The sequence below is a fragment of the Moschus berezovskii genome, chromosome 6 (genome assembly GCF_049115385.1).
Source record: "Moschus berezovskii isolate FMDL1 chromosome 6, NW_MosBer_1.0, whole genome shotgun sequence".
NCBI lineage: Eukaryota > Metazoa > Chordata > Mammalia > Artiodactyla > Moschidae > Moschus > Moschus berezovskii.
Genome location: NC_142465.1, coordinates 20,358,371 through 20,646,728, shown reverse-complemented (window position 1 = coordinate 20,646,728; position 288,358 = coordinate 20,358,371). Strand labels below are relative to the sequence as shown.

General features: G+C 36.7%; 1 protein-coding gene across 1 annotated transcript; it reads left to right on the top strand.

Annotated features, from left to right (window-relative positions):
* Positions 1–51,218: 51,218 nt before the first annotated feature.
* On the top strand, positions 51,219–215,758 carry LOC129535598 (uncharacterized). The gene is made up of 10 exons (XM_088836796.1): positions 51,219–51,785; positions 51,842–51,999; positions 52,095–52,153; positions 57,618–57,698; positions 75,835–75,959; positions 76,398–76,486; positions 81,699–81,765; positions 213,012–213,033; positions 215,061–215,156; positions 215,703–215,758. Exons 1-10 carry the CDS (start codon positions 51,219–51,221, stop codon positions 215,756–215,758), a joined length of 1,320 nt encoding a protein of 439 aa, XP_088692922.1.
* The last annotated feature ends 72,600 nt before the right edge of the window (positions 215,759–288,358 follow it).

Sequence of the window (288,358 nt, the reverse complement as noted above, 5' to 3'; positions counted from 1 at the left end):
ATATAATTCAATATTAACTAGCTTAATATTAACTAGCTTCACCTATTAAATAGCTTATAGTAGGAAAAAGAATGAATGGCATTTGTGATTAATAAGGATTATTTAAAAAATTTCCCTACATAATTACTAAGAGAAGTGTGAAATTGCAACCTTTCATGGTGCTAATTTTTCAATATATGTCAAATTTTAATTTTCATATGCATAGATATCTTTTATGGACATTCTCCTCTTTGTAAATGTCAGAAATTCTCAGAATGACTTGGATTAAAATATTCTTATATTAATTTAATGGTGAACATTAAAAATGCAAGATGTGAAGTTTATTCCTGGCCTATTAAACCTTCACCAACCTATGGGTCACAATATTTTTATGTCAAAATCACGATGCCAGACCTCAAACCTGATTTTTTTTTTACATAATGTCTATATTCCTGGATGTTCTCCTTCCACAATGCTTATGAGAATCCCAAGGGTGTGATTTAGTCTTGGTCATCCTCAGGCATGTCAATAGAGAGGGAAAAAAAGAAATATTCCAACATGAGAATGCTTATTTTCACTGGGCTTTAGTTTTGTTGGTGGTTATTATTTAGCACTTATTTTTTGTATATTTTCTAATCTTTTTAAATTGAATAAATATTTCTAATATCAATTAAAATAAAATGATGTTATTTAAAATATATAATCAAATACATATAGTAGACAAATTATTTTTAATATGTACCTATTTCACAAAAGTTTTTCAATTTATGTACTTGGTTTTAAGCCTCTAAACTTTAGATTCTTGTTCTGTGTGACAGATATTTGGGTTCTGCAAGAATCTTACTTGAATGGATATGTCCTTATTATGAGGAAAAAGCTTAACTCTGACATTAATGAGAACTAATCATGTTAAATTTCTCAGCCTAAAGAATCCTAACACTGACTTGTCTTATCAAAGGGATAGCTGTAAACAGACACCCAGTCATGAATAACACTGAAATTCCACACACTATTATCTTTTATTTATAATATGAAATTGAAAAGAAAATACATAGCTTTTTAATCTTGATGAAAATCATTTAAAACGATATATAATTGTGTGTTTGCTTGTTTAATAAGATTGTAAAAAATAGTATGTTAAATAATCACTGATGTTCAGAGAAAATTCTATTTATTTATAGAATCATTATTTATTCCAATATCATGTTAAAAGTTGTGTAATTAGTTGTATAATTAGAATTGTAATAAGTATAATATTGTACTTATAAGTATGTGTTTTCTTTCATGGACAGAGTAATACAACTTGTAACCCAGATGAGTTCAAGAATCATCTAAAATGCACTTGGGAAAAATTAAGAGGGTGAGGTTCTATGGTCTTGCACTTGGTTATCTTTTTGTAATAGCTCTCAAAATGTAGTCTGAGAGTCAATGTTGGTTTTTGGTTAAGGTTGCATATTTCTATTCTAATTAATCTCTTAAGAACTGAGGAAATAACCAAAAGGCATATATACTGACATATATTGTAACAATGAAAGGGATTCAAGAAAAATTTTTACTTATCACCTGATCCCCATAAAGCATTTTCCCTCTTGACATTTGTATTCAAAAGGGGCTTGTGATTGCTAGGTATCAGTGTTCCAAAGTCTGAAAAATGACCACATATTTAATTTCCCCTAATGTACTGCTACTGTTTAATGCCTGTAAATCTTTTCAGGGGAGATAAATAGGGAAATACAAACTATGTATTTCACATGTATGTCTCCTTCAATGTATCAGTCTTACACTCAATGAAGAGACTTTAGGTCTTTGAACTGACCCAAGTGTGGGAATTACTCAGGGACCATAATACAGGCAGTTCAGTATACACTGCTCACATTAGGTACAATGTCGTTGTTGTTATTATTCAGATCAGATCAGTCTCTCAGTCGTGTCCGACTCTCTGCGACCCCATGAATCACAGCACGCCAGGCCTCCCTGTCCATCACCAACTCCCGGAGTACACTCAAACTCATGTCCACAGAGTCGGTGATGCCATCCAGCCATCTCATTCTCCGTCATCCCCTTCTCCACCCGCCCCCAACCTTTCCCAGCATCAGAGTCTTTTCCAGTGAGTCAACTCGTCGCATGAGGTGGCCAAAGTATTGCAGTTTCAGCTTTAGCATCAGTCCCTCCAATGAACATCCAGGATTGATCTCCTTTAGAATGGACTGGTTGGATCTCCTTGCAGTCCAAGGGACTCTCAAGAGTCTTCTCCAACACCACAGTTCAAAACCATCAATTCTTCGGCGATCAGCTTTCTTCACAGTCCAACTCTCACATCCATACATGACCACGGGAAAAACCATTGCCTTGACTAGACGGACCTTGGTTGGCAAAGTAATGTCTCTGCTTTTTAATATACTATCAAGGTTGGTCATAACTTTCCTTCCAAGGAGCAAGCATCTTTTAATTTCATGGCTGCAATCAGCATCTCCAAAATCAGTGATTTTGGAGCCCCCAAAAATAAAGTCTGACACTGTTTCCACTGTTTTACCATCTATTTCCCATGAAGGGATGGGACCAGATGCCATGATCTTTGTTTTCTGAATGTTGAGCTTCAAGCCAACCTTTTCATTCTCCTTTTTCACTTTCATCAAGAGGCTTTTGAGTTCCTCTTCACTTTCTGCCATAAGGGTAGTGTCATCTGCATATCTGAGGTTATTGATATTTCTCCCAGCAATCTTGATTCCAACTTGTGCTTCTTCCGGCCCAGTGTTCCTCATGATGTACTCTGCATATAAGTTAAATACGCAAGGTGACAATATACAACCTTGACGTACACCTTTTCCTATTTGGAACCATTCTGTTGTTCCATGTCCAGTTCTAACTGTTGCTTCCTGACCTGCATACAGGTTTCTCAAGAGGCAGGTCAGGTGGTCTGGGATTCCCATCTCTTTCAGAATATTCCACAGTTTATTGTGATCCACACAGTCAAAGGCTTTGGCATAGTCAATGAAGCAGAAATAGATGTTTTTCTGAAACTCTCTTGCTTTCTCCATGATCCAGCGGATGTTGGCAATTTGATCTCTGGTGCCTCTGCCTTTTCTAAAACCTGCTTGAACATCTGGGAGTTCACGGTTTACATACTGCTGAAGCCTGGCTTGGAGAATTTTGAGCATGACTTTACTAGCGTGTGAGATGAGTGCAATTGTGCGGTAGTTTGAGCATTCTTTGGCATTGCCTTTCTTTGGGATTGGAATGAAGACTGACCTCTTCCAGTCCTGTGGCCACTGCTGAGTTTTCCAAATCTGCTGGCATATTGAGTGCAGCACTTTCACAGCATCATCTTTCAAGACTTGAAATAGCTCAACTGGAATTCCATCACCTCCACTAGCTTTGTTTGTAGTGATGCTTTCTAAGGCCCACTTGACTTCACATTCCAAGATGTCTGGCTCTAGGTCAGTGATCACGTTATCGTGACTATCTTGGTCATGCAGATCTTTTTTGTACAGTTCTTCTGTGTATTCCTGCCACCTCTTCTTAATATCTTCTGCTTCTGTTAGGTCCATACCATTTCTGTCCTTTATCGAGCCCATCTTTGCATGAAATGTTCCCTTGGAATCTCTAATTTTCTTGAAGAGGTCTCTTGTTTTTCCTATTCTGTTGTTTTCCTCTATTTCTTTGCATTGATCACTGAGGAAGGCTTTCTTATCTCTCCTTGCTATTCTTTGGAACTCTGCATTCAGATGCTTATATCTTTCCTTTTCTCCTTTGCTTTTCGCCTCTCTTCTTTTCACAGCTATTTGTAAGGCCTCCTCAGACAGCCATTTCGCTCTTTTGCATTTCTTTTCCATGGGGATGGTCTTGGTCCCTGTCTCCTGTACAATGTCATGAACCTCCGTCCAGAGTTCATCAGGCACTCCATCAATCAGATCTAGTCCCTTAAATCTATTTCTCACTTCCACTGTATAATCATAAGGGATTTGATTGAGGTCATATCTGAATGGTCTAGTGGTTTGCCCTACTTTCTTCAATTTAAGTCTGAATTTGGCAATAAGGAGTTCATGATCTGAGCCACAGTCAGCTCCTGGTCTTGTTTTCGCTACCTGTATACAGCTTCTCCATCTTTGGTTGCAAAGAATATAATCATTCTGATTTCGGTGTTGACCACCTGGTGATGTCCATGTGTAGAGTCTTCTCTTGTGTTGTTGGAAGAGGGTGTTTGCTATGACCAGTGCGTTCTTTTGACAAAACTCTATTAGCCTTTGCCCTGCTTCATTCCGTGCTCCAAGGCCAAATTTGCCAGTTACTCCAGGTGTTTCTTGACTCCTACTTTTGCATTCCAGTCCCCTATAATGAAAAGGACATCTTTTTTGGGTGTTAGTTCTAAAAGGTCTTGTAGGTCTTCATAGAACCGATTAACTTCGGCTTCTTCAGCATTACTGGTTGGGACATAGGCCTGGATTACTGTAATATTGAATGGTTTGCCTTGGAAACGAACAGAAATCATTCTGTCATTTTTAAGATTGCATCCGAGTACTGCATTTCGGACTCTTTTGTTGACCATGATGGCTACTCCATTTCTTCTAAGGGATTCCTGCCCACAGTAGTAGATATAATGGTCATCTGAGTTAAATTCACCCATTCCAGTCCATTTTAATTCACTGATTCTTAGAATGTCGACGTTCACTCTTGCCATCTCCTGTTTGACCACTTCCAATTTGCCTTGATTCATGGACCTAACATTTCAGGTTCCTATGCAATATTGCTCTTTACAGCACCGGACCTTGCTTCTATCACTGGTCACATCCACAACTGGCTATTGGTTTTGCTCTTATTAATATGTTGTTATTGTTGTTGATGATTTTTTTTTAGTTTTATAGACCAAACAAGGCCTTAGTTTATAGCACATCCATTTTATTCCTGGAGACCTCATAAGCAGCTAACTATTGAAGATCTGTGTGGGTAAAACCAATCAGATCATCAGAGTTAATAAAATGTTGCTGCAAGGGCTGTCAGATTGTTATGGCAGTGGAAAAGAAAAAGCAAGAGCAGTGGTCATTAAAAAGAGTGAGTGCTATGCCAACCTGTAGATTTTGGAGTGGAGGGGGCACATGACCATATGGAGAGAAAAGAATCTTTATTTATTTCTAAATTGTAGGTGGGAAAATGACCGAAGATTATATTTTTGAGGAAATTAGAAGATACAGTCCAATTTCCATGACTATTTGAATTATAGCTTTGTCATCTGTCCCTGGAAAAGCAAGAAGGTATAACCAAACAACAGTGTAGAAGCCTGAGGTCACATCTCTTTCAGATCATCTATACTTTTTTTCCAGTTGCAGAGACACCAGACCTTCATTGAAAAGTTACAGAGTGGAGGTAAAGATGACAAAAATTTGCCATGACTCCACCTTCAAAAGAAAGTGTAAGAATACTTTGTGGATAAGTGGCAGTGACAAAACAAAGTAAGAAAATAATTATCAAATATGTGAATGGGAAAGGACTGTTAGCAAAAATAAGACAATGTATTTCTTCACTGACATTCCTCAAAGGAGTGCCTAAAGGGAAAACTAGTTACAAGCTAAGACTTATAATCCTGAGTAAATCTATTTTAAAATCTGTGCTATGTTTATTTCTTTAGGTAGCGTTGACCTTGAGATTCTATTTGTGTATTTATATTAGGAATGAATTGAGTTAGTATTCAAAGGTTAAAGAGTTTACATAAGTGACAACACATTTCCAAAGGTAAATTGGTAGGCGAATTATTTATGATGCTTAAATGATAACAAGTTTGTGTGTTTACAAACATAATCTTGAGTAGATTTTTTAAAATAAGTTTTATGAAACTCCAATACTTTGGCCACCTCATGCGAAGACTTGACTCATTGGAAAAGACTCTGATGCTGGGAGGGATTGGGGGCAGAAGGAGAAGGGGATGACAGAGGATGAGATGGCTGGATGGCATCACCAACTGGATGGACATGAGGTTGAGTGAACTCCAGGAGTTGGTGATGGACAGGAAGGCCTGGCGTGCTGCGATTCATGGGGTCGTAAATAGTTGGACACGACTAAGCGACTGAACTGAACTGAAATGATTATTTCCAAAGTGAAAATGAAGTCGCACAGTTGTGTCCGACTCTTTGCGACCCCATGGACTATAGCCCACCAGGCTCCTCCGTCCATGGGATTCTCCAGGCAAGAATACTGGAGTGGGTTGCCATTTCCTTCTCCAGGGGATCTTCCCGACCCAGGGATCAAACCCAGGTCTCCTGCATTGCAGGCAGACGCTTTAACCTCTGAACCTTTTATTTCCAAGGTAGTCCATAATTTCTTAGTGATTAAATTAAAATAGACTTATTTTAACTAAACAATAACCATAAATTTAATTATGTTATTGTGGCAGATAACATGATGGTTCCCAATTATGCTTGCCTCCCTGTAGTCACACTCTTTACATAGGGGTTGTTTTAACCAAAGGGATGTTAGCATATGCAATGGCAAAGGAACTTTAAGTGTGTCTAAGTAGATGAGCTTGGGCCCTATCATTTCTGATTCTGCATGAGAAGAGCTTCTCTCAAACAGTTAAGAACCATTTTATCCTCATCCTCAGAATGAATACTTGTGGGACCTATGTGAGCCCAACATAGTAAAAATCTCAGCCTATCTAGAGCTACAGTTTGAAGTAGAGACACTCTGTGAAGGCTAACTTGGTTAGCTGATTCACAACAGTATTGGAGACCCATGATATGAGAATAAATTCTTTTCATTGTTTTGTGTAACTGAGATTTGGGAAGGATTGTTACTAAGCATTTTTGAGTCAGTAGCTGACAGATCAAGACATTGGCACCTAGAAGTAGCCATAACAAAAATTTAAGATAAATGACATATGCTTTGGCACCGGAGAGCAGGAGTTATGAAAATTGTTATAAGAGATTTGACAAGGAACAGGCTAGTTTACAAATAGAATTAAGAAGTATTACTAAGAACTTAGGCTGACACATATAGATTTGAAAATAAATAATAAAACTTATTTTTTAAATCTTTGTTCTCTCCAGCCAATAGCAATTCAAAACTTAAGATACATGCAGACTTGGGGCAAAGCTCAAAAACTTTATACCCTTAAAATACTTCCTGTGGATAAAAGCAAACAAAACCTAGGGGTTGGCTGCTCCACCGTTTGTTAAAACTTCTGATATACATAGGGTGGCAACTATTAAATGCTTATAACTAGGTAAACAGACTTCTGATAAGGTGAAGTGTATGGTCCCACAAAACATGATAAGAAAAACACCTCTAAAGAATTTGTGGGTGAAGCTTTGGCACATATTGCTTACTGATTTTGAATCTATGTTAAAAAATCCCAAATTTTGAGAGATTTGTGAGAATCTCAAATTTGTGAGAATATCACCTGCTTGTTCACCATATTAAAAACAAACAAGACAAACAAAGAGCTCTGGTCCTGCACTTAACTATAGGCAAAGAATAATAGAAAATGCCCAGGAGGCTAAAGAAAAGATTCATAGAGAAGAGCCTCTTTGAGTAAGTAGATCCGGGGTCTGGTCAAGAAAATTTTCTACCCCAAAATTGGGAGTACATGATAATGCTTGCCCAGCAGGATTTCAGAATTCCTAGATCAGAAGCTCCAGTATATCTCCCATTTCTCTTTTCAAAGTAAAGTGTTAATTGCAGCTTTTCTGTCCCTAGTCCACAATCATATGTTGGATACGTGGGTGGAGAATAATGTGTCTTTTTAGTTAATAGGTTAATAATAATAACTGACTCCAGACATGATATAGACTGTGAGATCCTAAGCAACAATAAGTAAATCTTGAAAAGAGAAGGTGAGTGAACTTTGTGTGTGGAAGAATCATAAATAATTATAATGAAGAGTGTAGGCAATGATAGATTTAATTAATTTTGGCAATTCTTAAAGCCTGTCTCTGAATCTGTGTTCCATGCCATGTAACTTGCTTTGGCAAACTGAGTATTAATAATAATATGCCTGACAGAGTAAGGGGTTAAAAACATGTTTACATGAATGGGCTTTCTTTCTTGCTTCACTGCCTTTCCTTCAGTTAATATTAACACATGCAAAGTCTAATTTAGCTGAACTTGTAAGGAAAAAGCCAAGCCCTATCAACCTGTGGTATGAAGAAGAGCTTTACAACTGAGCTCAGCTTAAATGTGCTATCCTGTGGCTGCATTCAGATTCATGAATATTGGTATAGAGGTTTATTGATGCATGACTTTGTTTTGGAGTAGATTCTATGAGATAGCATTGGGACAATAGCTAACTGACACAGTTAAAAACCATAAATAAAATTTCATATTGGAGGCATAACTAATTTTAGAGAAAGATAAAGCTTTTGGACTTTAAAATAGATAAAGAAGACACTTTTTATGTTAATATAATCAAATATGGTAATCAAAATGTTTTTCCTCAGAGCTTAACACTTTGAAGAAAGTGTTTTTTTCTCTTGGGTTATTTCAGAAAATTAGCTTTAGGCCATGGATGGGAGGGAAAAACCTCAAAGAATCCATTTTTCCACGAAAATAATTTGTATCCTCTTAGTACTCCAAGTGTTAAAACTTTTTAAAGTAAAAATTTAATGATGGAAGTATATAAAGTTTATAGAATAAAACTGAAGTAATCAATATATCTTAGTTTTTATTTCCCTACTTGATACCACAGCTTGAAGAGAAATATTTTTTGGTATAGTAGATTATTGTGAGACGTTTAAGTTTGTCAAGTTGGCTCTGTATTCTAAATTTTATGTCCTTGAAATTACCTCAGAAAGCAAATAATAATAATGATCATCTTCCTCCTCATCATATATTTCTTTTAAAATTTTCTATAGCTATATTAAATACTTTCTGTATTCATACCATGTGTGTATCAAAAGACTTAAGGGCATTTATTTTCTATGGTTTGGGTATTATCTAAACATAATGTAAGTTTAGAATTGAAAATTATGTAATCAAAGACCATTTTCGACAAACAAAAAGTGAGGGAGGTCATTGTCATCAGATATACACTGCAAGAAATATATAAGCAAGTTCTTCAGTTAAGAAGGGAAATTATACTGGTTATTTTAGTGCATTAATAGTTTCCTCAAAGGGGGTATGTCCAAATGCTAAACCCTGGTACATGTGACTGTGATCTTATCCAAAAATAAGATCTTGACTATGTTATTCATTTAAGGATGTTGAGATGAGATCATTCTGGACTAAGTATGGGGCCTAAAACCAATGGCTTGTTTCATAAGTTAAAGGAGACAGAAGCTAAAATGATACATCTAAAAACAGGAAAATCAAGACAAGCTGATAGTCACCAGAATCTAGGAGAGAGGCACAGAACAGACTGTCCCTAAGAGTCCATAAAAGGAACCATCCCTATTGACACATTGATTTTGGACTTATGGCCTCCAAAATTATGTGAAGATAAATTTGTGTTGTTTTAAGTCACCAAGTTTATAGTAATTTATTATGACTGCCCTAGGAAATTAATGCACATTCTGTCACTAGTAAGTGAAGTGCTACCATAACAAATTTTTATCAATCTGTAAATGACTTTGGAATTGGACAATGAGAAGAGGCTGAGAGAATTTAGATGCACATGATGGAAAAACTCTACGTTGTCCTGAACAGACGACTGGTTAAAAACATGAGCACTGAAGATGACTAGTGAAAGTTCGAAAAGAAATGAGGAATGTGTTATTAGAGACAGGAGGAATGGAAACTCCTGTTATAAAGCAGCATTAAACTTGGATGAATTTATTTTACTATTAAGTAGTAAACTGGAGAAGGAAATGGCAACCCACTCCAGTGTTCTTGCCTGGAGAATCCCATGGGTGGAGGAGCCTGGTAGGCTGCAGTCCATGGGGTCACTAAGAGTCGGACACAACTGAAGTGACTTAGCAGCAGCAGCAGCAAGTGGTAAACAGAATTTGTAACAGATAAAATTAGCTGAGGAGATTTCCAAGAAAAATGTTGAAATTATCAGCCTGGTTTCTCCCTGTGCTTATAGTAAAATGTGAGAGCAAGATAAATTGAGGAAGGAATTTCCCAACAAAAATAAACATCTGGTGACTTGTGAAATTCTCAATCTACCCAGATTGCAAAGGAAATGAGGAAATTTAAATTTCCTAGCTAAAACTATGAAATTTACCCTTGGAAAATCGCGCTCTGGAGGGAAGGCCAGGGTATAGCTGGAAAGATTTTTACTGAAAGATTAAGTATATCATGTTTGGCTCTAATAAACCATTTCAGCAGAAGTCAGGAATACAGATTGGTTTATCCAGGAAGGATCTGTAGAGAATTCTTGCCCAATGGTGTGACCCTTCATGAATTGCATGGTTGACCGACAAGGTTCCTGGGAATACTATACCAGCAGAAACACTGCTAGAATGAGACAGAGATGGGACAAAATAAACGATTTTTAGACTTCTGAAATTCTACTTCATCTGTGTGAAAGACACTGTTAAGAGAATAAAAATTACAATCCACAGACTGAGAGAAAAAACTTTCAAAATATATATTTGATAAAGGACTTGTGTCTAAGATGTACATAAATACTCTTAAAAATTAACAATAAAAATTTTAATAATATGAAACATTAATACAGACACCTCACCCCAAAAATTCAAAGGTCAAATAAACCTATGAAATACTAGTCAACATCATTTTTCATTAGGGAAATTTAAGTCAAAATAACAATGAAATACTATTACATATCTAGTAATAAGAAAAAAAAAAAACCCAAAAAACTAATAGTATCAATTGCAAGAATGCAGAACACCAGGAGCTCATTGCTGGTGAGAGTGATAAAAGAAAGACACTTTGGAAGACAGCTTGTTAATTTCTCATAGAGGTAAACATAGTTTACCTCATAATGTACTTTAGAGGTAAACATAGTAAACATAGGGCTTCCGTTATGGCTCAGCAGACAAAGAATCCACCTGCAATGTGGGAGACCTGGGTTCGATCCCTGGATTGGGAAGATCCCCTGGAGAAGGGAAAGGCTGCCCACTCCAGTATTCTGGCCTGGAGAATTCCATGGACTGTATAGTCCATGGGGTTGCAAAAAATCAGACACAATTGAGTGACTTTAACATTCACTTTCAAACATAGTTTTGTCATAGGATCTAGCAATTGCACCCCTAGGTATTTACCCAGTTATTTTTGAAAGCTTATTATTCACACAAAGACCAGGACATGAATGTTTGTAGCAACTTCAATGGCAATTGCCAAAAACTGGGAGGAATCAACGTGCCTTTCAATAGGTGAATGGATAATTTGATACATCTATACAATAGAATCAGGAAATCAATCCTGAATGTTCATTGGAAGGACTGATGTTGAAGCTGAAACTCCAATACTTTGGCCACCTGATGTGAAGAACTGACTTATTTGAAAAGACACTGATGCTGGGAAAGATTGAGGGCAAGAGGAGAAGGGAATGACAGAGGATGAAATGGTTGGATGGCACCAGCGACTCAATGGACATGATTTTGGGTAAACTCTGTGAATTGGTGATGAACAGGAAGGCCTTGTGTACTGTGGCTCATGGGATTGCAAAGAATCGGACATGACTAAGTGGCTGAACTGAACTGATACAATAGGATATTAGTCAGTAATAAAAGGAAATGAGCTATCAAATCGTAAAATGACAAGCATGAATATTAAATGCATATTGCAATGTGAAGAATGCAAATATGAAAAGACTACATACTATATGATTTCAATTATATGACATCCTGAAAAAGACAAAACTATAGACATGGTAAAAAGATCACTGGTAACCAGGTTTGTAGGTAGAAAAGGAGAGAATGGTTCAGTTCAGTCACTCAGTCGTGTCTGACTCTCCGCGAACCCATGAATCACAGCACGCCAGGCCTCCCTGTCCATCACCAACTCCCAGAGTTCACTCAAACTCATGTCCACAGAGTCGGTGATGATATCCAGCCATCTCATTCTCTTTCGTCCCCTTCTCCTTCCGCCCCCAACCTTTCCTAGCATCAGAGTCTTTTCCAGTGAGTCAACTCGTCGCATGAGGTGGCCAAAGTATTGCAGTTTCAGCTTTAGCATCAGTCCTTCCAATGAACACCCAGGATTGATCTCCTTTAGAATGGACTGGTTGGATCTCCTTGCAGTCCAAGGGACTCTCAAGAGTCTTCTTAGCAGGTGATATAAATGGGATTTTTAGGGTGCTTAAACTCATGAGAAACACAGGGCTGCATGAAGCACAAGCTGGATCAAGATTGCCAGGAGAAATATCAATAACCTCAGATATGCAGATGACACCACCCTTATGGCAGAAAGTGAAGAACTAAGAGCCTCTTGATAAAAGTGAAAGAGGAGAGTGAAAAAGTTGGCTTAAAACTCAACATTCAGAAAACTAAGATCATGACATCTGATCCCATTTCTTCATGGCAAATAGGTGGTGAGGCAATGGAAACAGTGACTTTATTTCTGGGGGCTACAAAATCACTGCAGATGGTGACTGCAGTCATGAAACTAAAAGACGCTTACTCCTTGGAAGGAAAGTTATGACCAACCTAGACAGCATATTAAAAAGCAGAGTCAAATGCATTCTTTTTAATGGCTAAGTAATACTCCATTGTGTATATGTACCAGAGCTTACTTATCCATTCGTCTGCTGATGGACATCTAGGTTGCTTCCATGTCCTGGCTATTATAAACAGTGCTGCAATGAACATTGGAGTACACGTGTCTCTTTCAATTCTGGTTTCCTCGGTGTGTATGCCCAGGATTGTGATTGCTGGATCATATGGCAGTTCTATTTCCAGTTTTTTAAGGAATCTCCACACTGTTTTCCATAGTGGCTGCACTAATTTGCATTCCCACCAACAGTGTAAGAGGGTTCCCTTCTCTCCACACCCTCTCCAGCATTTATTGCATGTAGACTTTTGGATAGCAGCCATTCTGACTGGTGTGAAATGGTATCTCATTGTGGTTTTGATTTGCATTTCTCTGATTATGAGGGATGTTGAGCAGTTTTTCATGTGTTTGTTAGCCATCGTTATGTCTTCTTTGGAGAAATGTCTGTTTAGTTCTTTGGCCCATTTTTGATTGGGTCGTTTATTTTTCTGGAATTGAGCTGCAGGAGCTGCTTGTATATTTTGGAGATTAATCCTTTATCAGTTGCTTCCTTTGCTATTATTTTCTCCCATTCTGAAGGCTGTCTTTTCACCTTGCTTATGGTTTCCTTTGCTGAGCAGAAGCTTTTGATTTTAATTAGGTCCCATTTGTTTATTTTTGCTTTTATTTCCAATAGTCTGGGAGGTGGGTCATGAAGGATCCTGCTGTGATTTATGTCAGAGAGTGTTTTGCCTATGTTCTCCTCTAGGAGTTTTATGGTTTCTGGTCTTACGTTTAGATCTTTAATTTATTTTGAATTTATTTTTGTGTATGGTGTTAGGAAGTGTTTTAGTTTCATTCTTTACAAGTGGCTGACCAGTTTTCCCAGCACCACTTGTTAAAGAGACTTTAATGTCTTTTCTCCATTTTATATTCTTGCCTCCTTTGTCAAAGATAAGGTGTCCATAGGTGTGTGGATTTATCTCTGGACTTTCTATTTTGTTCCATTGATCTATATTTCTGTCTTTATGCCAGTACCATACTGTCTTGATGACTGTGGCTTTGTAATAGAGCCTGAAGTCTGGCAGGGTGATTCCCCCAGTTCCATTCTTCTTCCTCAAGATTGCTTTGGCTCTTCGAGGTTTTTTGTATTTCCATAAAAATTGTGAGATTATTTGCATATATGTGGAATTTAGAAAGATGGAAATGATAACCCTGTATATGAGACAGCAAAAGAGACACAGATGTATAGAACAGTCTTTGGGACTCTGTGGGAGAGGGTGAGGGTGGGATGATTTGGGAGAATGGCATTGAAACACATATACTATCATATGTGAAACGAATTGTCAGTTCAGGGTTGATGCATGTTACAGGATGCTCGGGGCTGGTGTGCGGGGATGACCCAGAGGGAAGATAAGGGGAGGAGGGAGGTTGGAGGGGGGTTCAGGAAGGGGAACTCATGTACACCCGGGCAGATTCATGTCAATGTATGGCAAAACCAACCAATATAATATTGTGAAATAATTAGCCTCCAATAAATAAAAATAATAATAATAATAAATTAAAAATAAATAAAAAGCAGAGACATTACTTTGCCAACAAAGGTCCATCTAGACAAAGCTATGGGTTTTCCAGTAGTCACATATGGATGTGAGAGTTGGACTATAAAGAAAGCTGAGCACCGAAGAATTGATGTTTTTGAACTGTGTTGTTGGAGAAGACTCTTGAGAGTCCCTTGGACTGCAAGGAGATCAAACCAGTTGATCCTAAAGGAGATCAATCCTGGGTGTTCATTGGAAGGACTGATGTTGTAGCTGAAACTCCAATACTTTGACCACCTGATGCAAAAAACTGACTCATTTGAAAAGACCCTGATGTTGGGAAAGATTGAGGGCTGGAGGAAAAGGGGATGACAGAGGATGAGATGGTTGGATGGCATCACCGACTCAATGGACATGAGTTTGAGTAAACTCTGGGAGCTGGTGATGGACAGGGAGGCCTGGCGTGCTGTACTCCATGGGGTTGCAAAGAGTCGGACATGACTGAGCAACTGAACTGAACTGAACTGAAAGTGTTATAATTCATTTTTAAAGACATATATAATGTTATAGTATAAATATCAACTGTCTGTGTATTCAATGACTTGAGGTATGCCAGCAAGAGATAATGGAGAAGGCAATGACAAACCACTCCAGTACTCTTGCCTAGAAAACCCCATGGATGGAGGAGCCTGGTAGGCTGCAGTCCATGGGGTCGCTAAGGGTCGGACACGACTGAGCGACTTCACTTTCACTTTTCACTTTCACACATTGGATAAGGAAATTGCAACCCACTCCAGTGTTCTTGCCTGGAGAATCCCAGGGACAGGGCAGCCTGGTGGGCTGCCGTCTATGGGGTCACACAGAGTCGGACACGACTGAAGTGACTTAGCAACAGCAGCAGCAGCAGGAGATAAAAGAATGGAATGAAGATTGTGAAAAAAGTGGTATAACTATACTTCAGATATATGAAACTAACTCTCTGACCTAAGTAACTTTGAAAAATGTAGATTTTTTTAAACCAACACCCAAAACTGTACAAAACCACTATACTCTGGTTAACAACCTTACTTCATATAGCAGTAAAATTCTGAACTGATATACGTATTAGAGTTAAACAATTATGTACAAAATGGTGATGGTGGGAGCCAGGTTTCTCACATTTGGTGGAGGGAGATTAACAAGAGCAGAAGGTAAGATTTATTCATTTGGTAACAGATTAGAATTAGCAACAAGAGTGGAAGTCTAGATTAGAATTGGCAAGCAAAACTGGAGCATTAGATTGATTCATGTGGTAACAGATTAGAACTGGCAACATTAGTATATACACATGAGTAGCACAAGATAGATATAAATGATAAGTTGTATGTGTTTATGCATGTGTTCAAACAAGTTACTATCCATTTATGGGTTTCCTTCCTCTTTCAGCTGAGTTGATATAGCAGTAATAAAACCCCAGTATCTATCAGTTCAGTTCAGTTCAGTAGCTCAGTCGTGTCTGACTCTCCGCGACCCCATGAATCACAGCACGCCAGGCCTCCCTGTCCATCACCAACTCCCGGAGTACACTCAAACTCATGTCCACAGAGTCGGTGATGCCATCCAGCCATCTCATTCTCTGTCGTCCCCTTCTCCTCCCGCCCCCAACCTTTCCCAGCATCAGAGTCTTTTCCAGTGAGTCAACTCGTCGCATGAGGTGGCCAAAGTACTGCAGCTTCAGCTTTAGCATCAGTCCCTCCAATGAACATCCAGGATTGATCTCCTCTAGAATGGACTGGTTGGATCTCCTTGCAGTATAAGGGACTCTCAAGAGTCTTCTCCAACACCACAGTTCAAAAGCATCGATTCTTCAGCGATCAGCTTTCTTCACAGTCCCACTCTCACATCCATACATGACCACGGGAAAAACCATTGCCTTGACTAGATGGACCTTGGTTGGCAAAGTAATGTCTCTGCTTTTTAATATGCTATCAAGGTTAGTCATAACTTTCCTTCCAAGGAACAAGCGTCTTTTAATTTCATGGCTGCAATCAGCATCTGCAGTGATTTTGGAGCCCAAAAAAACAAAGTCTGACACTGTTTCCACTGTTTTTCCATCTATTTCCCATGAAGTGATGGAACCAGATGCCATGATCTTTGTTTTCTGAATGTTGAGCTTCAAGCCAACCTTTTCATTCTCCTCTTTCACTTTCATCAAGAGGCTTTTGAGTTCCTCTTCACTTTCTGCCATAAGGGTAGTGTCATCTGCATATCTGAGGTTATTGATATTTCTCCCAGCAATCTTGATTCCAGCTTGTGCTTCTTCCAGCCCAGCGTTCCTCATGATGTACTCTGCATATAAGTTAAATAAACAGGGTGACAATATACAACCTTGACGTACACCTTTTCCTATTTGGAACTAGTCTGTTGTTCCATGGCCAGTTCTAACTGTTGCTTCCTGACCTGCATACAGGTTTCTCAAGAGGCAGGTCAGGTGGTCTGGGATTCCCATCTCTTTCAGAATGTTCCACAGTTTATTGTGATCCACACAGTCAAAGGCTTTGGCATAGTCAATGAAGCAGAAATAGATGTTTTTCTGGAACTCTCTTGCTTTCTCCATGATCCAGCAGATGTTGGCAATCTGATCTCTGGTGCCTCTGCCTTTTCTAAAACCTGCTTATAAGCACATCTAAAACCATATCTTGATTCCTAATAGAATTTTCCAACAAAAGAAACGAGGAATCTTTGTGGAAATGGCTGGTTCTGGTAGTTAAAACAATGCACCAGATGAGTGTAAAGTATACTGTAGTGCCAGAAGCGCATGCAAAGAAAAACCGAAAAATACCAGGAAAGAAAGGAAAAGAATAAACACCAATGTGAGTCTCTATCAAAGGGGCACATGAGCCTACTGAAAGAACCACCAATGGGAAAAACTAGAAGAATTTAAACAATTAAGTAGGTTTGGATTATAACCTGAAATATAAAATGAAAATCTATTAATCCAAACTGATCTCAGATATCTGTAATGAATAAAAAATCCAAATTAATCATATATTTCAGAAAAATAATTATGATAACAGCTATTATTTATACAGTTTTGACACCACAATTTGCATATCCTAACTAAACCTCTCCTTGGAAGGTAACTATCTCCACAACTAAGCAACTCTGATCACTTCACCAATACCACACGTTCTCTCTCCTATGCTTCCTTGTTGCTCAGGTTAAAATACTTGGAGATATCTCTTATTTTTCACTTTTATTATATTGCATATTCACTATATCTGCAAATGGTATTGCCTCTACCTTCAGAATATAATCAGAATATCACCATGTATTTAATCAACTGTATTAATATTACCATGCTAGAAATCACCATCTTCTACTTTTTTGGTTATCCTAAAAATTCCTAACTGCTCTCCTATAACATGTCCCAGTCCTTATTCAGTTTATTTTTAATGAGGAGTCAGTGTGATAATTTTGCTGTCAAATATGAGTTCAGATTATTTCCCCATTCAAAACCATCAACTTCTATAACTTTATAATAAAATATAATATCTAATAGTGTAATCTCATCTTTGTTCTTCAGTATTTTCTTAACTATTTTTGTCAATTGGCATCTCAATATAAATTTTAGAAAGATTTTGTAAGTTTTGCTGTATACAAAATTTTATACAGTTGTCAGGAATGTGACATTTAGTAACATTCAATCGTTGTGTAGGAGAATTTTGTTGGAATTAGAAAGATTTTATATATTTCAGACTAGGTTTTAAAAAATATCATTATGCAGTTACATTCTCTATGACCCTACAAAAATGTGAATATTCTTTTATTGCTCCTTTAATAGTATAGGTTAAATACGTTTACTGGTTGCAAGAAGTAATGTGACATTTCCATATACCTTTTCATTCCTACAGAAGAAAATTTCTAATGAATAAAAATGAAAATAATCAGAATAAGTAAGTGCTCACTATAGGTATCACTTCATCATATATCATTATGATACAATTAAAAGATTACATGAAGATTAGTCTTTGATTTTAATTTAAATGGATTTCACTGGTAAATTGGATTTTGTTATGCTTCATAAAGATATATTTCCTGTAGCAAACTGAGTTGCCTACCTTACAAATTGATATGAATCATGGAAGAAACTTCATTTCATGCAAACTTTTTAATATCTAGGCAGAAATGTAAAATTTACTCTTGCAATCATTTGTGGTTCTACTGCATTAAGAATTCTATTTATCCAAGCAAAATGGAATAGCTTGTATTTAGGCATGCTCCTCTGTGCTTTTCTACAGTATTACATGTTAATATATTTAATCTATTCAACATCTTTGGATGTTTTAATCATAATCACATGCATTTATGCTAGAGCCTCAGCATACTTTTACTACTTTTAATGAATTTGACCTATCAGCAAAAGCTCTATAAGCTTTTGTCTAGTAATATACATAGAATTAGCATTAAACACATTGTTTTCTTGGAAATTTGCATTTTCATTTTTTCTTCATGTTATATACACAGTATTTTAAACAATTTTTCTGGAAGTCTAAGTCACTGTTTTATTATAAAATCTCTAGCTCTTTCTCCACTTAAAATAGCAATTAGCTATTAAAAATTATGTTTCCACATTGATTACAATTAATATGGCATTAAAATTTATTGAATATAAAAGTATATAATCTTACTTTACAAATAAAAATTACACAGAAATGCTGTTGATAGTACATCGACCAAATAATTAACATTCAGCTCTTCTATAGAATCTGCTCACTGCAAAAACTAATTCTTAGTTTTGTTTAAAAACTAACTTCTTTTACTTTTTCGAACTTTGGAAACCAAATAATAAACATAAATAACAATAGCTACTATTTTGGGTAATAATAAAAATAATGGCTTACATTTATTATACAATTGTTATGGTTCTGGTCCTTTTGCATAGGTTATGTCCTGTAATTAGCATAATAATCGTATACATAATGTTTTATATCTGCTTTACAGATGAAGAAAAGGCATAGAGAGGTAGATAAAGTTAACTCAGATTAGAATCTGCACATTGATATCTAAGCAGTCACACTCTAGAGCTCCAACTCCTTGACAGACAAAGCTAAATACTATGTGATTTCACATATATAAGAATCTAAAAAACAAAATGAATGAGCAAATATAACAAAACAGAAACAGAGTCACATATACAGAGAACAAACAGGTGGCTGTCAGAGGAGATGGGGAGGGAATGATGAGTGAAATAGTGAGGGAAATTATACCTCTGTATAAACTTTCAGTTGCAAAATAAATGAGTCACAAGGATGAAATGTGCAGCAGGGGAATATTGTCAAAAATAAAGTAATATATTTGTATGGTGATAGATGGTAACTAGACTTACAGTGGTGATCATTTTGTAATATAGAGAAATATTGAATCACTATGTTGTGTACCAGAAAATAACACAACGCCGTAGTTCAATTATACATCAAAAAACAATCTTGTAGAAAAAGAGATCTGACTTGTCGTTTTCAGAGGTGGGAGGTTGGGAAGGAAAGAGAATTGTTGTAAGATAAAAACGTCCTAGGGATGCAGTTCAGTTCAGTTCAGTTCAGTCGCTCAGTCATGTCCGACTCTCCGCGACCCCATGAATCACAGCACGCCAGGCCTCCCTGTCCATCACCAACTCCCGGAGTACACTCAAACTCATGTCCACAGAGTCGGTGATGCCATCCAGCCATCTCATTCTCCGTCGTCCCCTTCTCCTCCCGCCCCCAACCTTTCCCAGCATCAGAGTCTTTTCCAGTGAGTCAACTCGCCGCATGAGGTGGCCAAAATATTGCAGTTTCAGCTTTAGCATCAGTCCCTCCAATGAACATCCAGGATTGATCTCCTTTAGGGATGCAAGTTACAACATTATCAATATAATTAATACTTCTGTATGTTATATTTGAAAGTTTTAAAGAGAGTAAATCCTGAGTTCCATCACAAGTAAAATGTTTTTCTTTTATTTTGTATCTACATGAAATGATATATATTTACTAAAAGTATTACAGTAATCATTTCTTGATGTATGTAAGTCAAAGGATCATGGTACACCTTAAACTTATACAGTGTTGTATGTCAACTATATCTCATTAAAACTGGAAGGAAAAATTAATGCAAAATAAAGTTGGAAGGTTATATTTTGTAATATTTTCTATTACTATTACCTCTTGCAATGTATATACTAGAAATTTCACTTGAGTTAACGTAGTTTAGGCATAGATGTTTTAAAAATGATTTAATGTGACTTTTGCTTTTTTTGTACACGTTTATGTGACATTTATTTTAACCCAGTATGACTTCCTCTAACAAAGGATAAACCATCTGTATTATTTTTCTTTTTTCTCCCAGTTTTATTGAGAAATAATTGACATGCATCACTGTATAAGCCTAAGGTGTACAGCATGATGATTTGATTTTCCTGTATTGTGAAATGATTTCCATAAGAGGTTCTTAAGATGTTAATCCATCTTCTCATAAAACAAAGCCAAAAGAAAAAAAAACAAAACGGGGTAGGGGGAGGAAATGTTTTTCCTTGTGATGAGAACTCTTAGGATTTATTCTCTTAACAACTTTCCTATTTACCATACAGCAGATTTAGTTATAGTCATCTATTTTTAATTCTTTCATGAAACATTTTAAGAGGCATTAGGGAAACCTTGAAATGCTACTTACTGCAATACTTAAGTAAACTTGAATCTGTGATTCAGTATACCTCTGGGATCCATTCCTTCAAGAAACATGTCATAATAATGACATATTCAAAATATGGAATTAGAAGACATATTTACCATTGGTTAAGGAATATATAAGCCTAAGTCCCTAAGCCAAATTTTATGACTTCAAACTTCACAAAGAATGAATAAAATAAGAACAACTTGATTTATTTCTTATTTCCTCATAGACTAGAGTTCTGTTTACTAAGATATTATAGCAGAGAAATAATGTGTCACTTTTCTTATGCCTGAGATAGTACAATGAGCATACTATACAGTTCATCTATATAACTGTGAATTTTAAAATATAATCTTCCCAGATCCTGCTGCTGTAGTAGATAACTCTGAACTTTTGATCTGGTGATCTTACATTTTATCATGTAACAATCTTCATCCATTTTTCCATTTCTCCCGTGAAAATTAGTGTATGTTTCTTTTTATGGTTCTAGTCTTCCCCTCTTCAGCTAACCCCATGTTGATGTTATACTTTTATAATATAATAATTTATAAGCAAATTAAAGAATAATGTAATTCCTACATTGTTCTTATCATGTGATTGAGTTGTTTAAATGTATATTTCTGATTGTTTTCAGGATATATTAAAGTAATGTTTTTACTGACTCTACTCAGTTGATTACACATTTTATATTTACTTTTAATGATAATTGTGTTGCCAAAGTCACTATTGGATGGAAAGAAATTTTGAAGTATATAGAAGTTGTTTGCACAGTATACATAGTATTTTCATTTATACAAAATTCTGCCATTTTGAAAGCATGACTTGATAATAAAATATGATAGCTCAAAAAAGACTGAAGGAATGCCTATGCTTTTTGGGACCAAACAGAATTGCCTTTATGGTCAACAAAAGCACTTTCAGGCCATTGCTTAGCAGCCTACATGCAAGGAACAATTTGCATTAGTTCTTAAAGAATAAAGGTTGATAATATTAAATTATTTCACATGGTTTGTTATTGTTAAAGTTCACCAACAGCATTAACTTGGCTGGTTTTCTAAATTCATTTGTAAGTATCAGCTTAAATATTAACTTTTACATAAAAGCACAATTAGACATATACCTATAAAACTTTGGAGAGAGACAGAGGGAGAAAAAGAGGGGAAAGGAGGAAGGAGAGAGTGGAGAGGGAAGGAAAGAAGCAAGGAAAGGAGGGAGGAAGGAAAGGAAACAAGGAGGAAGGGAGGAGGGGCAGAGGAAGGCCAGAAGACAAAGGATCTCCTCTTCAGAAGCGGACAGCCCTTTCATTGTCTCTCAGCGAAAGCAAACTCCGGTTATAGTTGCTATAACCAGAAAGCACTATTTTGCCCTCTTTTTTCTGGGTCTATTTTATAGTAAACACCAGTATAGGAATATTTCTTTAGTGAGTTTCTTATACGATAATTCAAAATGAAAAGATAAGAATGAATACCTACAACCAGAAGTTGTGAATATTGGCTCCTTTAACACACTTCCTCTTCCACTGGGATAGGAGGTGAAAGCTGAGCTATACGTTTCTATTTGCAACACGTGAGAAACAGTAGTAGCATTGTGAGAGAATAAAAATGAATCACTTCTATTTTTATTTTTTCCTTAAGGTTTGTAAAAAACTCCTAGAAGCCAAACCAAGTAAAATACAATATAAGCAATGTTACAAAATCATGATAGTTGTTAACTCATTAATACCATAGATGATTTCTTTACATAAAAATAAGATTTGCACATTCCACTGCCTCTCATTATCTCTGCTGCTATCAAGGGACCCGAGATGATGTTGCCTAAGTCTGAAATCTCTTGTTGTTCACTTACATGTTTCTGCTGCTCATACATATTAGGCAACTGAGTCTTGCTTAATTCTACTACCTATATTTTCCCTCAAATCCAAACTACTTTTCCAAACTCACTGCACTTTTTTTTCAGTTCAATCCTCCATCATCCTCAGAATTGGTTCTAAATTGGTCTTTCTATCCTAGTCTCTGCTCTCCAATATGTAGATACTGCCCACAGAATACTCTTTCTACATTAATTTTCATATCACTACATTATCTAAAACCTAACAAAGACTTTCTATTACCTGCACAGAAAAGTCAATACGTTTAGCATGACATAACACATGACCAAGAAGATCCCCTGGAGGGAGTCATGGCAACCCACTCCAGTATTCTTGCCTGGAGAATCCCATGGACAGAGGAGGTTGGAGGGCTATAGTCCATGGGATCTCAAAGAGTTGGACATGACTTAAGCGACTTAGCACGCAAGAAATGTAGCCTCTGATTACCTTAGCTACATATCCAATAAGTAATTTCTCTCTCAATATGTGGTACACCCAAAGCCTATTGAGAGAACTGCAGTTTTCTAAATGTGTTTAATTTTTTAAATCACTTTCTCCATTACTTTAAGCATATAATCCCTATGGATATAATTTATTTTTTCTCCTTATTTTGAAAACAACCAATTTTTGACTCTCAAATTTACCAGTGCTTCTCCCCAAAGCCTCTGTTTAACTCTCCTTCACAGTGGACTTGAATATTCCCTCATCATTGTTAATTCTCTAGTTGACACAAACATCTGCTTCTACTCTATATTATATTCATTTACAGGTCAACAGCTAACATTTTTTTTTCCCCACTTAGGGCCTACACCAGTACTTTTTAGGTTCCAGAACTTGATGTTTAACAAATATTCAGTTGCTCAATTATGTGATGTTGAATAAATGAATCAATTCATCTATTAAATATATGATTTAAGTGGTAGGATGAATCTTAAAAGATAATGTCCATGGAGACTTTTGATTTCTGAAACACCTGGCATATGTTTTTCAGTGAAAAGAATAGTTGAATGAGTTTCTCTGAATCAAAGCCAATTGGCCATTTATGTTTACTCAATAAATACTTATTGACTACAAAGTCTATACCCTGAACACAAGTGTAATGGTTTTTACCTTAACATATTTACAATCTCAAGACAATGGTCTATAATAGAGGAGAAATGTACTGGTATTAGTTCATGAACACATTCATGAGCCTGAAAAGAGAGCTAGTTACCCTAAACTTGCAAAGTTGAAGCATGCCTCAAGGAAAAGGTACATCCTGATATGTTTAGATAATGAAAAAGTCTGGCCAAAATACAAAAACATATGGAGGACATTTCAAGGAGAGGAAACAGTAGGGACAGAGGCTTAGGAGTAATAGTGAATAACACTTAAGGAAAATGACAGGTAGCAAACATGTCCTTAGGTTTTTCCTATGGCAAGAAAGCCACAGATCCAGATAAATTTAGGTAAAAGGAGCTTATTGTAAGAATACATGTAGAAGCAAAGGAGTATTCATTAATTCCTTAAATATTTATTGACAACCAATAATGCAACAGACACTGTGCTAAGATCTAGGGATATAATGTTACCCGCAACAGCAATCAACCTTGAGTTTATCACCTTCTATTCTAGTGAGAGAGAGAGTTATATATCTAGTAATCACACACAGAGTTAGCAGTGCCGTGACAGAAAAGGGTGGGGTATGATTAACAAATGTAATGAGGGAAACTAAAGCATAAACAATTTATCTAGTAGTGAAAAGCAAGCCTTCATGGATACTTGATATTCATTCAAAATTCAACAGCAAGCTTAACAGATCATTGCCATGATGAAATTCTAGATAGGACATTGGGAGAATGAGTAACTGAGTTCAGGACCAGAGGTATAAGTTTGAATTGCCTGTGGGGACATGCAACATGATACTCCAGAGTGAGATCTCAGCTGAAATATTTTTCAACAAGATTTGGATGACAGATAAGAACATGAGAATGAATGAAGACAGAAGAACAAAATCTTTAAAATACACACTTGCAAATAATACTGAATGGCTGACTTCCATTGTTTCTATGGATAAATCATAGATTTTTAGCAGTATATTTGCTATCCTTTTGAAGATGATATTCATATTTTCTTTTCCATTTGTTTCTTTTAAATTTGCTAGTTTCTGTGTTGTTCTTTACAGTTTACTAGAAGGTGTCATTATGGGCTATTCTTTATATTCATTCACCTTGCTACAGATGACATTGTCCTTGAATCTATAGGTTAACATTTTAATTTTTTTTCTTTTTGAAAGCTGTTAGCTTTTTGCTACTGTCACAATATTATAGGACATAATATTGTATGGAGCTTCAATTACAAATAGGTTAGACTTTTACATTTATATTTCAGTATTTTTTTATTTTTCTCTGTATGCTTTAATTTGGATGTTTCCTATGAATTTGATTTAAAATGTTCTAATCTTATCCTGAATTTATTATTTTATTAAAATCAAATATCAAGTCTAATTTTATTCATTCTATTTTTCAGATCTAGAATGTGAAGAATATTCACTTTTAATATAAATATTATATTTTTTTGGTTCTAGTAAATTTTTGATGTTTTCTATTTTCATTTCCCTTTAATTTTTCCCCTTAATGGATCACAGCATTGTCATAGAAAATGGGCTTGTATAGCTCAATGAAGCTATGAGCCATGCCCTGCAGAGTCACGCAAGATGGTGGATCATAGTGGAGAGATCTGAAAAAACGTGGTCCCCTGGAGGAGGAAATGGCAAACCACTTCAGTATTCTTGCCTTGAGAACCTCATGAATAGTATGAAAAGGCAAAACTATATGACACTGAAAGATAAACACCCCCAGGTCATAAGGTGTCCAATTTGCTACCAGGGAAGTTCAGTTCAGTTCAGTTGCTCAGTCATATCCGAGTCTTTGTGGCCTCATGGACTGCAGCATGCCAGGCCTCCCTGTCCATCACCAACTCCTGGAGTTTACTCAAACTCATGTCCATTGAGTTGATGATGTCATCCAGTGATCTCGTCCTCTGTTGTTCCATTCTCCTCCCACCTTCAATCATTTCCAGAATCAGGATCTTTTCCATTGAGTCAATTCTTTACATCAGGTGGCCAAACCAGGGAAGAGCAGAGGGCAATTACTAATAGCTCCAGAAAGAATGAAGTTGCTGGGTCAAAGCAGAAATGGTGCTCAGTTGTAGATGTATCTGGTGGTGAAAGTAATGTCCAATGCTGTAAAGAACGATATTGAATAGGATCCTGGAGTGTTCAGTCCATGAATCAAGGTAAACTGGATGTAGTCAAGCAGGAGATTGCAAGAGTGAATATTAACATCTTAGGAGTCTGTGAATGAAAATGGACAAGAATGGGCAAATTTAATTCAGATGACCATTATATCTAATACTGGGTGCAAGAATACCTTAAAGGAAATGGAGTAGCCCACAAAGTCAACAAAAGAGCCTGAAATACAATATTTGGGTGCAATCTTATAAAAGACAGAATAATCAGGTTCATTTCCAAGGCAAACCATTCAACATCAACAGTAATCCAAGTCTATGCCCCAACCATTAATTGCAAAGAAGCTGAAGTTAACTGGTTTGATGAAGTCCTACAACACCTAGAACTAACACCACAAAAAGATGTCCTTTCCTTCATAGGGGATTGTAATGAAAAATAGGAAGTCAGCAAATATCTGAAATAACAGGTAAGTTTGGCCTTGGAGTACAAAATAAAGCAGGAAAAAGACAAACACAGTTTTATCAAAAGAACATTATGGTCATGGCAAACACTTTTCCAATAACCTGAGAGATGACTCTACTACACATGAACATCACCAGTGGGTTAATACCAAAATTGGACTGATTATGTTCTTTGTTAGACAGGACTGAGGTCCATGTGATTAGATCAACTAGCTTTCTGTGATTATGATTTCAGTGTGTCTGCCCTCTGCTGTCCCCTCGCAATACCTACTGTCTTATATGGGTTTCTCTTACCTTGGTCGTGGAATATCTCTTCACAGCTGCTCCAGCAAAGCGCAGCCGCTGTACCTTACCTTGGACGTGGGGTAGCTCCTCTCGGCCACGCTTCTGTGTGTGGTCGATTGCGCCAGAACTGGTGTCTCTCATGTCTGCACCGCCAGAGCCTGCGTCTACGCACGGGTCATGGTGGAGAGGTCTGACAGAATGTGGTCCACTGGAGAAGGGAATGGCAAACCACTTCAGTATACTTGCCTTGAGAACCCCATGAACAGTATCAAAAGGCAAAATGATAGGATACTGATTGAGGAATTCCCCAGGTCGGTAGGTGCCCAGTATGCTACTGGAGATCAGTGGAGAAATAACTCCAGATAGAATGAAGGAATGGAGCCAAAGCAAAACAAATACCCAGTTGTGGATGTTACTGGTGATAGAAGCAAATTTCAATGCTGTAAAGAGCAATATTCCATAGGAACCTGGAATGTTAGGTCCACGAATCAAGGCAAATTGGAAGTGGTCAAACAGGAGATGACAAGAGTGAACGTAGACATTCTAGGAATCAGTGAACTAAAATGGACTGGATTGGGTGAATTTAACTCAGATGACCATTATATCTACTACTGTGGGCAGGAATCCGTTAGAAGAAATGGAGTAGCCATCATGGTCAACAAAAGAGTCCGAAATGCAGTATTTCGATGCAATTTTAAAAACGACAGAATGATTTCTGTTCACTTCCAAGGCAAACCATTCAATATTACAGTAATCCAAGCCTAAGCCCCCAGTAATGGTGAAGAAGCTGAAGTTGAAAGGTTCTATGAAGACCTACAAGACCTTTTAGAACTAACACCCAAAAAAGATGTCCTTTTCATTACAGGGGACTGGAATGCAAAGGTAGGAAGTCAAGAAACACCTGGAGTAACAGGCAAATTTGGCCTTGAGGATGAAATGAAACAGGGCAAAGGCTAATAGAGTTTTGACAAGAGAATGCACTGGTCATAGCAAACACCCTCTTCCAACAACACAAAAGAAGACTCTACACATGGACATCACCAGATGGTCAACACCAAAATCAGATTGATTATATTCTTTGCAGCCAAACATGGAGAAGCTCTATACAGTTAGCCAAAACAAGACCAGGAGCTGACTGTGGCTCAGATCATGAACTCCTTATTGCCAAATTCAGACTTAAGTTGAAGAAAGTAGGGAAAACCACTAGACCATTCAGATATGACCTAAATCAAATCCCTTATGATTATACAGTGGAAGTGAGAAATAGATTTAAGGGACTAGATATGATAGATAGAGTGCCTGATGAACTCTGGACAGAGGTTCGTGACATTGTACAGGAGACAGGGACCAAGACCATCCCCATGGAAAAGAAATGCAAAAAACAAAAATGGCTGTCTGAGGAGGCCTTACAAATAGCTGTGAAAAGAAGAGAAACGAAAAGGAAAGGAGAAAAGGAAAGATATAAGCATCAGAATGCAAAGTTCCAAAGAATAGCAAGGAGAGATAAGAAAGCCTTCCTCAGCGATCAGTGCAAAGAAATAGAGGAAAACAACAGAATAGGAAAAACAAGAGATCTCTTCAAGAAAATTAGAGATTCCAAGCGAATATTTCATGCAAAGATGGGCTCGATAAAGGACAGAAATTGTATGGACCTAACAGAAGCAGAAGATATTAAGAAGAGGTGGCAAGAATACACAGAAGAACTGTACAAAAAAGATCTTCATGACCAAGATAATCATGATGGCGTAATCACTCACCTGGAGCCAGACATCTTGTAATGTGAAGTAGAGTGGGCCTTAGAGAGCATCTCTACGAACAAAGCTAGTGGAGGTGATAGAATTCCAATTGAGCTATTTCAAATCCTGAAAGATGATGTGAAAGTGCTGCACTCAATATGCCAGCAAATTTGGAAATCTCAGTGGTTGCCACAGGACCGGCAAAGGTCAGTTTTCATTCCAATCCCAAAGAAAAGCAATGCCAAAGAATGCTGAAACTACCGCACTATTGCACTCATCTCACACTCTAGTAAAGTCATGCTCAAAATTCTCCAAGCCAGGCTTCAGCAGTATGTGAACCGTGAACTTGTAGATGTTCAAGTAGGTTTTAAAAAAGGCAGAGGCACCAGAGATCAACTTGCCAACATCCGCTGGATCATGGAGAAAGCAAGAGAGTTCCAGAAAAACATCCATTTCTGCTTCATTGACTATGCCAAAGCCTTTGACTGTGTGGATCACAATAAACTGTGGAACATTCTGAAAGAGATGGGAATACCAGACCACCTGACCTGCCTCTTGAGAAACCTGTATGCAGGTCAGGAAGCAACAGTTAGAACTGGACATGGAACAACAGACTGGTTCCAAATCGGAAAAGGAATATGTCAAGGTTGTATATTGTCACCCTGCTTATTTAACTTCTATGCAGAGTACATCATGAGGAACGCTGGGCTGGAAGAAGCACAAGCTGGAATCAGGATTGCCGGGAGAAATATCAATAACCTCAGATACGCAGATGACACCACCCTTATGGCAGAAAGTGAAGAGGAACTCAAAAGCCTCTTGATGAAAGTGAAAGAGGAGAATGAAAAGGTTGGCTTGAAGCTCAACATTCAGAAAACAAAGATCATGGCATCTGGTTCCATCACTTCATGGGAAATAGATGGAGAAACAGTGGAAAACAGTGTCAGACTTTATTTTTTTGGGCTCCAAAATCACTGCAGATGCTGATTGCAGCCATGAAATTAAAAGACACTTACTCCTTGGAAGGAAAGTTATGACCAACCTAGTTAGCATGTTAAAAACAGAGACATTACTTTGCCAACCAAGGTCCATCTAGTCAAGGCTATGGCTTTTCCAGTGGTCATGTATGGATGTGAGAGTTGGACTGTGAAGAAAGCTGATCGCCGAAGAATTGATGCTTTTCAACTGTGGTGCTGGAGAAGACTTGAGAGTCCCTTGGACTGCAAGGATATCCAATCAGTTCATTCTAAAGGAGATCAATCCTGGGTGTTCATTGGAGGGACTGATGCTAAAGCTGAAACTCCAATACTTTGGCCACCTGATGTGATGAGTTGACTCACTGGAAAAGACTCTGATGCTGAGAGGACTTGGGGGCAGGAGGAGACAGGGATGACAGAGAATGAGATGGATGGATGGCATCACCGACTCGATGGACATGAGTTTGAGTGAACTCCAGGAGTTGATGTTGGACAGGGAGGCCTGGCGTGCTGTGATTCATGGGGTCGCAAAGAGTCACGACTTAGTGACTGAACTGAACTGAACTGAACTGATGTTCTTTGTAGCCAAAGATGGAGAAGCTCTATACAGTCAGCAAAAACAAACCTGGAACTGACTGTAGCTCAGATCATGAGCTCCGTATTGAAAAATTCAGGCTTAAATTCAGAAAGTAGGGAAGACCACTAGGCCATTCAGCTATGACCTATATCAAACTCCACATGATTATACAGTGGAGGTGATCAATAGATTCAAGGGATCAGATCTGGTAGACAGAATGTCTACCAGGGACTATGGATAGAGGTTCATAACACTGTACAAAACCATCTCAAAGCAAAAGTAATGCAAGAAGGCAGTGTTTGTCTGAGGAGGCTTTAAAAATAGCTGAGGAAAGAAGAAAAGTAAAAAGTAAAGGAGAAAGAGAAAGATATATCCAAGTTAATGCAGAGTTCCAGAGACGAGCATGGAGAAGAAGGCCTTAAATGATCAAAGCAAAAAAAATAGAGTAAAACAATGGAATGAGGAAGACCAGAGATCTCTTCAAGAAAACTGGGGCTATCAGGGGAAGATTTCATGGAAGGATGAGCAGAATAAAGGACAGAAATGGTAAGGACCTAACAGAAGGGATTAAGAAGAGGTGGCAAGAATATTATACTAAAGAAGAACTACACCAAAAGGTCTTAGTGACACAGATAACTGGGTGATGATGTGGGGTTACTCACCTAGAGCCAAATGTCCTGGAGTATAAAGTCAATGGGCCATAGGAAGCATCACTACAAACAAAGTGAGTGGAGGTGATGGAATTCCAGCTGGCTATTTTAAATCCTCAAAGATGATAATGTTAAAGTGCTGCACTCAATATTTTAGCAAATTTGGGAAACTCAGTAGTGGGCATAGGACTGGAAAATGTCAGTTTTCATTCCAATTCTAAAGACGGGCAATGCCAAAGAATGTTCAAACTGCCATACAATTGTGTTCATTTCACATGCTAGCAAGGTTATGCTCAAAATCCTCCAAGCTAGGTTTCAGCAGTATGTGAACTGAGAATTTTCGGATATACAAGTTGGGTTTCAAAGACGTAGTGGAACCAGAGATCGAACTGTCAACATTCATTGGATTGAAGAGAAAGCAAGGGAGTTCCAGAAAAATATATGCTTCACTGACTACAGTAAAGCACTTAGCTGTGTGGATCACAACAAACTGTGGAAATTATTAAGGAGATGAGAATAGCAGACCACCTTACCTGTCTCCTGAGAAAACTGTATGATGGTCAAGAAGAAACAGTTAGAACCAGACATGAAACAACTGATTGGATCAAAATTGGGACAGGAGTACAAAAGTGTAGTATACTGTCACCCTGATTATTTATATTCTATGCAGAGGACAACATGCTAAATGCTGGGTTGGATGAATCAAAAGCTGGAATCAAGATTCCCAGGAGAAAAATCAACAACCTCAGGTATGCAGATATCATCCTAATAGCAGAAAATGAAGAAGAACTAAAGAGTTTCTTGATGGTGAAAGAGGGGAGTGAAAAAGCTGGCTTAATACTCAGAATTCAAAAACCTAAGATCATGGCATCCAATCATATCACTTCATGGCAAATAGAAGGGGGAAAAGTGGAAACAGTGACAGATTTTATTCTCCTGGGTGATTGCAGCATGAAATTAAAAGATACTTGCTCCTTGAAAGGAAAGCTATGACAAACATAGACAGCATACTAAAAAGCAGAGACATCAATTTTCTGACAAAATCCTGCCTAGTCAAAGCTGTGGTTTTTCCAGTAGTCATATATGGATGTTATCATTGGACCAGAAAGAAGACTGAGCACCAAAGAATTGATGATTTTCAAATTGTAGTGTTGGAGAAGACTCTTAAGAGTTACTTGGACTGCAAGGAGCAAAAACCAGTCAATCCTAAAGGAAATCAACCCTGAATATTCATTGGAAGGACTGATGCTGAAGTTGAAGCTCCAATACTTTGGCCGCCTGATGCGAAGAACTGACTCACTGGAAAAAAACAATGATGCTGGGAAAGACTGAGGGCAGGAGGAGAAGAGGCAAACAGAGGTTGAGATGGTAGGATAGCTTCACCGACTCAATGGACATGAGTTTGAGCAAATTCCAGGAGATAGTGAAGGACAGGGAAGCCTGGCTTGCTATAGTCCATGGAGTTGCAAAGAAAAGGACATGACTTAGTGACCGAACAACAGCAGTGAGGTTCTAGAACTGGCTCATATCCACATGGGAGTGCAGCTAATGAGCATCTCTTCCTAATTCTGCATTCAATAACTTCATATTGAGAGTGTGAAATCATTCGTGGCACGAATGTTTAAACCACAGAAATCAGCAAAAGTTACAAATGAAGACTCCTCTAACTCTCAGAGTCACTGCATATGTTCCTCTATTTCTATGCCCAGGGATCTTTTTTTCCAATGATATGCCAAACATTGCTTATAATAAAGTTAGGCACTAGCTGATTTATTTTCCTTTAGGGAGTCTTCACTCTTTGCTCTGCTTGGCAGATAGAAAGATGACTGGTAACTTCAATCAGACTTTTAACTGAGTAGAGGCTGGATTGAAACTCTGGCAAGGTTCTATCCACCTCAAGTTACCGAGCTTCTCTGGTATACACATCCAGACTTTTCAACTGAAAGAGCCTCGCCTGAACTCTCAGCCTCTTGTCTCAGCAAAATTTACCTCACAGAGAGCTTATTAACTCTTATTAAATGATTGGATGGCATCACTGACTCAATGGACATTAATTTGAGCAAATGTCAGGAGATAGTGAAGGACGGCGAAGCCTGGCTTGCTACAGTTTATGGAGTTGCAAAGAGTAGGACACAACTTGGTGACTGAACAACAGCAACAGCGAGGTTCTAGAACTGGTTCAAATTGCCAGTTCTATATCTAATATTTTCCTATTCCTGCTTTTGTTTTCCTTAAAAGAAGAGGGAATAATTGGCTATCTACATTTATGAAAAAGACTAATTTTAGTTTTATTTATAATTCATGGAGGAAAAAATACTATGAAATGGAAACACTAGCTGAGTTTAGGATAAATATTTCTTCTTTGCAGTAAATCTTAATGTTTGAATGATTCCTATAATTTTAAGAAAAATATAAAACATTAATTGTAGAAGTAGTTTTTTAAATTATATATTTTAATTTCAGATAGAATTTATTGGCCTTCTCTCTGTCACATTATCCCACTTACCCTTCTAATTGATCTAATTCTTTCCTCATCCTGGCTTAATATAAATATTTATATGTAGTAAGTTGTTTATTTAAGTATTGCATTTATAACAACAAAATATTCACTTATTTAGTAAAGAGTAAAATTGTATACCATTTCAGAAGAGAATCTGTTTATTTGTGCTCAAATAATATAAAGCAATAATCTTTTCACTTGAGATTTTTCCCTAGAACTTTATTTGGGGTAGAGGTTAGGTAGAAGGAAGCAGAATGTACCATGGCATTTTTAAAGTAATCTTATCACTAAAGGCTTAACATCTTTGTTAAATAGGTGGGCTTATATTTCAATCATCTACTATTGAGTTATGAGGCATAAAATACATTCAGTTACTTCTTGAAAAAATTATCTGATTATCTAAAATTTTATGCTTAGGATGTTATATGGCAGTTATTTAATAACATCATAAACATCAAAATTTCTGAGTTATTTTATTAGAATTTCTAAAATGTTGTTACATGATCAAAGGTAAACAGCCTATCACAAATATCATCATTAATCGACATTTGAATGTACATATTAGAATTGTCCTTAAAATACTTTGATCTTACATACTTACATAAGTTTAATGAAATCAAATGTTTAAAAAGAAGATTTAAAGCATATTTTAGTCTGAGAGTAACATGCTTTCTCTGTGATTTTGTAGATTTCTTAGGATAACAGAAAAATAGCAGATAAAAGTAGCCTATGGAAAAGGCAATTGGAGTATAAAATGACTCCCAAAATATGAGTTTTGTTCTTCCCTTGGAGAACATGTAAACTTAATAATGGATCAAATAATTTTCTTCCCTTAAGTTGATAACAAAACAAAAATATACTTAGTTACAAAGAAGCAGAGCTGCATAGTTTTAAACATATAATTTGCCTTTTAGCCAAAAAATGGGAAAAAAAGTTTTAAATTTAAAACTGAACATTATGAATGCTGCTGCTGCTAAGTCACTTCAGTCATGTCCGACTCTGTGCGACCCCATAGATGGCAGCCCACCAGGCTCCCCTGTCCCTGGGATTCCCCATGCAAGAGTACTGGAGTGGGGTGCCATTTCCTTCTCCAATGTATGAAAGTGAAAAGTGAAAGCGAAGATGCTCAGTTGTGTCAGACTCAGCGACCCCATGGACTGCAGCCTACCAGGCTCCTCCGTCCATGGGATTTTCCAGGCAAGAGTACTGGAGTGGGGTGACATTGCCTTCTCTGAACACTACAAATAGATTTAGTAATTCACCAAGATATCGAAATAAAAATAAGCTACCCATCATCTTAAAAGGAAAGTGTGACTTATTCATCTTCATAACATTTAAATGCCTACTCTGTGTCTGCCACACAGTAGACAATTATTAAATATTTGCTCAAATGGTAATAACATTTTCTCTGTTTTTTAGGAAAAATACAACATTCATACTATCTGTTTCTGGATTTTGATATTCCCATTTCCTGTAATGTTATCTTTTAATACATTATCTTAAACATAATTGCAGCCATTCTGTTTAACATAATCTGAATTAAATTATGCACTATAAATTAATAATATAATTTTATTGTACTAGTTATTTAGTTTTGAAAAACACTTTTGGATCATGTATGATAAATTACTACGGGCTGTATAGAAAATACAGGACATTGATAATTCAAGAATCTCAAAATTTAGTAGGCTATCAATTGACTATAATTTATTTTTCAGTGTTTTTTACAAGCTTATAAACTGAGAGCTGGGAATGTAGTAGTAGGCCTTTAAAAACAAAAAGAAAAAAGGCTTATGATCTCCTTGGCATATAGTTTTAAGAACAAAGTAGCAAGAGCAGCCCCCCTCCCCATCCCAATCTAAGAGATTAAAGGTATGTGCTCCAATACTGGTAAATTTGTCAATAATAAAATACCAAACTATTTTATCTATGAAGTCTATTATGTAACAAACGTCATTACCTATTTGAAAAACAAACAAACAAAAAGTAGTCTAATTACTTGGCCCATATCCTATTTACTTGCTACATTTTTTTTTCCCCCATAATCAGCATGCAGTGGTTTAAAGAAATACTAGGAAAACGAAGAAGGAGAAGAAGAGGGGAAGGGAGACAGCAAGGGTGAGAAAGGGGAGAAAGAGAAACCCCAGAAATAAATAGCCAATAGATTCAGAGTCTGGAATAACAAACATGTTGGAAATGACCATTCAGAGATGAAAATCGCTACAAATAACATCTTAAAAGACCTAGTGGAAAAGGTAGAGAACATGAAATGCTGAATTTAGTAGACATATAAGTCTAAAAAAGAAGAGTAAACAGGAAATATCACAAGTAAAAAGACAAAATAGAGATGAGAATTTCCTTTGAGAGTTCTATCACAATATTGGACACTGGCGGAGGGGGGAGAGACAAATTAAGATAAATCATCGAAAATTATCCAACTAGAATGTAAAGAGGGAAAAAGAGACAGGACAGAATTTTTTAGCCAATATTCAAGTTTTTAGCCAATATTCAAAAATGTGCACTGGATTTATACTCCCTCCTTAAACAACTAAAAATGCATAAAATATATGAAACAGAAATTTTCAAACATTGTACAAAACTCAGTACAGGACAGGAATTTCTGAAAGAGAAAAAAAAATAAATAAATGAGCTGAGCAAAGTCATATCCCAACATCCTGCCTGTAGAAAATCCCTATGGCATAGAACAAGATGGTGGAATCAAGGTAGAGTTGACTGGTTTCCCTGAGTGGAGGAGACAGAGATGGAATTCCAAGAAATTGTAGAGTTGGGAGGCCAAGAAAATTAGAGTGTGTAGAACACACCCAGAGAGGAGAGAGTTGCAAGGAGAAATAGTTCTTGGGTTCTTTACAAGGTCACCCTTATATCTATGAATGAGCAAAACACAGCAACATGGATGAAGAAAATACACAAGGCTTTGGCGGGGAATGGAAGCACAAGGAACAGTCAATGGAGTTTTCAAAGGGTCATCAATAGTTTAGTTCCACAGTGAACAAGCCATAGTGAAAACAGTCAGAGGGGATGGGGTAGTGTACTCAGAAGATACTTAGCAGTGAGACAAAATTGACCCTAGAATAAAGGTTGCTGAGATCCTACCTGAGAAACACACACAGAAATGTATATATCCTTTCCTCTCACCATGCACAAAAGTTAATTCAGAATGGATCATAAACCTAAATGGAATATAAAATTCTGTTCTGTGTTTTGCAAAAGCACAGATAACTATGTGACAAGTATTAATAGGTTTTGCCCCCATAGGGAACCTATTCTGAGCACTGTTGTAAACCATATGATTAGTAAACATAGATTTTTATTATATCCCTCAAACAGAAGATAAAGTATTCACACATATCAAAGAACAACTCGGTAATAATTAAATGAGGAGGAATGACTGATAATCTGAATCCAAAATAGTCTACCTTATACCTTAAGCCAAAAATTATATATCATGCAGAAGAATGAGTACAGTGTATGCATACTCATTGTATCAGTTCAGTTCAGTCACTCAGTCGTCCTGAATAAACAGGTTTTGTCTCTGACACTTTTTAAAACTGCCGAATCTTCTGCTGTAAGACTAAGAAATATTTTTTCCCCTCCTTGAGGAAACATTTTTCTCTATATCCCTTTTTCTACGAAACTGTAAGATCTTGAGAGCCAAACTGGGGTGAGAACCTAAAGAAATTGGTCAAGGGGGAAGTGACTCTACTTGATTCTAGTTTTATCCAGAGATTAAAGATCCAAGTTAAGTATGTGTGTTCCAACTATCGTCACCATTTTGGGCAGCTACAAAGGAGTTTGAGGCCAAAGCTCAACCTGTAATAAAGACAGTGCAATTGTTTAGTCCCCCTCTGGTTCATCTGTCTCCCTCAGGGACTTTGCAAAGTGATTAAAGGAAGCAGGTGTGTTTTACTTCTCCTTGTATCCGTCATTCTTTTTCTACTGGACATGGCTGAACAAAATCATATTATCTGCATTAAAATGTAATTTAGTTTCTAGCCGGTAATTTATTTTACATGAAAAGTAATGATTTAGGATTTTTCACCTCTTTACGAACAGTTTCACTTATGACTGTCTGCCGCAGGAATGACATAGCTATTTTAACATAGTTAAGATTTGAGTGTCTTTCATAAAGTGAGAGAGGTTTTATAAAGCACTTAGCTCATTCTTAAATAAGCTAAATGAATCTTAGCTCTTTCTCTGAAGACACTAAAAGGGTTAAAATTTGTTTTATTCTGACTGCATTTTACTTATAAGTTTCTTGAACAGTATTCTAAAGTTACACCCATTTCAGTGAAGATGTAGATATAACTAAACCCAGGATAGCTTTGTTTCAGAGCAATCTCCTTCCTAATTATGTCATCTTCACCATGTTCTCAATGGAACCAGTAGTCTTTTTGCAGTGTTTAAAAAATACAGTTTACAGTTTACCTATATCACTTCTAATTTTAAATAGAATTCTCTTAAAATAGAGCCAATTCAGTTCAGTTCAGTCACTCAGTTGTGTCTGAATCCTTGCAACCCCATGGACTGCAGCGTGCCAGACTTCCCTGTCCATCACCAACTCCCGGAGTGTGCTCAAACTCATGTCCATCGAGTCAGTGATGCCATCCAACCATCTCATCCTCTGTCGACTCCTTCTCCTCCAGCCTTCAATCTTTCCCAGCATTAGGGTCTTTTCCAAGGAGTCAGTTCCTTGCATCAGGTAGCCAAAGTATTGGAGTTTCAGCTTCAGCATCAGTCCTTCCAATGAATAATCAGGACTGATTTCCTTTAGGACAGACCGCTTGGATCTCCTTACAGGTCCAGAGACTCTCGAATGTCTTCAACAACACAGCTCAAAAGCATCAGTTCTTTGGCACTCAGCTTTCTTTATAGTCCAACTCTTACACCCATACATGACTACTGGAAAAACCATAGCTTTAACTAGATGAACATTCTTGGCAAAGTAACATCTCTGCTTTTTAATATGCTGTCTAGGTTGGTCATAACTTATCTTCCAAGAAGCTAGAGCCTTTTAATTTCATGGCTGCAGTCACCATCTGCAGTGATTGTGAAGCCCCCAAAAATAAAGTCTCTCATTGTATCCATTGTTCCCTCATCTATTTGCCATGAAGTGATGGGACTAGATGCCATGATCTTAGTACATGAATGTTGAGTTTAAGCCAACTTTTTCACTCTCCTCTTTCACTTTCATCAAGAGGCTTTTTAGTTCTTCACTTTATTCCATAAGGGTGGTGTCACATGCCTACCTGAGGTTATTGATATTTGTAACAGCAATATTGATTCCAGCACAGCATTTCTCATAATGTACTCTGCATAGAAGTTAAATAAGCAGGGTGACAATACAGCCTTGACGTACTCCTTTCCCAATTTGCAACCAGTCTATTGTCCCACGTCCAGTTCTGACTGTTGTTTCTTGACCTACATACAGATTTCTCAGAAGGCAGGTAAGATGGTCTGGTATTTCCATCTCTTGAAGAATTTTCCACAGTTTGTTGTGATCCACACAGTCAAAGGCTTTGGCATAGTCAATAAAGCAGAAGTAGATGTTTTCCTGGAACTCTCTTGAATTTTCGATGATTAATGAATGTTGGCAATTTGAATTTTGATTCCTCTGCCTTTCCTAAATCCAGCTTGAACATCTGGAAGTTCATGGTTCATGTACTGTTAAAGATAGGCTTGGAGAATTTTAAGCATTACTTTGCTAGCATGTGAGATGAGCATGTGAGTAGTGTGTGAAACTACCGCAATTGTGCAGTAGTTTGAGCATTCTTTGGCATTGCCTTTCTTTGAGATTGGAGTGAAACTGACCTTTTCCAGTCCTGTGGCCACTGCTCAGTTTTCCAAATGTGCTGGCATATTGAGTGCAGCATTTTCACAGCACCATCTTTTAGGATTTGAATTACCTCAACTGGAATTCCATCACCTCCACTAGCTTTATTCAGAGTGATGATTCCTAAGGTCCACTTGATTTCACATTCCAAGATGTCTGGCTCTAGGTGAGTGGTCATACCATCATAGTTATCTGGGTCATGAAGATCTTTTTTGTATGATTTTTCTGTGTATTCTTGCCACCTCTTCTTAATATCTTCTGCTTCTGTTAGGTCCATACTATTTCTGTCTTTTATTGAGCCCATCTTTGCATGAAATGTTTCCTTGGTATCTCTAATTTTCTTGAAGAGCTCTCTAGTCTTTCCCATTCTATTATATTCCTCTATTACTTTGCATGTGATCACTGAGGAAGGCTTCTTATCTCTCCTTGCTATTCTTTGGAACTCTGCATTCAAATGGGTATATTTTTCCTTTTCTCCTTCATCTTTAGCTTCTCTTTTCTCAGCTATTTGTAAGGATTCCTCAGACAACCATTTTGCCTTTTTGAATTTTTCTTGGGGATGGTCTTGATCACTGCCTCCTGTACAATGTCATGAACCTCTGTCCATAGTTCTTCATGCACTCTATCAGATCTAATCCCTTGACTCTACTTGTCACTTCCACTATATAATCGTAAGGGATTTGATTTAGGTCATACCCGAATGATCTGGGGGGTTTTCCCTACTTTCTTCAATTTAAGTCTGAATTTGGCAATAAGGACGTGGTCGCCTGGTGAAGGCAATGGCAAACCACTTCAGTATTCTTGCCTTGAGAACCCCATGAACAGAATGAAAAGGCAAAAAGTTAGGACACTGCAAGATGAACTCCCCAGGTTGGTAGGTGTCCAATAAATCCAATATGGGAGATCAGTGGAAAAATAACTCCAGAAACGGAGCAAAGTAAAAACAACACCCAGTTGTGGATGTGACTGGTGATAGAAGTAAAGTGTGATGCTGTAAAGAGCAATATTGCCTATGAACATGGAATGTTAGGTCCATGAATCAAGGCAAATTGGAAGTGATCAACTAGGAGATGGCAAGGGTTAACATCGACATTTTAGGAATCAGCCAACTAAAATGGACTGGAGTGGGTGAATTTAACTCAGATGACCATTATATCTACTACTGTGGGCAAGAATCCTTTTGAAGAAATAGAGTAGCCCTCACAGTAAACAAAAGAATCCAGAATGCAGTACTTGCATTCAATCTCATAAACAACAGAATGATCTCTATTCACTTCCAAGGCAAACCATTCAAAATCACAATAACCCAAGTCTATGACCCGACCAGTAATGCTGAAGAAGCTGAAGTTGAATGGTTCTATGAAGATCTACAAGACCTTCTAGAACTAACACCCAAAAAAGATGTCCTTTTCATCATAGGGGACTGGAATGCTAAAGTAGGAAGGCAAGAAACACCTGGAGTAACAGGGAAATGTGGCCTTGGTGTACAAGATGAAGCAGCTCAAAGGCTAACAGAGTTTTGCCAAGAGAACGCACTGGTCCTAGCAAACACCCTCTTCCAACAACACAAAAGAAGACTCTACACATGGACATCACCAGATGGTCAATACCGAAATCAGATTGATTATATTCTTTGTAGCCAAAGATGGAGAAGCTCTATACAGTCACCAAAAACAAGACCAGGAGCTGACTATGGCTCAGATCATGAACTCTGTATTGCCAAAATAGAATCAAAGACATGATAAATATTCTTTATAGTTAAAAACAAGATATGACTTTTTATAAAAATTAAATAAATTAGATACTCCTTTGTGATATAACATTTATTCATGTGCCACCTTAACTTAGAGAAGGCAAATCTTCTTCCCCCGCTACTTTCATTTTAACTTACAGGCCAATAACTCCAAATTGAATTAACTTACTTTTCAATAAGATTGTTGATGCAATTGAGTAATTATGCTAAGTTGCTTCATCATTATTATTCTCAGCTCTGCATATATAACAATGATTGAGTTAAAACTCCTATTTACATATTACAGTCTGTGGTTATCTAGACTGTCATATTTTTAATTTTGAGGTAACATTAATTAAAAGACATGGAAAATTCATCTAAGAGATCAGTCTAGAGAAACTACATTTTTATATATTTGTATGCACATAAAGTACATGTATATAATAGCTTTCTTTGGAGTAATTGAGCTTTCCAAATAATACTAAGAAGAGTTATCCTTTTTTTTTTTTTATTATGTTCAACACTATATTTTGAAATTCCTTCAACAGGTCAATGTTTCCAATTAGCAATAGTATACAACAAAGTACAAGTTAGTTTCTAAATCTTAATATAAATAGTTGCTCTTGCCTCCAAAACTATTCACCCTCATCCATACAAAGTACTGTGTTTCTGATTGTAAAATTAATACACCTGATGCAGTAGCATTCTTTGGAATCATCTGTACCATATTCCTGAACAGCCTTTGATCCTGTTCTGACTCAAAATCTTTATCCAGTATTTAATGACCTTTTCTCATCAACTAACCACATATACATTTTTATTAAACACCTGGTTTGCAGGATACAATAATTTGAACTGAATTGGAAATTTTCTGTATGCTATTCATCGAGACACTTGGTGAAGGCTTAGAGAGTAATAGGGCATAGTCTCTTTACTGACAAAACATAGCATCCAGTCTTATTCAGATAAATAAACAAATGGCAAAGTGAAGTGTGATGAATGCAAAAAAGGAAAAGCATACAGAGACTGCACAGAGAGTGAGTGATTATTTCTGCTTGGAGAATATCTGGGAAGACTTTGCAGAGGAAGTGATATGTGATTTGGGGCTAAAGAATAAATAAAGTATCCATCAGGTGGATAAATGGACATTTTAAATAATGGAACTTAGATATTCAAAGAAATAAGGTTTATTATACTTCCCAAATATAAAGAAAGCTAAGCACCAAAGAATTGATGCTTTTGAACTGTGGTGTTGGAGAAGACTCTTCAGAGTCCCTTGGACTGCAAGGAGATCCAACAAGTCCATCCTAAAGGAGATCAGTCCTGGGTGTTCATTGGAAGGACTGATGCTGAAGCTGAAACTCCAATACTTTGGCCACCTCACGCGAAGAGCTGATTCATTTGAAAAGACCCTGATGCTGGGAAAGATTGAAGGTGAGAGGAGAAGGGGATGACAGAGGATGAGATGGTTGGATGGCATCACTGACTCAATGGTCTTGAGTTTGAGTAAGTCTAGGAGTTGGTGATGGACAGGGAAGCCTGGTGTGCTGCAGTCCATGGGGTCGCAAAGAGTTGGACATGACTGAGCGACTGAACTGAACTGATACTTCCCAAAACAGAAGTCAACTCCCTTTCCTAACAGACCCCATGCTAGTATTACTAGTGGATTATTCAAAACCTCATTACAGTTTATATTGCACCTTTTCAAAGCTCCTACATGGACTGTGTTTTGTGATAGTAGTCAGGAAGTTTATAAACATTTATTACTTCTGGATAAATGCTAGGATTGTACTCACTCACCTCATTTAATGGTTACTCTGAACAAGTAAGTTTCTTTGAGCAGTGAAATAAGAATGGAAGTGGCATGTATTTTTTCTAGGCAACAGCTTTTGAGATCTGACATTTTACTTGGTAGACATCAGATCCCTTCCACCTGTCATGGATTTACATATTGAGAAGGAGTCTGTGTAAGCCTGAGTTTTTGACTGGCAATGATAAGGAGATCCCCAACCTGCTCCTGGATGGAGGTTTCATATGAGGGAATAACGAAATTTTAGTCTTATATCTTGATAAGATTTTAGGTTGTTTTTTTACCACAGCATAACCTATTCTGTGCAATAATGGTTTTAGATGCTTTAAAATTAAGCCTTTGGTACCAAAATAAAGTGGGTAAATGGATGAGAAGTTGTTTATATATATATAAAATATACATTGCTTTATAAAGTATCTCCATATTGTAATGATTCTCCACATAGTAGGCACTGCTCTTAGCTCATCTATTTATCCCTGGGCATGCATAGCCATTATTATTAGTCCTCTGATTTTATATACTTTTTTGGCATTGTGCATTATGTTTTCATAGTACTTACCTTAATTTATAATAATGAAATTACTGATATAATTATTTCATTATTGTTTGTCTCTTATGTATATATATTGTGATTCCAAGTAGATAATGCCATGTCAGTATACCCTAATGAATAGAAAACATACTAGATCAGGGTATCTAAGTAAGTGAAAGTAATGTGAATGAATGCATGAGTGTATGAATGCATAAATGATGTAGAAAATTAAAATTATTGACTTACAATAGATAAAAAGAGCAGCCACAATGATATAATATGATTTTCTCATTTAACAGATTAGAATACTTCAATCTACACTGGCCTGTGATTCAACAATGGCAACAGAGAGAATCAGTAACTTGACTTTCAATCTTATAGTATTTTTATTTTTAGAATGCAATTTCCATATTTTTTTTAAAGATTTAAAATGAATAGCTGCCATTAGATAGCTGTATCACGTTGAACAAATATTTAACCCTTTGGGACCACAATGCTCTTGTCTCTAAAGGCAAAATAATATTATCTACTGTGGGATAAAGGAAGCAATATATGTAAAGTAAGTAAGAAGATTTCTTGCATACTATTTACATACAGACATGCAGACATACACTATACAAAATGAATACTATATATGTGCATACACATATATTTACTCTGATGTGATGATGTTAATGATGAATATATATAATCAAGTCACAAAATGTGGAATCTTTAACAAGTTTCAGGATTCTAATTATTCTTCATACATTCTAAGTCTCTTGAATAGTCATGCATTTAGGTGAAATTTCTGAGACTGAATAATTTTATGAAATAGGGTGGAGAAATTACATGTATTATGAGTAGCTTCATAATTGATTTTATACATTTTAATTTTTATAGTTATATCTCTATGATATTTTTGAGTTATAATTTCAAAAATCATGCTGCTGCTGCTTCTAAGTCACTTCAGTCATGTCCGACTCTGTGCGACCCCATAGACAGCAGCCCACCTGGCTCCCCCATCCCTGGGGATTCTCCAGGCAAGAACACTGGAGTGGATTGCCATTTCCTTCTCCAATGCATGAAAGTGAAAAGTGAAAGTGAAGTCACTCAGTCGTGTCCGACTCTTAGAGACCCCATGGACTGCAGCCTACCAGGCTCCTCCATCCATGGGATTGTCCAGGCAAGAGTACTGAGTGGGGTGCCATTGCCTTCTCCATCAAACATCACACTAAGTTGTAAAATTACTATCACCAAGGCTATGTTTTAAACAATTATTTCATGGAAAAAGAGAGAAAGAGGAGACCACTTATGGTTTGTTGATTTTACCCAAGATTCAAAATGGTACAGAGGTAAATGCTGATACTTATAAAGAATCCACTTTGTGTCAGAATTTCCAGGCATCATATATATATATATGATATATATATACAATTTATAAATTGTAATGTTAAATATAATTTCACTTCTATATATTATCTACTAATTTTTTAGAGAAAAATTTAAGACTGTGCCATAATAATTTGTCAAAATCATCAATTAAAAATTGTTAATTTAAAAATGTTCAGAAAAGAAATAAATGTATACACTAAAATGATAAAAGCCAAATCCTCAGACTTCCTAAGACAACGCAGTTTCAAATTTTAAGGACAAATTAAGTAGAGTGTCCAGATGCACAGAGATAACCTGTTAAACATCACCTCTTGTATTTTACTTGCTACCGCTGCTTTGTCGAACTCTTTGTGACCCCATGGACTACAGCCCACCAGGCTCCTCTGTCCATAGGATTCTTCAGGCAAGAATATTGGAATGGATTGCCATGCCCCCCTTCAGGGGATTTTCTCAACACAGGGATTAAACCCAAGTATCCTCAATTGCAGGCAGACTCTACCATGTGAGCCACCCCATGGGTTAGGATTACTATGCAGTAAATGTAGGAATGCTATATAAAACAATAAAGCCAAAAATTTGTAAAACAGATTCTAATGTATAAATATAACATTCTCTATAAAGAGGATATTGGTAAAACAAAAGAAAAATTTCTAAAATAAACAAACCCTTAATGTTGGCTTAAAATATAGTCTCTATTAGTATTTTCTAACAGTTCCTTATCATAATTTACATCCTCTTCTTCACCCCAGAGATTCTTGAAACTGTTAAATTTCTCACATCAACATTAATTCTTTGGCCGAAAAACTTAAGCCTGTGCTCATTACTTTAACTGTCCTTTGAACCAGGGATTTGTCAACAGCTGGAGTGAAGTCTTTATGTCTCTCTAAACAGTAGTGCAATGGAATTCCATCTCCAATTACTATGTATAGTAAGAACAGTTCCATCTCAATCTTGGTTGTGAAGAGTTCTCAATGTCTCATAAATTTTAAGACAAATGTATATGACAACCACTTTTGTAACTTACACCCTTTGTATATCCACAAATTAGAAGTGGGAAGTCAGCATTCTTTTTCCATAGCTGGAAATATAGCATAAGCAACATTATCTTTATTACTTTGATACTATCTCTTTCCCAGTTCTTTTTCAAAATAATTTTATTCATTTATGTATTTATTTATTGGCTGTGCTCGGTCTTTGTTGCCGCATGGGCTTTTCTCTAGTTGCAGCAAGTGGGGGCTAATTTCTAGTTTCAATACATAGTATTCTCATTGTGGTGGCTTCTCTTATTGCTGAGCATGGTCTCTAGGGTATATGGGCTTCAGTAGCTGTGGATCCTGGGCTTTAGATAACTGGCTCCAAAGTTCTGGCATTCAGGCCTAGTAGCTCCAAGGCTTGTGGGATCTTCCTAGATTAGGGGTCAAACCCACGTCTCCTGCACTGGCAGGAGGATTTTTTTTTCAGTTTTATTTATTTTACTTTACAATATTGTACTGGTTTTGCATACATTGACATGAATCCTCCATGGGTGTACATATGTTCCCCATCCTGAACCTCCTCCCTCCTCCCTCCCCATCCCATCCTCTGGGTCATCCCAGTGCAGCAGCTCCGAGCACCCTGTATCATACATTGAACCTGGACTGGTGATACATTTCACATGTGATAATTTACATGTTTCAATGCTATTCTCCCATATCATACCCTCCTCACCCTCTCCCACAGAGTCCAAAAGACTGTTCTATACATCTGTGTCTCTTTTGCTGTCTCACATACAGGGTTATCATTACCATCTTTCTAAATTCCATGTATATGTGCTAGTATACTGTATTGGTGTTTTTCTTTCTGACTTACTTCACTCTGTATAATAGGCACCAGTTTCATCCACCTCATTAGAACCGATTCAAATGCATTCTTTTTAATGTCTGAGTAATTCTCCATTGTGTATATGTACCACAGCTTTCTTATCCATTCATCTGCCAATGGACATCTATGTTGCTTCCATGTCCTGGCTATTATAAACAGTGCTGCAATGAACATTGGGGTACATGTGCCTCTTTCAATTATGGTTTCCTCAGTGTATATGCCCAGCAGTGGGATTGCTGGGTCATATGACAGTTCTCAGAGAAGGCAATGGCAAGCCACTCCAGTACTATTGCCTAGAAAATCCCATGGATGGAGGAGCCTGGTAGGCTGCAGTCCGTGGGGTCGCTAAGGGTCGGACACGACTGAGCGACTTCACTTTCACTTTCCACTTTCCACTTTCACACATTGGAGAAGGAAATGGCAACCCACTCCAGTGTTCTTGCCTGGAGAATCCCAGGGACGGGGGAGCCAGGTGGGCTTCCGTCTATGGGGTCACACAGAGTCGGACACGACTGAAGTGATTTAGCAGCAGCAGCAGCAGCATGGCAGTTCTATTTCCAGTTTTTTAAGAAATCTCCAGACTGTTCTCCATAGTGGCTGTACTAGTTTGCATTCCCACCAACAGTGTAAGAGGGTTCCCTTCTCTCCACACCCTCTCCAGCATTTATTGCTTGTAGACTTTTGGATAACAGCCATTCTGACTGGCCTGAAATGGTACCTCATTGTGGTTTTGATTTGCATTTCTCTGATAATGAGTGATGTTGAGCATCTTTTCATGTGTTTGTTAGCCATCTGTATGTCTTCTTTGGAGAAATGTCTGTTTAGTTTTTCGGCCCACTTTTTGATTGGGTCATTTATTTTTCTGGAACTGAGCTGCAGGAGTTACTTGTATATTTTTGAGATTAATTCTTTGTCCGTTGCTTCATTTGCTATAATTTTCTCCCATTCTGGAGACTGTATTTTCACCTTGCTTATAGTTTCCCTTGTTGTGCAGAAGCTTTTAACTTTAATTAGGTCTCATTTGTTTATTTTTGTTTTATTTCCAATATTCAGGGAGTTGGGTCATAGAGGATCCTTCTGTGGTTTAAGTTGGAGAGTGTTTTGCCTATGTTTTCCTCTTCTAGGAGTTTTATAGTTTCTGGTCTTACATTTTGAGCTTTAATCCATTTTGAGTTTATTTTTGTGTATGGTGTTAGAAAGTGTTCTAGTTTCATTCTTTTACAAGTGGCTGACCAGTTTTCCCAGAACCATTTGTTAAAGAGATTGTCTTTTCTCCATTGTATATTCTTGCCTCATTTGTCAAAGAAAAGGTGTCCATAAGTGCATGGATTTATCTCTGGGCTTTCTATTTTGTTCCATTTATCTATATTTTTGTCTTTGTGCCAGTACCATACTGTCTTGATGACTGTGGCTTCATAGTAGAGACTGAAGTCAGGTAGGTTGATTCCTCCAGTTCAATTCTTTTTTCTCAAGATTGCTTTGGCTCTTCGAGTTTTTCTTTGTATTTCCATACAAATTGTGAAATTATTTGTTCTAGTTCTCTGAAAAATACTGTTGGTAGCTTGTTCGGAATTACATTGAATCTATAGTACGCTTTGGGTAGTATACTCATTTTTTTCACTATATTGATTCTTCCAGTCCATGGACACCGTATATTTCTCCATCTATTAGTGTCTTCTTTGATTTCTATCACCAGTGTTTTATAGTTTTCTATATATAGGTCTTTTGTTTCTTTAGGTAGATATATTCCTAAATATTTTATTCTTTTGGTTGCAATGTTGAATGGAATCGTTTCCTTAAATTCTCTTTCTGTTTTCTCATTGTTAGTTTATAGGAATGCAAGGGATTTCTGTGTGTTGATGTTATATCCTGCAACTTTACTATATTCACTGATTAGTAATTTTCTGGTGGAGTCTTTAGGGTTTTCTATGTAGAGGATCATGTCATCTGCAAACAGTGAGAGCTTTACTTCTTCTTTTCCAATTTGGATTCCTTTTATGTCTTTTTCTGCTCTGATTGCTATGGCCAAAACTTCCAAAATTATGTTGAATAGTAGTGGTGAGAGTGGGCACGCTTGTCTTGTTTCTGACGTTAGGGGAAACGCTTTCAATTTTTCACCATTGAGGATAATGTTTGCTGTGGGTTTGTCATATATAGCTTTTATTATGTTGAAGTATGTTCCTATTATTTCCGCCTTCTGGAGAGTTTTTATCATAAATGGATGTTGAATTTTGACAAAGGCATTGTTGCATCTATTGAGATAATCATATGATTTTTATTTTTCAATTTGTTAATGTGGTGTATTACATTGATTGATTTGCGGGTATTGAACAATCCTTTCTTCCCTGGTATAACGTCCGATTAGTCATGAAGTATGATCTTTTTAATACGTTGTTGGATTCTGTTTGATAGAATTTTGTTAAGGATTTTTGCATCTATGTTCATCAGTGATATTGGCTTATAGTTTTCTTTATTTGTGGCATCTTTTCAGGTTTTAGTGTTAGGGTGATGGTGGCCTCACAAAATGAGTTTGGAAGTTTACCTTCCTCTGCAATTTTCTGGAAGAGTTTGAGTAGAATAGGTGTTCTGTTCAGTTCAGTTCAGTTGCTCAGTTGTGTCCGACTCTGCGACCCCATGAATCACAGCACGCCAGGACTCCCTGTCCATCATCAACTCCCGGAGTTCACTCAAACTCATGTCCACAGAGTCGGTGATGCCATCCAGCCATATCATTCTCTGTTGTCCCCTTCTCCTCCTACCCCTAATCCCTCCCAGTATCAGTCTTTTCCAGTGAGTCAACTCATTGCATGAGGTGGCCAAAGTATTGGAGTTTCAGCTTTAGCATGAGTCCTCCCAGTGAACATCCAGGACTGATCTCCTTTAGAATGGACTGGTTGGATCTCCTTGCAGTCCAAGGGACTCTCAAGAGTCTTCTCCAGCACCACAGTTCAAAAGCATCAATTCTTCGGTGATCAGCTTTCTTCACAGTCCAACTCTCACATCCATACATGACCACGGGAAAAACCATAGCCTTGACTAGAAGGACCTTGATGGGCAAAGTAATGTCTCTGCTTTTTAACATGCTATCTAGGTTGGTCATAACTTTCCTTCCAAGGAAAAGCATCTTTTACTTTCGTGGCTGCAATCGATATCTGCAGTGATTTTGGAGCCCCCCAAAATAAAGACTGACACTGCTTCCCCATCTATTTCCCATGAAATGATTGGACCAGAGGCCATGATCTTCATTTTCTGAATATTGAGCTTCAAGCCAACTTTTTCACTCTCCTCTTTCACTTTCATCAAGAGGCTTTTGAGTTCCTCTTCACTTTCTGCCATAAGGGTGGTGTCATCTGCATATCTGAGGTTATTGATATTTCTCCTGGAATTCTTGATTCCAGCTTGTGCTTCTTCCAGCCCAGCGTTCCTCATGATGTACTCTGCATATAAGTTAAATAAGCAGGGTGATACATACAACCTTGATGTACTCCTTTTCCTATTTGGAATCAGTCTGTTGTTCCATGTCCAGTTCTAACTGTTGCTTCCTGACCTGCATCCAGGTTTCTCAAGAGGCAGGTCAGGTGGTCTGGTATTCCCGTCTCTTTCAGAATTTTCCACAGCTTATTGTGATCCGCATAGTCAAAGGCTTTGGCATAGTCAATAAAGCAGAAATAGACATTATTCTGTAACTCTCTTGCTTTCTCCATGATCCAGTGGATGTTGGCAATTTGATCTCTGGTTCCTCATCCTTTTCTAAAACCAGCTTGAACATCTGGAAGTTCATGGTTCACGTATTGCTGAAGCCTGGCTTGGAGAATTTTGAGCATGACTTTAATAGAGTGTGAAATGAGAGGAGCTGTGTGGTAGTTTGAGCATTCTTTGGCATTCCCTTTCTTTGGGATTGGAATGAAGATTGACCTTTTCCAGTCCTGTGGCCACTGCTGAGTTTTCCAAATTTGCTGGCATATTGAGTGTGGCACTTTCACAGCATCATCTTTCAGGGTTTGAAATAGCTCAACTGGAATTCCATTACCTCCACTAGCTTTGTTCATAGTGATGCTTTCTAAGGCCCACTTAACTTCACATTCCAAGATGTCAGGCTCCAGGTGACTGATCATACCACAGTGGTTATCTGGGTTGTGAAGGTCTATTTTGTACAGTTCTTCTCTGTGTATTCTTGCCACCTCTTCTTAATATCTTCTGCTTCTGTTAGGTCCATACCATTTCTTTCCTTTATCGAGCCCATCTTGCATGAAATGTTCCCTTGGTATCTCTAATTTTCTTGAAGAGATTTTTAGTCTTTTCCTATTTGTTTTCCTCTATTTCTTTGCATGATCACTGAGGAAGGCTTTCTTATCTCTCCTTGCTATTCTTTGGAACTCTGCATTCAGATGCTTGTATCTTTCATTTTCTCCTTTGCTTTTTGCTTCTCTTCTTTTCACAGCTATTTGTAAGGCCTCCTCAGACAGCCATTTTGGTTTTTTGCATTTCTTTTCCATGGGGATGGTCTTGGCCCCTGTCTCCTGTACAGTGTCACGAACCTCTGTCCATAGTTCATCACGCACTCTATCAGATCTAATCCAATAAATCTATTTCTCTCTTCCACTGTATAATCATAATGTGGTCCTTGGAGAAGGGAATTGCAAACCACTTCAGTATACTTGCCTTGAGAACCCCATGAACAGTATGAAAAGGCAAAATGATAGGATACTGAATGAGGAACTCCCCAGGTCAGTAGGTGCCCAAGATGCTACTAGAGATCAGTGGAGAAATAACTCCAGAAAGAATGAAGGGATAGAGCCAAAGCAAAAGCAATATCAGTTGTGGATGGAACTGGTGACAGAAGCAAGGTCCAATGCTGTAAAGAGCAACATTGCATAGGAATCTGGAATGTTAGGTCCATGAATCAAGGCAAATTGGAAGTGGTCAAACAGGAGATGACAAGAGTGAACGTCAACATTCTAGGAATCAGTGAACTAAAATGGACTGGAATGGGTGAATTTAACTCAGATGACCATTATGTCTACTACTGTGAGCAGGAATCCCTTAGGAACAGGGCCAAACGGAAAGCAGGGGTGGATCCTCTGGTTCCTCTCCGAAGCTTGGGCCTATCCCTGAGCGGTGGGGATCAGGAGGACGCGGTGAGGATGCTGATGGAGGAGCTGAGGGACCGATTTCCCTACCTGAGTGAAAGCTACTTAATCACCACCGATGCCGCCGGCTCCATCGCCACAGCTACGCCGGATGGTGGGATCGTGCTCATCTCTGGGACAGGCTCCAACTGCAGGCTCATCAACCCCGACGGCTCTGAGAGTGGCTGTGGCGGCTGGGGCCACATGATGGGAGATGAGGGCTCAGCCTACTGGATTGCACACCAAGCAGTGAAAATAGTGTTTGACTCCATCGACAACCTAGAGGCGGCTCCTCACGACATTGGCTATGTCAAACAGGCCATGTTCAACTATTTCCAGGTGCCAGATCGGCTAGGAATCCTCACCCACCTGTATAGGGACTTTGATAAATGCAGGTTTGCTGGGTTTTGCCGGAAAGTTGCAGAAGCAGGCGAGCCTCAACTCCTGACTGAGCCCTCTGCTAGCCTTCGGCCCTCCCCCAGTGGCCGCCCTGCCGCAGAGAGAGAACAAGACGGCAGCTCCCTCAGAACTCACCCGCTGCGTTTCCTGCTCCTTCCCCAGGCGCTCAGCAGGGAGACCCCCTTTCCCGTTACATCTTCAGGAAGGCCGGGGATGCTGGCCAGACATTCCTCCGCCCTGGGTGCAGCCAGCCTTGGGGCCAGGCACATCGGGCACCTCCTCCCCATGGACTACAGTGCCAATGCCATTGCCTTCTACTCCTATACCCTCTCCTAGGGCACCGGCCTTGGCTTTACCCTCTCTTAGCAAGCCCAGTGGACATCGGGTGCTGGAAGGCAGGAGGCTTTTTCTCCTTTTCCTTTTTTTTTTTGTAAAAAAGAAACTCATATAGAAGAAAATAAATGCACTTTAACCACTCCCCCCAAAAAACAAACAAACAAACAAAAAAAAAAAGGAATCCCTTAGAAGAAATGGAGTAGCCATCATGGTCAACAAAAGAGTCCGAAATGCAGACTTGGATACCGTCTCAAAAACCACAGAATGATCTCTACTCCTTTCCAAGGCAAACCATTCAATGTTACAGTAATCCAAGCCTATGCCCCAACCAGTAATGCTGAAGAGGCCGAAATTGAATGGTTCTATGAAGACCTACAAGGCCTTTTAGAACTAACACCCCCAAAAGATATCCTTTTCTTTATAGGGGACTGGAATGCAAAAGTAGGAAGTCAAGAAGCAACTGGAGTAACAGGCAAATTTGGCCTTGGAGCATGGAATGAAGCAGGGCAAAAGCTAATAGAGTTTTGCCAAGAGAACACACTGGTCATAGCAAACACTCTCTTTCAACAACACAAGAGAAGACTCTACACATGGACATCACCAGATGGTCAACATCAAAATCAGATTGATTATATTCTTTGTAGCCAAAGATGGAGAAGCTCTATACAGTTAGCAAAAACAAGACCAGGAGCTGACTGTGGCTCAGATCATGAACTTTCTATTGACAAATTCAGACTTAAATTGAAGAAAGTAGGGAAAACCACTAGACCATTCAGGATAGGTGTTAACTCTTCTATAAATTTTTGGTGGAATTCAGCTCTGAAGACGTCTGGTCCTGGGGTTTTATTTGCTGGAAGATTTCTGATTACAGTTTCAATTTACGTGCTTGTGATGGGTCAATTGAGATTTGCTATTTCTTCTTGTTTCAGTTTTGGAAAGTTGTACTTTTCTAAGAATTTGTCCATTTCTTCCAAGTTGTCCATTTTATTGGCATATAGTTGCTGATAGTAATCTCTTATGATCATTTGTATTTCTATGTTGTCTGTTGTGATCTCTCCATTTTCATTTCTAATTTTGTAATTTGATTTTTCTCCCTTTGTTTCTTGATGGGTCTGGCTAATGGTTTGTCTATTTTATTTATCTTCTCAAAGAACCAGCTTTTGGCTTTGTTGATTTTTGCTATGGTCTCTTTTGTTTCTTTTGCATTTATTTCTGCCCTAATTTTTAAAATTTCTTTCCTTCTACTCACCTTGGGGCTCTTCATTTCTTCTTTTTCTAGTTGCTTTAGGTGTAGAGTTGGGTTATTTAATTGAATTTTTTCTTGTTTCTTGAGGTGTGCCTCTATTGGTATGAACCTTCCCCTTAGCACTGATTTTACAGTGTCCCAGAGGTTTTAGGTTTTGTGTTTTCATTTTCATTTATTTCTATGCATATTTTCTTTTTTGATTTCTTCTGTGATTTGTTGGTTATTCAGCAGCATATTTTTCAGCCTCCATATGTTGGAATTTTTATTAGTTTTTCTCCTGTAATTGTGGTCTAATTTTATTGCATTGTGGTCAGAAAAGGTGCTTGGAATGATTTCAATTTTTTTGAATATACCAAGGCTAGATTTATGGCCCAGGATGTGATCTATCCTGGAGAAGGTTTCGTGTGCACTTGTGAAGAAGGTGAAATTCATTATTTTTGGGTGAAATGTCGTATAGATATCAATTAGGTCCAACGGGTCTATTGTATCATTTAATGTTTGTGTTTCCTTGTTAATTTTCTGTTTAATTGATCTATCCATAGGTGTGAGTGGGGTATTAAAGTCTCCCACTATTATTGTGTTATTGTTAATTTCTCCTTTCATATTTGTTAGCATTTGTCTTACATATTGTGGTGCTCCTATGTTGGGTGCATGTGTATTTATGATTGTTATATCTTCTTCTTGGATTGATCCATTGATCATTATGTAGTGTCCATCTTTGTCTCTTCACAGCCTTTGTTTTAAAGTCTATTTTATCTGATATGAATACCGCTACTCCTGCTTTCTTTTGGTCTCTATTTGCGTGGAATATCTTTTTCCAGCCCTTCGCTTTCAGTCTGTATGTGTCCCTCGTTTCGAGGTGGGTCTCTTGTAGACAACATATATAGGGGTCTTGTTTTGTATCCATTCAGCCAGTCTTTGTCTTCCAGTTGGGGCATTCGACCCATTTACATTTGAGGTAATTATTGATAAGTATGATCCCGTTGCCATTTACTTTATTGTTTTGGGTTCGAGTTTATACACCCTTTCTTTGTTTCCTGTCTAGAGAAGATCTTATAGCATTTGTTGGAGAGCTGGTTTGGTGATGCTGAATTCTCTCAGCTTTTGCTTATCCCTAAAGCTTTTGATTTCTCCTTCATATTTGAATGAGATCCTTGCTGGGTACAGTAATATGGGCTATAGCTTATTTTCTTTCATCACTTTAAGTATGTCCTGCCATTCTCTTCTGGCCTGAAGAGTTTCTATGAAAGATCAGCTGTTATCCTTATGGGGATCCCCTTGTGTGTTATTTTTTGTTTTTCCCTTGCTGCTTTTAATATTTGTTCTTTGTGTTTGATCTTTGTTAATTTGATTAATATGTGTCTTGGGGTGTTTCTTCTTGGGTTTACCCTGTTTGGGACTGTCAGGGTTTCTTGGACTTGGGTGATTATTTCCTTTTCCATTTTAGGGATGTTTTCATATATTATCTCCTCAAGTATTTTCTCATGGTATTTCTTGTTGTCTTCTTCTTCTGGGACTCCTATGATTCAAATGTTGGGGCATTTAACATTTTCCCAGAGGTATCTGACGTTGTCTTCATTTCTTTAAATTCTTTTTTCTTTTTTCCTCTCTGTTTCATTTATTTGAACCATTCTATATTTTACCTCACTTAGCCTATCTTCTGCCTCTGTTATTCTACTGTTGGTTCCCTCCAGAGTGTTTTTTATCTCATTTATTGCATTATTCATTATATATTGACTCTTTTTTTATTTCTTCCTGGTCCTTGTTAAACCTTTCTTGCATCTTCTAGATCCTTGTCTCCAGGCTATATATCTGTAACTCCAATTTGTTTTCAAGGCTTTGGATCATTTTCACTATCATTATTCAGAATTCTTTATCAGGTAGATTCCCTATCTCTTCCTCTTTTGTTTGGTTTGGTGGACATTTATCCTGTTCCTTTACCTGCGAGGTATTTCTCTACCTTTTCATCTTGTTTATATTGCTGTGTTTGGGGTGGCCTTCCTGTATTCTGGCAGTTTGTGGTTCCTGTTTATTGTGGAGGTTCCTCGCTGTGGGTGGGGTTGGACGGGTGGCTTGTCAAGGTTTCCTGGTTAGGGAAGCTTGTGTTGGTGTTCTGGTGGGTGGAGCTGGATTTCTTCTCTCTGCAGTGCACTGAAGTGTCCAGTAATGAGTTTTGAGATGTCAATGGGTTTGGTGTGACTTTGGGCAGTCTGTATATTGAAGCTCAGGGCTATGTTCCTGTGTTGCTGAAGAATTTGTGTGGTATGTCTTGCTCTGGAACTTGCTGACCCTTGGGTGGTGCTTGGTCTTAGTGTAGGTATGGAGGCATTTGATGAGCTTCTGTCTTTTAATGTTCCCTGTATTCAGGAGTTTTCAGGATTTGGACTTAAGCTTCCTGCCTCTGGTTTTCAGCCTTATTCTTACAGTAGCCTTAATACTTCTCCATCTATACAGCACTGATGATAAAACATCTAGGTTGATGATGAAAAGTTTCTCCACAGTGAGGGACACCCGGAGAGGTACACAGAGTTACACGGAGACAAAAAGAGGGAGGAGGGAGATCGAGGGGGCCAGGAGAAGAGGGGCAATCAAAAGGGGAGAGAGAAAGCTAGCCAGTAATCACTTCCCTATGTGCTCTCCACAGTCTGGAACACCCAGAGAGGTTCACGGAGTTACACAAAGAGGAGAAGGGGGAGCAGACAGATAGAGGTGGCCAGGAGGAGAAGAGGGGGAATCAAAAGGAGAGAGAAAGCTCCAGCCAGTAATCAGTTCCCTAAGTGTTCTACATAGCCAAGAACACACAAAGAGATTCAGTGAGTTGGGTACAGAAAAGAAGGGGGAGAGGGGAGATAGAGGCGACCTGGTGGAGAAAAAGGAGAGTAAAAGGGGAATAGAGCAATCAGGTCAGTGATCTCACTCCCAAGTAAAAATGGGTACTGAAGATTTGGTTCTTAAAGGTACAAAGTTGATAACAAATACCAAAAAGCAAAGATTAAAAATTTAGAGTAGAGATTAGATTCTCAAAAAATACAATATTAAAAAAAAGTCACTATATATATATATATATATATGGGCTTCCCTCACAGCTCAGTTGGTAAAGCGTCTGCCTGCAATGCAGGAGACCTGGGTTCGATTCCTGGGTCAGGAAGATCCCCTGGAGAAGGAAATGGCAACCCACTCCAGTATTCTTTCCTGGAGAACCCCATGGATGGAGGAACCTGGCAGGGTACAGTCCATGGGGTCGCAAGAGTCGGGTACGACTTAGTGACTAACCCACCCACCACCATATATATATATATATATATATATATATATATATATATATATGAAGCTTGTTTTAAAAATGGGGTCTTTTTTTTTTGCAAGGTAATAGTAGGTTTTAAAAATGAAAATTAAAGGAGTAATAGGGGACTTAAATTTTTTTTTTCTAATTTATAAAATTATAATAGTAAAAATATATTGAGGACTTTCTCTGGAACTCTTGCAGACAGTGTGGGGTCAGTTCATTTTCAGATAGTTCCTTGGTCCATCTTGTACTTCTCAAGGTCTATAGGCCCCTTCCTATGTAGTCGGTGCTAACTACAGGGTTTTAATCTATTGCACCTGTCACTTCCAAAGCGGTTCCCTCTGTTTGTTTTAGTTTCTTCTGTTTGCTGGTCTCTTCAGTGTCTAATATCCTCCCTGACACAAGGGGGCGGTGGTGGTCACTTCTTTTAGGCTCGCTTGTTCAGTCGTTCTGTGGGGAGGGAGGAACACTGCAAACAAATATCACTGGCATGTGCTAACAGTGATTCAGCCACACTGGGTTTGCACCTGCTCACGGCATGTGTGCTGTCCCAGTCTACTCTGCTCAGGCTCTAGGTTGCTCTGCTGGGAACTGTCTGATGCTGGTCCTGGGTTGCATGCACTCCCAGGGTCTAAGCTGCTCAGGTCCAGGTTCTCGGGTACTCCACAAAGGTGAGGACTTGGTTGGGCCTGCATTTTGTGCCCATCCCAGGTCTGATCAGCTTGTGACCAGGTGCTTGGCGAGCGCTGTTGCCCCCAGTTGAAGCCTGCAACTTATCGCCTCCCCCGTCCCAGCCTCTCGGTTTTCTGGGTGTACAAGGGGTGCGCCTTCTCAGCTGTGTCATGTGTCTCTTCTGGGGAGCTGATCTCTGGCTGTGACCCTCCCAGCAGATGTTGACCACCCAGAATCCCAAGAAGTCTTGGTTAGCAACGAAGTCTGCTTGCAGTTTGGTATAGGATGTCTCTCTGGGGCCATGATTGTCCCCTTTCAGCTCTGGCTGCCCTTGCCTGCCTGTCTCCGGCGGCGGATGGGCCAGTCCAGAGCCAGCTGGCTCTGCTCAGTCCTTTGTTCTGTGAGCGGGCCTGGCGGTGTCTTAGGTTAGGGCTTTTCGCGGGATACCTATCCCACAGTCTGGGTTGCTGTCTTAAGCTAGTTCCCTCAGATTGCCCATGGGGCATTCAGGGCCAGTCCTTACCCTAAGCAATGTAACCCATACCTCCCTATCAAGCCCCCACTTGCTAGTGGGGGATGCAAGCATCTGGGCTGCTGCTTCGCTGGGAGTTGCTATTAGGCACATAATCTGTGAGTTTTAATTATTTATTTTTCCTCCCAGTTATTTTGCCCTCTGAGATTCCAAGGCTTGCCACAGACGCACCAGAGAGACTGTTTCCTGGTGTTTGGAAACTTCTCTCTTTTTTAAGACTCCCTTCCCAGGACGGATCTCTGTCCCTACCTCTGTGTCTCCTTTTTTATCTTTTATATTTTGTCCTACCTACTTTTGAAGACAATGGGCTGCCTTTCTGGGTGCCTGATGTCCTCTTCCAGCATTCAGAAGTTTTTTGTGGAATTTGCTTGGCGTTCAAATGTTCTTTCAATGAATTTGTTGGGGAGAGTGGTCTCCCTGTCCTATTCCTCTGCCATCTTAGGACCGCCTCCCTGGCAGCAGATTCTTTACCACTGAGTCACTAGGGAAGCCCTCTTTTCCAGTTCTTAATTTTTAAATTGAAATTTTCAATGCTTGAGAAAAGTCCATTTTCAATTAAAATGTTTCTGATTAATTTTTACTTTAAAACACATTCAATATGTCTTGATTTAAAGTTCTTGACTGAGATGCATATCTACAGATATATTATTTTCTTTTAAAACCTCTTATCTTTAAGCATTGCATATTAAGTGTTCAATATTAACAGTTTGTGAAATGAATAAATCCTGGAACATTCATTACATACCTTGAAATTTGCATAATTTGAGATTAATATCCCTAAGGGAATAAAGATATATTTGAGGCAATGCATTCTTAGATATTATAAATCTATTATAATAAATGTGTTTATTTTGTTCATAATGCTGTTCTTTATTTCTCACCACTATCAGTATGTAATTTATTGAGAGGCCTCTATTAAATTATGAGTATTCTTTATTGTTTTAGCCATAAGACTATGTAAATTTGCCCAAATCTTTTATTTTGCTCTTTTGATGTATTTCTTCTTTAGCTCTTGATGTGAAAACACCAGTATCACGTAATAGATGCTTGGATAACATTCATTTACCTTTCGTTCAGTTCCTTTGTATTACTGCTACTTTTGCATACTGATAGTAGACCCACATTAAATAATGAGATGAAAGCCCCATTAAAATGTATAAAACAATGTACATGCAAAATTTGAAAATAATGTGCATCTCCATATACTTATTTACTATATAGACACAACCTATTTGCTTGAAGGGATAAAATTCATTGGAGCATGAAAGCAAAGAGAAATGAAGAATTAATAACCACTTCTGACATTCAAAAGAAGACAAAAGTCACGTGTAGAAGAGAGAATACATAGTCTACCAAAGGGTACCCCTTATCTCCAACATCACAAGGGTATAGAAGTCTCTGATAATTTCATACATTTTCTAAATGAATGGGAGGAATAAAATACAAAATTTTTGTTTAAATAATTATAAAGAAATATATGGCTAGAAATATTGTAAGGAATCAAACATTTTACATTTGACTAAAACTTCCCACTGCCATGCCATAGATAAGAACTTATGAGAAAGAAAAGGAAGTTTTATCTTCTCTGGGTATGGTCCAGTATGTTAATAATAATTGAGGAATAGTATATTTTGGCATGCTTAGAAATAATAATTACTATTTTATTGGTATTTTTAAGTAAATATGACATTAAAGTAATAAGTTTGAGCTATCTACCCTCTATGATAGAACACTACAGAGATGCCCAAGGACATTTGCCTATATGTGGCTGGTGGCATGAGAAAATTATAATAGTGAACGAGAAATTCATAGAAAACATTTTACCATAATAATCAATGATTATGAAAATTGTTTCATTGATAAGAATTTATCAAATCAATTTATTTTATATACCCACTGAAGTGTTTTATATTTAATAAACAAAGATAAATATACCAATTTCCAAGATACAAAATCCATGATGAATATGAATTTCCATAACCCTGCATTTACCATCATTTGGACTGTGAAGAAAGCTGATCACCGAAGAATTGATGCTTTTGAACTCTGGTGCTGGAGAAGACTCTTGAGAATCCCTTGTACTGCAAGGAGATCCAACCAGTCCATTCTAAAGGAGATCAGTCCTGAGTGTTCATTGGAAGGACTGATGCTAAAGCTGAAACTGCAATACTTTGGCCACCTCATGTGACGAGTTGACTCACTGGAAAAGACTCTGATGCTGGGAAGGATTGGGGGCGGGAGGAGAAGGGGACGACCGAGAATGAGATGGCTGGATGGCATCACCGACTCAATGGACATGAGTTTGAGTGAACTCCGGGAGTTGGTGATGGATAGGGAGGCCTGGCGTGCTGTGATTCATGGGTGGCAAAGAGTTGGACACAACTGAGCGACTGAACTGAAGATATGAAAATATCTGAGTCCATCTAATTGCTGTTTTATTATTGTAAAATTGTTATTGTTTTTATTTAAAATGATACATGTTACTTATGCAATTAAAATTTAATAGAAAATTAAGCTGAATAAATTTTGATCTTTATGTGTATACAACCATGTTTAATGACATGAACAGAACCCTCAAGCTTGAGTCCATCCTAAAATTTTTTGATGGTAGTGGTGGATTTGAAAATTAGCCCCGCTAATCTTCTCTGCCGTCTTTTGTTGTTATTCAGTTGCTAAGACAGGTCCAGCTGTTCATGACCCCATGGACTGCAGCACACCAGTCTTCCCTAGTCCTTCACTATCTCCTGGAGTTTGCCCAAACTCATGTCTATTGAGTCAATGATGCCATCCAACCATCTTATCCTCTGTCACTCCCTTCTCCTCCTGCCCTCAATTTTTCCCAGCATCAGGGTCTATCCAGTGAGTTAATACTTCCCATCAGGTGGCCAAAGTATTGGAGCTTCAGCATCAGTCCTTCCAAAGAATATTCAGGGCTGATTCCCTTTAGGATTGACTGGTTTTATCTCTTTCCATTCCAGAGGACTCTCAACAGTCTTCTCCAACACCACATTTCAAAAGCATCAGTTCTTCAGCTCTCACTCTTCTTTATGGTTCAACTCTCACATCCATTCATGACTACTGGAAAAACCAAAGTTCTGACTATATGGACCTTTGTTGGAAAAGTGATGTCTCTGCTTTTTAATATGCTGTCTAGGTTTGTCATAGCTTTTCTTCCAAGGAGCAAGCATCTTTTACTTTCATGACTGCAGTCACCATCCACAGTGACTTTAGAGCCCAAGAAAATAAAAATTGGTCACTGTTTCCACTTTTTATTCATTTATTTGCCATGAAGTTATCGAACTGATTGTCATGATCTGAGGGTTTCAAATGTTGTGTTTTAAGTCAGCTTTCTCACTCTCCTCCTTCACCCTCATTAAGAGGCTCTTTAGTTCTTCTTCACTTTCTGACTTTAAAGTGGTATCATCTGCATATATGAGGTTGTAAATATTTCTCCAGACAATTTTGATTCCAGCTTGCGATTCATCCAATCTGGCATTTCACATCTCTGCATATTAAGTTAAATAAGCAGGGTGACAGCCTTCATGTTTGATACAGGTTTTACATGTAAGATGGTCTGACATTCCCATCTCTTTAAGAATTTGCCACAGGTTTTTTTTTTCATTCACACAGTGAAAGACTTTAGTGTAGTCGGTGAAGCAGATACTTTTCTGGAATTTCTTCAAGATCCAACAGAAGTTGACAATTTAATCTCTTGTTCCTCTGCTTATTTTAATTCCAGCTTGTACATCTGGAAGTTCTCAGTTCACATACTGCTAAAGCCTAGCAGTAAACTCAAATTGAGCATTTCCACACACACATATCAAATGAGCACAATTGTAAGGTAGTGTGAACATTCATTGGCATTGCCTTTCTTTGGGAATGGGATGAAAAATGACTTTTTCCAGTCCTGTGGCCACTGCTGAGTTTTCCAAACTTGCTGACATATTAAGTGCAGCACTTCAAAAACAGCATCACCTTTTAGGATTTCAAATAGCTGAGCTGGAATTCCATCACCTTCTCTAGCTTTGTTCATAGTGATGCTTCCCGTGGCCCACTTGATTTCACATTGCAGGATGTCTGGCTCTAGGTTGATAATTTTTTTTTTTTTTTTTAATGCTCTACATGGTTTGAAGGATTTCGTATATTATGTGTCTCAATCAATAATGGATTCTGTTGGTGAATACCTTTGCTGACATTAAATATTTTTATTAAATTAGTAAAAAGTAATACCATGAGAATTTCTGAAATGTCTGTGATATCCACTGTATAGCTATTTAATAAAAATGTCCTTTCATAAGCTAGATAGATTTTCATTTAGTTTTTTAACTTTCAGGATTCTAAAAAGTCCAAGATTTTTATTTTTCTTTTTGTTTGATTGTGACATGTATCATAGATATGAAAAATAGTAATGTTTTACAGATATGAAAAGCACAGTAGAGATACTACCTTTTTTCTATTTCAATTGATACTTTCAAAGAAAAAGTTTTCTAATATCCCTTTTCCCCTCCCATGTTGCCTTTTTACTTTGTTTTTATTTCCCTTTTTATAAAGGCCTTTTGAAATAATATTTTCCACAGAGTGGAAATAGTCTCTCATAGCCTGGCTGACACTTCTCTGGGGGGGTTCCTATTCTTGGAATATAGCCTTGAGATTATTAAACCAACAAATAAAACATTTTAAGACATCCCGTAAATTTTTGGCCCAAGCCCAGCAATAGTTGCATTGTTTTTGGTCAGGCTGACACTCTGAAGGACAGGTATGAGAACTGTTCCAAGCAGAAGGAAATTGTCACGCGGAGTCAGTTTGTTTTGTCTTATTTTTCACTCAGCCATTAGTAGCATGAAATGTGGTCTTTTCAACACAATTTCAACATGAATACCTCTCAGTTTGTTCTAGTGCTTAACCTAGAGACCTTGATGAAGCAGTTTTCTATTTTTTCTTTTTCATTTGGTGCGAGTTCCCATTATAAGCACTTTTAAACAGAGTAGATAATTCTGACGTACTATTTGTAAAGTATTTGAAAATTTAAATTCCATCATTTAAATCTCAAGCACATCTATTGTATATTTTAAGTAGAGAAGATTAGAAAACTTGAAGAATTTCATGTCCATTATCAAGTGGGAGACTCCTATTGTATCATCTTAATTACCTTTTACAGATTTTTCAGAAAACTGCACTTTTGCTTTAAGCTGAAGAGAAGAAACAAGTCAGAAAACTTCCAACTTGACCTATTTTGCTTAAATCTACCTTTTTTTAACTGGTCATTCAAATGTCACATGTTTTATCTATTGTTTCCTGAACCTCCAAAAAGTGAACTAATCCCTTATTTGGCTTTCAACTGAACTTGTACATTATTCCCTTTCAGCAATGATTGCATTCACCTATAATTATTTGGAATGTTTTAATGTTTTTATAATCGCTCTAATTATACATTTTATCTTTTTCATGAAAACCTGAAAATGACAAAGTTTTAGGAAAGTGAGACAAAGTATTAGTATTACTAATAAGAAAAATAAAAATCATTTGATACTTATTGTATATTAGTTTTTTGAGAATTAATCTTCACGACTATCCCCTTTCCTAACGACTCTCTCAGTAGGTAGATATTATTAACATACATTCTTATCTATGAGGAAACTGAATCACAGAGAAGGTTCAATACCTGCCCAAGGTCATGCACTTAGTGAACTATAGTGCTGTGAATTCAGTCAGACAAGCTTACTTTTAAAACCAGGTTTTCTGTATCAAATGTTTTATTAGAAAGTGCCAGAGTTGACACTAGAAGCATGTTTAATCCAAATTGGAAAAGAATAACAAAAAAAAATTTCTTAAGTTTTTGACTGATTATGCTAAAATCTATATACTATTAATTATATATGTCTGTATATATATATTATATATATATATATATATAAACAGACACCTATATATTTATGTTTGAGTATGTGTACCAAGATTAAAGGGAGGAGGAGAAGGGGTGACACAGAATGACATGGTTGAATGGCGTCATTGATTCAATGTACATGAGTTTGAGCAAACTTCAGGAGATAGTGAAGGTCAGGGAAGTCTAGTGTGCTGTAGTCCATGGGATCGCAAAGAGTCAGACACGACTGAGTGAGTGAACAACAACAACCAATATTTTATACATATATAAAACATAGCTTTATATATATACATACATATATAAAGAAAAGAGCTCTTTTAAAATAACAACTTAAAAAGATCAATCTCTAGAGGAATAACATGCACCAAGAAGTGTGCAAGTTCTATGTGAAAAAAAACAAAAACAAAAACTCTTGTAGGCTGTATAAGTAGAGTGGGCAAGAAGAATGCTGTATGCTGATTTTAGATAGAAAGGCACATTAGTTTAAGTACATCACCTCCCTAGACTAGGTATTGCTTACACTGTCGTTTGCTTGCCCAGCAAATCTTCATTGAAAATAGAAACATAAATAAACATATGAAAAATGCTCCACATCACATAGCATCAAGGGAAAATTAATACCCATTTAAGTAACAATGAGATATCAAACCACATCTATTGTTGTTCAGTCGCTAAGTCATGTCTGACTGTGACCACATGGACTGAAGCACACCAGGCTTCCCTGTCCTTCACAGTCTCCTGGATTTTCTCAAATTCATGTCCACTGAGTCAGTGATGTCATCCAACCACCTCATCTTCTGTCACCCCTTTTCCTCCTGCCTTCAATCTTTCCCAGCATCAGGGCTTTTTCCAATGAATTGGCACTTCACATCAGGTGGCCAAAGCATTGGAGCTTCAGCTTCAGCATCAGTCCTTCCAGTGAATATTCAGGGTTGATTTTCTTTAGGATTGACTGATTTGATCTCTTTGCTGTCCAAGGGACCCTCAAGAGTCTTCTCCAGCACCATAGTTCGAAGGCATCAGTTCTTCGGTGCTCAATGTTATTTTATTGTCCAACTCTCACATCCATACATGACTTCTGGAAAAGCCATAGCTTTGCCTATATGGATGTTTGTCAGCAAAGTAATGTCTTGGCTTTTTAATACACTCTCTAGTTTTGTCACAGCTTTTCTTCCAAGGAGCAAGCATCTTTTACTTTCATGGTTTCAGTCACTGTCCACAGTGATTTTGTAGCCCAATAAAATAAAGTCTCACTGTTTCCATTGTTTCCCCATCTATTTGACATGAGGGGATGGGTCTGGATGCCATGATTTTTGTTCTTTAAATGTTGAGTTTTAAGCCAGCTTTTTCACTCTCCTCTTTCACTTTCATCAAGAGGCTCTTTAGTTCCTCTTCACTTTCTGCCATAATGGTGGTGTCATATACATATCTGAAGTTATTGATATTTTTCCCTGCACTCTTGATTTCAGCTTATTCTTCATCCAGCGTGGCATTTCACATGATGTACTCTACACATAAGTTAAATAATCAGGGTGACAACATACAGCCTTGATGTACTCCTTTCCCAATTTTGAACCAGTCCATTGTTCCATGTCCAGTTCTAACTGTTGCTTCTTGACCTAGAATCACCAAAATCTGGAACAATGCAACACCAGACACAAGAATATTGAACAATTGGAAATATCATTCATTGCTGATGGGAGTGAAAAATAGTATGGACACTTTGGAGGATAATTTAGCCTTTTTTTACAAAACTCTTACCGTATAGTCCAGCAGTCCTAGTCCTTATTATTCACATAAACAAGTTGCAAACTTATGTCCACCCCCAAATTTGTACACATATGTTTACAGAAGCTTTATTCATTATTGCCAAAACTTGGGAGCAATCGAGAATAATAAGCCATTCAGTTGGTGAATGGATAAATAAACGTGATACATACAAACTATGGAATATTTCACAGCATTAAAAAGAAAAGAGCACAACTTGGAATAAAACTTGACAACATTTATAAAAATTTAAAATGTCTACATTCTTTGAATCAGACTTTCTCCTTCTAGCAATTTTCTTACAAGCACATTTGTAAATGTGCCCAGTGACATACTGAAGAAACAACGATGTTTATTTATTCTATATGTAATCATATGGTACAATCCAGAGTATAACCTAGAAGATGTACTGTCACATGAATAAAACATGATATCTAATAGTAAGAAGATACTGTGGACTGTAGTCAACCAGAAAGCATGGAATTTACCAGAAAAAAAATTACTTAACAGCATAGAAGGAAAAAAGAAAAAAGTCTCATTAACAATCCCATGGTTTTAGGAGACACATCAGGACAAACACAAAGAAGAGGAAAAGTACAGCTCTTCCCATCATTTCTGTATTTCTGTTTATTATCTTTGTCTCTTCATTACCTTCTGAATTTTATGCTGATATCTGTAGCCAGAAAAGCTGTTGCAAATGACTGCTCATACTCTGGAAAGAAAACTTAGTTTTAATTTTAATGTAATGTGTGTGTGTGTGTGTGTGTGTGTGTGTGTGTGTGTTTGCAGAACTCTAGGCTGAGGATCTCCTGAGATTAGCCGTCTATCACCAATATAATGAAGGCATTGGAATGGAACAGTGGACACTTTATGTTTCCCATGCTGAAGAGAAAATTTTTAGAAAAAAAAAAAACCCCACAAGTTCTGTCTGTTTATAAAATTCTACTTTCATTTGCCTTTGTTGCAAAAGGCCTAAGCATGAGAATCTTTTAAAATTAAGTTATCTAAGCCTCAGCCTTTTCATGAGTAGTTTTGATGGAATGTTGATTAAACTTTAGTACAGCAATCTTGTTTGAAAACTTCAGAGCAAGAGCACTTTATTTTCCAGGTATCAAGAATAAACACTTTGAACTCTTTAGCACTGTAATAATTCTCCGAAAATGTCAAGCTCTGGTTTCCAAATTCTCTATGCTCCTAAAATGATGAGAAGTTACTGTGTGCACAAATGACCTTCTCCCTGAGCTACGTTAGAAGCTTATTCAGCACGGTGACCTTCCCATCCACAGACGTTACTATAAATCAATGATGAGGATGTCAGGTCCAAGTTCAGAGTTCAGTGTCATCATTTTCTCTTCTTAATGGAAGAGCCTAAACATTGTGGCTCCTAAGTTTTCCATCAAACTGAATATCCCAGGTATCTAACACAATGAAACATGTTTTTACTCCTTGTTATTGCTGATGTTTGTCCTCTGTTAACCACTGAGAAGTGACAGAGATTCTCTCTCTTTGTCTCTTTCCCACTACATGTCAATCTATGTTTTAAAACACATAATACAGTCAAGTGGTTGGGACAGGAGGAAAAGAAGATAAAAATTTCTAAATATGTTAAGACATTTTAGAATAAGGTAAGTGCATTATGTTGAGTTTAATTTACCTTACTGTAATCACTTTTTATCCATCACTGACTAATGAGTACTGAGATTTAGAGATGACCTCAGCCTTTATAAGGAAAGATTGTGACCATCAAAGCAAATCAAAAGATTGTAATGATTAACTAACAGATGAGGAAGAATTTTCATGTTTACATCCTATCCTATTAATGGTGATTATAAAGTAGAATCCATTATCACACTGAGGAGTGTCTAAATATTTCCAGCCTTTGTAAGAAGGAAGGTTTGCTGGTATAATTCAGCAGTCCTAATTTGCAAGGGATGAGTTTAATATATAAAACACTTAAACGTGCATAATTTTACTAAGACTACTTTGATTTTTTTTTTTTTAGTTTTTTATTATTTGTGGGTAGTATTTGAAGATATACTATTTTTAACTTATTTAAATAGTTCTATTTTTAACTTTTATTTTGAGAATCACTAAGTCTAAATGAATGAACATGATAAAAACTAGAGAAAGTATTTTATATAAATAAAATTTGCATTTACTGACACTATTGTGTATAGAAATTATTGACTCACTGCAAAAGACTCTGATGCTGGGAGGTATTGGGGGCGGGAGGAGAAGGGGATGGCAGAGAATGAGACAGCTGGATGGCATCACCGACTCGATGGACATGAGTTTGAATGAACTCCGGGAGTTGGTAATAGACAGGGAGGCCTGGCGTGCTGTGATCCATGGGGTCGCAAAGAGTTGGACACAACTGAGCGACTGAACTGAACTGAAGCACAAATTTTCTTAATATTTTCTCTAAATGTAACAATCCTCATCAATTTTATTGCTATACTCCTTACAAATTTATAAGCTATAATTTTGTGCTACAATAATTTTCCTTTCATTTTAATTATTTTATTAACTTTTGAAAGTAATGCCATTATTATAGTTTTAAACGTAGAGAAAGGTACATATAAAACAAATGATTCTAAGGACAAAAGGAAATCACTGCCACATGATAACCATTCCTTTCTAATTTTTCTTATTCCGAAACACCAGTATACTATCTTTTGCAATTAAATTGGATCAGATTTCATATAAAAATGTATATTTGCTTTTCAAAATTAACATTAGATATTTAATCATTTTCTGTGGCATTAAGGAATCTAGAAAACACTATTATAGTTGTGATATAATATATACCTTACCCATTCTGTTTTTTGTTATTTTGATTGTTTATAACATATGCCCTCATGAGTATTTGAAACCCAATAGTTTTATTAATTTATTCTTTATTTCTTGCATTCTTATTATTAATCCTGAGATGAACATCTCTGTATTTAGATTGCCATATAAATCTCTAGAAATATTAGCTTATTCTATTCCTACTAATTATGTATTATGGTGCTTCTGTTTCACTGCAGCCCACCAGTGTTGGAAAATATCATTTTCAGAACCTCTGTTTATTCTATAAGGTGGGAGTGTAATGTTTTAATATGGATCACCAACCTTAGCTTGTGTTATTTTCACCTCTGAGGTTTACACATGTGCACATAAATTCAAGGAAATAATTGGGAATACAAGTCCTTAAGAGTCTATCTACAGGGAAACATGTATGAGAGATGATTCTGCTTAGGGAAGAAGAAAATTTGAGGGAAAAAAAGGAAATGAGAAGAAAAATACATGTCTTTATTTAATACTGATCTAAGGCACAGCCCAATGCATCTTTTATTTAAAATTTGATAGTAAGGATGCATTTCTGAGGGGCCTAGGGCTTCCCAGGTGGCACTAGTGTAAAGAACTGGCCTGCCAGTTTTTCTCTCATACAGGAGATATGAGATACAAGTTCCATCACTGGGTTGGGAAGATTCCCTGGAGGAGGGCATGGAGCCCACACCAGTATTCTTGCCTGGAAAATCCCATGGACAGAGGAGTCTGGCAGTCTACAGTCCATAGGGTTATAAAGAGTTGGACATGACTGAAGCAATTTATCACACATGCAGGAAATAAATGGCTAGTTGAGACAAAGATATTCTTTAAACTTTTCTAAGAACATACAAACTTCTATTAACTTATCCTCATACACCACAATTTGAATTCATATGTATCATCTTTCCTTAATTTATGTATTTAATATTGTCTGTTTAGGGGTTTGCTGATGAGTTCTCTTTATTCATCTATTCTTGCAGCAATACCAGCTAGTATTAAAAAGCTTTCCCTAGGGTTTTATGAAAATACAGAAGGAATTATCACAATTCTCTTTCCCAGTGAGCTTAAGAAAACAATTTTATTTGAAAATTAATATATGAGGAGGATAAAAAATTAAATAGAATAAACTGTATATATTGACAAGTGATTTCTCTATCACTACATATCCCAGCCCTTTCTTCCTTTTGCAAGGTTTGTTTCCAGTATTATATCTGTCCTTTGTAAAATATTCTATGTATGTGCAAGTAAATATATGTATATATTCTAATGAGCATGCATATGTAAATACAATGATACAGATTTTTCAGTACATTAGATATTTTCCTATCTTCATCTTCCCTTTTGTTTACTTGTGCAGTATTAAATATTAAAGTTAATTTCCTCTGTGAACTCACATCTTGATTAATTTATCTAAATCTTGTTTTAAAAAATTTTTTCTGCTAAATATTTTTGTTTTTCCTTGAAAAATTCCACTATGTTTTGCTAAAACACTATTCAAAGAAATGTAAACACTATAAATTCATATAGTTATACTTAAATTCTTCCTAGAGCTACAATTAATAACTTCAAAAAACAGATTTTAATGCTTCTCTGAATTCAGTCTCTCGTTATTTGGGGTACAGTGGAGATTAAAATCTCTTACTGCCTGAACCGAGAAAAATAAATGCAGCACACCTGAGACTGCTCTCCTTACAATGGATTGCTCACAAGGCTGGACCTCGGCTAGTATCCATCAACCTGGCTCTCAGGTGTTCCTAACCAGCAATTAACAGATAAGGATGATTTGCTGTTTAGGCTTTTAAGTAAACATGGTTGGGGGAAGTGTGTTATGTAACTCCACTGAGGAAGGACTCTTGGAAGATTGTGCTGGACTTCACCCCATGCATCTTTTCATTTTGATGATTTTACCTTGTATCCTTTCATGATAATAAATATTAGCCATGAATACAACTATATGCTGAGCTCTGTGCATCCTTCTAGGGAATTACCAAGGACAAGAATGATCTTGGGAAACTGAACACATTCTCCCTTGCACTGGGTAGGGTCATGTAACTAGAGCTGACCACTATGTTGTTGGGAGTAGTATGGATCATTCTGGGCTGGAACATTAAATTATTAGTGTGAACACCACTTTGTTTCCTTGTCTCTCAGATGGTGAAAAAGATTATCCCAGAGAGTGAAGATTCTTTAAAGCTGATGTTGAGAATGAGGATGATGTAGAGCAAAGCGTCCAACTGACCCAAGCTGGAATCTACATTTAAAAAAATGAAATTGTTTTCAGTAACTGAAATTTTAGAGTTTTCTGTGATTACCACACAGCAGGACAGTATTGAATGATACAAATACTAAGTAGATTTTTGTTACCCTGAAAATAAGGTTATGTAGCATGAAGGGTATTTATATCAACAATTAATAGCAATAATTCCTTGTCATGCATGTAAAATTGCACTGCCTGTCACTCATACTTAAAATTTTAATGGGCATAGCTTCTTAGAACAGATTATCCTCTATTGCATATTTTGCTATTTTGTGACAAATAATATTGACAGCCTGGGCTAATTATTATAAAGAGTATACATAGATCAAAATATACTATAATTTATTGAGTTTTCTAAGAGTTGAGAAAACTTTCAGAATTAAGCATAGGCAGATATTTACAGTCAGTCACTTAATAAAATGATGAACTGAAGTGGCATGGAAGAATATGTTATCACTAATTCACATATTTTTCAAATATAAAAAGTGAAATTAAATTTTATATGAATAGTTTGATGTTATGTTATAAACACTGTGCTTAGGATGTGCATTTAGGTCATAAACGTGTAATTGATAAAGACAGCTTTTCCTAATTCATGTCTAAGGAATGTGATATTTTCTGACTCATTGGGAAAATTTGCTGAAAGTAAAGTTCTCTCTATAATTTTATAAGCAGGTTTCATTTAAAATTAACATGAATTTATTACAATGCCTTTATTCTATTTTATATCATAGAAAATTATGGTTCTATTTATGCAAAAGTTACAGAGATATATATTTAATTAACTTAGTAAATAATGTTTTTAAAATAACAGAATTAGTTTAGATTTACAAAAAATTATGAAGATAGAACAGAGAATGCCTATATATTTGCTTTATTTCTCCTAATTATTAACATATTAGTATCCCTGATAGCTCAGTTGGTAATGGATTCACCTGCAATGCAGGAGATCCAGTTCAATTCCTAGGTCAGGAAGATCTGCTGGAGAAGGGATAGTCTACCCACTCCAGTATTCTTGGGCTTCCCTTGTGACTCAGATGGTAAAGAATCCATCTGCAACACAGGAGACCTGTGTTCTATCCCTGGGTTGGGAAGATCCCCTGGAGAAGGGAAAAGCTACCCCCTCCAGATTCCTGCCTAGAGAATTCCATGGACTGTATAGTCAATGGGGTCTCAAAGAGACGGACACAACTGAGTGACTTTCACTTAACTTCATTAGTATATTTGTTATAATTAATGATATTGATATTGCATTCAGTTTTCCTTAGTGATTATCTAGTGTTCTGTACCTGGATCCCATATAAGATATTATATTATTCATTATGTCTTCTTAGGCTATTTAGGCAGTGATAGTATCTCAGAATTGGTGTCTTACAATATCAATCGTTTGGGAGACTCCTGGTCAGTAGAATGCCCTTGAATTGGGATTTCTTTGATGTTTCTTACAGTTAGACTGGGGTTATGGCTTATTTTTTTGACTTTTTTTTTTTTTTTGAGGAGAGGGGAGAAATATCACAGAGGTAAAGTATCAATTTCATTACATCATTATCTTCATATAATGCTACAAACTATTAACATATAATTGCTTGTGTTCACAGCTGATTGGGGTAGTGTCTGTGAGGTTTCTCCACTGCAATTTTTTTCTCCTTTACATGCCATACCTTTTAGAATTAAGTCACTAAGCATAGTCTTCACTTGAATGGGAGTTATGCTGCACCTCATCAAGGCCAGGGTAGCTAAATATATCATTAATATTTTAACTACAACAAAATACTTGGAAAAAGTATTTGCAGTCATTGCATAGTTGTTTTGACTACTAAAATGATTAATTTCTAAAGATAAAGTCTATTAGTAACTGTTCACATTTCCATTGTTGGAAATATTTTTCCAAACACTGAAATCCAATCCAGAGTTCTCCATACTAGATGGTATCAGACAACTATGCAAAAAAATCAATACGCCTGATGTTTTCCCACGGGGGTGGGGTAGGTAAAACAGGATTTAGATGCTCTCTGATGCTAGGAGAGAAGTAGACAAGCATCTGAGATTTTAAGCTTGAGATAGAACATTGGTGTGCTCTGAATATGTGCGTGTGTGTAGTAGCTTCAGTTATGTCTGGCTGTTTGCAACTCCATGGACAGTAACCCACCAGGTTCCTCTGTCCATAGGATTCTCCAGGCATACTGGAATGGGTTGCTATGGCCTCCTCTAGGTGATCTTCCCTACCCAGAGATCGAACCTACATCTCTATGTCTCCTATACTGGCAGGCGTGTTCTTTACCACTAGCGCCACTGGAAAGTCCGGTGTGCTCTGAATACAGCTGATGACAGTTCTAAGGAAGAGCCATACTGAGCATGAATGAATTAAGCTCATTTGTTTCTGGAATTAGAAAAATATTATTACTATATGTGATACAGAATGATGGATTTGTAACCAAATATTTACATAGAAACTAATTCTAAGTTAAAGAAACTAATTGTATACACATGCATATGTCATGTATGTGAAAATGTGTGTACATGCACACACATACACACACACACACCATCTACAGAGAGATTAGTCCATAATTAAGAAAATAAATTATTTCTTAAAGCTTGTGACAAAATTCCACAAAATTTTTCTTATGAGCCAATGAAATGTTCTGAATTTATTTATTCAATACAAATTATTTGTACTCAAGGTTAATTATTATTGATTGAAAATAATGAATCCCATGTATTCACATCTGGATAAGAATATCTGCTATTTGAAAGACATCTGCATATTAATATGATGGCTATGAAAAGACTATCTGGATTTCACACATAACCTTTACCTGTTAATCTACCTCAGTGTTTGCCTTATCCTTCCATTAGGCATCCATTTTTCTGGCAGTCATTTTCCTCCATATGCTTCAAATGCGCGTATAATCACATTGGCAGGGTATCCTCTCACCAGGTCACCAAATGATGAACTCTTCAGCTTTTGTACTCCCACCTTGAGATAGAGATTACTCATGTCTCACATGCATTTGGAACATGACCAATAGGGTCATAAATCAGCCACTCTTAAAATCCCTTTCTCTAAACATTCTCAGAACTAGCTGTGCCACTTTGTGTTGCCTGTAAGCCAATACTGAAACAGAACGAATATGATAGCTATTTCTGGTAGGAATGCCTATAAAGGATAAATTATAACAAAATGGGCAGTGCAGATTGCCTTCAGATCACAATATAAATATCATGTTGCTGAAAGGAGAGGAAAAGGAAGGAATGGGTAAGAAGTAATTCAGATAGCTGCAGAGTTCTAAGAATGTCTCAGGCAGACCAATGTGGAGTATTTAAGCAAATCCTGCTCATTCCAGGAATCCCACATCTGGCAGAAAGAGACCAGTACTAAAGAACCTGTATGCTTAATCATTAGCTGAGAATGGGGAATATGACTTTGGTAGGAATTCAATAGTAGATCTGCAGGTATGTGTAGTTCCCAGCTGGAGCTCTCAACTACTCTACAGTTTCTCTTAAGTAGTACATTGGGCAGTGCACTTACCATGACCCTCTCTATTAGGTATAACCCTCTTTTAAGATTCAGCTTAGGTATAACTTCCTAAAAGGTCATCTGGAACATCTTCCACAAACTGCATCATCTAGGTTAGGAATCTTTCTTCTATTCACTCTATACATGATCTTGTCCTAATGTCTTATTTTATTTTCAGATAAGCATTTACTTATTTGTAATACACTACGGAATGTAAAGGCCAGGAGTTATTTTCTCTTGATCTTATATTGCACAGAATCAGGCAAAGTTTATTACTGAAAGAAGAAGTGAAGGATAGATGTTATTTCCATTAGATCACTCGGGCTTCCCTGGTGGCTCAAACAGTAAAGAAGCTGCCTGTCAAGGCAGGCAACCCGAGGTTCAATCCCTGAGTCAGGAACATTTCTTGGAGAAAGAAATGGCAATCACTTCAGTAGTCTTGCCTGGAGAATTCCATGGACAGAGGAGCCTGGCAGGCCACCATCCAGGGGGCTGCAGAGGCAGACAGGACCGAACAACTAACATACACATGCAGTCACTTAGAATACACTTAAACCTGGAGATAGTTGCTACCCTTATTGACATAATTGTGGCGTCTGTGATGTGAAAGCAGTTCCGTCATGGAGCCAGATGATGACTCGAGATTAGACATATGCTGGTAAGTGGAACTCTGCTGCTGCTGCTGCTAAGTCGCTTCAGTTGTGTCCGACTCTGTGCGACCCCAGAGACGACTGCCCACCAGGCTCCCCCGTCCCCGGGATTCTCCAGGCAAGAACACTGGAGTGGGAACTCTACCCATAACAATTTCCTCACATAGGAATATTAACATGCATTTTGATTCACTACCATGAAAATAAATAATCTTGATTATAGATGGCTTCCCTGGTGGCTCAGAGGTTAAAGCGTCTGCCTGCAATGTGGGAGACCTCGGTTCGATCCCTGGGTCGGGAAGATCCCCTGGAGAAGGAAATGGCAACCCACTCCAGTATTCTTTCCTGGAAAAATCCCATGGATGGAGGAGTCTATGGGCTACAGTCCACGGGGTCGCAAAGAGTCGGACACGACTGAGAGACTTCACTTTCATAGATAACAAAGGAGAAGGCAATGGCAACCCACTCCAGCACTCTTCCCTGGAGAATCCCATGGACGGAGGAGCCTGGTAGGCTGCAGTCCATGGGGTCGCTAAGAGTTGGACATGACTGAGCGACTTCACTTTCACTTTTCCTTTTTATGAATTGGAGAAAAAAATGGCAACCCACTCCAGTGTTCTTGCCTGGAGAATCCCAGGGACAGCAGAGACTGGTGGGCTGCCGTCTATGGGGTCGCACAGAGTCGGACACTACTGAAGCGACTTAGCAGCAGCAGCATAGATAACAAAGAAAAACTATAGCCAAAATTCCATAAACGTGCTTGAATATATACTATTAGTTTAAAACCAAGGCAATAGGTCCAAAATGGAGTTACTTATGCTAAGTCTCATGTCACAAAATGGGAGACTTAAGAGTTTTGGCTCTCTCAGAAATGGAATCTTAAAAAGGTCAATCAGGAATCACCTTGGTGAGGTCATCTGCCTGAAGGACTCCTGCCATTCCCTAAAAGAAAGTAACTTTGTAATAAACAGCTCAGTTTTTGACTCCTTTATTTTCCTTCATGTCGATAAAAGTGTTTCATTTTGAACAGCTCCCCAGAGCACCTTCTATCCGCTAAATTGGATGTTGCCTGATTGGAATAGATTTTTGCTCACCTCAGTTTATTTCAATAGTTGTTAGTAACAACAAGAAAAGGGAACTGGAGACCCTGACAGCCCCGCGACCAATGAGCAATCAGATGCAGTACCTGTTTAATCCCAAGGGAGCTCGTGGCCTCTTCCGCCTCAGGAGGTGCTGGGTGAGACCCTCTCCAAGGCTCTGATGCTTTTTTCTTAAGAACATGGCTTTACTTGAGCGTTTCTTTTCCAGACTCGGTGCAGAAACTGGCTGGAGTTGAACTTGGTTCAACTTTAAAAATAGACCGGGCCTAAGGGTGGCCCGAGTCTGATTTAGAAAGTGGACCGAGTTCACCTTCAGACCGCAGACAGGTTAGAAACAGGCTTGTTCCGACTGACGCTGTATGAACCCAACGTGCGGCGTCAGGTGAACCTAATTTTGTTTTGAGGCTGAACAAGCACTTTAACCTTGCCCACGATAATCCTGAATTACAGCAGCCACAGCGGAAAATTTGTAGCGTAGCTATTTAGCTGTTCATGAGACGCCTCAAAGAAAAAGGGGTCTCAGCTGAGCACTCACAATAAAGAATAGAGGGAAAACTGATTTCCCTCCTCTTCAGCTACTTGTGACCAGGATGAACCCGCCGGCACACCCCACTCGCTCTGGAGTGTGCAGAATTCTGGGGAGACTGGCAGAAGACAGCAAAGGGTAAGGATTCTTATCAAAGTCAGCTGTCCTAGGTCTCTATCTGTGGTGCCTGGTTGAGAGAAGAAGGGAAATTTTCACGTTGTCCTTTCCTTTCAGATTGGCAGGCTAAAGGCCTGTGTAAGAATTCAGTGTTTGAATCTTGACTTGTGAATTTGCTTTCGGGTACCCACTGTTTGTCGACCTGTTCTCTCCCTAGGGCAGACATTGCCTTCGGGTCTCGTTTTGTGTCCAGAAAACTTAACTTTCTGCCTCCCTGGGCACTCAGGTTGCTGTGTGTGCATGTAGCTCCACTGTCCAGTTGGGGGCCCCCCTAAATATGGCCAGACAGAAATGTGGGTTTCACTCCTTTGGTGGCCCAGGTCATTTTGTTGGCAGCCCTCGGTAGGACTGTTCGAGTTTTTCTTTCGGTTGTCTTTTGGTTGCTGTGGATCTTGGGAAGGTAATGTCATATGAGCCTCTTTGGAAGTGCCTCTTGTGTCTGTGGGGTTGTGGAATACTGCCATGGAATATGTGCTGTCTATTCTGGCTGACACCTGATAAAGTATTTGAAAGATTTTCTTAAAATTCTTAATATGCCTCAGTTTATCTTTTTAACAATAGATAGAGAAGAGAAAGGGGAAAGGAGAGGGCAGAGAGAGAAAGGGAAAAAGAGAAGAAGACAGAGGGAAGAGAGAAAAGAGAGAGAGATTAGAGGTGTATATACTCTTTCAAGAAAGAAAGAGGTGTCTAGGGTCAGAATCAAATAAGAATCTGAAAAGGAAGGTGGTAGAAACATGAACAAATGCAATGGCTGTCCTGTGGCTGTTACCAAAACCTGTGCCCTAGAAAACTCAGTCATATATAGTTTGTTGATACTCAGTAACTTCCCATTCTTTCAAAGCACTTCCTATAATCATAAAGGCTTGAAAAAAAAAAGAACTCCATTTCCTTTCTAGGGGGATTCTAGATAAATTCTTACAATTAAAGGAAATAATTTGGAACATGAAGATATATATGGAGAATAAGTATTCCTACTACTTTTAGGACACTGTTGTTACGTAGATCAGCCATTTCAGAACCTCAGAAGCATATTCTACCTCTTCCAACATGTGTGAAAATCTTGTTTTCTGTACTAAATCTCTCTTTTAAAAGTATCTGCATTGGTTTTTGTTTTCCTAACTGCTTCATAAATTATTATAGTATTTGGTATAAGAAATAGTTGCCTAGAAATCTGAGATTATTTACTTAATTGTGTATATGTGTGTTCAGTCATGTCCTACTCATTGCAACCCCATGGACTGTAGCCCGCCAGGCTCCTATGTGCATGGGATTTTCCAGGCAAGAACTCTGGAATGGTTTGTTGTTTCCTTCTCCAGGGTATTTTCCAGACCCAGAGATTGAACCCGTGTCTCTGGCATCTCCTACATTGGCAGGTACATTCTTTACCACTAGTGCCAGCTGGGAAGCCCATGAATTAAATTAGGTTTAGATTGGAAGGTGTAATAGATATGTTACTAACAGACAATGGTATACTGATCGTTTATGGCATGTTGTTTCTGTTATGAAACTAATTATTTAACTTATCGCCTTTCAAGGCAGCACTTTGGGAAGCAAATTGGCTTTTTTATTGGGTTACTATGAAAGAATAATAAACATGAGCACAAGTTTGATGGCTATCCTTCTGCACAAGCGAGTGTGCAAAAAGAAAATTAAAGACTCAAGATTAGAAATACACAAATCAGAGATCAGAGAATTTCTTTACTACTGAATAGGATATCTTATCCACTGTAATCACAGGGAGCAATGATCTGAAAACCAGACTCAGGATTTGATCTTGTGGTTTACAGAATTAACAACACATTGAATTCAAAGTATCACTGGGTCTCTTATTTGAAAAATCAGGACCTTTTTGTAGAGAAAGTAAGAACCTGAAATTCGGAATGAGAGAATTTGAGAAAATCATAATGACTAAGTAATTTGAAGTCTCAAAACACTGAGTCCCCTTGTCAACAAAAGCAAGCTTTCCTTCTGTTTTTGGGGAGGTTAGCTTCTTCATATTCAGTAAAGACAACTTAGGACAGATACTGACCTTGGGGAAGGGTGGCAAAACTTTGGGATTATGAATGCTCATGTATCTTAAGGTTGTTAGAACAGGAAATAAATATCACAACACTGGATAAAGATAAATTAACAGTAGTGGCTTACATTCAATAAAGATACTAGGCAGTAATGTGAAAGAATTAATTCAAAATCTTAGGCAGCTAGGAATTGAGTGTTTGTCATGTGTGACAGGCTCAGTCACACCCTACCAATATAAATTTGAGCGCTCATAAGACATATCTTCATTACTGATGTAGTAAAAAATATATATCAGTGAGGAGAGCCCCAGCATTGTAGAAAAGTCTGTAGTGGCTGTGTTATTAAAGTTAAAAGTTACAGTGGTAGATGTTGTTGTTGAGTCACTAAGTCCTGTCTGACTCTTTGTGACCCCACGTACTATAGCCTGCAAGGTTCCTCAGTCCATGGGATTTTCCAGGCAAGAATACTGGAATAGGTGGCCATTTCCTTTACCAATAGTAGTAGATGTCAGCCTTGAAATGAGTTTTCCGGGGTTTGTGGGGAGATGATGTGACCCTGGAATCCCATAGTTCAAGCAGCAGAGCTTACATACCAGAGAAACAGTAGGCAAATTACAGTAACATACAGCAGAGCAAATTGAGGCATTCGGTGATATAATTTGTTGACCTTGTTGTCACTGAACTGTCTAGTAAACTGTTGTTTAATCTGTCTACCAGAAATTCTAGATCTGTTGGAAGAGACCTAACATGAATTTCCATAATGGAAAAATCAATGTCCCGCATTAAATTTCCAGATTTGAGCCAGTTCACACATGCAGTTTGCCTTAAAAGATGTAAAGATTGAACCTCCTTTAGGGACTGTATTGCAGTTTTGCAGCAAGTGAGTGCTCTAACTATTTCTCCTCAGCTTCCTTAAAGAAATACTTAACACTTAAGATGATGACTGTGCTTCAGGTGATTTCAGAACAAAACAGGCTGAGGCTATACACTGACAATAATCCCTGGGTACCCCAAACACCAAGGTGACCTGTTGTCAAAGAGGAAAATTATGAAGGTCTAATAATCAATAGAGTTGTGACTGAATCCATTTTACAATAAGTCTAGATGGCCTTTGATTTACCCCGAGTTCCTGAATATATAGTCTTACTCACCAACTTGCTGAAGGGACAGTTGGCTTTCAGACACATACAATAATGCCAGTGTCATAGGAAAACACAAGTGGAAACTACTAGATCTTCTGTTACATAGCAAAATAGCTAAAATCAAATATTACACTTTTTGGTACTGGTTGAGAATAGTACCACCATGATATAATTACAAAATAATAAAGAGTCTGCCTACAATGCAAGAGACCTGGGTTCAATCCCTGGGTCAGGAAGATTCCCTGGAGAAGGGAATGGCAACCCACTCCAATATTCTTGCCTGGGGATTTCCATGAACAGAGGACCCTGGTGGGCTACAGTCCATGGGGTTGGAAAGTTGGACATGACTGACCAACTGACACTTTCACTTTCACAATTATAAATATAGATTTTAAACAATGAAAGAGAGGAGACAGATTTCATTCTAAGCAATGACTATTAGATTTATACAGTCTTAATACCTTAGCCATAAGCCAAAAGTTATTACTAAGGTATAATACCTTAAAAGCACTAAGTGGAAATTAATATCTATCTAAAATTAGACATGTGGCTAAATATTGAAAAATAGAAATAAAATATATTTTAAGCCAAAAAATAATAAATGTGTTTATTACCAAAATGCCTTAACAAAAGCTATTTCTAAAGAGTGGCGTTCAATCAGATAGAAAAGAGACTAGAAGAAAGCTATAGATACAGAAGGCACTGGTAAGCAAATAACTCGAGGAAGGGCAACTTAAAGTAATGGCCTAAGGCTGCAAAATAGGACTCTCTTTTAAATGCTTAAATCTGTTACCTTGTAAACAATTGGTGTAGAATGAGTATGTGTATAAGAGCCATCTTGTCTCATCCAATATAATATCGGACATTAAGCAATTTGTTCACCCTCCACAGTTTCATTCTATATACAATTTTTCAGTTACTATTGAGTCTGACATTTTCATACCTGTGAACTGTCATTGAACACTTCAAATTTCAACTAAAGTGCTTTTATTTCCTTAAAGATCTTGTTTGTGTTTTTCCTTAAATTATCAAGGTCTAATTTTCCTTCTTGTTCTAATTGTTCCAGGTTTAAATGCAACTTGATAATTTTACTTTTACTCTCTATTTGTTATATACTTTTTTTTTCATGCAAACAGAAGATAGTATTTGTAAGATACTTTACACATTTAATAGCTTTACAATATGTATTTTAAATTGACCTTTTTCTGTTCTCCCAAGTCTAACTCACTTGGCATGTTATTCATTTCTCATTGCCTTTCCAAACTTATTTGCCAAAACTGGTTTAAATGAAAAAAAAAATCACAACTCAATATTACATCAGAACTGGTATTCAGAAGAGGGAAAATATGCACATAGGTCCTACGGCAGAATGGAATATAGCATCATTGGAAAGAATACTGTCTGATTAATAGGGCCCTTGGGCTAAGAATGGTTTAAAAGTGGAGTGAGAGAAGAAAATCTGACCTGAGAACTTATGTCTGAAAATATGTCTAGTTCTGTCATTTCAAAGATTACAAATAAGCAGTGAAAATTTGTAACTATTTCAATAAAAAAAGAAGAAAATGTATATTCTACTGTTAAAATGTCAATGTTATTGGCCTTTTAACAAAGGGATTGTGTGTTTATAAACTGAAGGAGAATTTATTACATAAAGTTTCGGTTGGATACACAAAGTATGAGTTTTCACTAATTTGATACTATAGGTGCATAATTATAATAATGCCTTGAGTTGATTGCTTTGGACGATGGATTATGATGTGTCTAATTGAGTTGGATCCTTTAGATAAATTCCATTAATTTGACTTACTTAACACTAAAGATTGTGTAACTCAGGATTAAAAAGGTATTATTATAGCAGTTATTACAATTTATTCCAAGACATATATCATTGCATTTACTGGAGAGTGAAATACTAACCAGGACAAAAGATCAAAGGTACAATAAGAGCAATTACTTTCTCTTGCACAAGGGCTAGTGAGAATATGAACGTAACTATCACACTTCATTCCCTAGATACACTGAGTTGCAGCAGGGCCACGGTTGTATATCTGAAATGAAGCATTGCCAGATATTTCACACGGTAAGGTCTTACATGACCTGATAAGTTATTAAGGAAACCTCATAAACTTACATGAAAGATATATTGAGCAGTCCATCTTTCATGTAGAGTATTTGGAATTGAAATATCAGCATGCATCCTGATCCCTGATCTATGGACAGGCTATCAATTATATAATCCAGGATATATTTCTCCCACATGCTCAGCAGTGCAAGTTGTTTTTTCTTTTTTCTTCCTCCTAATCAGAGATGTATTACTGAATGACAATATTTGAATAGCATACAATTATATAAATCTTTGTAAAATCATACCCTGGAAATGGCAGCTCTTTCTTCAATGCCAATTTCATAAAGAGACAAGAACAGATTTAATCTTGAAAGTTTTAATCAAATCTGTGGGATGTCCTTAACCAGGCTTCTTTACTTGTCAAATTACAGTCCTGCTCTACTATTCCTGGAGAGCAAAGTACTTGATTCCTGTGGTTCTTAATTGTCTCTTTCCAAACTTCAAAGGAAAATTAAAGCCTTTTCATATCAGTTGAGAAATATAAAATGTAGGCTAGATGAACTAATAAATATTAATACCATAAAAAGCACAGCAGCAGGAATAAAACACTCATTTAGACTGTGCACCATTTAAATGCCATCTTTTAATTTTTAATTTATTTTTTTATTGCATGATAACTGCTTTACAGAATTTTGTTGTTTTCTGTCAAATCTCAAGGTGAATTAGTCACAGGTATACATATATCACCTCCCTTTTGAACCTCTCTCCCATCTCCCTCCCTCTCCTACCCCTAAATGCCATTTTTTAATATGTGTACTTTAATACCTTGCAAAAAGTCATCTTATATGTGAAATAAATTATCTTCATATGAGAACCTTAGGCATTTCTGCAAATGCTCTAAAATATTATTTTGTGAGGACTTGGCTTCCCTAAATAAAATATTAGCTGTTTTATTAGCATAGTTTATGAAAGTTTACATTCTGAATGTGTGCAAATCTGAATATTATGAATCCAGTATCCTCTATGGTCAATGACAATGACTAATAAGAATAACATAAAGGCAGTGTGATTAATATATGATTGGCTTCTGCCAGTTTTATCAAGATTACTTCCAGTATAAAATATATAAAATCACTTTTGCTCTTTTGGTTAAGACAAATGCCATATGATTTTGTCAAGGTAGATATATTTGATTTTTACTTTATGAACCTTTACTGTTTTTTATTCTGATATAAAAAATCCACTCCTTCATAGAAATAATATTTACTTCACTGGCAGTGAACAAGTTAGATACAATTCCTTATCTTGTGGGAATTATACTTGGGTGGAAATAAGAAACAATAAACAAATAAGACATACTAAGACAGGACATGAAGCAGTATTGGAAAAGAAAGTAAGTGGATAGAGAAATTCAAAGGTACAATAGATATCTCTTGGATGATAGACACAGAAGATATCTGTTAATATTTAACCAGAAAACTTAAAAAGAAAATGAAAAATCATATAACACTTAGACTAGTCCAGACAGAGGAAGTGACAAGTGCAATTTCTGCAAGATAGAAAAACACTTAGAATGAATAAAGAAGAGCAAACAAGTCAGTGTGTCTGAGAAGTAAATGAAAGAAGAAGAAAAGGAAATTAGATACAGGAATAACAAGAGGCCAGATTTTCTAGGATGCTATAGGCCATGTTAAGGAATTTGAATGTTATTCTGAATGAGATAAAGAAGCAGTGGAAGTTTTTGATCAAAATAGTAACATTATCCAACACATACTTTAATGCATATTTGCTTTACATGGTGGCAGTAGAAGTCAAGAAAGGAATCAGGGATAAGAAGTAGATGGCTTTGGGGGTAATCTAAACCAAAAATATAGTGGTTTATATCATGAAAGTAACGTTAGAAATAATGGGGAAACTTGAATTAAGGGTATATTTTCAGTTAATAACAATGGGATTCACTGATGTGCTGAGTAAGAGGTGTGAATGTAGGATGATGAGAAGCATAACGTACCAAAATAACTCTCAAATTCACAAAGCCAGTTATATGCATAACCAGCTTTGAACACAGGTAGCCTGGCTTCAGAATACATGACTAAATTATACTTACTTAGTGACCCAGAAACACTAATTATTTAATTATAGCTCATAGTTTTATGGAGAAGGCAATGGCACCCCACTCCAGTACTCTTGCCTGGAAAATCCCATGGACGGAGGAGCCTGGAAGGCTGCATTCCATGGGGTCGCTGAGGATCGGACACACTGAGCGACTTCACTTTCACTTTTCACTTTCATGCATTGGATAAGGAAATGGCAACCCACTCCAGTGTTCTTGCCTGGAGAATCCCGTGGATGGGGGAGCCTGGTGGGCTTCCATCTATGGGGTTGCACAGAGTCGGACAGGACTGAAGTGATTTAGCAGCAGCATAGTTTTATAGCTCAAGAATTATAGAAGTTCCTTGAATGATTTTTCTGCTTCATGTAGCATTGAATGGAATCTGTCAATGATTTCACTTAGTTCATTGTTTGGTGTGGAAAGTCCAACATGACTATTTTCATATACCTATCTGTTATTTGTGATGACAGAATACTGGGCTTACATGAAGCTCTCTCCCTCTTCATGTGGTCTCTAAGTTTCATGGCATCGCTGCAGAAATGTAGTTAGGATCCTTAAATGAAGATGGAGGGCTTCAAGAACAGTTTCAAGAAACAGGAAGAGGAAGCTGCTGGTTCAAGGTAGATATTGGCATATCTTTATTTCTGCTCTATCTCACTGGTTGAAGAAGATACAGAGTATGCCCCAGACTCACATTCAAAGAAAAATATCAAAGAATTAGTAGATGTCTTTGAGACCCACAAGTATTTAAAAGTATTAAAATTTTTCCAGAAACAATGATGGCTACTTTGCTTCCATGTTGGTTAACTGAGTGGGTATTAATTCCTCTAATTATGAAAGGAAATTTGGAAAGATAAGTTTTAGGGTGGATAGGGGAAATTACTTTAAAATTAACATAATTTGAAATCACTTCAAAGGCCATTATATTCAGTATTTAAGTTTACCATTTCATGGAATATGGAGAGAAATATGACTATATAGAAAAAAATGAAAATCAGGATGTTTCCTTAGTTTATCTATTCCTCGCAAATATATCATTTTTGTATCTGTAAAAAAAATAGTTGCACCAATGTCTTATCAGATAGTACATGGCTAAATTAAAGATAGAATAGTGTGAAATCAGTTTAGGATCTCATTTTCATCATTAAATAACTGTGAGAATTTGGATGACTTAATTAACTTTCCTAAAGGTCAATTCCCACTTTTATAAAAAGGCAATAGTAATAGTGCCTAAAATGAAATGCTGTAACAAAATTTAAGTGACGTAATAAATTCCATGGAGAAGGCAATGGCAAGCCACTCCAGTACTCTTGCCTTGAAAATCCCATGGATGGAGGAGCCTGGTAGGCTGCAGTCTAAGGGGTCGCTAAGGGTCGGACACGACTGAACGACTTCACTTTCACTTTTCATTTTCACACATTGGAGAAGGAAATGGCAACCCACTCCAGTGTTCTTGCCTAGAGAATCCCAGGGACAGGGGAGCCTGGTGGGCTTCATTCTATGGAGTCACACAGAGTCGGACACGACTGAAGTTACTTAACAGAAACAACAATAAATTCCAAGTATTAAATCCAGTACTTGGCTCTGACTGAGGGCTTAACAATAGTGGCTATTATTATTCACACATTCACACTATCCCTGTAATCAGTTCAGTATGAAGAATAAATAGTTTACTTGACAAAGAATGAATTTGATAAATTCATTAAAAAGTGAGTGAAATGATTTTGTAAAAAAAAAAAAAAGTCTATCATTAAGTCCATCTCTCACCAAAAACTTCTGTTGAAATATATACATGTATCACAAACACAGATTTCTAGAGCAGAAAAGATGATTATTTGTTTATAGTAAGTAATCATTCTAGCTCCTCAGACCCCAATTTCCTCTTTTGGTTAAATGATGTGAAACAGATTATAAATCACTATGCAAGCATGGGATTTTGTATTCAGGCAAGTAATTCTTAAAAGATTAATGTAAGTAGTTAAATATAATCTAAGTAGTTAAATCTAAGAGAAACCACTGTTCCTTCTTTTTTTCTTGAGAAAGGGAGAGAAACCTTTTCTCCCTAGTATAAACAATGTAACTTGGGAAGATAAGACTAGTTTCACTAACTTTACAATTTAGGGGATGTCCGCATAGTTTCAAATCTCATCCCTACTTGAATAAAGACTTATGTCTCTGGAGTGGTAAATGTCTATGAAATAGGTGTTCCATCATAGTATAATTTATAAGGCTTTTCTCTCAGCCCAGGTCCCAAGGTTTAGTAAAATTTGTTCAGAAGAAAAGCCCTGAACAGAAGCATACAAATATTTCTAGTACAGTATCATAATATGTTAACTTACCATAGGTATTCTGCTAAATTTACAAAGAAATAGCCTGGATATTCTCAGTACATTTTAATTCTTGCAATAACAAGTGAATATTATAAATTTTAGCTCTAACAGGTAACATTGGTAAATTCTTTTCATTTTTCCTTTTATTTGTATCTTCTAATTTTCTTCAGTGGCTGTTATTGTTAATTTTGACATAACTGATTGCAGCCATGAAGTTAAAAGACGCTTACTCCTTGGAAGGAAAGTTATGACCAACCTAGATAGCATATTATAAAGCAAAGATATTACTTTGCCAAACAAGGTCCGCCTAGTCAAGGCTATGGTTTTTCCAGTGGTCATGTATGGATGTGAGAGTTGGACTGTGAGGAAGGCTGATCACCGAAGAATTGATGCTTTTGAACTGTGGTGCTGGAGAAGACTCTTGAGAGTCCCTTGGACTGCAAGGAGATCCAAACAATCCATTCTAAAGGAGCTCAATCCTGGGTGTTCACTGGAAGTACTGATGCTAAAGTTGAAACTCCAATACTTTAGCCACCTCATGCAATGAGTTGACTCACTGGAAAAGACTCTGATGCTGTGAGGGATTGGGGGCAGGAGGAGAAGGGGACGACAGAAAATGAGATGGCTGGATGGCATCACCGACTCGATGGACATGAGTTTGAGTGAACTCCGGGAGTTGGTGATGGACAGGGAGCCTGGCGTGCTGTGATTCAGGGGGTTGCAGAGTCAGACACGACTGAGTGACTGAACCGAAGAAATACTTATTACTTTCTGGGTATTGCATAATATTTTTTTCTGCCAAATTTTTTCCCTAGAATCTAAGAAAAGCAATTTGTATACTTAATTGCTAAATATTTTTATGAAAGTTCTATGTTCTTTAATAATTCACCAATTTTCTATGTACAGATATGAAAACTTTCAGCATTTCTTCAATAGCTATAAACGTTGTTATATGCACTTTAATATTTTCATGCAGATCTGTTCATCCCAATATGTTCAAGTTGGGTAGTAAATGACTGATCCTTCATTCAGGCTCATGTTAGCACAGTTGCTTCTCACCAAACAAGAGTCTCTACTATTAAAAGGTGACATTGTATGATACAGTCCATGCAGTTTTCAGAAGACTAGGGAAAGGGGGAAAACTTCAATAATTCAAAACTTGCCAGACTAAAATTGAACACTCACCTTGGAGACTTTTTAAAAGTTAATTTATATTTAGATTCTTCCCATACTCCCCTGTTGGGTGTTATTTCCACATAAAGAGGTATTTTCAAATTAGATAGAAAAGTCAAAGCTTGCATAAATGTGTTTTTTCCAAGAATCTTGTGGAATATACGAATTGGAATTTATCAACATTAGTCTGACAGTATCCTTTTAGAGTATTGTTTGATCCAGCCATGTACCAAGTAGTGGATGAAAATATTCAAAGCCTAAGTAATTATTCACTGTATACGATCTATTCTTGAGGTAATGAGGCAGTTATTGTCTATGGCCTTAGTGTACAAAGCTCTCTATATAACGTTGCACGTCATCAAAGATATCATGTGAAAGGTAAATCCAGGCCTTCTTCTGCAAAAGCAGTCTCTCAGTTGTCCTTGCTTAGAAGAGCTTTCACAATTTTTTCATTGATTTTTACAAAAGTGAGTACACTTTGCAAGCATTTTAGCTTTTACTGTCATTTGTGAACATAATCCAAAACTAGGTGGCAAATTCCAGACATAATCCCAACTCTGACATAGACTCTAAAATAAAGAAATAGCCCTAAGTTTGTTCTGAGTAGAGATTATGCATGCTTGATCATCATTCTTACAAATTAATAGCAGAACAATTTTAATTTCTTGTTCTTTGACCCTTACTAATATGCATCTGAAATTTTTCAGAAAACTCTCTTTAGTAAGGAACTTGGGAAGCTATACTGTAGCTGTCAGATGACCAATTGCATGGAAAATTGAAATAGATGGGGAAAAGTGTTTCCACTGAATGATTTTGCACTAGAGTGTGGTAATCACCTTGGTAATGTTAGGCTAATACCCTTATTTTCTCCATTACCTTCCATCAACTTCCATCATGCTTCACTTCCTTTCCTGGACTCAGGGTGTCTCTCACTCCTCCCTACACCAATTTCATTTGGTAGCAGTCCATTTCACACCATTTCAACACTTTGTTCTCATCAGTTTATGCTCACTCTCTTTTCAATATCTTACATTACAAGTGAGCTATACCACTATTTCACTTCCTCATTCATGTACTTAAAGCACGCTCAAAATTCATGAACAAGGAAGGAGTATATAATAAAAGAGATCTTAAGATGAATAGAAAAATCAGAAATGCCTGTTAAAATAACAGACCAAGTCAAAAGGAAATATTTCACCTATCCTACTTAATACTTACAAAATCAGATTATATTAGAGAGTAGATGGCAGCCTATTGATCAATTAGACCTGTGTACAGACTACTTAGTTTATGCTCTCTAGTCCGTAGGAGATCTAGTAGAGTGTTTCAATCCTTACCCCAAATCTTGCAATTTAAAAAAACCTCTAAAGGAGAAGCTAGAAGATTGTTTTAAATTTATGGTACCAATAAACATTGATTTATTAATCAGTCATCTAATGAGTACCTAAATATGTGTCAGAGAAATATATTTGACTTAAGAATACAAAGATGAATAAAACATAATCCTATCCCTTTATTTTAAAGTCTAGTCTAGGATTAAAATGTTATTGAAATATACTACATTTGCATTTATTTGCATTACCTGATTGTTAAATGTAATAATTTCATGTTTTTTTCCTGTTTTCTCAACCAGATTGTAAACATCAAAAATATATAATTTTAGATTTTATATATGCTACTGATACCATAGCGTACTTTCACCCCTTCCAACCGCTAGGATAATGTAATAAGGCCAGAGAAAGCTGCTGGAGACCTTTATGGGAAATATAGAGCCAATGAAAATGATAGGAGTAGGTAATATGATCTTCTAAATCAGAAATTAAAATGTATTCTCTATATTTATCTATTCTAGGCTTTTCTTCCTGTGTCAATAATTTCTCAGTACCTTATAATTAAGGATATATATTTAAGAAAACAATCTGTGTTTCACAATCATAAATTAGAAGCTGTTTTTCAGAGTGTTTAAGAGACAAAAATCTCATTTACCTTATCTAGTGATTTTACTTTCCATGTATATTCTTTGTATTTTGTGATCTCTAGTATAGACTGATTAATAATGAAAGATTTTCCATCTGGTCATGGATGTTTTGGCATATTAAATCAAAAACACAGCATCATCTTCAATAGCCAACATACATATGTCCTATATATTAATAAAGAAATTAAAAATTATATCTATATATAGGTGATATATAGTAGGTGAAAGACATACACATTTATACCCTAATTTCAAAGGAAAGTATAACATTCTCTAAAATAAAATAAAACCAGGTATCAATGGGAAGTATATAACCCACCAAAAAGACCTATCCAATAACAGAGACTGAAATAATATGGAAAATAGAGAGGAAATAATAATACAAGAGAAGCCAGAATAGCAGATAGGAGATTAAGTACTTCACCCTAATTTTCTTTTAGTTGCTCTGCTTTTTAAGCTTCTTATGCAGGATTATCACTTACCAACTCAATATCACCCCACTTATAAATTATCTACAAAACTATGGAAGAAATTGAGAAACAAAATTTTCTACAATCTCTTTTCCTAGAATCTGGTTTAGTTTCCTGAGAGGAAATTCCCAGAGATTTAGAAGGCATTACAAAAGAAGGGGTCATGTTCTTCTTCTTCTTCTTTTTCCTGTGATATTAGTAAACTTACTTCTGAGCAGAGATGAGATTCACAAGAGCAACCTAGAGAGGATTTGAGAACCTGCAGTTTGAGAGAATTGTTATCAGTTTCCTAGAGATTCTTTAGCAATGCCCTTGCACAGTGTCTGGTCAAACATAAATATTGGTGCTGTAAACTGACTGGTCGGAGAAGGCAATGGCACCCAACTCCAGTACTCTTGCCTGGAAATTCCCATGAATGGAGGAGCCTGGTAGGCTGAAGTCCATGGGGTCATGAAGAGTTGGACACAACTGAGCGACTTCACTTTCATTTTTCACTTTCATGCATTGGAGAAGGAAATAGCAACCCACTCCAGTGTTCTTACCTGAAGAATCCCAGGGACAGGGAAGCCTGGTGGGCTGGATCTATAGGGTTGCACAGAGTAGGACATGACTGAAGCCACTTAACAGCAGCAGCAGCAGCAGCAAACTGACTGGTAGTAGCTAATTGCTTCCTTTGCTCTTTCTAGGACTGTGAAAGCACCAGTTTCCTTAAATTAGAATATTTTATACGTAGAGAATATCAAATGGCTTCTGTTTTCCTTAAGGAACTGTGAGTGAAGAAATCATGATTGATGGATAATAAACTATTACTGATGGATAACAGATGAGCTATCAAGAGAGAAAAAGGCATGGGTGGACCTTATATGCATATTTCTAAGTGAAAGAAGTAAGACTCAAAGTGCTCCATACTATATGATTCCAACTAGAGTACAAAATTCTGGAAAAAGTATAGATGATGAAAAGGTCAGTGGTTGTGAAGGATTTGAGATAAAAGAAGGAAAGTTTGAATAGGTAGTGTTCAGGGGATTTTTCAGGGTATAGTACTACCCTTTATGATAATTTATGATATTGTAATAGTGGTTATATGATGATAGGCATTAGCCTATAGCCATAGAATGTTGCACTTTGAAAGCTATGGTTTTTCCAATAGTCATGTATGAATGTGAGAGTTGGACTATAAAGAAAGCTGAGTGCCTAAGAATTGATGCTTTTGGCTGTGGTGTTGGAGAAGACTCTTGAGAGTACCTTGGACTGCAAGGAGATCCAATCAGTCAATTCTAAAGGCAATCAATCCTAAATATTCATTGGAAGGACTGATGCTGAAGCTGAAACTCCAGTACTTTGGCTACCTGATGCGAATAACCAACTCATTGGAAAAGACCCTTATGCTGGGAAAGGTTGAGGTCAAGAGAAGGGGATGACAGAGGATGAGATGATTGGATGGCATCACCGACGTGATGAACATGAGTTTGAGTTGTCTCCAGGAGTTGGTGATGGACAGGGAAGCCTGGCGTGCTGAGGTCCATGGGATCGCAAAGAGTTGGACATGACTGAACAACTGAACAGAACTGATAGAATCTTACAGCATAAAGAGTGAACCTTAATGTATGCAAATTAAAAAAATCATTTTGGAGATTGGAGGACTCCAGGATAGAGTGAAGAATGTGACTCATCAATCTGTATTATAAATGTATGAAATAGTGTCACTGAAGTAGTTAGGGGACATATGCACTGGTCTACGTATTTATGAAACAAGTGGAATCTGTAAAGCTAAAGATAAAAAATTACCATCAACAATAAAAACTGCACATAACTATTCAAGTTGCTGTAATTATTTTTCATGGTGTATGGGGTTAACAATTCTGATACTGCTATTTACGTACTTTAGATTTGAACAATTAAGCAAATGGATGGTATATGGCAGAGGTGAAGTGTCTCACACAGTGGAATTTTCAGGTAACATGGGGAAGTGGGTAGAATGATTCATCTGGTAATGGATTCAAGTTGGAGGCCTCAGGGTTAAATTGTACAGATTGTTACATGTATAAGTATTTATAGATATCTGTATATACCCTAGTCAGTGTACACAAGCAAGTGTATTTCCTTTCTTTCAGCTGAGAAAACCTAAAACAAAGAAGCCTCAGTGGCAAAAGAGTACTCACCACCCTAATGTTTCTAATTCCATTCTCAAATAGAAGGAACAAGGTTTCTTAGAGAAATGGCCAGTTCTATGTAAAGTCTATTTAGGAGATAAGCCTGGAGTATCCTATAGTGTCAAAACATAAGAGCTAAACAAAGGAACAGTTTGAACAATGATGGGAATTACAAAGGGACACTAGAGCCAGTAACAGAGCTCCCAACGGCCAACAGCACGAGAAACACAATGAATAATATATTGCATTGTACTCACACTCTAAAATAAATATCTACAAGCTCCTACTGATATACCTAAAGAAATAAAAATAATAAGTGGAGAAAAACAAATCTGTTCAGAATTCCAAGTAATTTATGAAGACACACTAACCTCAGGGAGGAGGAGTATAACGCCCTCCCAGAAAGTACCAACTAGTCACAGTGACTTCCTTTCAGACCACAGCATAAATGGGTCTAAAACAGAGTTAACTCTGCAGCTACAAATCTGACAAACATGGTTGCATCTGGATGATCAAGGTCCACATCAGTACTAATAAGTCATTTTGATAGTGTACTTCCCAGGTGGCACTAATGGTAAAGAAATAACTTGTCATTGCAGGAGACTTAAAAGTCAAGGACAGGTTCAACCCCTGGGTTGGGAAGATCCCCTGGAGATGGGCATGGTAACCCACTCCAGTATTCTTGCCTGGAGAATCTCATGACAGAGGAACCTGGTGGGCTATAGTCCATAGAGTCACAAAGGGTCAGACACAACTGACGTGGCTTAGCATGCATGCACCCCCTTTTTATTCCAATTTTTCTTTTAAGCATACTCTAGTACCCATGGTTTAATTATTTTAACTTCATAAAATGCTGTAATATATAGCAGTGGCAGTGGTTTTTTACCCACATTCCTTTGTTTTAAAAAATGTTCTTAACTGTATTTCCTAATTTAAAGAAATAAACAAAATCCCATTGAAATTATTAAAATTTCAAAGTTGAAGTCATCTACATCTTCAGGGCTCTAATTGTCACCTAACTAACCTCATATTTTATACTATTTGCTTCCCTTTAAAAAAAAAATCAATTTGGCAAGGACTGACATCTTGCAATGTGTGATGCTTCATCCAGGACATTAGCATTTCTGTCCATTGATTCAGTTTCAGTTCAGTACGGTTATTTAACACCCACTATCTTAAGTCCTGGTGGCTCAGAGGTTCAAGTGTCTGCCTCCAATGCGGGAGACCCGGGTTCGATCCCTGGGTCGGGAAGATCCCCTGGAGAAGGAAACGGTAACCCACTCCAGTATTCTTGCCTGGAGAATCCCATGGACGGAGAAGCCTGGTAGGCTACAGTCCACGGGGTCGCAAAGAGTCGGACACGACTGAGCAACGGAGCGGAACCTCAAGTCCTGTGCTTTACGCTTGAGGTATTCTTTTAAATCACTCAGGAGAGTTGGGTTTTTTCTTTTTGTTTGTTTGTTTTGACCCTTAACATACAATGTGATGAAATGGCTCCTCGACTCCAGTCCCAGGTGGCTCAGTGGTAAAGAATTCACCTATCAGTTCAGGACACACAAGAGATGTGGGTTCATCCCCGGATCATGAAGATCTTCTGGAGCAAAGCATGGCAACCCACTCCAGAGTTCTTGCCTAGAAATTCCATGGACAGAGGAGCCTGGCGGCTGCAGTCCATGACTGAATATGCACATCCAACTAATCAAAATGAAAAATAGGCAATAATTCCAGATGTAGGAGAGTCTATTATTTACCTGACCAATATGCTTAAGGAGACATGATTAATAAATGTGGATATACTGGATAAGATCCTGAAACAGAAAAAGGACATTAGCTCAAAACTAAAAAAAAAAAAAAAGTCCAAGTTTTTCATTAGTAATAATACTGGCTCTTTAATTCTAACAAATGTACTATACACATGTAAGATGTGGTTGGGGGCGGGAGGAGAAGGGGACGACGGAGAATGAGATGGCTGGATGGTATCACCAACTCTGTGGACGTGAGCTTGAGTGAACTCCGGGAGTTGGTGATGGACAGGGAGGCCTGGCGTGCTATGATTCATGGGGTCGCGGAGAGTCGGACACGACTGAGCAACTGAACTGAACTGAAACTGAACATGTAAGATGCTAATAATTCTATGTACTATCCTATGATTTTTTTCTATTTAAAATTGATCTAAAATTAAAATTTTATTTCCAAAACACAGATACTAAACTGACAGGTATGTAGTCAAGTATATAGGACTACTTCATATATGACATTTTTAATACTCCTTTGCTTAAGTATCTTTGGTCTCAATAAACCTGTGACTAACATTATGCATGTTCAACAATATACATAGCCTATCACTGTAAGATAACACAGAATTTACAGATTAACTTAAGTGTGGGAGATAGTGAAATCCACTTTAAATGAAATTAGAAAAATATATCCAGAGGAGAATAATACAAAGCAGATGGTATTAAAGAACAAAACAAATTTCAGATCATTGACATATTAAATAGCAATACAACATTTTCAAATTACTATGTTATTTAGATTACCTATCATATACAGCACATAACTTTCCAAAAGCTTTTTCTAGAAGAAGCAAGTCTTATGTAGCATTACACAGTTTAGTACTTTAGGGAAATAAAATTTGTTACCGTTCTATACCCTACTTTTGAAAGGTTGGTATATACATTGGTTTAATACCATTTCTGATAAATTAGACAATTAAGAACTGCATTGAATAACTATGACTTTAATTTTCCAGTACTTCCTAGAAATATTTGATCATGTAGATCTGATTTTTTTCGTAAAATCTACAGATTTCTTACAAAATTAATATAGCCATCAATATATGGCAAACATAAAAATCCTACAGATTTTTTTCTTGAACAAAATGACTTGATCATATTAAATCAAAATTTAAATATGAAACATCTCAACTTAGCATCATATTGGTTCCTATATTTTCAACATAAAAGATAAAGTGTTCTAAGAAACATACAAAAATAAGCATTGACCAATGTTTTAAAACCTTGAAGCAGTTCCAATTTGAATGAAAGCAACATGTTATTTAGAAAATTATCTGTGTTAAATCAATTTTTATAATTTGTTTCCATTTTAATGTTCTGTGAAAATTTTGCATCTCTAGAAAAATGTGATTTCTGAAATAAATGACAAATGAATAAGACTTTATGTCCTGTAATTATAAGTGTTATTACCAATCCTTAATACTAAATAATCAAGTTTACTCCATTCACAGTAAGTTAGCCTAAGGCTATAAGAAAAAATTAAACGGGGCAGGCAGCAAATTGATGTGCTTTTTGTAAGATAATACGTTTCAGAATTCCTTTAAGAAACTATTGATCTATTCCTGGAAAAGCAGAGAGGAAAAAACTCTGAAACTAATATAACTAATGCAGATTTATGTGGAACAAAAATCAAATTTCCTTCAGGCTAGACCTAATCACTTTGGGAAGAAAAAAACGTATAAAAAGGATATTCATAAAATATTTTTCAGTACTTTTCCCTCCTGTGTGGAATTGTTCAAAATGTTTAATGCTTTTATAAGTTGCTTTATAGTTTTAATAAAACATTTTCCGAATGTCTTCCTAACTTTCCATTGTGTAAGATAATACAAATTTATACTGAATGAGTGAATTCTTAAGATTGGCCATTACTGAACACTTGAGTACCTGCTGTATTTGACCCCATTTGTCCTGCAATCCTGAAAGCCCAAAGTACCTTTTTGGCAAATGATAAAAAACAAATGAACAGTTTTTCTGAGCAGTGAAAACAAATCCCTTTTGAGCAATATGCATCTCTTTGGGATGGTGAAAAAGGTCAAGAAAAAGACTTCACTGTTAATTTCCAAAGAATGCTGATAGTGAGACAAGATGTAAATGTGTGGGGTAGGGAATATAATGGGAGCTCTCTGAGACTTCCTCTCAGTTTTCCTGTGAACCTAAAACTGCTTTAAAAAATAAGGTCAATTTAAAAAATTGCATCATCCTGTACAAAGATGTATGATAATACATATTGAAGTTTGGATTAAGATTAATTCAATTTTGAGTAATTAAGCTTCATTTTTATAAACTATCAGAATAATTTATTAAATTATACATTGAAAAATAAAATGATTATTTAAAAAATGCTGAACTTGTATCAATTCTACTTCATTTTAAAAATCTGAATTTTAAAAGCAAAACTTAAAAGTATTTGGAAGAATATAAGTTCAAACAAGGGAAGACTTATTGAAAAGGAGCAAATAGGACACATCTAAAATAAAATATGAATAAATTTAACATGATAATTTTTCTACATAATTTTTATTATTAAAGATCAAAACGAAAGCTGAAATCTTAGCAAAGATATTTACAATGAATCCAATAACAGAACATTAATTTCCAAAATAGAATAATCGCTGAGATCAATAAAGGCAGAAGGCTCAAAAGAGAGAGCAAGCAATGAATAAGTTCACTTTTTCAAAAAGACTACAGATATAGTAGGAAAGAAAATGAAAATCCAACCATAGTTAGATACTATCCTACATCTAGCAAACTGAAAAAATAAAATCTGACATTTCCTGCTGCTGCCAAGAGTGTTGAGTAATTGAACATGGTTTCTGCAGATCTAGAGAGTATACCAGTCTGAAGAGCAATTTGGCAAGATCTGGTGAATTTTAACAACATGCATAAAGCAATTCTTGGAAGATGGCAGTGTGACATAGTTTTTTTTAACATCTTTGATTTCTTTTGTTGTATGGAGAGTATAAAAAGGAAAATATGACTCCTCACCTCAAAATTTTTGGACAACATCAAAAATAAAAACTAACTGAAAATGTATACCGATAAACCCTAAAATACAATAGAGAGAAATCACCTATAGCTTTAAGGTGTACATTATATTACCAGGGAAAAGATAAGTGCATCTGCCATAGCAGAGAACAGAAAGTCAAAGGTACTCCCTAAAGAGTACAGAAGGCCAATTAATGGAGAAGAGTAGTTGAAGCTGAAAGAGATTTGCATATTCACACATAATTGAAAGGGGCTCTGAGGCAAGATGTGAAGGAGCTTGTATTTGTTATCTGAAAGCTGATCGCTGAAGAATTGATGCTTTTGAACTGTGGTGTTGGAGAAGACTCTTGAGAGTCCCTTGTACTGCAAGGAGATCCAACCAGTCCACTCTAGAGGAGATGAATCCTGGGTGTTCATTGGAAGGACTGATGCTAAAGCTGAAACTCCAATACTTTGGCCACCTCATGCGACGAGTTGACTCACTGGAAAAGACTCTGATGCTGAGAAAGGTTGGGGGCGGGAGGAGAAGGGGACGACGGAGAATGAGATGGCTGGATGGCATCACCGACTCTGTGGACATGAGTTTGAGTGAACTCCAGGAGTTGGTGATGGACAGGGAGGCCTGGCGTGCTGTGATTCATGGGGTTGCGGAGAGTTGGACGTGACTGAGCAACTGAACTGAACTGAACTGAACTGAACTGCTTAACAAATTACTATGGTCTTAGTAGCTTAAAATAACTAACATTTATTATTGATAAGCTCTCCTGGGTTTAAGAGGTTAGGAATTGAAACATAATCAAATCATTGGCTCTAGGATAGCCTTTGTGGATATTTCTGTTTTTTCCCCATGAAATCCATTCTCTCCTTCTCCTGTACCAAAATATTTTTAGATGCACTTGACTTCCAAGCTAAAACAGGTATTCCCTAGCCTTCCTTGCCGGGAGCCAGCGAGGGAAATCCTACCCGTAGCAAAGGTCAATTGGGGAAGAGGCCTGATGGGCAAAGGCTAATCAGAACTCGAGGAACCCCCTGGACTTACCTGAGCATCTACCCCAAAGAAAACCGGAGTCTGACTGCCTTATTATCTTACGCCTCTTACCAAGTCCTCTAATACTTACAGGGGCTTCCCCCCAACCACCTTTCTCTGAAAACATTAATTCAGAGCTGTAGTTAAAAAGTTCTCCTCGGCTTAATAGGAGTGTTCCAATCTAAGCCCCTCTGATAGCTTTCTAACTTGCCTGACAAGTTTGTCCGGGCTCTTACAACTACGAATGTGACTGTTTATAGCCTCCCAGCCATGCAAGGACAGAAAGCCTAATATTCTAAAATATAGGAATTTGTTGAAGAAGTTAAAATCATTAGAATAGTACTAAAAAAGATTTCATTGTTGAATCAATGCTTGCTGCAAAGTTTCCATATTTTCTATCTATTGTATCCTTGGAAATATATTAATCACATATAGAGAAAATAAGTAGTAGCTTTTGATTTAACCACATCAGATCTTAAGTTAATAAATTCTTTTCTTGTAGCTCACTACACCCTTGCCTTATAGGAATGTAACCTTGTCATGTGTCTTTGGAGAATAGCGTCTGACTTTAGGAAAATCACCTTGAAAGAATATAAGCCTTTTTCTAGCTGACTAACCTTTGTTAGGAGAGAGGGCCATAAACTGTTAGCAGGCCTCCTGGCCAGAAGATGATGTAAACCACCTAAAACTTTTGTATATCATGAGACATACAAAAATAAGCCCTGATCCTGATAAGGGTCAAGATTGCTGACCCCGTGTGATTTTGACGTGACTCTATACCTCCCTTTCTCTATTTTTTATGTTCACACTTAGGGTATAAAAGCAGCACTGGAAAATAAAGTTTTGGGCCTTGCTCACTGAAGCTCAGTCTCCTCGTGTCGTTTTTTCTCCTTTTCTCTATTCTCCTTTTTCTGGTTGAAATCCTTGAAGCGCTGGGCCCTCTGCGTTTACTTATCTGCCTGGGCTTCTAAGACCCACTAGAGGGGATGCCCTTTTGGGGTGCCTCCAGTGATTTGAGAGGGCGCCTGCGGCCTACGTAAACAGAGCAAACCCCGTGCTGGGGTTTTATTGGTTTCCTGCGTAAACCAAGGAATTATCAGCCTCTCTCTCTCTCTCTCTCTCTCTCTCGCTGACGCCGACGCTGTTCATCCCAAGGATACCCTGGGTCCATATCGAGGCAGGCCCCCGATACTTCCTCCTAACTAGGCATGGCCATATGATTAAGTGGAATCAATGGAATATGAATAGAGTGAGGTAGATTACTTCTCTCTTATTTTGTGTAAATGATTTGTTTATTCTCCATTTCACCTGTTTTCTATTCTAATTCACTAAAATGTTAATATGATGATTGATGTTAACACCCCATTTCCTGTGAGAAAACAAGGAAAAGAATGATCAAAGCAACTACAACTTCATAAATTGCTCTTCGGGATGTAATATTGGCAAAACCATTTGGGAAATCTGCAGACATTTTGCAACAGGGTCCATTCATACCACTTACCCTGTTTTATGAAAGGCAAATGCCAAATCACTGTAGCTTACTGGAGACTGTTTTTCACACCAAATTAGTTTGGTGCCCTAAGACATCCAATGATATCACTTACAAATTGGTTAAAAATAATATTTTTATTATTAAAAATTTTAATAGGACAAAAATGGGCCAATTATATAATAGAAACCAAATACCATATGACATTTTATGCTGGACTTTATATTGCCAAGTCAACAACCTCAACTCTGATTTTTCTATGCTGTTAGTGAAAAATGTGGTTTAAAAAAAAATGAAAATTTAAAGTGGGAGGCATCAAAATTGTGAATCTGCTTTCTAAGAAGAAATGAAAGCTCCAATGTGTTGGACCTGAGAACTCAAAACAATAGTGTGATAACAAAAGTCCTTAATGCTTACATTCTAGACAGCAGAACTGGTCTGTAAGTCCATATCTAAGTGTCTCCACTGGCGTCATTATTGTAGTTAAAAGTTGTTATGCACTGTATCTTTCATCCCCCTTAGTTGTCAGTCTAAATTGTACCTAGATTTCCTGATTTGGGCCAGATAATCAGAAAATATTTTAAAGATATTTAACAATTTTAATCTGTAACTTCTGCTGTAATTCAGCTATGTCTGGGCATAAAAGTACCTCTCATTTATGTCTGCTACTACTACTGCTGCTAAGTCGCTTAAGTCGTGTTCGACTCTGTGAGACCCCATAGACGTAAGCCCACCAGGCTCCCCCATCCCTGGGATTCTCCAGGCAATAATATTGGAGTTGGTTGCCATTTCTTTCTCCAATGCATGAAGGTGAAAAGTGAAAGTGAAGACGCTCAGTCGTGTCCGACTCTTCAAGATCCCATGGACTGCAGCCTACCAGGCTTCTCCATCCATGGGATTTTCCAGCAAGAATACAGGAGTGGGGTGCCATTGCTTTCTCCCATTTATGTCTAGAAACAGCCACATTGTATTAAGTATACTTCATTAATGACTCATTCAGCACAAGGCATTAAGCATCTAATAAATTCATATTAATAGAGAAAAACCTGTAATTATAAAGACAATGAGTTCTTCTCCAAGTAGTTCAAGCCATGTCTCCAATATTTTCAGATGTATCAAATACAAGATTTATAACCATTTAGGGAATAGGCTGTTTTTTCTCCTTGTTTACATTCCATCATCATACCTGGAAATGTATCAAAATATAGATTGCTTTTCCTTCACAGAAAGACTAAATAAAGATGAGTGTATTGCCCTTTTCAAATGTTATAAGTCCCCCTCCTAATTTGTATATTTGTATATTTACTCCTTTGTGAACTCCTATGGATGCCTTTGCATGGATGACATTATTTCAAATGTTATCTTTACATAATGTTTCTTCCTCTGTGGTCCCCACATTGAAAGGCATTTGTGGAATCCAGCCATGCATATGAACAACAATTTTTCAAAACCCTGAATCACAGAAAAAAAGAAAAATCAGTCTCTGGTTTTTCTTTAGCACTATGTCGAACTAAATTGCTATTATAATCATCTTATTAAATAACAACCAAAGCACAGATGAAACTGACAACATGAAGCACAAAAGAAACACAAATAAATGAAAGAGAACAGCTATGGAACACGTGCAAATACATGTAACTTTTTGTTTTTTAAAGAATGTAATTGTAAATCATAGAGACTTTGACTTTTTAAATAGCTGCTTTCTTTTCTATTCTTCTTTAAATGCTTTTATTCTCCTGGCCCAAAGAACAGTAAATTCTCTCCATTTTTCTGTCTCATGGCTGCTCTCTCTCCTCCATCTCTGTGTCTTCATCCTTCGACACTCCTAAGTATTGGAGTATTTCAAAACTCGTTTCTCAGACCCCCTCCCCTCTCTTTTTTTCCTTCACTTGTTCTCTAGGCTATTTCTGGCTTGAAATGTTATCTATAAACTGATGTCTTTTAAATTAACATCTCCGTCAGTGACCTCTCTCCTAAACTGTAGAATCTATATCCAGTTACCTAGTTGCTATGGAGGTCACTTGGATCCTGAAATAATAGCATAAATTTAACATATTCCAAGCAAATTACCAATTTCTATTACTCCTTGGAAGGAAAGTTATGACCAACGTAGATAGTATATTAAAAAGCAGAGACATTACTTTGCCAACAAAGGTCCGTCTAGTCAAGGCTATGCTTTTTCCAGTGGTCATGTACGGATGTGAGAGTTGGACTGTGAAGAAAGCTCTGCGCCGAAGAATTCTTGAACTGTGGTGCTGGAGAAGACTCTTGAGAGTCCTTTGGACTGCAAGGAGATCCAACCAGTCCATTCTAGAGGAGATCAATCCTGGGTGTTCATTGGAAGGACTGATGCTAAAGCTGAAACTCCAATACTTTGGCCACTTCATGCGACGAGTTGACTCACTGGAAAAGACTCTGATGCTGGGAGGGGTTGGGGGTGGGAGGAGAAGGGAAAGACAGAGCATGAGATGGCTGGATGGCATCACCGACTCAATGGACATGAGTTTGAGTGAACTCCGGGAATTGGTGATGGACAGGGAGGCCTGGCGTGCTGTGATTCATGGGGTCGCAAAGAGTCGGACACGACTGAGCGACTGAACTGAACTGAACTGAACTGATGCCTTCCTTTAACCTATCCCTGACCTATCTTTCTTCAATCAGTAAATGGCACTTGCATTAAGTAATTTGCTCGTGTCTAAAACTTTATTTGATTTACTTAATTTTATTTGCAGTGAAATATAATTGACTTGTGATGTTGTAGTATTAGTTTCAGGTTGCAGCAAAGTAATATAATGGGATGCATATAAGATTATTTCTAAATCAAGGCCGTGCTTTCTGACATAGGTAGTTTAGAATTTTCTATCACCTAGGAGGATTCTTGGAAAAGGCAATGGCACCCTCCAACTCCAGTACTCTTGCCTGGAAAATCCCATGGATGGAGGAGCCTAGTAGGCTGCAGTCCGTGGGGTCGCTAAGAGTCGGACACAACCTAGCGACTTCACTTTCACTTTCATGCATTGGAGAAGGAAATGGCAACCCACTCCAGTGTTCTTGCCTGGAGAATCCCAGGGACAGGGGAGCCTGGTGAGCTGCCGTCTCTGGGGTCACACAGAGTTGGACACGACTGAAGTATATTAGCAGCAGCAGGAGGAGTCTGGGAAATCATGTCATTTGCCCAAGTTCTTATCCAGAGGCAGAGGATGTACCTACAGAATAATTTTTAAAGAATGTGGTGGAACAAAAATATTCTGCTATGATCATATTTCATGGGTTTTCATTGTTTATACACAACTCTTAGAGGCAAAACTCAAATAATCAGGTATCCGTTGTGGAGAATGTCTTCTGAGAATAATAGACTAGTGGGTGATTTTCAACCCAACAGACACTTTCTCTGGAGAAATTTAAATGTGAGATGCAAAAATTGAGATTCTTTCACTTTTCACTTTCACACATTGGAGAAGGAAATGGCAACCCAATCCAGTGTTCTTGCCTGGAGAATCCCAGGGACGGGGGAGCCTGGTGGGCTGCCGTCTATGGGGTCACACAGAGTCGGACACGACTGAAGTGACTTAGCAGCAGCAGCAGCAGTGTGGTGATAAGAGAAACATAGATAAGACAATGGAAAAATAAAAAATATAATCAGTTATTAGCAAGCAGAATCTGTACACAGAGAGATAGAAATGAAAGTTGGTAATTGCATTTGAATACTAAAAACTTTCCACTGTCTTTGTGACTGTTAGAGTAAGTAGCAACTGATTTCTTTAGTTTTGAATACCATATTTCTTTTTTGGGAAACAATTGTCTTTGTGTTCTGGATAACAACAATAATCACTGTCAGGAGACCCAAGGTTTATTATCAAGGAAAATATTTTTGTATTACTTTACCATTCTGTGTTTTCTTAATTATCAGCTCTGTTCCAAAGACATACTCTCCAGAGATGGCCCAGGTTTCTTAAATTTTATGTACATAATTAAGTACTTATGATAAACAACATATAACCAACATATTTATGTTGGTCATTAATTTTTTCTACTCTCTCTACATGCATTCAACCCCTTTAGCAATGATGATAACAGCACAATATCAGCATTTTGATATATGACCTATTAATTAGCTATTTAAATTTTGATGAACATTTAGATTATTTCTAGCTCCTTTGTCATTATCAACAATTGTTCGTGGATACTTATACGTAAATATTTGTACCTGTCACTTTTTTTTCATGTACTTATATATATATCTATATATTGTATTACTCAAAAAAAATTCCCACAGATAATTAGATCAATTTACACACACTCCAGTATATTCTTTTTCCCTAAAGCTTTTTTTCTTGGGTGTGAACTGGATAAAATTAACTGAGTATAAAAATTACATAAATTATATTCTATAATCAATGTGATGACAGTTTTGGCCTAAAAATTCCAACTCAGTCACTGTTTTGAGAAAATGAACTATGTTTAAAATTTTAGATAACTTTCATATTTTACAGTAACATTTAAATATATATATACAAATGATTAGCTCATCTTTAATGCATGTTTGACAAAAATATTATAAACATAAGTATACAGAGTTAAGATTTTATGCTCTTAGATAATTTGAATGCAAATTTTAGGTAGAGGGACTAATAATTAGAAACTTTTGAAAGAGTATCCTTAAAAGTGTGGTGAGTTGGAGAAATGTCATATATACACACAAGTGATACACAAACAGAAAAAAATGTAATACTCACAAAAACGTAAGTTATTAAAGATAAATATTTTGTTTACTCTTCAGTGACTAATAAGGCAGGCATAATGCTTGCAAGTGGGCATTTTAAGTATAAGCATACCTTGGATATCTTATGAGTTTAGTTCCAGACAAAACTTTTTTGGTTTCCCAATGCATATAAAAGTTATATGATACTACAGTATTAAATATGTAATAGCATTATGTCTATAGGATGTATATACCATAATTAAAAGTACTTTAAGGCTGCTGCTGCTGCTGCAGCTAAGTCACATCAGTCATGTCCGACTCTGTGCAACCCCATAGATGGAAGCCCACCAAGCTTCGCTGTCCCTGGGATTCTCCAGACAAGAACACTGGAGTGGGTTGCCATTTCCTTCTCCAACTTTAAGGCTAAATAAATACGAAACCAATTACAATAGTAACATAAAATATTACTGATCACAGGTCACCATAACAAATACAATACTAAAGAAAGAACTTGAAGTACTGTATGTGACACAGAAACATGAAGCAAGAAAATACTATTGGAAAAGTGGTGCTGATAGACTTGCTTGATATAGGGTTGTGACAAACTTTGAATTTGTAAAAAATAAAGTGTCAACAAAATGCAATAAAGAGAAGGACAATAAAATGAAGTATGCCTGTATTAATATTATGTATTTCTCCTATAAGTATTTACTAGCTTTTATCCTAGGAATCTTTTTAGATGAAGGAGAAAAAGAGATGATGGAAAACTGACTTGTTACATCTTAAGGTATCCATTCATAGAAAAATATATTGCAGTATGAATTATAGACAAACACACAAATGGATATGAACTTATGCACATGACATGTTAAAGTTATCATTTTTCATTTTCAACATTTTTCTGGGCAAGATGTAGGTTATGTAATTGAGAGAAGACTTTAAAAGAGTTGAGTTATTTAGCTGCAGTAAGTAGAGGTTTAAGTATAATGTCATCAGTTCAGTTCAGTTCAGTCACTCAGTTGTGTCTGACTCTTTGCGACCCTATGAATCACAGCACGCCAGGCCTCCCTGTCCATCACCAACTCCCAGAGTTCACTCAAACTCATGTCCATCGAGTCGGTGATGCCATCCCGCCATCTTATTCTCTGTAGTCCCCGTCTCCTCCCACCCCCAATCCCTCCCAGCATCAGAGTCTTTTCTAGTGAGTCAACTCGTTGCATGAGGTGGCCAAAGTATTGGAGTTTCAGCAAATACTGACTAAATAGGAACTCCTGGGATTCTTTCTTTCTTTTTTTTTTTCCATAAATGTGACTTCAAAAGTAGGGTTTTATTAGTATATGTGGAAGAACATTCTTGAAATATTTTTTAAATGAGCTTAATAAGAAAAGATCCAGCTATTTTTAAGAAGCTATTAAAGTAAGCTTCTATTATATTACAATAGTTAAAGTGCTCTTTCTTTGTGTGGGTGAGGGTAACTGAGGAAACGTAGTTAAGTCTACTAGTTTTCTAGTTTCTATGAGAGAAGGGAATGGCAACCCACTCCAGTATTCTCGCCTGGAGAATCCCGCAGACAGAAGAGCCTGGCAGGGTACAGTCCATGGGGTCACAAGAGTCGGACATGACCGAGTGATGAAACCACCACCACCATGACATCAGAAATTTTGCTCTCCTTTTACTAACCTGTACAAATGAGGGTTTGTTTCCTAAACCTTGACCAGTGACTTGACCTTCTTTTCTGAAGACAGGAATTTGATGCCATCAGTCTGAATCTCTGACTGGTATTTGCTCCTAGTTTCATTTTAAGAGCTTCCATCTCTTATTCTACTCGTTTGAAGCCTAACCATTATAAAGGCTTATTTCCTCTGGATGCTAAAATCTGCATCCAGATTGATATCTCTTAATTACTTGTAGGCACATTGTCTCAATTCTGGGTTCTATATATGTATAAACTTTATCCAGTAATGTGATGATGAATTCTTGCTAAGTATCTACCTCATGCTCATCAACATATCTGATTTCTAGTTTACCCATACTATTACTTATTGAACTCAAAGCCCCCTCTTTTCTTAGTTCTACTTCTTGGATTTTATAAGAAACTAGTAAGTAAACTGTTACCTAAGTCATATCATGTGAGGAAACGTGGCTAGATTGTGGGAATATAGAATAGGTGTAGCTGGGACATAGAAAAAAGAAAGTGGAAAAGTAATTCAGATGTTAAAATGGGGGAACTAAGTCATGCTTCCAGGAAAGTGAGGTATGGTAACAGGTAATAGAGATGTGTTGAGTAAGTGGTTATCACCATAGTCAAACCCAGATTATGGATAAAAGTTAGAGCCCTACCAAAATTTAAAATCAACGTTTATAAAATCTTGATTTAAAAATCTGCCTCAACCAATTTGAACAATGCAGGAGTGACAGCAACAGTTTCTTGGAGGGAGTAAGGATAGACTGATAGTGTAACTTACACTTGTAATTCTCATAATAAGTAGCCATGGGCTGAGAGAAGAGTGACCTGAGGATTCTTCTTACTGTAGGTAGTGCCAGCACTGGCATGATCAGAGGACCACCTCCAGGACACCACAGCCAGAAGGTACCAGGGAACATGTAGGAGAGAACAGGAGAAAACAACCAGGCAATTTTCATCCTTTTCTGAAATGACAGTTTCATTGGATTTGTAATCCCTAAGTTTAAGAAAGTGGTGATAAGTTTTAGAAATCTAGAGAAATAAAATTTTGATTTGCTTTGTTGCCCCAAACTAGGAGTACTGGGAACATCTGTTGCAATTCAGCTGATATGCATTGAGCATTTTCTAAGTGCTTTACTTTTACATATTATAATGAGAGACAGTGCAAAGAGGACTTCACGGTAAACCAAAATAAAGAGAAGTCTAATGCTTTCTGGTAAATGCAGATTGTCTTTGATCTAGACAATTAAAAAAATATGAAATACTTAAGAAGACCTTATTCACATGCAAACTAGCATTTCTTTTTTAAAGTAAAGCTTAACTCCAAGTGGTGAAATCTTAAAGTTTGATTCCTGAAGTATTTTTAGCTTTCAGAGGTACATTATACATAAAGTAAAATTCACCCTTTTTAACTATAGAATACTCTTCTAATCATCGCTTCCAATCATGTAACCTCTACCACAAACGTGTTATAAAGTTTTCATTACCCTAAAAAGTTTCCCCTTATGCCTTTGAAATTGATTCCCCCAGTAATAGGCTGAATGTTGAAGTCTTAGCCCCCTCCAGTCCCTCAGAATGTGACTGTATTGGAGATAAGACTTTTAAATAGGCATTAGGTTGAAATGAGGTCATACATATGAGCCCTAATCAAATATGACCGGTGTGTTTAAGAGAAGAGGTGATTAGGATAGAGAAACCCTCAGAGGGAAAACCATGTTCAGATAAAGGGAGAAGGTGGATGTCTATAAACCAAGGTGAGAGGCCTCAGAAGAAATGAGCTCTGGCAATGATGCCTTAAGCTCTGACATCTAGCTTCCAGAACTGTGAGAAAATAATTTCTGTTCTTTAAGCCTCCCAATCTGTGGTATTTTGTTATGGCAGCCCTCAGTTCAGTTCAATCTCTCAGTCATGACCGATTCTTTGAGACCCCATGAATCACAGCACGCCAGGCCTCCCTGTCTATCACCAACTCCCGGAGTTCACTCAAACTCATGTCCATCGAGTCGGTGATGCCATCCAGCCATCTCGTTCTCTGTCATCCCCTTCTCCTCCCACCCCCAATCCCTCCCAGCATCAGAGTCTTTTCCAGTGAGTCAACTCGTCGCATGAGGTGGCCAAAGGATTGGAGTTTCAGCTTTAGCATCAGTCCTTCCAATGCACACCCAGGATCGATCTCCTTTAGAATGACAGCCCTAGCTGACTATTAATAATATATTCATTCTCACTCTCAAGCCCAAGCAATCAATGGGATTTACCTGGTGTCATAATTTTGACCTTTCTTAAATTTTATGTAAATGAAATGATAACAATATGTAGCATTAAGCATTTAACTGTTTTTACTTATGATGGGTTTGAAATTCATTCATGCTGTTGCTATATTCATATTTCCTTTTTATTGGTGAAGAGATTTTATAGTATGTCACAATGTTGTCATATGTTCTCCACTGGTTGGAGATAGCTATTACAAAATAATGCCCTTGTGAACATTAATTTTTGTTGACATGTGGATGTCTCTCACTTAGAAAACTGCCTAGAAATGGGGTTGCTAGATTCTATAGCATACACTTAATCGTATAGGGTACCTCCAAACTGTTTTCAGAAGTTGGTGTCTGGTTCACTTTGTGTTCCTACAGCAAAACATAACAATTACTGTTGTCCCCTATTCTTGTAAACACTTAGTAGGTCAGTCGCTTTATCTTTATTCTAGTGTGTGTTTTGTGATTATAATTTTGATTTGAATTTCTCTGAGTAGTGATACTGATCATCATTTCATATACTGATTTGTCTGATTATATCTTTTATTGTGAAGTGTCTAAGTTGTTTGTCTTTTTAAAATTGTTTTCTTATTAATGAGTTCTAAGATTTCTTCATATAGTCTATATATAAATCCTTTATCTGGAATATATATATATCAAAACTTTTTTTTTTTTGGCAAATGGATTGGAGAATACACGAGTGAAAACAGTTATACAACTTAAGTGATAAATGCAGTGATCAAGGTAAGATGTCTTCTGTTAGTCTAAGAAATTTGTTTTGAGTTGAAGAGATATGAATTGGTTTGAAAGATATCAATAGGCAAAATCAATAGGATTTAAAGATTGTTTGGAAATGTGGACAAAGAGGAGAAGTGATTGTTGAGGATACATTTAATGTAAAAATTTGGGTGGTAACACTCGTCTAAGCTAAATACTGGAGTATGACTCTTTGAGGAGTGATAGAATAATTATAATTTTGGATATATGGATTGGATATCTTAATAAAAATATGAAATGAACAATTGGCTATATATATATGGAACTCAGGTGAGAAATAAGTGAGTATAGCATGTTGAGAATTATTGGTATAATGGAGTAAGGCTTTGATAAAGAAAAAATATTTTCCTTTTTTGAATCTCTTTTTGCCTTAACTGAGCTCATGTTTAAGACGTTTTATTTTTTTTATTCCTATTTTATAAGACACACTTACAAAATAGGTTAATTTTGTTCTTAGCAGTGTTTGGACCCTTTTCCTTGAATTACTTTTTTCCTTTTCCCTTTTCCTTGATCCAACTGTCCCATTTCCCCACTGATTCTCTTAGAACATTAACTCTTATATAGAAAACATAGATTTGGCAAGCTGCTTTTGTAAAAGACCAGAAAGTAAATATTTTAGATATTTTGTGTCATATAATATCTCTATTCTTTGATTTTTTTGATAATCTTTAAAAATGTAAAAATTAGTCAGTTCATAGATCAATATAAAAACAGTTCACAGACTGGACTTGACCTATGGGCTATAAAAAATTAATAAACAGAAACCTCAGTTACATAGAGTTGATATACCAAAAGGAGGAGCTCTCACAATCTGCTCCAACAGGAGAACTCAATAGGAAGAAGACTCCTAACCCCACCTCCAAGGGCTTAGCCAATGAAAAGTTATGCACTCTGTATGCTATAGCTTTCCCAAACTCCTTTTTTCTCCATATAAGTTTCTCCTTCCCTTGCTGTGAGTGGAAATTTGCATGTGGCTTGCCATGGTTTCAGACCCCAGAATGCAATTCTTTGCTGATCTTTAATGAATCCATCTTTGCTGGAGAAATAACTGTTTCATATCATTAGGGTCATAATTTTCCAATTCCTGCTTTAAAGCATCACATTCCTGGATGCTGCCGTCTTGGGTGGCATGTTATAATTTATAGACTATTCCCTATTTTCTACTCATTTCCAGTAATCAGTTTTGAGTACTATTTCCTTCTGAGCATGTTTTCCCCTCCATTACCTCAAATTTTATTTACTCTATAATAGTGACCTTTATGGAGAAGGCAATGGCAACCCACTCCAGTACTCTTGCCTGGAAAATCCCATGGGCGGAGGAGCCTGGTGGGCTGCAGTCCATGGGGTCGCAGAGTCAGACATGACTGAGCGATTTCACTTTCATGCATTGGAGAAGGCAATGGCAACCCACTCCAGTGTTCTTGCCTTGAGAATCCCAGGGATGGGGGAGCCTGATGGGCTGCTGTCTATGGGATCGCACAGAGTCGGACATGACTGAAGCAACTTAGCAGCAGAAGCAGTGACCTTTAAAGACTTTATTGACCCCACCCTCAAACCAAGTTAATCATGCCCTTCTCTATGCTTCCAGTGTGCTTTTGGCATATTCCTTTAAAACATGTCCGTGGTAAGTTTTGTGAATATCTAATGAATGGAATTGAATCTGCCTGAATCTCTTTACACTGATCCTTGAACAATGCAAGGGTTAGTGGTGCCAACCCTCTACACAGATGAAAACCTCTAACTTAGAGGATCATGTAGTACTGATCCTATAAGTAGTATTTACTATAGAAAATACTACAGTATTTACTGTAGTATTTACTATAGAAAAAAATAATTGCATACAAGTAGACCTTTGCAGTTAAAACTTGTGTTGTTCAAGGGGAAATTCTGTTTGTGACTGATGCTGATATATAGAGCTAATGATGTGGTTAAATTGTGAGAGGGAGCATACCATACGTATAGTTGGCCTTCCTCATCTGCAGTTTCCACATCTGCAGATTCAGCCAACCTCAGATCAAAAATATTTTTTAAAAAATCCATAAATTTCCCAAAATAAAAACTTGAATTTGTTTCATACTGGTAACTGTATCAGTTCAGTTCAGTTGCTCAGTCATGTCCGACTCTTTGTGACCCCATGAATCACAGCACGCCAGGCCTCCCTGTCCATCACCAACTCCCGGAGTTCACTCAAACTCAGGTCCATTGAGTCAGTGATGCCATCTAGCCATCTCATTCTCTGTCATCCACTTCTCCTCCTGCCCCCAATCCCTCCCAGCATCACAGTCTTTTCCAGTGAGTCAAGTCTTCGCATGAGGTGGCCAAAGTATTGCAGTTTCAGCTTCAGCATCAGTCCTTCCAAGGAACACCCAGGACTGATCTCCTTTAGAATGGACTGGTTGGATCTCCTTGCAGTCCAAGGGACTCTCAAGAGTCTTATCCAACACCACAGTTCAGAAGCATCAATTCTTCCGTGATCATCTTTCTTCACAGTCCAACTCTCACATACATACATGACCACGGGAAAAACCATAGCCTTGATTAGACAGACCTTGTTTGGCAAAGTAATGTCTCTGCTTTTTAGTATGCTATCTAGGTTGGTCATAACTTTCCTTCCAAGGAGTAAGTGTCTTTTAATTTCATGGCTGCAATCAGCATCCGCAGTGATTTTGGAGCCCCCAAAAATAGTCTGACGCTGTTTCCACTGTTTCTCCATCTATTTCCCATGAAGTGATGGGGCCAGATGCCATGATCTTCGTTTTCTGAATGTTGAGCTTCAAGCCAACTTTTTCACTCTCCTCTTTCACTTTCATCAAGATGCTTTTTAGTTCCTCTTCACTTTCTGCCATAACTCGATATTATAAGTAATTGAGAGATGATTTAAGGGCTTTCCTGATGGCTCAGACAGTAAATAATCTGCTTGCAATGCAGGAGATCTGGGTTTGACCCCTAGGTAAGGAAGATCTCCTGGAGAAGAAAATCTCACTCCAGTATTCTTTTCCTGGAGAATTTCCTGGGCAGAGGAATCTGTCGGGCTACAGTCCATGGGGTCACAAAGAGTTGAATCCAACTGAGCGACTAACACTTTCAGCTTTCAGGGATGATTTAAAGCCTGTGGGAAGATATGCATAGGTTACATGCAAATACTATACCATTTTATGTAAGAGACCTGAGCATCTGTGGATTTTGGTATTCACTGTGGACCTGGAACCAATCCCCTACAGATACCAAGGGGCATATTGTCTGTGATTTGAGACATGAAAGAAGCTTTACAGAAGCTTTATTTCTTGTGTTGTATAAACCTCAGCCTTTGTTCTTTGTCTATTAAATGCAGATAGTTATATTTTCATTTTCATGATGTTAGTATAAGAGTGATTAAAAAGAGTATTGTTGTTACTATTTGTCTTAAGTGCCCTTTTATCCAAAAGATATTTGCATTTTTAACTAGGATTTTCAATGGCTTAGCTCAAATGTATTATGCAGTTAAGCACTATGGTTATTCACTCACAACCATATTTTTGGTCAGAACATCTCCTCCCCTCCACAATCTTAAAATTTAAATGTTCTTGATTTTCCTAATTTTGAGACCACCCTTACTGTCACATTGATAGTAAACAAGTGACAGCTAAGCTTATTGTCAACTTCATGGGGAATTGATTACTCTACAATAAAATTGTAAAAATGAAATATTGCTTAGTCTAAAAACACAAGAGTAATTTAATTCAGGGAGCTTTAAATTTTTAAAGAACTCATCAATCTCTGCTGACCTACAATACACTCATACCTACTCCTTGGGTAGGGTTAGTGGTGAAAAACTATGAAAAGTCTGATATCTGTAAGGTTAAATTAGATTGGGAAAAGCTACACAATTCTCAAGTGTTCAGATGATAACAGTTATTCCAGAAACAAACTTGATTGTATCTAATAACACAGAGATTTTTTTATATGATATTTCTGGCATTGGAGATATTATATCACTATAAAAGTTCTTTTTCAAACCCATCCAAGTAAATTACGTTAGAAAAGATTTAGTAGTTGTTTAATTTAACTCATAAAAAACCATAAATAAGTATCAGCTTACTGAGAATAAAATGTCCACAACCAATAATAACATTTAATGTATTGTGAAATGTAATGCCATGAAAAATACAGTGTAATTACATTTACTGACATGCTGCAGTTTAACTAGGGTCAATTAAATTGAACTATTGGCAATTTTTGCTTATTTTCTTTGTTTAAAAAGATCACTATGATTTAAAGTTTAATTGCAGAATATGTAAGATAATAAAATTGCTTCTCCATCAACTATTTTTCATATAAATACAGATGGATAATTTTGTCACTCTGTAAATAAATTTGTGGATTTATTGTTTAACATCATGCATTGAATTGTAATGGCAAGACAATGAATCTAGATGTTTATTTTAAACTAATGATTTAGTTATTGCTAAATAACAGCTATATTGCTGTTTCTTTGGATTCAGAGGGATAATTCTTAAATCTCAGGAGGTTGGTCTTTTATGGCTTTGGAGCCTTCTTTGGGGACTATTTATTCTATTAGTATCACTTATGATAACATTTCACTTATATCTGTTTTTATTTAGCTTTTGTATGTTTTCCAATTCATTGATTTGTTTGAAAACTCTTTACCTTACTTTATAAGATTTCGAACCAAAATCCTAAACTTCATCAAGTTCACTGGCTACAGTCAATTCGTTTATAAAACTCCTGCTTCTCTAATGTGCACCCGTATCTTTACAAATTATCAGCTCCACCGTTAGATGATTCACCAACATTTCATCACCTCTAAACAGCATGACCTACTCCTGAAGTCATGTATTTTTCCAGAACTTTAGTAAACAGTGATTCATTCCAACTATTAGTAGAGGATAAGGATGAAAATTGCACACTAGTTCAGGAAGTCTGAGTTTGAATGGTGACTCTCCTATTTATCAGCTGTATGACTTTAGGCAATATACTTAGCAGCTCTAACCCTCACTTCCTTCAAATGTAAATAAGAGTAATGATAATATTTAATGATTCAATGAGATCATGCAACTAGATAATGCTCTAACTCATACTAGCTAATATTTGTATAACAGGCCTTGGTCTTTTCCAGTTAGCTTCTCAGCCAATTCTACATGTTTATTATCATCATCATTGTCAACCTGTCCGTTCTGTATGCAGATACACAGAACAATGACTGATGTCACATCTCAAAGTCTATTTTAAATAAATGTGTTTAAGGAAGGGGAAGAAAATGTCTTTCTGGCCTGAAAGGCAAGTTAGATAATTACCAATTATGAAGATGTATTTACTTTTTTACTTTTTCTCTGTTTTTCCTCTGAAGTCATGACCATTTGATTCCATGCAGCTGTAGCTCAGGCAAATGGTCAGTTATGGTTACAAGAACACAAGTTCAGAGCCTGGATGAAAATTATGTAGATTTAGCATTCAGACTATTGAATATTGAAGCAATGCTTCTCTTCAGCAATACCACAATAAAACTAAGTGATTTTATATGAAGAGACTGAGCAAACCATTATAATATTAGCTGTCTCTGGTAAGAGACTAAGTATTTTCAAAACAAAATGTGATTGAATGAAGTGGCTAATGACTTTGTTATAGAGAACCTAATTATGATCTTTTTAAAAAAAACTATGAATTGGATTTTTTTCTACAGTCAGTACATTATATACACTATATAACCCCAGCTTATATTTTCATTTTTTAGACTATAATAATGTGTCCTTGAATAGAAAACTTAATACTGACAAATAGACAACTGAATGTTACAATGCATTTTTCAATAATGATAAGACAAAAATCTCATATTCCATGTCTTGAGATTTTGTTTTACAGCCCTTATAAATTAGAGTGTTTTAAAAATACATTGGCAAGATTTTCACTGGAATGATAATCATTTCAGTTCATATCATCTTTTAATGATGTACTTAATATTTCTAGTGTTATAATGTGATTTTAGATACTGCTCATTCATTCTGTTCTTTACAGATAGAAAAATACTATTGAAATAATCACAAACATGATAAGATGCTGAAATGATTCTTTTAAAAATATTTCCATTAGAATGTATTAGAGATCATGAATATATATTTATATAATAATTTTAATATAATACTGAAGTTGTATTTGCTTAATACTGTCACTAATAGTAATTATAATTTTTCCTTTGCTGTTTCATTAGAAGATGTGAGTACATTAACAATGAAAAGCAAACAATAAACAGTGTTTGAAATAGAATTTCTTCTTGAAAATCCATTTCTCCTTGGGAAAGGACATGATTTACAAATTATTCATGTGGCTTATGTGTCTGAATAATTTATCCTAGTAAAATTATTTTTACAATTGAACTAGATACAGCATATTTATTCATAGGTACATATGTGTATATGTTCTTAGACAAATTTACCTAGAATGACACAAAGTGTATAAAAACATGAAAATGTTTTGCAACTTATGTTTAAACAATGCAAATGTAGAAAATTTCAACTTTCCAGTATACCACAGATATTTTAGTGCAGCTCCCAGTTTTAAAATAGGCTGAAGTAATTAATATTCATCAAAAAGAAATGGGAAGAGAGGCATTATTTAATTTTCAATTAATATAAAACACAGCATTGTCTATTTTTAGTCACCGAGCTATTTATCCATTCCCTATGGAAGTGAATAGGCTGCCACACTCTTGTCTGTTTTCTTGCTGAGAGTGCTTGCCTGTGCTGCCAAGCTCACCACACAGTTTCTGTCTGGCATCGAAGCACTATCTTTTTCAGCCATGCAAGTCTGTGTTTTGTGATAAAGTACGGTTATGGGCAGCCTTGCGGACTTGACTCTACTGCAGAAAGAACTCTCCTGCTGCAGTATTCAATTTGAAAACTCTCTTCTGAGGCTTGACTTTCTTCTGAAACTGGACTTTCCGTCATAATGGTCCTTTCTTTAATATTTTAACTAATTTTATCTGTTTAATATGAGCTAGATATTTAACTCTAAATTGAACAGCAAGGGAGTTTTTAAGACTGAAAGTAAATTTTATTAGGAATAAATCACAATTTATATACTTGATTTAACGCTGCTGCTGCTGCTTCTAAGTCGCTTCAGTCATGTCCGACTCTGTGCGACCCCATAGATGGAAGCCCACCAGGCTCCCCCGACCCTGGGATTCTCAAAGCAGGAACACTGGAGTGGGTTGCCATTTCCTTTTCCAATGTCGTAAAATGAAAAGTGAAGTCGCTCAATCGTGCCGGACTTGTAGCGACCCCATGGACCGCAGCCCACCAGGCTCCTCATCCATGGGATTTTCCAGGCAAGAGTACTGGAGTGGGTTGCCATTGCCTTTAATTTAGCACTGCATATATCACTTAAAAATGTGGGAATTTATAGAGTTTCCAGGCTACTGTGGAGGTAATCTGATTTGTGATATGTCCGTCTATTCATTTCAATTTCTACAAGATCTGCAATGATTATTTCACTCTTTAAGATGGCACAGTGCTTTGCCATTTATTTAGAGTGTGTATAGGTATCACCTTCAAGCATACATTTCTGGTATTTTTGTAGGAACCGCTGTGATTGGAACACCTAGAAATAAATTTTAATGAACATCTGAGTTAAGATGTACATTAAAATTTAGGAAGTATCAAAGTATAGGTAACAGAAATAACCAGCATCATCTCAGTAACTTATTGAACAGTGTTAAATTAAAAAAAAAAAAACATAATCAAAGGAAACAATTCTGCAGAAAGCCTAGAAGTCCCAGGAATGTGCATTTTACAGGATGGATGAAAGTAAGATCTGTACTTTACTGACCATATATATAGATAAAAAAGGCCTTGACAAAGTGCCTGCATATTAGGAGAGAATAGAAAAAAGATCTTCAACATAGCCAAGTCCTTCTGAAGACTAAAACCTCAAAGACAGTGTTACTGTGTATGGGGAGGCAGGTCAAAGAGGACCCTTCCTCATGGGCCTCAGTTCTTGGTAAGGACACAGAGAAGAATCTGAGGTCTTACCTGTGGCATAAATAAGTTTTATAAGGAAAGAACAGAACACCTCAAGGGAGACAAGGGTCAAGTCCAGAGAGGCACTGACACAGGAATGATGAGGTACGGGGTTTTCAAGACAGGGCTTTAACTTATTCACCTATGTGGACATAGACTGATAGTTCTAATTGACAGTCACAAATGACACAACAACAGGCTCTATTCAGCAAGTCTTCCTATAGTTCAGTCTATTATAATCAGATGTATGTATGTACAGAATATTTGAACCTATAATGGGCTCTGGGCGGCCTACGGTCACTTGAGGGCACAGCTGCCCATCAAGGGCACATGTGCCAGAGTTGGAGAAGCCCTTGTGGTTAGTTTGTATCCATTGTGTGCCTAGGGCATAGACGGCAATGTTGGAAAAGTTTTTGTGGTTATTTTGTAGCATATCTGTGAGCTCTCCCGGGCTGCATTGGGGAGTGTCTTGGGGTGACGTTTAGAGATCACCTTGAATCTTTTTTGGCTAGGCCACGCCTCCATTTTCACGCCTAGCTTCCTACTCAACAGAAAGTATGGATTAGAAATAAAATTCAGTCACCAAAGCAAGTAGATGTCTGGAAACCTTTCATAAAGTGGCCTGGGCTTTGACAAAAAGTGAAAAAATAAATGAGTCCCCTCATAACATTGATCCATTGTCAAGTGGGTTTAACGATTTGAATTACATAATATATGGAGGGTTTGACAATATGAGTTGAAATTATTAGTATGAGTATTCCCTAGCCAGTGATCTACTGCATGCCCAGCATAAGCAAAATTATAGTTGAATATATGAACCCTAATCCAACATTACACAGCATTTCCAGACATTAAACATAAACTGAAGTATCAATAGAATTATGCTTATAGTACAGTATTTAAAACCATATGATTACCAAAAACCTCAAATAGCCAAAATAATCTTGAGGAAGAAGAATGGAACTAGGGGAATTAACCTGCCGGACTTCAGGCTCTACTACAAAGCCACAGTCATCAAGACAGTATGGTACAGGCATAAAGACAGAAATATAGACCAATGGAACAAAATAGAAAGCCCAGAGATAAATCCTTATCCTTTGGATAAGGAGGCAAGAATATAAAATGGAGAAAAGACAGTCTCTTCAACAAGTGGTGCTAGGAAAACTGGTCAGCCACTTTAAAGAATGAAACTAGATCACTTCCTAACACCGTACACAAAAATAAACTCAAAATGGATTAAAGATCTAAATGTAAGACCAGAAACTATAAAACTCCTAGAGGAGAACGTAGGCAAAACACTCTCCGACATAAATCACAGCAGGATCCTCCATAACCCACCTCCCAGAATATTGGAAACAAAGCAAAAATAAGCAAATGGGACCTAATTAAAATCAAAAGCTTCTGCACAGCAAAGGAAACTATAAGCAAGGTAAAAAGGCATCCTTCAGAATGGAAGAAATTAATAGCAAATGAAACAACTGACAATTAATCTCCAAAATATACAAGCAGCTCCTGCAGCTCAATTCCAGGAAAATAAATGACCCAATCAAAAAATGGGCCAAAGAAATAAACAGACATTTCTCCAAAGAAGACATAAAGATGGCTAACAAACACATGAAAAAATGCTCAACATCCCTCATAATCAGAGAAGTGCAAATCAAAACCACAATGAGATACCATTTCACACCAATCAGAATGGCTGCTGTCCAAAAGTCTACATGCAATAAATGCTGGAGAGGGTGTGGAGAGAAGGGAACTCTCTTACACTGTTGGTGGGAATGCAAACTAGTACAGCCACTATGGAGAACAGTGTGGAGATTCCTCAAAAAGCTGGAAATAGAACTGCCATATGATCCAGCAATCGCACTCCTGGGCATACACACCGAAGAAACCAGAATTGAAAGAGACACATGTACTCCAATGTTCATTACAGCACTGTTTATAGTAGCCAGGACATGGAAGCAACCTAGATGTCCATCTGCAGACGAATGGATAAGAAAGCTTTGGTACATATACACAATGGAGTATTATTCAGCCATTAAAAAGAATGCATTTGAACCAGTTCTCATGAGGTGGATGAAATTAGAGCGTATTATACAGAGGGAAGTAAGCCAGAAAGAAAAACACCAATACACTATAATAACGCATATATATGGAATTTAGAAAGATGGTAACGATAACCCTGTATACAAGACAGCAAAAGAGACATAGGTGTATAGAACAGTCTTTGGGACTCTGTGGGAGAGGGTGAAGGTGGGATGATTTGAGAGAATTGCATTGTAGCATGTATATTATCATATGTGAAATGAATCACCAGTCCAGGTTCGACGCATGTTACAAGTTACTTGGGGCTGGTGCACGGAGATGACCTGGAGGGAGGATATGGGGAAGAGGGAGGTGGGAGGGGCGTTCAAGAGGGGAAACACATATACACCCAGGGCAAATTCGTGTCAATGTATGGCAAAACCAACCAATATATTAATGTAAAGTAATTTGCCTCCAGTAAAAAAAAAGCAAAAAAAATATGATTGATGATTCAGTCATTAAGGAGATATAGCAGAAAAAAATATAGAAAGGGGTATCTGAACTTCCTGTGCTTCAACTAATGAAATTATCAGATAGAAACTATAATATAATTATAATAAAACTAGATAATAACACTAAGTTATAGGTAAACATAAAGCATTTTTATTTTGGTTATAAAAACAAAATAGTTTATAATAATGTTGTAAATAACCCAGAGATTTTTATTTACGAGATTACCTAGATTAAAAATCTTATTTTTTGAGAGTTTGGAGAGCTGCTATGGCAATCAGGACTTAAAGATCAAAATCTGCACAGAGAGAGATTTATTGAGATCCAACTCTACCGTTCTAGGCTGGGGATGCCAACTTAATGCTAATGGAAACAGCATCATTTTAGTTGCAGAAGAACCAGTATAGATTCTGTAAATTTCACAGAACTCAAGATACAGAATTTAGAAGTCTAATCTTTAAAGGAAGTAGAACTTGAAAGCTCAATATATAGGGGAAAAAAGGCAGCTCACAGAAATGATCATGACCCTCAGTAATTATATACTCATTTAGACATTTGCTGATTAAATTGTCCAGTGCAGTAGTTCAGAAAGCACAAAAAGGGCCTCTTAAAGCTGAGCCTTTTTAAGAATGCAGTTTCATGGAACTAAAAAAAATATAATAAAATGAGTTCAGAATTTTCAAAGTGGGTAGAGTACTAGAAGGAGAAGGCAATGGCAAGCCACTCCAGTACTCTTGCCTAGAAAATCCCATGGATGGAGGAGCATGGTAGGCTGCAGTCCATGGGGTTGCTAAGGGTCGGAGACGACTGAACCACTTCAATTTCACTTTTCACTTTTCACTTTCACATATTGGAGAAGGAAATGGCAACCCACTCCAGTGTTCTTGCCTGGAGAATCCCAGGGACGGGGGACCCTGGTGGGCTTCTGTCTATGGGGTCACACAGAGTCGGACATGACTGAAGTGACGTAGCAGCAGCAGCAGCAGCAGCAGCAGAGTACTAGAAAATACCTCCAGTCTTAAACAGCAATATATGGTTAATAGTAAAATATTGAAAGCTTTGGCCCTGATATTGAGTAAATATGGGTGTGCTAGCTAAAACTGTTTCCATTAGCAATTATATTGAAATCCAAAATGAATAAAATAAGGCAAGAAAAAATAATGATTAAGCAAAAGTAAAACTATTATTGTTATCAGAGTATCTGATTAGTCATCTTAGCAGTATAAAGCTCATAAGCATTGTGAACAAGACTTCTACACCATAGATTCCATATTTAATTGATTAAATTAATAAGAAAAAGGTCACAGGATACAAGAGCAAATATAAAAATCAATTTTTTTCTATAAGTTAAAATGTGAACTCTTTTGAAATATGTCTCTCTCAATTAATAAAAGTATAATAATAAAGGCAATTAAAAGATATTGTCTAGAGTTGTCTACTGCTTAAAATGTTTCAAGGCACAGCATTATTAGTTTTACAGAGAACTGCTACTTAATAGGAAAAAGTCTCTAGGAAGATATTCTAATACCAAAATTATATGCACTAGGATGAACATCTTTTGCATATTCAAATATTTAAATGCAAAAGTAAATGCATAAAATTAATCCTATATATATTAAATTTAATTGATGGTATTATTTGAATGTTTATGGGAAACTAATAACTTTGTATATTAAATTTATATTCAAGTTATTAACTTATAATGTTGTAAGAATCTTTAAGTTCAACTTAAAAAATTCATTTTATAGTTTTCTTACATACCAAATAAAAAATGCTTCCAGCAAGACCTTTAAATATTATAATTTTAACTGAACAGAATACTTAAAAAATTTCTACCTATAATTTTTAGATGTTTTTCCTGTTGTAAAAGTCACTTTTAAATTTAAGTAACAGGTATTTTTTAAACTATTTTACTTGCATTTATGTATTAGGTATATTTAGTTTTCTTTTCAGGGATCTAACAGTCATGACAGAGAAAACTCAGAAGTCAACAGAAATATCTCTCCCAAAACCTATTAAATTTTTTTTTAAATACAAACTTTAATTTAGCAAATCAAATTACTTTAGCATTCTAATAATATTAACAGAAACCCAAATTATCATAGACATTTTAACTAAAAATAAAATTAAAATATACTACATCCCCCTAAATATTTCAAGCATTTTCATTAAAGAGACACTGATTTTTCTAAACTTAATAATGGAGTATTAGTGATTTTTACTTCTCTGTCTTCATTATATCTTAATTATCTTAATTTATTAGTGGGCATACTGAGGTTACTTGGTGGAAAATTAAAAAACACTGTACTGTTTGCTATAGTGAGTTTGTTGTAATTATTAATATATCCATTTATCATTCATAAATTTGAAATCACTTTACAAGAACTGGGTATATGCCTGGGTTCCTCCCAGAACACTGATTAGACAGGTGGGACCGTTTTTAAAAGCTGCCTGATTTGGTACATGGAATTTCCCACTTTTATTTATTGCCTAATTGCATTCAGCTTTCTTCCTGTGATCTTATTTGGTTATGATTTTAAGGACATTCTTTAGCACTGCCACAATTTAAAATATGTTTTAATGTCATTCATTGGATTCCAGAATTCTTCATATAGCTTTATCTGCGGAGCCTGGTCTGCTGCCGTCTATGGGGTCGCACAGAGTCGGACACGACTGAAGCGACTTAGCAGCAGCAGCAGCGGCAGCCGCTATAGATATAATTCTTACGTCAGACTAACGACATTTCAGAAACAAAAGGGAAAGAAGGTTATGATTAGCATTAAGGAAGATATTTCTTTTCCCCTCTACTACTACTACTACTAAGTCACTTCAGTCGTGTCCGACTCTGTGTGACCCCATAGACGGAAGCCTATCAGGCTCCCCCGTCCCTGGGATTCTCTCCTTTCCCCTCTAATACAGCCTTTTTCTTTTCAATTGTTTTATCAAGTTGGTTTTCAAATTCTTATTGGATAATAGCAAGTTCAATATGTTATTCATATAGGGAAAAAGTACTGTCGGCTAGCCTTTGACACTTAAGCAATACCAGTGTTCAGTTTCAACTGAAACCCTGAAGTTACAGTGTAGACTGGGGTAAAGAACTTGGCTTTTAATGTTAGATCTGAGTGCTAATCAATCACCACCTGTATGACTTTGAATATGCTGCTGCTGCTGCGTCGCTTCAGTCATGTCCGACTCTGTGTGACCCCACAGATGGCAGCCGACCAGGCTCTGCTGTCCCTGGGAATCTCCAGGCAAGAACACTGGAGTGGTTTGCCATTTCCTTCTCCATTGTGTGAAAGTGAAAAGTGAAAGTGAAGTCGCCCAGTCGTGTTCGACTAGTAGCGACCCCATGGACTGCAGCCTGCTAGGCTCCTCTGTCCATGCGATTTTCTAGCCAAGAGTACTGGAGTGGCTTGCCATTGACTTCTCCGTTGAATATGCTAGGTACTTTTCAACATCAGTTTCCATATCTCTACATCTGGGTAACTAAATGTGCCACACATTTGTTGTGAAAATAAAGTCACCTTTCATCTCTAAAGTACACTTTAAAGTGCTTGACCCATAGATAATTATTATTAAATTGGAATTGCAATTAGTTAATCCATCAAAATAATCTTCTATGTGTGAGGGTGGAGTGGTTCATTAACGATATTAAATGTAGTATCTAAAATAGATTTTACATTTAAGCTCACTAGAGCAAAGAATTTACTTTTAAATCTGCCATCTTTCAGACCGACATCAGGAACCGTGAAGGGCCTAAGATTTTACCCTATGTGTAAGCTAATGAGTTAGTCTGCCAAGTTCATGTATACCATCAAAAATGCAAGTTCATGTATACTGGTGTACTGCATGAGACAAAGGGAAATTTATGATTCACAGCACCAGCAGTACTCAGTGTTATATCATTTACCAGTAGTTCCCCAAACCCTAATTCCCACATACTTACATGACAAGGTCCAGGTGATGCCTGTGTACACAGTGGTTCATGTTAGAGGAAAAAACTGAGTGTAGGAAAATGCCAATCATTTACAAGGAAGCTTCTAGAAAACTTATCCAAACGTTGCCCTAGGCACTGTCATTATTAATGTGAACAGCAAACTAATATATTAGCCTTCAGTTCTGGAAGATTCTAACTTCCAAGGCTATTTGCTTTATAAACAATTTTGAAATATGAAATTAAACTGGTAATGCTTCTGCACAGAAGAGAGACAGAGACAAGAAGTTTATAGGGATTTGTCTCCTTACAGCAGAATGGAAACTTTGCACTTCTAGTATTAAAAAAAAAAACGGACAAAAGATTCAGAAACATAATTTTAGCACAGTTGTTTTAAAGCATTCAGAGTTTTAAATTCTACCAAAACAATGTGTTGAAAGATAAGATAAATGAGATCAATTACTTGTAAATGTCATAATAGTGTTTCAGAGTGGGGACAGGCAAAATTGAGATATTTATGAGGCTTGGGTGTTGTATGGCTCAAGACATGTATTTTAATAGGAGGGGTTGTTTAGTGTTAGCTCATGACATAATAGTAACAGATTAGTGGATAGGGCAAATAAGGTTTTGAGAAAAATGTTCCAATGTAAGTGTATTTATTAAAAATTAGCTGTCTGATGTTCATCTTAAAGAGTTTTTCATTCCTTTCATTCTGAAAGGAATAGTAATATTATTTGCAAAGGCTTCCCTCGTGGCTCAGACGGTAAAGAATTTGCATGTAATTCACGAGACCTGGGTTCAGTCCCTGATTGGGGAGAAAGGAATGGCAACCCACTCTGGTATTCTTGCCAGGGACAGAAGAGCCCGGCCGGTTACAGTTCACGGGCTCTCAAAGAGTTGGATACGACTGAGAGACTACGCTTTCACTTTCATCTTTCTGGACAAGTTTTCTGGAATACAAGAGTAAGTATAAGATTAGTGAAGTCATGATAAACTGGAGTTAAGCTATGAGCATAAATGATTTTGGTTCTTCAAAGCCAAGTGACTTGTAGCCAGAACCTGTCATTATTTGTTTATGAGATTGGTCTGGTGGCAGAGAGGGGTCTCCTCATTTTTAGTAGATTAGATTTGCACCTTGAAAACAATGGTGGGAAAAGTGTTTAAACAGAATATACCAAGTAGAGAAATAAAATAATTGACTGTAGTGTCAAGAAATAGCTGATTTAAGATTTAAAATATAGGGGAAAATAAATAGGGAAGAAATATTAAACACAGAAAAAATGTTAGCAAAATATTGGAATCTGCTATAAGGATTAATATAAGGATGGAGTCACTTTACTATAATAAAGAACCTTTCTCAAATTTAGGACAATGAAGAAAATAAAATCTAGTCATAACACTTTATCTTAGTATGTATACCATTTAATATTATTATAGAAAATACCTGATTAAGTAATATTTTAAGAAGGCAATTACATTGGTTCATAGTTTTAGACAACGGAGGGTTAACTCATGTCTCTACAGGTATTCTTACTTTTATTTCTTTTCCTATTTTTCTTTTAGTATAGAACTGATTTTTCCAAAGTCAAAAGTTGCAAAATCCCCATAGACAAAGGTGATTTATAAGCAAAGAGGGACATCAAGATTAGGATAGAGTTCAAGAGAAGCAATAAGAAAGAAACCACTTGAGAAAACATAAGTCATTTTATGTTCCAATGAGAATTCCCCAACCCTATCATTTTCAAAGCAGGCTGTCAAGAAAATAAAATATTTTCTTAAAAAATAAACTTTCAGATTTGAAAAATAATTCTTGTTGCTTGTGACAAAATTAGAACTCTGTGACCCTATGGGCCTCCATTTTCCTGAGATAATTATTAAAATAAGAAAACAAGGCAACAAAAATAGGTATAGATTTAATATATTTAGTTTCTCCCAAACAGAAAATTGGCAGCTGTTCATACAGTTTGGGGGACAGCTCAACTTACATTCTGATTTATATCTTAGTTTCTCTATTGAATTAGTGGTCTAGTGTATTACTAGGAAACTCATTATTAAAACACACAAAAGCTGCATTCTTCAAATTCACTAATATCTGTAATAAAGATGTTTTATCTCTATCATTCTGACTCTCATCAGACATTTTTTCTGAATTTGTACATGGTAAGAGATGCAGAAATGCAGATCTAACAAAGGACATAGGAGTTGAAAGAGCAAACTGGGATAATTCCTTCAGAGGGAGCTGAGATCCAGTAGAAAACTGAGGTGAAACCTCAATGTAGCAGATTGAGATCCCGTAACAACAGCAGTTGAACAGCAACTATTTAAATACAATCACAGCTGTGTCACAGAACATCTAGACAGACTTTAGGGTGGATGACTAAACATATCAATGCAAAAACTTTAAAAAGGATCATGCGAGTCTCAAGATAAACTTTTATTCTGGGTAGAGAAGCAAGAACATCCTTCTTTCTGTTACTGAACTCAAGTTTATATGTCTGATGCACAGTGAGGCCACACAAACTGAAACTTTGGAGTTTGGAGCTGGGATAGCTTTATTTTAGGACCATGAAAGGAGAATGAGTGGCTCATGCCCAAAAGAACCCTGAACTCCCTGATCAGTTTCTGCAAAGCATTTTTAAAGGCAAGGTGAGGAAGGGTGTCCAGGATATGTGATCAGCTTAGGCACAGTTCTCTGATCAGTTGGTGTTGAGGTAACAGGGCGATTAACGTTATCAGTCCTTAGGTTCCAGAAGTTCTGGGGGCTGTGTGTTCATGATCATCAAGTAGTTAATTTTTTTCCCACTTGGTAGTGGTTTTTAGCATCTGAAAAACTCAAGAAATGTCCATGAGATACTATTATCTGGGCACTTCAGCGGGGAACTACAGCAGACGATACAGGGGAGAGGTCTGTCACAGGAAGGCTCCATAGGTTTCTGCTCAGTTATTTTCCTTATGGATTATGTCTGATAAATTAGTGCAAGTCATCCTCTAAGGAGTGATGCAGCCAAAATGACACATTAAACGTTCCACAGCTCGAGGTCCACCCTGGAAACTGAACCTGAGTCAAAGCTAGTTTAGTCAAATGAACTAGTGAGGCTAGTATATTTTGGAATGTGATCCAAGGTAGGAGGCAGAGGGCATGGAGACTGAAACAGAGGAGGAATAGCTAAGCGGAGGGTGTGGTATTGACTTGGTTGCTTTGCATACAACTACTATTCATTTCCACTGGGACCTTCTGAGGAATCTTATAAAATGGACCACAGAATTGTCCACCTAAAGGCAAAACACAGAAGTGTTTGTCCAATACTCTTTATTCCCCATTGGGCCAGGATGGCTCTGCTAACATTAATTCCTTTTACTTCCAGGCTACTTAGGCAATCTAACTAGATGGGAGTCCACACAAGGGTATCAGAAAAGCTCTAGGGAGGACTCATGTTGTAAGATCCTCAGTTCAAGGCAAGGCTTTCAATGCAAATGCTGTTCCATGTTTGTATGGATCTGGTTATTACAACCAGAGGGCTTTAAAATAGTGTACAAGTCATGTCCAATATGAAGAGTAGCTATTTAGAACAATAATGCAATCTTGAGTCTAGACTGGGGTTCTGTCAGTTCAGTTCAGTCGCTCAGTTGTGTCCGACTCTTTGCGACCCCATGAATCGCGGCATGCCAGGCATTTCTGTCCGTCACCAGCTCCCGGAGTTCACCCAAACTCATGTGCATTGAGTCAGTGATGCTATCCAGCCATCTCATTCTGTTGTCCTCTTCTTCTCCTGCCCCCAATCCCTCCCAGCATCAGGGTCTTTTCCAATGAGTCAACTCTTCGCATGAGGTGGCCAAGGTATTGGAGTTTCAGCCTCAGCATCAGCCCTTCCAATGAACACCCAGGATTGATCTCCTTTAGGATGGAATGGTTGGACCTCCTTACAGTCCAAGGGACTCTCAAGAGTCTTCTCCAGCACTACAGTTCAAAACCATCAATTCCTCGGTGCTCAGTTTTCTATATTGTCCAACTCTCACATCCATACATGACCACTGGAAAAACCATAGCCTTGACTAGATGGACCTTGGTTGGCAAAGTAATGTCTCTGCTTTTTAATATGCTGTCTAGGTTGGTCATAACTTTCCTTCCAAGGAGTAAGCATCTTTTGATTTCATGGCTGCAATCAGCATCTGAAGTGATTTTGGAGCCCAAAAAAATTAAGTCTGACACTGTTTCCATTGTTTTTCCATCTATTTCCCATGAAGTGATGGGACCAGACGCCATGATCTTTGTTTTCTGAATGTTGAGCTTCAAGCCAAACTTTCACTCTCCTCTTTCACTTTCAACAAGAGGCTCTTTAGTTCTTCTTCACTTTCTGCCATAAGGGTGACATCATCTGCATATCTGAGGTTACTTATGTTTCTCCCAGCAATCCTGATTCCAGCTTGTGCTTCCACCAGCCCAGCGTTTCTCATGATATAATAACACAAATACTAATAATATAAAATAAACATCACCACACAAAAAGGAAAACAAAATATCCTTTTGTTTTAAAGTGAATAAAACACTTTAAGAATTTTATAAAAAATAATAAAAAACTCACAGTTTTATGTCTACATAGTGATCAATCACAGTAGTTAATGATAACATATTTTGGTTTTGAGTCTTATGGTCTGCATGCTTAGCAGTTAAAATATGTATTCTTTACATAATAACGATTAGTAAATAGTATAGCCAGATCAGTTTAATTCATGACAGAAATGTTTTTGTAAATTTTTATTTTCAATGAGTTTCACTTGTATGTGACTATTATCCAAAAGAAAAATTCTTAAATGCAGTAATTAGTTTTGCAGAGATTCATAAAAAGATGAATTTTGCAATAAAATGCAGACATCTCCACAATATCTGTCTTCATTTCTTCAGAATTGACTCTAGCATATTTTCAGTATTTCTGTAGTCCAAAAATATCTTTGCCACATAATTTATCATGCAATTCTATTACATTTGGTAAAAATATGTTTGAAATTTTCTTTAGAGACAAATCATTAAATGTTAGTACATCGACTTCATTTGATCCATTGGCTTAAAACAGTTGTCTAGTTGATAGTAAAAACAATTGAGACGTTCAAATACCATCTATCTGATTTTTCTGATGACATATGTCTACTATCCTTTACCATTTCTTTTGACATTTTTCTTCTAAATTTGATTTTTTCCCCACAAGATACATTCATTTCCTTATATTTTCTTGCTGCAAAGTTAACAGCCTTCTCTATGTCTTTCTGTGAGCTAGTCTTCAAGGATTAATTTCAAAGTTTGATATTTCCGTATAAGTGATTCTTCAAGTCTTCTTCTAGCTGTTTGCTATACATATGTCTTTTTAATATTTATATCTCAAATTTCACCTTCAATTGAAATATAACTCAGAAAAGTCACAGACAACAGAAAGTAACATCTGAGCTGATGTGTGGGCACAACAGAAGTGTGCCCCCATTTTCCTTTTGCTAACTTGGTACATCATAGGTTTAATTAACTTTCAAAATTTGTCTTTCCTGTACACATAGTTCCATAATGAGCACTCTGCTTTTTAAGAAAGTCTTTGGTAATTATATCTACATTCTGTAGCATTTTCTATTGATAGGATAGAACTGGAAAATATGGATTTACTTTTCATAATTCCAGTAATATCAGAGGAAATCCCTGTAAAGGAGTGAATTCTGTTAAGCTTTAGAGAACAGTGTGTACAAGGGACAAATGGGAATTTGAAATATATATTTTTTGACATTTTGCTTCATTATCATCATGCATATTGGCCACAGTTAGAGCATTGTCATATCTTTGACGATTGTGTACTTGCTTCAGGCAATTTCTGGGAAATAGAATGAAAGCTCAAAATTAATCCCTTTATTTCATCTTGACCATCTTCAAGACTGATGTGTTTGATGAGCTTGAATAAATGGTCAAAGTATAAAGCTTTGGGAATACTATTAAGAATTTCAAACTACTATGCGTTTTTAATGTCTTTAACTATCTGTTCTTTGAGGTAATTTCCCAGAAGATGAACATAATTATTTGGATCAATCTCTATTAAGAAAAAAAAATACTAATTCTTACAAAATGTTCTTTCATCTTTGGGTTATAATTTAAGAGTAAGTCCTTCAACATCAACACAATGTCCTTTATTTGCTGATATATAGTTTTTGTGAATAGGGAAAGAAAATTATTTTTTGCCTGAAAGCATAATTAAGTCTAAATAAGATGTACAAAGTCATTTTTTTTACCCACTTATATATAGTTTTCAGGTTTGTTGCCAGACTCTATTTTGTAAGGAGATAGATGTTCAGATATCTAAAGATCAGAGATTTTAGGGTACACTTTTAATCAGAAGTTGCTGTGATTTTTTAACATCTATGTTCAACCTTTTGTCTCATTACATACAAATGGATTAGAAAAAACCCACTTATTTAATGTCAAGCAGTTCATACAAAGAAACTGTTAACATTTTCCACCATATGGAAAGTATATGTAAATAAACACCATAGAAACCATGAATTTGACAAGATTTGACTTCTTTCTTTTATTCTTTTCATAGTATTCAATGGTTTAATAGTCTCTATTATGAGGTGATTTACTGCTTTTAAAAAAGCAATCATCTCAAACCATTATTAATCAACTAATACTAGTGGATCACATTAAACTGTGGAAAATTCCGAAAGAGACGGGAATACCAGACCACCTGACCTGCTTCTTGAGAAACCTATATGCAGGTCAGGAAGCAACAGTTAGAACTGAACATGGAACAACAGACTGGTTCCAAATAGAAAAAAGGAGTACATCAAGGCTGTATATTGTCACCATGCTTATTGAACTTATATACAGAGTATATAATGAGGAACACTGTGCTGGAAGAAGCACAAGCTGGATTCAAGATTGCCAGGAAAAATATCAATAAACTCATATAATCAGATGACACCACCCTTATGGCAGAAAGTGAAGAAGAACTAAAAAGCCTTTTGATGAAAGTGAAAGAGAAGAGTGAAGAAGTTGGCTTGAAGCTCAACATCCAGAAAACTAAGATCATGGCATCTGGTCCCATCACTTCATGGGAATAGATGGGGAAACTGTGGAAACAGTGTCAGACTTTATTTTTTTTTGGGCTCCAAAACACTGCAGATGGTGCTTACAGCCAAGAAATTAGAAGATGCTTACTCCTTGGAAGGAAAGTTATGACCAACCTAGGCAGCATATTAAAAAGCAGAGACATTACTTTGCCAACCAAGGTCTGTCTAGTCAAAGCTATAGTTCTTCCAGTGGTCATGTATGGATGTGAGAGTTGGACTGTGAAGAAAGCTGATCACCGAAGAATTGATGCTTTGAATTGTGGTTCTGGAGAAGACTCTTGAGAGTCCCTTGGACTGCAAGGAGATCCAACCAGTCCATCCTATAGGAGATCAATCCTGGGTGTTCATTGGAAGGACTGATGCTGAAGCTGAAACTCCAATACATTGGCCACCTCATGTGACGAGTTGACTCACTCAAAAAGACTCTGATGCTGGGAGGGATTGGGGGCAGAAGCAGAAGGGGATAACAGAGAGTGAGATGGCTGGATGGCATCATCAACTTGATGGACATGAGTTTGAGTGAGCTCCGGGAGTTGATGATGGACAGGGAGGCCTGGCGTGCTGTGATTCATGGGGTCACAAAGAGTCGGACACAACTGAGTGACTGAACTGAACTGAACTGAATGACATCATCACACTCTAAATTTCACTTACCATAACTTTTCATCGGTCTTGATCTTTGAAAGCATCTCTTTATTTTTATTATCACTATAGCATTAGTATTGACTCAGTAATACTTCTTTTCTCTTAAAAATTATCAAGGTTTTATGAAAATGATTCATTGTCATCTTTCACCTGTATCATTTAAATAGTGTTTCTTGTATGGATACTTGAGATTTGCAAGCCTGAATTTCCTATGAAGTTTCATTAACTATATGCAGTGTTTCATGTATTACACTTTGCAAGATAGATTCAGAAATGATTCAGTTACCTCTGTTTTTTTTTTTTTTCCTTTGTTGTACTCCAGTAGAATGATGTCCTTTCATATTGATGAGGGTAGGTACCTGATTTAAAAATTCTTTACAAAACTTAGAATAATTATAAACTAGTTATTGGTTTCAGAATACTACTACAAATGAATTTAGTCTTCTCCAAAATGCCTGTAGGAAATGAAAAAAAAAAATGATGTAGTCAGTTTTATATTAAGTAAACATCATGAAATATGACCCTTTGGCTAAGACTTATATAAAGATCACATATTTAATAAGTTACTAAATATATTTTATTGTACAAATATAAAATATTTAATTTGGGTAACTACTGAATTATTCTAGTGGGTTGAAATTTTCTTTTCATGGTTTGTTTTAGGTTTTAAACAAAATAATAATATAGAAGAACACCTTTCAATTTTAAACATTACTGAAATTTATAAAGTATGATATATGTTAGCTAATTTAAATTTACTAAACAGGGCTTCCCTGGTGGCTCAGATAGTAAAGAATCTGCCTGCAATGTGGGAGACCTGGGTTTGATCCCTGAGTTGGGAAGATCCCCTGGAGGAGGACATGGCATCCCACTTCAGTATTCTTGCCTGGAGAATCCCCATGGATAGAGGAGCTTGGTGGGCTACAGTTCATGGGGTCACGAACAGCTGGACACAGCTGAGCACACACAAAAACAAAAATTGTATACTTAAAAATTTACAGATTATTTTCCTCTAATTATGTTTTAAGATAAAAAAGAAACTTCCATCAGTTATGTATAATGAGAGATTGAAATAATTTGCTTCATTATCAATGCAATCACTGTGCTATCACTTTATTTTGAATCTGTTTGAAAAACAGTAATATGTAGTACCATATTTATTGACAACACAATATACCCAAGGGAATTCAAATGATCACAAACCCTTACAAATGTGTTTTAGGAAACGATTATATATGAGTGCACCATATAACTGGAAGTTCTCTGAATTAAATTCATAGAGTATACATTATTTAATAGAGGACAAATGATAAAATATATGAATTGGTAGTACATATACATTTTTTAAACTTGATTGGAACCACAAAAAATTTTTGTACTTAACTAAAACCAGGCTCTTATAAGGAAGAGTATTTTATTACTGATATTATTTAAAATTGTTGGATCGGAGGAACAAGATGGCGGAGGAATAGGATGGCAAGACCACTCTCTCCCCCACAAATTCATCATAAGAACATATGAACGTGGAGTAAAGTCCACAAAACAACTTCTGAACGCTGGCAGAGGACATCAGGCACCCAGAAAAGCAGCCCATTGTCTTCGAAAGGAGGTAGGAAAAGACATAAAAGATAAAAAGAGAGACAAAAGAGATAAGGACAGAGCTCCATCCTGGGAAGGGAGGCTTTAAAAAGTGAGAAGTTTCCAAACACCAGGAAACACTCTCACTGATGAATCTGTGGCGAGCCTTGGAACCTCAGAGGGCCACATAACCGGGAGGAAAAAGAAAGAAACAATTAAAACCCACAGATTACCCGCCAAACGGTAAATCCCAGCGGAGAAGCAGCGCAGACGCCTGCATATGCCATTAGCAAGCGGCGGCTGGGCAGGGAGGAGCTGGCTGAACTGCTTAGAGAGAGGACTGGGCTTGAATGCTGCAAGGGCAATTTGAGAGAACTAGGGATAGCAAAGCAGACTGTGGGATAGCTTCCCCACGAAAAGGCGGAAAGCTCTAACCTAAGACTCTGCCAGACCCGCTCACAGAACAAAGGGTTGAGCAGAGCGAGCCGGCTGCAGTCGGCCCATCCCTCATCCCTCGCCGAGACAGGCAGGGAGGTCAGCCAGAACCGGATGGGGCAACCACGGCCCCAGAAAGGCATCCGATACAAACTGCAGGCAGGCTTGTTGCTAATCAAGACTTCTTGGGCTCAGGCCAGTTGATATCCGCCTGAGAAGGTGTGCCGGTTGTACACCCAGAAAACCGAGAGGTAGGGACTGGGGAGGAGGTAAGTCGCAGTGACCGTGCTCACCAAACACCTCGTCACCTGAGCTGCTCTGACCGGGGAAGGCAAAAAACGCAGGCCCAACCAAGTCTACACCTTTGTGGAGTACCTGAGAACCTGAACTTGAGCCGATCAGACCTGGGAAGTGCATACAACCCAGCACCGGCCTCGGGCAGTTCCTGGCAGAGCAAACCTAGAGCCTATGCAGTGTAGACTGGGACAACACACGCGCTGTGAGCGGGGGCAAACCCAGTGTGGCCGAGACCCTGCGAACACTCCCCACAGACGCCAGAGATATTTGTCTGCAGCGTTCCTCCCTTTTCAGAACAGGAATGAACAACTGAGCCTTAAAAAGTGTCCACCCGCCCCCTAATATCAGGGTGGAAATTAGACACTGAAGAGACCAGCAAAGAGAAGCTAAAACAGAGGGAACCACCTTGGAAATGACAGATAGAGTAGTCTAGAGACTACTCCAAGAATAAGACCAAAAACCAGAGGCAAGATGCTTAAGCCCGAATCCTGAGAACACTAGAGAACTCCTGACTTTAGGGAACATTAACCGATAGGAGCTCATTAAACGTCTCCATACCTACACTAAAACCAAGCACCACCCAAGGGTCAACAAGTTCCAGAGCAAGACATACCACGCAAATTCTCCAGCAACACAGGAAAATAGCCCTGAGCTTCAATATACAGGCTGCCCAAAGTCACTCCAAACCCACTGACATCTCATAACTCAGTACTGGACACTTCATTGCACTCCAGAGAGAAGAAATCCAGCTCCACCCACCAGAACACCGACACAAGCTTCCCTAACCAGGGAACCTTGACAAGTCACCCGTCCAACCCCACACACAGCGAGGAAACTACATAATAAAGAGAACTCCAAAAAATGCCAGAAGAGGGAAAGGCCACCCCAAGCAAAGCAATATAAGCAAGATGAAGAGGCAGAGAAATACCCAGCAAGTAAAGGAACGAGATAAATGCCCACCAACACAAACAAAAGAGGAAGATATAGGGAATCTACCTGATAAAGAATTTCGAATTTTGATGGTGAAAATGATTCAAAATCTTGAAAGCAAAATGGAGTTACAGATAAATAACCTGGAGAAAAGGATTGATAAGATGGAAGAAAGGTTTAATAAGGACTTAAAGGAAATAAAAAAGAGTCAATACACAATGAATAATGCAATAGATGAGATCAGAAACACTCTGGAGGGAACAAACAGTAGAATAACAGAGGCAGAAGACAGGATAAGCGAGCAAGAAGATAGAATTGTAGAAATAAATGAAAGAGAGAGGAAAAAAGAAAAATGAATTAAAAGAAATGAGGACAATATTAGAGACCTCTGGGACAATGTTAAAGACTCCAACATTTGAATCATAGGAGTCCCAGAAGAAGAAGACAGAAAGAAAGATCATGAGAGAATACTTGAGGGGATAATAGTTGAAAACTTCCCTAAAATGGGGAAAGAAATATTCATCCAAGTCCAAGAAACCCAAAGAGTCCCCAACAGGATAAACCCAAGGTGAAATACTCCAAGACACATATTAATCAAATTAACAAAGAACAAACACAAAGAAGAAATATTAAAAGCAGCAAGGGAAAAGCAGCAAATAACACACAAGGGGATTCCCATAAGGATAACAGCTGATCTTTCAACAGAAACTCTTCAGGAGAGGAGGGAATGGCAAGACATACTTAAAGTGATGAAAGAAAATAACCTACAGCCCAGACTACTGTACCCAGCAAGGATCTCATTCAAATATGAAGGAGAAATCAAAAGCTTTACAGACAAGCAAAAGCTGAGAGAATTCAGCATCACCAAACCAGCTCTCCAACAAATGCTAAAAGATCTTCTCTAGACAGGAAACACAAAAAGGTTGTATAAACTCGAACCCAAAGCAATAAAGAAAGTGGCAACGGGATCACACTTATCAATAATTACCTTAAATATAAATGGGTTGAATGCCCCAACCAAAAGACAAAGGCTGGCTGAATGGACACAAAAACAAGAACCCCATATATGTTGTCTACAAGAGACCCACCTCAAAATGAGGGACACATACAGTTTGAAAGTGAAGGACTGGAAAAAGATATTCCACGCAAATAGAGACCAAAAGAAAGCAAAAGTAGCAATACTCATATCAGATAAAATAAACTTTAAAACAAAGGCTGTGAAAAGAGACAAAGAAGCAAACTACATAATGATCAAAGGATCAATCAAAGAAGAAGATATCAACCTGCCAGACTTCAGGCTCTACTACAAAGCCACAGTCATCAAGACAGTATGGTACTGGCATAAAGACAGAAATATAGATTAATGGAACAAAATAGAAAGCCCTGAGATAAATCCACACACCTATGGACACCTTATCTTTGACTACGGAGGCAAGACTATAAAATGGAGAAAAGACAGTCTCTTTTACAAGTGGTGCTGGGAAAACTGGTCAGCCACTTGTAAAAGAATGAAACTAGAACAATTCCTAACACAGTACACCAAAATAAACTCAAAATGGATTAGAGAGCTAAATGTAAGACCAGAAACTGTAAAACTCCTAGAGGAGAATGTAGGCAAAACACTCTCCGACATAAATCACAGCAGGATCCTCCAAGACACACCTCCCAGAATACTGGAAATAAAAGCAAAAATAAACAAATGGAACCTAATTACAATCAAAAGCTTCTGCACAGCAAAGGAAACTATAAACAAGGTGAAAAGACAGCCTTCAGAATGGGAGAAAATAATAGCAAATGAAGCAACTGATAAAGGATTAATCTCCAAAATATACAAGCAGCTCCTGTAGCTCAATTCCAGAAAAATAAACGACCCAATCAAAAAATGGGCCAAAGAACTAAACAGACATTTCTCCAAAGAAGACACACAGATGGCTAACAAACACATGAAAAAATGCTCAACATCCCTCATAATCAGAGAAATGCAAATCAAAACCACAATGAGATACCATTTCACACCAATCAGAATGGCTGCTATCCAAAAGTCTACATGCAATAAATGCTGGAGAGGGTGTGGAGAGAAGGGAACCCTCTTGCACTGTTGGTCGGAGTGCAAACTAGTACAGCCACTATGGAGAACAGTGTGGAGATTCCTCAAAAAGCTGGAAATAGAACTGCCATATGATCCAGCAATCGCACTCCTGGGCATACACGCCGAGGAAACCAGAATTGAAAGAGACATATATACTCCAATGTTCATCGCAGCACTGTTTATAATAGCCAGGACATGGAAGCAACCTAGATGTCCATCTGCAGACGAATGGATAAGAAAGCTTTGGTCCATATACACAATGGAGTATTACTCAGTCATTAAAAATAATGCATTTGAACCAGTTCTAATGAGGTGGATGAAACTAGAGCCTATTATACAGAGCCAGAAAGAAAAACACCAATACAATATACTAACGCATATATATGGAATTTAGAAAGATGCAAATGATAACCCTGTATACGAGACAGCAAAAGAGACACAGATGTATAGAACAGTCTTTGGGACTCTGTGGAAGAGGGTGAGGGTGGGATGGTTTAGGAGAATGGCATTGAAACATGTATATTATCATATGTGAAAAGAATTGCCAGTTCAGGGTCGATGCATGTTATAGGATGCTCAGGGCTGATATGTGGGGATGACCCAGAGGGAGGATAAGGGGAAGTGGGAAGTGGGAGGGGGGTTCAGGAGGGGGAACTCATGTACACCTGGGGCGGATTCATGTCAATGTATGGTAAAACCAACCAATATAATATTGTAAAATAATTAGCCTCCAATAAAAATAAAAATTTAAAAAAAAATAAAATTTTTGGATCATGGTGACAATAAAAAATATATTTTATTATTTTATTATTTAAATTAAATTATTTTAATTTAATTATCATTATTGCTAAGGATTTTAATTTAATTATTTTTACAAATAATGAATAGTCATGTACCCCTTCACTGTCTGCACCACAGCAGAATGCTGGATCTGTGCCCTCTATCATATGATAAAATGGAAAGTGACATGGAGTAGGATTTTCTTTAATAATCATTGCTTTAGCAAGTTACTACTGATTAGCTTCACATCTCAATTTTAGGCTGACTTTAGAGAAAGTTAGGAAAAATAAATATCTGGGTCAGAAATTAATGGGAGAGAGAATTGAAAGATAATATTCAGACCCAGCTAACATCAATTTAATGAGCAGTTTAAGTAGACTACTAATTTAAGAAGCATATTTAAGGCCATGAACTAATCGCATCTCGTAGAATAAGAAAGAGCCAAAGAAAGAAATAAAATAATTGGTAGATGTTTTTTGATTACAGTAAAATGATAAAGAAAAAATACATGCTATTTTATCCCTAGAAATGTCAAAATCTGTGAAAACCAACGCTTTGGGATTATACGTCAGAAATACTGGTTTTAAGCGCAGCTTCAGATATGATGAATTCTCTAGTGTAGGAAGCAGGAAGCAGAAAACTGTCTTTCTAGGCCTAAAACAATTCCACAGTAAGAGTTAATGATGGTAGGCCCCATTTTACCCAAATTTGAGTAGGCAATTTTACTTTTTCTTTTGTATCAAAAGTACTTCAAATGACAAGTACCAAGTAGAATGCCTATAACCTGCAGCTGCTGCTGCTGCTGCTAAGTCACTTCGGTTGTGTCCGACTCTGTGCGACCCCATAGATGGCAGCCCACCAGGCTTCTCCGTCCCTGGGATTCTCCAGGCAAGAGTACCAGAATGGGTTGCCATTGCCTTCTCCCATAACCTACTAGGTGTTCTTAAATGGTAAACACAAGGCCCATGATTATTATTACTGATACTGACTTTCAAGATATTCTACATTGTATCAGGTCATTCAGAAGATTTAATCAGTTTCAGCTCCAAGATCAAATAGGTCATAATATATGTTTACTAACAACTTCCTGGTACTTCCAGGGTCTTTCCTGGTGGCTGAGATGGTAAAGAATCTGCCTGCAATGTAAAGACCCCCGTTTGATCCTAGGATTGGAAGATCTCCTTTAGAAGTGAATGGCTACCCACTCCAGTATTCTTGCCTGGAGAATTCCATGGACAGTGTACCCTAGTGGGCTACAGTCCATGAGGTTGCAAAGAGTCAGACATGACTGAGCAACTAACATTTTCATTTTCACTTAACCATTTGCTTTTAGCTGTGGTTCTCATTTTCAAGTGTGTTGATGAATTGAACACAGATATCTGATCAAATCTTTTTTATTTCCCCTTCTTCATATCCCAGTCTTCATTGCAATGCTGTGAGATGCATGCTTGATTTATGCCTAATTGTAGCTAGTGCGTTCTGACTCTGTTCATTGAGCTTAAACAGCTCTCCTTGAAATTGGGTTGCCTTTTCTGAGGATTGTTGACTTTGTTCTTAACTAGTGTATTCTTTCAAAGCCTTTTTACAATCTACATGTTGCTGACATAGAAAATGAAAGTTAAACTACAAATTTGGAAGTTTGCCATCCTTACTTATGAGAAACAGAGGAAGGCTTCAAAAAGCTGTTGCTGGGAAGGAATGCTGTGAAAATGGTATATTTTAATAACCTGTTACAAGATTATAGCCTTTCAATAGAGTACATTCAGCAAAAAATATTCAGAGGATATATAAATGTCTATTATTTCACAATTATTGGCAGGATTGTTGTATTACTAAGCCAAGGAATCTCTTCATTTACAATGTTTGAATTACTTTTTACTCTTCCATTCTCTTAGGATTTACTTCTGAATCTTAACAAAATGAAAACATATGAAATTGTTCATGATAGACTTTTTTCCACTGTAGTATAAGACAGCATTCTTCTTAATCATAAGAACTCAAAAGAGTGTTTTAAAACAATGTCTCTAATAGCCTGGGTTTATCAGGAGGAAAAGTAAATTTTTAGTTAAGCTCAAAGTTGAAGTTTTCTACATTGTAGACTTTATACTCTTATTGTCCATGCATGAACCATGCACTTTCTATCAACCCTCAGGATTTTGGATCTCTTAAATTCTGCAGATTTTTGTTCCCTATTCTTGAATTGAAAGTTCGTTAGAAATAGTTCTCTTGAAAGTCTTCCAGAGCTCTTGGACTATAAATTTCTCCCTATTTTGTGCTTCTGTTTTACCCTGCCTTTTTCTCTAGTTGTTCCAACATTTTGAAAGTTGTCACTTCTGAGAACTTACAAGCAGCATCTCTGGTCTTGCCTCCTTTCTGCTCCATGTTTCCCCACCACCAAGAACAACATCTGATAATAAGGTGTAAATATTTGTTGAACAAGTATTTAAATGAATCAATAATAAGGGAGCAAACATGTTGAGTGGGATGACAAGGGCAGTATCCTGGAGTCCAGTTTACAGAAAAAAGAAGTGCTCATGCAACTGATACTAGCCAAGAATAAAGCCATAATAAGAGACTAAGTTTTCTGTTTTTAGTCCAATTCTGATTCTACCACAGTAGACTGCCTTAATTAATCTTGATATTTTTATTATATATTATGGAAGCTGAAAGCAAAAGGAAATAATTATTTAATAAACCTTTTCTTTAAAGTTTAACTTTGGGGTTAATATCTATGTTCATTTTTACTAACTTTAATAATTAAGATTCATAAAACTTGATCCAGAACTGAAAGTCATTGGTTCTAATTTACATCTATGAAGAGCAAGAATTCTACCAGCAATGAATAATGAATCACAACAGCTGGTCTTTTACAGCTAAGGAGATATATATATATTTCTATAAATAAATTAATATTTTTATCTGTGTGTTATGGCCAAAGTGGTTTTTTTTATTTCCTTTTAAATTAAGCCTTAATGGATTTTGTAAGTGATCTTGGATTCCAAAGAAACATTCATCTGTAAACCATAAAGGTATTCCCTTGTGAGATATTAAAATAGAAATATAGCAAAGTTAGATAGCCTGCCTAGGAGAAAAGTACCTAGATTTTAAAGACCCTATTTGATCTTACACTCTGATTATTCTTCCAGAAAATTTAAGAGCTAAAAATAGAATAGCTCATTGTTAATGGTAGAAGGAACAATGATGAATGTGAGAAACAGAGAAATCTCACAGCATCTTTCCACATAGAGAAAGAAAGGAAAGATCTCTTACAATACCTTTTGGTCACACTTGTACCAGCTAATAACTATTTCTTTAAATTTCCAACTTCTCTCATGAAGAGGAAATAAAATAACATAGACCAAGAGAAAGAGGTCAGAAAGGATATATTTTTTTTTTCTCTCCCAAGTTCTTCCTTTCAAAGGAAATATGTAAAAAACTTGTAAATACACTTCTTAAAAGATACTTAACTACTGAGCTACTTAGAAATGATTCATTTCTGAAAGAATCACTGTATAAGAGAGAAACAAATAATGTTTTTTCTTCATTACCCTGTAGTTGGAATATATTCTGTAGGTGGCATATTCTATTTTACATCATTAGAATATCAAAAATAAATCCCAATGTGGTACTTTTTCACACTATTTAAATTTTCTTACAAATCATTTGGTTACATACCTACATTCATTTATCATTTTACACCTGTTTTATAGTCCAAAAAATAAATGAAAATAGGAGTAATACCTAATCACAGTCCCTTTTTTCCTTTTATTAAAAAACACATAAAAATTTATTAAAGGTATCTAGGCAGAAAACAGATGTTACTTACAAAGGGTCTAATATGTTCATGTAATTGTTTTTCTGAAATTATTTTAACAAAATCAGTAACCTAATTTCCATAGAATTTGTAGGAAAATATTTTTCTTCAGTACATATACACCCATTTCTTGTCTGGTTTGAAAGAATAGAGTGGACTCAGGCTATTAACAACCACAGAATTGATTGAATTCTAATTAAACACTGTATCTTTTTCTAATCACTATAATATTTGATTATAATTTTAATGATGATTGGATTTTTATTGAGTCATTCAATTAGATTTTTTAAGGAGAAACTTTATTTTAATGCTAATATTTGTTTTTAATAGTGAAAGCAAATTAACTGCATTGAAATATTCTTTTTGATTTCCCAATAGTCAACCAGTCATCTGTTTTTAAAATTTAACCATTGGAACAAACTAACTGCCTGAATTGAGTTTGTTACTAAACCCCGAATTGCTTCTTGCTAGAATCCCAGAGGACTAGAGTTTTCAGTTTGACAAAGTAATATGTACCCTGTATATCTTAACCATATCTCCACTAATATAGAAAGAAAGAATTACCTAAATTGGTGTGGAAAAAATGCTCAGCTCTCCATGGTGTCCTGTCTATAATGAAGGCAATGTGAAGGTTCTGACTTTGTTTAGTTTTTTTTTGCCACTCATATTTTTCTGAAGTGCCATGAGCTCTGTAAAGACCTGATTATCTAGAACACTTTACTACCCTCCTATATAATCTTTTAGAGATGAATGGAAATACTCAGTTCAGTTCAGTTCAGTCGCTCAGTCGTGTCTGACTCCCCGTGACCTCATGAATCACAGCACGCCAGGCTTCCCTGTCCATCACCAACTCCCGCAGTTCACACAAACTCATGTCCACAGAGTCGGTGATGCCATCCAGCCATCTCATTCTCTGTCGTCCCCTTCTCCTCCCACCCCCAACATTTCCCAGCATCAGAGTCTTTTCCAGTGAGTCAACTCGTCGCATGAGGAGGCCAAAGTATTGGAGTTTCAGCTTTAGCATCAGTCCTTCCAGTGAACACCCAGGATTGATCTCCTTTAGAATGGACTGGTTGGATCTCCTTGCAGTCCAAGAGACTCTCAAGAGTCTTCTCCAACACCACAGTTCAAAAGCATCAATTCTTTGGTGATCAGCTTTCTTCACAGTCCAACTCTCACATCCATACATGACCATGGGAAAAACCATAGCCTTGACTAGACGGACCTTGGTTGGCAGAATAATGTCTCTGCTTTTTAATATGCTATCTAGGTTGGTCATAACTTTCCATGCAAGGAGTAACTGCCTTTTAATTTCATGGCTGCAATTAGCACCTGCAGTGATTTTGGAGCCCCCCAAAAATAAATCTGACACTGTTTCCACTGTTTTACCATCTATTTCCCATGAAATGATGGGACCAGATGCCATGATCTTTGTTTTCTGAATGTTGAGCTTCAAGCCAACTTTTTCACTCTCCTCTTTCACTTTCATCAAGAGGCTTTTGAGTTCCTCTTCACTTTCTGCCATAAAGGTAGTGTCATCTGCATATCTGAGGTTATTGATATTTCTTCCGGCAACCTTGATTCCAGCTTGTGCTTCTTCCAGCCCTGCGTTCCTCATGATGTACTCTGCATAGAAGTTAAATAAGCAAGGTGACAATATACAGCCTTGATGTACTCCTTTTCCTATTTGGAACCAGTCTGTTGTTCCATGTACAGTTCTGACTGTTGCTTCCTGACCTGCATGCAGGTTTCTCAAGAGGCAGATCAGGTGGTCTGGTATTCCTATCTCTTTCAGAATTTCCACAGTTGATTGTGATCCACAGAGTCAAAGGCTTTGGCATAGTCAATGAAGCAGAAATAGATGTTTTTCTGGAACTCTCTTGCTTTCTCCATGATCCAGTGGATGTTGGCAATTTGATCTCTGCTGCCTCTGCCTTTTCTTAAAACCTGCTTGAACATCTGGGAGTTCACGGTTCACAAAATGCTAAAGCCTGGCTTGGAGAATTTTGAGCATGACTTTACTAGCGTGTGAGATGAGTGCAATTGTGCGGTAGTTTGAGCATTCTTTGGCATTGCCTTTCTTTGGGATTGGAATGAAGACTGACCTTTTCCAGTCCTGTGGCCACTGCTGAATTTTCCAAATTTGCTGGCATATTGAGTGCATCACTTTCACAGAATCATCTTTCAAGACTTGAAATAGCTCAACTGGAATTCCATCACCTCCACTAGCTTTGTTCATAGTGATGCTTTCTAAGGTCCACTTGACTTCACATTCCAAGATGTCTGGCTCTAGGTGAGTGATCACATTATCGTGACTATCCTGGTCATGAAGATCTTTTTTGTACAGTTCTTCTGTGTATTCTTGCCACCTCTTCTTAATATCTTCTGCTTCTGTTAGGTCCATACCATTTCTGTCCTTTATCGAGCCCATCTTTGCATGAAATGTTCCCTTGGAATCTCTAATTTTCTTGAAGAGATCTCTTGTTTTTCCTATTCTGTTTTTTTCCTCTATTTCTTTGCATTGATCACTGAGGAAGTCTTTCTTATCTCTCCTTGCTATTCTTTGGAACTCTGCATTCTGATGTTTATATCTTTCCTTTTCTCCTTTGCTTTTCGTTTCTCTTCTTTTCACAGCTATTTGTAAGGCCTCCTCAGAGAGCCATTTTGCTTTTTTGCATTTCTTTTCCATGGGGATGGTCTTGGTCCCTGTCTCCTGTACAATGTCATGAACCTCCGTCCAGAGTTCATCAGGCACTCTATCTATCAGATCTAGTCCCTTAAATCTATTTCTCACTTCCACTGTATAATCATAAGGGATTTGATTTAGGTCATATCTGAATGGTCTAGTAGTTTTCCCTACTTTCTTCAATTTAAGTCTGAATTTAGCAATAAGGAGTTCATGATCTGAGCCACAGTCAGCTCCTCGTCTTGTTTTTGCTAACTGTATACAGCTTCTCCATCTTTGGCTGCAAAGAATATAATCAATCTGATTTTGGTGTTGACCATCTGGTGATGTCCATGTGTCGAGTCTTCTCTTGTGTTGTTGCAAGAGGGTGTTTGCTATGACCAGTGCGTTCTCTTGGCAAAACTCTATTAGCCTTTGCCCTGCTTCATTCCGTTCTCCAAGGCCAAATTTGCTTACTTCAAACATATTTCTTCAAATATGTGTGAATATATACTCTATATACCAGGCATATTGAAGTATTAATGAGAACTACTTTGCTTTTTTCTATGTGAAGAAACATATGTAATAAATAATTACATGGAGCAATTGAAAATTTTTAAGAGCCACCCTATAAAGGATGTGAGAGGGAAACAAACTTGAAAAGAGCACGGTGAAAAGGGAAGAAAGAACCTATAACTGTTTTTAATTATGTAGACACATCAAAGTTTGAAGTGAAATAGAAGAGACAGAGAGAGGAAAAAAAGGAAAATGTTTCTTTATTTGCCTGATAGAGAAATGGGAAAATCTAGATTTAATTCTGCATATTCAGAATATTTTTAAAACTTTTGATAGCAAGGATTGCCCAAATAAACATGGCTTTGAGTTTTAAATTATTTGAACACAGACCTCTTATTTTATGAGATCTTTAATATGCTGTGTCAGTGAAGGCGATGGCACCCCACCCCAGTGTTCTTGCCTGGAAAATCCCAGGGACAGAGGAGCCTGGTGGGCTGCCATCTATGGGGTCGCACAGAGTCAGACACGACTGACGCGACTTAGCAGCAACAGCATTGTGCTGTGTGCTATGATAATATTCTCTTCTCACACTAAAGACAGATTTGCCATTTTTGTTAAAAATCTGAGTTTATTTCAGAGTTTGTTTATGTTCCAAATTTGTATTAATAGCATGTGTTGGATCTTGACCAAAACCGCCTCAGAAGGCCTTTCTAAATTTGACAAACTAAATTGTTTTAAGTTGCTAGATGCGTTAAGAACATCCAAAAGTTTATAGTTTTTGTGTGTCTTTTGAAAAGAAATTCTATATTATGTTAGTTTGATAATTGACCATTTTTATTTAATATAATATATACTTGCATTCTAGTCTCTCTCTCTGTCTCCCTCTCTCTCTCACACACATGCAAACATGTATGAACATGCACACCTCAGATGAGATTATTTTGGCCATTATGTTGGATTATTCATGAAGGTGTAGTTGGAATCACCAATTTGATTTTTCTTATTAGTCATCATCATCAGTGTCATTATCTTTCAAGCCAATGCCTTGAAGTCATTTTACACTGAGGTTTCTACCTCAGTCTTTTTAAAAAATATTTCTTGAGTTGCCTATATTACACTATTTATTTCATATTATTTTTGTGACATTTCTATACCTTTTCTCTTTAATGGTTGATTTAAAATTTTCTTGACTGAAATGAACCAAGAATGTGACTAATTTTGATGGAGATTATGAAATAAAATATTGTTGCAGATTTTCACAAATGAAGGAAGCAGTGTGGTAGAGTAAAGAGAACATTGGTTTTGTGATAAGGTCTCATTTTTTGTTTCTGATTTCTTACTTATTAAGAGCTTTATGACCTTGGACAAATCAAAGTATACATTGATTCCCACAGTATTGTGGTGAAGAGAATGTGATAAGATTATGGTGAAGCATAAAGTTTTACAATACAAGGCTGTAAAAATTAAAAAAAGTGATTTTATATTAAATACTCACAATAAAGTTCCTCATAAGCATTTTCTTATCTGGTATTAGGGCAGTGGGTGGTTATGATTGGTGAGAATCATGTACATTGCTATAGTGATGGTCCTTATTTATTCCCTAGTGACTCAGGCGGTAAAGCGTCTGCCTGCAATGCGGGAGACCTGGGTTCGATCCCTGGATCGGGAAGATCCCCTAGGAGATGGCAACCCACTCCAGTATTGTTGCCTGGAAAATCCCATGGACAGAGGATCTTGGTAGGTTACAGTCCACGGGGTCGTAAAGAATCAGACACGACTGAGTGACTTCACTTTATTTATTACAAGTTGTTCTAACTTCCATAAAAACATTTATTTTTGATCACTAAGGATATAGCATATATGAGTTCCTATTTCAAAAGCTGATCAGGGTTCAGATAACATAAAATGAAATGATTAACATCTAAGAATCCAAATCAGGCTGCTGAAGTTTGACTGCTGCTTCATCACTAACAAACTGTACCTTTGGGCATATTATTGCATGTAATTTGGTCATAATCAGTAAAAAGCAGGATATGACACGTTTGATAATATGTGATACATTTTTAAATTGAAATAGTGTCTGTCATAGAGAAGGAGTCAAATTTTAGCTATAGCAATTAATGTTGGTTTTGTTGTTGGTGTTATTATATTTTTTAAAAGACAAAACAATGTAGACTTGAAAATGACCTTTGGAACTTTAGGAAGTCATACATCTTTGTTCTACAGCTTATCAATTAATAAATCACATTAAAATGAATTAAATCCTTTAAAGTAACAACTGTTTATCTCATTGAATTCTAAAGATTGGCTTATTACGTGCTACTGCATGACTAAATGTGAAACATTTTCCAAGTTTCAAGTGGATAATGGAGAAAGGATAAAAGAGAAGATATTTAGAGTGCTTTATAGATCCTTTGGGATTTTATCTGAAGGAATAATTAATTCAGTATTCACTTAACTATGTCCAGAACTTAAAATACTTTGATCATTCTTGGATTTAATGAAGGCTCATTTGGCTGTACTACATTCAACTGTATTATGAAGTAGAGTATCTTTAAATTTCTAATTAGACAATAGTACAGATAATTACCCTTTAAAAGCTTATATGAATTCAGAATATGGATATTTGATTCTAATTCCCAAGTTTTCAAATCAAATTTTATTATATGTAGAGTAGCCATTTATAAATAAATTAGGCACAGAATTTTTTTTTAATTTAAATTTTGTTTTTCTTAGTTGATGTTTATCGTGTTTGAGGTTGCTTTTTGAAATGAAAATATATAACTTTCTGCCCAAAGGAATATGTTTGGATTCCATTTGTCTTTGTAGAAAGTCCCATACTTTTGTTTCCTGTGCTAGCAAAGATGATAATAGATAAAGGGAATTGAAAGTGTTAGGTTTATATATGGCCTTCCCTGAGAGCTCAGTTGGTTAAGAATCTGCTTGCAGTGCAGGAGACTCTGGTTAGATTCCTGGGTCAGGAAGATCTGCTGGAGAAGGGATAAGCTACCCACTCCAGTATTCTGAAATAGAGAATTCCAAGGAGTGTATAGTGTATGGGGTCACAAAGAGCTGGACACAATGGAATGACTTTCACTTTCTTTCAAGTTTACATATACAAGTTGAAGTTTAGATTTCTTTTTTCTAATATTGGAGTATAATTGATTTAAAGTGTTGTGTTAGTTTCAGATATACTGCAAAATGAATCAGTTATAATAGACATATATCCACTATTTGTTTTTTTTAGATTCTTTTCCCATACAGGCCTTTCCAGAGGGTTGAATAGAGTTCCCTGTGCTATGCAGTAGGTTCTTATTAGTTATCTATGTTATATATAGTACTGTGTCTATATCAATCCAAATCTTCCAGTTTATCCTCCCCCTCATTATGTCTTGGTGAACATAAATTTGTTTTCTACATCTGTGACTCTACTTCTGTTTTGTAAATAAGTTCATTTGTACCCTTTCTTTAAATTCCACAAATTGGTGATATCATATGAGATTTGTCTTCCTGTGTCTGACTTACTTCACTCAGTATGACAATCTCTAGGTCTATCCATGTTGCTGCAAATGGCATTATTTTGTTCTTTTTATGACTGAGTAATATTCCATTGTGTAATGTAGCACATGTTTTTTTTTTTTTCCTTAAAGCATATTTTATTGACAGATTTGTTGTGTTGAATCAGCAGGATTAGGGGCTTGAGGGCAATAAGGGATCACTATGGAAATTAAATAAAGCTGCCTTTTCTTCACCTGCCACAACTCCTTCCCCAGTGAAACATTTGTTTTACAGTGAGTAAAATTTTATTCAACTATATGTAACTTATTTGATCTCCTCTTACACTTATCCTGGAGTTTCCTTTTTGGGTCAGAAGGATCTTGCCATATTGACAAACTCACATTTTCCTTTCCAGTTGTTGAATTACATATCAGCTGCTGAGCTAGAACAAAATCAGTTAGTTTCCAGAAAGCAGATGGACTGTATTCCAGTGATTCATCAATTTCTATGGGTATTTATCTGGGTTGTATTTTAGGCTTCTGGTCCGGTGCTTGGAAGTTGTGGGATTGTCTGTGGCTGTCATGATTCATTTAATCACTTACTGCTTATATTAAATGCTAGGAAGGAAATAATGAATCGAACCCTAGTTTAGATTTTTTTTTTTTTAGCAACTTGTTTTTTTTCTGATTGAATTCTAAGTCTAGTAGGGTAACAGGCAAATATAATAATTTTGACAGGATCTTTTAATTTATTATTTTCTTAGTATTTTTATTGAAGTATCAGTTCAGTTCAGTTGCTCAGTCGTGTCTGACTCTTTGCAATCCCATGAACCACAGCACACCAGGCCTCCCCGTCCATCACCAACTCCCAGAGTTCACTCAAACTCATGTCCATCGAGTCAGTGATGCCATCAAGCCATCTCATCCTCTGTTGTCCCCTTCTCCTCCTGGCCTCAATCTTTCCCAGCATCACGGTCTTTTCAAATGAATCAGCTCTTCGCATGAGGTGGACAAAGTATTGAAGTTTCAGCTTTTGCATCAGTCCTTCCAATGAACACCCAGGACTGATCTCCTTTAGAATGGACTGGTTGGATCTCCTTGCAGTCCAAGGGACTCTCAAGAGTCATCTCCAACACCACAGTTCAAAAGCATCAATTCTTCGGTGATCAGCTTTCTTCACAGTCCAACTCTCACATCCATACATGACCACTGGAAAAACCATAGCCTTGACTAGATGGACCTTTGTTGGCAAAGTAATGTCTCTGCTTTTTAATACGCTATCTAGGTTGGTCATAACTTTCCTGCCAAGGAGTAAGCATCCTTGGAGTGAGTAAACGTCAAGAAGTAAGATAGAGTTACACACAAAAAATTCTTGCCTCAAAACTTTAAAATTAATATAGATATATTTAATTTATAAGAGCATTTGAACAAAAAGCATTTTTAACACTGCAACTGCTGCTGCTAAGTTGCTTCAGTTGTGTCCGACTCTGTGCAACCCCATGGACTGTAGCACACCAGGCTTCCCTGTCTATCACCAACTTCGGGAGCTAACTCAAACTCATGTCCAATGAGTCGGTGATGCCATCCAACCATCTCCTTGGTCATCCCCTTCTCCTACTTTCAGTCTTTTCCAGCATCCGAGTCTTTTCAAATGAGTAAGTTCTTGGCATCAGGTGGCCAAAATATTGGAGTTTCAGCTTCAGCATCAGTCCTTCCAATGAATATTCAGGACTGATTTCCTTTAGGATTAACTGGTTGGATCTTCGTGCATTTCAAGGGACTCTCAAGAGTCTCCTCCAACAAGACAGTTCAAAAACATTAGTTCTTTGGTGCTCAGCTTTCTTTATAGTCCAACTCTCACATCCATACATGACTACTAGAAAAATCATAGCTTTGACTAGACGGACCTTTGCTAGCAAAGTAACGTCTCTGCTTTTTATATGTTGTCTAGTTTGGTCATAGCTTTTCCTCCAAGGAGCAAGCGCCTTTTAATTTCATGGCTGCAGTAACCACCTGCAGTGATTTGGAACCCCCCAAAATAAAGTCTGTCACTGTTTCCATTGTTTCTCCATTTATTTGCCCTGAATTTATGGGACTGGATGCCATGATCTTAGTTTTCTAAATATTGAGTTTTAAGCCAACTTTTTCACTCTTCTCTTTCACTTTCATCAAGAGGATCTTTAGTTCTTCTTTGCTTTCTGCTATAAGGTTGGTGTCAACTGCACATTGGAGGTTATTGATATTTCTCCCAGCAATCTTTATTCCAGCTTGTGCTTCAACCAGCACGGCATTTCTCTTGATGTACTCTGCATATAAGTTAAATAAACAGGGTGACAATACAGCCTTGATATACTCCTTTCCCAATTTTGAAGCAGTCTGTTCCATGTCCAGTTCTAACTGTTGCTTCTTGATCTGCCTATCGACCTCTCAGGAGGCAGATCAGGTGGTCTGGTATTCCCATTATTTCAGAATTTTCTACTGTTTGCTGTGATCCACACAATCAAAGGCTTTAACATAGTCAATAAAGTAGAAGTATATGTTTTTTTTAGAACTCCCTTGTTTTTTTGATGATCCAACAGATATTGACAGTTTGACCTCTGATACCTCTGCCTTTTCTAAATTCAGCTTGAGCATATGGAATTTCACGTCCTGTCGAAGCCTGACTTGGAAAATTTTGAGCATTACTTTACTAGCATGTGAGATTAGTGCAGTTGTGCAGTAGTTTGAACAGTCTTTGGCATTGCCTTTCTTTGGAATTGGAATGAAAACAGACCTTTTCCAGTCCTGTGGCCACTGCTGAGTTTTCCAAATGTGCTCACATATTGAGTGCAGCACTTTCACAGCATCATCTTTCAGGATTTGAAATAACTCAACTGGAATTTTATCACCTCCATAAGCTTTGTTTGTAGTGATATTTCCTAAGGCCCACATGACTTTGCATTCCAGGATATCTGGCTATAGGTGAATGGTCAAACCATCATGGTTATCTGGGTCATTAACATCTTTTTTGCATAGTTCTTCTGTGTATTCTTGCCACCTCTTCTTTCTGCCTCTGTTAGGCCCATACCATTTCTGTCCTTTATTGTACCTATCTTTGCACGAAATGTTCTTTTGGTATCTCTGATTTTCTGGAAGAGATCTCTAGTCTTTCCCATTCTATTATTTTCCTCTATTTCTTTGCATTGATCACGAGGAAGACTTTATCTCTCCTTACTATTCTTTAGAACTCTGCATTCATATGGATATATCTTTCCTTTTCCCCTTTGCCTTTTTCTTCTTTTCTCAGCTATTTGTAAGGCCTCGTCAGACATCCATTTTGCCTTTTTGCATTTCTTTTTCTTGGGGATGGTCTTGATCACTGCCTCCTGTACAATATCATGAACCTCTGTCCATAGTTCTTCATGCACTCTGTCTATCAGATCTAATCCCATGAAACTATTTGTCACTTTCACTGTATAATTGTAAGGGATTTGATTTCAGTCATACCTGAATGGTCTAGTGGCTTTCCCCACTTTCTTCAATTTAAGTCTGAATTTGGCAATAAGGTGTTCATGATCTGAGCCACAGTTAGCTCCTGGTCTTGTTTTTGTTGACTGTAAATTCTGTCGGCTCTATGGTGGGGATAATGGCTACCTCCTCCAAGAGGTCTTTTGCCACACCCAGGTCTGATTTATCCAGAGTCCCTGACCCTTCGGCAGGGCCCTGCTGAACCATACCTTCACAGGAGACAGTCAAACACTGAAAGGCAGGTCTCACTCAGAACTGTGGGGTCTCCTGGTGCACATGAAGTTTGGTTTGAGCCTTCCTGGCATATCTGGTGGATATGGGGTTTGAGTCTAAATGTGATTTCACCCTTCCTAATATCTTGTTGGGGCTTCTCGTTTGCCCTTGGACGTGGGGTCATTTTTTGGTGGGATCAGCATTATCCACTGGAGTGGTTAGCCTATCCCTTCTCCAGTGGATCTTTCTGACCTGGGAATTGAATTGGGGTCTCCTGCATTGCAGGCAGATTCTTTACTGAGTTGTCAGGGAAGCCCCTCACTTCAATGAAAAGAACCATGTATCCATTATTTTCCTTGAGACATGGAAAGATGTCATTATAGTTTAAGAAATAATAAATTTTGATTATAAACATGTTTTACTGTAACTTTGGAAATGTATAATTATTATTATTCATGTGTGGGTATCTAACAAAAAATCCTCTAACCTATTCACATATTTTTCTTTAGTGAAATAGTCATAGTTTTAGATAAAATTGCTCTATTTAAATGAGTAAATTTGGGGCTAGAAATCTGACTTGAGTTGTAAAGAAATTACTAGAAATGAAGCAGGATAAATCAGATGGACTAACACATTGTTTGAGAAAACTGCTATGTGAACTCCCACAAAAAAATATGTCATGCTGACTTTCAGGAAAGAAGTTATCTGGGCTTTGTGGGTGACAGTTGTGGGGGTGGATAGAGGAAACAATTTTCAAAATATTACATGTTCTAGCAATAAAATTGTTCTACATGTGCTTAATCCTTCTGGATATGGTAATACGATTTGACTGTAACAAATCACCGACTATGGGAAGGAATGCACACACACAGTTTATTTCTTTAGACTGATATGCAGAGAACATTTGTTAGAAATCATACATGCTATATGTCTGCAATGCCAAATGAGAGTACTTTCAAAGGTAAAACTATGTGTTATTTCACTAGTGGGAAAATAAGGCTCTTACTCTATGTTGGCTCCTATCCATATGGCTGCTCCTTAGCACAATAGTAGCAGGATTGTAGGATTGTGTTTACTACAAGCTTGCATGCTATCGTAATAGGACTTTTTGTTGTTTTTTAGTCACCAAGCTGTGTCCAACACTTTTGCAACCCTGTGGACTGTAGCCCACCAGGATGTGCTGTCCATGGGATTTTCTAGGCAAGAATACTGGAATAGGTTGCATTTCCTTCTCCAGGAGATCTTCCTGACCCCGGGATTGAACTCACATCTCTTGCATTGGCAGGCAGATTCTTTACAACTTAGCAACCTGGGAAACCCAGTAATAGGATTGCAGTGATGAATTTTGAATTTTTGTATCATTGCCAATACTTTTTGGTTGTGAAAAATTACAAAATTGCTATAAATTATGTTTAATAAGGGAGTGCTTTTATGGGGTGTAACTTTTTTAAAAGAGCTTTTGAACATTGTCTATCTCTGTTACTCTGTGAATCTCATTTTGTGATACCACACTTCTCGCCTTGTACTCTTCAATGTTTCTCTAACTTGTGAGAAGCCCTGCTAGCAAAAACAACTAATTACACTCCAGATATACAGACTAGTTGAGAAAGGGCAATCCAGACTTGTCTTATAAGTAATAAGTAGAAAAAATGTCTGTAAAAGGCAGAATTAGCACAAAACAGTATTTATCATCACATGCTTTTTAATTGCATATAATAAAATTAACTCTAAAGGAAAAAGCTTTAGAGCTTATAAAGAATAACAATATGGAATGTGAGTGTTTGACAGTTGTTGTTCAGTGGCCAAGTCATGTCTGACTCCTTGAGACCCCATGAGCTGCAGCACACTGGGCCCCTCTGTTCTCCATTATATCCTAGAATTTGCTCCAATTCATGTCCATTGCGTTGGTTAGGCTATCTAACCATCTCATCCTCTGTCCCTGCTTCTCCTCTTGCCCTCAAACTTTTCCAGCATCAGGGTCTTTTCCAATGAGTTGGGTCTTTGCATCAGGGGACCAAAGTATTGGAGCTTCAGCTTCAGCCTCAGTCTTTCCAACTCAGGGTTGATTTCCTTTAGGAATGACTGGTATGACCTCCTTGCTGTCCAAGCGACTTTCAAGAGTCTTCTCTAGCACCACAATTCGAAAGCATCAAATCTTTAGTGCTCAGCCTTCTTTATGGTCCATAAGGTCTAAAACGTCTAAACCTATATTTATGGGCTTCTCTGGTGGCTCAGTTCTAACTGTTGCTTCCTGACCTGCATACAGGTTTCTCAAGAGGCACGTCAGGTGGTCTGGTATTCCCATCTATCTCAGAATTTTCCAGTTTATTGTGATCCACACAGTCAAAGGCTTTGGCATAGTCAATAAAGCAGAAATAGATGTTTTTCTGGAACTTTCTTGTTTTTCGATGATCCAGCGGATGTTGGCAATTTGATCTCTGGTTCTTCTGCCTTTCCTAAAACCAGCTTGATCATCTGGAATTCACGGTTCACGTATTCCTGAAGCCTGGCTTGGAGAATTTTGAGCATGGCTTTACTAGTGTGTGAGATGAGTGCAATTGTGCGGTAGTTTGAGCATTCTTTGGCATTGCCTTTCTTTGGGATTGGGATGAAAACTGACCTTTTCCAGTCCTGTGGCCACTGCTGAGTTTTCCAAATTCGCTGGCATATTGAGTGCAGCACTTTCACAGCATCATCTTTCAGGATTTGAAAAAGCTCAACTAGAATTCCATCACTTCCACTAGTTTTGTTCGTAGTGATGCTTTCTAAGGCCCACTTGACTTCATATCCCATGATGTCTGGCTCTAGTTGAGTGAGAACACCATCGTGATTATCTTGGTTGTGAAGATCTTTTTTGTACAGTTCTTCTGTGTATTCTTGCCACCTCTTCTTAATATCTTCTGCTTCTGTTAGGTCCATACCATTTCTGTCCTTTATCGAGCCCATCTTTGCATGAAATGTTCCCTTGGAATCTCTAATTTTCTTGAAGAGATCTCTTGTTTTTCCTATTCCGATGTTTTCCGCTATTTCTTTGCATTGATCACTGAGGAAGGCTTTCTTATCTCTCCTTGCTATTCTTTGGAACTCTGCATTCAGATGCTTATATCTTTCCTTTTCTCCTTTGCTTTTCACTTCTCTTCTTTTCACAGCTATTTGTAAGTCCTCCTCAGAAAGCCATTTCACTTTTTTGCATTTCTTTTCCATGGGGATGGTCTTGGTCCCTGTCTCCTGTACAATGTCACTAACCTCTGTCCATAGTTCATCAGGCAATCTATCTATCAGATCTAGTCCCTTAAATCTATTTCTCACTTTCACAGTATAATCACAAGGGATTTGATTTAGGTCATATCTGAATGGTCTAGTGGTTTTCCCTACTTTCTTCAATTTAAGTCTGAATTTGGCAGTAAGAGGTTCATGATCTGAGTCACAGTTGGCTCCCAGTCTTGTTTTTGCTAACTGTATAAAGCTTCTCCATCTTTGGCTGCAAAGAATATAATCAGTCTGATGAAAGTGAAACAGAAGAGTGAAAAAGTTGGCTTGAAGCTCAACATTCAGAAAACTAAATTCATGACATCTGGTCCCATCACTTCATGGGAAATAGATGGAGAAACAGTGGAAACAGTGTCATACTGTATTTTTATGGCTCCAAAATCACTGAAGATTCTGATTGCAACCATGAAATTAAAGACACTTACTCCTTGGAGCATATTAAAAAGCAGAGACATTATTTTGCCAACAAAGGTCCATCTAGTCAAGGCTATGGTTTTTCCAGTGGTCATGTATGGATGTGAGAGTTGGACTGTGAAGAAAGCTGATTGCCAAAGAATTGATGCTTTTGAACTGTGGTGTTGGAGAAGACTCTTGAGAGTCCCTTGGACTGCAAGGAGATCCAATCAGTCCATCCTAAAGGAGATCAGTCCTGGGTGTTCATTGGAAGGATTGATGCTGAAGCTGAAACCCTAATACTTTGGCCACCTCATGCGAAGAGTTGACTCTCTGGAAAAGACTCTGATGCTGGGAGGGATTGGGGGCAGAAGGAGAAGGGGATGACAGAGAATGAGATGGCTGGATGGCATCATCGACTCGATGGAGGTGAGTTTGAGTGAACTCCAGGAGTTGGTGATGGACCGGGGGGCCTGGTGTGCTGTGATTCATGGGGTCGCAAAGAGTCAGACACGACTGAGTGACTGAACTGAACTGAACTGAACTGGTGGCTCAGATGGTAAAGAATCTGCCTGTAATGCAGGAGGCCTGGGTTCGATCCCTGGGTTGGGAAGATCCCCTGGAAAAGGGAATGACAACCCACTCCAGTATTCTTGCCTGGAGAATCCCATGGACAGAAGAGCCTGTCCATGTGGTCACAAAGAGTTGGATAAAACTGAGCATCTAATGTTAATATATCCTTAAGAACTAATGAACATATTATAAAAGAAATAATGTTTATTTTTTAGCAGTAGCGGTATACTTAGCAAAATGCACAATAAAGATACATTCAATAATAATATTTCGTTTGAAATAAAGAGTAATGATTTAAAAAATAAGTTAAACTTACCACAAAATGTAGCATTATATCTGATGGAAAGTTCCTTTTAGGAACAACTTGGAGTTTAAGTGATAAAAATAATTTAGGTGTTAATGTATGCTCTTGTTTTAGTCTCTAAGTTGTATCCAACTCTTTTGTGACCCCAGGGACTGTAGCCCACTAGGCCCTTCTGTCCATGGGATTCCCAGGTAAGAACACTGGAATGGGTTGCCATTTCCTTCTCTAGGGTATCTTCCTGACCCAGGGATTAAACCCATGTCTCCTACATTGGCAGGCGGGTTCCTAACCATTGAGCCACCAGGGAAAGCCCAATTTAATATATTTTTTTACCCACTTTAATGAAATGAAATATGTTTAGAATTGAATTTTTAGTCAGCTAGAGGTGAATCCTGAAGTCATAGGTGAAATTCAATGTATCATATATTAACTGTACATACTGTTGAATTTTTTATATATTATATATGCATAAATATATATAAATGCACTATTACATGTGCACATATGTTACTGACAGCTACTCTCATACAGTTTATATATACTTCTATATAATATAAGTTTTGTCTATGTAAAATATAGTACTTACTAGAAATATAATTTCTGATGTGCGATCTTAAAATATTTCTGTAAGTTGCATAATCTTGTGACTTGTAAGAATCCTTTATATATATACAGTTATAATCACGTGATGCCACTTAGATATATTCACATATAATTTATCAAAAACATCACTTGCCATATATTAGTTTGAAAATTATTTTTGAGCAGCACAGTATTAAATTTTGTATGATGATTCTGATGAAGCTGAAAAATAATATACTTTTAAAAATAAATAATGATTTTTTCTGTATATGATTAGCAGTATGCTTAATTGATTGTTATAAAAAAAAAAACTAGGGCATTCGGAGACATGATTTGAGAAGAGGTATGAGACATGAGATGAAATACTTCTAATATTCAGCAATGAGTGTTGTGCTAATTAAACTGCATAATCAAGTAATGTCAAGGATTTAAAGATTATTATGCAGCTGCTTCAGAATGAGTGTGGAAAATGAGTGAGGATTAGTAACTCTTTACTCCTTTTAACTCCTTTAAAACTTACATACTTTCAAGCTGGAGGTGGTAAGCAGGAGTGTAAGAAGAAAGTACTACAGCCTAACCCATCTTTGCACTTGAAACGCCTCTTTCCATCATAATCCAGTCTTGTTTGGTCTATTTGAATTTGCTTTTTTTAAATACAAATCTATTATTTCACTAAATGTTGTGGTTTGCATTTAATTACTCTTTAGTTTCAAACTCCAAAAATATGCCTATTCCAAGTTTCTTGGCTCCTCATCCCATTTAAGACCTAGAAGGTCATCACAAGCCCACAGTACAAAATTCCTTTACATGTATAGAGTGCAAAAACAAATGAATGGGGTACCATTTGACTGCAATCATCTCTCTTGACTCACATTAGATGTTTAACTGAACGTTCATTTTTATTTGGAGTCCTTATTAGTGAAAGCATTATATTTTAAATACAAAATTCAAGCAAATTGGCTTTATTTGCATTTAAAGTAAAATTTCTTTACTATTTGAAATCATAAAAATAGTGGGTACATCCTGCTGTAGCCACTTCAGCATTGAATATCTTAGTTCCAAAACATTTATTACACACATTTATGAAAAGGTAGACTGGAGACAAGATTGAATTCCACCTCATGTTTCTTCCTGAGAATGACTGGTTGCTAGAAATTAGCTGTAAACAATTTTTGCTATGTAAAGAAGGCTAATATTAGATGAGAAGAGAAGAATTTGTCTGCACTGGAGTATAAACTATATGAGAAAAGGTTATTTTTGTCTTATTTAATGCTGAGAAATTGTACACAACCTATTATTACATGGAACATAGTTATCACTCAGTGTGCATATAAATGGGCTTCCCTGGTGGCTCAGTGGTAAAGAACCCACCTGCAATATAGGAGACACGGGAGACTCAAGTTCCATCCCTGAGTTGGGAAGATCCCTTGAAGGAGAACATGGCAATCCACTCCAGTTTTCTTGCCCAGAGAATCTCATGGACAGAGGACCCTGGCGGTCTATAGTCCATAGGGTTGCCGAGAGTCAGGCATGACTGAAGCGGCTGATCATGCAGTCACAAATACTTATAAATAGTAAAAGGTGATATTAGGTAGAAGCTTTATTTGACATACAATAGCTTAATTCTGGAGACCTTTTTGACACGATATTCTCATTGCTAGTGATGACAGTAGCAAATAACACTAGTATCTTAGAGTATTTTAACAAGTGTTGTGCACCAGCTCTGTACAGTACACTATGCTGGTGCCTGCTGTTGCTTACTGATAACTATACCTCTGCATAGGCTGTGACTTAAAGGGAAGTGTGTAAAGTGTGCATGTCTGAGAGTTCCATTAAAATTCAGTTGTTTTAAAATAACCATGCTTTTTGCATCTTACATATATTATATTACATATTAATACAGTTTTTCATACAGATCAAAACAAAACATGACTAATCTTTTTGAAACCATTTTCTTTAACAGACTAATGTCTATTTTACAGTATAGGCTATTACTCATGTTAACAAGAGAACATAAAATGAAAATAATGATTGACAAAACAGGGTGAGTTTCCTTGCATAGAAAAATTATTACCACATATGCTGCTGCTGCTACGTCACTTCAGTCGTGTCCGACTCTGTGTGACCCCATAGACAGAAGCCCACCAGGGTCCCCTGTACCTGGGATTCTCCAGGCAAGAACACTGGAGTGGGTTGCCATTTCCTTCTCCAAAAAAAAAAAAAAAATTTAAATTAAAATCACATTCTTAGAATTTGTAACCATTCTTTCTCTTATTATTTCACCTCTTATGACTCATTTGCTTTTTATTCTTTCATAAATTTTTAAAATCTCAGTAAGAGAGATTTTATTCTGATATTGCATTCTAGCAACAATTCTATAATCTGAAATATAAAGCATGTATTTTTTTATTTAAAGCATTTATTTAGTGATTAAAAAAAAAAAAGGACTTACAGTTTCAGCTCCACCATGCAAAGATCTTAAAAGCTGTCACCCCTGTCCTTAAAACAAGAACAAAAACTGAACAAAATGGGAAAGAAGAACTTTCATTGAATCTTCTGGTAAATGAGATTGTAGGACACACCACCACCCTGAAATGCGAAGAGAGAGTAAATGTTGGATCACAGCCAATGTGAACTTCCCTTTGGAGCTGGAAGTGGTAGGAACATGTAGATGGCAATTTTGGTGAGTTATTGGAGGTTGAAGGTAAACAAGCTTGAGTTGTGAGAAACACATGGGAACACAGGTTTGGGAGGCAGTGTTTATAGCTTTTACCCTCAGGTACACCACCAGGTTCTCACGGCGAAGAGCTAATAAAAATTCTCTTGAGACTTTGACAGGACTAGAGAAATACAGAACTTGATATTAACCTAATTACCTCACTTACTATTACCCCCTTATATCATTATATTAACCAAATATTACAAGGCATGCTAAAAGGCAAGAAAAATATAATCTACAAGATAAAAGAAATACAGATTAATCAATGAGATTTTAGCTAATAACACCACGGCATAATCTGTGGAAGAATAAATGATAAGTTGTTATTTATTAACATTAAATACATATATGCTCTGAGGAATACATTGTTACAGGAGTAAAGCAACATTGGGAGAAAATATTTTCAAAACACATATCTGATAATTTGTAGCCAAAATATGTAAAGAACTAAAAATCCACAGTAAGAAAATAAACAGCCCAATTTAAAAATGAGCAGAAGATCTGAACGGACATCTTCAGCAAAGAAGATATACAGATGGTGAACACGCACATGAGAAAAATGCTTACTACATTTGTCATCAGGGCATTGCCAGTTAAAGCAACAGCGAGGTGCTACCACACAAATCCTAGGATGACTAAAGTTCCAAAAATTAAAAAATGCTAATGAGGATGTAAATAGCAAACATCCATTCTTTCATTGCTAGTGGCTCCTTTGGAAGACTGTACTACAGCTTCTTACAAAGCTAAGCATAATTTTATTATATAATCCATCAGTCATACGTCTTGGTATTTACCTAACTGATTTGAAAAATTACGTCCCAAGAAAACTATTACATAAATCTTTATAGAAGTTTTATTCATAATCAACACAAACTGGAAGCAACCGATATGTCCTCTAATAGGTATTGAATGGCTAGGCATATGGTGAGTGCCTCAATAAATTAAAGTATTATTCCCAATAGAAAGGAATGAACTGTTAAACCATGAAAAGAAATTAATGAATTTTAGAAGCATACTGCAAAATGAAATGTGCCAGTAAAAGAAGGATGTATGCTATAGGTTTCTAATTATTTGATATTTTGGGAAAGGCAAAATTATAGACTGTAGAAACAGCACAGTTTCTTGGTTTTCATGGGGAACTGTAGTGTTGAAGAGATGCAGCAGTGTTATTTCTGGACTGTTAAACTATTTTTTACAAGTAGTTGATGGTGGATACATGTTATTATACATTTCCAAAGAACATAGAAATTTAGTATACAGAGTGAAGCCTGATCCATGCAAACATAAAATTTGTGAGGAAGGTCAAGCATCCCAGGATGGATTGAGAAAGTGATAAACACTCTAACTCATTACAAATGCATGTAACAGTCTCACAGAAAGAGAGGTGGAGGAAACAGTTGCTGACCTAATTAACTTCAGAGGTGATTAGAATTTGTGTATAAGCACTGTACTTTAGATAATAAATTTGTTTCTGTAGGGAGTGCATGTTAATAATTCTGATACCACTACTCATGTGTAATGGATTTTAACAATTTAGTATGTAGTTGACTAAAGGTCAAAGTTGATAGGTACCAAATTTATGATGACTGGAATTGGACTTGACAGATAAACAAAGATTTCATTACTTGGAGCAGGTGGAAGTGTGCATCTATAGCAAATATAGATTGTTACATATAGAAACATTTATCAATATTTGTTTATACATGAGTTAGTAGACACACATATATTTTCTTGCTTTACCAACTCAGGGAGCTAAGAAACAAGAAAACCCCAGTAACAATGAGCACCCTTAGAATCTAGATATTGGCTTCTTAATACCAATCTCAATAAAGAGAACCAGCAATGCTTGGGTAAATGGCTGACTGTAAGATGGAGTAGGAGATATTTAAATTAGTCTAGGGCATTTTATATTCCAAAAAATAAGTTCTCAAAAAAAAAAAAAAAAACACCTCAACAATGGGATTATGATAGGACATAGAAGGCCTACTAAAATGTTCCCAATGTTCAAAACTGGACAGTTTGATCAACAAAATAAAGTAGTATTGGATTATAGCCCAAACTTGAGTCTATACTGATACGACTGAGCAACTGAACTGAACTGAACTGAACTGATAAAAATGATTAGCTAAATAAACAGAGACAGTTATAAACAGAAAATTTCCAGATAATTTGTGTACTCTAATTTCAAGTTAGGGAAGAGTAAGGCCTCATTCCCTAAGTGTGAGCTGACCATAGTAACTTCATTCCAAAGAGTACAATATGAGAAGAATCATTATTAAAAAATTAACTCTACAGTGAAGAAGCTTGACTAACACTATTTCTGCCAATTGATCAAATTAAACATCAATAGTGATAAGTCATGTCTATCCTATGCACTCTTGGTATGAAAACCCCATAAAAGGCATATCATGAGAAAAACATTAGACAAATCCCAGTTGAAGGACATTGTTCAAAATATCTGACCAGTATACCTCATCAAAATCAAATTTTGAAGATCATACCATATTAATAGAAGATTTTAATTATTGTGAAATTAGTTGAGAAGGTATATGGAAACTAAAATCTTTTCAATTTTTCTGAAAATTTAAAACTCTTCTAAAATATAAAGTATATACTATATTATGTATATTCAGAATCATCTATCTTTTTAATAAAATTAGGAAGTAACCTTATAGTTTTAATATTTTGAATATTTTGCATAGATTAGTAACAAATTAAGTAATATCCATAGGTTCTAGATATCTGTAAGGTGGTTTTTGAATGTGGCTTACTTTCCCAATTTTTTTTATTATGGCTATATCATATTTATTTAATTTTTAAAGATGACAAGTATTTATTCCTTGAGAGAAGAATGTTAATTAGGATGTTTTGGAAAATTTCCACTAATAATAGGCTTAGTATACATTGCCAATAAAATTGAATTTGAAATTATTGGGATAATAATTGAAACTATCTGTAAACATATTAAAACATTTAGAATGATAACTTGGTAGTGTACTCATAGTTAAAATGAAGAATCTAGAGAGCATAAACACCTTGTATGCCATGTACTCTTTTTCAGTAGATAGCTTTTAAAATTGGCATGGTGATTACAGGTTTGGCATATTTCGTTAAAGCAACTATGTGATTCAAAGTTGATACTGTTGTGAAGTTGCAAAGTGTTGCATGCGGTCACTGGCATATCCAATTGTATAATTTCTAGAGATAGTTCCCACATTTGAGAACTTTTGTATAGCTTTCTAAAGGCCTTTTGATATTGTTCAATGCCTGTTGGATTTTGAAAATATGCTGGAGAACTAGAAGCATTTTAATAGTTTTCATGCCATTGTGTGTTTTACATTGGCTATTTTCAAGAGACTGAAGAAGATTTTTCCTAATAAACAGTGTTTCTTCACTTTACTGGTGCTGAAGAATAGGTTTGACCTTGCTTTTTTAAGTAGGATATAACCATGTATCATTATGGAGTAATTCTAATTTCTTATCAGATTTGCTTCTTCACAATATATTTCAGTTCAGTTCAGTTCAGTCGCTCAGTCGTGTCCGACTCTCCGCGACCCCATGAATCACAGCACGCCAGGCCTCCCTATCCATCACCAACTCCCGGAGTACACTCAAACTCATGTCCACAGAGTCAGTGATGCCATCCAGCCATCTCATTCTCGGTCGTCCCCTTCTCCTCCCGCCCCCAACCTTTCCCAGCATCAGAGTCTTTTCCAGTGAGTCAACTCGTCGCTTGAGGTCGCCAAAGTATTGCAGTTTCAGCTTTAGCATCAGTCCTTCCAATGAACACCCAGGATTGATCTCCTTTAGAATGGACTGGTTGGATCTCCTTGCAGTATAAGGGACTCTCAAGAGTCTTCTCCAACACCACAGTTCGAAAGCATCGATTCTTCGGCGATCAGCTTTCTTTGGTGACTACCAGATCCCTGCTATGAATTCTTAATTGTTCTTTGTGTATTTTATTTTTTAGTTTTAGACAAGCAACAGATTAGAGATTTTATTTTCAGAAGACTTGCATAAGAAATAGGAATTTTTTGGTTGGTTTTTTTGGTCTGAGGTCCTCATTTTATTATTTTTTCTTCTTTTTTTAAATTTTATAGTTAATTCAAAATGCATTACTTTTAGATGTACAGCAAAGTGAATCAATTATGCATACTCATATATACATCCACTCTTTTTTTGTTGTTTAAGGTCTTTCCCATATAGGTCATTACAGATAATTGAATAGAGTTCCCTGTGCTATACAACAGGTTCTTATTAGTTATGCATTTTATATATAGTAGGGTGTATATGCCAACCCCAGTCTCCCAGATTTTCTGTAAAGAGTCATTTGTGGGAATGTAAATTGGTATAGCCACTATGGAACCAATATGGAGCCTCCTTAAAAAACTAAAAACAGAACTACCATATGACCCAGCAATCCCATTCCTAGGCATACATCCAGAGAAAACCGTCGTTCAAAAAGATATATGCAACTCAGAGTTCACTGCAGTACTATTTACAATAGCCAAGATGTGAAAGCAACCTGAATGTCCATCAACAGAGGAATGGATAAAGAAGATGTGGTACATATATACAATGGACTATAACTGAGCCATAAAAAAGAACAAAACAATGCCATTTGCAGCAACATGGATGGACTTGGAGTTTTCATACTGAGTGAAACAAGTTGGACACAGAGAGACAAATATGATATTGCTTATACACGAAATCTACAAAAGGATACAAATGAGCTGATTTACCACACAGAAGTAGAATCACAGATGTTCTTTGTTTATAACTCTCTTATGTCATATCATGCTTTGCCTTGTGTACAATTTGTTTTTGTCTCTCTCCTTTGATCAGTTTTAAGCATTGCTACTGATTTGTCTCTAAGGTCTTAGAGGAATGGGGTTTCTCTGGTGACTCAGATGGTAAAGAATCTACCTTCAGTGCAAGGGAGCCAGGTTTGGTCCCTGGGTAGAGATGATCCCCTGAAGAAGGAAATGGCTACCTACTCCAGTATTCTTGACTGGAGAATTCCATGGATACAAGAGCCTGGCAGTCTGCAGTCAATGGGGTCTTGAAGAGTTGGATGTGGCTGAGTGAATAACACTTTCACTTACCTTTTTATAGGTATAGTATTTTGCTTACTTTATCACCTGGACAGTGATTCAGTATAATTACTAAAAATTTTGTCTGGCTGGAAAATACTATGTAAATATATTAATATTTCCAGGTTTTTCATAGATGAAGTTATAGTATGATATGGTGGAATGAAGTTATAGTATGATATGATAGAATGAGTATTGAACTAAAAATATTCATTCTAGATCCTCTATCACTTCAGAGAAGCAAACAAACTAGGAAATAAAGAAGAAGGGTTTAAAGTACATGATCTCCACAGTTCTTTCATAAATTAAAATGTATACTGATTTAAATTACACCCCACAAAAGATATCACATGTCCCATATTTCACTAGAGCCTTACAAACATGCCAAAATGTTAGAAAATACTGTGAAGTAGTTGTCCAGAAACGCTTTGTACAGTTATTTCTCAAGAGGGCAGAATATATTGTTTTCTATTATCACACATAGCTTTCTCACCAATCTGGGAGAAGATCCAATAAAGTTAGCTAGTGGTGTATAAATTTTAATATTTTCTACACTCTCCATAGAAAAGTAAACTTTCAATATTCTGGGAGGTGGGTCTTGGAGGATCCTGCTGTGATTTATGTCAGAGTGTTTTGCTTACGTTCTCCTCTAGGAGTTTTATAGTTTCTGGTCTTACATTTAGCTCTCTAATCCATTTTGAGTTTATTTTGGTGTATGGTGTTAGGAAGTATTCTAGTTTCATTCTTTTACAAGTGGCTGACCAGTTTTTCCAGCACCACTTGTTAAAGAGATTGTCTTTTCTCCATTTTATATTCTTGCCTCCTTTGTCAAATATAAGGTGTCCGTAGGTGCATGGATTTATCTCTGGGCTTTCTATTTTGTTCCATTGATCTATATTTCTGTCTTTATGCCAGTACCATACTGTCTTGATGACTGTGGCTTTGTAGTAGAGCTTGAAGTCCGGCAAGTTAATTCCCCCAGTTCCATTTTTCTTCCTCAAGATTGCTTTGGCTATTCGAGGTTTTTTGTATTTCCATAACAAATTGAGAAATTATTTGTTCTAGTTCTGTGAAAAATATCGTTGGTAGCTTGATAGGGATTGCATTGAATGTATAAATTACTTTGGGTAGTATACTCATTATTTATTATTCCAATCCAAGAACACAGTATATTTCTCCATCTATTAGTGTCCTCTGATTACTTTCACTAGTGTTTTGTAGTTTTCTATGTACAAGTCTTTTGTTTCCTTAGGTAGAATATTCCTAAGTATTCAATTCTTTTCATTGCAACAGTGAATGGAATAGTTTCCTTAATTTCTCTTTCTATTTTCTCATTATTAGTGTATAGGAATGCAAGGGATTTCTGTGTGTTGATTTTATATCCTGCAACTTTACTGTATTCATTGATTGCCTCTAGTAGTTTTCTGGTAGAGTCTTTAGGGTTTTCTGTGTAGAGAATCATGTCATCAGCGAACAGTGAAAGTTTTACTTCTTCTTTTCCAATAAAAGCAAAAATAAACAAATGGGACCTAATTAAAATCAAAAGCTTCTGCACAGCAAAGAAAACTATAAGGAAGGTGAAAAGACAGTCTTCAGAATGGAAGAAAATAATAGCAAAGGAAGCAACTGATAAAGGATTAATCTCCAAAATATACAAGCAGCTCCTGCAGCTCAATTCCAGGAAAATAAATGACCCAATCAAAAAATGGGCCAAAGAACTAAACAGACATTTCTCCAAAGAAGACATAAAGATGGCTAACAAACACATGAAAAACTGCTCAACATTCCTCATAATCAGAGAAATGCAAATCAAAACCACAATGAGATACCATTTCACACCAGTCAGAATGGCTGCTATCCAAAAGTCTACATGAAATAAATGCTGGAGAGGGTGTGGAGAGAAAGGAACCCTCTTACACTGTTTGTGGGAATGCAAACTAGTACAGCCACTATGGAGAACAGTGTGGAGATTCCTCAACAAATGGGAAATAGAACTGCCATATGATCCAGCAATCGCACTCCTGGGCATACACACCGAGGAAACCAGAATTGAAAGAAACACATGTACTCCAATGTTCATTGCAGCACTGTTTATAGTAGCCAGGACATGGAAGCAACCTAGATGTCCATCTGCAGACGAATGGATAAGAAAGCTTTGGTACATATACACAATGGAGTATTCAGTTCAGTTCAGTTCAGTTCAGTCGCTCAGTCGTGTCCGACTCTCCGCGACCCCATGAATCACAGCACGCCAGGCCTCCCTATTACTCAGCCATTAAAAAGAATGCATTTGACCCAGTTCTCATGAGGTGGATGAAACTAGAGCCTATTATACAGAGTGAAGTAAGCCAGAAAGAAAAACACCAATACAATATACTAATGCATATATATGGAATTTAGAAAGATGCAAATGATAACCCTGTATACGAGACAGCAAAAGAGACACAGATGTATAGAACAGTCTTTGGGACTCTGTGGGAGAGGGTGAGGGTGGGATGGTTTAGGAGAATGGCATTGAAACATGTATATTATCATATGTGAAATGAATCACCAGTTCAGGGTCGATGCATGTTACAGGATGCTCAGGGCTGGTATGTGGGGATGACCCAGAGGGAGGATAAGGGGAGGAGGAAGGTGGGAGGGGGGTTCAGGAGGGGGAACTCATATATACCCGCGGCGGATTCATGTCAATGTATGGCAAAACCTACCAATATAATATTGTAAAATAATTAGCCTTCAATAAAAATTAAAAAAAACAAACAAACAAAAAGTAAACTTTTTTATATTTCCCAAATTTTCTGCTCTATAATAATAAGACATCATTCCAAGTCTTTTGGCCTTGAGCGTGGCTTTGACATAGTTTTGTTTGAAATTGTATTTTGTCTGCCTGAAGTTCATAGTTCTCTCTTATACATTGTATTATTTTAACTTTGAAAATTGGCTTAAATACTTTTTGAATCATAAAAGAACATAGATCATAAAAATATGAAAGTTTAAAGGTTTATAGTAGAGTGTTGACTGTTTTGACAACAAATCTGTTGACATATGTTGTAATTGTCACTTTAGAGTTGAAAATGTAGCTGAATATCTTTCATAATTGATTTTAAAGTTTTCATCTAACACAAGCCTTATTGATATATAAACTATTTCAAGTAATTTATTTGTACCCAGAAATATATCAAAGTGTTCTATTATGACATATGTAGCAGACAGCAATTCTAAGGCTAGAATCAACAATCCAAATGAGATCATTTTGATTGGAAATTGATTGCCACAATTTCCTATATATATTTATTTTAATTGAAGAATTATGTTGTCTATTTTTTATGGTGCTTTAATAAAGCTTGTGTACCTGCAAAGGAGTATTATTTCTCAACACAGTTTAAATGAACTCTTAAGCTCATAAAATATTTAACACTGATTTAAAAATGCTTTCAAGTAGTTTAACAATTTCAAAATACTATTTTATGATAGAACAGTTTATTGTTTATAATAAAATAGAATTCCCCTGAATCAGAGATGTCAGTTCTAATAGGATTAGTATTACACTTTTCTCAAGTCATTTATAAGTACTCTATTTTCATGGGAATCAGTAATAATTCTTGACTAGGAAACTGGGCTGAAGCTCTTTAGTGTTTGACTATAAAGAATAAATGAGAAACTCATTTGTTTTTGAGGAAACAAAATATAGTTTGCTAATCCTATTGAAATTTTTTTTCAAAGTCAGGGTTCACATGTTTAAAGAAACCTAAGACATCTCCTATGTCTTTTGCCTTAAGCTACTTGTGAGGTTTCTATCATTGGATCTCGTGATGGGGTCTTTGAAATATTCATATATCAGCTTTCTTGAATACTCCAGGTACTTGAATTTATGCTCTTCAGTCCAGGTTATAATGTATAACATAAAATACTGCCAAATTTAATATAATTATCAAGAACATTTTACTTTGAATCAAAACAAATTTAATAACAGTTAACTAATTTTTACTTGGTAAAATTACTTTGAATTTACAAAAGACAAAGAGGCTTACTTGTTGGAAATAGTTGAATTAAATTTCTTTCATATAGATTTTAATTTATGGTATTAATAAGAATGACTTTTAAAAATATATTATCACATATTTTTGTAATAATTTTTAAAATTATTTTTCTTCAGAAAACATTCTTTAAAATGCATTTATTATTATTTTTAAATTGCAGCAACATAAAATTACCACCTTAGTCATTTTTAGTATATACTTCAGTAGTATTAAGTACATTCAGATAGTTGAGTGGTCAATCTCTAGAACTCATTCATCTTGAAAAGCTGAGATTGTGTGTTTGTATGCATATGCTCCTTGTATATACAAAGAACTTATATATGTATACAAAGTGAGTGAGTGAAGTCGCTCAGTCGTGTCTGACTCTTTGTGACCCCGTGGACTGTAGCCCACCAAGCTCCTCTGTCCATGGGATTCTCTAGTCAAGAATACTGGAGTGGGTGGCCATTTCCTTCTCCAGGGGATCGTCCTGACCCAGGGATCAAACCCAGGTCTCCCACATTGCAGGCAGATGCTTTAACCTCTGAGCCACCATACAAAGGAATTTATAAATGTATGTATATATAAATTCTTATATGTGTATGTATATTTCATACATATGTTTTTCTCAACAGAGAGAGATTGGAAGCAGAGATAGATCGTAAAATGTTAACAGTGGTGGATTTATGTATTTTATTATTCTTCACATTTGTATTCAGGTTTTTCTATAATTCTTTTCTAAGAAGCAATACAACTTATGTTTGTGTTTAGATATCTGCATTATTAACCCAAGAAAATTAATGTTTTTATCCCATTAAGATAAAGAGTAATATATTCATCTCCAGAACTTCTTAATGTTCACAATGAAGCTCCATACTCATTTTAGTCCATATTCCTATCTCCTCCAGTTCTGACAACCACGATGCTGTTTTGTATCCCTATGAATTTGACTAATTTAAGTACCTCATATAAGAAGAACCTCAGAATTTGTCCTTTTGTGACTGGCTTACTTTTTATATATTATTTTTTATTCTCAGACATTTTTTTCTCTATGTCATCTTTTATACTTTTTTTCCCATGCCACAGAGCACGCGGGATCCTTTCTTGTTGATCAGTCTCAGTTGTGTCCGACTTTCTATGACCCCGTGGACTGCAGCACGCCAGGTCTCCCTGTCTCCCACAATCTCCCACAGTCAACCAAACTGATGCCCATTGAGTTGATGATGCCATCCAACCATCTCATCCTCTGTCGCCCCTTCTCCTGCCTTCAATTGTTCCTAGCATCAGGGTCTTTTCCAATGAGTCAGCTCTTTGTATCAGGTGGAGCCTCAGCATCACTCCTTCCAATGAATATTCAGGGCTGATTTTCTTTAGGATTGACAGGTTGGATCTCCTTGCAGTCCAAGGGACTCTCAAGAGTCTTCTCCAGCACCACAGTTCAAAAGCATCAATTCTTCAGCACTCAGCCTTCTTTATGGTCAAACTCTCATTATCTGTACAAGACTACTGGAAAAACTATAAGGTTCACGATACCAACCTTTGCTGGCAAAGTAATGTCTCTGCTTTTTATATGCTGTCTAGAGTTGTCATAGCTTTTCTTCCAAGAAGCAAACATCTTTTAATTTCATGGCTGCAGTCACCATGTGCAGTAATTTTGAAGCCCATGAAAATAGTCTCACTGCTTCCATTTTTTCCACATCTATTTGCCATGAAGTGATAGGACCAGATGCCATGATCTTAGTTTTCTGCCACTATGGTGATATCATCTGCATATCTGAGATTATGGATATTTCTCCCAGCAACTTAATTTCAGCTTGAGCTTCATCCAGCCAAGTATTTCACATGATGTACTCTGCATATGGGTTAATTGTGCAGGGTGACAATATACAGCCTTAACATACTCCTTTCCCAATTTTGAACCAGTTTGTTATTGGGATCCTAGTTCCCGGATAACAAACAGGATATTAGATGTAAAGAAAGAGGAGATGAATCCTTTGACTACTAAGAAAGGGGTTCCTAGGTAGTACTACTGGTAAAGAAGCCCCTGTGAGTGCAGGCCACGCAATGCACAAGATGTAAGATACTCTGGAGGAGTACATGGCAGCCCACTCCAGTATTCTTGCCTGGAGAATCCCGTAGACAGAGGAGCTTGGTGGACTACAGTCCATAGGGTCACAAAGAGTTGAACACAGCTGAGCAACTTAGCACATACACACTAAGGGTCTAGCTTGGCTAACTAGGTATGTGATTTCATTCCAATCCCAAAGAAAGGCAATGCCAAAGAATGCTCAAACTAACACACAATTGCCCTCATCTCAGATGTTCAAAGTAATGCTCAAAATTCACCAAGCCAGGCTTCAACAGTATGTGAACCATGAACTTCCAGATGTTCAAGCTAGATTGAGCAAAGGCAGAGGAACCAGAGATCAAACTGCCAATATCCGTTGGATCATCGAAAAAGCAAGAGAGTTCCAGAAAAACATCTACTTTACTGACTATGCCAAAGCCTTTGACTGTGTGGATCACAATCAACTGTTGAAAATTCTGAAAGAGATGGGAAAAGCAGACCACCTGACCTGCCTCTTGAGAAATCTGTATGCAGGTCAAGAAGCAACAGTTAGAACTGGAATTGAAACAACAGATTGGTTTCAAATTGGGAAAGGAATACATCAGCGCTGTATATTGTCACCCTGCTTATTTAACTTATATACAGAGTACATCATTAGAAACGTTGGGCTGGATGAAGCACAAGCTGGAATTAAGATTGCTGGGAGAAATATCAATAACCTCGAATATAAAGATGACACCACCCTTATGTCAGAAAGAGAAGAACTAAAGAGCCTCTTGATGAAAGTGAAAGAGGAGAGTGAAAAAGTTGGCACAAAACTCAACATCTGGAAAATAAGATCATGGCATGTGGTTCCATCACTTCATGGCAAATAGCTGGGGAAACAGTGGCAGACTTTATTTGGGCTCCAAAATCACTGCAGATGTGAACTGCAGCCATGAAATTAAAAGACACTCCTTGGCAGGAAAGTTATGACCAACCTAGACAGCATATTAAAAAGCAAAGACACTACTTTCTCAGCAAAGATCTGTCTAGTCAAAGCTATGGTTTTTCCAGTAGTCATGTATGGATGTGAGAGTTGGACTATAAAGGAAGTTGAGTACTGAAGAACTGATGCTTTTGAACTGTGGTGTCGGATAAGTCTCTTGAGAGTCCCTTGGACTGCAAGGAGATCCAAGCAGTCCATCCTAAAGGAAATCAGTCCTGAATATTCATTGGAAGGACTGATGCTGAAGCTGAAACTCTAATAATTTGGCCACCTGATACAAAGAACTGACTCATTTGAAAAGATTGTGATGCTGGGAAAGATTGAAGGTGGGAGGAGAAGGATGAGATGGTTGGATTGAGTTGACATCACCACCTCAATGGACATGAATTTGGGTAAACTCTGGGAGCTGGTGATGGACAGGGAGGCCTGAAATGCTGCAGTCTATGTGGTTGCGAAGAGTCAGACATGACTGAGCAACTGCACTGAATGGAATACTTTTTACATGACTATTGTGATCTGAGAGTAATCTTTTTGTAATGTATTGATCATTTATCCTTCCCATTTAGGAACTATCAAAGAGAAGTCCAAACTCCTTTATATAACATGAAGGACTCATCTTCTGCCATGTCCTTCATACGTCACTCTACACTCCAGCCAAACTGAATCATTTCACTTATCCAAATGTGATATGCATATTTCCCTTTGGGCTTTGTTCTCAGGGCCTGGAAATATTCCTTAACTTTTCTTTTTCCTTTGGCTCTGTAAAATTTTTTTTTAATTTGTTTATCTTAATTGGAGTCTAATTACTTTACAATATTGTGTTGGTTTTGCCATACATTGACATGAATCTGCCCTGGGATAGGGAGGGAGGTGGGAGGGGGTTCAGAGTGGGGAACACATGTATTCCTTAACTTTTTAACCAAGGCTCTCTTGGCCTTTTCTAAATGTTACTTCCTACAAGAGCCAATTCATAATATTCCAAGAATAATTTAGGCATCGCTCATATTTAACTGTTTATAATGCTGAATGTATCACTGCAGTATAGTGCTAGTAAAATGGGCAGTTTCTAAGTGAAGAGGGACATCTGAATTTCTTAAAAGTGTGTGCCTACTTTATTACTATAATTATCTATTACATTAGTTCGGATGCACAATGCATATTTGTGCAGTGAGTTGGATTTTCAATCAACCATTGGTTATTTGGAGATATTAACTTTTATCTTTTTTTCACTTGTTTTATGTATATTGAGCACTAAACACCTTGAAGTGAAGTGAAGTCACTCAGTCGTGTCTGACTCTTTGTGACCCCATGGACTGTAGCCTACCAGGCTCCTCCCTCCATGGGATTCTGCAGGCAAGAGTACTGGAGTGGGTTGCCATTTCCTTAGTTATTTTGAAAATGTTAATTAAAAGTCATAAAGAGTCTTCTTCCCTCCATTCTTCCCTTCCTTCACCTCTTCCTTCTCTCCCTTGTTTTATTCCCATCGTCTTTGAAAATCTGCTACGTACTTATATTTCCTAACTGGGATGCTGAGGCTGCTTCTTTCCAACTCCCCTATGCCTTCTCCTCGGAAATATCTACAGAGTTTCCACTTCTGAAGAGAGAGAAGGGCTTGGAGGCATTTTCTACGTGGTGTTTTATTTTGTTCCCCTGTTTCTTCTCCCTTCCACCCTCCTGAATAAAGTGATCAGCTGTAGCTACAGGGTGGGTGGAGAGAAAATAAAAATGTTCATTTACTTCTTCTGTTGGTTCCCAGGTGATTATACTGTCATTGTCTCCCTTACTGTATATGTATGTACACCCCATTCTTGCTGTGGAAGCAACAATTTGCTTATCTATCAAATAATTGGACATAGAGCATTACAGAAAGTTATAGAAAAACGTAGAAAGTTATAGAAAAATGAGGTTCTATATTTTAGCCAACATTTTAAAAGACATCCGTATATCAGATGATTATGATGCTTTTTAAATGCTTTCTTAAAATATGAGTATTGTTTCATACAGAGATTCCAAATAAAGAAATGGAACTGAAAATTCCAATGATCCTTCCTCTTATGTTTTGCGTGTTGCTAATATTCTAAATAAAGTGTTCTATCTCTCAATTCCAGAATATTATTAAAATTCTAAAATAATTTTCTAATTTACAAGGAATTGTCATATCACAAGATATCATTCAACTGAGACAGAATTCAAAAATTACTTGCCTTTATTTAGAAGGGAATAATTTATGCAACTTGGTTTTATTTGGATCATCTTATTTCCTTTAGGAGGATATTCAAAGTCAATATTTATGCCTATGGTCACGTATTAGGGATCTACATTCCCTTTGTTTATTTTTATCTAACTTCTGCATTTTAAGTAATGTTTAAAAATGATATTCTTCTACATTGCAACAAGTAATAAGCGTTAATAAAAATACATTTATCTTTAGTACTGTAATTTAAAACAAAACCATCTACATATTATAAAATTCAATACAGTGGTTTTAGGATATAAAGAGGAACTTCCCTATACATGAATGATTCTTAAAACTGTGAAAAGGGATATGATTTAATATGTTAGCTAAAAACTTTACATGTTTCTCAGATAGAAATGTATGTATGAGGATAGTATGGATTCCAGACTGTAGTTTGAAAGAAAGCAATAGTGAAAATGAATTTCATGCCAGTAGACACTTTAAAAACTAGATTTAGCAGCAGTCACATTAGCTTAGATAATGGGAGAATTTTTCTTCATTGAAAATGCTCTGTGTCGCTTAAGAAGAACTTACTGAGGCAGCCTGCCATCTAGCTTTTTCACAGAAAAACAGGCTTACAGACTGCAGATGAGAGAGTCTGGAGCAGAGACAGTTTTAACTTAGCCATTCCTAATTTATCTCAAGCATATTCAATTCATCTTCACTGCTCTATGCTCACAGGAACACCAGATTGTCATCCCTAGGGAACAGAATGCAACCGGAGATCTAGAGAGCTGTCACATTCCAAGAAATATTTAAATTGTGCTGATTTTCTTCTGGAGAACTGAGCCCAGGGAATGAAACTCTCCATCAAGTCATAGCTTTGCGGGCAATAGATCAGAGGATATTGCCAGTTTTCTAATGGATTATTCTTATCGGGCAGGTTTTCTCTGAAGGTACGTAGTTATTTTCTCAATCCATTACCCTTTTCCTGTTTATCAGGTAATGATCTAATGAGCTGGGGAGCCAAACATGTGAAAAAGAGAAAGGTCTTAGTCTGTATTGACTAAAGAATGACACTTTATGGCTGCATGTTTATAGGTGAATTATCTGATTCCTGTACTAAAGATTAGTAGGGTATAGTTTGAATTGCATTATCGGCAAAAACAGGCAAAACAAAACCAAACCGTGCTGCAGGCTTCACTATCATAAGTTCATATGAATTCTCTTGAGGATTTTCTTTTATAGCTGCACTATATAATAAAGAGAAATACAGACTTTGGAAACTTAGTTAACCTTATACATGTTTTATTCTTTTTACATAATCATGATATGTTATCTATATATTCCAAAATATAAAATTTTGTCTCAAATGCTGTTATTGATTTTGATGTCATGGATGCTTATGACATTTGAATATATGAATGACAAGAGTATTTAAAGAAACTCTAGTAAAAGTATTCCTGAGAATATTATAGCAGTGTACTTTGTTGACTTACAGCTCTATATTTTTGAGTTTGGAATCATCATACTAAGATAAATTGCTGTAATTTTAGTTAAATACACATACTATAAAGATTTATTATCCAACTTTGTTCTGTGAAGTAGAAACCTCAATACATTTATAGAAAACATTAGACTAGCACAGTAAAATTTAAAAGCTGACAAACTTCTGAATATTTATTAAACTAATCAAAATAGAGAAAACCTTACCATAAACTAGAATCTAACTGTGAAATATTAAAACAGAAAGGGTGCATGGTTCCTGAAAGTTAAAGGTGTATCTGTAGGGGGTTGTTCTGTGTCAGAGTGGGTGGGAGTGCAAAACAGAAAGTAAGCTCACAGTAATGACAGTGAGTTTATGAAAACTGGAGAAATATTTTAAAATATTGTGTGAGGGCTTTTGCTGCATCTAAGTATTTTTTAACTGTGTGAATTCACTCAGTGAAACCTACTGTGGCTTTGACATTTTTATATGTCAGCAATGACTGTCAGGATAGGTAGAGTGGTCAGTGCGTGTGACCTGCAGCATAGTATTTGTGGACTGTTACACAGACTTTGCAGACCCATCAACGGGTTAATCACAGACTGGAGAGAGGAAATGCTGGCTGAGCTTCATGAAAGCACTTGTTAGATGTGTTCTAATTTCTCTGGAGCATTCGAGAGACTATTAGAAGCTTAAAAGAAACAGAGAAGGAATGAGTCACCCAAATAGTAACTTTAAGTTCATTCTCTCTTATCCTCAGAGAGATTGTAAAAAGCCAAAAGTGGAAACGAAGAAGGAGAAAGAGTCCTCAAAGAGTACTTTTAAGTGCTTCTTTTTTCATGAATCTTACAAGAATTGAGAAATAGGGGCTTAAATTAAGGTTTCCCTGTGGATTCATCCATTTTACAAGTTTTCTCTCTCTTTTATGGAACATTTTTGCTCCACTCACTTCAGAAAAAAAAGTGAGCTTGTTCCAGCCTGATATCTGCCCAATAGCTTGCATCTCTAATTTAACTCTCCAGAAATGTGCTCTCTGAAACTGCATACACTCCTGAGTCTCAGTTTCATCATTCATTGAGTTATGTATGCCAAAGGATAATGTAATTTAACATTGTTTAACATTCTTTTTATTTTATTTTTTTGCTTTTTTTTTTTTCTAAAAAAGAATTTTATTAAAAAAGCACAAATGCAAAGAAATGAACAGAGGAAAATTTATGCGTCGAACCTGGACTGGTCACTTATGATAATATACATGCTACAATTCCATTCTCTCCAATCATTCCACCTTCACCCTCTCCCACAGAGTCCCAAAGACTGTTCTAAATGCCTATGTCTCTTTTGCAGTCTCTTATACAGGGTTCATTCTTTTTAAATAATTATCATAATTAGCATTTCTGAAAATCTCATAAATAGGAGAAAAAATAAATAAGGGAACATACTTTATGTTCTTTTAGAGTAAGATAATACCAATAGATAATGAAATATATAATAAAACACTTCATGTCTGAGTATGGGGCAGAAATGACAACAGCTTAGAAATATATCCATTAATTTACATTTTAGACAATAGGTGAATATAACAAATTTGAAAATTAGGAGGAGTAGTTTCATTTTTCAGATTGCAATATATATATATATATATTTTGTTTTAACCTCCTGTTAACTTTTTGTACCACAACATGTTAATGTCTTTTACCTCCCTAGAGGGTTCATTCACTTACCCAGCTATCTAAATCTGCTCATCTTCCAGGTCTAGTGCTAAAACTTGTTTTTTATTTAATCTTATGGTGAGTTAATTGTAAAATATATTGCCATAATTTCATTTTATTAGCTGCTGTTAAATATTTAATATTTATTGAGTGCTCATGATATGTTTGGTGCTTAAAAGCAATATGTAGAAAGAAAATACATACTGATATTTCTCACAAATCAGCCAGTTTATTAATATTTCAAGATTTCTAATTGGTGCCCACAGAGGAAAGCAATTATGCCTGACTCTTTAGTAGCTACTTATGTGCGTGTAAGGCATGGACAGTCCTATATTCAGTCAATAATTTGCATCTACCTTTACTGAAATTTCAGACTAGTCATCCAGATGTTTTCAAATTCTCCCTTAACTCTGTTTAATACGTTAAAGTGTCACTGAAGACAGAACACTGAATTGTAGGTAAGACAAACTAGGATTAAATCTGTTAAACAAATTTGTGTAGATTAATCATCTCCTCCATACTTCTGTCTCATCGGTGGTATAACGGTATCTACTTTTTAGATTCTTGTGGGTAGTAAAGATCAGACACATTAAGAAACAAACACAGAGTTTGTGCACAACATATACGTGATAAACAGGACTTGTTTTTAAACACATTTTATTATAATTTCACATACAGAATGTTCCATTTGAAATCACCTTGACTCTTTTCAATGATGTGTGTATATGCATGTGTTCATTTGTTATACAGTTTTAGTAATCAAAATAATGCATTGTTTATGTGGTTATTACTTGTCACTAAAGTTCTCTATAAAGTTATAAAGCAAGATTACTAAATTCAAGATTAGTTTGAGAAATTAGTTGGCATATTCCCCATGGCTTTCAAATAGCTAAACTATCAACCATGATTAACCAGAGAAAAAAGATAGAACTATATCTCATTTTCCCACTTTACCCTTCTCCCAAAAGATATGGAAATAGAAGACAAAACACTAAATCCTCTTGCTCATTTTAATGTGCCCTTTGCCCCTTTCATTTGCATTTACTTTGCTATAATGACTTGTCTAGTGAGATGGCCTCAGATTCCAACTGCATATGGTAGTTCAAGCATACAAATCCACCCCTCACAGAACAAAGCAAATATATGAAAACTTTTATTAAAATAAAAGACAGCTTTTGCTATGAAAAAAATGCTAAACATTTTTTAATGAGAGGGAAACTGTTAAAATGCAAATATTAAATCCAGCCAGATGTTGACCTTAACTGTGAGTCTGAATCTTTACAGAAATAGTATGCAAATCCAAGCTAGAAGCTGTTTTCTTTAGGTGACAAGACTGCTGAAAAATCCTGAGTCTGAATTTCTCAGATACATTTCATATTGAATTAAGCATGTACAGAAAGCTTACTTTAATACCCTAAGTTATATAGAGAGGGAGATTAAACATAAGTTGGTCTTATATATCTGTATATATCTGGATTTGTATTGGAATTTGGAAATAGATGTATAAAAGTCTTCTTATAAAAAGGAACCACCAAGTAATTATTTTCAAAGTGCATGACAGCATTCTAACTAGATTAAAATGTGGACACAAAAGCAGTATGGATGTGAGAGTTGGACTGTGAAGAAAGCTCATCGCCGAAGAATTGATGCTTTTGAACTGTGGTGTTGGAGAAGACTCTTGAGAGTCCCTTGTACTGCAAGGAGATCCAAGCAGTCCATTCTAAGGGAGATCGATCCTGGGTGTTCATTGGAAGGACTGATGCTAAAGCTGAAACTGCAATACTTTGGCCACCTCATGCGACGAGTTGACTCACTGGAAAAGACTCTGATGCTGGGAAAGGTTGGGGGTGGGAGGAGAAGGGGACGACAGAGAATGAGATGGCTGGATGGCATCACCGACTCTGTGGACATGAGTTTGAGTGAACTCCGGGAGTTGGTGATGGATAGGGAGGCCTGGCGTGCTGTGATTCATGGGGTCGCGGAGAGTCGGACACGACTGAGCGACTGAACTGAACTGAACTGAGAAACTATTCTTTCTTCTTTTTTTTTTGGTCAGGGTCTGTTGTCAGTACCAGTCCTGTTTTATATCTGTGAATTTACTTACTGGTCAGTAAGGAAAAGGTGAAGGTTTGGGTATCTGACTTCGTTTTCCAGATGACCCTTGAAGTTCTATTGTTTTTTGATCACCAACTTCATATATTTTGGCCCAGTACTTAAAGGAGATTAGAATCTATATTCTAATTTCAACTCAGTTTTCTAATTTGTACACTTGTGTGTAAGAATAATAATAATGGTCATATGGTGGTATAGAATAAATGACAATGTTGTAAAATAGTATTATAGGAGCTTGTTCATAAGTGTGGAGTCGGTCCTCAAACACCATGGGTTTGAACTACACAGGTCCACTTATATGTAGATCTATTTTTATTAGTAAACACTACAGTACTACATGATCCTTCGTTTGTTAAATCCAAGAAAGTATAACTGAGGATATAAAGGAAATTTCCTCCATGTATACGGAAGGCTTAACTGTAAGTTATATGCATATTTTTGATTGCTTTAAGGGTTCGTGTCCCTAGGCCCCAGTTTATTCAAGGGTCAACTATGCTAATAAATGATAAGTATTGTTTCTCTTATGACATCTCTATCTGCACACCAACTCTTGATATTAGGTTTCCAGCTATTCAGTTAGATTATCAGGCTACCTTTTTTTGGGGGGGAAGAGCCCAAGAGGGAGGGTCCCAGATTCATGTTCACCTATATATTTCTCCTACATCTAGCTTCCTCCAAGTAAATATTCTTGTTTACTAAGCCCTGCTCCTTTGACCTAACCTGAAAAAGCTTAGTCACAGCCCCTTGAGATGTTTTTTTCCTAGTAAATTCTTAAGGTTAGTCATTCTCTTCTGATGTCTATTTTGTATAAAGGAAGCTGAAAGAAAATATGGTTATCTTGTGGCAGATACAACTTCCACAGTCTTCTCGAGTAGAGGCTTTCTTCTATGAAAGTTGTACTAATAAGAATTATGAGCTAAATTGTCTCTCCCTAAAATTCATAATGGCAGCCCACTCCAGTATTCTTGCCTGGAGAGTTTCATGGGCAGGGGAGCCTGGCAGGCTGCAGTCCATGGGTTCAAAAAGGTCAAACATGACTGAGAGACTTTCGAAATTCATATGCTTGTGTACTAACTCTCAGTACCTTGGAATGTGGCTATATTTGGAGATAGGATTTTTAGAGCTATAATTAGGTTAAAGTCAGGTCACTAGGGTGATTCCTAATCCAATATGACTGGTGTCCCTACAAGAAGAGGAAATTTGGACATAGATTCATACAAGACACTGGGAAAAGATAGCCATCTATAAGCCAAGGAGAGAAGCCCCAGAAGAAATCAACCCCCCTGACACTTGATCTCAATGTCTATCTTCCATAACTGTGAGAGAAAAACTATTCTGTTCCTTTAGCCATCCAGTCTATGGTGTATGATACTTTGTTATGGCAACCCTAGTAAATTAATCCAGGTAAACAGTTTAGATTTTGTGGAACCCATGAAGTTTCTGTCACATATCCTTCCTTTTCCTCCTTCCCTTCTTCTCCTTATTCACCCTTTAAAAATGTAATGCAAAACAAAACAGAAAACCAATAAAAACAAATGTTCTTAGGGGCCATATTTTTCCATAAGCACAGTTTCCCAACCCTTGTTCTAGAAAACAAGAGATCTTTCAAAGCCTTCCAAAGTTTGGGCAAAAGAGAGTCCTAATTTCCATGTTCTTGCATGTGATAGTTCACTTTATTGAGGGCATCACTGATTTGTAGCCTAAAAATATAACTTGGCCCTTTCCTTCTGCTAAAATTCTTCCAAATACCTCAATTTAATGAAAATATTTTGATTAGAGTATCTTACCTTCACTTTGAAATGGCCCTTTCAAGTCCTAGGGGTAGAATATCATCTAAAAAATATATATAAATAGAATGATAATAGCAGTCTGCACTTGTTGAGTACATCTGTAAGCTAAAGATATTCTAAACACTTAACATATTTTTTCATGATTATCCTCCCAATAACCTTGCAAAGTAACTGCTGTTATAATCATTTTACTGGTAAGGAAATTGGAACACATAGAGATGAAACAACTGCCATGGGTATTTAGCATAAATAACTTAGATGACTTGTAAGTGTTTGGATATAGGATCTGTGGCCCAGAGTGGAACCACTCTACCATGGTGGATCTCAGATCATGGCAGAGTTTCACGTTTCCTCTAGAAACAGCTATGAAAATGTTGGGAAAGTACTTATCAAGTAGCAATTCAGGTGAAAGAGAGGGGGAATGATACAGTGCTTATTTTAATCCTGCATTGTATATGAATGAAGTAGGTATGGTGGTTCTCTAGTTAATTGTGTTATTTCTGTGTGTCTTTTCTTATAGAAAATATGATCTAGGACTTTTTTTCTCCTTAAAATATATAGTGAGAGAGTATGGATTTTAAAAAACAAAAACTAGTTTTATTGTAGACAAATCTAAAGAACAACATGGTACAATTTTGAAACACACAGGAAATTCATATTTAATTTCACATGTTAATATGTTAATATGCTTATTTTAATAATCCCTGTTAGATGCAGAAATCCATGAAAAACTAAACCGACAAATGATTATACATGCTCCATTATTTCTGGTTATTTTAACAGTGTCAACAGGTAATAGATTTGAATGTGTTTGTATAAGAGCCTGTTTGAGTGAAAACTTTGCCAGGTGGCAATTCTGCTTTAATTTTAAGAAGCATATGTTGTGTACCTAGGTTGTCCTTTTTAATTTCATCAATACATGTGATATATTTTCAGTGTTTGTGTAGAACTGAATTGTATTTTTCTAGCCAAATTTGAATTGGTAGAACATCTTTGAAAAGAAAAGTAGGCCAGCACTCCCTTGTGATGTAAGGACAGCTGACCTACTTCATAAATTATTCTTCCATCACCCCATTTGCACAATTGAATCCTTGTTGCTTATGTTCCTATTCCTACAAAAGAAATATAATCATAATTAAGTGGAAGGTTGTCAGTCACTTGACAAAGTGAATCAATGTTAAAAAAAAAAAAGCTATTTCTAGCTTTGAGCTATAATTTCTAGTAATTAAAGCATATGTTTCTATACATGAAGAACATTAATAAAACACTTATTGTTTAGGAATTTATTATGATAGGCCCTGTTATTTTAGGCTCTGGTAGATTCCTAGTTACTGTAGAGCAAATCTAAAATAAAATGCCTTCACATATTTTCTTTTTTCTGAATTCATTTTTATTGTTTTATTATCTTATTTTCACTTCTTTAATTTATATTTGTTATTACAATGTCAGTGCACACCAGCAGAGAAAAATGTGAGAAAAGAAAAATGAGAACATATCTTTCACTGGGACTGGTGGATAGCTGTGGGCCTTCTCTTTTTTTGGAATTATTTTTTAAATATGAATTTATATTTAGTCTCTCTAAAAGTGGTTTATTTATCTTTAAGAAGTATGTGAGTAGACATATAAATATATGTATGAAGGTATTTGTGTGCATGTCTGTGATTGTCATGTTTGTCTGCATTTTTTTTTTAAATGGAGCTATCCACAAAAGACTTGAAATATAGATCTTTAGGTCAAAGCAATGTATTGAGAAGCATCTTCTCACTAGTAATGGACCCTGATATATATAGGAAATAGATCAATAAACCCCACCCTGGATTATCTTACAACTCTCTACCACCCTCCTTTTACTTAAAGTTACTCCTTACAAAAAATCCATCTGTTAGAAAATATGCCAGGGATTTGTTTTCTCCATTGGATTATGCTCTTGAGGTCAAAATGGGGAATATTCTAGGAAAATGAAATCTTTAGGGGAATTGGTGGAATTTATCTGAAGAAATGAAGGTTAACATTGAAAAAAAAATTACTTCTAGGTTGTCAGTGGGGATAGGGATGGGCTAGATCTTGAGAATCATGTTGGGAACTGGGGTACACATAACAGGAATTCTCTGAAGAGTATATCTTATTATGTAATCTCATTTCATAATGAGAACAGTTGTATTTATCTTTAGCTGCAAGTCTTGTTTTCCTTTTGTGACCCCTAATAGCTATCTCCAAACCTTTGGTAAATATCCACATAGACCACAGGGTATAGACTAAATCTACACTAAAGGGAACATATAGACAACAAGGAGATCAAACCAGTCAGTCTTAAACAAAATCAACCCTGGATACTCACTGGCAGAACTGATGCTGAAGCTGACTCTCCAGTATTTTGGTCACCCAAGGTGAACAGCTGACTCTTTGGAAAAGTCCCTTTTGCTGGCAAAGATTGAGGGCAGAAGGAGAAGTGGGATGAGATGGCTGGATAGCATCACTGATGCAATGGATGTGAACTTGGGCAATCTTCAGGAGATGGTGAGAGACAGAGAAGCTTGGCATGCTGCAGTACATGAGGTCACAAAGGGTCAGACACTACTGGGCGACTGAACACACCACCACCACCATATAGACAGATAGAGTCATGGACAGATAATCACATACCTACAAAGTAATATATGCAGTCCAACAGATTGGCAGATAGGAACAGGCTGACAGACAAAGACAGATTGACAGATAAGAACTGGCAGTGAGACAGGGATGGTAGACCAATATAAGGGACATTCAAACTGACAGCCAGCCAGAAACATACCACAGTGAGAACTGGATGAATAGACAGGAAGGTAAGCATAGACTGGCAGATACAGACACAGAGATACTGAACGGACAAGAAAAGTCTGAGGCTCAGACCCATGTCAAACATGGACAGGTAGGTCTGGCCACTGAAAGGCATAGATATAAACATAGTTGTGTGGTGTATACATACACTGTACACTAGAATGCTGCCTTCACATTCATGAGGCAAAATTCAGGAAAAAGCCATTTTTATTGCTTATTAAAGGATATTTCTGAAGCATTGTCATCTATGCATTTTTCCCACTACAGAGATGAATCATAGATACATATGTGAACAGTTTTGTCATTCCCTTTATCTGATATTTCTGTCTTTGGGTAAGAGAAACAAATAAAAATAGTCAAGTTATTTTGAGGTTCCTATTGAAAGGTTACCTTAAGCTCTTTTCAAGCTCTATAATATAATAGACAAGTCAGAATTCAGATTAGAAAATGATCAATTTTCTTTCTCTAGAGGAAGCGACAACAATTATAACAAACAAACAAAAGAATAAAACACTTGTGCCAGAAAAACATTATTAATGTCAAGCAATTATTTTAGCCTCAGTCTTTTGCTTTGGGTCACTGAAATTACTTCTAAATTATAAATGCAGTTGATAATTTTAGCAGCAATAAATTGAGAAAAGAAAGGGAAATATAATGCTTCCATGATTGAATGGAATATTAATAGCTTGAATGAACATATGTCAACCTTTTAAAGTCTTATAGAATGTTTATTCTTCCAATCCACGAACACAGTATATTTCTCCATCTATTAGTGTCCTCTTTGATTACTTTCACTAGTGTTTTATACTTTTCTATGTACAAGTCTTTTGTTTCCTTAGGTAGATATATTCCTAAGTATTTAATTCTTTTCATTGCAACAGTGAATGGAATAGTTTCCTTAATTTCTATTTCTATTTTCTCATTATTAGTGTATAGGAATGCAAGGGATTTCTGTGTGTTGATTTTATATCCTGCAACTTTACTGTATTCATTGATTAGCTCTAGTAGTTTTCTGGTAGAGGATCATAGGTTTTCTGTGTAGAGGATCATGTCATCAGCGAACAGTGAAAGTTTTACTTCTTCTTTTCCAATTTGTATTCCTTTTATGTCTTTTTCTGCTCTGATTGCTGTATCCAAAACTTCCAGAACTATGTTGAATAGTAGTGGTGAGAGTGGGCACCCTTGTCTTGTTCCTGACTTTAGGGGAAATGCTTTCAGTTTTTCACCATTGAGGATAATGTTTGCTGTGGGTTTGTCATATATAGCTTTTATCATGTTGAGGTATGTCCCTTCTATTCCCACTTTCTGGAGGGTTTTTGTCATAAGTAGATGTTGAATTTTGTCAAAGGCTCTCTCTGCATCTATTGAGATAATCATATGATTTTTACTTTTCAGTTTGTTAATGTGGTGTATTACATTGATTGATTTGCAGATATTGAAGAATCCTTGCATTCCTGGGATAAAGCCCACTTGGTCATGATGTATGATCTTCTTAATGTGTTGTTGGGTTCTGATTGCTAGAGTTTTGTTCACGATTTTTGCATCTATGTTCATCAGTGATATTGGCCTGTGGTTTTCTTTTTCTGTGTGGTCTTTACCAGGTTTTGGGATTAGAGTGATGGTGGCCTCATAGAATGAGTTTGGAAGTTTCCCTCCCTCAGCAATTTTCTGGAAGAGTTTGAGTAGAATGGGTGTTAGCTCTTCTCTAAATTTTTGGTAGAATTCAGCTGTGAAGCCATCTGGACCTGGGCTTTTGTTTGCTGGAAGATTTCTGATTACAGCCTCTAGTTCTGTGCTTGTTATGGGTCTATTCAGATTTTCTATTTCTTCCCGGTTCAGTTTTGGCAAGGTGAACTTTTCTAGGAATTTGTCCATTTCTTCCAGATTATTCAATTTATTGCCATATAATTGCTGATAGTATTCTCTAATAATCCTTTGTATTTCTGTGTTGATGGAGGAAGAAAAATGGAACTGGGGGAATTAACCTGCCGGACTTCAGGCTCTACTACAAAACCACAGTCATCAAGACAGTATGGTACTGGCATAGAGATAGAAATATTGATAAATGGATCAAAATAGAAATCCCAGAGATAAATCCATGCACCTATGAACACCTTTACTTTGACAAAGGAGGCAAGAATATAAAATGGAGAAAAGACTGTCTCTTTAACAAGTGGTGCTGGGAAAACTGGTCAGCCACTTGTAAAAGAGTGAAACTAGAACACTTCCTAACACCGTACACAAAAATAAACTCAAAATGGATTAGATAGCTAAATGTTGGACCAGAAAATATAAAACTCCTAGAGGAGAACGTAGGCAAAACACTCTCTGACATAAATCACAGCAGGATCCTCCAAGACACACCTCCCAGAATTCTTGGAAATAAAAGCAAAAATAAACAAAAGGGACCTAATTAAAATCAAAAGCTTCTGCACAGCAAAGGAAACTATAAGTAAGGTGAAAAGACAACCTTAAGAGTGGGAGAAAATAATAGCAAAGGAAGCAACTGATAAAGGATTAATCTCCAAAATATACAAGCAGCTCCTGCATCTCAATTCCAGAAAAATAAATGACCCAATCAAAAAATGGGCCAAAGAACTAAACAGACATTTCTCCAAAGAAGACATAAAGAGGGCTAACCAACACAGGAAAAACTGCTCAACATCCCTCATAATCAGAGAAATGCAAATCAAAACCACAATGAGATACCATTTCACACCAGTCAGAATGGCCTGCTATCCAAAAGTCTACATGCAATAAATGCTGGAGAGGGTGTGGAGAGAAGGGAACCCTCTTACACTGTTGGTGGGAATGCAAACTAGTACAGCCACTATGGAGAACAGTGTGGAGGTTCCTCAAAAAACTGGAAATAGAACTGCCATATGATCCAGCAATTGCGCTCCTGGGCATACACACCGAGGAAACCAGAATTGAAAGAGACACATGTACTCCAATGTTCATTGCAGCACTGTTTATAATAGCCAGGACATGGAAGCAACGTAGATGTCCATCTGCAGATGAATGGATAAGAAAGCTTTGGTACATATACACAATGGAGTATTACTCAGCCATTGAAAAGAATGCATTTGAACCAGTTCTAATGAGGTGGATGAAACTAGAGCCTATTATACAAAGTGAAGTAAACCAGAAAGAAAAACACCAATACAATATACTAACGCATATATATGGAATTTAGAAAGATGCAAATGATAACCCTGTATACGAGATAGCAGAAGAGACGCAGAGGTATAAAACAGTCTTTGGAACTCTGTGGGAGAGGGTGAGGGTGGGATGGTTTAGGAGAATGGCAATGAAACATGTATATTATCATATGTGAAATGAATCACCAGTTCAGGGTCGATGCATGTTACAGGATGCTCGGGGCTGGTATGCGGGGATGACCCAGAAGAGGATAAGGGGAGGAGGGAGGTGGGAGGGGAGTTCGGGAGGGAGAACTCATGTACACCTGGGGCGGATTCATGTCAATGTATGGCAAAACCAACCAATATAATATTGTAAAATAATTCCGTTCAGTTCAGTCGCTCAGTCATGTCCGACTCTCTGCATCCCCATGAATCACAGCACGCCAGGCATCCCTGTCCATCACCAACTCCCGGTGTTCATTCAAACTCATGTCCACAGAGTCGGTGGTGCCATCCAGCCATCTCATTCTCTGTCGTCCCCTTCTCCTCCCGCCCCCAATCCCTCCCAGCATCAGAGTATTTTCCAGTGAGTCAAATCATCGCATGAGGTGGCCAAAGTATTGAAGTTTCAGCTTTAGCATCAGTCCTTCCAATGAACACCCAGGATTCATCTCCTTTAGAATGGACTGGTTGGATCTCCTTGCAGTCCAAGGGACTCTCAAGAGTCTTCTCCAGCACCACAGTTCAAAGCATCAATTCTTCGGCGATCAGCTTTCTTCACAGTCCAACTGTCACATCCATACATGACCACGGGAAAAACCATAACCTTGACTAGACGGACCTTGGTTGGCAAAGTAATGTCTCTCTTTATTAATATACTATCAAGGTTGGTCATAACTTTCCTCCCAAGGAGTAAGCGTCTTTTAATTTCATGGCTGCAATCAGCATCTGCAGTGATTTTGGAGCCCGAAAGAATAAAGTGTGACACTGTCTCCACTGTTTTTCCATCTATTTCCCATGAAGTGATGGGACCAGATGCCATGATCTTTGTTTTCTGAATGTTGAGCTTCAAGCCAACCTTTTCACTCTCCTCTTTCACTTTCATCAAGAGACTTTTGAGTTCCTCTTCACTTTCTGCCATAAGGGTGGTGTCATCTGCATATTTGAGGTTATAGATATTTCTCCCAGCAATCTTGATTCCAGGTTCTGCTTCTTCTAGCCCAGCTTTCCTCATGATGTACTCTGCATAGAAGTTAAATAAGCAGGGTGACAATATACAGCCTTGACGTACTCCTTTTCCTATTTGGAACCAGTCTGTTGTTCCATGTCCAGTTCTAACTGTTGCTTCCTGACCTGCATACAGATTTCTCAAGAGGCAGGTCAGGTTTCTGGTATTCCCATGTCTTTCAGAATGTTCCACAGTTTATTGTGATCCACACAGTCAACGGCTTTGGCATAGTCAATGAAGCAGAAATAGATGTTTTTCTGAAACTCTCTTGCTTTCTCCACGATCCAGCGGATATTGGCAATTTGATCTCTGGTGCCTCTGCCTTTTCTAAAACCTGCTTGAAAATCTGGGAGTTCACGGTTCACATATTGCTGAAGCCTGGCTTGGAGAATTTTGAGCATGAATTTACTAGCGTGTGAGATAAGTGCAATTGTGCGGTAGTTTGAGCATTCTTTGGCATTGCCTTTCTTTGGGATTGGAATGAAGACTGACATTTTCCAGTCCTGTGGCCACTGCTGAGTTTTCCAAATTTGCTGGCATATTGAGTGCAGCACTTTCACAGCGTCATCTTTCAAGATTTGAAATAGCTCAACTGGAATTCCATCACCTCCACTAGCTTTGTTCATAGTGATGCTTTCTAAGGCCCACTTGACTTCACATTCCAAGATGTCTGGCTCTAGGTCAGTGATCACGTTATCATGACTATCTTGGTCATGAAGATCTTTTTTGTACAGTTCTTCTGTGTATTCCTGCCACCTCTTCTTAATATCTTCTGCTTCTGTTAGGTCCATACCATTTCTGTCCTTTATTGAGCCCATCTTTGCATGAAATATTCCCTTGGAATCTCTAATTTTCTTGAAGGGATCTCTTGTCTTTCCCATTCTGTTGTTTTCCTCTATTTCTTTGCATTGATCACTGAGGAAGGCTTTCTTATCTCTCCTTGCTATTCTTTGGAACTCTGCATTCAGATGCTTATATCTTTCCTTTTCTCCTTAGCTTTTCGCTTCTCTTCTTTTCACAGCTATTTGTAAGGCCTCCTCAGACAGCCATTTTGCTTTTTTGCATTTCTTTTCCATGGGGATGGTCTTGGTCCGTGTCTCCTGTACAGTATCACAAACCGCCATCCATAGTTCATCAGGTACTCTATCAGATCTAGTCCCTTAAATCTATTTCTCACTTCCACTGTATAATCATAAGAGATTTGATTTAGGTCATATCTGAATGGTCTAGTGGTTTTCCCTACTTTCTTCAATTTCAGTCTGAATTTGGCAATAAGGAGTTCATGATCTGAGCCACAGTCAGCTCATGGTCTTGTTTTTGCTAACTGTATAGAGCTTCTCCATCTTCGGCTGCAAAGAATATAATCAATCTGATTTCTGTGTTGACCATCTGGTGATGTCCATGTGTAGAGTCTTCTCTTGTGTTGTTGAAAGGGGGCGTTTGTGATGACCAATGTGTTCTCTTGACAACACTCTATTGGACTTTGCCCTGGTTTTTTCTGTACTCCAAGGCCAAATTTGCCTGTTACTCCAGGTGTTTCTTGACTTCCTACTTTGCATTCCAGTCCCCTATAATGAAAAGGACATCTTTTTGGGTTGTTAGTTGTAAAAGGTCTTGTACGTCTTCTTAAAACCATTCAACTTCAGCTTCTTCAGCATTACTGGTCAGAGCATAGACTTGGATTACTGTGATATTGAATGGTTTGCCTTGAAAACAAACAGAGATCATTCTGTCATTTTGGAGGCTGCATCCAAATACTGCATTTCAGACTATTTTGTTGACTATGATGGTTATTCCATTTTTTCTAAGGGATTTTTGCCCACAGTAGTAGATATAATGGTAATCTGAGTTAAATGCACACATTCCAGTCCATTTTAGTTTGAAAATTCCTAAAAATGTTGATATTTAGGCAATGCAAAATGGCATATTATCTCCCCCAAAACCTAGGGTACTTGTTTCAAATATACATAATCTTATTTACTTGCTTTATGTATATATCTCAAAACAGCAATATAAATTATAAATACACAGACTAATTTTTTAAAATTACTAGGTAGTTCAGTCACTTAGTCATGTCTGACTCTTTGCGACCCCACGGACTGCAGCACGCCAGGCCTCCCTGGTCATCACCAACACCTGGTGGTCGCTCAGACTCATGTCCATCGAGTCGGTGATGCCATCCAACCATCTCATCCTGTGTTGTCCCCTTCTCCCGCCTTCAGTCTTCCCCAGCATTGGGGTCTTTTCTAAGGAGTCAGTTCTTCACATCAAGTGGCCAAAGTATTGGAGTTTTAGCTACAGCATCAGTCCTTCCAATGAATATTCAGGGCTGATTTACTTTAGAATTGACTGGTTGGATCTCCTTGCAGTCCAAGGGACTCTCAAGAGTCTTCTCCAACACCACAGTTCAAAAGCATCAATTCTTTGGTTCTCAGCTTTCTTTATAGTCCAACTCTTACATCCATACATGACTAATGGATAAACCATAGCTTTGACTAGATAGACCTTTGTTGGCAAAGTAATGTCTCTTAATATGCTGTCCATGTTGGTCATAACTTTTCTTTCAAGGAGCAAGCGTCTTTTAATTTCATGGCTGCAGTCACCATCTGCAGTGATTTTGGAACCCCCAAACTGAAGTCTGTCACTGTTTCCATTGTTTCCCCATTTATTTGCCATGAAGTGATGGACTAGGTGCCATGATATTAGTTTTCTGAATGTTAAATTTTTTTTTTTTGGTTACAAGATTTTATTTTATTTTATTTTTTTAGGTAATTAATTTATTTTTTATTGGAGGCAAATTATTTTACAATATTATATTGGTTGGTTTTGCCATACATTGATATGAATTTGCCCCGGGTTTACATAAGTTCCCCCTCCTGAACCCCTGAATGTTAAATTTTAAGCAAACTTTTTTACTCTCCTTTTTCACTTTCATCAAGAGACTCTTTAGATCTTCTTCGCTTTCTGCCATAAGAGTGGTATCATTTGGGTATCTGAAGTTATTGATATTTCTCCCAGGAATCTTGATTCCAGCTTGTCCTTCATTCAGCCCAGCATTTTGCATGATGTACTCTGCATATAAATTAAATAAGCAAAGTGACCATATTGAGCCTTGACGTACTCCTTTCCCGATTTGAAACCGTATTCCTTTCCCGATTTGGAATTTCCATGTCCAATTCTAACTTGCTTCCTAACCTGCATGCAGATTTCTCATGAGGCTGGTACAGTGGTCTGGTATCCACATCTCTTTGAGAACTTTCCACAGTTTGCTGTGATCTACAGTTTGAGTGAACTCTGGGAGTTGGTGATGGACAGGGAGGCCTGGCGTGCTGTGATTCATGGGGCCGCGAAGAGTCGGACACGACTGAGCGACTGAACTGAACTGAACACAGTCAAAGGCTTTGGCATAGTCAGTTCAGTTCAGTTCAGTCGCTCAGTCGTATCCGACTCTCCGCGACCCCATGAATAACAGCACGCCAGGCCTCCCTGTCCATCACCAACTCCCGGAGTTCACTCAAACTCATGTCCATCGAGTCGGTGATGCCATCCAGCCATCTCATTCTCTGTCGTCCCCTTCTCCTCCCGCCCCCAACCTTTCCCAGCATCAGAGTCTTTTCCAGTGAGTCAACTCGTCGCAAGAGGTGGCTAAAGTATTGCAGTTTCAGCTTTAGCATCAGTCCTTCCAATGAACACCCAGGACTGATCTCCTTTAGAATGGACTGGCATAGTCAGTAAAGCAGAAATAGATGTTTTCTGGAACTCCCTTGCTTTTTTGGTGATCCAGCAGATATTGGCAATTTAATCTCTGGTTCCTCTGCCTTTTCTATATCCAGCTTCAGTTCAGTTCAGTTCAGTCGCTCAGTCACGTCCGACTCTGCGACCCCATCACCAGCTCCCGTGAAGAAAGCTGATCGCTGAAGAATTGATGCTTTTTAACTGTGGTGCTGGAGAAGACTCTTGAGAGTCCCTTGGACTGCAAGGAGATCCAACCAGTCCATTCTAAAGGAGATCAATCCTGGGTGTTCATTGGAAGGACTGATGCTGAAGCTGAAACTCCAATACTTAAGCCACCTCATACAATGAGTTGACTCACTGGAAAAGAGTCTGATGCTAGGAGGGATTGGGGGTGGGAGGAGATGGGGACGACAGAGAATGAGATGGCTGGATGGCATCACCAACTCGATGGATATGAGTTTGAGTTATATTCCTAATGAAGATAGAAAAAAAGTTCTTGTAAAAGATTATTTTTTTTTCTGAATGAATAAGCTATTATAGAAATATAAAGTGTATAGATAAATAGTTTTAATGAACCTTTTGTTGGTAACATATTGTCCATTTTAAATTCATTTTTTTCTATTTCTAATATGTAAGAGCTGTTTAAGTTTTGATATTTAAAGTTTGCTAACTTAATGAAAACAGTTTAGATATCAATTTCCAAGTCATATGACTGACTGAGACCACCTATATGTTAGCCTGGTTATCTCTACGTTTCCTGTCATTATCTAAATTTACCCATGTTCCAAAGAGCTTGCAAATCTTCCTAGGAGGCTTATACTTCATGATGAGATTTCTAAATCATTTATTTGTGACCCATTAACATGGGACGGAGAAGGCAATGGCAAGCCACTCCAGTACTATTGCCTAGAAAATCCCATGGATGGAGGAGCCTGGTGGGCTGCAGTCCGTGGGGTCGCTAAGGGTCGGACACGACTGAGCGACTTCACTTTCACTTTTCACTTTCCACTTCCACACATTGGAGAAGGAAATGGCAACCCACTCCAGTGTTCTTGCCTGGAGAATCCCAGGGACGGGGGAGCCTGGTGGGCTTCCGTCTATGGGGTCACACAGAGTCGGACACGACTGAAGTGACTTAGCAGCAGCAGCAGCAGCAACATGGGACCCTGTCTTTGTTTTGAAATAGTTATCTTAGATATGAAACAAAATTTATTTGCTTTTAAATGGATTTTTTTTTCTGCTACTCAGGATGAGTCAGAAAACCAAACATATGGTTTACTGCAATACTTTCTCTTAGTTTTAGTGTGTGAAATTCACATTCTCCCAAGATACTTTTCTTTTTTCATATTTTAAGTTTTATTATTTTCCTTCACCTTTTTGTTCTGTACTTACTCAGCCTGGGTGGTTTTACACTTTGCTACACCTTCATCTCTGACTACTAGAACTGTAGTCATGGCTTCTTTCCTTTGATTCTGACATGGTAGATAGTTGAAGCTTTAATATTCTAGAAATTTCTATTTACATAAAACCCTGTAAAATATTTATTCAATAAAATGTGAAGAAAAAACAATGCACATGTTATTTAAGAGAATGCAAATATTTTTCTATTTTATAAGATTTTGGACCATGTCTCTGATTTTACCATGGGCCTCCCAGGTGGTGTAGTGGTAACGATTCTGCCTGCCATTGCAAGAGACATTAAATTTGCAGATTCAATCGCTGGGTCAGGGAGATCTCCTGGAGTAGAAAATGGAAACCCACTGCAGTATTCTTGCCTGGAAAATCCCATAGACAGTGGAGTCTGGCAGGGTACAGTCTGACAATACTGGAGTGGGTAGCCTATCCCTTCTCCAGCAGATCTTCCTGACCCAGGAATCAAACCGGTGTCTCCTGCATTGCGGACAGATTCTTTACCAACTGATCTATCATGGAAGTCCAGGTACAGTCCATGTGGTAGCAAAGAGATGGAAACGACTGAGTGACTGAGCACATAATTGCACCAGAAATGCAAATTTTGTATCTAATGCTCTGATTTTCATCATTATTCTCCTGTGTACTGTAAATGCAACTTAGGCTCTTTCTGCTTTCAAAATCACCCAGACTTTAGTCAGATCAATTGAGAGTGTTCTCATACCAACCAGTTTTCCAATAAGTAAATAAATGTCTTGTATATTTTAATTTATTACCATGAAATATTTTTTTAGTTCTATGAATTATATTGTTCAATTTGTCATCTACTATAATTTGAACTGCTTTTCTAAAAAAACTTAAGTCCCATATTCCCTTGGTTATCCTAGAAATGCAGAGAATTCATAACAGAAATGACTAGGGTTTCTTTGCTTGGCTTTGGAATTTTCCTTTTTGAACTGAAATGGAGATTTTACATTTCACTTGAGATTTGGCAGACCGTACCCCATTCCCAGTATGTTTCAGTTTCACTCAGTTGCTAGTTTCCAGAAACAAACTGTAAATGTTGTAATACATTACCCTAAGGAGAGCCCCACAGGAACTGTCCCATTCTGACCATGCCCACTACCACAAAATGTTATTTCTGAGGGATTCTTTTCACTATGATCCTTAGATATCCATGGAGGGGTGGAAAATGGAATGAAGTGTTTGGGTAGAAAGACATTGTTAGGTTTTACTCCTCAGGCATCATTTAAACAAAAACTATTGCAATGACACTATTGAAGGCATGGATAGATCAAGAATATTTTGGGTACACTTTTTAAATTTCACTTGAATAAGTAGCTTAATTTACCAAACGTCCAAGATATGAGATACTTACAGTAGAATTCTGAGGTTCCTCAATTGCAGCTATTCTTTTTTTTTTTGAAAGCTGATCCTGCCTTGCATCCCACCAGATTAGTATGGGCTAAATATGACCTCATGACCTGAATTACAGAAATAAGATTCTCTTTCCCTAGAACCTAGGGTAGAGTTATACAAATTCTAATTAATCTTAATTTGGTGTCAAAACTGGGTAGTCAAGTACAGCAGAATTTTCCAGCCACAAGTTGGCTATGTGCAAATGGGACGGAACAAAGCACTTTGCAGAGAGAAATATGAGAAAATGAAGCCCAGGAGGTGGAGATGAAACACCTAATAATCACAGGAAGAGAAAGACATAGTGATAATCTGGATAACTTCTCTGGCTCACTTCCTGTGCCTGGATTCTTGGAACCATCAAGAAACCTTGTATCATTCCAACTGACCTGAAGTAGTCTCTCAGTACTATTGCCAGTCACACTAACCCCCTCATTAGTGCGGTCAATTGCTCTCTCCGAAAAATGTTTCAATAGTTGTTGTTTTTCTGTTAAATCTCCAGCAGCTCTCATTTCTTGTTTTAATCAGAAAAGAGATTTTCATCTCCTCTTCAAGAGTCATGTTAATAGCACACTATAGGATGCAGATAAAGAGCTTATTCTCCGGAGCCAGTGATGATGCATTTGAGACTCAGCTCCACCATTTATTAAAACAATATATAATTTATGCTTTAAGTATTCTGTGCCCCCCTGATATGTTAAACGTCCAGAGAGGTGAAATTAAATATTCTCTAATAGTGTATTTTTTCTCCTTGTATTCCCTATAGATTTGTGTATGCATTTCAAACTGCTTGTTTTATATGTAGATATTCATAACTTTTTAATCCAGTGTAACTTACACCCTTTAATGTTATAAAGACCCCTGATTTGTCACTGTAGATGCTTTGTGGCCAGAATTTACACTTGTTTATTATTCATATAATGGACTCTGCTTCTTTATGTTTGAATTGCCTACATTTCTGCATGTTTAAGAAATCTTTTTGAATCATTTTGCTGCAGGTTTATCTCTTACATGCAGCAGAAAAGATACTTTCACATTCAAATTCCAATGTGAAAACTTTCCTCTTTTAAAATTTTAGTTTAGCCAATATATTTATTTTAATTAACTTTTATTGGAGCATAATTACTTTACAGTGTTATACAATTTAAATGTAATAATTTGAGAAATGTTTGAGTTCCATCTTTTTATATAAACTATTATCAGAAAAGTGAAGAATGAGTATACCTCTTGCTTTCTTTATTCTCTTTCCTCCACTTTGCTGTTTATATCATTTCTTCTTTGAACATACTTTTTAATTCTTCACTTCAAACTCACCACATTTGTTTTAATCTTACATCAGTAGATAAATGTGTAAAATACCTCCATAGTTGCTGACTACCTGGGGTTTTCCTAATATTCTTTTGATTGACTGATTAGTACCAATATCGGAAACAACTCATAGAAAATATTTTATTGCTTTTGTTCTGAAATATTATTTGACTCAAATAAATGCCTTGATTCATAGTTTCTTTCCTTGAGTATTTTTACATATTATTCTCGTAATGACTCTTCAAAAGAATTCTGAGATTAACCTTATTTTTCAGCAATATCAATTTAAGAGATTTTTTTTTTTTGCCTAACTGCCTATAGCATCTTTTTATGGGATTTTTATGTTTGATGTCAAGTAATTTTACTAGTGCCTGCCAATTCAGGAGGCATAATGAGATGCTGCTTCAGTCCCGGGTTGGATCCCTGGGTTGGGAAGATCCCCTGGAGGAAGGCATGCCAACCCACGCTAGTATTCTTGCCTGGATAATCCCACAGACAGAAGAGCCTGGTGGGCCACAGTCCATAGGGTCTCAAAAAGCTGGACACAACTGAAGTGACTTAGCATGCACACATGCAATTTTATTAGGATTTCTCAGTTTTCTCAGTGGTAAAGAATCCACTTGCCAATGCAGGAGTTGCAGGGGACATGAGTTTGATCCCTGGGTCAGGAAGATCCCCTGGAGAAGGAAGTGCTACAGTATTTTTGGCAGGATAATCTCATGGACAGAGGAACCTGGTGAAACCATGGGGTCACAAAAGAGTTGGACATGATTGATGCCTGAGTGTAGTTAGTGCTTTACACAATTCATACAGCTTTACTAGGGTACACTCCAGTGTTGACAATTTGGGAAGATTTTTTTTTCTCTAAGGTATGATACCTTCTTTTTAATATGCAGTTTCAAGCCCTCTTTTGCATAATATATTAGCTTTGTTCCATTATTTCTATTTTTTTAATGGGGATTAACTTATGCAACTATTGGCTCTCTTATTGTAAGAGCATCCCCTGTGTACACCTGTGTGTTCTGGCAACTTTGGCAGAAAGACCAGAACTAGAGTGGGTACAGGTCAGGAAGTATCAGGGCACTCACTGTGTCAGGGCTACTTTAGTTGGATGGCTGGAGCTGGAGTGGGCATGGCCTGGGGTGATTTATGGTTGTGCTGCCAGGGCTGCCTATTGGGGAATGGCTGAAGTTGATACAGGCCAGGGGCCTGGGGTATCTTTGGCAGGCCAGCTAGACTTTTGGGGCCGTATTCTCATCTGTGCCATCAAGAGAGAGGGGTACACCTCAAAAGGTGGAGTTTCACCATTGTTTGGCAGATGCTTTAGTGTTAGTGTAGTGATTTCCTTTGTATATTGTTTAGGTGCCCTTTAAACCTAAAACCTGTATCTTTTCTTTTCTTTTTTTTGGCTGTTTTTTGCCCCAGTGTAAATGAATTTGCACACAGACCCCTCAGTGATGTTTCCCCACCGCAGGTCTCCATGTCAGTACTGGGGCCCCTATGGATACGCCTTCCTCTCTTTTCCCCATTTCTATTGTTTGCTATATAAAAGTTGTTCTGTCAGATCTCAGTGCTTCTTCAGGAGGAATCGCTCTATACATAAATATAAATTCGCTGTGTCCATAGAGGAGGTGAGTTCAAGATCGTCCATCTTGTACTGTGAGCCTGAAATGCTTGTTTATGTATTTTGTACTCTCTCCCTTATTTCATTGTAAGTTCTATGAAGACAATGATTTTTTTCTTCTTTAATATTCATGTCTAGAATAATGTCTGACCTTTATAGATATATAATGTTGGAAATAAGATATGTTATTGGGCTTTGTTTTACAGTTTTCTGTTTATTAAAATAGCATTCTTTCTGACATACTAATAATTGATAATTTATGCTATTTACAAGGTATTCTTCCAAGAATATTAAAAGTATTTATTTACCTTTAAAACTCACCTGTTAGTTAGTATAATCATGTTTATTTTACAGATAAAGGAATTGGGAAAATATAAATTATGTACTATTTATAAGTGATAGAGAATGATTTAATATAGAACTGTGAGTCTTAACCAGTTTAATATATATCTGTATATCTCTATATAATCAGACATACTGATTCAAGCATAGCCTGCCCTTTTCAACTTTTATGTTTTTGCTTACACAGCTGGATCCACCTAGAATCTCAGATTTTTTAAAAATTACATTTCTGCAAAGATCTAAGCGCAAGTCAATAATACCTTTTTAATAACCATGTTAGAGTATTCTCTGTCACAAAGTTATCTTCTGTTACTCTGATAATGGTGTTGATTCTTTTATTCATTTATTTCAAATAATCTTTTAACTGCATTGCAAAAGCTGTATCATGACTAGCAGGTTTTTAAACTCTGCTCTCGACCTGTCTAAGATTCCATTTTTTGTTGTTGTTTTTCAGTCACTAAGTTGTGACTGACTCTTTACAACCCCATGGACTGCAGCATGCCAGGTTCCCATATACTTCACTGTCTCCCAGAGTTTGCTCAAACTCATATCCATTGAGTGCATCATTCTATTTAAACATCTCATCTTCTGCTGCCCTCATCTCCTTTTCCCTTCATCAAGGTCTTTTCCAGTGAGTCAGCTCTTTATCAGGTGGGCAAAGCATTGGAGCTTCAGCATCAGTCCTTCAGTCCTTCCAATGAATATTCATGGTTAATCTCCTTGTAGTCCAAGGGACTCTTAAGAATCTTATCCAGCACCACAGTTTGAAAGTATCAGTTTTTTGGCACTCAGCGTTTTTTATGATCCAACTCTTGTATCTGTACATGACTACTGGAAAAAGCATAGATACCATAGCTTTGACTATACGGACCTTTGTCAGTAAAGTGATGTCTTTACTTTATAATATGCCATCTAGGTGTGTCCTAGTTTTCCTTCTGAGGAAAAAGCATCTTAATTTCATGGCTATGGTCATTGTATGCAGTGATTTTTGAGCCCCAAAAAGAAAATCTGTCACTGCTTCCACATTTTCCCCTTCTATTTGTCATGAAGTAATGGGACCAAATGCCATAATCTTCATTTTAAGCCAGCTTTTTCACTCTCCTCTTTCTCATTCATCAAGAAACATTTTAGTTCCTCTTCACTTTCTGACATTATAGTGGTATCATCTGCATATCTGGTTGTTGATATTTCCCTCAGCAGTCTTGACTCCAACTTGCAATTCATCCAGCCTGATATTACAAATGATGTTCTCTGCATATAAGTTAAATAAGCAAGGTGTCAGTAGACAAATTGCCATATTCCTTGACCAACTTTGAACCAGTCAGTTGTTCTATGTAAGATTCTAACTGTGGCTTCTTGACCTGCATACAGGTTTCTCAGGAGACAGGTAAGGTGGTCTGGTATTCCCATCTCTTTAAGAACTTCCCACAATTTGGATTGAGAGAACAACCAGGAAGAAGATAGGTGGTAAAGCTCTCAAGTCTGTCTCCTGGATCCAGGGTTCAGTGTGAGATAGATTGAGGGCTCCTGCAGAGGGCAAGAGGCACTCCAGGAACATTGTTGGGTGACGCTGCCTGCCACATCCTCCTAGGATGCTGAGCCCTACACCAATCCAGCTTTGGGACCCAAGCCTTCCCAGTCTCCAGAGATGTGATTCCAGCCAAAGAAACCAACAGTTGTGCAAAGCCATTGCTAAAATAATCATGATCTGCTGTGGGGCCTTAGGTACCTCAGGGAAAAAAATAACTCTGAATTAGAATTCTTCACAAAAGCAGACTTCATTAATGCTTTGACAACTGAGCACTCTGTGAAGAACTAGTGGATATTTTCAATCTGTGCTTTACTGCTGATGAAGCTGAGGTTTAGCAAGGTTAAGCAATTTGCTCAACATCACATAGCAGAGACAAAGCCCTGAGCATTGGAGTGGGATCACTGACTCCAAGACCCTAGACTACCAGAAAATTAATCCTCAGTTCAGTTCAGTCTCTCAGTCACATCCGACTCTCCGTGACCCCATGAATCACAGCACGCCAGGCCTCCCTGTCCATCACCAGCCCCCGGAGTTCACTCAAACTCATGTCCATCGAGTCGGTGATGCCATCCAGCCATCTCATTCTCCGTCGTCCCCTTCTCCTCCCGCCCCCAACCTTTCCCAGCATCAGAGTCTTTTCCAGTGAGTCAACTCGTCGCATGAGGTGGCCAAAGTATTGCAGTTTCAGCTTTAGCATCAGTCCTTCCAATGAACATCCAGGATTGATCTCCTTTAGAATGGACTGGTTGGGTCTCCTTGCAGTCCAAGGGACTCTCAAGAGTCTTCTCCAACACCACAGTTCAAAAGCATCAATTCTTCGGCGATCAGCTTTCTTCACAGTTCAACTCTCACATCCATACATGACCACTGGAAAAACCATAGCCTTGACTAGACGGACCTTAGTTGGATAGCTTTTTAATATGCTATCTAGGTTGGTCATATCTTTCCTTCCAAGATGTGAGAGTTGGACTGTGAGGAAGGCTGATCGCCGAAGAATCGATGCTTTTGAACTGTGGTGTTGGAGAAGACTCTTGAGAGTCCCTTATACTGCAAGGAGATCCAACCAGTCCATTCTAAAGGAGATCAATCCTGGATGTTCATTGGAGGGACTGATGCTAAAGCTGAAACTCCAATACTTTGGCCACCTCATGTGACGAGTTGACTCACTGGAAAAGACTCTGATGCTGGGAAAGGTTGGGGGCGGGAGGAGAAGGGGACGACGGAGAATGAGATGGCTGGATGGCATCACCGACTCTGTGGACATGAGATTGAGTGTACTCCGGGAGTTGGTGATGGACAGGGAGGCCTGGCGTGCTGTAATTCTTGGGGTCGCGGAGAGTCGGACACGACTGAGCGACTGAACTGAACTGAAGCGTCTTTTAATTTCATGACTGCAGTCACCATCGCAGTGATTTTGGAGCCCAAAGAAATAAAGTCTGACACTGCTTCCACTGTTTCCCCATCTATTTCCCATGAAGTGATGGGACCAGATGCCATGATCTTAGTTTTCTGAATGCTGAGCTTCAAGCCAACCTTTTCACTCTCCTCTTTCACTTTCATCGAGAGGCTTTTTAGTTCCTCTTCACTTTCTGCCATAAGGATCCTAGGGAGTATCAAATAGTGAGAACTCACACAAGGGAAACCACTTGACTACAATACCAGGCATCACCCAACCACCAGTAGTACCCTCTGCAGGACGACTCATCTAAACAACAAAGATACAAACCCAGTAATCAACAGACAGGATTACCGCCTCACTCAGCCTTGCCCATCGGAGGAAAAACAAACAAGCAAACAAAAACTCAGCGCAGATCTTACCCTATGCAAAGCTCACATGAACCACTAGACCAACCTTAGGAGGGAAGAAAGCAAAAGGTAAAGAATTCAACCTTCCTCAAGGAAAGAATTAAACTTTCCTTGAAGCCTGGTATAAGGAGACCTCAAACACAATAACTTAAAAATAACAATGAAAAGGCAGAGAAATAATGCACAAATGAAGGAACAAACTAGGAATACAGAAGTCCAAATAAATGAAGAGGAAATAGGCAAACTACCTGAAAAAGAATTCAGGATAATGATAGTAAAGATGATCAAAAACCTTGAAGACATAATGGAAAAAATGCAAGAATCAATTAACAAAGACCTAGAAGAATTAAGGAATAAACATACAGAGACAAACAACACAATTACTGAAATTAAAAATACTCTAGAAGGAATCAATAGCAGAATATCTGAAGAAGAAGATAAAATCTGTGAGCTGGAAGATAAAATGGTGGAAATAACTTCTGAAGAGCAGAATAAAGTAAAAAGAATGAAAAGAACTGAGGACAGTCTCAGAGACCTCTGGGACAATATCAAATGCACCACTATTCGAACTATAGGGGTCCCAGAAGAAGAAGAGAAAAAGAAAGGGTATGAGAAAAATTTTGAAGAAAATAGAGTTGAAAATTTCTCCATCATGGTAAAGGAAATAGTCAATCAAGCCCAAGAGGCACAAACAATGCCATACAGGATAAACCCAAGGAGAAACATGCCAAGACACATACTAATCAAACTAACAAAGACTAAACACAAAGAACGAGTTTAAAAGAAGCAAAGGAGAAGCACCAAGTAACATACAAGGGAAACTGCATATACTTAACAGCTGATCTTTCAGCAGAAACTCTGTGAGTCAGAATGGAATGGAGGGTCTATTTAAAGTACTAAAAGGAAAAAAAATCTACCACCAAGATTACTGTACCCGGCAAGGATCTTATTCAAAATTCATGGAGAAATAAAAAGCTTTCAGTTCAGTTCAGTCGTTCAGTCATATCCGACTCTTTGCGACCCCATGAATCACAACACGCCAGGCCTCCCTGTCCATCACCAACTCCCGGAGTACACTCAAACTCATGTCCACAGAGTCGGTGATGCCATCCAGCCATCTCATTCTCTGTCGTCCCCTTCTCCTCCCGCCCCCAATCCTTCCCAGCATCAGAGTCTTTTCCAGTGAGTCAACTCGTCGCATGAGGTGGCCAAAGTATTGGAGTTTCAGCTTTAGCATCAGTCCTTCCAATGAACACCCAGGATTCAGCTCCTTTAGAATGGACTGGTTGGATCTCCTTGCAGTCCAAGGGACTCTCAAGAGTCTTCTCCAGCACCACAGTTCAAAAGCATCAATTCTTCGGCGATCAGCTTTCTTCACAGTCCAACTCTCACATCCATACATGACCATGGGAAAAACCACAGACAAGCAAAAGTTAAGAGAATTCAGTAGCATCAAACTAGCTTTACAACAAATGTTAAAGGGACTGATATAGTCAAGATATACAAGAGAAGAAAAAGATCTACAAAATAAACCCCAAACAATTAAGAAAATGGCAATAGGAACATATATATCAATAATTACTTTGAATGTAAATGGATTAAATGCTCCAACCAAAAGACACAGACTGGCTGAATGGATACAAAAACAAGACCCATATATATGCTGTCTACAAGAGACCCACTCCAGACCGAAAACACATATAGACTGAAAGTGAGAGGATGGAAAAATACATTCCATGCAAATTGGAAGCAAAAGAATGCTGGAATAGCAATTTTCAAATCAGACAAAATAGACCTTAAAGAAGATTGCAAGACATAAGGAAGGACACTACATAATGATCAAGGGATCAATCCAAGAGGAAGACATAACAATTGTAAATATCTATGCCCCCACCATAGGAGCACTTCAATACATAAGACAAATGCTAACAGATGTAAAAGGAGAAATTGGCAGTAACACAATAATAGTAAGAGACTTTAACACCCCACTCACAACAATGGACAGATAATCAAAAAAGAAAATTAAAAGGGAAACACAAGTCTTAAATGATACATTAGATGAGATGGATCTCATTGATATCTTTAGGACATTCCATCCAAATGCAGAGAGTACACCTTCTTCTCAAGTGCACATAGAACATTCTCCAGGATAGAAAACATCTTGGGTCACAAATCAAACCTCAATACATTTAGGAAAATTGAAATCATATCAATCATCTTCTCTGAGCACAATGCTATGAGACAAGATATCAATTACAAGAAAAAAGAGTAAGAAACAGGAACACATGGAGATTAAGCAACATGTTTCTAAATAACCAGCAGATTCCTGAAGAAATCAAAAGGGAAATCAAATATAATCTAGAAACAAATGACAATGCAAACACAACAACTCAAAACCTATGGGATGCAGCAAAAACAGTTCTTAGAGGGATGTTTATAGCAATACAATTATACCTCAAGAAACAAGAAAAACATCAAATGGACAGCTTTACACCTAAAATAACCGGAAAAAGAAGAAGAACAAAAACAACTGAAAATCCTAAAATTAGTACAAGGAAAGAAATAAAGATCTGAGCAGAAATACATGAAAAAGAAATGAAAGAACCAATAGTAATGATTAATAAAACTAAAAGCTGGTTCTTTGAGAAGATAAACAAAATTGACAAACCTTTAGCCAGACTCATCAAGGAAAAAGGAGGAGAATTAAAAATGAAAAAGGAGAGGTTACAATAGACAATGCAGAGATACAAAGGAGTATAAGAGACTTATGAACAACTATGTGGCAATAAGATAACGTGAAAGAAATGGACAGATTCTTAGAAAAGTTCCATCTTTCAAGACTGAACCAGGAAGAAAAAGAAATTATGAACAACCCAGTTACAAGCATGGAAATTGAAGCTGTGATGAAAAATCTCCCAAAAAACAAAAGCCCAGGACAGATGGCTTCACAAGAGAATTCTGTTAAACATTCAGAGAAGAGTTAATGCCTATCCTTCTAAAACTCTTTCCAAAAATTTTAGAGGAAGGAATGCTTCCAAATCATTCTATGAGGCCACATCACCCTGATACCAAATCAGACAAAGACAACACACAAAAAATAAAACTACAGGCCAATATCACTGATGAAAATAGATGCAAAAATGCTCAACAAAATTTTAGCAAGCAGAATTCAGCAACACATCAGAAAGCTCATAAACCACAATCAAGTTAGGTTTATTCTAGGGATGCAAGGATTCTTCAATATATACAAATCAATCAATGTGATATACCATATTAACAAATTGATAGATAAAACCCATATGATAATCTCAGTAGATGTAGAAAAAGCCTTTGACAAAATTCGGTACCAGTTTATGATTAAAACTCTTAAAGAAATGGGCATAGAAGGGACCTACCTCAACGTAGTAAAGGCCATCTATGATAAGTCTATGGCAAACATTATTCTCAATGGGAAAAAACTGAAAACATTCCCCCTAAGATCAGGAAAAAGACAAGGGTGTCCACTTTCACCACTGTTATTCAACACAGTTATGAAGCGCTAGCTGCAGGAATCAGAGAAGAAAAAGAAATAAAAGGAATCCAGAAAAGAAGTAAGGCTCACACTGTTTACAGATGACATGATACTGTACCTAGAAAACCCTAGAGATAATTACTAGAGCTAATAGTTACTAGATTTGTCAAGAGAATGCACTGGTCATAGCAAACACCCTCTTCCAAAAACACAAGAGAAGACTCTACACATGGACATCACCAGATGATCAACACCGAAATCAGATTAATTACATTCTTTGCAGCCAAAGATGGAGAAGCTGTATACAGTTAGCCAAAACAAGACCAGGAGCTGACTGTGGCTCAGATCATGAACTCCTTATTGCCAAATTCAGACTGAAATTGAAGAAAGTTGGGAAAACCACTAGACCATTCAGATATGACCTCAATCAAATCCCTTATGATTATACAGTGGAAGTGAGAAATAGATTTAAGGGACTAGATCTGATAGATAGAGTGCCTGATAAACTCTGGACAGAGGTTTGTGACATTGTACAGGAGACAGGGACCAAGACCATCCCCATGGAAAAGAAATGCAAAAAAACAAAATGGCTGTTTGAGGAGGCCTTACAAATAGCTGTGAAAAGAAGAGAAGCGAAAAGCAAAGGAGAAAAGGAAAGATATAAGCATTTGAATGCAGAGTTCCAAAGAATAGCAAGGAGAGATAAGAAAGCCTTCCTCAGTGATCAATGCAAAGAAATAGAGGAAAACAACAGAATGGGAAAGACAAGAGATCCCTTCAAGAAAATTAGAGATTCCAAGGGAACATTTCATGCAAAGATGGGCTCGATAAAGGACAGAAACGGTATGGACCTAACAGAAGCAGAAGATATTAAGAAGAGGTGGCAAGAATACACAGAAGAACTGTACAAAAAAGATCTTCACGACCAAGATAGTCACGATAACGTGATCACTGACCTAGAGCCAGACATCTTGGAATGTGAAATCAAGTGGGCCTTAGAGAGCATCACTACGAACAAAGCTAGTGGAGGTGATGGAATTCCAGTTGAGTTATTTCAAATCCTGAAAGATGATGCTGTGAAAGTGCTGCACTCAATACACCAGCAAATTTGGAAAACTCAGCAGTGGCCACAGGACTGGAAAATGTCAGTCTTCATTACAATCCCAAAGAAAGGCAATGCCAAAGAATGCTCAAACTACCGCACAATTGCACTCATCCCACACACTAGTAAAGTCATGCTCAAAATTCTCCAAGCCAGGCTTCAGCAATATGTGAACCGTGAACACCCAGATGTTCAAGCAGGTTTTAGAAAAGGCAGAGGCACCAGAGATCAAATTGCCAAAATCAGCTGGATCATGGAGAAAGCAAGAGAGTTCCAGAGAAACGTCTATTTCTGCTTCATTGACTATGCCAAAGCCTTTGACCGTGTGGATCACAATAAACTGTGGAAAATTCTTCAAGAGATGGGAATACCAGACCACCTGACCTGCCTCTTGAGAAACCTGTATGCAGGTCAGGAAGCAACAGTTAGAACTGGACATGGAACAACAGACTGGTTCCAAATAGGAAAAGGAATACGTCAAGGTTGTATATTGTCACATTGCTTATTTAACTTATATGCAGAGTACATCATGAGGAATGCTGGGCTGGAAGAAGCACAAGCTGGAATCAAGATTGCCAGGAGAAATATCAATAACTTCAGATATGCAGATAATACCACCCTTATGGCAGAAAGTGAAGAGGAACTCAAAGGCCTCTTGATGAAAGTGAAAGAGGAGAGTGAAAATGTTGGCTTGATGCTCAACATTCAGAAAACAAAGATCATGGCATCTGGTCCCATCATTTCATGGGAAATAGATGGAAAAACAGTGGAGACAGTGTCACACTTTATTTTTTTCAGCTCCAAAATCACTGCAGATGCTGATTGCAGCCATGAAATTAAAAGACGCTTACTCCTTGGGAGGAAAATTATGACCAACCTTGATAGTATATTAATAAGCAGAGACATTACTTTGCCAACCAAGGTCCGTCTAGTCAAGGCTATGGTTTTTCCCGTGGTCATGTATGGATGTGAGTGTTGCACTGTGAAGAAGGCTGATCGCCAAAGAATTGATGCTTTTGAACTTTGGTCCTGGAGAAGACTCTTGAGAGTCCCTTGGACTGCAAGGAGCTCCAACCAGTCCATTCTAAAGGAGATGAATCCTGGGTGTTCATTGGAGGGACTGATGCTAAAGCTGAAACTGCAATACTTTGGCTACCTTATGCGACTAGTTGACTCACTGGAAAAGACTCTGATGCTGGGAGGGATTGGGGATGGGAGGAGAAGGGGACGACAGAGAATGAGATGGCTGGATGGCATCACTGACTCGATGGACATGAGTTTGAGTGAACTCCGGGAGTTGGTGATGGACAGGGAGGCCTGGCGTGCTGTGATTCATGGGGTCACAGAGGGTTGGACACGACTGAGCAACTGAACTGAACTGAACTGAACAGTTATTAGAGTTATCAGAATCTTACTAGAGCTAATCAATGAGTATAGCAAGGTTTCAGGATACAAAATCAATACACAGAAATCACTTGCATTTCTATATTCTAACAATGAAAAATCAGAAAGAGAAATTAATGAATCAACCCCATTCACCATTGCAACAATAAGAATTAAATATCTAGGAATAAACTTACCAAAGGAGACAAAAGATCTGTACACAGAAAATTTTAAGACACTAATGAAAGAAATCAAAGATGACATAAATAGAGAGACATTCATGTTCCTTGTTAGGAAGAATTGATATTGTGAAAATGACTATATGGCCAAATGCAATCTGCAGATTTAATGCATTCCCTGTCAAATTACCAATGGCATTTTTCATAGAACTAGAACAAAAATTTCATGATTCAGATGAAATAAAAGACCCAGAATAGCAAAAGCAGTCTTGAGAAAGAAGAATGGAGCTGGAGGAATCAACCTTCCTGACTTCAGATTATACTACAAAGCTACAGTCATTAAGACAGTATGGTCCTGGCACAAAAACAGAAATATAGACCAATGCAACAAGATAGAAAGCCTAGAAATAAATCCATGCACCTATGGGTACCTTATTTTTGATAAAGGAGGCAAGCATAAACAATGGGGCAAAGACAGCCTCTTCAACAAATGGTGCTGGTAAAACTGGACAGCCTCATGTAAAAGAATGAAATTAGAACACCTCCTAACACCATACACAAAGATAAACTCAAAATGTATTAAAGACCTAAATGTAAGACTGGAAACTGTAAAACTATTAGAGGAAGACATAGGCAGAACACTTGATGACATAAATCAAAGCAAGATCCTCTATGACCCACCTGTTAGAATAATGGAAATAAAAACAAAAATAAACAAATGGGACATGATTAAACTTAAAAGCTTTTGCATAGCAAAGGAAACTATAAGCAAGGTGAAAAGGCATCCCTCAGATTGGGAGAAAATAGCAGCAAATGAAACAACTGACAGATGATTAATTTCCAAAATATACAAGTGGCTCATACAACTCAATACCAGAAAAACAAACAGCCCAATCAAAAAGTGGGGAAAAGACCTAAACAGACATTTTTCCAACGAAGACATACAGATGGGTAACAAACACATGAAAAGATACTCAGCACTGCTCATGATTAGAGAAATGCAAATCAAATCTGCAATGAGATATCACCTCACCCTGGTCAGAATGGCCATCATCAAAAAGTCTACAAACAATAAATGCTGGAGATGGTGTGGATGAAAGGGAACACTCTTGCACTGTTGGTGGGAATGTAAATTGATACAGGCACTATGGAAGACAGTATGGAGATTCCTTTAAAAACTAGGAATAAAACCACCATATGACCCAGCAATCCCACTCCTAGGCATATACCCTGAGAAAACCAAAATTGAAATAGACACATGTATCCTATTTTTCATTGCAACACTATCTACAATAGCTAGAACATGGAAGGAACCTAGATGTCCATCGACTGATGAATGGATAAAGAAGTTGTGGTACATATACACAATGGCATATTACTCAGCCATAAAAAGGAACACATTTGAGCCAGTTCTAATGAGGTGGATAAACCTAGACCCTATTATACAGAGTGATATGAGTCAGAAAGAGAAAGATAAATACTGTATTCTAACACATATATATGAAATCTAGAAAAATTGTACTGAAGAATTTATTTACAGAGCAGCAGTGGAGAAACAGACATAGAGAATAGACTTATGGACATGGGGAGAGGGGAGGAGAGGGTGAGATGTACGGAAAGAGTAACATGGAAACTTGCATTACCATATATAAAATAGATTGCCAATAGAAATTTGCTGTATGACTCAGGAAACTTAAACAGTGCCTCGGTATCAACCTAGAGGGGTGGGATGGGGAGGGAGGTGGCATGGAGCTTCAAAAGGGAGGAGATAGATATATATCTATGGCTAATTCATGTTGAGGTTTGACAGAAAACAGCAAAATTGTATGAAGCAATTATCCTTCAATAAAAAATGAATAAATTATAAAAAAATATTAAAACAAGAATTCCCCAGTTTGTGGTGATCCACATAGCATCCATTATTCTTCTACATTAATGACCCATCAACTGAATGTTGTCTTTTAAGTTTATCCCATATTTTCTCCATTGAATTGTTTGTGCAGATTCCATTCTTGTGGATATCCTCCTATCCATCTTACCACAGTTGCATTCCGCTTTATTGAAATACACAAACTCAATATCCCTATATGTGTACACACACATAGACACACAATGTAGTGGAGTATTATTCATCCATAACAAAGAAAATACTGATTTTACAGAGAAAGACAAATAGTGCCTGATATTTATGTGTAGAGTCTTAAAAAAGTTGAGTTCATTGAAATAGAGAGTAGAATTATGGTTACCAGAGGGTGGGGGATTTGGGGAGAGGCTTGGCAAAGGGTACATACTTGTAGTTGAAGATGAATAAGTTCTGGGGATCTATTCTTTTTCCATTCATCTATTAGCTAATGCATTAGGCTATTTCCATATTTCAGCTCTTATGACTAATACAGCAATAATGGGAGTGCATATATCTTTTTGATATCCTATTTTCATTTGCTATGGATATGTACCCAGAAATAAAATAGCTGAATCATATGGTAGGTCTATTTTTAATTTTTAAAGGAATCTCCATAGTATTTCTCATAATGACTGACTGAACCTTTTTACTTTCCCACTAAACAGTGCACCAAGGTTCCCTTTCAATCCAGTTTAAAAATGGATAGAAGAACCAAACAGACGTTTTTTCCAAAGAAAATATACAAATGGCCAACTGGCACTTATAAAGTGGTCTGCATCAATAACCATCATAGAAATGCAAATCAGAGTCACAGTAAGATATATCCTCATACCTATTAGAATGTTTGTCATTAAAAAGACAAGAGATAAAAAGGATTGGCAAAGTTGTAGAGAAAAAAGAACCCTGGGTACCTGCTTCTTTTTGTAAAAAAAATACCTAAATACATATGTCACATCTGCTTAGGGACCAGAATCCGTGAAAATATTTAGGTTAATAATCTATATTCCCTAGTGTCCTAGTCAGCTTGGGCTGCCATAAAAAAAATACAATAAACGGTGGGTTAGACAACAAAAATGTCTTTCTCTCAGTTCTGGAGCCTGAAAATCCAAAATCTGGATGCCAGTTGGAGGCCAGAGGCAAGCTTTCTTCCTGACTTGCAAATGGTTGCCTTCTTACTGTGTCTTCATGTCAGAAATGAGAAAGAATGGAGAGGCAAAATGAGGGGCAGGCTGCTCTCTGATGTCCCTTCTTATAAAGGAACTAATCTCACAATGAGTGCCTCACCCCTATGGCCTCACCTAAACCTAATTACTTCCCAACTTCCACCTTCAGATGTCATCAATAGGGATTAGGGCTTCAACATATAAATTCTGCCAAGACATAGTTCAGTACATAGCATCTAGCTTTGGCCCACCTAGACATAATAATTTCAAGAAAGGCAAAGGATCATAGATTTTTATGAATACGTGTTATAAGAGATTCATTTGTTTCTGTTTTTGTGAGTGTGATAAAATTCTATACTAGAAATTATATAGAGAGTAATTCTGACTATACTGATCCATGAATATTTATATTGTTCATACTAATTATTACTGATATTATTTATTTCTTTAATTATGTCTTCATGTCTGTTAGATAAAACAGTTCAAATTCTTCCCAGTATGGGGTAGCTTCATACCAGATATAACTCAGAAAATCTTTAGAGCCTTACAACATCCCACAACCATTCTATACCCAAAGTATATTTGTAATGAGTCTAATACTTGTAGATCTATGTTATATCTTTATACTCTGTCAGCAGCAATCATGCAAAGCAACAAATACTTATTAAAAACTAATTATTGAGGATAAAAAATAGTGTCTAGCCGCTGCCCTTCTGGTGCCTATAAGGAGTGACAAATAATATACTAGACAGTAGTGCAGAAATATAAATTGGCAGAGCCACAATGGGAGTATATAGTAGGGACATGTAGTTCAACCTATGAGAAAGTAAATTTCCTTTTGTAAATGATGGCTGAGCTTAGCACAGTTTCTTTTGAAATAGCAACTCCACTTCTAAGATTTTATACTAAGGAGGTATCACACAAATAATGGAAAGATGTGTGTCCAAGTAGCTTCATTGTTATATTAACAGAAACTTTGGAATCAACCTATTATTATTAGCATAATGGAGGTTTAAGTAAATTATGTGGTCAACATAGCTCAGAAAATACACAATAAAATTGAATATAATACTATAAACCTATACTAATTGAAAAACCGTAATTTTCAGGATACAGTTGGAGGAAAAATGTTATAGATTAAATGTGAGCTGCCTTTTGTGTGAAATGGAATAATAATAAAGTATAGCTCCTCTGTGTGGTATAGTTTCTGATTTTTTTTTAATTTTTCTTTTGTTATATTTGCATTGTTCAGGGTTTAGTTATTTTGCAAATCTAAAACAGTTACATAAAATGTATAGAAATAATAGATATTTTAAAGAAAATACATAATATTATCTAACATTAATTCTAGTAACGAAAAGCAGTATTTGAAAGACTTTTAAAATCCTTGCTGATTATTGCAGATAAATTCATGAAGGAAAGCTTTATTTTAATTAATACTATTAACAATTTATATATATGAATAATGATTATAATGATTGTATAAAAATAGAATTTTATTGCCAACACTACCAGAATAAGAATTAATTTTGCCAAAATGATCTAAAGCATTCAATATTTAAAGAATTAAAAACTCAAATTTTATTTTTTATTATACCTTTATTTTCATGTATTCAAAAATAAAAATAGCATATCTATTTTGTGGTGGCTTCCCTGATAGCTCAATTGGTAAAAAATCTGCCTGCTATGCAGGAGATCCCAATTTGATTCCTGGATTGGGAAGAGCTGCTGAAGAAGGAATATGCTGCTCACTCTAGTATTCTTGGGCTTCCCTTGTGGGTCAGATGGTAAAGAATCCTCCTTCAATGTGGGAGACCTGGATTTGATCCCTGGGTTGGAATGAGCCCCTGGAGAAGGGAAAGGCTACCCCCTGCAGTGTTTTGGCCTGGAGAATTCCGTGGACTATAGTCCATGGGGTCGCAAAGAGTCGGACATGACTGAGCGACTTTCACTTTTTCACTTCACATCTGTTTTACAACTAATATTAAAATGCCTTGAAATTCACTTTGTGGCTATTACAAAACAACTTGAATGGATTTGTTTTTTATCAAAGAACATTTAAAGCAAATATAAATTTGAAAGGTTGCTGTGTTCAAAGCATTGGCATTTCTCTGAGTTAAGTTACATAGTTAAAACTTCACATGCAGTAAGTTAAATTTGAAATAGGCTATTCCTTGTACACTAAGAAATATAATTTTGTGACTCTGAAAAGTGTTTTTGTTTGGCTCACGTGAACAGTATTCTCAATTTGCAAATAGAAAACAATATGTAATAGATGGTCATCTAGTTCTTTGATTCGTTAAACATATTAAATTTATTTTTCTGCTCCATTTGGAGCTGTGGCATGAGAAATCAAGACTTATCGCCTCTTCTTAAGAAATTAGTCAGTTTAAAAATTTTCTTTTGTTCTCTTGTCCCTTTGTACCTTCTGCACCTCAGGGTAGCCTGGCTAATTTCTAATTCTCTTTTAGTCTCAACTCCAGCACTACCTTTTGTTTAAAATATTTCTTGATGTTCCCGCCTTGCTCCATGTATAAAACTGAGTTAGGGAATTCCTCCATGTACATCAAACATCACGAGCCCCCGTCTTCTATTACAGTAATCTTTCTAGATTTTGTGTGTAACTTGTTGACTTATTTCACTCTAACTTTCCACACGTCATCTCATTATTTGCTCAAGCGGGTTGCCCATTCTCATAGATTCTTAGGGCATCCACTTCTCCTTCTGCTGCCTTTTACTTCTTTAACTTCCCCTTCTTCCTTTTGAAACCCCTTTTATTTAACTTAAGATGAAAGTCAGTCTTTCACAAGTTATATCCTCATTGCATCGCTGAATGGCAGATGAGGGAGATTATCAAAGTAATTAATAACTATCCCTTTTTTCCTCTTTTACTTTTAGGATTTTGAAAAATATGAAAACGGTAAAAGTACAAACAACTGCTCATATTCCAATTTCCTGGGTTTATCCACGGTTAATATTTTGACATATTTATTCCTTGTCTTTTCCTGTGTATGCCTTAATACTGCATTGATAGAACATGGCTGTATTTCTCTTTAAAATGTATAATATTAAAGTATCCCAGGTTCATAAAGCAGTCATATTCTCTCCCCATTTTCCAGACATGAAGTTTCTGTCCATTTTTAAGCATTCATATTTGTATAGGTGTGGCAATAGATCTTATTTAATATTACTTTGTGTGTTTAAAAAAATATTATATTTACTTAAATAATATTATGATAGGAGCTGTATTTTTGATTTAGTATTTTCCCAAGGATTCTTCTGAATTATTACATACTGATTTATTTCCTCTAATTTCAATAGCATATTTCAGTCAATAGATATTCCATAATTCATTATTCCTTGCTCTTATTTATATACATATAGACTGTGTCCTGTTTTTCACTATAATAAACAATGTTTTAGCAAAGTTCCTTTTAATATTTTGACATATCTTAGTTTCCAGAAATGCTTTGCTGAGAGGGATACTTAGAATTATAATTTCAAACATAGTGAATATGCTTTTTCAAACCACTATTTCCCCCAATTTGTATCAGTTTATAATCCTGTTCAATGGCTAATTTTTCAGCTCTTTTTCAAACCTTTCCTTTTGTCTTCATCTCCTAAAGTAATTCATAAACTATAATAGAAGTTTATTTTTCCTATAAAGTCACTAATATCACATTGTAGTGTTCTTAGTTTAAGAAACTTCAAAGAAGATCATATGATAAAGACTTTATAGAGAAGATACCACAGGGTTTATCATTCTTAAGGAATATGTATGGGAAATTCCAGGAAGTACAAACTCTATCCGCTTGGCAAATTGTGAGTTTACATACATACTAGTCCACATATCATTTTATTAAATACTTATTCAAGAAATATATATTTTTTGTGCCCACTATAAGAAGGGCTGTGAGCTGTGTGAGTAGGAAGGGAAAGACAAGGTATGAAAACTGTGGATAGAGATAGATTTTGGTCATCTAGAGCTTTTTTTTTTTTTTATCTTGTAGCTAATTCTGTTAGCAGCACAATTTATGCCTAGGCAGAGGTCTGTCTCTTATAGCACCAAATATCCAGGGTAACACCTTAATCTCTTTGAAGCTTAATTTGATTCTACCACAAATGTCTTATCTTCCCAGGACCTTGAGCAACATCACTAAATTTTGCTGAGACGTAAAAATAGCATTGACTGAGCCAGGGGTTCCCTGGTGAAAATGAACATATACATAATTCAATCAAGTTTGTAAACTTCAAAGCCATTTTCATATTCTGATTGCTTTTCTCCATACCCACTATCAAACAAAATGAAGATTTTCTTGTTAGCATTTAATTCTATTTGTTTTCTTATCTATGTATAATATATACCATTTTGCTCTTTGTTTTTATACATGATAGCTGAAATGAGTAGGTCATGTAATTGCAAGAATGTACCAGTTGTCTTCTTCTTTATATCTTAAAATCAAAGCAAGCAATTTACAACTTTGTTTCAATGCTTCTTTTTAACTCTCTTCAAATATTTATTAGGCACTAGGGTAAAACTAAAGCTGAAACTCCAATACTTTGGCCACCTCATGCGGCGAGTTGACTCACTGGAAAAGACTCTGATGCTGGGAGCGATTGGGGGTAGGAGGAGACGGGGATGACAGAGAATGAGGTGGCTGGATGGCATCATCACTCGATGGACATGAGTTTGAGTGAACTCCGGGAGTTGGTGATGGACAGGGAGGCCTGGCATGCTGTGGTTCATGGGGTCACTAGGAGTCGGACACAACTGAGCGACTGAACTGAACTGAACTGAGGGTAAATCAGCCACTGGGCTAAATGCCCAGTAGCTCTAAACCCTCGCTCACATTGCTGTTTTCTACTACTATAAACAGGAAAATAGCCTAAACCTATAATAAAAATTTCCCTACTGCATTTAAAATTGTTACTTTATTTTCTCCTCAGTGATTCACCCATTCCTTATTCATTCATCAGCAGAGCCCCTGCACATTTACAAGATGCCTGGTCAAGCACTTTTAAACTGGCTGGAACTTCGTCACGGTAGAAGAACAAATTCCAAACTCTTTGAGGACTGTTGGGATCTTTCCAACTATTAAAATTTTCTTTTAATGTATTGCATATTTATTCATTTTAATGCATAAGTTAGATAATTAAATTTTTCTTGAATGTGTTATTTCTTCATGTTTAACCTCAATTAAGATTTACCACAGAGAATAAATACATGGCTTAAAGAAAGATTTCCCATATGGACTGAGAATTGCTGCTTGTTTCTTGTCTCCTTTAAAGCTCTAATGTAACTGAGGATATGTCACCATTGGATATTTCCATATTTTTGTTCACTGAACCAAACATGGTTGGAGCTCTATTTAATACCCTATGCAAATATTCTGAATTAGTACTAAGTTAGTCCTTGTAAGGTGGTTCATCCAGAAAAGAAAATATATTCTTTGTTGTAAAATACAAATAGGATTTGCTGCCTACTATATGTTGTGTTAATAGTGTTCATTAATTAGCATGAGGAAAATTTTAGAAATCTAACAAAAAAGGAGTATCTTTTATACTGTTTACTTTTTTTTTTCTAAATAGATTGTTCACAGTACCCTTTTATTCACACACCACCTGTTGACAGCCTAAGAAACTAGTATTTTGAACTGGATAATTTGAGAAATTTTAGTATTATAAATTTATACAAAAATAATAGATTCACATAATTTTTAGTGTAGCGAGTTTTATGTATTTTGGGTTCTTTGAAACCTGAGAAAAATTTGCAGCTGTTGAAAATTTGATTAAATATAAAACTGTATACCATGTCACAGTTAAAAATAAAGTTCATATCATGTCTGTACCACTTTCCTACCATGAGGAATTGAGAATTATTTTACCTCTAATTTGACTTTCATCTTTAAATGGAAGTTGCTGTGGGTAGTAAAACATATTGAGTTAATAAATATGTGTGGCCTTTTGATGACTTGCAGTAAGTCTGAAACATGAAATATGCATTTCCTCATCTATTTAGTAAAAGACAGCAGCCATGTAAATCTAAGTTTTATGTTTTCCAAAGTAATTGTATCATTTTACATTCACACCTGCAGTGTGTGAATTTTCAGTTCCAATATATTCTTGCCAACACTATTTTCAGACATTTTAGTTTCAGCAGTTCTTGTGGGTGTGTAGTTGGATCCAATTGTGGTGTTAATTTGCATTTCTTCAGTGAGCATTTACTCATATGCTTATTTGCCATTCATATAATTATTTCGGTGTGGTGTCTATTCAATATTTGTTCATTTTAAGAGTGCTGTTAAGATTGATGTTATCGTTATTGTATTGCAATAATTCATTATGTTTTCTAGATTCAGGTCCTTCATCAGTCTGTGTTTTGGTACTATTTTCCTCAGTCATATTTACTCATTTTCTTCAATAGATTTGAAATTCTAGAATGGGCCTTTCAACTCCTGAGGATAATTGTTCCATTTATTTTGAATTTCTGAAAATCCAGTTGTTTCTGCTCTTTTGAATATAGTATTTTGTTTTTCTCTTCAGCTTTAAGACTTTTTATTTGTTTGAGGTTTACCATTTCCTATTATTTGTCTAGCTGTAGATATATTCTACTCAGGAGCTATTGTGTTTCTTAACTTGACTAGGCAAGAATTTGATCAATTCCTGCATATCTATGATTGTTACCTTTATCAAAATTCCCTTACCCCATTTTTTTAAATTTCCATTTTGTTAGGCCTTCTCATTCTAGTTTCCATGCATTTTCATCATTCATTTTTATTTTTTATCCCTCTATGATTTTTCATAGCTGTTTGGTTTACTAAATTATCTTTGCAAACTGTGCTAAAATTATTTTATCTATAAATTATTTAAATATGCTTTCTTAAATTTCCTTGTAATGCTTAAACATTGTAATCTTTGGCTTGTTATTATATAGTTTTGCTTACAAAATATTTTCTATGGTCTTGATTATGGTTCTGTTACTAATCTTGGGTTGCGTCCTAAATGACTCAGTGGTAAAGGATCTGCCTGCAATACAGGAAATGCTGGTTTGATCCCTGGGTTTGAAAGATCCGCCAGAGAAGGAAATGGCAACCCACTCCAGTATTCTTGCCTGAGAAAATCCTATAGACATAGAAGACTGACAGGCTACAACCTATGGGGTCACAAAGAGTCTGACACAACTTAACAGCTAACAATAGCAACAACATATTATATATATTACCTGTTAATTCTTAAAATTGTCTCTCTGTTCTTTACTCTCCCTACTAGGGAGCTTACATTTTCAGTTTTTTGTTAGGTTTTTGTTTGTTTCTTTCCTTCTTTGATTTGCTACTAGAGTAGACTCAGGAAGTGCCCAAAACTGGTTGTTCAGTAAATATTCAGTGAGGAAGTAAATGACTCACTTTCCTTTCCTCTTCTTGTTTCTCATAGTTATGGCCTGAATTTTGCATTCTTGTATGCCACACACACACAAAAATATAGAAATGATCTGCATCCAAGTGTGTATTGTAAGTTACCTGAATTAAAATTTTAATATGACATCAACAATTTGAGAAATGTCTGGTATGGTTGATACAGTCTTTTAAAAAGATCACTTTGTTGAGTCTCCATAGTATGAGATAAAAGCCAAAGAGATCATGCTGGTAATTGAAATATGATAATCTAATAAAATAAAATGAAACTTTGTGAAAAAGTGAACCCTTATGGGACATATTTGCTTTCAATATAATATTAAAATATGCACCAAATATAAATTATGCATAATTAAATTCAATATGTGAGTAAATATGTCTCCTGGTTCTCATACTAAACCCTGCTTTGAATAATAATAACAAAAAATTTCTTCTGATTTCAATAGTGCTTTAAGGCCTCAGACCTAGAAAGAATATTCTTTGGAAAGCATTTAGTACATGGATATTGCAGAGGTTTCAGTTAAAAATACTTGCCACCTCACAAATGTTCTTTAAGTTATCATTTTATCCATTTTCTTTTAAAACATTGTTATGTTGCAGACATAGCTTTAATAATTTAAAGAGAGTCTCAGATGAGAGAACAATACTAGAATCTACTTTAAGAGTGAAGAATATATTATATGTGATCTTTCCTAGAACATGTTTGGCTATAATATGGATATACGTGTTACAAATATTACAAGTATTCTGCATGTGACTTAAATGACCAGCATGATTGCATTTTGTTTTGAATTATCTTATATTGTGGGAACTCAACTAAGTGATCTTTTTAAAATTAGATCACATCCTGGGCCATAAATCTAGCTTTGGTAAATTCAAAAAAATTGAAATCATTCCAAGCACCTTTTCTGACCACAATGCAGTAAGATTAGATCTCAATTACAGGAGAAAAACTATTCAAAGTGCCAACATATGGAGACTGAACAACACGCTGCTGAATAATGAACAAATCATAGAAGAAATCAAAAGAGAAATCAAAATATGCACAGAAATGAATGAAAATGAAAACACAACAACCCAAAACCTCTGGGACACTGTAAAAGCAGTGCTAAGGGGGAAGTTCATAGCAATACAGGCACACCTCAAGAAACAAGTCAATTAAATAACCTAACTCTACGTCTAAAGAAACTAGAAAAGGAAGAAATGAAGAACCCCAGGGTAATTGAAGGAAAGAAATCGTAAAAATTAGGGCAAAGATAAATGCAAAAGAAACAAAAGAGACCATAGCAAAAATCAACAAAGCCAAAAGCTGGTTCTTTGAGAAGGTAAATAAAATTGACAAACTACTAGCCAGACTCATCAAGAAACAAAGGGAGAAGAACCAAATCAATAAAATTAGAAATGAAAATGGAGAGATCACAACCGACAACACAGAAATACAAAGGATTATTAGAGAATACTATCAGCAATTATATGGCAATAAAATGAATAACCTGGAAGAAATGGACAAATTCCAGACTCAGATGTATATAACAGTCTTTGGGGCTCTGTGGGAGAGTGTGAGGGTGGGATGGTTTGGGAGAATGGCATTGAAACATCTATATTATCATATGTGAAATGAATCACCAGTTCAGGGTCGATGCATGTTACAGGATGTTCGGGGCTGGTATGCGGGGATGACCCAGAGGGAGGATAAGGGGAGGAGGGACGTGGAGGGAGGTTCGGGAAGGGGAACTCATGTACACCCGGGGCGGATTCATGTCAATGTATGGCAAAACCAACCAATATAATATTGTAAAATAATTAGCCTCCAATAAAAATAAAAATTAAAAAAAATTTATATCAGATAGCACCACATAATTACATGCAATATCTTTGATTAATATAAATACAAAAATTCTCAAAAATTATTAGCAAGCTATATCCAGCATCACATAAAAAAATCATGCGCCATGACTAAGTTGGAATTATCCAGGGTAAAAAGAATGTTTCAACATGTGCAAGTAAAACAATGTCATAAACCATATCAACAAAAGACAAAAACTACATGATCAACTCAATGGAAGTAAAAAAAGCGTTTGATAAAATTCAACATTCTTTCATGATAAAAACTTACCTAAGTGGGTATAGAGGAAACGTGTCAACATAATAAAAACTACTTATGATGAACCTACAGCCAGTATATAACTCAACAGTGAAAAGTTGAAAGCTTTCCTGCAAAATCTGAAATAAGACAATATGCCCAGTCTCAGGACTTTTATTCAATATAGTATTATAAGTCCTAGACACAGCAAGCAGACAAAAAAAGAAGTAAAAGTAAAGTATCCATATTGGAAGAATCAGTTCAAGTTGCTCAGCCGTATCTGATTCTTTGCAACCCAATGGACTGCAGCAAGTCAGGCTTCATCACCAACTCCCAGAGCTTGCTCAAACTCATCTTCATCGAGTTGGTGATGCTATCCAACTATTTCATACTCTGCCATCTCCTCTTCCTCCTGCCTTCAATCTTTCCCAGCATCAAGGTCTTTTCTAAGGAGTCAGTTCTTCACATCAGGTGGCCACAGTATTGGAGCTTCAGCTTTAGCATCAGTCCTTCCAATGAATATTCAGGAATGATTTCTTTTTGGATTCACTGATTTGATCTCCTTGCAGTCCAAGGGACTCTCAAGAGTCTTCTCCAACACCACAGTTCAAAAGCATCAATTCTTTAGTGCTCAGCTTTCTTTATGGTCCAATTCTCACATCTATACATGACTACTGGAAAAACCATAGTTTTGACTAGATGGACCTTTGTTGAGAAAGTAATGTCTCTGTTTTTTAATGTGCTGTCTAAGTTTGTCATAGCTTTTCTTTTAAAGAGCAAGTGTTTTTAATTTCATGACTGTAGTCACCATCTGCAGTGATTCTGGAGCCCAAGAAAATAAAAGCCTGTCAATGTTTCCATTGTTTCCCTATCTATTTGCCATGAAGTAAAGTCCTGGATACAGCCAGCAGACAAGAAAAGAAATGAAAGTATTCAAATTGGAAGAGAAGAGTTAAAAGTGTTATTATATGCAGATGACATAAATTATAAACAGAAAACCTTGAAGACTCCAACACAAACTCCTAAAACTGATAAACAAATACAGTAAGGTATCATGATAAAAGATTAACATACAGAAATCTGTTGCATTTCTTTACAGCAACAATGGAATATCAGAAAAGGAATGTAAAAAAAAAAAATTCGTCTTAAATCATGTCAAAAAAAAAAAAGAGAGAGAGAAATAAAACACTTATGAATAAACCTGACCAAGGAGTGAAAGAGTAATATGTCATGAGCAATAAGATGTTGATAAAGGAAACTGTGGTGGTGGTGGTTTAGTCGCTATGTCATGTCCAACTCTTGTGACCCCGTGGAGTCTAGCCTGCCAAGCTCCTCTGCACATGGGATTTTCAAAGCAAGAATTTTGGAATGGGTTGCCATTTCCTTCTCCAGGGGATCTACCCAATCCAGGGATTGAACCCGTATCTCCTGCACAATAGGTGGTCTCCTGCATTGAAGGCAGATTCTTTACTGTTGAACCACCAGGGAAGCCTTGAAGATGATTCAAGAAAATGGAAAGATCTCTCATGCCCTTGGATTGGGAGAATAAATACCATTATAAAGACCATACTAACTGAAGCAATCTAATGTTTAATATGATCCCTGTAAAATTTCCATGACATTTTTCACAGAACAAATAATCATATTTATATGGAACCATAAAAACCCCAAATTACCAAAGCAGTCCTAAAGCGGAAGAACAAAGCTCAAAGCATAATACACCAGGACTTCAGACAATACTACAAATCTACAGTAATCAAAATAACATGGTATCGGCCCAAAACAAGCATATGGATCAGTGGAATAGAATAGAGAGCCCAGAAATAAGTCCACACACCTATGGTGAATTAATCTTTGACAAAAGTGGCAAGAATATACAAGGTCTCTTGTGTCTTCAACAAATGGTGTTGGGAAAACTGTACAGCTGCATTTGAATCAAAGAAGTTAGACCATACCTTGACACCATACACAAAAGTAACCTATAAATGACTTGAATACTTAAATATAAGACACAGCACCATAAAACTCCTAGAAGAGAATAAGACAAAACATTCTCTGATGTAAATAACAGCAATGTTTCCTTAGATAAGTGACCCAAGGCAATAGAAATAAAAGCAAAAATAAACAAATGGGAACTAATCAAGCTTATAAGCTTTTGCACAACAAAGGAAACCAGAAACAAACTGAAAAGACAGTCTACAGACTGTGAGAAAATATTCACAAATGATGCAACTGGCTAGGGATTAATCTCCAAAATATATAAGAAGCTTCTACAACTCAATGCAAAAAAGTCAAACAACCCAGTCAAAAAAGAGACAGAAAATCTGAATAGACATTTCTCCAAAGAAAATATAGAGATGGCCAGTGGGAACATGAAAAGATGCACAACAATGCTAATTGTTAGAGAAATACAAATCAAAACTACAATGAGGTACCACCTCACAGCAGCCAGAATGGCCATCATTAAAACATCTACAAATTACAAATGATGGAGATGGTGTGAAGAAAAATGAACCCTCCTGCAGTGTTGGTGGGAAAGTAAATTGGTGCAGCCATTATGGAAAACATTATGAAGGTTCCTTGAGAAACTGAAAATAGAGCTGACATATGATCTAGCAATCCTACTCCTGGGCATATATTCAGAGAAAACTATGATTAGAAAGATACATGCATACCAATATTCATAGCAGCACTATTTACAATAGCCAAGACAGGGAAGCAATCTAAATGTTCATCGACAGATGAATGGATGAAGAAGACACACACACACACACACACACACACACACCCGGGATACTACTCAGCTATAAAAAAAAAAAAAATGCCATTTGCAGCAACATGGATGGACCTAGAGATTATCATGCTAAATGAAGTAAGTCAAAGGAGGACAAACACCATATAATATCACTTATATGTGGAATCTGAACTATGACATAAATGAACTTATTTATGAAACAGAAATAGACTCACAGACATAGTAAATAATTTATGGGTATGATAGGGGAAAGGGAAGTTGTGGAGGAGTAAATTAGGAGTTTGGGATTAGCAAGTACAAGCTACTACATATAAATATATATAAAGCAAAGTCCTAGTGTAGTACAGGTAATTATATCCAATATACTATAATAAACCATAATGGAAAAGAGTATGTATGTATGTGAATAACTGAATCACTTCACTGTACACCAGAAACTAACCACAGTATAAATCAACTATACTTCAATTAAAAAAGAATGTTTATATCAAACAGTGTAACAGACATTTCTTCAGATTTTGCTGTGGTTATACTCAAATTTGAATTCAGGTGAGTTACATGATGCAGTGATCATTTTTTTAAAAAGTAAAAGAACAATTCATGTTGATCATGCTGGTGAGGGCAAAAGAAGATAAGGAATTGTCAAGGATGATAAAAGATAAGTATTCCAAATATCCGGGCTACATTTATGAAAATCAAATCTAATCATTTTATCCCTATTGATTTTCATATCCTAAACTTCTTAATATACTTCAAACTTTGTTAATTAATTAGTCACTGGTTCTTTGAATTGTTGCACAAATTCTGCTAGGCAAATTGAATTATTTAAACACAGATCTTTCGTATAAAGTGATTCTGGTTTAACAGCTTGTGCTACTCCTGCTGAAGTTTTTCAAGCTTTAGCAACACCTAGATCACATGGTTCTTATACATTAAAAAAGAAACATTGCTAAATTTGTTAATAAAATAACTTGACATTTACAAAACATTCAATTTTTAATTCTTCAAGACTTGGTATCTATAACCAGTTGGTAACATGATGACCAATTAATATGAAATAAAGTATGTATTTTTAAAATGCCAAGGAATAACCAGCATTTTAAGTTGCCACCACTCAGCCTTTATTACAATGGTATACTTTATGCATTTTTTCACTTTCTCTGAAAGAAAGCGAAACAAATTGTGCTGGCTTTTCTATACATGTTGCTTATATTTAGGAGCCATATATACATATATATAGAACAAAAGCTATGCTGGAAGAAAAAGAAAGATAAATAATGTTAAATAACAGAACACAGAGGAATTCAGAGTATACTAGGAAATACTCTCATATAAAATGATAAACTTTAGAAGTGAATGAAAAAAAGAAATGCTCTTAATTAAGCCTGGGCAATATCTAGGTTTATTCAGTCTGTGTAGGGGGAGGCGGGAGCATGAAATGGTTTCTCAGGCAATGACACCTAGCCACATTTTAACATAGAACATCAATTAGGAAGTATACTCATCAAGGGAGGTGGAACGAACATTCCTGGCAGATGAGACAATGGAAATTAAGAAAATAATGGAGTATAGTCAGAATTGTGAATAAAAATTAAAAAGATTAAATAATGTGTGCATTATGGTAAATAAAGGCAGTTTTGTGTTTTATCATAACATGTTAGCAGCACTGGCTTCATGGACATGTAGTGTGTGACGGTTTCATGTGTCATGGAAAGAATCTGGTCAGTTATCCTGACAGAGGAAGCCACTAAGTTGTTATGATATAGAGAAAAGATATTGTTATGGTCTGCATGTTTATATCCCCTCACAATTCACATGCTGAAACTCTAGTGCCCAATGTGTTGATATTAAGAAGTGGGGCTTCTGTGAGATGCTTAGGTCATGAGGGTGGATCCCTCATGAATAGAATTAGTGCTTTTATAAAGGAAACCCCACAGAGATCCCTTAATCCTTCCATCATATACAGATACATAAGAAAAAGTCTGAGATTCTAAAGTTCTCACCTGACCATGCTGACACCTTGATCTTGAACTTCTAGTCTCAAGAAAATTGAAAAATAAATTTCTGTTGTTTGTAAGTCACCCAGTTCCTGATATATTTTTTATAGTGCCCAAATAGACTAAGATAGATATGATGCAATTTATACCTTGGCAGCTATTAGAGAGAGAGTTATAGTTATGAGTAAGTTATGTACACATTCAAATGATAAAGAGAATATAAATAAATGGCATGGTAATAAAGATGAATAAATCTATTCAAAACTGTGTAAGAGGTAAATATATGTGAATTCAGCAATCAATAGGTTGTAAGATTGAATAAAGACTTCAACAGATTGAAGCATCTTGATTCCCCAAGATCTACCTTGAGTGACTTGGTTATCAGTAACTACAATAAAGAACATCAGAGTAGAGAGGTTATACAAGGATCAAGGATTTCAAACTTGAACATTTTGTTAATAAACTGCTTTATTTAAATGAACAATATATTATAAGCTTGTTTTCATTAATCAAAATCAAGAGAACAGTTTAAATTCAATTAAAATAAATAAATTTTTTTAAAAAAGTTAAATAAATTTAAAAAAATAAAATAAATTTTCTAAAGAATTAAAAGAGGGTTAGAGGGCATATTTACATGCTGTGTAATTAAAGATAAGAAATTTCCAAAGGAAAGCAAATAAACTAGGAAGTGATAAGAGCCTGAAGTCTCTATAGCAGCAATGGATGTATGAAAAATACATTTAAAAAGCATAGCCAGTGATTCTGGGGTATTTAGTAAATTCAACTGAAAGAAGTATCTGTTGCATTTGGCTATTGTTGATTTTCATATGTGTGGAAGTGATAGTCGCGCAGTCGTGTCTGACTCTTTACAAACCCATGGACTACACAGGCTAGAATACTGGAGTGGGTAGCCGTTCCCTTCTCCAGGGTATCTTCCCAACCCAGGGATGGAACCCAGGTCTCCTGCATAGCATACAGATTCTTAACCAGCTGAGGCACCGGTGAAAAATTAGTTATATGATGAATATAGAAGCCAGGGGTAGTGAAATGAGAATTGAATGGGATGTAAGGAAGTACAAATTGTAAGAAAGTTTGTGAGATAGCTATAAGAATATATAATCGTTGTTGTATTATGCTGTAGTATTATAGGCCAGCTTTTAATTTTTTTCATTATGGAGGCACTTGAGAATGCTTAGAGCCTGTTAATAGATAAGAAGGGACAAAACATATAGAAGAAAGGAGGTAAAACAGATGAGACGAATGATGGAGAAAGAGAAGAACAAGTTTCAATAGCTGTAATTTCTCTCAACCTGCACTTTCTTCCCTTTGCACCAGAAGAACGATCTCAGGTAATGATACCAAATCAGGATTGGGGTTTTCACTCAGTTTATTAGACAAAAAGAGGTCTTTTTTTTGTTTTTCTTTGCTGCCCAGAAGCCAAGCACCTCTTTGTTTCCTTTCCACATTCCTCATGGTTACGCCATAAATCCTGCTTCTGCAAACAATGTGAGGGTGTGTTTTGTATCTATTTCTCACTATACCATGAGTACTAGAAGTGGCATTTAGTATGTGCTCTAAGCATTAATACAGAAAACGAAAGAAAGGAAGAGAGAAGATAATGGAAATCACAGGGTAATAGAGTTACTAGCATGTATGAATGTAATTTAGCGTGGCTGATAGTATACCAAGTATGAGACTGCAGAGATGAGAAAAAAATGCAAAATACAGAGCAGCTTAAAGGTTAGATTAGTTAACAGACACACTTTCCTATATAAAAGTGATTGTACTCATAACCAAGTAATTCAACTGGCAAACTTGCACATTTATTTTTTTCCCTCATGCTCAGGATCAGTAAAGACTATTTGAACCAGCATATCGTATTTGCTTAAAAGTTCACATGAAGATCTGTTTATTGATGTTCTTAAAAATAGCAAGGTCTCATATGATTCTGTTTATAATTTTCCATATGGCAATATATGATTCTGCCTTCAAACATGGTTTTGAGGAGTTTTGGAGGTTTCAGTGTGAAGATCTCCAATAGAATGTGGTTTAAATCTAAGTCAGGAATACCTGTGAAATTCTATATAACTCAAATATTTAGAAAAGCGGACAACAAATTTCTTAAGATGAATGTAGAAGACTTCTAGAGAAGTCTTGTAGGGCAGTGGAGGGTTAGAAGCTAGCTTATATCAAGAAATGATTTATAATAACCAGGGATGATTCATCTATTTCCAGTCTCTTTCTCCCTTCTCTCCAAATCCCTCCATTCCTAACTCATTTCAGTCACTCAGTCGTGTCCGACTCTTTGCGACCCCATGAATCACAGCACGCCAGGTCTCTCTGAACATCACCAGCTCCCGGAGTTCACTCAAACTCTTGTCCATCGAGTCGGTGATGCCATCCAGCCATCTCATTCTCTGTCGTCCACGTCTCCTCCCACCCCCAATTCCTACTAGCATCAGACTCTTTTCCAGTGAGTCAACTCTTCGCATGAGGTGGCCAAAGTATTGCAGTTTCAGCTTTAGCATCAGTCCTTCCAATGAACACCCAGGATTGATCTCCTCTAGAATGGACTGGTTGGATCTCCTTGCAGTCCAAGGGACTCTCAAGAGTCTTCTCCAACACCACAGTTCAAAAGCATCAATTCTTCGGCGATCAGCCTTCTTCACAGTCCAACTCTCACATCCATACATGACCACGGGAAAAACCATTGCCTTGACTAGACGGACCTTGGTTGGCAAAGTAATGTCTCTGCTTTTTAATATGCTATTTAGGTTGGTCATAACTTTCCTTCCAAGGAGTAAGCGTCTTTTAATTTCATGGCTGCAATCAGCATCTGCAGTGATTTTGGAGCCCCCAAAAATAAAGTCTGACACTGTTTCCACTGTTTCTCCATCTATTTCCCATGAAGTGATGGGACTGGATGCCATGATCTTCGTTTTCTGAATGTCGAGCTTCAAGTCAACCTTTTCACTCTCCTCTTTCACTTTCATCAAGAGGCCTTTGAGTTCCTCTTCACTTTCTGCCATAAGGGTGGTGTCATCTGCATATCTGAGGTTATTGAAATTTCTCCCGGCAATCTTGATTCCAGCTTGTGCTTCTTCCAGCCCAGAGTTCCTCATGATGTACTCTGAATATAAATTAAATGAGCAGGGTGACAATATACAACCTTGACGTACTCCTTTTCCTATTTGGAACCAGTCTGTTTTTCCATGTCCAGTTCTAACTGTTGCTTCCTGACCTGCATACAAGTTTCTCAAGAGGCAGTTCAGGTGGTCTGGTATTCCCATCTCTTTCAGAATGTTCCACAGTTTATTGTGATCCACACAGTCAAAGACTTTGGCATAGTCAATGAAGCAGAAATAGATGTTTTTCTGGAACTCTCTTGCTTTCTCCATGATCCAGCGGATGTTGGCAATTTGATCTCTGGTTCCTCTGCCTTTTCTAAAACCTGCTTGAACATCTGGGAGTTCACGGTTCACATATTGCTGAAGCCTGGCTTGGAGAATTTTGAGCATGACTTTACTAGCGTGTGAGATGAGTGCAATTGTGTGGTAGTTTGAGCATTCTTTGGCATTGCCTTTCTTTGGGATTGGAATAAAGACTGACGTTTTCCAGTCCTGTGGCCACTGCTGAGTTTTCCAAATTTGCTGGCATATTGAGTGCAGCACTTTCACAGCATCATCTTTCAGGATTTGAAATAGCTCAATTGGAATTCCATCACCTCCACAAGCTTTGTTTGTAGTGATGCTCTCTAAGGCCCCCTTGACTTCACATTCCACGATATCTGGTTCCAGGTGAGTGATCACGCCATCGTGATTTTCTTCGTCGTGAAGATCTTTTTTGTACAGTTCTGTGTATTCTTACCACCTCTTCTTAATATCTTCTGCCTCTGTTAGGTCCATACCATTTCTGTCCTTTATCGAGCCCATCTTGCATGAAATGTTCCCTTGATATCTCTAATTTTCTTGAAAAGATCTCTTGTTTTTCCTATTCTGTTGTTTTCCTCTATTTCTTTGCATTGATCACTGAGGAAGGCTTTCTTATCTCTCCTAGCTATTCTTTGGAACTCTGCATTCAGATGCTTATATCTTTCCTTTTCTCCCTTGCTTTTCACTTCTCTTCTTTTAACAGCTATTTGTAAGGCCTCCTCAGACAGCCATTTTGCTTTTTTGCATTTCTTTTCCTTGGGGATGGTCTTGGTCCCTGTCTCCTGTACAATGTCACGAACCTCCGTCCAGAGTTCATTAGGCACTCTATCTATCAGGTCTAGTCCCTTAAATCTGTTTCTTACTTCCACTGTATAATCATAAATGATTTGATTTAGGTCATATCTGAATGGTCTAGTGGATTTCCCTACTTTCTTCAATTTCAGTCTGAATTTGGCAATAAGGAGTTCATGATCTGAGCCACAGACATACTTAATTCCTAAACCTTTTGACTCACTACTCTATTTAAGCTTGGGTCCACAAATTAAAAAAATTAAGTTGAATTTTAAAAATTGAATATCAATTTAGTGGGCTACTATTAATACAATGCTAAAGATTAGATGAAAGATGCTTTATTATACTATACCTGATATTGTAGATATAACTTGTGTTATTTTTGTGGAGAAGGCACTAGATTGTCATTGATAAATACTGTATCAGAATTTCACAAATTTAAGTCTAGTGAAAGTGTAACTGTTCAATGGCACACAGTTTATTTCTTCTCCATCTTTTCTTGTTACGAAAGTGAAAGTGAAGTCACTTAGTTGTGTCGGACTCTTTGCAACCTCATGGACTCTAGCCTACCAGGCTCCTCCATCCATGGGATTTTCCAGTTTCCTTCTCCAGGGGACCTTCCCAACCCAGGGACTGAACCTGGGTCTTCTGCCTTGCAGGCAGACACTTTACCATCTGAGCCACCAGTGAAGCCCAAATTCATTATTGTTCTTACATTAAATGAAAACTATAATAAATAAATCACAATTAGAAAATAATCATGTGGAGTTTCTATTAGAAAATAATTTTCTTAATTATAAAGAAAACAGTTTTTTAAAAATTAAATGCTTTATATATTTTGAAAACAGTAGTATGTTAAATAATGTTATATTTTTGCACAAAATTCTATTATAACCCTGAAATGCAAATAAATAGTCACTTTCTACTGTTGCAAATTTTTTACTTTATCATTTTTACTATGTCAAAGTAATGGCATAATTTCTATAGCTATATATATAAATGTATATATATTCTTTAATATTTGAGTTTATGGTGTTATATCTAAATGGAAATATAAACCTAAACATTCACGCATCTCTCACTTTCTTATTCATTTAATTGTTTCACATTTTTTATTGTTAATGATATGTGGAAGTTTTCCAACTATGTAACATTTGCCAATCTTTAATGTTTTAGTTTTTAATTCAGCTTAATTTATACAAGCTGAAACTCCAATACTTTGGCCACCTCATGCGACGAATTGACTCACTGGAAAAGAGTCTGATGCTAGGAGGGATTGGGGGTGGGAGGAGACGGGGACAACAGAGAAGGAGACGGCTGGATGGCATCACCGACTCGATGGACATGAGTTTGAGTGAACTCTGGGAGTTGGTGATGGACAGGGAGGCCTGGCGTGCTGTGGTTCATGGGGTTACAAAGAGTTGGACACGACTGACTGAATGAACTGAACTGAATTTATAAAAAATAATAGACAGCAACTAACCTGAAGGAGATCCCACCAGTCCATTCTGGAGGAGATCAATCCTGGGTGTTCATTGGAAGGACTGATGCCTAAGCTGAAACTCCAATACTTTGGTCACCTCATGCAACGAGTTGACTCACTGGAAAAGAGTCTGATGCTAGGGGGGATTGGGGGCGGGAGGAGACGGGGACGACAGAGAATGAGATGGCTGCATGGCATCACCGACTCACATGAGTTTGAGTGAACTCCGGGATTTGGTGATGGACAGGGAGGCCTGGCATGCTGTGATTCATGGGGTCGCAAAAAGTCGGACACGACTGAGTGACTGAACTGAACTGAACTGAACTGAAGCTGAAAATTATAACAGGGAGAAAGAGGTCCAAATATTTGCATTTTTAACCACTTAATAAATAGAAAATTTAATTAATAAAATTATGACCAGTTGTAGGTTGTATCAATACAGATTTACTATTATATATTTATAGAAAACATTGACAGGTAGATAAATGTGTACTCAGAAGTGTGTGTTAACCGAAAGTAAATGAGTGTGTGTATAATTTTAAATCATTATTTTATTCAGAGTTTTAAAATCATCCAATTTTTTTTCTGTCACTACGCCTAATTTCAATGAAAATACCCATATTTTTAGTGTCTTTTACTTTTTCTTAGAAAGCAAACACAAATTTAAAACTAAAGAAAATATTTAGTAAAACCCAACAGGATTAGAAGTACTAATAGTAGCAAAATAAATTATCTTTTACATTTAAAAAAGGTTGCAGAGCTCAGACCAAGTTACTATTCACTTATAATTTGCATCGAGTTGGTATAGATTTAGTTTGCTTTAATTACTCAATAAATCACTTCCTTTCTGAGTAATGATACACTCCTCTGAACAGCAGTAGCATCTTTAAATAGCACTGAGCAAAATTAAACTAAAAAAAATTAACTTCTGAATAATTACCTTTAAAACAATTGTTAATCAAATCCAGATTTGACCAGGCAGTTAAATACATCAGATTTTAAACCTTGAAGACAAATATGAGTTATTTTCTAAAAGATAAGTGATATATTATTTGTTCTAGTTCTATGAAAAATATCGTTGGTAGCTTGATAGGGATTGCATTGAATGTATAAATTACTTTGGGTAGTATACTCATTTTTACAGTATTTATTCTTCCAATCCACGAACACGGTATATTTCTCCATCTATTAGTGTCCCCTTTGATTACTTTCACTAGTGTTTTATAGTTTACTATGTACAAGTCTTTTGTTTCCTTAGGTAGATATATTCCTAAGTATTTAATTCTTTCCGTTGCAACAGTGAATGGAATAGTTTCCTTAGTTTCTCTTTCTATTTTCTCATTATTAGTGTCTAGGAATGCAAATGATTTCTGTGTGTTGATTTTATATCCTGCAACTTTACTGTATTCATTGATTAGTTCTAGTTGCTTTCTTGTAGAGTCTTTATGGTTTTCTGTGTAGAGGATCATGTCATCAGTGAACAGTGAAAGTTTTACTTCTTCTTTTCCAATTTGTATTCCTTTTATGTCATTTTCTGCTCTGATTGCTGTAGCCAAAACTTCCAGAACTATGTTGAATAGTAGTGGTGAGAATGGGCACTCTTGTCTTGTTCCTGACTTTAGGGGAAATGCTCACAATTTGTATGGAAATACAAAAAACCTCGAATAGCCAAAGCAATCTTGAGGAAGAAGAATGGAACTGGGGGAATCAACCTGCTGGACTTCAGGTTCTACTACAAAGCCACAGTCATCAAGACAGTATGGTACTGGCATAAAAACAGAAATATAGAACAATGGAACAAAATAGAAAGCCCAGAGATAAATCCACTCACCTATGGACACCCTATCTTTGACAAAGGAGGCAAGAATATAAAATGGAGAAAAGACAGTCTCTTTAACAAGTGGTGCTGGGAAAACTGGACAGCCACTTGTAAAAGAGTGAAACTAGAACACTTCCTAACACCATACACCAAAATAAACTCAAAATGGATTAGAGAGCTAAATGTAAGACCAGAAACTATAAAACTCCTAGAGGAAAACATAAGCAAAACACTCTCCGACATAAATCACAGCAGGATCCTCCAAGACCCACCTCCCAGAATATTGGAAATAAAAGCAAAACTAAACAAGTGGGAACTAATTAAAATCAAAAGCTTCTGCACAGCAAAGGAAACTATAAACAAGGTGAAAAGACAGCCTTCAGAATGGGAGAAAATAATAGCAAAGGAAGCAACTGATAAAGGATTAATCTCCAAAATATACAAGCAGCTCCTGCAGCTCAATTCCAGAAAAATTAATGACCCCATAAAAAATTGGGCCAAAGAACTAAACAGACATTTCTCCAAAGAAGACATAAAAATGGCTAGCCAACACATGAAAAAATGCTCAACGTCCCTCATAATCAGAGAAATGCAAATCAAAACCACAATGAGATACCATTTCACACCAGTCAGAATGGCTGCTATCCAAAAGTCTACATGCAATAAATGCTGGAGAGGGTGTGGAGAAAAGAGAACCCTCTTACAGTGTTGGTGGGAATGCAAACTAGTACAGCCACTATGGAGAACAGTGTGGAGATTCCTCAAAAAACTGGAAATAGAACTGCCATATGATCCAGCAATCGCACTCCTGGGCATACACACCGAGGAAACCAGAATTGAAAGAGACACATGTACTCCAATGTTCATTACAGCACTGTTTATAATAGCCAGGACATGGAAGCAACCTAGATGTCCATCTGCAGACGAATGGATAAGAAAGCTTTGGTCCGTATACACAATGGAGTATTACTCAGCCATTAAAAAGAATGCATTTGAACCAGTTCTCATGAGGTGGATGAAACTAGAGCCTATTATACAGAGTGAAGTAAGCCAGAAAGAAAAACACCAATACAATATACTAACGCATATATATGGAATTTAGAAAGATGCAAATGATAATCCTGTATACGAGACAGCAAAAGAGACACAGATGTATAGAACTGTCTTTAGGACTCTGTGGGAGAGGGTGAGGGTGGGATGGTTTAGGAGAATGGCATTGAAGCATGTATATCATCATATGTGAAACGAATCGCCAGTTCAGGGTCGGTGCATGTTACAGGATGCTCGGGGCTGGTATGTGGGGATGACCCATAGGGAGGATTAGGGGAGGAGGGAGGTGGGAGGGGGTTCAGGAGGGAGAACTCATGTACACCTGGGGCGGATTCATGTCAATGTATGGCAAAACCAACCAATGTAATACTGTAAAATATTTAGCCTCCAATAAAAATTAAAAAAAAATAATGATAAAATAAAAGATAAATGATAGAATGTGTTGTGAAACCTGAAGTAACTGCAAAGTTGGAGAAATGGAATATCCTTAGACTTTCATTAATTAGTTTTCCCAGGCAATTAAGTTTTAGCCAGGAAAATAGTATTTCAGCCATTTTTCTAAAATGCACAAATTTGTACATTGTGTGAGTTTGTATATCTGTTCAAAAATATTTTTAATTGTGACTTAGTATTTTGTTTAATGATCTGACTTCTATATGTGGGTATCAGTTCAGTTCAGTTCAGTTCAGTCGCTCAGCTGTGTCCGACTAGGAGTATAATATGTTTACGTAGAAATACCAGGGTTGTTTGTTAACTCTTTTCTGATGAAATCCATGATAGCATCCCATTACCTAGTAAATCTGAATGTGCATTGGCTCATCTTTCTGTGCAAGTGTCTCATTCATCTCTCAAAATTTTGGTAAGAATATATTTTATTATATTGTTATTATTTAGTTGCTAAGTCATCTCTGTCTCTTTGTGACCCCACGGACTGTAGCCCATCTGGCTCCTCTGTAGCCCATCAAGCTCCTCCTTGCCATTGGATTTCCCAGGCAAGAATACTGGAGTAGATTGTTATTTCCTTCTCCATGGGATCTTCCTGACCCAGGGATCGAACTGCCTGGCATGTGAATTCTTTACCACTGAGTCACCTGAGAATCCCATTTTTATTAGATACTTAATGTTTTAAGCAATCAATGGTTATTGAAGATCTTAGTGAATATTTATGAACTTAGTCCACCAATGTAAAGTTATGTTTTGTGTAGTAGGTATGAATACTACCTAGATATATTATAAACTGAATTTTATTTTCTTTAAATTGATCTCATTTTAATTGGGCTTTTGATCCTACCAGACCAGACAGAATTACTGCCTTGGTTGCCTATGAGACTTTCACTTGGTCTGGAAATTTTGGGCTATTTCCCTGTCAACTGTGTATATAAGAATCTTTCTCAACACTTGCAAGCACAGGTTGCTATGTCTCACTTTCTCTGTAAGCACCGTTCAACTGACTCCCTTTGGGTGTTTTGACCCCTCTTCGCTATGCTGCTATGTATCTCCAAAACCTACCTCTCCCTTCCTTCTGTGCTTGCAGTTTATGCATGCTCTTTTCCCAGCCTGCAGGTCAACCTCCTCTCCAATAGGCAAATTCTCCTCTTGATGTTTCATTCAAAGGTGCTTCTCTCTATATATAGTTTCCTCAGTGGGTTTAAACTTCTGGAAATAATAGCTGAAAAAAGGATGTCTTATCTGAAAATTTGCTTTCGTTCTAGTTGTAAACCTATCCATAGCATAGAAGTCACTAACTTCTAAAATGGAGAAGAAAAAGTGAAAAATCCAGAGAGGTAATAAAGAACATTTAAAATTATATAAACTGAACAAAATATGAACATACTTCCATTTAAATGTGCACAGGAAATAAAGTGTTTTATTATATGTAAAAAGTGATGTTTCAAGTCTTTTACCCTGATAGGTAAAAAAAGAAAAATACACTCACCTGATATGTAAAAAAAAATAAAAATAAAAATTAAAGTACCATTGTTTAAACTTAAAAATTCTCATATTTGTAAATGTTCAAGTGCTCAACTTTCATGATGTTCTGTTCTTTTTAAGATCATGTTGTATCTCAAGATACATATGATGTTCTGAATATGTGTTGAGGAGTGACTCCTCTGTTCTTGAACCTGGATTGACTTTGGCAAAATACTTATCCTCTCTGGCTTTTCAGAGTGATTTTTCCACACCTCTTATTGGTGTCTATCTATGGTCCTGGTCATTTGTCTTATTTATTAAACCCCCAAATTCAGGGATCATTTGGTTCTACCCCCACTCTTGACTTATTCTTTAGCGCTCCCAGCACCTAACTGGAGCACACAGGGACTTCTGGATCCTTCTAGACTGTGTTTAAGCTATAAAGTTAGAAGAGTTTCCTCAGACTCATCTCCCTGGCAACTTCCAAGTAATGTTGTTGCCTACTTGCTATGGTAATTTGTTATGCAGTATCTTTTTTTTTTTTTTCTAGAGCAATCTTTATCAACACTGATTTAACATTAAAAAAATAGCAACTATTTTAAAAATATGGATGCTTAGAACTCATTACTAAAGATTGGGTCTAATTAGCTTGTAGCAGAGTCTTGTATTGACATTCTTGAACTTGCCATTACCTCTTTCCCTGTGGCATGGATTTCTCTACATTATAAGTAACTTCTTTTCAGTCAGTATTAATAGTGTTGGGAATTGTGTCAGTATTCCTAACGTCCCTTTGAAGTTATGGAACAAAATTGATGATTTATTCTGTAAAGATTGGTTCTTTGATATGTGAATAGAAGCTCATGGAACATAGCTTCATCACTTTTTTTTTTTTTTTTTAGTATAGTCCACATTTCAAGATCTTTGTCTTGGTATCCATTTAAAAAGAAACAAGACCAACATAAAGTACCCATTGAAACTTAAATCTAGTCAATTACTGTTTTTTTTTTTTTTTTTTTCCAGTCAGCACTGACCTGCTGTCTTATCCCTGGGTTGGGAAAATTATGGAAAGTCATAAACTGTTAGGGAACATGATTACTGGAAGAAATAAAAATTCATCAAGATAATGCACTCCAAATTTCTGGTTAACTTAGCTGTGTACAAGGATATTTAATAGCAATCATAACATGATTTACATAGTCCAGTAATTAGGACTTCTAACTCTGCCATCAGATAGATCTAGTCTGAATTTTAGCTCAACCATTGACTGGTTAGTCACTTCAGAACAGTTGTTTAGTGTTTTGTACCTCAGTTTTCTTACCTCTTGGAAAATGGTACCTCAGGTTTTCTATTATGACTACTTTCATCATATGTGGTTAGCAAAAGTGTGTCCTTATTATCCTCTCCTTGGAGGGTATGAGCATACAGTACAACTGACCCTTGAGCAGCAGAGTTTGAACCTCACAGGTCCACTTAAAAGTAGCTTATTTTCAATACTAAATAATACAGTGCTATATGATACACATTATTTGAAACCCTGGATGAGGAATTGAGGATATGGAGAAGCAGCATATAAGGAGGATTATCAGTTATATGTGGATTTTCAACTATGAGATAGTGTCAGCACCCTTAACCCGCATTGTTCAAGGGTCAAATTGTATAATGGTTACTTTGTATGCTTTGGAGCCTGACAACGTCTTTTTTATTGAAGTACAATCTACAAGATTGTGTTAGTTTCAAATGTACAGCAAAGTGATTCAGTTACATTTATATCATTTTTTATATTAGTTTTTATTGTAGATTATTGTGTGTATGCTCATGTTCAGTCGTGACTGACTCTTTGTGATCCCATAGACAGTAGCCCACCAGGCTCCTCTGCCCATGGGATTTTTCCAGGCAAGAATTCTAGAGTGGGTTGCCATTTCCTCCTCCAGAGGATTTTCCTGACCCAGGAATTGAACCCGTGTCTCCTGTGTCTCTGCATTGGCAGGTGGATGGTTTATCACTGGTGCTATCTAGGAAGCCCTATAGATGATTCAGTTCAGTTCAGTTCAGTGGCTCAGTCGTGTCCGACTCTCCGCGACCCCATGAATCACAGCACGCTAGGCCTCCCTGTCCACCACCAACTCCCGGAGTTCACTCAAACTCATGTCCATCGAGGCGGTGATGCCATCCAGCCATCTCATTCTCTGTCGTCCCCTTCTCCTCCCGCCCCCAACCTTTCCCAGCATCAGTCTTTTCCAGTGAGTCAACTCGTCACATGAGGTGCCCAAAGTATTGCAGTGTCAGCTTTAGCATCAGTCCTTCCAATGAACACCCAGGATTGATCTCCTTTAGAATGGACTGGTTGGATCTCCTTGCAGTCCAAGGGACTCTCAAGAGTCTTCTACAGCACCACAATGCAAAAGCATCAATTCTTCGGCAATCAGCTTTCTTCACAGTCCAACTCTCACATCCATACATGACCACGGGAAAAACCATAGCCTTGACTAGACGGACCTTTGTTGGCAAAGTAATGTCTGTACTTTTTAATATACTATCAAGGTTGGTTCAGTTCAGTTCAGTTCAGTTCAGTTCAGTCGCTCAGTCGTGTCCGACTCTCCACGACCCCATGAATCACAGCACGCCAGGCCTCCCTGTCCATCACCAACTCCCGAAGTTCACTCAAACTCATGTCCACAGAGTCGGTGATGCCATCCAGCCATCTCATTCTCCGTCGTCCCCTTCTCCTCCCGCCCCCAACCTTTCCCAGCATCAGAGTCTTTTCCAGTGAGTCAACTCGTCGCATGAGGTGGCCAAAGTATTGCAGTTTCAGCTTTAGCATCAGTCCCTCCAATGAACATCCAGGATTGATCTCCTCTAGAATGGACTGGTTGGATCTCCTTGCAGTATAAGGGACTCTCAAGAGTCTTCTCCAACACCACAGTTCAAAAGCATCGATTCTTCGGCGGTCAGCCTTCTTCACAGTCCAACTCTCACATCCATACATGACCACGGGAAAAACCATTGCCTTGACTAGACGGACCTTGGTTGGCAAAGTAATGTCTCTGCTTTTTAATATACTATCAAGGTTGGTCATAACTTTCCTTCCAAGGAGCAAGCGTCTTTTAATTTCATGGCTGCAATCAGCATCTGCAGTGATTTTGGAGCCCCAAAAAACAACACATTAAATATTATTCCCTGTGCCATAGAGTAAATCCTTGTTGTTTCTATATTTTATATATGGTGGTATGTATCTGCTAATCCCATACTCCTAATTTATCCCTTTACCACCTCCCTTTCTCCTTTGATAACCATGTTTTTACTTTGTGTGTGAGTCTGTATCTATTTTGTCTTCTGATTTCAGCATGTCTTTCTGATTGTGTCAGGAAGGAATCCCATTCAATTTAGACAATGAGAATCAAGTCAAGACATTAACATGTTGAAGGGTAAGAAATTACTCTTTCCTTTAGACTTTGAGTTCGGAGAGTGTCCAGCTGGGTTTATAAAGCAATCCTATGATCATGAAGGGTTACAGTGATAACTAGTAAAAGTGAAGAGGTTCAAAGTGAGAAGCTGAAACTAAATTTTTTAAATAGCTTTTAAGCCCATGAATTTGCCTTTTAGGCCAAGCTTCTAGAAAATTCTGCATATGTGAGCTGAATGTCCTATTTTTGGTTAAATGACTGTGGGTCAGTTCATATGTGATCAGAATCCTAGGAATTAAAAAGCATATCCCATAGCAATCTTCCCAAACATAAATAGGAGAGTTCACATAGTGTTTAGAATAGACTTTGACACACAGTTTCTAAATACTTTTCAACTGTTATTAATAGTAAAAGTTGTTGTAGTTTAATATGAGAGGTTTGATGGATACTCGACATATAAAACATTTTAATGTATGAAAATTTTTTATCCTGAAAATTTTTATTGCTTTTATCCTGAATCTGTCCTGCTTTTAGTTTTTACTCTTAACCTTTTATTATTTCATACAAAACTACTTGAATGTAAATGGTTTTTTTTTTTTTTTTGCCAGCTACACATTTTCAAGTAATTGAAAATGTCTTCTTTAGGCTCTCCAAGGATAACCTAATTCTGGCTTGCTTAATATAAATTGTTGATTGTGTGGACTGGCTACAAAGTCATGGGGAATTTATTCTTTTCAGGAACACTTTCTAAGCAACAATTTCTTTGTACATGGATTTATGATGTCTTTCAAAATGTAGCACAGTTTTCCACATAATGATGCCTTGAAATAACATCAGTACTACAGTTACTCTTTCACTGGACAGATCTTTTGATTTTTCATTCTTTCTTTGAAAACTACATATGTGAAACAAAATGTTTTCGTCAGACTCTTATGTGAGAGACTTGTATAATATAATTCTGTTGGTTTCTGAATAAAGGTACTTTGCTTCTAAGTAACAGAAGTCAACTCTAGCCTACTTAGGGGAAACGAGCAACTTATTGAAAGGATTCATAGTAATTCATAGGCCAAAAGGAAACGCAAAACCACCAGCTCGTGGAAAGAACAGAACACAGGGAAGTTTGAAGAAATGAGAGGATACTCTGTCCATGACACTGTGATTGGTGAGCTTCAGCTCTTCCCATTTACTGTCCTGTGTCACTGATTAACATTCAGATTCCTGGGAGAGAGGGTCACAATGACCCTTCATGAAAAAGGATATTTTCAGAAGATAATCTAGCATGATCTTACACAAAAGAAAAAATAAAAAAGGAATCAAATAATACAAAAAGAGGCAAGAGATCCTAAAACAAGAGATAAAATACCTAACAAATCTTCAGTCTGATGCTTTAAGTTCTCATTCCTTCATAAGCCTAATCTTTTCTTGAATCCTCATCTGATTTAATTTATCTACCCATAACACATACTCAGTCCAAACTGCAGATCATTCTTCATTCTAAACACAATCAATCCCACCTTGGTAACTTTGGTAGCTTTTATAGAATTTTCCCATCCCTTGAATGAGCCATATGATCTATTGAAATTCTTCCTTTCAAGTTTCAGCTTGAATTCTTTTTTCTTCACAGTTCTTTTCCTATTCTTACTTAAACTTCGTGAGAACATGATCTATATTTACCTAAAATTTTTCATAGCAAGTAGTATTGTGCCTAGAGCAAACACATTATTGAATGAATAATCGATCATGGGCACGTGCGTATTAAGTCACTACAGTCTTGTCTGACTCTTTGTGACCCTGTGGGCTGTAGCCCACCAGGCTCCTTTGTCCATGGGATTCTCCAACAAGAATATTGGAGTGAGTGGCCATGCCCTCCTTCAGGGCATCTTCCTGACCCAGGGATCAAATCCACATCTATGTCTCCTGCTTGGCAGGCGGGTTCTTTACCACTAGCTCTATCTGAGAAGCCCGAATAGTAGATCCGCGGTTGCCAACTCTTTACAGTTCAGCCTTTACGAGCCCTCCTGTCCGTCTTCCCTGATATCACTGTCTTACTTTGCCAGTCCACATTCTGTTGTTTTTCTCCTACTAGTCTCTATGCACGTAGATTCTTCCCACTGTAGCCTTTATTAAGTACATCAATGCCTCACACATAATTTTATCTTCATCTTGCTTATTGATTGAGGAATTGATTTAAATCACACACATTTCTAGAGTCTCCTGCTCTAATCATAGCCTGCATTTCTAGTTCTGTTCACTATTTCCATAGCATATTCATTTATAAATTATTTCACTCATCTCTTAACTCTTTTCTTTTATTAAGCCTACATTCCAGCATAGCAGAACTCCTTTCTATCCCCTATTATAAACCATGTTTTCCTACATTTTCAACTGCATTTTGTTGTTTCCTGTATAGCTTTTGGATCAGCACATTCAAATTATAGCCATGTATTTTCAAGGGCTTTCTTGAAAGTATATATATTCATTTTGTTTTTAAGTCAAAACTTAAGCATCACTGCAAACGAATATTTAGGGATACAAAAATTAACAGTCTCCAGTCTCTTTCCCCAAACTGAGACAAGAAAGTAAGAAGAGAATTGTAAGTGGAGACTTAAGTGCTCTGACAGAGGTGTATTATTAATACAGTTATATATAAACATTGAAGTGTGAAAACTGATGGATGTTAGGGGATAAGGAGATTTATGGGAAGAAAAAGAAATGTCTAGATTAGTGTTTGACAAACTCCTAGGAATGTGTCAGGTGGTTGGAAGTAAGGGTATCAAAGACTAGGATAGGAACATGTGCCAGGACGGTGGCGATGGATGGGAGGAGAGAAACACACGTAGACAGAAAGTTTTTGACAAGCATGCATTTTAGTAGGTCTAAGGTTTAGAACTGAGAAGTATAATTCTAAGGTGAATTTACTGTTTATGAAAAAGAGAAAAAAGACTTAAATGCAAAAATATTTGTTTAGAACTTCTCTGTGCATAACATTTTACATAGTATTTTAAAATTATCAGTGTTTTTACAGACTAATTAGGTATATATGACAGAGTACAAGCTTAGGAATACATGGACAAGGTTAATGTAAGTAATTCAGAAGACTGTTGCTTAGAAATTCAGAGATTGAGGGGGCAGTGGAGCTCAAAGATAAGATGTCTTTAAAAGGGCACCAGGCTAACAGGTATTTCCAGCTGTTTTGATTTGGATTTGAGACAGAAAAAAAAGTTAGTGCAGATGATTGGAGGTAAATGAATATCTAGTGTATTTTGTGAGAAATGAGACCTTTGACTAATTGGAATAGGTATTCCAGTCACCCCAACATACGTGGTTACTTGGCATCTTCACCTGTTCTTTTTCATGAAACAAAAGAACAAAATTAATATTAAAACCTAATTCTTAGGTACGTCTTTTATTAAAAGCTATTCTTGAGCATACACTGCATTTCCTACAAAATCAGTCACTTCCTTATTTGTGTCTTCACGTCACTTTATACATTATTTTTCATAGTATGCACCATGTTGAATTTAGTCTACTATTTTCCTACCAGTCTTCACCTACTGCTTTTCTGAATTTTCAGAATGCAAAGATAATGTTCTATTCATCTTTTTTCATCATAACATGCAACATTTGACTGCCTATAGCAGGTGTGAATGTTGATTATAAATCTTAAAGGGCTGTAAGGGGAGAATTATAGTACTACAAATAGAGAAAGCAGAGAAGCAGTTTGTCAGATGTTGGAGGTCTTTGCTAAGTGATCTGAAAAGCCTGAAAAATAAGAATTTAAGTTGCATACTGATTCTTAAGTGTTAAGACTCCTTGGTCATTTTGTAATGTACTTTCAATCACCAGAGGTAAAGAGAGAAAATTGGAGTACTTCAAATAGTCCAAGCTTTGTTTTCAATGCTATATTGTATCATGGTAATATAAAATTAGATCATAATTTTTGTGAATTAGCAGACAATTTTTGTATCAGTTATTGAAATAATAACACCCTTACTTAATATTGTGATAATAAAATAGCATTTTATTGTATATCACCTCAGTCACTTTTTATTGAATAACAGATATTATTTTCACTAAAACACAAAAATGAATTATCTTGATAGATTTTACATTTGATATTTCATTTTACATTTGATATTTCAAAAACTGTGTGACTTACCTATCCTGTGTATAATTTTCATAACATCTGTATTTTCCTGTATAAAATTTGATTTTCTCTGAAGATTGAAAATTAATTCTTAAAAGTATTTATCTAATTTTTAATGCATGAACTTAACTGAACATATGTTATGTATACTCTAAGTGTTGTCTTACACTCTAAATATAAGCAACTTGGGATGCTATAGGAAATATACCATAGACTGGGTGGTATAAACAACAAGCATTTATTTATCATAGTTCTAGAGTCTGAGAAGTTCAAGATCAAGGCACTAGCAAACGTAGTGTCTGGTGAGGACTCTATTCCTAGTTTGAAGAAAACAATTTTCTGGTCGTATTTTCATTTGGCTAAGAGAGAGAAAGGAATCAAGCTCTTTTCTGCCTCTTCTTACAAGGACACTAATCCCATCCTGAAGGCTCTAAACTTACGATCTAATTACTTCCCATATTCCCCATCTCTAAATATACTACTACGATGGGGATAAGGGCATTGGCATGGATTTCACAGGGATACCAACATTCAGTTCATAGCAATTGTATTAGCATTTTCTATAGATTTTACTTTTTGAAATACTTCAGTGTTTCTTATTGAACTATCAATTAGGTAGTTGTTAAGTAACAGAGAAAATGCACAAAAGAAAGAATAGCTGTTTTGGTTTTGGAGGGAGGGAATATTGCTGTTCATTATCTTGGAATCAATATACTGCATTCATTTTCCAGCAAATGGAGACAGACATTTATGATAGCTTAGTTTTCTCATATTTAAATGATAAACAATACATGAAATAGCTGTTAATTTAGCCACCGTATTTATAAAGTTATTAGTAGCAGCTAATACTACTTTACCTGTAAAGAAGGGCATAAAAATTATTTTATCATTTAACAAACAATTATTCTTCGAAATCCATATGGTGCATTGAGTAGACAACCCAGATCTGAGTAATTCCAAGTGCTTAGTAACTGTTTTCCCATATCCACCTAAGACTCCCTACACTCCCTTAACCTGTTTCCCTTTCTCTACAGTGCTGCATGAATTATTTTTTCAAAACACGAATTTTGTATCCCCCCTTCTCTCTTGGGCTTCCCCTGTGACTCAGCTGGTAAAGAATCTGCCTGCAATGCGGGAGACCTGGGCTCGATTCCCGGGTTGGGAAGACCCCCTGGAGAAGGGATAGTCTACCCACTCCAGTATTCTGGCCTGGAGAATTCCATGGACTGTATAGTCCATGGGGTCACAAAGAGTCGGACATGACTGAGTGGCTTTCACTTTCCCTTTCCCTTCTCTCTTACACTTTGTGATATACCCCTAACACTTTAAAGTGTGTGAACAGACACTGACCTCCAATGTCTTTCCTTTTTTCCGAGGTTCAGTTAGAAAGAACCTGTGATAGACTCAGTTTCCACTTCCCTTATCGCCTCCTACAGGGCCAGTCTGCTCCAGCTCAACTAGCCTGCTTTGAGTCTCTTTTCCCACCGTTACATTCATTGATTCATTTAGTCGCTCATTTAATGAAAGCGGTTGCTCATGCTATTGCCTCTGTCATCATAAATGTTGAATTAGTTGCAATTCCACTTCCCTTTAGAAGTATGTGATTATTTTTCCCCTTCTTGCTTAGAATATGAATTTCTTGAAATTGTGCCTGGCATCTCTTTTGCTTACTAGTTTATGTTCTCTGTATTGAGTCCAGTTGTCAATACACAGACAGCGCTTTTTGTTTTCAAGAATAGTGAATTGATTAATATATTCTTTGGGTTCTGTGTGCTCTGCATGCTAGTTGTGATAGAATGATCTAGTCACAGAAATTCTCTCTTGTCATCTCTTCCCAAACTTCTCTAGACAGTTCTTGTGGTTGTTAGCTGGTAGGAAAAGTTGCTACAGAAAACGTCTGTTCCTAATGTCATCATGCATGGACTATAGCATCATGTAATTGTGATGAATGTCCTGACTAGGCAATTAAGCGCTATCAGGAATCTTGCAGTTAAATATTGGGAAGGAGGTAAAACTGGGGACAAAGATCAAGACCTTCGTTATAGTTGTCTGTCGCCCTATCACCAGGTTGTCATCAAATTTGATAAGGTATGGAATCACCTCAAGGAATGGTTCATAGCATTGGAATCGTGTCTCCTGCATTGAAAGGAATTTTAATAGAGCCTTTTACCCTTATAATATTAAAGAACAACTTTATACTCCAAAGTATTTGACAATCAGTACTACTAATTTATTCCTAGCCAGTTTGAAGACTAGATTGATTGTCTTTAACATAGTATTTGAATTTCATAAGTGTATCTATTTTTACTCATAAATGATTAAGGTGAATACAATTTGATACTACTTTTATTATGAAAGAAAATGAATGAAGCTTCTCAGTTCATTCTCCATAACACAGTATTGTCAGGACCAATGGAAGATAGAGAAGTTAGGTATTTAGAATATTTTGCATTTAATTTACATTAATTTTTTTTAATTGGATACAATGGAAAGAAAACAGAGAAATTAAGCTTGGATCTTATTGTCTAATGATGAAACAGGCAATAATGAAAGAATCATGTGAATAGTAATAAAATAGCAATTGTAATTTTCTTGAAGGGAAGATATATAAGAAACTTGCAGTATAAAGTAAGATATTTATGTTAATATTTTATGACTTTCTCTAGTTTTGGGGATATAATTGAGATATGTATGTGACATTACTCTTTTTCATTTATGTTAAACTATCTGAACATATGACATTCATAATAATTATTTGCTTTTTGTCAATCAGACTTTCTTTATGTGCCTGCTTCTGGATTTAATCTTGTGGCCTCTCTTTACACATTAAAAAACTGTACATGTAACTATAGCATCACAAATGACTGATATCTTCACTTATGGTAAAAGCCAAGATGATCATGAAGTCAAAGGTTTCTCTGTTTAACACAGTGTACTCTCAATTATTGATATATTACCAGTAATCTTAAGATTGCAGTCGATATGTTAGCAAGATTCATGAAACTTATTTTTATTTCACATCTAAAATAGATCATATTAAGATAACAGATCATTCAGAAGAATATAAAAGCACAGTCCTTAGCTCATCTGTTGTAAATTAGACTTCTTGGCCTAGAGACCTGGTGAGTTAAACAAGAAACTAAGTTTTTTCACTATTCTGGAAACTGGAAGTCTACTGTCAAGATGCTGGTTTCTGGTGAGACCCCTCTTCCTGGCTTTTAGATAACCATCTTGTCTCCATGTCCTCAATTGACTTTTCCTTTGTGTTCATGCAGAAGGAGAGGGGAATATCTGGTGTCTCTTCATTTTCTAAATAGGATACCAGTCTTATCAAATTAGGGACTCACCTTATGATTTCATTTAACCTTAATAACTACTTTAAAGGGCACAGCTTTAGATTTATCTCATAGGAAGTGAAGAATGTGGGATGTAAACTATTGAATATTGAGAAGTATACTGTCAAAGATTATATCATGAGAATGAAATTTATATCATGAGAATGGAATTTCCATGAGGACAGAGTTGTGGATATATATATATTTTTGACCACTATATTCTCACAGCCTGAAACAATGCCTTGTTCAAAATAAAGTCCTCTAAAGTGTTAGTCAAATGAAAAAAACAGCACATCATTTAGTCACACCAACTTAATTTCCTATAAGGACTTTACAATTCAACTGAATCATTGCCATAATATCATGAAGCAAAGAGAAATATGGTTTTGAGAACCTGTACAGTTTATTGGAGCAGACACTTTCATACTGTCATGGGTTTTCCTTGTTGTCGTTTTTCTAAGTTAAGAATGCTGTTAACATCTTAATACTCTGTTCACTTGTAAAAATTTCTGATGATGACCTAAGATTCAACATTCATGACTTCTTACTTAGAGAACTGTTAATGTATCCTAAATTTAGGGCTTCCCTGGTGGCGCAGGGGGTAAAGAATTTGCCTGCAATGCAGGAGACCTGGATTTGATCCCTGGATCAGGAAGATCCTCTGAAGAAGGGATTTAATGTTAACATTGAAGTCTTAGGCAACACAAAAATAAATACATTATTGTTTAATAAACATTAATTTTAAAGTTTTGAGGCCATATATAATCAGGTAATAAATGAATAGAGAATTGACATTTGTTTATCTGTTTTGTAAGAAAACTCTATTGCATTAATTTGAGCGCACAATAAAAATAGCCATTCAGTTCAGTTCAGTTCATTACCTTTTATTAAAACCATTATACTATTTTGATGATCTGTATTGAAAAGTGGTATTATTTCCACAAAATTCACAAGGAAATTGCTTCAGCTGTTTGTTTTCCTTCACCTTTTTAAATCATTTTATAATTTGTCTTCTGTGTGAGGTAATCAGAATGCTGTAGAGAAAAGATTTTAGAAATAAGCATGAAAACATTATAATCCCTGACAGCTAAACTGCTTCCTAGCTGTGTGTTCTCTGGAAATGTATGTATACTTTGCTTTTCCCGCCAGGCTGTATGATATACTGAATACCAGGGGAAATAAAAAGAGGCTCCATTCTGCTCTTTTAACAGAGGTTCTTTTTGTTTCATTTAGTTTTCGTTTTGCAGTAGTAACTGCTTTATGTTGAACTAGTTGTTTAGACAATTAAATACTGATCTTTGTATTTTATTAAAATCAATTTAGATTTTATTGACTAGAAAACTAATAGTATCAGTGTATGTCTCTGTAAATAATACATTCTGTTGCATACTATGCAGGTGAATTTTTAAAGTTTTGAAAATACAAAAATAAAAGACTTGTGTTTGGTAGGAAAGAAGCCTCCTAGAGATCCTGTGCTCAACATTGGCAGATGGGTAATTTCAAAACTGGGCTGACTCAAATCACATAAGGCTGTGACCTTTCCCTTGTTATTTGTCACTAACAAGCTTAACAGCAGTGTGGATGTTAGTGACAAATGTAAGAAAATAGGTCATCTTTGCTCATTTTGAATATAGTAGGTGCCTCTTTTCTTAGATGGTTGTCAAATTAACCCTGGGAATATTTTTCAGGTGTCAAGTTTACATTGTTAAATTTTGATGTATGGATGTTTGGCTTTATTTTGATGCCAACAAATTTAGTGTTTCTTAAATTTATTCAAGTTTCTCTTCCACCAGCTTTTATTCAATTAAATTTTAGTACAGAGACATTTAATGAAGAAGAATCTACTCTAGTCTTTGCTGTCTTTTGTAAAATGCATGCTATGTGTTTTGTAAAATAGGCATCTTTTCTATTTTTATGCAGATTATCTCTTTTACTGTCTCACTCTCATTTTTTTTCCTCACACATGTGCATGTACACACAAACCCACACCTGTGTTATGATAGAAAATTGCAAATATTCTTCAACGTTAGGACTTTTGAAATTGATCCTGAGGATGTACAAACATTTTCTTTATCCTTCAACTCTTCTGTGAGGATGGTATTATCTTCATTTTGCTATGGTAAAAAGATATTCTGCAAGAGAATGGGGTTTGATTCAGTTTTCTTGATGAATAAATTTTGGAGCTGGGATTTGAATCTTAGTTCATCTGGATCTGCAGGCCATACTCATCCTATTTTCCTCCCTGTAGAAGTAAAGGGATAAGAAAAAAATATAATGGGATTAATTTAAAAGAAATTATTACTAGAGAGGCTGGTTGCTGAGTATTATTCAAAATTCAAAATTTTGAGTTACACATAGAGAATTTATTTTAAAATGTATTGGAGACTAACGTCCCAGTAAAACCATTTTTTCCCTAATTTTATCAGTGCTTCTTTTATGACTTAAGGTTGTACTACTATTTCAAATACACAGAAAGCAGTTGAAAGTATATTTCAAAGAACCTCTGGAGTGGACCAGTAATAGGAGAAACTACAATTTTTCCATTTAGTCTTAAAATGAAAGGCACAAGCTTTCTTCACTACATATTCTTCTTCTGATGGCCCCCAATCCCAGCTCCCTGGCTTTCCAAAGCTAACACCCTTGATTAAGAGGACATCTGTGCCAAAGACTGCTTGGAACTTTTCCAATCACAAAATTCACAGGCTCTGGCTGCTTTTTATTCATTTTCTCTTACATATCCATCAGTGACTCAAGCCAGACACCAAGCCAGCCAGCACACTGTTTGATCTGCCAAAGCAACCCGTGAAAGAGGTAAATCAGTCCAAGTCTGATAAATTATCTGTGAGCAAATTAGATATTCTTCTAGCAAGTGTCCACACTGTAACCAAGCAGAGATGACAATTCACAGGCTACTCATTGGAATACATCAGCAAGAACATTTTTGTAACCATGGTAAATGTACTAAGCTATTTTTGAAGCATTAAACTAAGCTTATATTTGAATTTAATAGAGGGATTGGGCCACATCACTAAACACAAAGCAACATTGTGATTTGGCAATTTACTATTGAATTTCATACGTTAATCTTACAGAACTAGTTACATTAATCCTCTAAAGTTATATATTTATGTGAAAACCAAGATAGCTTCTAGGTATAATTTTAGTTGGTTGTGATTTTTAGTTAGTTGGGTAAGCAAGTTTTAAACTATAATTGGTTTTATGTGGATAATGACCAGTCAGAAAGAAACTGTATCTTTTCATAATTGATATTTTTGGCTGTGTCTTAACAATCATCTTTCTAAAAAGTTACTCATGTGTCTCACTTGATTCAGACACAAAAGAAGAATGGGAGGGAAGTAATCTAACGTGTAAAACACTGTATTAGGAATTTGCATTTATATATTCAGCTACTTATTTCTGGAAAATAATTATTACTCATATTTTATATATGGTAGAACTGAGGCTTATAAAATTATGTGATCATGAATTAACAAATGGATCTTATTCTGTTCAGTAGTTTGAATTCTCTCCTATATCATATAAGGCTCTGCTAAAGCTACCGATTTAAATGACTATTTAGAAACTTCAATAGTTTCCAAAAGTTTTACTTTCCATGTTAAGCTATAAAACAGTTGGGGGGATAAGAGATCTTAAATAAATGTATCCTCCATGTCAGCTAATAAAAGACATAGTACCTGGAAATAGTTATCTGACTATAGACTGCAGACCAATATAGATTAATATAAGTGTTCTTACACATCCATAATTTTTAGCACCATTAAATTAGTATAATATATTGTAAGTAGCCACTTAAATGCAATATATCCAAAATTAAAATTTTTTGTGAGTTTTCTATTTCTCTTCTCTGAAATTATTTCCCAATCTTTTCTACTGTGGTAGCTGTTTCTATTGTCTACTTGGTCCCTGAGCTAAGAAACCTTTAATTATGCTACACTACTCCTTTTGCTCAACTCCTATATGTACTCAGTCATCAAGTACTATAGATTCTACCCTATTATTATTCCCCAAATCTGTCTTACATTCTCATGTTTATAACAGACACTCAACAAATATATTTTTATTAAATTGTTAAATAAAGTGCTAGTTTGTGAATATGTATATATTATTTTATTTCATACATTGCTATATATCATATATGAATTCCTTATATAGTATAGATATTTGTTGTATATGCTAGTTATATGTATGAATGAAAAAACGAATGGCTGCTCTTGTCTTTATCCACATCAGTTCAGTTCAGTTGCTCAGTCGTGTCCAACTCTTCATAACCCCATGGACTGCAGCACGCCAGGCTTCTCTGTCCATCACCAACTCCTAGAGCTTACTCAAATTCATGTCCATCAAGTCAGTGATGCCATCCAACCATCTCATTCTCTGTCGTCCCCTTCTCCTCCAACCTTCAATCTTTCCCAGCATCAGGGTCTTTTCCAGTTAGTCAGTTCTTCCCATCAGGTGGCCGAAGTATTGAAGTTTAAGCTTCAGCACCAGTCCTTCCAATAAATATTCAGGACTGATCTCCTTTAGAATTGACTGGTTTGATCCTCTTGCAGTCTAAGGGACTCTCAATAATCTTTTCCAGCACCACATTTCAAAAGCATCAATTCTTCGGTGCTCAGCTTTCTTTATAGTCCAAATTTCACATCCATATGTGACTCCTAGAAAAACCATAGTTTTGACTAGATGGACATTTGTTGACAAAGTAATGTCTCTGCTTTTTAATATGCTGTCTAGGTTGGTCATAGCTTTTCTTCCAAGGAGCAAGTGCCTTTTAATTTCATGTCTGCAGCCATCATCTGCAGTGATTTTGGAGTCCCCCCAAAATAAAATGTGTCACTGTTTCGATTGTTTCCCCATCTATTTGCTGTGAAGTTATGGGACTGGATGCCATGATCTTAGTTTTCTGAATGTTGAATTTTAAGCCTACTTTTTCACTCCCCTCTTTCACTTTCATCAAGAGGCTTTTTAGTTCTTCTTTGCTTTCTTCCATAAGCATGATGACATGGTTTATCCACATGTTTTTGTGTTAAATTACATGGTTTATGGCTCAGGCGGTAAAGCATCTGGCTACAATGCAGGAGACCTGTGTTCAATCCCTGGGTCGGGAAGATCTTCTGGAGAAGGAAATGGCAACCCACTCCAGTATTCTTGCCTGGAAAATCCCATGGACAGAAGACCCTAGTAGGCTACAGTCCATGGCGTCACAAAGAGTCAGACACGACTGAGCAACTTCACTTTCACTTTTCACTTTCAGAAGGTTTATCCACATGGTTTTGTGTTATAGTTAAGTTCGTTCTAAACACTCTCCAGTTAGGGAGACAGAGAGGCAACTAACCAGTTTGCTAATCCACAAGAGGAGTGTTTGTCTGAGTAAACTATTTTAGAGAGTTATTTGCAGCTCTTTACTAAACAGGCATCTGTTTATGTTAAGGGCTTCCCAGATGGCTCAGTGATAAAGAATCTGCCTGCAATGCAGGAGACCCAGGTTCCATCCCTGGGTCAGAAAGATCTCCTAGAGAACGAAATGGCTACCCACTCCAGTCATAACCTGGAGAAGTTCATGGACAAAGGAGCCTGGTGGGCTACAGTCCATGGAGATCCAAAGAGTTTATGTTAAAGGTCTTCTGTCTTTCATAATTAAATGTGTGGTTTTCATAAGTTAAGGTTTTGGTATATGTATACCAAATTTTGGCAAGCCACTCCAGTACTCTTGCCTAGAAAATCCCATGGATGGAGGAGCCTGGTGAGCTGCAGTCCGTGGGGTCGCTAAGGGTCGGACATGACTGAGTGACTTCACTTTCAATTTTCACTTTCACACATTGGAGAAGGAAATGGCAACCCACTCCAGTGTTCTTGCCTGGATAATCCCAGGGACGGGGCCTGATGGGCTTCCGTCTATGGGGTCACACAGAGTTGGACATGACTGAAGTGACTTAGCAGCAGCAGCATACCAAATTTTAAAGTAAATTAAAAAACTAAACACCAATAATTATTTCTATTTAAGTTTACTTGATATACAGATAAGCCATTATGTTGATTCTTTTCTCATCAGTATTTCTCTTATTTCCCAGAATTGTCTGTCTTCTGGGTGTTATTTTATTACAAAGTTATGTACTCATGAGACCTCATTATATATCCAACTTTATTTTCAGTCATCAAATTAATGTATTTATTAAGATAAAGCATGATAATGACTGAATAGTTACTTTCTGCAAAATGTGTCTTACAATCTTTAAAATAAAAAATGAAACTTGTGTAGTAATAAAGAATGATATTTTAGGTTAAGGAAAGCTAATTGGAATTAAATTGTTAAATGTAGTGAATTATTTCAGATACAAACAGAATGGATGCAAACATGATTTATTTTTTCAAAAGGAGAAAAGCAGGAGAATAACATGAACACTTGAAAATAGAGTTAAGCCCAACTGTGAGGTGTATAACTTTTCAAAGAAGTATATCAAAAGTCTCTGTATTTATGCATTTGCTTGTTTTCCTTCTCTTAAGTTTAGTTGCTTGGATAAGAGTTAAGAGTTTAACAACAACAACAACAAAATAAGCACTTTAGAAGTTGTTTTTATTTAACTTGGATGTGTTAAACTATTATGTTTTGGCCAAATAGAGTTAATAGTCTAATATAAATAAATTAATATATATTTAATTATTTATTTTATTCAAACAGGAAATTACATAGATGCATTTATTATATTATGTATAAATATAAATAAGAGTTTAAAAAGTTCTTCCCTTGAAGAAGCTCAAAATCTTTTCCTAAGGATATGTGCCTATACAATTTATATTATGAACAAGTAGTTAAAAGATATGAATAAATATTGTTAAATTTATTGTACAATACAATCACAAGGCCCATTGTGCTTGTAAATGACCAAATTTACTGTTTCTTTTTCATACTCAATAATAGGGGACATTTTAGGAAGTGTTTGAGGCAGCTGACTTGTCTGTTTACTGGTGCCACCATAACAGAGTATAACAGACTGAATGGATTAAACAAGAGACATTTATTTTATTATATTTCCAGAGATTCTAAATCCAAAATCAAAGTGTCAGCTGGGTTGCTTCTTTTTGACAGGCAAAAGGGAAGGCTCGTATTCCAGGCCTCCATCCTTGGTTAATAGATGGCTGTCTTCTCCCTGTATCTTCACATCATCTTCCCTCTGTACATGTCTGTTCAAATTTCCTCTTCCTAACCCTACTAGATTAGGGTTTACAAAAATGACCTCATTTTAATTTAAATACCTCTGTTATCTCCAAATATGGTCACATTCTGAGGCATTAGGAGTTAGAACTTCAGCAAAGGAATTTTAGAGGGATACAATTAAGTCCACCGTACTCCACCCTTTGACACCTTAAATGTTACACCTTCTCAAATGCTAAGCACGTTTCAGTTCAGTTCAGCTCAAGACCCCAAAGTCTTAACCTATTCCAGATACAAATCTAAGTCCAAAATCTCCTCTAAATATCATGCACATCAGATATGACTGAGAATTGAGGTCTGATTCATCCTGAAGGAAAATGTCTCCTCACCTATGATACTGTGAACCACATAAGGTCTTTATTATTAAAATGCAATACAATAGACATAAGATACACATTTTCACTTCAAATTGAAGAAATCAGAAAGGAAAAAAGAGTTAATGATCCCAAGGAAGACCAGAAAACTGAAAGTGGCTCAGTCACATCTAATTCTGCAACCCTGTGAACTTTAGCCCATCAGGTTCCTTTATCCATTGAATTTTCCAGGCAAAAAGACAAGTGGGTTACCATTTCCTTTCCCAGGGCATCTTCCCAACCCAGGTTTGGAACTAAAATCCTCTGCTTTGCAGGCAGATTCTTTACCTTCTGAGCCACCAGGGAAGACTCAGAACTATCAGGGGAATTTCCATTAGATTTTAAGGTTCTGGAATAACTCTTTGGATTAGTGCTCTGTCCTCTCAGCCCACTGGGGTGGCAGTCATGTCTTTTATCCCACCAGGGTGGTGTCCCCCCTCACCCCCATGGCCTTGAGTGGGAAATAAAATATGTAATTACTGTAAACCATAAATATTTTCTCAGAGAGTTTAAAGTTTGTATCAATATAAATTTCTCATTAATGTACATTAATGCAGGTACTTTTTGATGCACACATTATTATCACCATAAGTTGAAATTGATAATGAAACTGTGCTTTGTTTCCCCTTCTGTTTGCTTATAGAAGGCCAATGGGTTACAAAAATTTTTGCTTTGTTTGGAAATATAGGCTAATTTATACTCTTTAGATCATGAAAAAAATAACACCAACTGCTGAACACAGAATCCAACAGGATGTAGCAAATAACACGATTATTCTTACTGTGTTTTAGATATAAAAACCCTAAATCCTAGGTGAGTTGATCTATAAGTATAGTTATAGTTGCCAATTATAGATCAATTACTGTGTGCAGGCATTTTACAGATATACAATTTGTTTTTGTTGTTGTTTAGCTGCTAAGTCATGTCCTACTCTTTTGTGACCTCATGGACTGTGGCCTGCTAGTTTCCTCTGTCCATGGGATATCCCAGCAAGAAGGCAAGAATACTGGAGTGGGTTGCCATTTCCTTTTCCAGAAGATACACCATATATAACACACATATACATATTTATGTATATTATTGAGTGCAAGTTGGTATATCTGACCCTCTGTCAATGAAAATGTGTGCCTATATTACAAAATGCTTAAAACTGTGTGAAATAATAAAATTTATTGAAATTGTCTACAGAATCATTATAAATTAATTTTGGTAGTATTCAAAACATATATATGGACACTAGTGAAAAAACAAATATAATTTCTCCCTTTAGTTCATAATTTATTTTGACATGTAATGTATATGCAAAATAGTAATTAAAATCCAGTAAGCATATAAATGAGATATTAAATAAGGCCTATATTCAATCAGTATAGATTTAGATATGGTTGTAAAATAAAAAAAAATGCTATATTAGAATACTATTATGAAAGGAATAGATTGTAGAGTTATTATCCTACCTAGCTTCCAATAAACCCTTTAAAGGCAAAAGTTAATTAAAAATGAGAGAATAGATTCATCATTTTGTTTGGTAGCCAGAGAGATAGAGCTTACTTTTGTTGTTTCCCTTATTATTTATATACAAATTTGTGTTTTGAATCATGTTTGATGTTTTTCTCTTGATAATTTCTCTTTGTGGTTTCAACAAAATTAAACATGAACATGAGGATGTAATTCATTATGCTTTTTTTGAACCAATGACAATGACTTAAGATAAGCTTATTTTGTCATATTTTATCTATTCTTCTCAAAGTATCAGAAATTCAATAATGTACATTTTGTAACAAAATGTCCTGAAGAAGCATAAATTCTATAGACAGCAGAAACATATCAGTATTTTATTTATACTGAACACCTGCAGACTCAGATTTTTTCCACTTGCTATTCATTTGGAAATGGGAGAAAAGAGCAGTGAGCATCATCAATGTAGCTCTTATTTGTCTACTTTGAACCTGCTATTGCTTTCCGCTGATGTGTTTTTCCACTTCGGGAACATTTTCATTGTTTATTTGTTAGCATGTGTGGAGACTTTAAACAAGAGATAAACATATTTAAATGTTGAAAGTACCTTACAAAAGGCTTCTGATTTTTCATAAAATATATAATGAAATATTCAAAGGGTTTTTCATAACTTACTTAACTGAGGGAAAATGCTGAGTCCCACAAAACTAAGGTGATGTAAGTTATCAACCATCATAATAACAGAAAAAGTTTTCTCTTGCTGGTTTAAAAAACTGAGCTGCCTCATGTGACAGAGTCATGCTGCCAGGTCACAAGGATGGCCTCTAGCTGCTGATCCTGACTCCCACAGCTGGAAGCAAGTGAGAAATCCTAGTCTTAATTTTGTCAACAACCCGAAGGAGGTTGCAACAAGATCTGTGGCCTCTTGGAAGAGTTTGACACCCTAGCCATCACCATGAATTCTGCCTGTTCAAAACTGAACATAGGACCTAGCAAGTCCATTGTGGTAGGCTGACGACAGCTCCTCAAAGATAATATGTGTTAATCCCTGGAACTTATGTGTTCTGTCCACTCAGTCATGTTCACCTGTTTGTGACCGCATGGACTGCAGCCCCCCAGGATTCTCTGTCCATGTATTTTCCAGGCAAGAATCCTAGAGTGGTTCACCATTTCTTCTCCTATGATATTACCTTAAATGTGAAACGACTTTGGAGGAGTAATTCAGTTAAGGATCTGAAAATGGGAGGTTGACCCACATTATCCAGTGGGAGTTCTCTATTGTCAAATGCATGGCCAAATAAATCAATGATGAAATGGTCTCAGATCACACACACACAAAAACATTTTCAGATGAGTGAGTCAAAAGTCCCAAATGCCTCATTTAGTTGAAGAAAGTGGAAAGAAAGAAAAAAAGAACTCTGTAAGCTAAATTCACTACTAAGGGACAGAACAGAAGCGTGTGAGCAGAAGCTCTTAGCAGAAGAAATAGGCAGCAGTCTCAGCATTAGTAAGGGATGACTTCATCTGCCCTCAAGAAATAATCAGCAGCCCCAGGCAGACCGTGTGTCTTGTCTTTTCACAATGCGGTGCTGACTTCAAATTTATTTTGCATTTTGGAGAGTGATATTCTATACATAAATTAATAAACAAGAGGAAATGTTTTTAAAAGATTAGCCCAGTGGGCACTAGATGCAAAGGTTCTTAGGAGAGAGAGGCAAGAAAATCAAGAGATTAGAAGACAGTGGAAAAGTGGAAACAGAGAGTGGAGTTTGAGAACAGAGGAAGGGGCCACAAACCAAGAAATACAGGAGCAACAGAAACTCAAAAAAGAGGTAATGGAATCTCCCCTGAAAGCATGCAGCAAGAAACAGCCTTGCCAACACTTGACACCTCAGCTTTAGTTTAGTGAAATTGACTTCGGGTTTTTGATCTCCAAAAACATAACAAATATAAATTTGTGTTGTATTAAGCAACTAAGTTTGTGGTAATTTATTGTAGCCATAATAGGAAACTAATACATTTATGCTGATTCCTGACCCACAGAAACTGTGAAATAATAAATTTGCATTGTTCTAAGAACCAGATTTGTGGTCGTTGTTATACAGCAACAGAAAACACAGTGTCTGTAGATAATTGCAGTTATTCCACAAAGATATTTAATCTCAAACGCCTTCTGTTCTGTCTCTCATATGACCCAAATTAACTAATATTCAAGCCAAATTAATCAAGTTACAGACCTTTAAAAACAATATACTGTTGCTTGCATGTAACATTCACCAAGCAGAGCATAGCCTTTCCTTTTTATTTTCTTTTATTAAATGCCATCATTCAATGAAAACTATCTTAATCAGCTTAGACTGCTATAAAAAATTACCATAGACTGGATGAATTAAACGACAGACACTTGTTTCTCACTGTTCTGGAGGCTGGGATTTCAAGATCAGCATGCCTGCATGACTGGATTCTGGTGAACGCGCTCTTCCTGATTTATAGGTGATGGTCTTCTGGCTGTGTCCTCACATGGAGATGAGAGAGAAAGAAAAAACTTTTTTTTTCTTTTTTAATAAGGACACTTTAACCCCATCATAGAGCTTCATCCTCATAACTAATTATTTCTCAGAGGTCCCATTGTCCTTTTAGGGGTTGGGGTTTCAACACATGAATTTTGAGGAGACACAAACGTGTCCTTAACAAGGACCATTTCTCAGATCCAACTTGCCTAAAACATTATGCCCACACGAGAAATGTTTAAATATTTTCTTGAGGTATAAGTGAATACAATACATTATACATATTTTGAGTGTACAATTTGGTAATTAGTGACATATTTATACACTGTGAAAATATGACTAAAATTAAGGTAGTGAATATATCCATCACCCCCAAAAGTTGCCTCATGCCCTTGGGTAATCCTTTGCTATACAATCTTCTTTGCACTGAACCTCCCCAGGTAATCACTGATCTGCTGTCAAAATAAGTATGCTTGTTCCAAAATTTTATGTAAGTGGAATTATATCCTATACTCCTTAGTCTACCTTCCTTCACTCCTTATAATTATTTCAAGATTCATTCCATGTTTCTGTATTAGTTTTCTCCCCTAAACTGAGTACTTTCAGAAAAATGTCACTAGTTCAGGGAATCTTTGCAACTCCAACTGGATCCTCCTTCCTTTGCTATGGCCTAGGCATACTCTCAGTGGGCTGAGGCAATGTGGGATGTAGCACTTTGTTTCTTATTTCCAGTGTGAAACTCACTATTTTGTTTCTCGTTTCTCAGGGATCACTCCCCTTCCTCTCCTGATGTCTTAAAAACTGTGTAATATGTTAATATTTGTGTTGGATTTTTTTCCCTTTGATTGTTTCAAGCACAAGAGTCCTTAATATGGATGAAAGTGGCAGCTCCAAACCATTATGAATTCTCATAGAATTTATTACTGTAATCACTCATTTTTCATTTATCATTTGCTATTTTGAAAAGATGCTTACCTTTTCATCTATAAGCTAAGAAAGATGAGTAAGTCCTTATATTTTATTCTAAATCTGTCACCAGTACAGTGCTTTGCTTAGGTTTGTATTCAGGAATACACAAAGCATATTATATTAGAAACTTAAAGGCGATGCAAGGAAAGTGAGCTCTTGTGGAGATGTATGATGTGATTCTTAGAATTAACGATTTTCCCTGTGAAATATCTACTGTTTATGATTTGTTTGAGTTTGAGAGCTATAGCAGTGTGTAAATATGAGTACATGGAGAAATCTCCAGAACCAAAGAGCTTGTCTTTGAATTTTGATTTTGTCACTTACCATCTGAATGAATTTTTAAAATTTCTTGAGGCTATCTGTGCCTCAGTTTCCTTATCTATCATGGGGAGAGATGATTAATAAATGAAATTAGCACAAAAAGTTGTGTAAGAATTTGGTAAGTTAACAGAAGAGTAAAGTAATAGCAATTTTACCTAAGAATTTACCTAAGTAAATGTTAAAGTTATTTCTTTAAAAAGCACTTAGAAATGAAAAAAGTGCACTAGCTTTGTTTTCTAAGGGTTTGTGGCATATCAAAATTTTTGCATCCAAATATGTGTTTCTGTGATAAGCTACCAACTTGGTCTGGCAAATCCATTAGTGATGAATGCATGTGTGCATGCTATGTCGCTTTAATTGTGTCCAACTCTATGCAACTGTGTGGAATGTACCCTGCCAGGCTCCCCTGTCCATGAGACTCTCCAGGCAAGAATACTGGAGTGAGTTGACATGCCCTCTTCCAGGGGATCTTCCCTAATCCAGAGATTGAACGCAGTGTCTCATAGGTCTCTTGCATTGACAGGTGGGTTCTTTACCATGAGCACCACCTGGGAAGCCCCCCTTTAGTTGAATATGATCTTAAAGTTTTAAAGAAGCCTATTTTTGTGATCCTGATGTGAAAACCAAAGGAAACTTGTGTAACTGAAACACAGTTTGTTGAGTGTCAGTAAAAACTCTCCCACCTATTATAAGATAAATGTAAAGAGTCTCAATATAAAATGTTCTTTGGAAATTTTGAAAAGAAGTCTTTTGAGAAAGGTGTTTTTCCCACATATTTTTCAGTTCACCCTGGGGATACAATATGTGATATCCATTGGTTCCATAGTAACCGAATTTAAGCAGTTTTAAAAGTGACCAGATATGACCCATACAAGACATAAGAATTTCAGCTGTTAAAATTGAGGTGAAGCTATGGTTTTAGCTGAATTGGAAACTGAATTACTGCTTATTGTCAAGCAGAACAGTTATTTTTAATGCGTTGGGGTTAAGGTCATTGGGAAGACAAGAATCACAGGGTTATATCACAGTGAGCTGTCTCGACTGTAGCAAGTGAACAGTTCCATTTTTGACTATCTTTTATATTTTTAAAGCAAAATACATACACTAAGAAGAATAATCCTGATATTAAAAATATCAAGCTGTATGCAGGTATCAAATCTGTAGGCAGCACTGTAAATTATTCTAATAGCACGAGTGAGCAGAGGGTTCCAGTGATAAACCTTGAGGAAAGTGGATGGGGTACATGCAAATCCAGGTCCCTGTACTTACAGGCATACTATTTAAAAGCACCTCTTCAGTATGTTTAGCCTGCTGGATTTCATTGCAGGCATTTAATTAAAAAATAATTTTCTTGTTAAAATTTCAAATTATCTCCATTACAGCATTTTTACCCCTTACTTGGGGCAAATATACATTAGTACAGTGCACAAAATACATTTTAGGGTATTTTGGCATGTATTTCTTACAGATTTACTGAGAACTATTCTGATCATAACTTTTAGATAAATCAATCAATGTCAATATGAATATAACTTAATTTAGTTTGGCCAAGGCTTATTACCATTACTTCATTATCAAATTAAAGTGAAGTTGACACTTTGGTTCACCAGAAACCTAATTACTACTTAGTTTTTAGAACAATTATCTTTCAGTGCTTGAGGGTAAACCAATAGAAATGCCAAAACTAAAAAGGTTTTATTTCAGCTGTCCCTGTACTCTGTATTCCATACCAGTATATAGCCCTTTCTTTCATGGATTTGAAGAAATGTTGTAGTGATATGGTATAGCAAAATTATAATGATGTGATAAACTATACAGAAAATAGTTTCTACTGACAGTATTTGGTGAGCAGCATTTAGCTTTTTAGTTTTAGGTTTATTTTTAAAATTTTCTTCCTATTAAAAACAGTAATATGATACTTGGTCTATATGCTTGATATAATGGCTGTTAAAATCAAATAAAACAAAAGATATGATAATATTTACAGAGGTATAGAATTCCGAGGAAAATGGGTAATTAGTGTGGCTTGGAGGAGGGTGTTTATTTATTACTGTGAAATGAATTGTGTCTTCCCTCAAATTCATATGTTGAAGCTCCAACCCCTAATGTTATGTCTTTTAGAGATGGGGCATTTAGGAGGTAATTAGGTTTAGATGAGGTTGTGACATTGAGACCCTCAAGATGGAATTACCACTAGTGCCCTCACAAGAGAAATCAGAGATCTTGCTTGTGTTCTCTCTCTAGATATGCCGAAGTCCATGTACACTGCAGCAAGAAGGCAGCCTTCTGTGTAATAGGAAGAGGGCTCTCAATAGAAACCTAATCTTGGTCTTGAACTTCCTATTTTCCAGAACTGTGAGAAATAATTTTAATAAAATATAATTTTCATAACCTAGATTTTTGATGAGCATGCTATAGCATATTCAGAAGTCAAGCTACAGTGTTGTATGTATGAAACATATACAGTGTTATAAACCAGTGTTACCTCAGTTAAAAAAAAATAAGGGAATAATTTTAATAATAAGAGGCCCACTCTTACTGACTGAATCAGCATCCTTGAGATTGGGACCTGTGATAAAAGTGATTAGCAGTTACAGCTTTTTCAACTGAGCTATTTTACTTCTTGGGAGACATGTTACTTTTCTATGAGGCTCTACTTAAGCATTTATATAAGGATTGACTGCATTTGCACAGAGTTACTAGAACCCTACTTATGCCAAATTATTTCTCCTATATCTCAATAGACCCTTTTCAAAGAGGCTGCTGCCATTCGTCTGCTCAGTCATGTATGACTCTTTGTAAACCCATGGACTGTAGCCTGTGAGGCTCTTCTGTCCATGGGATACTTCCCATTTATGACATTTTGACAATATATACTTCATCTCAATTTACTCCCATGGGAACCAAGAGGAGAAAATTAACAGTCCAACAAATATGGTGATTCCTACAACTATTATACTCAAACTGTATGCTATGTACTCTGGGCTTCAAGATGACCAAAATTGTTCCTATAATTGAACTGAATAAACATTGATTTTAAATTGACATTGATATTAAATCCAAATATATTTATATTCTCAGTAGCTCTTAGCATACGTGTGATGCAATGGTACTTACTTCGTTTTGAATCTCTGCTCAGGAGCTTCTATTACTGAAGGGAAATCTTTCTTCAAATGGATAGATGTCTTTAGATTTTATGCCCTCAGAGTCCTTGTTTTGAGTTTCACTCAATGGTCTTTGCCATGTAACATAGTGTTTCCCCAGCCTACTTAACCAAGATGTTTGATATGGAAGTCAGGTTTGTTTAACATTATTTATTTGATTTAAAAAGACTGAAGGATGCTACTTTTTAAAAATCAGAGAACATTTTTGAAATCTGATACACTAAACTTTAGTAATTCTTTACTTCATTCTTTTTCTTACCAATTTTATGATCCTTGGAGGATTAAACCATTAGGATTGTCTTTAAAATGGAAAAATCACATCAGAGGAAAGCTAGTACTTTGCATTCAATGACAGTTATTGTTTCTTTATAAAATAATTGAATGAAGTTACAGGTTTTTCATTAGAAACCTTATCAAAGTAAAAGTATCTATGTATTTTATGCCAATTAATATGGTGAAAAATAAAATAGAAGACAAATTGTTAAAGTGCTTAAGAGTTTGTGTGTTGACATAGGTTGTTTCTATATAACATTAAGCATTGAATTAAATATAAAAAGAGCAAGCCTGTTACTTAGAATGGAAGATAAGGAGAGAAGTATCTAAGCATTGAAAAAAGATGCCATTCAAGATATCTAGTTGCTCTTAAGATTACTCTAAACATGTTTCTTTGCAGCTACTTTTGATGGCAAGCTCATCTAAACTGAAAGAGAGTTGACGAGGTTTATCATGTATAAACCAGATTGAGTGAGTTCCATAATGAGAGACTAGAAGGAAGAGGAAGCAGTTAAGTGTCAATTACCTTTTCAGAGGGCTTCCTTGGGGGCTCACATGGTAGAGTCTGCCTATAATACAGAAGACCTGAGTTCGATCCCTGGATCTGGAAAATGCCCTGGAGAAGGGAATGGCTACCCGCTCCAGTATTCTTGCCTGGAGAATTCCATGGCCAGAGGGAGCCTGGTGGGTCACAGTCCATGGGGTCACAGAGTCAGAAATAACTGAGTAAGTAGCACTTTTACTTTTTCAAGAAATTTGGGTATAATTAAAGAAGAAAAGGCTGAAGGAAAATGCATATTCCGTCAACTTAAAATTTATAATTAAATGCTCAAAGATTTAATTTTTTATTTTTTAAAAATTTTTAGCTGTGTTGGGTCTTTGTTGTGTGTGGGCTTTCTTTAGTTGCAGAGAGCAGGGGTTACTCTCTAGTTGCGGTGTGCTAGCTTTTCATTGATATGGCTTCTCCTGTTGTGGAATACTGGCTCTAGGTGCTTGGGTTTTAGTAGTTCCAGCAAGTGGACTCAGTAGTTGCAGCTCATGGGCTCTATGCACAGATGAAGTGCACAGGCTTACTTGCCCAGGAGCATGTGCAATCTTCCCAGTTGTTCAGTCACTCAGTCGTGTCCAACTCTTTGAGACCCCATGGACTGTAGGTGGTCAGGATTCCCTGTTCTTTACCATTTCCCAGAGCCTGCTCAAACTCATGTCCACTGAGGCAGTGATGTCATCCAACCATCTCATTCTCTGTTGATCCATTCTCCTCCTGCCTTCAATCCTTTCCAGCATCAGGACATTTTCTATTGAGTTGGCTCTTCACATTAGATGGTCAAAGTATTGGAACCTCAGTTTCAGCATCACTCTTTCCAACGCATGTTAGGACTGAATTCCTTTACGATTGACTGGATTGATCTCCTTGCAGGCCAAGGGATGCTCAAGAGTCTTCTCCAACACCACAGTTCAAAAACATCAATTCTTTGATGTTCAGCCTTCTTTATGGTCGAACTCTCACATCCATACAAGACTACTGAAAAACCATAGCTTTGACTAGATGGACCTTTGTTGGCAAAGTAATGTCTCTGCTTTTTAATATGCTGTCTAGGTTGGTCATAGCTTTTCTTCCAAGAAGCAAGCATCGTTTAATTTCATGGCTGCAGTGATTTTGGAGCCCAAGAAAAGAGAGTCTGTCACTGTTTCCATTGTTTCCCCATCTATTTGCCATGAAGTGATGGGATTGGATGCCATGATCTTAGTTTTTTGAATGTTGAGTTTTAAGCCAGGTTTTTCACTCTCCTCTTTCACTTTCATCAAGAGACTCTTTGTTCCTCTTCACTTTTTGCCATAAGGGTGGTATCATCTCTGTATCTGAGGTTATCGAAATTTCTCTTGGCAATCTTGATTCCAGCCTGTGCTTCATACAGCATGGCATTTTGCATGATGTACTCTGCGTATAAGTTAAATAAGCAGGGTGACAATATATAACCTTGACGTACTCCTCTCCCAATTTGGAATCAGTCCTTTGTTCCATATCTAGTTTTAACTGTTGCTTTTTTACCTGCATACATATTTCTCAGGAGACAGGTAAGGTGGTCTGACATTCCCATATCTTTAAGAATTTTCCACAGTTTGTTGTGATCCACACAGTCAAAGTCTTTAGCATAGTCAGTAAAGCAGAAGTAGATGTTTTTCTGGAATTCCTTTGCTTTTTCAATGATCCGACAGATATTGGCAATTTGATCTGGTTCCCAGAGAATCTTTCCAGACCAGGGATCAAACTGGTGTCCCCTGCATTGCAAGGCATATTCTTAACTATTGGACCACCAAGGAAGCCCTGACACTTTAAATTATTAATAAATTAATGTGAACAAAGGTCAGCTTGCTTTGCCTGAATTTTCTAGTGATAGAATTAAAATCTTTAATTTTCTCCATTTCTTGATGGAGATTTTGTAAGGTATAGCTTTGTAAACATTAAGAAAAATATTTTGATCCTAGCTCCAGTTTGCAGTACACATTTTCCACCTCTTGAGATCTCTGTAGATTCTCAGGGATTGATTACCATTTCCTTTTCTATTCTTCTTTGGTTTACATGAAATTATACAATGTATTTCTGACCCTGACTATTCCTCCCCCTACCCTGACTTGCATTCTATCCTCAGAACTCCTCTCTCTTCTTTCTATACATTACGCCTCAGTACTCTCATTCAGTCATAACTTCATCCAGTATTTTCACTCACGTGATTCCCAAACCTTAAAATCCTATATCCTTGAAGAGACTGGCATGTTAGAAACATGAACCAAAATCCCTAGTGATTCTGCTTTCACTAAAGAATATAGACCCGAAAATAAAATGTTGCGTACTTGACTCTTTGTCATCCTTCGTTTCCATCATGATAGATTCTTGATATTATGCAGAGATCATCACGCCTGTCTAAGGCAATTCTATGATCAGAACTGTTTGTAACATTTCTAACTGCCCATATTATCTGAAAATGAGCTGATGACAGCACCTAATATGATGACTATCTAGTGTGCTTGATAGTCATCCATTTGGTATTACTGTTTAGCATATTAATAAATCAAAATAACACTCTCTTATAATTACAAAATGCATGGTCAAAGCAATTTTGTTTATATTTGTATCTCCTTAGCCAAATATCAACTGCGAAACTGATAAATGAAACAACAGTGAGTAATATAGGGTGTGGGTTCTGTTTGTTCTTAAATCTACATAAGAATTGATGCTAATCAAACTAAACATCTTGGGTAACATGTGTTATAGAGCATATTATTAAATATTTCAGGATTCCCAGTTCATTGTGTGGATAGGAGTTTTTCTTCTTGATTCGTCAGTTTTGTTCCATACCTTCCCCATGTAAGTGACCTAGGTCTGTGATCTTTCATATTGAGCATATCAGCCATTTATTACCAGCTCTAATTTCCTTTCCAGCTTCCACTGAAAGTAAAAGACTGCTGGCGGTTTTTAATTTCATGTTAGACAGCAAAAGACATATCTGCATGATTAAAATGCCAGATTTCTGTATAACTGTTATCAATTATACTAATTAAGAGAAAATTGTAGTGAAATTTGCTCTGAGGAGGACAAAAATATATTGTGCTAAAACCTTTCTTAATGCACAACTGTCCACAGGCTATTTTATTTCTCATAGTATAGCTATATTTTGCCCAATTTTAAAGCAAAAAATGTCAGAAGACTTGGAAAAAAATGTAGTCGTAAGGAGAAATAATTGTGAAATTGGTACCTGTGAACATTATGAGTAACTACTTTGATGTGAATTGAAACAACCTTCACACAAGTGCAGGCTGATTAAATAGTTGAATTGACTAATTGTTTTAAAATATATGCCTAGTTGGACAGCCATTTAAATTCTCTAACAAGCTCGAGTTCAGAAAGTTTTTAGCCTTTTAGGAAAATGAACCTTATGGCTTAACAGCATTTTTACTAACATTTGGAAAATTACAGTTTAAATTTAAAATAATCATAGCTGGAAATCAGTATTTAAAGAGATTTTACATACATTTCCTCATTTAATCCTCATCGAAATCCTGCAGGGTAGGGGATATCAGAGGATGCTATGAAATTTAAGCAGCTTGTACTGGCATACAGAATCAAAATCAGGTCATCTAGTTTCAAGTTTAGTGTCACCCTCAGCTATTCATTTTTGTTTAAGTACCTAGTATACACCAGTACCTGGTAAGTATATCATAGATTGGGAATGGAAGGCACAATTCTAAATAGGTAATTTTTCTCTTTTTCTTTTTTTCACTTTCAAGTAGCTCTGAATGTAGCTACTTGATGTAGATGAGATAAGTAATTAGGTCATGTGATATTTTTAAAGTGTCATATGCAGGGCAAGTATAAGGTGTTTGGATAGAACCTAGAGATCTGCATTTAGAGCGGGCACTGAGAAGATGATATCTAAAATGATATCTTTTGGTTTTGCTCTAATTAGATCTGTGGAAATTAAAGATCCAGAAGAGTAAGGAGCATGTAAATGCATGTAAAGTAAAGGAAAATGTTGCCTATTAAGTGAACTGAAAAATTCACTGTTGGTGGAAGTTCAGTACTTCAGTGAGTAGGCGTGTAAACTGAAGAAATTCTCCAGTCTTCCCACCAACATTTAGAAATCTCTGGAAATATTTTTGTGTGTCCAAATGCCTGAGGAGCAGCATTACCAGGATCGAGTGGGTGTGGGGGAGATTTCGTTTCAGGGATAGTCCAGCACAGTAGGTAATTTTTCTCACCTCAACATGACAATTATGGGCTCCTGAGAAACACAGAGAACAGATCAACAGCCTTGGAGGGTCTCATGAGGTATTTGGGCTCTCTTTAGAGACACTCTTCTGGCCCACTGAAGGGTTTTTAGGAAGAGTGAACACGGTAAGATTTCTGCTTCAAAATCCCCTCTGCCTTGTGGAAAGTGATTTAGAGGGCGCACAGTTAAACACTAACACTGTGTAGTACACGCTGTACCTTGGAATGGGCAGATCTAAGAAAGCAAGGAAAATCTGGTCGGCACTGATAGAGTTTTACTGCCTTGACTCTTTCTACCGGAAAGTGGAGACATTAGCTTCCCTTGAGTAGAGTGCATGAGAAGGGAAAGTGAACTAGAAGGAACCCTAATAATAGTCCCCATAGAGTCTTAGGACTTCCCAGGTGACACTAGTGGTAAAGAACCCGCCTGCCAATGCAGGTAGGTATGAGACCTAGGTTCGATCCCTGGTTTCAGAAGATCCCCTGGAGGAGAGCACGGCAACTCACTCCAGTATTTTTGCCTGGAGAATCCCCATGGACAGAGGAGCCTGGTGGGCTACAGTCCATAGGGTCACAAAGAGTCAGATACGACTGACGTGACTCAGAGAGAGAGAGAGAGTCACAGAGCAAAAGCCAGAGAACGGTTGCTCTCTCTTCTCCAGGAAAAGACAGCTCTGCAATTCTGCCTCATTAAAGCAAATAAATAAATAAAGATATCTCAAATCTTTGTCTAGTTTAATTTCCTGCCATTAGATTTCTGTTTCTGCAACTGAAAAATATTCATTGATTCACATGGGGATAATCTATCAGAGTATTCCTTGATTCTGAAACATTATCAGAGACAGTGGCTCTCCATTTATATTTTAGCACTTTTATGAAAAACAAGACTCTTTATGGAGCCAAATGTATTCATCCATTTAGTAATTCTGCAGTGAATCCAACCATCCATCCATCCATTCAATATCATTCCAAAAGTATGTGTTGCAGGCACTGGTTAAACACTAGAGAAATATTTGCTTTTCACAATTTGGTCTTAAGGGGAGATATCTCAGGAATTCATCTATTTTTCTCTGCATTTTCAAGAGTAATGTATAAATTTGTCGTTCATACCTCCTTTACGTGCTTATTTATTTATAATTTAAGAAACTGTGTCTATTATATTGTGAAGCTTGGACTCCAATATCAGAATCACAAAAGTAAAACATAAATTGCATTCGTAGAAGTATGTGAATATCTTCTGATGTTGGAACTTCATTTCTATCAAATATCTCTTTAGCTCTTGGAAATACTTTGGTTCTACAGAAATGGGAAATTTCTTCATTCTCCTGATGTAAACTGCTTCATTTGCATGACTATTTGAATATGAATATATATATATATATGATTTTCTTTGTACAATTTAGTAAGTCTGGACCTTCTGTGCCATTTTAAAAGATGGGATGGCTTCAGTAGGTGGTGAAGAGCCTGTTAAAAACATTTTTATTTTACACAGGTGTAACACAGGTGGTACACCCTTTCCTCTCTGCCCCATAGGGTGTAGCTCTAACTACCCTCTAGGGAAGAGAAGGTTGGGTGAACAGCCTTACTATTTCTTCAGCTCAGTTATTACCTGCAGGTACATTCTCTTCATTGCCCAGGAGTTCTTAAGGGAAATGAAGGCTGGTGCATACAAAATGCACTTTCTTCACGGTTCTTCTGTGAGTCATTTCAGTCCAAATCTTATACGTATTTATAGCTGATTGTTTCCTGTCTTTTTTATTTTAATTGAAGGATTCATCTCACTCTCATGAAATTGCTCATTTTTTGATGGAAGAGCCTCAGATGTGCACTTGATTACTTTGTTTAAAGACACATGAGGAGGCAAGTTTTCACATATAGAATCCCAGAGAGTTCCTACAAAGATACACGGTCATCCACATTTACAGATTAACAACTGGCTTTGTTATGCTCAGAAAATCCTCAGTTTCATCATAAAGCTACATCAAAATAGTTAAAAATACATGATGAGATGTCTAAATCACTTCTTAGTTTTTACCTCAAGAAATGGTTGGTGGGTAATTCACAATCAGAGGTTACTTCAATCCATTGTACCACCCCTTGGAGAGGCAGATCCTTTTGAGTTTTAAATGTAACAAAATGTCTTCTGAGTCTAGACTGGGTGAAGGAGAGCGAGAGATCTAGAAGGATTCTCTTGCTTCTGTCTTGAAACCCTGGATGAATATGTTAGGGACACTTTACCTCTCCATATCTAATTTTCAAACTCACCACCCAACTCTGGCACCAGAAGCCCAACTTTTACTAACTCCGTCAATGGCCTTTTCTTTAACCTTCTATTAATAGAAGACATATTAATGTGGGAAAGGGTGCGTCAGGAGGAGAGCAAAGTAGAGATACTTAGTTCTGTGGTTGTCTCTCTACCTCGTCAGGGCCTGCCCTTTTCTGAGTTCCTCTACAAAAGTCCACAGTTTCTGCTGAGTAATACTCCCTTGTAGCTGCTACAGACCTGCTTCATACCTTTCTGTTTCATAAGTTCTCTCTACTCCTGCCTCTTTGGGTCAACTAATGTTGAGGACTCCTTGCTTCTGCTTAGCTCTGGGTACTTCAATATGCCACTTACTCTTTGAATCTGTCCTGTTTATTAACTGTCCTTGTATTGAAGTCTCCTAAACTACTACATTTGAAGGTGGCATTGTTTCCTGTTGTGATCCTTGCTGATACCAATGTTCATCCTACTTAATATTTAACAGCTACTTAATAGAATAAAAAATGAAAGGACCACACTTAACTGGAGAAGGTAGAGCTGTTTAGACTTGTTAATTTTACGTGTCTGACAAGTATCCCAGAAGTCAGATATCTGACTAGTATTTCTATAAAAATGGAAGTGAAGAGAAGTATTTGGGATGTGTCGGGTAATGGAGTTAGAGAAGGCGAGGTTCAGAAAAAGAATGAGACTGGCACTTTACAGGAACAGATCACCTTTAATGAGGCGAGAAGGGGCTGCCCCACTAATCCAAGAAAACAGTAAGTATATATAGGCATTTTTGTGGAAATCTACTGTCTTAAGGGAGCCTGGTCTTCTCCAAGGTTGTTCAGAGTAGTTATCTCTTTAATGGCTGGGGCAAGGAATTCTGGAGATCGGCCAGAGGCTGGGATCCACTGGGAGCTGGGCATAATCAATCTTAATGTCCTTTTTTTTTTTTTTTGGATGAGAGAGTTCTTTGTTTTGCATAGAATGGTGGGAAGGACCCGGAGGGGAGTTTTAACTCCAGGCTATTTTGAGCTGTGTAAACTTTCCTTCAGGATGAATATTTGATTTGGAGATCTAATGAACTTTATGAACTTGGAAGAATCTGAGCTTCATTTAACAATGCATAAAATTAAGGTGATATCTTGGTTATTTCTTTGTGCTTCATCTTTGTGACCCTTTATTTTCATTCTATAGAGCTAATTAGAAAAACAGGAACTTGAGACCCAGAAATCTTTCAAAGCCAGAAACCTTATGTGAAATATCTTATTTTGTGCTAAACCTATCATTTACATCAAATGTGCAATATAATCTGTTCAAGGGAAACCTCATCTTCCCCTGAGACATATTAACCCTTCAAAACATAGAAAGTATACACACCATACATTATTAAATCACTGAAATATGTTATACACTTTAGGCAGTATATAATTGAGTAATACATTTTCTTTGTTTATAACATTCTCCTAATACTAAAATTTTAAAAACATATGACTATTTCTCCATTTCTCTGTGCATTGAACCTATAGTACCAATAGAATGTGAATGGGAACCAAAGAGTGATCTGAAAAAGACACCTGAATGAAACACACACATGTGTATGTATACATGTATGTATATATGTATGTATTCATGTGTGTGTGTGCATATTTATATATATATATTTCTTTCCAATGAGCTTTTCCCTTAGGTGATTAACTAGTTATAGGTAAAATGTTATACCTTGATTTTGAGAATAACTCATCATCTATGCACACTATTTATCAAGTTGAAAGATTTAATACTATTTTTATTAATAATGTTCTAGAGTGGTTACTATCTTTCTGTATTTTTTAAAAAGTTGTATAAAAGTCTCTGAATAAATGTTCATTTTCTCTGCTAGGGAATATTAGTCCTTTTTCTGCTAGGATAATCCTGCATAACAAACATCTGCACCCAAACCTCAATGGCTTAAAACGATTATCTATTTAAACCTTAGTTGCCTGCAGGTCAGCTATCTCAACTGGGATATGCTGTGCTCAACTGGGATATGCTGTGGTAAACTGGTCCAAGTGTTTTCACTCTGGTATTCTGACTGAAGCAACAAAGGGTAATTATAGCATGGCATTTTCAGGGGAAGAGGTGGAAGCAGAAATACATAGTGTTACTCTGTAAAGTTGCCTTTCAGTAATGACAGCCTATCACTTTTCCATTGGTTAAATCAAGTCACGTGGCTATGTCTGATCCTATTTATGGACGTTTTTAACCTAAAATAAATAGACTGCAGATATTTCTCCAGAAAAGGTGAGTTTCCTTCTCATTAGCCAAGAGTTGCATTTCACAGTCTGGAGCTGTGGAAAGTCATGTGTTAGTCTGTATCATGACCAGGGAAGGAGAACAAGTTTAGAAAGTGAAAAAGGAAGTTGGGAAGGCTAAGGCAAACAGAGTCCAAGGCTTCTCTTTGACTGAGCCCTTGCTAGGAAAGAAGCGGCTTCTCCCTGTTGGGCTCTGCTATCATTGCAGATTGTGAGAACTCACCCTTCGGGCCTCCTGACTTTATTTAATTGAAGTTTCTGTTTTTGTTTGTTTGTTTAATTTTGTTTTGCTGTTGTTGTTTGTTTCTTATAAAGTACACTATAAATAAATCTTGCCAGTCACTTGGAGGAAAGGAAGAATTTATTGGCAAATAATATAACCTTTCAATAAGGTTTGCAAAGAGGTTTGTGTTCTCAGTTTTAGCTGATCAGTATTTATTATGCTTTTTTAGCCTTCTGAAAATTGGTAGAAGGGAGAGTACAGTTTGAAGTAAGTAATGTGTGAATGCTTAATAAACTTAAGTCTATAAGAAGACCCAAGAACACAGCATAGTTAAGAATAAATTCAGGATAAGTACATCAAATGAATAAAAAGAAGAATATAGTAACTGCACTCATTAATTGCCATAATAAATAAAAGGATAAACCTTAGTAAAGATAAATATTCAAAGATGAGAACATTTTGCTGAATTAAACATAGGAAAAAAAAATTGGAAGGTATTGAGCGACTGAACTGAACTAATGTTGAATTACTTTTATTTATTTATTTTAATTTTTTATTGGAGGCTAATTATTTTACAATATTATATTAGTTGGTTTTGTCATACATTGACATGAATCCACCTGGGGTGTACATGAGTTCCCCTTCCTGAACCCCCCTCCCTCCTCCCTTCTCCCCTTATCCTCCCTCTGGGTCATCCCCGTGCACCAGCCCCGAGCATCCTGTATCATGTGTTGAACCTGGACTGGTGATTCATTTCACATATGATAATATACATGTTTCAATGACATTCTCCCAAATCATCCCTCCCTTGCCCTCTCCCACAGAGTCCAAAAGACTGTTCTATACACCTGTGTCTCTTTTGCTGTCTCGTATACAGGGTTATCATTTCCATCTTTCTAAATTCCATATATATGCGTTAGCAGAGTTACTTTGAAATATATAATTGAAAAACTATAAAAGAATAAATCAATGTTGTTGTTCATATTTGGTTCCTTATTTAGTAATCTTATGGGGCTTTTTATTAAAAAGAAGAATCTCAAAATTGCAAGAGTCCTTAGATGATGTGAGAACCTCAAGCAGTTGTGTAGGAATAAAGGCAAATGAATCACTGTGTATGCTGCTGCTGCTTAGTCGCTCAGTCGTGTCGGACTCTTTGCAACAGCCTGGACTGCAGCCTGCCAGTCTCCTCTGTCCATGGGGATTCTCCAGGCAGGAATACTGGAGTAGGTTGCCATTTTCTTCTCCAATCATTACGTAGCAGCAAAGCCATTTTTGTGAGTGTAAAATATCTGACATCTTCAAGGATAATTTCTCTGCCTTGATTTAGGCACTGTTCCTGGGTGGTCGTTTTGTATTCTAAGTTAAAAGTAATTTTTATTTTGCCTTTTGCCAATTATATAACACAGTGTTCAAACATTATTTACTCTTTAGATATCTTAAATTGCATCAAATAAAGCACATTTGTTTCCCAATTTTTAACTTGGCATTTATAAGACATCTTTTAGAACAAGAAGAGAAATTTGACAGTTAAATCCATGAGAAACTCATTGAGGGAGTTTATTGTTGTTGTTCTTTTTAACTTATTCAATATTTGTTTTATTTAGTGACTGTTATAAGGGGAGAAACTTATTTCATTCAATGTGTTTTTATTGTAAAAAGGAATATGTTTCATACCTTTAAAAGACAAAAGAAGATCATGCAACGCATAATATTTTTATGTATGGTAACTTAGAACAACCTAAAATAAAATCAAATGTTAAACTATATTATGGAACAGTTTTAAAAATCATTTATATTAAGATTTTCAGAGGCAATAATATTGGCTTAAAAACTACATGGATCCAAATAACAGATATGAAGTGTATGTGTTAAGGTTACTTGTTTTGACTTAATGTCATTAAGAATAAAAGAGAATTGATATTTCTTTTCAAGAGAAAATTTCTTCATGGAAGACCATCAAGACATTGTGGTTTTTCTGATACTTTCTAAAAACTAAGAAAACAAATAGATAAATGTTAATAAAACATTCACTGGCATTCCATTATAAAGACAAAATTCTCTAGGAGATGCACTGTGCAGATATACTTATGTACACAAACTAAGAAATTAGGAGAGAAGGTGTACACTATGCCTTATATTAAAATGAGATAAGTGGTAAAAAAGGAAAAGGGCAGGGTAAAGTGATATTCAGTATTAAAGACGGGGTGAAATTTCTGAATTAGTAAGGTGGAATATCTCACTGAAGACGGGAATTTTTAAAATAAGGATCTGAAGGAAATGCAATATGTGTGGGAAGAGCATCCCAGGCAAAGACAGTAGTAAGGGCAAATACCTGATTGGTGGGTGGGTAGTTGGCACGTTTGAAAATTATAGAGGAGGAATGAGGAAGAATAAAGGGAAGAATTGTGGTAGATGAGGTCTGTGACGGAGCCAGGAATTATTTTATATGTGGTTTTACAGGTAACATCAAAGATTTCGACATTAAATTGAGAGGTAAAACAATTATCAGTTAAAACCTTTTAGGCAGAGTGGAGTACAAATCTAACCTAAGCTTTTCTGGGATCATGCTGGCTTCTCGTTTACAATAGACTGAAAGATCAAGGGAGGAGTAAAGGGAAAATCGCTAGAGCAATGTCCTTAAGAAAGAAAGAAGGATGGAATTGAGCACATATTGAAAAAAACTGTGTTTACTTGGAGTGCAGTCCATCCTAATAACAGAAGAGAAGTTGGAATATTCAAGCACAGATGCAAGAAAATAGATGTGAAGGGGCAGGTGGTGAATGACGTTTCTCTTTTTTTTAAATTTATTTATTTTAATTGGAGGCTAATTACTTTACATTATCGTATTGGTTTTGCCATACATTGACAAGAATCCGCCCCAGGTGTACATGTGTTCCCCATCTTGAACCCACCTCCCTCCCCATCCCATCCCTCTGGTTCATCCCAGTGCAGCAGCCCCAAGCATCCTGTATCATGCATCGAACCTGGACTGGCAGTTCGTTTCACATATGTTAATATACATGTTTCAATGCCATTTTTTTCTGGTTTATTTTTTAGTAACATAGAAAGAATGATCATAAGCTAAAAATGGAAAAAGAGGATAAATTTGAGGCAAAGGTTATGGTATAAAATAGTCCTATAGCACAGAAAAGAGTGAATGGACTAGGGAAATATAGTTTTGAGTCAGTGCTCATGAACTTATTGATGTCCATCTAGATGGTTTGGAATTTCCTCCAGGCTGCTCCAGTGGGGTAGGTGCAGGTGTGTGGAAAATGGAGAATTGGATTTAACTATGGTTCTGGTTTAGCCTAAAGAGTGAAGAATAATCAGATATAGTTTTTAAAAAAAGGAGTTCATGCTGCAGTTAAGTGAGTTAAGTGATTTTATAATGATTAACAGTGAAATATATGTTTGATAAGAGAAGTGCAGACTGAAGGGTGAGAGATAAATAAAAATAGTAAAGTCTCTCTGGCTTCATACTATTGTTGTATATTGACTTTTTGAGGGAGTGAACTGGAAAGATAGAAAATTGTAGTAAGATATGTTTAATGGTGACTGCAGCCACAAAATTAAAAGATGCTTGGAAGGACTGATGCTGAAGCTACAATACTTTGGGCACATTGGTGCAAACAGCTAACTCACTAGAAGAGACCCTGATGCTGGGAAAGATTGAGGGCAGAAGGAGAAAGGGTGACAGAGGATGAGATGGTTGGATAGCATAACCGACTCAGTGGATACGAGTTGCAGCAAACTCTGGGAGATAGTGAAGGACAAGGAAGACTTGTGTGCTGCAGTTTGTGGGGTGGCAAAGAGTTGGGTATGACTTAGTGACTGAATAACAACAGTGGACAACAACAAATGTTTGAAATTGCGGCTTGAGGAGAGTGATTGTGGTTAGTGAAGACAGTCATCTATGCTATTGTAGAGTGATTTGGGGAATTAGAGTGGGGACCAAGATGACTGAGAAGAATGAAGAGGCTAGGTCTTGGAGTTTGAATTCACCACTACAGAAGTGGTATTGGAGATCGTTCAAGAAAGCCAGGAGCTCACCAGTAAAGAAAATAAAAGAGGTGACCTAGGTGACTTTTAGATGATAGCAACAAAGGGAGGTATTTCATAGAGGAAAGATATACGATTGTCTGGAATAGGATGATGGTTACAAAAAGGGCACTTACCCTACTTTAAGTCTCAGACTTCTTCTGTAGAAGAAGAAATGTCATCAGGAAAGAACTAGGTTTAAGTTAACACCTAAACATTCTAGGGAGAAGAATTTTAGGAAGATTTTTAGGATATAGTCAGTTTTGCTCATGATTGAACTTTAGAGAAAAAGAAAATAATGAATGGTGGATGGATAAAAATTCAGATTCAGAAATTATATTGAAGTAGGAAGATACTTCAGAGATCATATAATCTAAATATTTTATGTGTTGAAGTCTCTTCACAATATAACTAATAATAAACCAGTCTCTATTTGAATATTTCCTGTGACTGACTCCTTACAGGCAGCCCGTTCCAAAAATGAAAATTTTTTTAATGTTCAAAGATATTTCCATTTGTTTGAAAATTAAATAAAATTTATACAGAATTGGTTTCTTAAAATCAGGACTCACCCATGCTACTCTCCGACTATTGCATTTGGTCCCTCTTTGATCATCATATTTTAACTCTGGGTGCTCTTCTCTGTCCTTCCTTTCTGAGACAGGACATTTATGGACCTTCTGGTTACTTGTTTCAACACATTGATGATTTAAACAGCTAAACACCCTAACAGTTACCACCATTTCAAAGCAGCTTTAATGAGAAGGTGCCCAATTTATTGATCTCCAGTTGTTTTGCTACTCATCAGCTGCTTTTGACTTTTACATTCTTCCTCCATGCCTGACTTCTCTTTCTGGTTGTGCCATATTTACTATTACTCTTTTAAAAATATTCTTGTCTCCCTTGTTCTAATTTCATACACACTTGTCAAGATGCAGCTTTGGGCAGATCCATCTTTGTGCCTGTATCCCAACAGCTAAACATCAAGCAATATACGGAAGCACTAAAGTTACATATTCACCAAACTCAAATGGACTTTGCACAATTCATTCAAGAAACAGTGTACCTCCATAAAGTTTACTCTGTTTCCACTATGAAATCTCATCTATCCACTCTATTTAAATCTTGACTTTTTTTCCTTCACTAATCACAGCCTGGCGTGCTGTGATTCATGGGGTCGCGGAGAGTCGGACACGACTGAGCGACTGAACTGAACTGAACTGAATCACAACCTATGTCTTCACATCTTCCCAGAGTGAAAACTCCAGATAGCAACTTAGTATTTTTGCTACTATTTCTAAACACTGTCCTGATGCCTCTTGTTCCCATTACAATGAAGAAAGCACTGCTCCAATTTAAATCCAGTCCCTTGACATGTATTTCTTTGCTCCCGATGCACTTTTAGCTGTCTCCTGTTATATTCAACTTCTTGATTTGTCCTATATATTTTCTCTGATCAGTCAAACATGATCTAATAGCTATAATCTTAAATAAAACAAAACAAGACTTTCCTTGACCTCATTTTCCCTTCAGATACTACTTTTATCTGTTTTTTTGTTTCCTATTTCCCTTCATAACCAGTTTTTCAAGAGTTGTGTGTATGTGTGTGTTTTACATATATCACTTAAATTTTTTTACCTTCTAGCTGATTTTTCTACCCTTGTCATTCTAGGATTCTGCTTGCAGTGTCACTGATTAATAACTTATTGCTGAATTCACCATGTTTCCATCCTAAGTTAGTTGGCAGCCATGTTTTACACAGTTGATCACTACTTTCTTCCTGATAGATCTTTGTGGAGATCAAGAGTATGTGTAGTGGATACATAGTCTCAGGCTCTAAAATTCCAGTGATAATATAGTATGCCATTAGTTTAATTTTATCATAACCAGGTTTAGCTTGTGAGTTACCATTCTGCTTGATAGTGAAAAATGTTAACTGAATTAAGTCTAAGTGAATTTAATGGCTTCAGGGTATTCCCAAGGCCAGGTTTTAATTCAGTCAAATCAGAGTTCCTCCTCCCCCTTCTTCCTTCAATCCTGGATAGATTTAATTTCTGAGAAGTTTTCGTAATACACTATCAGATGGTGAGGCATCTGGGCTTCAGCCTTCCGTTGTCCTACACTAACATCTGTTGCAATGTACAATCCAGTCCCCTTTCCCCACCACATTGGCATCTGCTGAGGTCTCTCTATTCCCACCTGGTTTCTTGACATACATCCTGCACTGCGCTTTGTTATAATTTACTCTCATCATGACCACAGATCCCTTCAACATCTGTGTGTTTTCTCTTTCTCAGCCAAGTGCCTTGTAATCAGTGACAAAGGAAATCCTGTTGTTTTCTATTGTTACTCAGGGGCCACAGGAGACTTGCTATGGCTGCCTCATGCCTACTTCTCCTCTAGGAGCAAAGAAACCTCTCAACCTTCTTACTCCTGTTTTCATTGGGTTACTAGGGAATCCTAAAATTGTATTTTTTCTCACATTATTTCAGAAAAGCTTAAGAATGAATGCATTCTTTATTCCTGGAACTTCAAACCATTTAGTACTTTCTGTAAACATCCCTTTTACTTTGTGTTGATTTAAAAGCAGAACAGAGAGTCATAAAACTTCCCTTTAGGCCTAAACCAGAGTATAAGTGCTTCTGTTCAGTACATTGTTCAACGTTTCTCTGTACCAAAGCAAATAAGTATTCATTTTATTCTAATAAAGAGAAAGAGGGATTTACTCTTTTTATTCCTCCAACTCTTTGTCTGTTTTATCAGTAAGATAGCTTTCATTAAAACAGAACCCAGGAATTTACCATCTTTAGATTTAGGCTTCTGTTTTCACTTTATCCCATCTTGCTTTCTTTGGGGGAAAAAGGACCACGTATAAAAAGTCAAGATATTTTATGAAGATTAGAGGAAGAGATTTACAATTCTATAGCATGGCAGAATGGGTAATATGCCTATCTCTTTGGCTTGGGGAAAATATTAATATTATAAATGCTGATGGCAACCCACTCCAGTGTTCTTGCCTGGAGAATCCCGGGGATGGGGGAGCCTGGTGGGTTTCCGTCTATGGGGTCACACAGAGTCGGACACGACTGAAGTGACTTAGCAGATTAACACATTTTGATACATTGATGAGCTAAGTGGAAAGTAAGGAATACTCTAAGGCAAAATGAAATGAAAAGAGAAAAGTGGTAAGTAGAATGCTAACTTCCATTTTGAGAGTAATCACAAACTTTAGTGAATTTGAGCTTAAATTTCATAGATTTACAGACAAGGAGAACAGAAAGATAAATCAAATAGTTGCTTAAATTAGGAAGGCTAAAAGAATATAAAGCTAGAATCCACCAAATTGGCCAGTCCCTTGATTTAAGTGTGTGTTAGTCGCTCAGTCGTGTCCAACTCTTTGCGACCCCACAGACTGTAGCCCACCAGACTCCTCTTTCCATGGAGTTCTCCAGGCAAGAATACTGGAGTGGGTTGCCATTTCCTTCTCCAGTATTGATTTAAGTGTAGCATATATAAAAATATATATTTCTGGATAGTGTTACAAGATGCGATTTCTATCTTGAATTCTAGTAACAGTGCTGAATGGCAGGGAAAAATGATCATTCTAGTTGAAAACAATCCTGATATTGGACTGTAGCCTGAATTATGTGATGTGAAAAACTTCAATGCAATACTGCAAAGTGGTCGTAGGTTGGTATAGCACCCAGTCACCTGACAAAAACAATTGTAAAGTTTCTTTGGAATAACCTGTTTTCAATCTAAGCCACAAATAATTACCACAAATAAAATTTTAAGAGATATAAATTTATAATAAAAACAAAATACCCAAATAAACAAGACATCGCAAGCTAGAGTCTCCAGAAATCGTGTGTGTATTAGTTGCTCATTCATGTCTGACTCTTTGCAACCCCATGGACTGTAGCCTGCCAGGCTCCTCTGTCCATGGGGATTCTCCAGGCAAGAATACTGGAGTGGGTTGCCATGCCCTCCTCTAGGGATCTTCTCAACCCAGGCATCCAACCCAGGTCTTCTGAATGGCAGGAAGATTCTTTACCATCTGAGCCAACAGGGAAGGCCCAGAAATTAGACAGAATGTCAAAACTGAACATATGAAAGGAATATGCTTTATGGGATGCACAGAGTACTGAGAAAAAACAAGTTAACAAGAAAATGTTAAAAAAACAAAGACTGAGAAGAATTAACAAAGGACTCAAGAGAATGGTTTGATATTGAAACTATTCTTTTACGTCAGGGTCCCTAGAAACAGACTCTGATATATACACTTGTATGCAAGAGATTTATTTGGGTGTGTTCTTCAAGGAGGTTGAACATTTGCATGGCAGCACAAAAAAGCCTGATTGAGTGATAGAGCTTGCAATAGCAGCCTTAACTGATCTTATAAACTCTGGACCCAATCCTAAAATTACTATTAAAAAAAAAAAAACATACTTTAGTGTTTCTGTTATATAAAAAAATGACCACCCTCTAGATTGAATATAATGATTATATGTGGGAAGTGAGATCATAAACATGAAAATTCTCTAGTAATTCTAAAATTTCTACCAAACAGGTTATCATGACCATCTACGAGAAAGAACAGTCACTGGAGTCAGATAATCTCAATTTATTTCTGACTGACACTCACTAGATAGTGGACCAAAGGCAAACTAATTTCTCTCTAGGCCTCAGTTTTCTCACATGTAGAGTAAAAATGAATAAAAATTACTTTGTAGCATTACTGTGGAGGACTAAATAAGGTAAATTTATCTGGAGATTAAATATAGCATTTATTCTCCAGATAAACTTATTATATAGCAATAGTTTATTAAATATTTTCTCGTATAACAAAAGTACTTTTAAAAAGAAAGAGGAGGATCATAATCATAATCCCTAATTTAGCATCTGTCTCACTTTTACTATATTACAGTTCAGTTCAGTTCAGTCACTCAGTCGTGTCCGACTCTTTGCAACCCCATGAATCACAGCATGCCAGGCCTCCCTGTCCATTACCAACTCCCAGAGTCCACCCAAACCCATGTCTATCAAGTCGATGATGCCATCCAATCATCTCATCCTCTGTCGTCCCCTTCTCCTCCTACCCTCAGTCTTTCCCAGTATTAGGGTCTTTTCCAATGAGTCAGCTCTTCGCATCAGGTTGGCCAAAGTATTGGAGTTTCAGCTTCAACATCAGTCCTTCCAATGAACACCCAGGACTGATCTCCTTATGATGGACTGGTTGGATCTCCTTGCAGTCCAAGGGAATCTCAAGAGTCTTCTCCAACACCACGGTTCAAAAGCATCAATTATTCTATGTGAAATGAATCTCCAGTCCAGGTTCAATGCATGATACAGGATGCTCGGGGCTGGTGTACTGGGATGACCCAGAGGGATGATATGGGGAGGGAGGTGGGATGGGGGTTCAAGATGAGGAATACATGTACACCCAGGGTGAATTCATGTCAATGTATGGCAAAACCAATACAATATTGTAAAGTAATTAGCCTCCAATTAAAATAAATTTTAAAAAAAAGCATCAATTCTTCGGCATTCAAATTTCTTCACAGTCCAACTCTCACATCCATACATGACCATTGGAAAAACCATAGCCTTGACTAGACGGACATTTGTTGGCAAAGTAATGTCTCTGCTTCTTAATATGCTGTCTAGGTAGGTCATAACTTTCCTTCCAAGGAGTAAGCGTCTTTAATTTCGTGGCTGCAATTACCATCTGCAGTGATATTGGAGTCCAATAAAGTCAGCCACTGTTTCCACTGTTTCCCCATCTGTCTGCCATGAAGTGATGGGATCGGATGCCATGATCTTAGTTTTCTGAATGTTGAGCTTTAAGCCAACTTTTTCACTCTTCTCTCACTTTCATCAAGAGGCTCTTTAGTTCTTCTTCACTTTCTGCCATAAGGGTGGTGTCATCTGCATATCTGAGGTTATTGATATTTCTCCCGGCAATCTTGATTCCAGCTTGTGCTTCTTCCAGCCCAGTGTTTCTCATGATGTTCTCTGCATATAAGTTAAATAAGCAGCGTGACAATATACAGCCCTGACATACTCCTTTTCCTATTTGGAACCAGTCTGTTGTTCCATGTCCAGTTCTAACTGTTGCTTCCTGACCTGCATATAGGTTTCTCAAGAGGCAGGTTAGGTGGTCCTGGTATTCCCATCTCTTTCAGGATTTTCCACAGTTTATTGTGATCCACACAGTCAAAGGCTTTGGCATAGTAAAAAAGTAGTGAAAAAGGCTTTTACTGTATTTATGATATGCTACTCAATCCCCTGTCCCCAAGATATTTTCTGATCATGGCATATGCAGAGACTAACTTTCACTCTAAAAGCAAAATAATATTTTATTGAAGCTTGCCTTTACTGTAATTTACACATTCTACAACAGCATGAAGTCCTTGTCATTTTCTCTGACTCTGTATACATTTTATAGGAGAATATGGACTTCCCAGGTAGGGGTAAAGAATCCACCTGCCAATGCAGGAGATGTAGAAAACATGGATTTCATTCCTGGGTAAGGAAGATCCCCTGGAGGAGGGTGTGGCAACCCAGTCCAATATTCTTGCCTGGAGAATCCCATGGACACAGGAGTCTGGCAGACTACCATCCATAGTGTAACAAAGAGCTGGACATGACTGAAATGACTTGGCTTGCATGCACAGGAGAATATAAATTTCATCCTTCTTTTGTTATGGCAAAATGTCCCCAGAAGGTTGTGTTGGTTTTGTACTAGAGAAAAGGAATGGTGCTTACAACGAAAATGAAAAAAAGGAAAAAAAAATGTTCTACTTGTATAATGATGAATAAGACAATCACAGGAAAAGATAAAAATGGGTTATTCAAAAACAGGAGAAGATTCAATGTTGTGCTGAGGATTTCAAAAGAAAATTTAAAACCTGTAATGATGAAAGGGCTAGTTTTCTAAGGTATTTATATAAGAGAACTGCAGGAGGTAAAGTTGAAAAATTAACACTACCATGCTGATTAAGATTAGTGGGTCACTATTGGATTAGACAGTAAAGAATCTGCCTGCAATGTGGGAGACCTATGTTTGTTTCCTGGGTTGGGAAGAACCATGGAGGAGGGCATGGCAACCCACTCCAATATTCTTGCCTGGAGAATCCCATGGACAGAGGAGCCTTGCTACAGTACCCTATACTACAGCCATAGGGTCACAGAGAGTTGGACATGACTGAAGCAACTTAGCACAAATGCATGCATAGGAAAATAGAAATGCTCATCCTACTTTTGGTATGGCAACACAGCATATATTTGCAAGGTGACCTTAGACTATGCATTTTAACTTATATTTGGGTTGATTCATTTTATTTTAATACTGTATTTACAAAAAAAGTATAACACTGAGATTTTTATTTGCAAAATCATTCATGGTTAATCAAATAACACTGGAAAATATGTTTTGTATCTGTGCCCTGAAAAGACTATATATGAGTTTCTTCTTGTGTGTGTTTTATTTGTTTCTCCACACTTAGAACATGCCAAAGTACAATTGTTTCTTTGAATAAAATTCCTTTATCTTGGGTCCTTGAAAAGAGCAAAATTACCACTAATTTTAATGGCTCAAATTTTCAAGCTATCCAGTTGTAATTGGAATAAATCTCATATAGAATCTGATCCGTGGGTTGATTCCTTTACAGCAGTAAACAATTCTTATGTTTCATTCTTTATGTTTAACAAGATTTAACCTGTTCTTCTTTAAAGAAAGAAAATCTGGGGCAACTTGTCTTCTATGATAAGCTGTCAAGATGAAAAATCCACACTGTAATGTCAATTTGCAATGCTTGTGGTTCAAAGAATATTTGAGGCACATGTGATTTATTTTTCAATCATCTGAGATTTAACAAAGACTATTCCATGATTAATCTAAAAAAATCGAGAGGTAATTTATTTTTATGAATTTTAGTTGAACAGCAAAAGCATATCATTTACAAAGGTGCTATTAGAAACAACAGTAAAACAACCAACTTTTGAAGTACATATACAGTGAATATTTTAAATTACAAAGGAAAAAAAAAGGAACACGGGGGAAAAACTAATGCAGATCTCTGCTGACATTTTGGGTAATGATTTCATGAATGTTAAATAGATGGAAGTGATGTATCACATGTTTTCAGGGCTTTATAATGAGATTGAAAGTGAAAGTGTTAGTTGATCAGTCATGCCCGATTCTTTGTGACCCCTTCGACTGTAGCCCACCAGGCTCCTTGGTCCATAGAATTTTCTAGGCAAGAATACTAGTCTGGATTGCCATTTCCTTCTCCAGGGGATCTTCCAAACCCAGGAATTGAACTTCAGTTCAGTTCAGTTCAGTCCGCTCAGTCGTGTCCGACTCTTTGCAACCCCATGAATCACAGCACGCCAGGCCTCCCTGTCCATCACCAACTCCCGGAGTTCATTCAAACTCATATCTATCGAGTCGGTGATGCCATCCAGCCATCTCATTCTCTGTCGTCCCTGTCTCCTCCCACCCCCAATCCCTCCTAGCATCAGACTCTCTTCCAGTGAGTCAACTCGTCGCATGAGGTGGCCAAAGTATTGTTCTCCCCTATATCAGGCAGATTCTTTACCATCTGAGCCACCAGGGAAGCGATTAATATGAGATTAAAAATCTCTTTTTCAAATGAATGTTATCCAATTGAGTCCTTCTAACAGAGGCTCATTTTAATGCAGATTTTAGTTATTTCAGTTCAGTTCGGTTCGGTCTCAGTCTTGTCTGACTCTTTGCAACCCCATGAATCCCAACACGCCAGACCTCCCTGTCCATCACCAACTCCCGGAATTCACTCAAACTAATGTCCATCGAGTATGTGATGACATCCAGCCATCTCATCCTCTGTCATCCCCTTCTTCTCCTGCCCCCAATCCCTACCAGCATAAGAGTCTTTTCCAGTGAGTCAACTCATCGCATGAGGTGGCCAATGTATTGGAGTTTCAGCTTTAGCATCAGTCCTTCCAATGAATACCCAGAACTGATCTCCTTTAGGATCGACTGGTTGGACCTCCTTGCAGTCCAAGGTACTCTCAAGAGTCTTCTCCAACACCACAGTTCAAAAGTATCAATTCTTTGGTGCTCAGCTTTCTTCACAGTCCAACTCTCACATCCATACATGACCACGGGAAAAACCATAGCCTTGACTAGACGGACCTTTCAATAAAAAGCAAAAATGTTATTTGAAATGTAAATTCAACAATGTTGGGATGACTCCTGTGTTTTAAATGCTCTGACACTTGTTCAACTTTGACAGGTGATTTCCTACAGCTTTCAGCATCAGTTTAAGAAAATCTACTTTTTTTTAAAAAATTTTTATTGGAGGCTAATTATTTTACAATATTATATTGGTTGGTTTTGCCATACATTGACATGAATCCGCCCTGGGTGTACATGAGTTCCCTTTCCTGAACCCCCCTCCCACCTCCCTCCTCCCCTTATCCTCCCTCTGGGTCATCCCCGTGCATCAGCCCCGAGCATCCTGTATCATGCGTTGAACCTGGACTGGTGATTCGTTTCACATATGATAATATACATGTTTCAATGCCATTCTCCCAAATCATCCCACCCTCGCCCTCTCCCACAGAAAATCTACTTTAGAATTAATCTCCTAATATTCATTTTTCAGCTGTATTCTATTCAGAATCAAACCTGTTAGACCTGCCTTCTGCTTGTCCTTTACTTCCTTACACAATATTATTTTCTTAATGATAACATCTGTGATTACAAATCACACCTGACAAATTCTTCTTAAGGCCTTTTCCCTTGTTTTCCTGCAAAACCAGTTTAGTCTTGTTTTAGCTATACAAGCTAACTTAATAATCAATTCTTGTTAATTGCAGAAATATTCTATTTTCAAAAGTCCATATATGAATTAATAATTTTTACTCTTTCATTGCAAGTATATAATCATTAAATAATTGTATGTCTTTTAACCGATATTGAAAGATATTTAAGATACAATATTATGATAAAAGTTGAGTTAAAAAATAGTGAGTTTTATACTTATAGCCATATATATGAATACATTTGAACATGAGAGAATAACGTTAAAATATGTTGGTATATACATGGAAAAATCTGACAAAATACTGAAAACAATATTCTTTTCTTAAGTGGATTCATAGTGAACATTCATTTTTATATCTATATTTGTTAATTTTGGTAAGTGCAGTTTTGTTTTGATTTCTTATAATAAAACATGGGAAAAAGAACAGATGCATGTAAATTCACATTTCTCCACATATCTCCAGGAGATAGGATTATGGGCAACCTTAATTTTCTTCTTGACTATGTTTAAAATATGTGTTTAATAAATAAGAGCTATCAATTTAGGCAATACAGATAGAATTATAGTAATGGACTAAAAATTTTTAAAATCCCTCATTATGGTACTTATTTTAAAAACATCCCATTATTTATACACATTTTATTTGTGTTTTATTTTACATATATGGCTAATTTTATTTCAATTGAATTTATTGATTAATAAATTGCCCTAAGTCTGTGATCATTGTTGAATCACCAAACCAAATGAAATACATCATTTAATAGGTCATAAACTTATGTATAAATTAGTGTCTGACTTTCTCAAAAGCTTCAGTTTCATTTCCTGGAGATTGACAATTAATTAATTTTTTAAATTATATTTTTGGTTCTTTATTTAGTTTTGTTGTGCCATTTTTTGTATAGGGTCACAAATAATTGACAGTAAAATAACAGTATCAGTTCAGTTCAGGCGCTCAGTCGTGTCCTACTCTTTATAACCCCATGAACCGCAGCACGCCAGGCCTCCCTGTCCATCACCAACTCCCGGTGTTCACTCAAACTCATGTCCACAGAGTCAGTGATGCCATCCAGCCATCTCATTCTCTGTCGTCCCCGTCTCCTCCCACCCCCAACATTTCCCAGCATCAGAGTCTTTTCCAGTGAGTCAGCTCGTCGCATGAGGTGGCCAAAGTATTGCAGTTTCAGCTTTAGCATCAGTCCTTCCAATGAACATCCAGGATTGATCTCCTTTAGAATGGACTGGTTGGATCTCCTTGCAGTCCAAGGGACTCTCCAGAGTCTTCTCCAACACCACAGTTCAAAAGCATCAATTCTTCGGCAATCAGCTTTCTTCACAGTCCAACTCTCACATCCATACATGACCACGGGAAAAACCATAGCCTTGACTAGATGGACCTTTGTTGACAAAATACTGTCTCTGCTTTTTAATATACTATCTAGGTTGGTCATAACTTTCCTTCAGTATAGCACCTTTCATATACAACAGGAAAAAGACATTAGGCAGATTATTTTCTATTTCTAAGAAATATTAAAACCATAAAAGAGTAAAAAATCATATTCAATAATCCCTTGTTTTAGATATTTCTTTCCCCTGCAAAGCAATGTGCTCAATCACCTTTTTCTTATGAACCACATGAACATTTAGATTTTATTAAATTATTTTAAAATTCTTATGTCATTAAGTGACTAAGATTTATGTTATATGTCATAAAAATGTTGAAAAGATATTTTATTCCTAATTATACTTGTAATTTTTCTTCCTGTTATTGTTTTTTTTTTTTTTGCCTGTTCAATCATTTCCAGTGCTATTTAAGATCTGTGATAGCTAATGGTAATATCAGAGCACATTTTCTGGATCCAAGCCAATCATGACATCTTTCAGTAATGTTTATATATACCAAGCTTGCCAACTACTCACCAGTGCGTAACAGAAGATGAATGTACTACTACCAAGGCTAAAAGAAGCCAAGCCATCTGACTGCTAACTACCTATTTTTACATAGCTGTTTGCAATTCACATCATCATGTTATAGCAATATGATTTATTAATCCTTCTGACATTTTTCCTTTGACAGCTTCTCAGCTTCGTTATATCCTTCTTGGATGGGTAAGTACTATGTACTATTCTGAAACTGTGAATCACGTCTTGTATGTTGAGACTTTATTTTAGGCACTTAGTCTACTGAAGTGTTAACAGCTTGGATTTAACCCTATCAAAGATAAAAATAGGGCTCAAAGGTTTAAGAAAAGTGAAATGAAGAAAAGTGAATTTGGAGATGTGATTGCAGTGGAATCTTTCAATATTTTTGACTCAAAGTGTGTTAAGCTATAACTCACATTATAATTTCCACAGGCAGGATTTAGGATTTTATTCCAAAGGGAAACGTATTTCTAAGACAGCTATACTCTATCATGAATATTCAAATAGTTTGATTTAGGAATATTTTTGCTATAATATTTTGAATTTTACACCTTCCTAACTCTACTTTTACATTTTCAAATCAATTTCAAATCATCAATAATTAGATAAAGCCACCAATGCAAAGTGATATTTATTTCTTTATTATATATGTATTAAATTTTATTTAACTGCTATTAAATAAGATTTGACAATATATATTACACACATTAAACAGTAATAACAGAAATGTGTATGTGTAGATCCACATACTAACAATGACCAACTCCAGGAGATTGAATTATAGGCAATCTTAATTTTCTTACTGCACATATATATATATATGTATATACATACATACACTTGTATTTATATATACAAACACCTGGATTAATGATTTATTATAGTCAAGCTCTTGATAAGGTTGTGTTGCGAGAATCTACAGGCAAAATGAGAGAAAATATTCAAATTCTGTCATTCCCTTTGTCTAGTAAAGGAACCCAAGTATTTTGTTTAATGTGGACAGATACATTTCTTCATGCCAGTGAATCCAGAAACAATTTG

Coding starts and splice junctions, on each gene's coding strand:
- LOC129535598 (XM_088836796.1), top strand. CDS start 51,219: ATGGGTGAATTTAACTCAGATGACCATTATGTCTACTACTGTGAGCAG. Junction 51,786..51,841: donor TTTGCCGGAAAGTTGCAGAA/GCAGGCGAGCCT, acceptor GCCCTCCCCCAG/TGGCCGCCCTGCCGCAGAGA. Junction 52,154..57,617: donor TGGACATCGGGTGCTGGAAG/GCAGGAGGCTTT, acceptor GTCCCCTTTCAG/CTCTGGCTGCCCTTGCCTGC.